Source organism: Pogona vitticeps, chromosome 3, assembly GCF_051106095.1.
Source record: "Pogona vitticeps strain Pit_001003342236 chromosome 3, PviZW2.1, whole genome shotgun sequence".
Lineage (NCBI taxonomy): Eukaryota > Metazoa > Chordata > Lepidosauria > Squamata > Agamidae > Pogona > Pogona vitticeps.
Window position 1 is genome coordinate 145,560,344 of NC_135785.1, and position 219,552 is coordinate 145,779,895.

General features: G+C 40.9%; 2 protein-coding genes across 20 annotated transcripts; both read right to left on the minus strand.

Annotated features, from left to right (window-relative positions):
• Window positions 1-264: 264 nt before the first annotated feature.
• Window positions 265-49,280, minus strand: RAP2A (RAP2A, member of RAS oncogene family). Of its 2 annotated transcripts, XM_078390814.1 has the most exons (3): window positions 48,816-49,280; window positions 10,077-10,158; window positions 265-2,891 (listed from the first exon to the last, which is right to left on the minus strand). In XM_078390814.1, the coding sequence occupies exons 1-3, from the start codon at window positions 49,127-49,129 to the stop codon at window positions 2,730-2,732; spliced, it is 558 nt and encodes a 185-aa protein (XP_078246940.1). In that variant the 5' UTR covers window positions 49,130-49,280; the 3' UTR covers window positions 265-2,729. The 2 variants fall into 2 exon arrangements, with proteins under 2 accessions (XP_078246940.1, XP_020639145.2); XM_020783486.3 differs by lacking the exons at window positions 265-2,891; window positions 10,077-10,158 and adding an exon at window positions 30,937-33,510.
• Window positions 49,281-91,476: 42,196 nt separating this feature from the next.
• On the minus strand, window positions 91,477-209,561 carry MBNL2 (muscleblind like splicing regulator 2). Of its 18 annotated transcripts, XM_078390808.1 has the most exons (11): window positions 197,275-197,504; window positions 181,909-182,017; window positions 180,467-181,225; window positions 150,738-150,902; window positions 140,441-140,641; window positions 138,019-138,282; window positions 128,924-128,977; window positions 128,136-128,289; window positions 119,265-119,300; window positions 115,214-115,308; window positions 91,477-95,027 (listed from the first exon to the last, which is right to left on the minus strand). In XM_078390808.1, exons 3-11 carry the CDS (start codon window positions 180,638-180,640, stop codon window positions 95,013-95,015), a joined length of 1,158 nt encoding a protein of 385 aa, XP_078246934.1. In that variant the 5' UTR covers window positions 180,641-181,225; window positions 181,909-182,017; window positions 197,275-197,504; the 3' UTR covers window positions 91,477-95,012. The 18 variants fall into 18 exon arrangements, with proteins under 18 accessions (XP_078246934.1, XP_020639189.2, XP_020639191.2 ...); XM_020783530.3 differs by lacking the exons at window positions 181,909-182,017; window positions 197,275-197,504 and adding an exon at window positions 209,428-209,561; XM_020783532.3 differs by lacking the exon at window positions 181,909-182,017 and having other exon boundaries at window positions 197,275-197,655.
• Window positions 209,562-219,552: the final 9,991 nt, after the last annotated feature.

Genomic DNA, 219,552 nt, shown 5'->3' on the forward strand with positions numbered 1-219,552 from the left:
AGATTTCTCAGGAGATAGATAAGGTGGTCAGGCACTCCCACTTCTTTAAGAACTTGCCATAATTTGCTGCGGGCCACACAGTCAAAGGCTTTTGCGTAGTCAATGAAGCAGAAGTAGATGTTTTTCTGGAACTCTCTGGCTTTCTCCATAATCCAGGACATGTTAGCAATGTAGTCTCTAGTTCCTCTGACCCTTCGAAATCCACCTTGTACTTCTGGGAGTTCTCAGTTCCACATACATACTGCTGAAGCTTACCTTGTAGGATTTTGAGCATAGCCTTGCTAGCGTGTGAAATGAGTGCAATTGTATGGTAGTTGGAGCATTAGCGGGTGTACTCTAGTGCAATTTACTACACCAAGCAATAGGATTACAAACACTTTATAGTTCAGTCCTCTACCAATCACAACAGCGTGATGTGTTAAGTAGCTCATTAAAAACAAAAACAAAAAACAAGCAAGCAAACAAACAAACAAAAATTGGTCTTCATGTAGGGCTACCAATCCCTTTCTCACTTCTTATATTGGGCTCCAGAAGTAAGAAACCTATCCTGTTTGGCAACTAACCAACAGGAGACATTTTCAGTTTGTAAGAACATTGAAGGACATTAGCCTGATAGAGTCCTATTTAGATGTCACTATATTACATGTTCAAATGATCCATGGAGGGATAGTGGGGTCTCTTCCCCAATGCTAGCTTCCTGCAGCTACTTCCTGTACATTCCCATGTTTGGCAGGAAGCTCTGAAGAGAGTTTTGAAACATGCTCCTATTTGCAAAGAACATTGTAAGCATATTCTACTGACGGCAGTTTGAATCTTCCTTCAGATTAATGCCTTGTTCTCTAAGAAGCATTTTTTTTTCACTGAGGACGTAACTAAACAGGAAGGCAGTCCCAGGTTGATTCAGGTTGATTTGAAATTTCCTATTTTATGGCAGATACATAGCTGCTGTTGTTCACACAGAATGTTTAATTATCCGGGCAGATTTTGAGCAAGACTCTATTGTACCATACCTCAAGTCACCTCAATTGTCACTGGGATCACAGGTTCTTCCCCCCCCCCCCCCGGTCATTAATTCCACTCTTTCCCCTGCCTTTTTCTTTAAAAATCATTTTGGCAAATGAAATAGCACTAAACTGACATAACAGCAGGTGATACTCTGGCACTTATCTGACATAACAATTTCCTTTTTTTAAAAAAATGCCCCACTATTAACATCACTCTAAAGCACATCTACCTTAGACCAATGTACGTGATTAATATGCATGCCAGAAATCATAAGAAAGTGATGCGTGTGGAATAGCTACAAAAAGCCATGAATGTCTGTTTAAAAAAGAGTAATGAATGCCAACGGAGACAAAAAAAAAAAAGAAGGCTTACTTTTTGCTAATTGTGTATCATGAAATCAATGGGAAAAATTGAATTTAACTATGCCAAATCAGGCACAAACTGCAGAATAAATTGCAGTGTAGTCGCACTTTGAATCAACTTTTAAAAAAGTTGTCCACTCAGTGTTGGAATCCAAAGGCTAAAGGGGTGAAGCTTTCAAGTGTTTCCCATAAAAATGTGGAAGATGGGACATTTTAGGTCTTTCCTCCTGAAAAAGATTTCTCTCCTTCTCCTTCTCTCCTTCCAGTGTCAAGAATATTAGGGGAAAAGCTATACAGAGGTGACTTTCTGACAAGATCATTGCTCCCTTGACAAGTTACAATGGTGTCTGTTCAGAATAGATTCATGCATGTTAACGTTCCCTTCTCCCCACACATAAATGAAATGCCGATGATGCAGTTAATGTACATGTTAATGGGCTAGCAATATACAAAATGATAAAGAATACATTTTCCATGAATGGAAATTGATATTCCCAGAGTTGTTCCTACACTGAAGAATGATTCTGATTCAGAACACTCTTACTTTTACAAGAAGGGATTCCAAAGGCTATACAAGTTGTGGTCATTGTCCTAAAGGCAATATTACTCTCTCTCTCTCTCTCTCTCTCTCTCTCTCTCTCTCTCTCTCTCTCTCTGTGAGTGTGTGTGTGTGTGTCTGTGTGTGTGTGTGAGTGAGTGTGTGAGTGAGAGAGAGAGAGAGAGAGAGAGAGAGAGAGAGAGAGAGAACTTTTTAGAATTACAGCTTCCATTGGCCACCCATGAGCAATTTAAAAAAAAAAAAATTAAAATGGTTTTAAATAACTAATTGGATGGGCTCTTCCAATTTATGTCAAAAGTGTAATGGGAATTAACTGAGGGGAAAACTGTTGCATGCTCTGTACTAATCACGCCTGAATTTGGCTAGCCCTGCAGGATCAATGTCTTATTTTCTGCAATTCCTTCTCTTTTTTTCCTGAGACCAGCTTATTTTGTAGGTTGCAATGCAGTCTGCAAAGGGAAGAATAATCTGTTCACACACACACACAACACACATTTTAGAAACAGCAGGAACTGTCAGGTGCCTTTGATTCCAGTTTTGGGAGAAAGACGAGATCTAAATCAAAATAAATAGATCACCAATATAGTAGGTGTGTGCACAGTTTTGAGAAACATGCAAACATAGATCAAGTCAGTGGCATATGTATGATTTTAGAGCAACTACAAGGCAGAACAAGGTCCCTGTTCACCCTTCAGGCAGAGCAACATCACAAAGATTCCTTCATATCCCATTAAGTATTTGTACAGTACAGCATTTGTACAGTTTAAAAAATAGTCAACAATCTGAACTGAAAAAAATGGAGTTCAAAAGTAAGCTCCTGGTGTCAAAGGAGAAGCTGAGTGACAGCTGAACCCCCCAGTAATACCCATGATCTCTCCTGGACACTCCAGCCATTTAGGCACTAGAGAGGCCCCCATGCAGCATCTGTGTCTTATTTCAGCCATTCTGCCAGCTATTTTGCAGAGCTGTAGGAGGAAAAGAAAGAAATGCTTAGGCAGGCTTATGCATTCTGAAATATTCTTTTTCTTTCCTCCTCTCAAGCAACTACCTATACCATCTGTCCCTCACAGCCCATGATGCTAAGAAATGGTGACACCTAAGGAAGCCAAAAAAAGTTAATACTAGAAATTCTGGTTTGATTTGGTTTGGTTGTGACCCTTTCCCTTTGGAACAACCGTCCAACGGAAGTTCATCAGGCACCTCCCCTCTCAGTTTTGAAGAAATTTGTAAAAACAGTATTATTTTAAACCACCTTTTATTAGTGCTTTACTACCTGTAATGCCCAAATCTGTTCAATTTGTCTAATTTATTTAAGATCAGTTTTAGCTGGGAACAGGGCTTTATTCTATTTTATGATATTCATTGCAAAGTACTTGGTTCCATTTATTCTAATATGATTTTAAGGTGTGGGGCAATATATGCTGTATTTTTCCATGTATAAGATGCCCCCATGTATAAGACACCCCCGCTTTTCTAATCCAAAATTAAGAAATCTAAGTGGGGCTTGGCAAGTATAGGGAGAAAGGGATCAAAGCACTGCAGGATCACTTTGATCCCTGCTTTCCCCTCCACTTGTTTGTGTTCTCTCCTCAGCTTACTTCCATGTATAAGATAACCCTCAATTTTTAGTCTAAAGATTTTAGACAAAAGTATAGTCTTATACATGGAAAAATATGGTCAGCTAAACAAACAAGCAAGCAAACTTAGTTTATGTAACTTTACTGAAATGTTATTACACTATTAGGACTCTGTGTGTGTGTGTGTGTGTGTGTGTGTGTGTGTGTGTGTGTGTGTGTGTGTGTGTAAGGATAACTGCTCTATGGCTAGGTCACATTTGAGTGGATAGGTCACATAATCAGGATGCTTTATAGCCCATCCAGATCATAGCTATTTGCTTTGCCCTCTACTCCCATGATTTTTAAAAACATCAGATCCAGAAATGTACAGATATCAGGATAGACCTGTGGATAGAGCAGGTCAGAATATCTCTCCAAAGGTACAGAGTGGCTCATGGGGCTTCCACATATCTGTACTACATGTTCAAATAATCTAATATATGTATACAGTATATGGTTGGAATGGATCAGACTAAGGTGAGAGAGTACTCTTCTTATCACAGGTAACATAAAGGAAGATCCATCCATCATGCCCATTCATAAATAGAGTCCATTCCAGGGGCTGGAAGAATTACCTTTTCTAAAGCTACCTATCTCAAAATCTTCCAGCCAAGATGGCTACTGTTATATTGGAGTTGCAGTCCAACATAGCAACTTGGCAAAAGTTTGCAGCCCTACAAGATACCAGGGATAGACTCCCTGTAAGAAAATTATGTACTCCTTGCAAGATACATTTCACTTTATTGACAAGGAAAATTGAATCTCTTGCACATGAAACAGCCACCTAGACCAGTCCTAGATGTGCACAATCTGGCTACAAATGCTTAGTCACAAAGGAAAACATTATGTACTTGCTTAGATGCACTTGTAGGATATTACATATTTCAGAATTAAGTGCAAAGGCTCAGTCCTGGAAGAAGTCCTGCCATTAAATCAGATACATAGCCTATAAAAATCACCCTGCAATTGCAATAGCTAAATTAGTCAGGAAGGCAATGTTTGCCATCTATAGCTAAAACATGACTGTACCGTGAACAGTATTTTAGCTGTAGATGGCACAGATGGTACTCCTGAATAACTTGTCTATTGCAAGCGCAACATGCTTTTTATAAGTTTTATGTCTAAACATGGTTACTCTGGTTTGAACGAACAAAATCATGAGGAAAAAAAATATTGTTAGGCTGTTGTTAACTCAAGGCAGGCTTGCATAAGATAAGTGCCCTATACTGAAGCCACTTCTGCGTATGACTGAATCTGGTATGACCTAGTAGCAAATCCAAAGCCTTCTTTACTACATGTGTCCCTGAAAGGCTCCAACAATGGTTTCCCATCACATGTGCACACTGCAAAATAGATGTGTAAACTGCATATAACTGCCGACAAAGAAAGAAGTGCAGGGTATAGGCTTGCTCTTGAGGAAAATGGCCCTAACTCAGGGTCAAACAGGGTGACACAGATTGCATGTCATTATTAGCAGGAAGTCTTGAAACATGGGAAGATGATTGATTGTCACAATGGAATTTTTCCTCACCTCTCATATCTATGAAATCACCTTGGTTTATTCTATAATTGGTTATCAGGAGGCAAAAAAGGTTCATCTGCAAGTCTGGTTCCTCGGGGATGAAAACTAGGGGGCATTGTGTCAGTGGAACATTAATATGCTTGCATCTTCTAAAAATACACTAACTGTACTGTCCATTTTAACGCTCAGGGTCTCTCTCGGTTCTACACATGGCTTAAAAGATCCTTGTGAAGTAATTTGAATTGCTCAATGAAAATGTAATGTTAAACAGTACAAGAGCACAAGATGGGAATACTTAGGCATAGCATCCATTGCAGTCATGAACAGATATTCTGATTTTTCCACTTGTGTGCAAGATGGAATTTGATGCAGGTATAGGCTTCTTTCATTATATATTACTGATGTATGCTTATTTGTTAGACCAGCGGTTATTCATCTTTTCTTTACCACAGACCCCTTTTCAATATATTTCATTGCTGCAGACCACCAAGACTTACCTCAAGATTTAAAATCCTAAAGTGTGTCAACAATTTATTTAAAGTTAGTAATGAAGGGTCTCATAGACAGATATTGCTTGCTATAATGGTGATGCTTTTTAAGATAACTGGAAGAAGCTTTATTTTCCTTTGAACACAATGCACCCTCATCAACAGCATCAGTTCTTTTATGTTTCAAATTCAGGCAGTGATCCATTCTGAGGCTCAGCCAGAATGTATTGTTATGAAATTCACTGCAATAATATCGAAAGTTACTTTACCCAAAAATAACCAAATGGTTTTATTAGCAGAAATCAAAGAAGAAACACGATCACAAAGTCCATCCAAGCACTCACTCACAATGACACTGACTGACTGACTTTCTCTTTCCGCAGCTTCCGTCTGGACAGTAGCAAGAAATGCCTCTCTGCCACTCAGCATCATTCACTTGCACGTTCTCCCCATGTGTAGAACTCTCAAACAGTTATTTGCTATCAGACAGTTATTTTCATAACTGATTTTTACTTTTCTTTGTTTTTAATGGAGGTGGCAGGTTAAAAAAGCCAAGTTTTAAACAAACGAGCAAGGGAAATTAAGATTTTGTTCTACGTTTCCTTTTCTTTTTTGCTTTCTTTCATCCATTTATTCTTTCTATTTTAATAGCAAAAGATCATAACATTTCTTCAAGCCTTTGCGACCCCCCCATGAGGACGTTGCGGACCCCCGGGGGGGGGCACAGACCACAGGTTAAGAATATATGTGCTATGCAAATATTAAAGCAAGGATGGACAATTTATGGACTTCTGGATGTTATTGGACTACAAGCCCTATTGTCCCTAGTCAGCATAGTCAATAGTGAGCAATAGTTGCACTCCAACAACATGTGTAGGGGACATGTTTTCCCCATATCTATAGCAAAACAGGAACTTCCTTAGCCTCTGAGCAGAAGGTCACCCCATCTTCCAAGCTAACATATTTACATTTGCTTTACACTACTTACCACGAAGGTCCAAATAATAAGATTCTAGATCCTACAAGGAAAGCTTGAGATATAGCTCTGGGACTGCCTCCTGGGCTCCTAATAGAGGATATGAGATGGCTGTGCAAGGGACAGAAATTCAAATTAACAGATGTGATTTTTCTAAGGTGGGATTGCATTTGACAGAGGGTATCTATCAAATGTCCAGAGCTTCTGTTTGGTCAAACTGTAGCTGGCAACCCAAATACTCCATCATATTATAAATTAGAAGAATCACCCTGAAATTTTGCAACAATACTCTCTGTCACATACACAGGAGCAGGGGCGCAATCAGTCCTCAGGTTATATGAGCTGGTGGTTCTAAGTAAAAGAATAGACTAACACTCTCCTCACATTAAGCACAGGAGAAGAGCCGTGCTAGACCAGACCAATGGCCTGTCTAGTCCAACCTGCTTCTGCTTGTGTTCTAGTAGTGTTGAGGGGCAAACTGCTCTGACAATACATAGCCATCATGGGTGGTGGCCATTGCTAAGCTGATCCTCCATGCTCATTCATCATGGCCATGGCTGGTGGAGCAGGATTTGATTGAGGCACATAATACATAAATGATTTTGGAAATGTCACTTTCCAGTGTCCTCTTTAGAGCTCAAGTTTAATTTCTGGCCCAGTTTACAGAGAGAGCCGCTTTAGCCAATAACTAATGTAATTGCTGCGTATTTAAAGTAAAATTGAATCCACTCTGTTCTCCACGACAAACACACTTTGGCTCAGTTCTACCATCTTCAGCAGAACTATCTGTGTATCATTCAGGCAAACAAACAGACAAACAGACAAACAGACAAACAGACAGACAAACAAACAAACAAACAAACAAACAACAACAACGTCGACGTCGACGACGACGACGACGACAACAACAACAACAACAACAACAACAACAACAACAACAACAACAATAATAATAATAATAATAATAATAATAATAATAATAATAATAATAATAATAATAATAATAATAATAAATAATGAAGAGAGAGAGAGAGCAAAGTAGAAACATCTGCCTTTCTACGAGGAAAAGATTTGCCAAGCCCATGCATTCAGCTTTAATTGCTGGATGTTTCGGGCCCTTGAGAAAAAATACAATCTTTGTAGTTAGAGCTACAAAGGTTGGGTCTATTACAAAGGCTTCACTGGAGTTTCCCATATTATTAAAAAAAGGAACGTGGGGGATGGAAACACCCCAAGCTTTTCCTATGAGATAGTCACAGCAGCTTAGCAGAACTAAGTTTAAAATAACTGGTTCGCAATGAACAAAGAAGCCTAGTACACCTATGGACAGCAAAACAAACAAACAATTTTTTTTAAAAAAATTGAAAATTCAGAATTATTTTAAATTGGACAGCCTGCCATAATTGAAGCTCACCGAACACAATTGTCATTATATAATTAAGGACAAATAATTAAATCCACATGCATAAATATAAATTAATTATTAACTCCTGGATAGATCAATGGTTTTTACATCTGGATGTGGAGCCAGAGGTTGGGAGTTTGATTCTCCACTGTGCCTCCTTAACAGGGGCTGGACTTGATAATCAATCGGATTTCCTCAAGTTATACAGTTCTAAAATTATATATACCATCAAGTCCATTCTGGTGTGTGACAATCCTTCCAGACTTTTTTAAGTTATAATGAAATCAAAAGTGTTCCAGTCTTATGGCACACTGGAATTGGCCACTTTGTCCAAGGCTTCAGAGATGGCAGAGTGTATGGCCCCATAAGTTACACACACATCAGATTATCTCAGATTGCCCCCTTTCCTGGGAGATACAGTTGGGATTTGTATTCCTGCTGCTACCCACTGTGCTATATACACCATCAAGCAATAATATTATATGAAAGGCCAGTACTATTCTCAAAAGTCTCCTGTCCAGGATTCATGATGTAACTATCCTTCCATTCACCTTCGGCTACATTTTGGCTGTAGTACTGCCTTTAGTTTGTTGACTGATGGAATTGATGTCCTTTCAAACCATCTGATAATTTTTTTTTCTGGGCAGTGTACAAAATCATTTAAAAATAAATACAACCATAAATGGAAACCAGAAAGAGTTTATAAAACTAAGATAAAAACCACCAGCAAAAATAAAAAAATACTACTATAGATTAAACCAGCATGTTCCATGGACTGGGTGCTGTCACTGGAAAGGCCCCCTCTTACTTGAAGCTGACACCCTTGAATCACAGAGTAGTAGCAGCTGAATACCTTGAGATCCGAGTGCGTAAATATAGGAGGAGACTTTTTTTCATGTAACCTGGCTCCCATGCAATTTAGTTTGAGATACAGCTTTTCAAATCTGATGTTGATAAACTGGAAGCACTTAAGAGTAAATCTAAGAGAGCAATGAAGAGTGCCATAGGTAAGCCATTGTAACAAAAGACAAATATTTCCAAGCATGCAATATTCCATTTTGAGGATGTGGTGCTAATTCAATCATTTCTGGATGAAAATGATTATTCTGATGAACTTCATTCCAGCTTATGACTCTTTTTTTTTTTTTTTTTTTTGAAATGACACTGCTTGTCCTAGAAGATAATCTCCACTGAGATGAGATGGGGAACGTGGCTTTTATGATTCTGCATGATCCCTAAGTAGCTTGTGATGCCATCAGCCATGGCAGAATAGACAGAAAGATTTGTGGTCGCTCCCCTCTTTCCTGGAATGCAAATGGCAGGAGATGGCCCTGTGCGATGCCTTGACTTTAGTGTCCAGCAAGGGGCAGCTATGAACTGTAACATCTACTTGACACTGCTCGGAGATATCACTTGAAGATAGGTCGAGTAGATTGTCATAAGCAGCATGCAGGTGGCACTTGGTCCTGTATCACTTTACAAACTCAGAACCAAATTAGATGTAGGATCTGTCAGATAATTTTCCCTCTATTATTTTGGTGTTTTCTTTTTCCTTTCAAAAATAGCTAATGCAGTACTCTGAGACACACTGGGTTGGGGGGGGGAGGGAGGAAGAGCTAGGCCTCCATGGTCCCAATCAGAATTGGGGGACCTGTGCATCCTCTTTGAGATAAGAGGAGGCTTCTCTTGGTGCTGTTCACCCAAAACTTCTTGTTCCCTAAACATGCAGAAAAGTGTTCCATCTTGCCTGAATTTAAAGAGATTCGACATGTATTAATTAGACTACGATTCTGTTCACATTCTCTTCACACTTGATTCCACTGAAGTTAGTGTGATTTATTTCTGTGTCCAGGCTTTATAGAAGTGTTGTATTTGTGTATATTCAATATAACACAAAGTGTGTATGTTTGATTTTATTAGACTTGAATTATAACCTAATCCAAATGCCTGCAAATGTTTGATCACTGGGGTTTTTTTTAAAATCCCTTCCCTGCACCAACCCTTTGTATCAGTAAAATAACTGCTGTTGGAGCAAGGTTTGCGGGAATGCATGGCAGTTGTCTGAGGAAAAGGATTGCCCTTCCTCCTGCTTTGCTGATGGAACAAACCTATTGACTTATGTAAAAGAATGGTTAGCTCTTACCTTGTAACAAGCCACTTTATCTTCAACCATAGCCACCTCCTTACAGTGTCTGAGAAAGACTTCTTCTGAGTAATTGTGTTTCCTGCCATATATAGAAAAGCTGTCAGTTTAAATTAAAATGAATGAGGAAAAAAAAGCTAAAAACGTGTCCCTTCTAGGCTGATCCATGGTCAGGATCAGGTGATGTCCCACAATTTGAGGGAAGATTGAGCTGTGATACAGGGCATTAAACAGGCATGTGCATAGAAAAGACTGGTCCCGTATCTTGATAAACCAAGCAGAAGAGATACCACAAGCAAGGGTGTATTTTCTTACCTCTAGATGAGGCAAGAACATCAATCTCCAGGGAGATGACTTTGGGTCCTAGGAGGCTGCCAAGCCCCTTCGTTTGCTACTACGGCCATAAAATGTAAGCCGGAATGTGCTGAAGCGGGGAATGTTTTTTATTTGAGCAGGAGTGCTGTCACAAACAACGAGATTTTAGCTTCAGACCAGGTATCTTCAGGTTACCTGCCTGTAATTGTAGTTCTTTGAGTGGGCCTCTGTGATTCACACTGCAGGTAATCTGCACATGCACAGAGCCTCATTGGATATTCTAGAGCTTCTGTGATAGCAAAAAGATACATTAGTGCAGACCCCTCCCCCTCGATATATGTACCTTGGCGCCAAGGCTCTCCCTTCAGTTAGGTCAACTGCCGCATAAAACAAGCAGGGCATGACAGTGGGGAGGCCGGGTTAGGATGTGTGAATCACAGAGGTCCGCTCAAAGAACTACAATTACAGGCAGGTAACCTGCCATTCTTCTCTGTGGCCTCTGTGAATCACACTGTGGGTGATTAACAAGCTGTGTTACCCAGAGGAGGGTGTCATGCCAAGGTAGATGACAATACAGCGCGCCCAAAGGTGGCATCAGTCTTCTGTGAACATCCAATCTATAATGGTTGATGAAGGTGGACAGCTGTGACCAGGTGGCAGAGGCGCAGACGTCCTGTAGGGAAACACCTCTAAGAAATGCTGTAGATGTTGCCAACGCCCTGGTAGAATGAGGGCAGATATTCTGTGGCACTGGGACTCCAGTGAGCTGATAAGCCAGCTGGATGGTGGAAGCAACCCACTTGGATATTCTTTGTGAAGTAATTTGAAGACCTTTAGCAGGAAGCTGATAGGTGACGAAGGGTTGTGTATGGGCTATATAAAAAGCAAGAGACCTCCTTACATCCAATGTATGGAGGATTTTATCTTGCGGAGTAGACGGAGATGGGAAGAAGGATGGAAGAACCAAAGGTTGGGACAGGTGGAACTGGGAAACAACTTTGGTTAGAAAGGAAATATCTACGAAGAGTCTGGCCCTATCCAGGTAGAATTGGAGATAAGGGTAGTCAGATCTTAAGGCTGCCAGTTCACTAGCACATTGTGCTGAAGTAATAGCCAGAAGGAATGCAGTTTTGAAGGAAAGTAACCTGAGGTCAGTTGGCACAGGGGGCTGAAACAGAGCCTTTGTTAAGTTGTTGGAGAACCATGGTTAGTGACCACTGGAGCGGTGGAGGATGCCCATCGGGGTATATATGTGATAGTCCTTTAAGGAAACATTTTACAGTAGGATGTCTGAAGAATTTAGCTGCTGGAGAGGTTGGTGGTTGATGAGCCACAATTGCGGAGAGGCAGACTTTGAGGGATGAAAGGGAAAGGCCCTTAGTTTTAAGTTGTAAGAGAAAATGAAGAATGGTGGTAAGAGAAGGGTTGATTGAAGGCAGTGATGCTGCTGAAGTAAAGGACTGGAATTTTTTCAATTTGTACATGTATGCTTTCCTGGTTGAGTTTTTTTTCGCCTGGTGAATGATATTCATAAGGGAGGCAGAATCCTCCACACTGCCAGGTGAAGGGTGGGCAGATATGGGTGGAGAATTTGATTGTCGTCTTGTGTGAGCAGGTGAGGCAGTCGGGGCAGGTGATATATGTTGGACGATAGGCAATGAAGGACTGGGAACCATGGCTGCTGTGGCCACCATGGGGCTATGAGGTGGAAACAGGTAAGCTAGTGACTTGGGCCAATGGCCAACAAATGCGTCTCCATGGGAGTGTTTGCCAAGTTTTGCACGGGAATGATAAAGTTTGCAATCTGGTTCTTCTGGGATGCAAAGAGGTCAATTGTGGGTGTGCCCCAACATCTGCACAGGGAGAGAAAGTCAGATTGGTCTAGTTCCCATTTGTAGGCTTGGGACTCCTTGCGACTGAGCAAATCCGTGAGGTCGTTGTCCTCACCTGCTATATGTTTTGCTGTGAGACAGATGTGATGGGCAGGGCACCATTCCCAGATGTCAACAGCCAGATAAAGGAAGCTCGGGGAGTGAGTGTCCCCTTATTTGAGGATATAATACATTGTGGTAGCATTGTCTGTGGCTATCTGAACCACTTTGCCAGTAAGGTGTACTCTGAAAGCTTTGGAAGCTTTTATTACTTCTAGTAGCTCCAGCTCATTGATATGGAGCAACTTTCCTCTTAGTGACCACTGGGCATGGATTCATAAAGATTGGCAGTGAGCACCCCAGCCGGTGAGGCTGGCGTCTGTCATAACCTGGATTTGTGGATGTGGATTTTGAAAGGGCCATCCCATCATCAGGTTGTGTGCAGTGTGCCACCATGTGAGTTGGAATGCGAATTCTGGAGTGACTCGTAACAGGGTATGTGGTGGAGCTGTCATTGGGTTAAATTGAGGGTGATCATGGAAAAAAGGAAGGCAATTAGCCTTAGAGAAAGTACCAAGAAGTCGAGAAGCTGATGTCCGAGCCAGAGGAGCCTCAAGGCAATGCCCTGAGAACTCTTTTTATTAACTTAGCATGACGACATAGTATGTTATGAGAATTCAGATAGGATACTAGTTACCTAATCATGACCAGGATTGGCTGAGGAAACTCTTTGATCTAAGCGAAAGGGCAGAAGAAGGGGTTACCCCACCCGCTGGCAGCCGCTGCTCTCTGCCAGGAGTGTGTGCACGTCACTGGAACAGAATGCAGGCTACAACCTTTAGGCAGAAGTTTCCCACATTGAATGAGACCAGGAATCATGCTTGAAGGGACCTCATTTTGAGGCGGTCATGTTGGACTACTGAAGTCATGGATGCCATAATGCCTAGGACACATTGGACCGTTAGTGCAGGTACAAGCGCATGAGGGGGTAAAGGCTCAGAGTAAGTCTAACAAGTTGTGACATTTGTCTGGTGGGAGAAGGGCTCGAGCATGTTTGGAGTCTAGGATCACTCCTATATAGTGAGCCAGTCATGCAGGCTATAATTTGGATTTTTGCAGGTTGCCTGCCAGGCTGAGATCCCTGAGGAGGGACAAGGTGAAGGAAATGTCTTGTTGAGCTTTGTGATGGGAATGAGCTACAAGGAGCCAGTTGCCAGGAGCCATGCATTTAGTGAATACCCGAGGAGCTGTTGCATACGGAAGTCTTTTGAATTGGTAGGCCTGAGTTCCTAGTTGGAAGTGTAGGTAAGGCCTGTGAGAAGGGTGGCTGGAGATGTGGAAATATGCATCTATTACTACGAACCAGTCCTTCTTGCATAGGAGAGGGAGGATAGTTTTGAGAGTAACCATATGGAACTTGGTGGTAATGATATATTGATTTAGTTCCCTGAGGTCAAGAATGGGTGTAATGTTCATCACTTATTATGGTAAATAAGTCATGTATTATGCATGTTTTATGCTGATGTGGTTGAGAGGTGGAGCCACTAGAGAGGTTAGAAGGCGGAACCCGAGAGGAGGAGTCAGTCAGTCAAGAGTCAAACAGTTGGCCGATAATGTCTGGCAGGCCTTTCTGACAGGCACTGATCGGGACAAAGAGCATTCTGGTGATGGTGCTGAGCGTAATTCTTTTCCGCACGCAAGGGCAAGCAGACTGTCTTAGCTTGACACCCATGTTGATGTACCAGAGGCTGAGGTGGTAGGCCTACTGGGGCAGGGTAAGGCACAGTTTCTGGCTGAGTTTCAGCATCATGCAGGCCTAGAGAGGCAATCAGAGAGGACGCACTCAGAGAGCCTGAAGAACGTTGCGGGCTGTCAGGAGAAGCTGTCAGTGTTCGATCCTCTGATCCTATTCGGGAGACTGCGAAGATGATTGTTGGTGAGGCAGAAATGGTTTCTCATCTGAAAGGGAACCAGTACAGACCAGATCTCCAGACTAAGGTGGTTGTGGAGTCATGGAGACAGCTTTCGGTGGCAAAGGTTCAGGCACCGAGGGAGCGTCCATGGACAGTTTCCTCTTCAACGCTGTCTTCGATGTCGAGAGCTTTGACTTCAACTGTTTGGTTTTATGCACTTGCGTGACCGTGGATGAGGAGGGCACAGGATTGGAGTGAAATGGAGTAGCTGATGGGCGCTGTTTTGCCACCTCGGAAACTGCTTTGTCCATGGCCTTAGCATGGGATATGGACTTGCAGGGAGGCTGAGCCATGGGTTTTAGCCAGCTGGAGAGATTGCTCCCAGAGCTGAAGCTTAAGCCGAGAAAGACGGCTGCGGAGAACCCCACGCTTAAAGTTTTTGCAAAGAGGGCACAATGGGATTTGATGAGCCTCACAGAGGAAAAAAAAGCATTTAGCGTGGCCATCTGAGAGTGGAATCTTGTTTTTGCAGGTCATGCAACGCTTAAACAGGCCAGAAGAAGCCATGAACTGAAGTTCGGTTATGAGGTGGGGGGGAAGAGACAGAATTGTTTCGGCCCCAAGGCTGGAGTGTATTTCTTCTTTGTCTGCAAATATAGTATTAGTAATCACTGTTATATTAAGGATAAAATTTAAGAGAATTGAATAACTTTCATTTTCTTTAGATTTCAGTTTTCACGCAGAAGGAATGATAGAGGCTCTCAACATGGCAGTTGAAAGAAACTGAAGGGAGAGCCTTGGTGCCAAGGTACTGTACATATAATGAGGGGGAGGGGTCTGCACTAATGTATATTTTTGCTATCGCAGAAGCTCTAGAATGTCTGAAGAGGCTCTGTGCATGTGCAGATTACCAACAGTGTGATTCACAGAGGCCACAACGAAGAACCAACGCTGCCACAGGGTTTTTTGGGGTGGGTGGGTAGGAGTTGCCATCTACCGTTTGCCTCAGAAACCAGAGTCTCCTTATTCCCCCTCCCGTCCTGTGAGGAAGCCTCGATGTTTCCTCCTGGGCTGGCTGTTTGACCCCAGTTGTGCTCTCCATTCATTTCTCCTGGAGCTCAGCACTATGATACGCTGACCTTGGAAAGGGGTGATGCTGAGATGGCACTTGGTCCGTGCCAGATACTGATGAGTTCGTATATTTTTTAAACTGCACAGTCCAACTGTCACCTCCACTAACACAGAACAGCCGGTGGAACAGGAAGGGGAAAAAGGGGCGGCTGCCCATCCCCACTCCAAATACACCTCAACATGGAGTGTGTGAGAGTGCATTTGTTCTCATTTCTGATATAACATTTTCCATCCACATTCATTATGCGTTGTCAGTTCCTCTCAGTCCCTGGCTATGTGGAAGGACACAGGCCTCCCAGGAAACATGGGCTTTTATCATTGTTTTTCTATCAAGCAAGGTTTTTGATTTGCTGTCTCTGTCTTAGGGTGAGGCACATGTGGTTCTCCAGGTGCTTTTGACTACAGTTCCCACTTTCCTTTATGACCATGCTAGCCAGGGCTTCTGGGAACTGCAGTCTAAAACATTTGTAAGGCCAAAATTCTCTTATACCTTCTCTGCAGGAATAGAGATCTTCATTTTAGTAGGAGTAAGAACATGTGGCGTTTTGGATGTTGTCAGATTGCCATTCCTATTAGCCATAGCCAGCATGGGAAATGATCAGGGACAATGGGAACTGTGATCCAACTAATACCTGAAGGGTCCCTTGGCCCCTACCCTTACTTATTGTTTTAAAGCCAGCTTGGGTGACAACAGAGCAACTTGGTTAGACACTGTTGCTAAAACGAGGTTTATTTATTCCAACTGAGCTTCTGCTTCCTTGTTGCAAATTTATTTTCATAACTGAGCTAAACAGGATGGGTTTGCCCCCTGCTGCTAATCTGAGAGTCAGCAACACATACGTACACAGACCTGACATTTGTTCTAAACGTTGTCCGTGGCAACTCTAGAGAACTTGTACTGTGCTCCCTGCTCAACCATTTTCCCATTTTGAAGCCCTGCATTCTCCTCTGTAACCCTCATGTAATGCCCTCCACTTCAGCTGCCGTTAGGTTCTCTCTCTCTCTCTCTTTCTCGCCTTCTTGCTAAATACAAAAACTCTATCCTACCTAGCAACTGCAACTTCCTATGACTGTCTGTCTTTTGCCACACAAAACAACTCCCTTTCAATTCCTTCTGTTTGAATTTGACAATCGTAAACATCTTTTGGCAGCTGCTGAGTTTTTTCTGGACAGCGTGCGCATCTTTATTCAGAAAATCATGACATTGCATTGTGTTTGACAGCACTAAGTAGATCATCCATTTGGAAGATTTTTGCTGCCATCACAGAATTCAGTGGAGAAAAACAAGACAAGTATCTAATCCAATTTATTGGCTTGTCAGGTTAGCCAGTGACTGATCTCCTATTCAGAACTTAAAGGGGGAAGGGGATGGAATCGAATCACCTGTATCCTGTCACACCTTGGGTATAATGGTACTTATAACTACTGGTGGGCATGGGTAAAAGGTAACTACAAAAATTTGTCAACAGCATGAAGTTGTTGAGATCCATGTTGCATCAGACCACAGTCCATCTTTGTCAGCACCCTTTTTCCAGCAGTGGCTTCTCAAAGCATGAGGATTAAAATTTTAAAAATGAAGCAATGATAATCAAATTGAATGGATGAGGGTAATCAAAAAGAAACTTAGTCCAGAAGAGATAAAGGTTCTAGTGGTCAGGTTAAAAACAGAACAGGGAACAAGGATCTGATCGGTGCTGGATAAGGCTATGCTCCCCTTGAAAACTAGACCTGCAGTTTGGGTGCACTTCTGGATTCATTCTGGAGCCTGACAGATTTTGGCAGTGACCTTCAGTTTATTTGCATAATTAAAGCTAGTATGCCAGCTCCACCTGTTCTTGGAGAGGCCCGATTTGGCTGTGGTGAGCTATATCCCACTTGGATTCATCTAATGTGCTCTGCCTGGGGCTGAGTTTTGAAAGTGCTCAGAAATTTAAACAGGGCCAAGATGCTGCAGGCACAATGTTGAAGACAGCTTGTTACATTGAGAGCCATAGCAGCAGCAGCAAAAACAACAACCCAAAGCAAGCCTTAGCTACTGGGTGGGTCTGCAGATGATGGATAGTTGAACAGCCTGAGATATGTAGGCTAACATTCTTGTGCTGTCCTGATCCAAGGCAGCAGTGCTTGCAGAGTACGAGACTGCAGTCTTGGGTGGGTGGGATTTTTCCATTGTAAAACTGATTAGACTCAGTGATGACACTGTGATATGTTGAGGAAATGGCACCATCAACTAAGTGCTGCCTCCTCCTCCTCTCCCCCAGTGCCTTGCAGGCGGAGGTAGCCCCCTCCCCAAAAACGGGCTAGGGAATGAAAACCCAACAGAAAACTACTGGCAATGTCTGATCTGAAGTGGGCAGTTATCAACGGTGTAGGTCACCAGGTTAGGGATGACCAGTTACATGACCTGGCTGTGGGTAATGAACAGTGACTGGCATGTGCAATGTATTGCAGCGTAGGTGCCAAACAGCAGTGGTGTAGTTGTACCACTCTATGAGGGGGTCAAAGAACAGGCACCTCTGCAGCCAGGGTGCTCTCTGTCAGAAATCTCCCTCCATCCTCTCCTCTCAGGCAGCCACTGGCTTGTGTCTCTTCAGGCTGACCCCTCCTAGAAAACAGCTCTCCCTCCATTTCTCCTTGCAATTTCCCCCACTCATCTCAGACTGCTTTCCCCTTCAGTGGTGGGGGAGACTCTTGTTCCACTTTGTACTCCATCCAAGGTGGCAGGAGCCAGCTGCTTTCTCTCTTGCCTGCGGGCTTGCCTGATTAGGATGGCTTGGGTGCTGCTTCAGTCTCTTCACCCAAATATTTTTCTGCACATTCATGCAACGGGGTCACCTAAAACCCCAAAAAGGAGCCATCTTGCAATTATCTCATCAAACTGCTTGGAAAACTTTGCCTCCTTCCTTCTCCTGCATCCACCTCTCTCTGTGTGTCTGTTTTGCAGTTCCCTATTGCTAAGAAGGAAGAGGTGGGGCAGAGGCATCTATATTTTACAAGGCTTGCAAGAAAAAAAAGGGGTGGGGCTCGTCAGTCTCTGTGTCTATGTGTGATGAAGGAACCCTGCATTTTGAATTTGCAACTAAATGGCTGGTGTCACGTCTCAAAGGAATTTTTGTATCATTTTGGCTGTCACCTGGGTTAAGAAGGGCAACATTAGCAGCTTAGCAGGTGGGCCAGGTGTGAAAGGTCAGCTACACACTCCCTGTAAAGTACCTGTTGCCTTCAGACAGTGAAACATTAATGTTCTTGATGAAGACCAGTGCCATCCAGCAAGTTCAGATGTGAGCAACCTCAAACCCACCAAGACTTTGTGGTGGACTAAGACCCAAGCCAGAGTTTGCCTTCAGAAACAGGACTTCCAAAGAAGGCAACTTCAGCACAAAAATGAAGAACACACAAGAAAACAACAGAGTGGAAGAAATGTATGAAAGAGTTGAATGAGGAGATTATGCACTTGTTCTATAGTGTTTATGACTACCAGGACCTGGAAAGACCAGGAGGCCGTAAGAAAGAAACTGAAAGACATTGCAGGCCATAAGGACACCATATGGAAAAAGCAGTTACGTCACACAACTAGGAAGTAAATGCATTAAAAGGAGGGTTTGGAAATGTTTGTTTGCCCATGAGCATTTCCCAGAGGAATGTAGCAGTTCTTTAAACTGCAATCGAACTCATCCTGAAATCAATACAACAGAAATCCCCGAGTTACCTGGCAATCCCCCAGAAGCAACAGAGAATAAAGAATGCTTGGAGCAAGTAAGAGAAGTTTTCTATAGCAATCTTGCAAAGTCTGATGGAACTTCCCCAACCAATCAACCTCTTTTTCCTAATGTAAATACTATGTTTATAACACCATTTAAATCTAAATCAGATTGTGAACAATTTTTTGTGTGTGAAGGAATAATATTCATTCAATTTACCCAGCCTTTTACTGCTTGGCTGCCAGTTTCTCTGAATTGTTATACATACATCCTATTAAGATCATGGAACACACATCTGAAGAAAGAAAGAAAAACCTACAACAGGCCTGCCTGGCAATTAAGACTAGATCAAAATGTAAAATATCTTCAAGGTGAAATAGGAAAAAGTATTGCCTTTTGGAATTTGGTGGATTCTCTCTCAAGGGAGGTATTTCATCACAGGTTGGATGACCATCCATCTTCAATGTCTAAGTTGTGGATTTCTTGCTTTGATAGGCAGTTGGACACAATGACTCTTGAGATCCTTTCCAGCTGTACTTTTCTATAATGGCTTCTCCCAAATTATGAAAATCTCAACCACAATAGGTACATTGGCCCTTCTCTACTGTCCTTCTGCTGGCACACAGGCTTGTGGTAACTAAGCAGGATGCTAACAAAGGGGATTATAATAGCGGATGGTATGCTGTTGTTGCTGCTGCTGCTGCTGTTGTTTAAGCCTTAAAATATTTCAATTCTTTGGTTTTAATTTGGTGATAAGTTTAAGGGAGTCTTAATATTACAATTTATTATATATTCAGTCTTATATATTTTCTAACCATTTTTGAACTGTCTTGGATAAAAGGCAGATATTGGAAGAAACACAAAATTTTGAAATAAAAAACATATGATGTTAACATATAAACCCTGGTTTTGGTCCGAGTCCCTTTTCTTCAATGGTAGGCTGCCTCTCAACACAGAACATCCATTTGCCTGCCAATTTTGGCTATCAAGAGGTATCTATGACCTTTCCTAATGGAAAAGTCATGAAAGTTAAATGAATGTTTGAAATTTAAATATATGTAGAGTGGCATTTCTTCTAAACTCAAATTAAAGCATTGTTTTGGAAAGCTGCCAAGCAGATGCTGGAAGAGATGGCTTTGTGGCTCCTCTTTGACTCTGTGGATGCATCTGTCCAATATCATTCAAACTATGAAACAAACTATGAAACAGAAGTTATCTCCAAACTTTTTCCAGTCAATATGTTACACAATATATTTGAGATGTTTCCAGACCAAAATACATCTGCCTTTTAGATTAATATCTTCATCTGCCATTTCAGATTGATCCTAAGTAACATGTGTAAGTGATCCAACTTCAGACACAAAACTCTGCTGCTTTCACTGGTGCATGTACTCTCAAACAGGAATGTTTAGAATTGCATATTGAGTGGGAAAGGAAGTTCCACTGAATCCTTTCTCTGAGGCAGGGATGGAAAACTTTCGGCTTCCCTGAGAATCTGTACTTCAGGCCCCACAGTCCCTAATCATTGTTCATGTTGATTGAGGCCTCTGGGAGTTGAAGTCCTTTGAAGTCCAAGACATCTGGAAAGTCAAAGACTCACCATCCTTTGTTGAAGGTTTTTCCCCTAAGCAATAATTCAGGTGATATACCTCAGTCCTACACTTGGTTATATTATTGCAGTGTCTCCTTAACCCGACCCTCCGAAAGCATTTGGGCTGTCCACTCTGACCATTCCAGTCGCTTCTGAAAATTGCACACTTCTGCAGGATTAGTCTTAGTGACTCATTAGTGTTAGGAGAACCTTTTACAGTATCCTGTTTTAGAGCCTCCCAAATAAAAGTGGTTAAGATGCTGAATCTTTTGCAATGTAACCCAGAAGATGTCAAAGCACATCTATGGTTTCAGAGGAGTTCTGGGCTACTAGGCTTCCATGACAAATCAAAGGAATTTGTTCTCTAATCAGTGCAGTGCATTCTGGGGAAAGAAACACAAAATACAACCATTTATAGCAAAAAGGAGGGAATGTGGGATCCTCCAGAACTACAGCTTCTGTGAGCCCTAGCCAGCACAGATAGTGACAAAGGGTAATGGCCACTGTGGTTTCAGAACACTGAGAAGGGCATATGCATTAAGGCCATAAAAATATAGCAGAGTTGCATGGCTAAAGCAACAGTAGCAGACAAAATATTCTACTCCAGCATCTTGATCTGTTCAGATTCTTAGAAGATTATGGGGAAAACTGATTGCTCATAAATATTACCAGGATGATTGTATCTCTGCCACAGATTTTTTAAAAATTCTATTTTTAACTTTTGGAACATTCTGTGATAGCCACCTCTGATGAGCTGCAATAAAAATAACACAATGTTCTTCCCTCTCTTATTGGATTTTTCACTGACATTGTGCCCTCTATATTATATGAAATAAAGCTTTCTTCTCTTTCTCTCTGTCTCTACATCATAACAGAAGCTGTACTCTAATATCTGGTGTTATTTTTTTAAACTTTCGTAGAATTTTGAGATGATCTGAAAAAGAAGAAGCAGCATCTGTGTGATATGACTTTGACTAAGTTCCAACTTTTTGCTTAAAAGCCGAAAAGAGTGCAAGAGTTAATAGCTGACTAATTTCAGAAACTTTAGGGATCATCTTTGGACTAATAAAAAGCCCATGTAGTCTCCACCTCAGTTCTCACCTCACTACAAACACAGTAAACAAAATTGCATTTTCTGATCTTCAGACCCCTTCAGAACATCCACAAATACCCAAGAGTGTTCCCAGGAATTTTTCTAGCAGGCAGGGTAAAGCTGCATAGTAGTATGTTAGCATAATTCTTTCACATAGCACACACCCGTGCCACACACTATGTTTGTTAAAAGAAAACCATAAATAAATAATTTATTAAAATAAATAAAATACATAATGTGCACATTATGTGCATGAAAATATGGCAATTTAATTATCTAGTATGTGGCCAAAAAAGAACCATGGTATAATGTGCAAAATCATATGTACAATCAAAGTACCAGCTTCGAGGAAAATCTTGTGCTTTCATGTTTTTATTAATGTAGACAGATTTTTATCAGACTCTGTAAACTGAAAAGCTCAAAAGAGCTTAAAGTTCCTTTCGGAGGTTTTTAAACGTATAATGCAGGGGCCATGGGTCTAAAAAACCAGCAGCTAGTTTTATCCTTATTCCCACCCAATCTCCCAAAATACAGAAGTAATTTTTTTAAACCACCAAGCAATGGTAAGGATTGATCATTCAATTCAAAACCTGAATTTTCTCACTAGACAAAATACTTTATTTTTTTTTACTTTTCACTGGTTCATACTCACTTTAGGTAGGGAGGTGTTTTTGGGAGGCTCCTGAAAGAGAGAGGGAGAGAGCTGAAGGATTTGGATGGATGGATGGATGGATGGATGGATGGATGGATGGATGGATGGATGGATGGATGGATGGATGGATGGATGGATGGATGGATGGATGGATGGATGGATGGATGGATGGATGGATGTGCTTTCTTAAGGAGGGTGCACCATTTGCACCATGGTCCATGATAAATCTGACACTGAAAAAAAAACTTCTGTGGTGCCCTTGTTGATGCCCTAAACGTGCTTATTTTGCTTAATGGTTAATCCAGGGCTGTTTTGGAGTATAACATTAGGTTCCCTGGGGGAAATCAATGAATTTAAATTTGGTACATGTGTTTAGGATTCCCTACACATGTTCTACATTTCGCCTGTGGATATCAGCTCATCCCCCATCACTGTGAAACTGAATGGGGAGGGAAACGCAAATAGTCCTGTCATCTATTTCCCTTTCATTTCCCAGAATGAAATTCAGCATGCATGACTGGTATATTTTTTTCATTGAAACCCAAACATTTGGCTTTACATTGTCATTGCAGGAAGATGATTTTTTTTAAAAAAACACACACTGCATAATAGATTTACAGTGATATCTGACAGGAGACCTCTCAGCACTGTTGGTTCGTGATTCTTTAATTGTGTTTGTATCTCTTCCTCCAAAGAGGCCTTTTGTAGTGCTAAACCTTCTCCTCACCCTTTGTTTTGCCATCACATACACAATTATTTTGTGAGATATGTTAATGTCTTAGTTGTTGAGCAATGCTATGAGCCCAAGTCTTCCCTGTCCAACTTGGATACATTCATGAGGGAGATCAGATGGTTGCTGCAGGGAGAAGGAGCTGGAGAACAGAAAGGCATCTATGAATTCCCTTACGTGCATTGATCCTGACAGGTCAGGCAACTGGATCCAGACTTAAGAGTGGAATTCTAATTGGCCAGTATGACCAACAGCCAACTAAGCCCACAATAGGTCAACTAAATTCAAAGATCTCTCATCCTATAGACACTGGAAATTAGCTAAGTCTCTTCTCTTTCTGGTTTAATGCTGTGCAGTATGGCTGTTTCTTGGCCTGGACAAGGCTTAGAGCCGGAGCAATTCATTTTCTCATTTGCTCCACCCCTTCTCCACCCCCACTTTTCATTTATAGTGAACAGAACTGTTCTGCTAGCAGAACATTCTGCTTAAAGGTCTGAGATCCAATAGCAGAAGGGCATTACTGTCAATAGACTAATCTGACCAATCCTACCCCATGCATCAGTACATCTTTTAGTTTGGATGAGATTGTAAGTCACACTAACAGGAGATCCACTGAAATCAGTGGTCATAATTAGCTTACATGCCATTGATTTCAACAGGTATATTCTATGCATCATTACATTTGTGTTTAGCAGATGTCTGGAAAGATCTCTGTTTGTTTTGTTAATATGGTATATTTTCCAGGGAAGGTAGCTATTATCATTAAATGTTATTTTTCACAAAAAAGGATAACCCTCTGTTATTTTTCTTTTGTTCCAAATGCCAAGGCATGTAAAAGGCACAATGGAGAGATCCAATCAAGATTATTCTTCATCCTGATTGTTGCATTTCACACCATAGGGCAGGGGATGGATAAAATTTATGACAAACATTTAACTTCCTGAGGCTGCTGTCCCTATATAAAGGCAAGTGGGCTGAGTTGACTTAACCGCCCCCCCAATTCATGTATGCATGAGACTTACCTGTAACAATTGAGCTGTTATGTGTCATTTAATTCTAAGAGAGTCATGTGCTAGACTTACTTTTCCCTTTTTTACCATTACTCAAATCCAGTGGCTAAATCCAAGGTTCTGCTGGCAATCTCAGGATACACTTCCTCCTCTTGTATGATAATCTTGGGGAAAATAATTTCAATTTATGGTGAATCTGGGAGTAAAATTATTTGAAAGCATAATTATTTTCTTTTCCATGTTAAGCAAAGTTATGCTAATCTGCCACAGTTGTATCGTTTGTTCTAAGTACAACATGTGCGGGTTTCCTGAACATTTTGGAAGAGAGGGCTTGTTTTTATTATTTATAAGAGAATAATGATAATTGATTATAACCGTTACTAAATAATTAATGGCGATAATGAACCATAACTTTAGTAATGGTCAGTGAGTATGAGCGTGCTATTCAGAGTCTCAGCAGCAGACCAAAAAAAAGACAAATTGCTAATGATTCTTAATTGCTGGAATTTAGGGAAGGCAGGAGGTGATGAAAAGGATAACAGTTGAACATTTCCACAGAGAGAAAGAGTTCCAAGTATCATGTAATTCCATGTTCCAATAGCCCAAAGGAAATGGAAACATCCACTGGAACCAAAGGGGAAGGAGAGGTAAAGTCTCAGGATGGTAACCTCCCCCCCCCTCACAAAAAAAGTTGATTATGATTATGTGGGATTTCTGCAGCAAACTCATTAAGAAACAATAAGAAGCCTAGTGCTGAACACAAAATAATACTTTTGTTATTTAGCCAATTTTTGTAAAAAAAATTCAAAACCCTCTGGCACTCTTTACCATTGGCCAGACTGGGTAGGACTAGTGGTAGTTATAGGCCAAAACATCTGGAGTATCAAAGTTTTCCCATCTCTGCTGTATTGGGTAATGAAGCAGTAAAACAAAACAAACCATTTCTTTAGGGCAGGGCTATGGAAGTGCTTCTCATGCATCTTAGTAATGTGCATTTGATGATAGTGCTGGTATTTCTTTGACCTGGATTTCATGCAGGCAAAATGTCAGATAAAATACTGGCAGTACCGTCAGGCAGTAAAATAATTTTGGCTTTTAAAAAATCATATGAATTGAACTAGTCAAATTAACAAGTCTAGATAAATTTGTAGAACAAGACGTTTTGTTCCTTTTTAAAAGAGCATGCTTCATTTTTAGATTACACATGTATGTGCCTCCAACATTTAGAGGCAGCACTTCTTCAGTTACAGAGAAGAGGAAGGGTACTCATTCTCTCTGTAGTTTCTTTTCACTTGAACAAGTTATTCTAAAATTACTTATTTTAAAAATAAATGTAAAATGTAGCTTTATTATCCAGAAACATAACTTTGACTGTTCAACAGGTTTTAAAAATATATTAATCTATCCAATTAGTCAACAAAATGTTGTAATTAAAGCAAAGGATCCTGCTATGTAATCAGGCAAGTTAGATATAGAAATGGTCTGTGTTCTAGCATTGGAACAACTTTGCAAATTAAGGCTCAGATTTGCAGACTGACACTTTTACTGACTCCACCTTTACAAAACAGGTTTTAGGAACAAGACCCAATGTAATTGCTACACACTCTCTTCCTGCTGGTTTAACTGGCTAAACAACCCCATTATACCTCTAATGCTGGGAAGAGAACACCATTTAACTTCTACTTTTAAGGGCTGATTGTTCCTTTATCAACAAATCCTGGCTGAGGTAGTTTCTAAGGCTGATGTCACCATTTGATAGTTTGAAAAGTAGAGCAGAGCCCAACCCTGTATACTTTAACTATGTTCTCAGGAACTGAGACTCTTCAGGTTACCATTCTCCACAAAGGTGCAGTGTGTCAAAGTCCTTCACTTGTCCAACTATAAAGAAATGAGGGAGGTTGGGGAAATTAAGTGAATGGTTGTGGTGCATAAACTCAACCATGCTGGTAGATATTTTCAAGACTTCCTTTCAATAGGTATCTCTACCTATACATTCATTTCTGCACCCAATGTTTCCAGCTAGATGTCTACAGAGATGTTATAAATGTATCCAAAGAGCAGTAGAGTCACATCTGAGATTCCAGCTGTCTTGTGGAGGGATAATAATTCATGCCATCTGATATTATCTTTCCACTCTGGTCACACACACACTAGGCAGCAATGTTCAGACACTGAAGAAGATAATGTAGAGTTTTGTACAGTTTTTTTTCCATGCTAGAAAGTTGAAAAGAAGCTGGCTGAATAGTTCAATAAGTTTAGCTACCTGACTGCGAAGCCAGAGTTTGGGAATTTGATTCCCCACTGTGTGTCCCAAGAGAGGAGCCAGCTTGTGTGGCTTGGGCAAACAGCGCAGTCCCAGGGCACCTCCAGAACAAGGGGTGTAATAACCCACATCTATCTAGAAAACCCTGAAAGGGGTCACCCCAAGTGAGAATTTACTTGATGACATGTAATTATTTATTATTAGAAAGTTGAAATGCCCCTTCTAAATTACTAGCAGTAAGAGCATCAAGTCAAAATACACTGGTATTTTCTGTCCTGCCTTTTTGCCTTTGGCCCAGCCCAGCACTGGAATGCCCTGATAATTTATGTGAAACTTAATTTATCCCTTGAGTTGAAAAATGTTCTCCACCCATGATTTAGTTCAAAATATATTAATGACACAGTGAAATCATTACAGTACTTACAAGATAGGTCATTTCCCAAAATTTACATTACAGGCAAGAAGCAAACTTTGCACATCCATTTTGCTCCTATGATTTTGCCAGAGCTTGGAAATGTTTCTTTTTGTATTACAGTTCTAGACTCCCCCAGCTAGATATGCTGTCTGAAGTATTATGGGAGTTATAGTCCCCCTCCCCAAAAGGAATACATCCAAGCTTTAAATTTTATTGTACTGGAAATCGCTAGAGGTAATCTTGCTGTTGCTGCTGTGCTTCTGTTAACATAACAAGGTCCCTTATTCCAGGTCAGACTTTCTTTATCTAGCGCATTGCCTCTGTTGACTAGTGGTGGCAGCAGCATCCACTACCTGATTGCTGTGTAATGGAGCTCTCTGGTCCATATCCTGTAGAAAGCAAAAAAACGTAACACTTAGCAGCTCCTTGCTGCTAACTAACCAAGTTCCTGCTTGGATTTTCAAGCATTGGTGTGTGCTTGAAAATGCAAGCAGGGAGTTGTTAATTGCCAGTGAGAAACTGTCATCTGCACCATCAGACTTCAGCAGAAGTAATCATGCAACAGGATTTTGGCTCTAAATTTCAGCAAACTTAAATCTCTACGGGTATGACTGTGTTAATATGTTGCAGCAAAACTAGGTGCTTGTGGCATCTAAGATTCAGATTTTTTATTTGGTATAATCTTTTTGTAGAAAGCAGCCCACTTCTTCAATCGCAAAAGCTTGTGCCAAATAAATCCTGTTGCTGTTCAAGGTGCCACTAGATATCAAGCTTAGTTTCCATAAGGTGGACAACTTTGTATTTGGTTTAACACTATTTCAGGCTGCATAATTATAAACCAAGACCTTAAAGCAGTGATTCCCAATGTTGGGTAACCCAGGTGTTAATGGACTGCAACTCCCAGAAATTCCAGCCAGCACAGTGGTGAAAGCTTCTGGGATTTGCAGTCCAAGAACACCCGGGTTCCCAAGGTTGGGAACCACTGCCTTAAAGAAAATAGTGTTTTTTAATGTTCTGATAGTACCAGTGGTATAATATAGCCAGGACTTGGAGGGTGAAGCTCTGGGATTTTCTGAAAAGCAGAGACTGTGACATTGTCAACTCAACTCTTGTTTCCTCTCAGCTTACCTAACAATTTGTTGTTGCTAACTATCCTTGTTTTAATGCAAAGATTCTGAGTGTAGTTTGGTTTTGAGTGGATGATTAAAAGCCATTAAGTTTACAGCAGCAGGCACCACCAAGACGGCAGACTGGCTCAGCTGTACGCTTGTGTTCAGGAATGCCAGTGTTCAGGAATGCCTCCATCAGGTCAGTTGTGTAAGGAAGTCCTCCTACTTCACTGTGATGGATGTATATACTTATTTGTGAACCACACAAAAATAAAGAATGGATTATTTGCTGAACTTCTTGATTATATTAAAGAAATTGAAAAGTGATCTTATGATGATCCAGTTAACAAATAACTGGCTTACCATATGTATTCAATTTTAACATCTTTCTGTACCTTCCAGCAAAAAAGAAACACATAAAAATAACTGACTTTTAATACATGGTCTGGAGAAACTGGCTACAGTAAACCAATGACTATATTTCCCCCCTTCAATGCTGCAAGCTGAACAAGCATTCTGAAAGAGCGCCCTTATTGGAAACATTACAAAAATGTAAATTGTGAGGCTGGGGGTGGGGAACAAGAGCACTCATAGTCACTACACTATATAGTTACTTCTTTGCAAAACACACACATTTTTATTACTAAATGGGTGGATTGCTACCAGAGGCTTCCAGAAGGACTAGGGCCAAAAATGCAGTGGAAATTGGCCTATAGAATGAATGGCCCAGTTATCAGTAGCAAGACCAGCTGACGGCTGTGTACAATTAGCAGTGTTTGTCAATCTTCACAGTACACTAGCCATGGAATATATCGTTCTCACAGTGTGCCAGCCTCCAGTGTTTGGCACCTGAGAATCCACATGGCTTTGAAACAAAAAACATCCAATACTATCTGCTATCGTACACAATGGTGCATTTTATTCTTACTGGCATGCCTACAATGCAACTGCTAATCAATGTCAGTTAGCTGGAACAATCTCGTTAACATTAACATTACCACTCCAGTCCAAACTAACAATTGTCATTCTGCAGTGAGATGCAAGTCCCAAGAGGTAATAATCTAAGAATAGCATATCATTCAGCTTGAAGTCAAATTTGGATTGACATTAATACTTGAAAACCTACTTTTTAAAAACATGTGCTGCCTGCAACATGTGCTGGAAATATTTTAGTTCAATCTTTTCTGTTTTTTTTTTTTAAACACCATGCCTGATGCACATCACCATCTTTCCACTGAGAGGTAACACAATGGTATTTTAAGTTCTGCTCTCCAAAAGATATAGGATCAAAGTGACTCTTTCTAAAGAGGCAAAATGATGAGGACTAAATGAATTCTAAACAAGCAAAACAGTAAAAAGTATAGCTGGCTCTCGAGCAATAAAAATTCATGCTATTAAAAAGGAATAGTACAAAGAAACTGAGCAAGAATTTCATTAAATAAATTTATTTGTTAAAATAATTTAACTCCAAATACAACTGCTGAGTTTGCATTGAGTTCTATGTACAATTTGACTTCCTTTTGAAACATCTTGATTTAAACAACTGATACCTCAAAACTTTCTCCATTTTTCCATTTATCAGTTGAAACAGAGATCAATCACCAGTCATTAAACATCTTTATTCTACTCCAGGAAATCCCAAATTGTCAATGGTTAAACCTAGTTTTTGAAAACACACTGAAATCCCTTCTTGAAACCTTGATTAAGAACCGACAGAGGAATCATGCACATTTACATTCCTCGGTTACCACATTTCTTTTGTCATACATAGAGTTTCCCATCCGTAGTTCAGTTGCATATTGGTGAAAAACCATGCATCCCTCACACTAAATGGACAACATTTTTAGGCAGCATGTATCATGTTGAAAAGTAAATACTGCTAAATTTGCCCACAGAAATTAATCCCAATAATAGAGCTTGGAGTGCTATTAAGGGGGTACTAATGTATTGTTGGTCAAAGTTTTTCAAAGTTGTTCTCCTGAAGGGCAGTGTGTGTGGGTGTTTCATTTATTTTTAAATACTTTTAGAATTGATGCTTGTTTGATTAATGCTTGCAAAAGAGGAAAAGGGGAATAACATATTCTCAAAAGTTGTAATATTTTGCAACAGTATCAACTGAAAAAAGCCAGCTGCAGAAAAATACAAGCTCTACAAGAATACATAAAGAATAGTGGGTCTTTGGATCAAATGATATTTTAAGGCATGTTATACCCAAAAGAATTTGCTAGTCCTGGATTCTAATTAGGAGACAAAAATGCACCTTGACAAATAATGCCCAAGGATGCCAATGCCACCAACACATGCCACTCCTGCACACTGATGAATAAGGAAGTGTTGCTTAGCATGTTTATGAAAGTTATGGGGTTTATATCAAAAAGGGCCATATATTGTAATCAGTGACGCCAGGCTGGGACTGCCAAGTGGCGTGGCTGAATAAAGGTCTGACTGTCACCTGCTCTAGTTTCTTTTAAATTACCTTCTGTGTAAGCCAATGTTCAAAGTAATACGAAAGAATGAAACAAGTGATGGCAAAATGACAGAGAAGTCAGCCACCACGTATTAGAAAAAGAGGGAGCAATCAACACAGGAGCATGGCACCTCTTGAATTGGCACTAGACAACTGGTGAGATTAGATACCCCTTTTATCTATGTCTTATTCCACTGGATTACACACATGACATGAGGAAATACAATTCCATTTAAACGTGATTAATTCGAGCCTTAAACATCCCTCCTACTGATTTCAAACATTTTAGTTAATTATATCTTTCCCTGTCCCACTATAGCCATGTAAGCAGGCCCAAGCAGTGCATAAACTGCTTCCTCACATTGTTCTAATAATACAATACTTTGTCTCTAAAATAAAGTGTTGTTGAGGAAGTATTTTTCAAATTTTCTATTTAAAACTACCATAAGTGTGTTCATATTAATATCATGCCCATTTTTATCAGAAATTCCATTTATGCTCATTCCCTATTTTACTCATGTTTCCATTACAACTGCATAAACAATATGGCATGCAAGACAGGAACATTTTGAATGAAATCAACAAAATAAGCAGTCGGATTTAATGTTGTATCTGTTCATCTCATTTTTATTCAAGTGGTGAAATTGGTTATTTTGTTAAGAGACAAAGTAATAGCTATGTAACATGGCTTCTAGAATATTTTACAGACTGTTACCTGATGGCCTTTCCTCTTAAAACATTCTACCCAGAATCTTATTCTGGTGTAAGTGCAATGGCATAAACTGCAGTGGCAAACTGCTACTACTTAACAAGTTGCTGCTGGTACCGCTTGTTGAGTGCTAGTTGCATGAACTGGTGCATGAAAAGTGGCAACACATTGAAACTAGTGGCAAGTGGGATTTGTGCCACTCTACTTATTCTGGGAAAATAACCAACAGGATTCTGGCTGCTGTTTGTTAACATGAGATGCACTGGAAGTGCCACAACATCTAAAGCTGTGCAAACTGCTTGGGAATAAGTCACATTTCTACAGTAGGACATCATGTTTAGCATTATATACCTTACTTTCTTGATTATGGGGAAAAACATGCAAGGACTAAGGCAACAGTGGCCTATGATCACCTTTGATTACTGTTAAATCATTACAAAATAAAATAAAACAAAGTGTTTTGCTGTGTAAGAAATAAAGTGGCCAAGTGTTGTCAGACGTTCAAAACAATGCTTTTATATTCCATTTCGTTAGACATACTTTAGATTGCAAGTTGCTTTTCTGCTGACAGAGGCAAACATCTCAGAACTCAAGTTCATTACAGCATTTGTAAAAAGTTCCACATCCACCCACCAACACACACACACACACACACACACACACACACACACACACAACACATACACTCTTCTCCACTCATCTACAAAACAGACTACACAGCTACTTCACAAGACTGAGAAACCAAATGGTGGGGTGGCATTTGGACCACAGGCTCAGTGATATTGCATTTTAAAGGCCAAATTTATCCATAAATAAATCCATTTATCATTTATCAACATGATCACTCCAGCATTTCAACTTAGACATTCTGATTGGAAACTGCCTTCTTTTTTAAGACATCAGAATAGCTATAACTGGTGCTGTTAAGTCATGCAAATTATGAAGCATTTCAATGCTATGAAAATTAAGATCAGAGGCTGAGCACCATTTCAAAACAAAGTTTTCACTCACTATTTGTCACGGCAATAACCAGGGAAACAGGATCACTGTATGGCAGCAGCACCTGACTAGCATGTTAGGCAGTTTGAAGAGAAGAACCATTTTTTTCTTGCTCATATATGGAAATACAGTGATGTATATTCAACTTCTGAGCCAAAGTAACTTCACATAGTTAATTCAATTAACCAAACTGCCAACATTAAAGCTATAACATGGCAAATTTGAATTCCATAGGTTAGCTGGGATAACACATCAAAGACATAGCCCTTAAAGGCAAGGAAAAAAACTATTATCCTTAAACTGAAGAATGTAGAATGCTCACAGTCCCCATGCGGTTTCTGCAAGAAGGAACATCTGGATACAACATGGCTTCATTTTCCTTACAAGGTGGTACTTGTTAATGTGCTAAAAAATTCCTTATTAGTAAGGCTAAGCAATTAAAAAAAACTCTTACAGTTGCTTCTTCCTGCTTCAGTAAAGAGATGAACATGTTTCCTGCTTTGTAAACAAGAGAGTCTGTTTGGTTTCTTGACTGAACAGAATCTGAAGCAATTGACCAATTTCTGAGCAGCAAAGTAGAATATTTTAACACATTCCAATGTCCCACTGTTCTCTTCACAAGCCGTTGATTTTTTTCAGAGCTCCTCTCTTTACTTTCAAGTAGTGATAGAATATTTTCCTCTTCGCATGATGGGATAGTAGAAAACAATCAAATTTAAAAGTGTGGAGGAGAAGTAAACAACATCAACTTGCCAAGAATTCTACTAACACTTGCGTCAAAGATGAAATTAGCATATTTAACTGAGTAAACTTGACCACAAGTGACAGGTCCTGAACTTCAATAGGCAGACACATAATGTTTTGTTGACCTTTACTTATCAGTAGAGAATATGCAGAGTGTAAAGGGTCTTTGCTGGTGCTCTCCTTTTCACCATCATCAATGCTTAGCTTAAAGTCTCAGCTGTCAAAGCCAACATAACATTGTGTTCACCCTGTAAATCTGTTGGCTACTCTCCAGAGATGCACGTGCAGATTAGTTAACTGTAAAAAAGTATCCTTAATTATTTTGCTACACTGATGAACTTCAATGTTCCACTTGGAGTTCATGGTGCCATTCAACTTTGGATTTATCCCCAGAGATCCAACTTTAAATCACAAAGTGAAGTAGTCACTTGTGTTACTTAATCAAAGTACAGTCAACTAAATCCAATTCCATCAACTGGAATGCTATTGTATATTACATGCAGAACAGCACGGGTCATCTTTATCAGGCTGAGAAGCATAGTTCATCTGTCTGACAATCTCTGCAAAGAGCTCATCCACCATTGTTTTACTTTTAGCAGAAGTCTCCATAAAAGGACATCCCCATTCTTCAGCCAAGGCTCGACCTTCACTCGATGAAACTTCCCTCTCACTTTCTAGGTCGACTTTATTCCCAACCAAGATTACAGGCACCTTCTCATACCTGTAGTGATATGCAAAAAAACAAAAACATAAAAACAAAAAAACAAGGTTGAAGTCTTTTGTGAACTCTAGATGAAGAAAAAAGAAAAAGTCATATGGTTCTTCTACATAGTCTACAGAAATTATAAACACAAGGTAGCTTTTGAACCCATATTACTGCTCTGTGGTGCCCAGACTGAAAAAAAATGACATGGAGTGAAAAGCTAGCTTGTGTTTCTGATTTTTTTTAGTGGTCTAATAAAGGTATCATCTTTATTAACAATTCCTAATATAGCAGCTTACAGCATTCAATTTGCAAAATGGTATAAGAACAATTTGGGAGACCTGTTCAACTAATGGGGGGACCTCCTGCATATGAAATGAGCAAAGTTATATCTAATAGATAATCAAGTTTCAAGATGGAAAGGATTATTAAAGAATATTCAGATAAGAGCAACCATGGATAAGGTAACATTTATTTTGCAGAATCTACTGTATGGTCCTAACAACAGAGGTAACAAACTCTGTAGCTTTGGATGTGGAGCTTCTTTGGAAACTTAGACAATCAATGGCTTCAATCAACATTTTTAAAAAAAATAAAATGGCTAAACCAACATTGACTATTACCATTTAATAACTCAGATACAAGTTAAACAACCACTTTCTAGAAAACTAGTACTAGAAAACAGGAAGGCACTGTAATACATTATGAATGTTGCAAATACTGTGCTGTCTCAGAATGAATTTCTGAAGACTGGAGGAGGCTAAAATCCTGTAGTTTAGTGTAAGTCACACTAGAGTAGGCCCACTGAATCAGTGGGGATTTGGTGCATCATTTCCTCTGTAAGTTCCTTTGACTCAAATGGGCCTATTCTAGTTGCAGTAAGTCATAACTAGAGTAGGCCCATTTAAATCAATGGATTTATGGAGGAGTTGACTCATCAAATCTCCACTAATTCAATGAGCCTACTCTAGTACAACTTGCCATGCTAAACAAGAGGACTTCAGCCATTACAAATAAACTCCTCAGAAAACCTGAGTGTTTGGGAGATGGACTACTACATCTTCACATGCCACAGGGAACCACAACTGCTTCACTGATAGCAGAACCATAGCTGTCTCAGCCTGGGAGAAGGCCACTTCTCACATCCCTTCTCCCTACATGTTCCAGAATCAAGACATACTGTCTAGGGGAAAAAGTGTGAAGTGTATGATGTTCTTGAAACACAGTAGAAATGCTAGAGAGATTTTACATCTGCAGTCAATCTATGATTCATGCTTCACAACATACTTTTATTTTATGTAATGCCGCAATGCAAAAGTAAATAGCACCAGGACAAAAAGATGTCATGACATTCTAGTTAAGCAGAACTGTGCAGCAGTAACATGTTTACACTACAAATGTTGGCATTTCTTCTTGATGTATATAATAAAAATGCAAGTTCTGGAAATAATAAAAGCAGGCACATTGTACCACTGGCAGCTAAGCTTTGCATGCTCATACTTGTTGGAGATCTGTAAATGTTGTACATGCAAGTGGCAAAATATCAATTGGGGGAGGCATATTACTGTATTTAAAGAGATGCCGGCTTATCCTGAACAGCAGCTGCTAAGGTTTTAGCTTCATTTATGCATTTGCTTCAACTTAAAGCACTTATTCTTCACAGCTAGCACTCACAACTGCTGTTTGAGCATAATCTCTACCATTATTTCACAAAGAAGGGATCCAAAAACAGATTTAACTAGAGATTGTGATTCTCACACGAGAAAATTATTTTCATTATGATGCCATCTTTTTCAATATATGAAACAACACACAGCCAAAAAGAAGATTTTAAGAGAGTACAAACCTTTATAATAAGCAATTTCTTGGAAGGCTGGATCTGAAAATGGCCAATTTTAGACTTAATACTAAACATGGCTTAGCATTACAGTGTATATGGGTATGACACAGTGCACCTAGGACTCACACCTTTTCCCCTGTCTCTGCAATTAATTTAAGCAAGCCAGTTCAGAACTCGTAATTTTAAAGGTGGTATACATGACTTTCTTTACCTTCACAATATCCCTGAGGCTAGACCCAAGGTCATGTAGCAAGGCCCATGGCTCAGTGTACACTCTAGACTCTATCTCCCCAAACCCAGTCCAAGTCACTAGCCACTGCAGCATGTTGGCACAATGTTAACCACAGTTTGTCAGTCTTGACAAATCAAGCAACCACAGGTAACCTAAAGGCAAAGCAAACACTTTTCAGCTTTTCTGAGCCAGAAAAATTAAAAAACTGAAACAAAAGCATTGCAGGACCTTTAAAACCTAACAACTACATTTCTCTGTAGTCCACTTCTTCAATCACTTCCTTTTGTGTATGAAGTGGACTGTCATCCATAACAGCTCACACGGAAGTAAATCTGCTAACTGTATAGGTTCTGGTTTTGTTGTTGCTGAAACAGAGTAACAGAGTATTCACTTGAACATTAAATGTTCTCATTTGTGCATCAGTGGGGTAAATGAGCCCAAAATGTATTGTGGTTCATTCACAATGCACCAAGTAATACAGTGGTGCCTCGCATTACAATGTTAATTCGTTCCAGCGAAATCGCCCACAGAAACGCATTAAAACCCGATTAATGGGTTCCTATGGGCTTGAAACTCACTGTCCAGTGAAGATCCTCCATAGAGTGGCCATTTTCGCTGCCCGTGCAGCGAGGAATCTGTCCCAGAAAACAGCGGGCGGCCATTTTTTTTACCCGGCGGCCATTGTGAAACCGCTGATCAGCTGTGCGAAAATCTTCATTTTGCGATAATCGGTTAGCGAAGCAGGTAACCAACCGATCATCGCAAAGTGAAAAAAACCCATAGGAAACATCATTTTGCGATCGCTTTTGCAATCGCAAAAACTTCTTCGTTATGCAATTTCATCATTAAACGAAGTGCTCGTCTTGCGAGGCACCACTGTACTTTAATGTTAAGTTAAAACACTTTCAGTGTTAACACACTTCAGAATGCACAACCTATAGAAAATTTGCATCTGCTAGGATTTTTTTAAAGAAAATGCTCAAACTGAAAGCTGTCTCTTTAGCACCACCTTTAATTGTCCAACTATAGTTAAGCGTTCTGAATCTTTTCTATGCAGAAGAAAAATTGCACAAGAGTGAACTGAACCATCTGTTGGAAGAGTTATATTACATTAAACTCTTACAAACACATACATATGACAGAATAATATGATTAATTAAAAAAACATGTAGACAACCTACACAATGGAATGTAAATCTTCACTTAATTTCTTCAGGCTACCCTTAAATATATGTCTAATATCTACTTATTTAGCTATCTGTGGGAAAGCTAAAGTTTTTCTATGAATGGCTTTGCACTTCACACACAGACTCACACTTTTGCAGATTCATGCTTTTCCATTCATTAATAGCTTCCTCTGAAACTCAGAACACTGTGCTGTGGAATACAAAGATTGAAATGGCCACGTTTAAACTACATTTTCTGTCTGTGCATGCAAATTCCACTTAAGAATGACAGTTACAAACATTTAAAGACTGACAATCGGTAACAATTGAACAAATCATTAAGCTTCTTTTCATAAAGTGTGAACTTAACTTTTTGACACAGAGATTGACAGATTTTTCTAAACAAACTTTATGTCTGATTTATTAACTCTCATGTCAAAGAACCTCTAAAGCAAAGGATGGAAGAATTGGCATTTTCCTTAATGCTTAAAGAAGTACATTTCCTGGCATTTACCTGCTCCTTTGAGCAGGCAAATTCATGTAAACTGCTATAAAATATCTTCATTAAGCAATTTTTATAATATATTCTGCAATCTGCCACATTTTGAGTCTTGTGAGCTCTCCCATACAATGACTGAAATCCTGTTGCTTAGCAGAGTAAATCACAACTAGAGTAGACCCAATGTAAATATAGTGACTCAACAACTCCTTAAGTCTCACAAAATCAAAGAAATTACTCTATTTGTCATGTCACATAATAACAACAACAAAGGGAGTCAGCAATTAGATCAATGTGAAGCCCTTGGAATTCAATTCTTACTATCCATATAGGAGCAGATCATGGGATAGTAAAGTGAGCTTTCACAGCACCACTGGGGTGGCAACCTTTATTCCGATGGTCTGGAGGCTACCTTGCAGAATAAATTCTAATCACCCCCCTTTTTTGTTTTGTTTTGTGAACCACCCAGAGTGGCCTTGGTAGCCAGATGAGCAGTATACAAAATAAATAAATAAACAAACAACTAAAAGCTAGCTGTTCCCACGTGAACATCTTCCAACATAATAGACAAGAACCAAAAAACTACAGAAAAGAAAACCAAACTGACATGTCATACTGTTTAACACAATTAAAATTTCTTCTACATTCCTTTAGATTTCCATTAAAACCACACCACCATTAAAAAAATCAAATGCAAACAAAACGTATGTGTTTGCTGACTTGAGTATTTCTTGGGAAGTTTCTTTGGAAACAATGTTTCATACGCACATAAAGACTGAATCAACAACCATCTATCAAGCAGAACAAGTCTGCCACTTGCCATGACTATGGCCAAAATCCTTTGGGAGTTTGTGTAATTTACTGTAGCTAATTGTAGTTACATGACGAGGTGCATATCAGCTGTGCAACTGAGCACATGAACAGGGACATGACCAAGATGCATCCAGGTACATCATCAATAAGCTGTGGCAACTTCAGCGATAGGATTTTGTCCTATACATGTGATAGTCATAGGTTTTCAGATCTCTCTACCTTCTGCAGTTTATCATACTCTCATAAGACTGAGGCAAAAATATGGTGCATAATAGCTACCATCAAGAGGAAGTAGGGAAGGCTTCAAACTACCAGTTCCTTTGATGTGTTCCTCCAGATGGCTGTATGCAGCCCTCAATACCACATCCCACCCTCTCTGTCTTACATCCTGCTCTTCTTTTCTCTCATCTATCTGATACTTCCCTCAATTACTCCACATGTTAGGCTATGTCTTTTTGGTATGTATCGAACCTCCTCTGAAAAGATGCCTTTCCTGCCACAGCAGACTCTGGAAGCTGAATGCCAGTCAAAAAGGTTACAGTTGGAAAACTTCTATAAAGCATAAGCTGGTTTCTATCATTCTCTCAGCTAGCAACATCTGGGAGTTTAAAAGCAAACAGCAAGGCTCCCAAGAGAAACATGTTTCTTTACTTTCATTTAAAGTAGTCAAGAGGTTCAGGATCTACATGGCACAGAAAAACATACCAGCAGAAAACTGAAAACTAATGAGTAGTGCCAATTTTATATAGATAGCACATAAATTTACAAAGGTTTGTTGGAATCATTTATTATGGTGTGTTAATGTTCAAATTGCATCCATCATTGTATTATCTTGTTAAATACGGATCATCCACTTGAGACTCACGAACATGAATTACTTAAAATTGAGTAAAATTTATTTTTCTAAATATAACACAACTGGACAACTGTTTCAAATTCTTGGAAACCAAAGCCAAAATTTAGATCCCCACCCCAGTCCTGATATGGCTAGATATTATGCATGTCAGCCCAAACTATTCGGTTGCCTGCTCTCCCTCTACTTAATAACTGTGCTATCAAGCCAATTCTGACCTATGGTGACACTTTCCAGAGTTTTCTAGGTAGAGAATATACAGAGGTTGCTTACCACTCCCTTCATCTGGGTTCATCCTGGGAGTTTGCAGCTTGCCCATGACTACACAGGCTGGCTTTTGTCTCTGGAAGCACTACCTACCACATAACTAATCAACTCAAAAGGAAAAGGGAAGAGTTAGTCAAACAAGCTAGCAATTAAAATCCTATTCTATGGATACATGTTATCCAGGTAGCATCTTACGTATCCTAAGTGAAAGTGATGAACAAACTTAGAATGAACAAACTAGAACTAATTTATGTTTCACATAGAGTTCTGAATTTAGCACATCATCTAGTCACATCCACAAAATAAAAAGCTCTGAATTTGCATGGTATTAACTGTTCCAGAGGAGTGTGTGTGTGGCTTTGTTTGTTTCAGTAAAAATTAACAAAAATTCTGTTTGATGTTCCCTTTTACAGTTAATGATTGTACTATCACTGACAATGATTTTTTAAAATCCTTATATTTGCTCTCTATATTGAGCAGGTAGCAATGGCCTATATATTTTATATTAACATTTTAAAGAAAAGATTATAGATCTATATAAAACCTGTTAAATATAAATATCTTGCTCCAACTCCAGAGAAGACCAAAGTCTACACTGTAACTACAAGTATATATTAATAAACATCAAACCAAATTTTGAAAGGTATATAGCTTCCTGGACAGCCTTTGAGAATACATATATAGCTTCCATTTGTATAAGAATGATTTTATAAACAGATCTTGGGAGTTCTTATACTTTACAACAAGGTTAAACAACTCCATTGTACCTTTCTCGTACACAGGCATCCATCACAACAGTTCCAAACAGTTCCCCATCAAGCATGCATGCTGTCAAGATGAGGGGAAAGGCACTACTGTCTCTTACTGCAAGAATCCAAAAAACCAAAACTTCCACCAAGTGCCCTCAGTGGGAGACTACAGACAAAAAGTTTCAACTGTATTTTGTAGACAAAGGAACTCAACATTTTATCCTGGACAGTTACTTGCTTCCAAAAACTAAAAGGAGTCTGGTCAGTTAATGCCAAGGCTACTGGTGAAATATTTTGAAAACTCTAGAATGGGTATGGCTAGTTGGAGGCCTGAAAAGACAAATCAGTATATTTAAATGCATTTCTTGATTAAGACTGTGGTCACACATCTGTATGTGCATTGGAGATGAGTCCCAGCACCTTGTCAGTTAGCTGCAATAAGTTATGCTAGTTATTGTGATTTTTTCGGGCTCTTTGGCCATGTTCTGAAGGTTGTTCTTCCTAATGTTTCATCCGTCTCTGTGGCCGGCATCTTCAGAGGACAGCACTCTGTGTTCTGATGTAGTTTGTTTGGGAGTTGAATATTTATGGCTGTGAGATCAGCTTTTGTCCTTTTTCAGGAGATGGGTGATTGGTGTGTATTATGATAAGGAGGAGAGATTGTCTGTCACTGTGATTGATGGTTGTCATTAGCTGGTCTTTTGTGTGTAGTGATCCCCAGCCCTTATGGCTGGGTAGAGTTCGTTGACCTTTTGCACGCTGCATTTTTCAGAGCTGGAAGCCAAGTTTTGTTGAGTTTCAACTTTCCTCTTTTTTGTTGAAGTTCTGCTGGTGCTTGTGGATTTCAATGGCTTCCCTGTGCAGTCTAATGTAATGATTGCTGGTGTTGTCCACCAGCAATCATTACATTAGACTGCACAGCATTTTGAAATAGAATTTCATGTCCAGCTTATTTTAGGGCATGTTCAGCTACTGCAGATTTTTCTGGTTGTTTTAGTCTGCAGTGTCTCTCATGTTCTTTGATTCTGGTGTGGATGCTTCGTTTTGTGGTTCCAATATATACCTGGCTACAACTGCAAGGTATCTGGTATACTCCTGCAGTGGTAAGGGGGTCCCTTCTGTCCTTTGCTGACCATAACATTTGTTGTATTTTTGTGGTGGGCTTGAATACTGTTTGTAGGTTGTGTCTTTTCAAGTTTCCCCATGCGGTCCGTGACCCCTTTGATGTATGGCAGAAATACTTTATTTGTGGGTGGCCTTATACAAATACCTACAGAATTCCACCAATTATTTTGCATAGATATTTAAAGCGGAATTTGCTCATTTCTCTAAATTAGTTTTGTAGAAACAACAAAAGCTCAGAACTGAAGAGCCTACATTCAAAGGATTGCAGATTAGTATTGCTTTTAACATCATACATGGGCATTTTTCTCCTCAGCTGAAGTGGTCACAGGCTGATGCAGAAAAAGTAAAACAAGTTACTGCTTCAGTCAAATGCTCAAATACTTTAAGAAACTGTTCTTAATCTGTTTAAGTGCAGTAACTCAATTCTATTTCTATAAGCTAGAATTTCAAGAAAGTTTACAGTGCAAACCCACACATCCAGGATTTACTTCCAAATAAATGCATATAGGATTCATGCCTTAGGTATTATTTAATAATTATTGATTTGTATGAACAAGTATTTAAAAATGACTTGAAAATAAACGTTTAATTTTCATAATTTGGCACATTTAGAATGAACCATTCATTTTTCCAGTGCACAGTGAAACCCCAGAATTTGTATAATGCCCCCAAATGTGAAGTTGTGAATGCTTCTGCAAAATATTTACTTATGAATGAAGAATTGAATGTGATATGACACACAGTGAGCTGGATCTACACTAAGTGAAATCAGCTTCTGCTGAAATCAACAATGCAATTACAACCTTCTCATTATTTCAATGGAAGCCAAGTCTAAGTCAGATAACCCAGTACCATTATCTTTTATTTCTAAGCTTGGGATAGTTTAGAACAGTAGTTTTCAACCTTGGATCCAGATGTTATTGGACTCAACTCCCCAAAATCCTGGCCATCACAACTAGTGGTGAAGGCTTCTGGGAATTTTAGCCAAAGAGCATCTGAAGATCCAAAGTTGGGAATCACTGGTTTGGAATAAAGCTATTACAGAATTTTCAGACAAGAAGTCTAACTTAATTGAACATTATCAACAGATTCCTGAAAATACTAAGATATTAAAACTCTTCCAGAAAAAGTTGTTTAAACAAGGATGTGACAATAACTGTGCCAGTGAACAAGTATTCTAGTTGCAAGCAACTCCTATATCTTTGTGTGTGTGTGTGTGTGTGTGTGTGTGTGTGTGTGTGTGTGTGTGTGTGTGTGTGTGTGTGTGTGTGTTTTAAACTATTCCCACTGCAACAAGCAGCACCGTCTCCAGTGGTATTCTGGCCATTGGCTGAATCATATTGTGACATGAAACCAAGGTTCCTGCTAAGCTGGGTGCATGCATGCACAACTCCGCTTTCCTCTGTGCAGCTCTCTTCCTTCTTCCTGCAGAGATCGTATTAGGTTCCAGTTGTAATGGAAGCCAGCATGCGGGGGGCAGTCACGGGCACACATGGGGATGATGCCACACGTGAGAGAGGTGGAGCCCCACCCAGCCGGGATGAAAATTAGACACATGAGATCACAAAACAAAACAATAAAAAAATAAAGACTAACATGGTAGATCACACAGACATGACTGTCTCTTTTAAAACTACTATTATGAGACCACAAGTTAAATGCCATCTTGAATTCACTGTTGTCTTCTTTGCTGTGTTATTTTTTTTATCTTAATCAGAGTTCTCTGTTGATAAATGTACCCATCCATTGCTGTGCTGAAACTAAGAGTCGCGGTGCTCAGATTTTGTTTACGTTTTGCAGCAATGGTACTGCAACTTGCTATATCTGGACTTCAAGACTATTCCATCGCCATAACTCAAGGATTATAGAGCTTTCAGACAGTTTCAGACAGTAGAACTACAGTACTGGCCAGCTGTAGCTTAGTTAAAAACTACAACAACTACAGTGCTCGTCTTTAAAGAACCGTATACAGTGGTGCCTCGCATAACGTTTTTAATTGGTTCCAAAAAAAAAAACCTTATGCGAAAAAAACTTTATGCGAAACACCATTTCCCATAGAGATGCATTGGAAACCGGTTAATCCGTTCCAATAGGCATGGATTGCCGTCCTTAAGCGAAAAAACCCATAGGAAACATCGTTAAACGATACAATGTATCCTCCATTGGAATGTATTGTAGCTGACTCAATAGGTTTCAATGGCTTTACGAAGTCAATTTTTGCAAAATTAAGTGTGTCATAAAAGGGTCAAAAATGGTTTTAAATGCTTGGATTAGCTTCTGCACCCTCTAAAACGGATGCAAAAGTTAATTTGGCTTTGATCTGACTTTTCGTTAATTAATGGTGAATTTTTTTTCCCCCACCTTTTGACAGCTGTCAAAATCTGACAGCTCCATTATTTCCTATGGGGGAAGAAAAAATTCACAAAAAATTAATGAAGACTCAGCAACTGTTCTAAATTCTTGGGTTCGTTAGAGGACCCCCTAAGTTGTGTGCACACCTGATTTGGCTTTGATCTGAACTTTCGTTAATTTTTTGTAAATTGTTTTCTCCCCCATAGGAAAGCATGGAGCTGTCAGATTTTGACAGGTCCATTGGTTCCTATGGGCCAAAAAACAAAAATTCACAAAAAATTAACGAAACGTCAGATCAAAGCCAAATCAGGTTTGCACATGACTTAAGGGGTCCTCTAACGAATCCAAGCATTTAGAACCGTTTTGGACCCTTCTAAGACACTTTTTAAATTGAAAACAAAAAAAACGTTAAGCGAAGCAGGGGACCTAAAACCAAAAACGTTAAGCGAAGCATGGTCCCAAAAACGCTATGCGAAAATCGCCCATAGGGAAAAACGTTATACGAAGCACAATCTGCCTCTGAAAAAATAAACGTTAAGCGAAAAAAACGTTAAACGAAGCAAACGTTAAGCGAGGCACCACTGTACTTCTACATCTGGTATCTTCTTTTAAATGAAATTAGTATAAAAGATCGTTCTTTGAGGATTGACACAATCTTTTGGCAAATTTTGATAAGAGATAAGGCTTTGGAGATTTAAGTATGCAAGAGCCACTGCTTCTCAGTTTTTTGGAAGGAAACTGGATATATATAACCTTTTTCTTGTTTACCTTTATAATTACATATATATCTTATAATTACTTGATTCCAGTTTTTCATTGTGAAAGTTGATTAATAAACCTTCATAGTGTCATGGACACTGAGATGGAGATACATCATTTTGCAATATGGCCGGAAAGAGGAGAAAAACACTGCTGAAGGCACATCTCAACCAACTTCACATGTACTGAATTCCACAGATATCTCCAAACAACATAGGAACAGAGAGGTATCTTCACCACATCCTACCCTGTTTCTACAACCTGTCTTTCACATCCATGTTTTCCCTCAGTTCTAGCAATAACTGGTGAAACTGTAGAGTTTGGTCTAAAACTCGTGGCGCAGTGGTCAAACCGCTGTACTGCAGCTAAAACTGTGCTCACGACCTGGGGTTCAAATCCCAGGTAGCCGGCTCAAGGTTAACTCAGCCTTCTATCCTTCCCAGGTCGGTAAAATGAGTACCCAGCTCGCTGGGGGGGGGGCAATGTGTAGCCTGCATAATTAAATTGTAAACCTCCCAGAGAGTGCTTGAAGCGCTATGGGGCGGTATATAAGCAGCACGCTTTTTGCTTTTGCTTTAATACAATGGTTCAGAGGGGGAAATTATGAAGACATAGTACTGACATGTGTAAAACAACTGTCCTGATTCCTCTTATTTTTTATGTACTATGTATGATTGATTTGCTTCTGTGCTAATGATTCTGATACAAGATACGTCCCCTTCTTTTTTTTACACCTCCAGCATAGTGATGATACATTTATTATAATCAATTTTACCTGCATTAAATACCACCACATTACCTTATAACAATTTTCTTTTACCCTTACAGAGATGTTCTTCATAATTCTTTAATCCCACATTTAATCCCATTCTTCTCCTATTACTTCATTATCCAAATCACATTGCCACTGTGTTTTTGATCCTTGTGTATCCTGTTCGGTCTGAATTAATAAGTTATATATTTGATTTACAGTTCCCTTTCTTTTTGTCTTTTCCTCTAATTTCAATCTTTTTTCAATAATCAAATTTTGTCATTTTTCTACTTTTCCCTTCCTTACTATTCCATTCCCTTGTCCACCTTTCTATTTGAGAACAGGAGTTCCATAGTTTGGTGGATTTTTCTTCTTTAGCAGCACTTTGGGAGTGGTGTTAACATCGCATATCACACACCTTTTAATGTCTGTCAAATACAAAATATTATTTTCAAATAAATAATTTATCACCACAAGGAAGACCACACAATTTCTAACATCTGTTCTTTTAACAAGATTGACTTTTAACAAGATTGACAAATTTATTTTTCTAAATATAACACAACTGGATAACTGTTTCAGAGCGGCAAGATCATGAAAGATCAAATTTAGTTTGAAACTACTGCTCATCCTACAGCCAGTTAACATTTTATAAAAACTGGAAGGATGGCACAAATTGAAATCAGGAACCAAATTTTACAAGAATACTACTATTTCAGACAAAACTACTAGTACACCAATGTGCCTAAGAAACTGGAGCTAATATCTACCTGCCCAGTACTGCAAGAATAAGAGTGTACATTACAAGAAAACAGTTTTCTCTAACGGCTCTGCATGGGACAAAAACAGGTACAATACTGGGTACAGGAGAAGTGCTTGTTAATCAATAGATGCTTGTCCTTCCCACAGAGCTGCTTGCTGAGCTCTCCTTTTGCTAGTGATTATAGCTCTGAAGTATGTTCTTGCTGAAAGAGTATAGTTATAACTGAGTTGCAAACACTAAAGACAAAACCTCACAAAACATTACATTTTACTACTCAGTCTCTACGCAACGTTCATAAATTACCCCAGATTACATTAACAAAGTATCCAAAGAATACTGCAGTAGAATCTTACTAAAACTATGAATGTTCCAATTATTCTGGGCAGTAATCATGTGAAAGACCTATGTGCTCATCAATATCACAACCAATTGCATTTCAATAGCAGATGAAGACCATGGTGAGAGATACATTTTGCTTAGAGTACTATTTCTCCTAAGCATCAGGTTCTGTGAGAAAACAGCAAATCCCACAGACAATACTCTTAAAAATGTCACAGGGTCATATTACTTTTAAAATAAATTGAGTACTGTATATTGTTGTAAGCTGCCTAGAGACCTTTGGGTAGAGTGGGCAGCATACAAGTTAAATAAATGAGTAAATAAATAAATAAATAAATAAATAAATAAATAAATAAATAAATAAATAAATAAATATAAATAAATAAATAAATAAATAAATAAATAAATAAATAAATAAATAATAAAAAAAATAGTGTTACTCAGATTAGAGAGTTATTTCATGTTTTCCTCTTCTACTGTCTACTATCTATCTTCTACTATCCCCGGCACTCAAAGCATCACTATAGAGAAAATAGAATGTTAAACAGGACAACCATTTAAAGCTACATGTTACAGCCGCTGCTATAAGATGACTACTAGTGTTCTAAGGAAAGGAAAAATATTTTTTTTCATCAGTTCTTTCAGTCTGCCCATTCTTAACTCTGCAGAGGATCATCTGCAAGAAGCATGGATAGCAGTGAAACTCTGGCCTAATTCACCATCATTTTCAGAGTCAGAAAGAAATTCCCTTCCCACAGATGCAATGGTGACTCTGACCACAGAATATACATGCCATTACCTACCCCTAACCCCCACCCCCATTCTGTGGTATTCTTCAACTGAATAAGCTAAGTTTTTTCATTCAATTTTTTATCTATACCTATAAGCATTTTATTAGCTCCTAAACTGTGCGAATTATTCTCTGGATTATCCATTGCCTCACCACATTCTTCTCCAGAGCTGCAAGATCATGCAAGATCAAAAGCAGCACCTCCTCTGTAGCTTCACCACACAATATAGTCCCTCCAAAAAATTTACCATGTGTACTTCCTACCTACTATCATAAATGTAAAAAAAAAAAAAAAAAAACATGTAAGCAGGCAGCCTTTAGTTAAGTCTAGGACCTGGACCTGTTCCTTTTACTGCTACTTTTCCTTCAGTCTCCTGTTCATTTGGTAATGACTTTTAGTGACTTTCATTAATAAGAGGTGAGAACATCTGATAATGATTTTCATTATTAAACTTTCTGCATCTTTTACAGTACTTTACTGCCATTTTTAAGCTGCCTCTCCCATACTCTGTGCATGGTTTAAGAAAGACTGGTAGGCTTTAAAAAAAAGTAATAAAGAGTACAGCATCTCCAAATGCAAACATTCAAAGGTTTTCCAACCCCCAAATCTGAGTGCTGATATTAAAGTAAATTAGAATAAAACAGAATTGATACTAGCTGCTGCCACCATTTCTACTTTCTAGGAGGCTTTAACACAATTAATAATATTTTTGGAAGGAAGGTCAAAACATCTTTACACTCGCTGAGATGTCCATAGTTTTCCTGAATAACAGCAATATGAACTTTCTCTATTTCACTCACTGAGATGTCCATAGTTTTCCTGAATAACTGCAATATGAACTTTCTCTATTTTTCACTATCTCTCTCTCTATCTCCCTCTCCATTCCAAGATAATACTCTGAGTGAGATACCAACAGTGGATGGGGCATAGGGCATTTCCGGAAGTGCAGCTTATTAAAACTTTCCAGACAAACCAACAATCCAGAAGAGAATCAAAGCAACTTCCTAGTTCTCAGGCAACCAGATAGAACTATATCCCAGACTGGATGATTTCTCCCCCTACTGATTTTATGTAGTGTTAAGCTGCTCTCAGCAATAGAACGGAAATAATTCCAAACCACCTGTCCGACACACAGTTGCAAGATGTGGGTAAGCCATCTGTTTATCCACACAACCGTGTGACTAGGTGGCAATATATCATGGAGAATACTTTGTAGGAATAGAGAGCTACATGACAGGAATTAGCCATTATAAGGACAACGTTAGTGCACTCAAAACTGTGAGGTGTCAGCAAAGTAACATGGAACATAAAATGCAATATATCAAGCACAAGATAGCCTATGCAGATTAAACATGAGAGAAACAGCATACAGATGAACTATAGGAAGCTGCGGATGAATATGGCACTATGGGTGTCAGAAGAAGTTGTGCAGAGTGCAGGAGATGCAACACAGGGCACCAGAAGTGGCTGGAATGAGGAACTGAAAGCTCTGTGCGTGGGAACAGAATTACAGATCAGCAAGGGCACTGAGGACAGACAGATGTGAAGGGGGGGGGTTGAATAGGAATGGCATTCGATTTCTCGCAAAGACCTTGTGAGGAAGCCTAAGGGGTCAATGAAATGCATTAGAAGAGCACAGAAATCGGGTTAGGCAAGAGGGACTACAGGATTAAGGTCTCAGTGGAATACTGTATTCAAGGAGGGCGACCTGCAGGCTGGGAGTGGGTGAGAATGAGCACAAGAGGGGGAGAGTCCGTGGGGCTTGATCGCAGGGATGCCTCTGCCAGGGAGAGTCGGGAGGCAGGCAGGCAGGGCCAAAGAAGCCCAGGCACAGGCCAACGGGGAGCAGCGAGCACGGAGCTCCCTGCCGAGCACGGCTGCCGGCAACAGGCAGAGGGATGCGGCTGCCCACAGGGCTTCCGGAGGAAGCAAGGCACAGGAAGCCGGGGGGGGGGGGGGGGACGGAGGCCCTGGGGCGAAGGCGGGAAGGGGGTCGCGTCAAGGCGGGGTCTCGTCCCCCTCACCTCTTGACGCGGATGATCTGGTCGCGCATGGGGCGGATGTCCTGGAAGCTCTGCTGGTTGACCAGGCTGTAGACCAGGATGAAGCCCTGCCCGTTCTTGATGTAGAGGTCCCGCATGGAGGCGAACTGCTCGGTGCCGGCCGTGTCCAGGATCTCCAGCACCGAGGGCGAGGCGTCCACCTCGATCTCCTTGCGGTAGAAGTCCTCGATGGTCGGGTCGTACTTCTCGATGAAGGTGCCGGTGACGAACTGCACGGTGAGCGCCGACTTCCCCACCCCGCCCGAGCCCAGCACCACCACCTTGTACTCGCGCATCCTCTTCCCGCGGGCAGCCTCGCTCCCAGCCACCGCCGCCGCCGCCGCCGCTCACCCACCGCCGCCGCCGCCTCCACCCCGAGCGGTCACCCCCCTGCGGCGGCCGCCACCGCCTCCACCGCGTCCCCCGGCGCCGCCATGGCTCAGGAAGGGAAAAGAGAAGAGGCGAGGGCGGGCCGCTCCCGCCGCCACACAGGGTGCCTCAGGCGGCGACGATGCCGGTGGCCGGGGCCGCCTTCACGGGCCGCTGCTAATGCGGCGGCGGCGGCGGCGGCACTGCTGCTACCGTTGCCGCTGCTGTCGCTGCCAGGCGGAGCGAACACCCCGCCCCCTCATTCCTCGTAACCAAGGGAACCACCAACCGGGCAGCGCCTGAGCGTCCCGTCATGTGGTCTCAACGGACACGCCTCCGCCAATTGCCACAACTGGAGGAACTGAATGACACTCTCTCGCGCTCGCCTCTTTTTTTTTTTTTTTTTACCCTCTCCGTCGGCTCACGCCGCCGGTTTCTCTCTCCACCCTCCTCCCACGTGACGGCTCCGTCGCCTTCCCACAGTAGCCTAGGAAACAGAGGCCCGCCTTGCCTCGTCCCCACCCAACACGCTGGCTCGGAAGGCAGGCGGCTGGAAAAGCCACGAACCGAAGTCGGCTTTCTAGTCACGTGCCTGCCCAGACCACCCAATCAGACGGGAGCGTGCTGTTGCTGTTGTCGCGAGGGGGCGAGCCGACTCAGTGCTCCCCTCCCCCACCCGCCTGTCCCTGCTCAGTCAGACAGAGAGAGTGGGACGCGGAGGGGTGGCTGGGTGGGTGTCTGTGCCTGGTCACGGGTCGCCCGCGGGGGCGGAGCGGGAGTTGAGGTAGACGCTGGCGGAGTGCGGGGAGTTCTCCGCGAGTTTGGGTGGTGGTGGAAAGAGCAAGACGACCCGATACAGAGTCAGGCCTCAGGTTATTCAAGAGGGACTGACTCAGGATGTTTCGCTGCCTGACACGTAGCAATGAACAGCGTCCTTCGCGACCCACCCACATCAGGAGGCACCACAGCCGGCAAAATTGTGTCGGCACAGGAAGAAAAAAGTCTCCCTTTCCAATGAAATTACAGTACTTGCAGAAGAAGAGCGATAGGCGCTGCCTTCCCTTTTAGGGCATCGAAAAGTTAATACCTGAGAGGTAACCATTTAAAGGTGCCGGCACTGGTCCGATGAGGCGCGCACATGACTCTGGGCTGCCTGGTCTACTTCCATGCCTTTCAAGACCGCAGCCTGGCTTGTTTCTCCCCTTCTGCTTTCACACTTTGATGCGATCCCCACCATGGAATCCAGCGCAGAAGATTGGCCTCTTTCTCTGGCTGGCTCGCCTGCACTGTTCCTCTCGACGACACGGGGGGGGGGGGGGGGCCGTCGTCTGATCACAATTCTTCTAATAACTGCACTGCGTGGCTGGAATGGGATGATAGGAAGGTAGAACCTGCTGGTATGCTTTTGAAGAGTAGCCACAACTGTTTTGCCCTGGGAAACGTGGGCCCAGTGTTCTGCTGATCAAGCACGAATGAGGAGTATAAGTAGGTGGAGGCAAAGCCTACCAAAAGGAAAGAGCTGGTGAGGAACTGGAAAGAGGAGCAGGAGCAGCGCTTCCTGGGTCTGCGTAAAAGGCGGATCCCATGAAATCAAGAGGATCCTGGAGATTTCATATGACATTTTGTGTGATCCTAGCAAATCACTGTCAAATCATAGATTCCATCTATGCTGACAGAGTGCATCACAGATATCATGCAATGCATAGCTTTGCAGTGGCAAAAAACATGGATCCATATGATGTTTACATGAAATCTCCCCTAAACTGCCATCAGATCATAGATCCCATCTATGGCCATAGACTACAATGCTGAAATCATGGGTCCTTCAGTGCATGACTGCAGCGGTGCAAAAACATGGGTCCACCTATTTTTACATAGGATCATCAACAAACCACTGTCCAATCACAGGTCCTACTTGTGCCCACAGATTGTAACACAGACATCCTGGATCCTTCAGTGCATGGCATTGTGGCAAAAAACACATGAATCTGAGGCATGAATCTTTGTGGATTCATATGATTTTTATGTTGGATCATCCCCAAACCAGCATCAAGTCATAGGTTGTATCCATACCACAAACCACACTACAGAAATCATATCCAGCTTCTAATGGTGTACTATTGGGCACGCATCACAGCCTGTGTACTCTTTGATTAATGCAGACCTAGACAAAGTGTGGCCCACAGGCCACATACGGCCCAAGAGCCACTCCTGTCCAGCCCGCCCATCGCTGCTCCAGTCCAGCCCACCCGTCGCTGCTAAGCGAGCCAGAGCTCTGGCTTTGGTCACCCAGCACGGCAGTAAGCAAAACTTGTGAGATCCAATGCTGGAATCTCACGAATTTTGACTGTTACAGTGGGGTCTCTACTTAAGAATGTCCCTACTTAAGAACAATCCAACTTAAGAACAGCTCCATTTGCTAAATTTTGCTTCTACTTGAGAACAGAAATCCAAGATAAGAACAGGAAAAAAAACCTTTCCTGCTCTTTTTTTAACCTTAGGTCATCTTAGGTTAAAAAAAATTCTCCCCCTAGTGGTAGAGTACGTATTAACCAGCTTTGCATTAGTTCCTATGGGAACTAATGCTTCAATGTACGAACGCACCTCTACATAACAAAAAAACAGCCAGAACGGATTAATTCGTTTTCAGTCCATTCCTATGGGAAATTTTGCTTCAACTTAAGAATGTTTCAACTTAAGAACACCATTCCAAAACCGATTAAGTTCTTAAGTAGAGGTTCCACTGTAGCTTCTATGGACGGAAAAGAGCAGATACGGATTAAATGGTTTTCAATGCATTCCTATGGGAAATGCAGATTCAACATAAGAACTTTTCAACTTGAGAACCACCTTCCAATACGGATTAAGTTCTTAAGTAGAGCCCCCACTGTACTCTTGAGCCGCAGGCTGTGGAGCCTGCGGCTCAAGAGGCCAAAAGCAATCCTTGTGCAGGCGACATGATGACTCATCACATCAGCTGTGTGGGATAGAAGACAGTCGGAGAGGAAGGCCGCGGGGGGAGGACAGGTGAGTTAGCTCAGTGTCGGGGGTTTTTCCTTCCCCCTCCCCACGGTGAATGAATTACAATGCTCACATAGCTAACTCCCTAAAAAGTTTAGGGAGTTAATTATGTCAGCCTCGTAGTTTGTTCACAGCAGGGCCTCACCCAATGGGGGCCTATTACTACCCACTCCTAAACACAGTTCAGATTTTTCATGTGGCCCCCTATAGCAGGGGTCAGGGAACTTTTTTACCTTTTACCCACCAAAAAATTTATATACGCTGACATTACCCCCTTGATTTGAAAGGAAGAAAATCATACATTATTTGAATTAAAAATATTATTGAATCTACACAGGCTGTATACCGAACCAGCAGGATGCACCAAATTTGATAAAGATGTGCACTATTTTTGCTGGAACACATTGCACTCCAGCCATGGTGTGATATAGGGAGCAGTAAGGTGTCCAACGTGCCTAGCAAGTTGCATTAAATTTTTGCTAGCTTGCAGAGGATTTAATCATCATCAGTGGATACCAGAGTGGTGCTAGCAATGATATGCTTGCTAGAGACAGCCAACGCAGAATTGGGGAGGGGGCTTTCCCTACCACTTTAATCATTCTAGGAGTGGTGTACAAAAAGGAACAAACCAGGCTAAAGGCCATGTCACCCACCCTGGTGCCACAGCCCAATATCAAAGGACCAGTGTGCTTTTTTTTATCATCATCAATGGAAAACTCAGCAGTGGCCAGAGGACTGGAAGAGATCAGTCTACATCCCAATCACAAAGAAGGGCAGTGCCAAAGAATGCTCCAACTACCGAACAATTGCACTCATTTCACACACTAGCAAGGTTATGCTCAAAATCCTACAAGTTGGGCTTCAGCAGTATGTGGACCAAGAACTCCCACAAGTACAAGCTGAATTTTGAAGGGGCAGAGGAACTAGAGACCAAATTGCTAATATGCGCTGGATTATGGAGAAAGCCAGAGAGTTCCATAGAAACATCTACTTCTGCTTCACTGACTACGCAAAAGCATGGCAGAAAGTGAGGAGGAATTAAAGAACCTTTTAATGAGGGTGAAAGAGGAGGGTGCAAAAAACGGTCTGAAGCTCAACATCAAAACAACTAAGATCATGGCCACTGGTCCCATCACCTCCTGGCAAATAGAAGGGGTAGATATGGAGTCAGTGACAGATTTTACTTTCTTGGGCTCTATGATCACTGCAGAGGGTGACAGCAGCTACGAAATTCAAAGATGCCTGCTTCTTGGAAGGAAAGTAATGATAAACCTAGACAGCACCTTAAAAAGCCACCCTTCCCCCCCCCACGCGCCTTAATTCAAGCTTTCTCTTTTGCTTGCCTGTTCTTTTTCATAGTTTTGAGTCAGTCTCTCTCCCTCTCTCTCCCTCTCTCTCTCTCTCACACACACATCCATCCATCCTCCCACTCACCCTCCATTTCCTCCCTCCCTCCCTCCCTCTGCTCATTACCCCCAGGATTTTCACTTTTATCCCATTTGAGGTAATTTACCCCTGTTCCCCAACCTATGCCCTATAGAAATTAATTGCCCACCCCTGGACTAACGTCACACATTGCAGATTGGGCCCACTGTCACCCCAACAAGTGGCAAGGTGGGTAAAGCAGAGTGATTGTAGAAGAAATAGCTATCTCTATTCACTCTAATGAGATCTCTGTTGGATAAAAGTATACCTTCAGACCACCTGCATTTCTGTATTCTGGTACAACAGAGCTCAAGCTGCCAAGCCACGCCCTTTCCTTTCAAGCTCTCGAGTGACATAGAGATTGCCCAAGTTTATGAATCAAGGCTCCCAGCATTTTATACTACCTCACCAATGAACAGAAGATTTTAGGGCAGCATTGAATAAGTTTAGTTTCTGCTGTGGTGAGAAAACAATGATGATTCTGAAGCCATTTGCAATAGTGTTGAGTAGCTGGAAAGCTAGTATGCATAAAAGCAGCCTAGACTGATTGTCCTCTTGGATCTCATCCCAGCTTTTTGCCAGCAAAATACATATATCCACATATCTATAGTCTTAATGATTTTGGGCATGTTGCAGCCATCTGTCATAAAGCTTGGCAGTCAGGTCATTCCATCCCTGCTCTGGTCAGCCAAGCGGGCACATGTGTGAAAGCAGTGCTAGCCCCCAAATAGTTTCTCTTTCCCAAAACTGCATCATGCCATCCCAAATTCTGAAGGCAGTCAGCCAGCAGTCTCATTAAGCTTTCCTAGCTATTCTAAACAGCCTATTTGTACTCTTCTATTCATATTCAAATGCCTATTTTTCATCTCATATCACATATCACATAACTTTCCAGGAAAAAAACAGGCTTCAAATCCCATTCTGGCAGATAAGTACAAAACAAATTACAGTTACTTTCAGTTACCTTTCAGACAGGGTCATTTAAAGGTTAGGTTGCTATTGTTGATTGTTACTCACAAGTCTAAAGCTTACATGCTGTTCTCTCTCCCAATGTACAGTGGTGACTTGCTTGACAATTACCTCGTAAGACGAGGAAATCGCTTCATGACTATGTTTCAAAAGGGCTTTTTTGTCTTTACGATGATTGGTTCCCTGCTTCGGGAACCGATTTTTCGCTTAATGACAATCAAAAACAGCCGTATGGAGCCATTTTCCAGTGCCTGTAATGTGAGAAATCCATCCTAAAGCACAGTGGGGAGCCATTTTGCAAACCTGACGATCTTCGCTGGACGCTGAGGTATTTCGCCCATTGGAATGCATTAAACCGGTTTTCAATGCATTTCAGTGGGCTTTTTCGTTTCGCTTGACGAGGATTTCGCTTAACAGCAATTTGAACCGAATGAATTATCCTCGTCAAGCGAGGCACCACTGTATATGTATATGTATCCCAGTGTATATTCTCACTCATGTACCTATTCAGGTAGTAGCTCCTTCAATTTTTCTTTCATCTGTAAATCCACATTCTTTTCCTTTCCTTTCCTTTTTTTACACTTTGGTTCTAGGCTTCTTAAACAAGGCAGGCTTTGCCTCCTTCTTGAGCTGTTCAGTCTCTTTTCTGCATCTTCTGCTACCAGTTAGCTGATCTTCCTTTTCCATATCATTCCTACTGTGCAGGTTTCAGCAAGGGTCATGTCAACATACCTGTGCTTAATTCAGTGCTACTTCCTGGCTTGAAGCCCTCCAGCTGGACTGCCACTCCTTGAATTCTCTGCCTTTGGCTGTGCTGTTTAAGACTCCAACTACATCTGGAAGGCTGCACTTTCCTCACCATGTTCGGAATCAATGTTAATAATATCAGATATAATATTCCTGTCTCATATGTGCACCTTAACATGGTGAGAGGATGGGGTTCGTGTGTCAGGAAAACTCAGAGCAATGGTGTCAGAAACTAGACTCCATTACTAGTCTGGACTTCTAGCAGGGTCACCAAAGGCAGACTGAGCTGAAAAATTAGACTGAGATGCATCCAACCTCTTCAGAATCAGCAGAAGAGAATGGAGATGGGGCAGAAAAACCCATAGAGGGCAGCTACTGGACAGCTGCAGTAGTGGAAAGTAACACTAGCAGAGAATATTTCACAGCCAATGGCAGGAACACTTATGCTAACTCTTGTTAGTACTGTGCAGAAGAAGGCAATGGTAAATACTTCTGAATAGTTCATACCTTGAAAACTCTATAATGGTACATAATCCAAAAACTCATTTATAGTGTCATCATGAATTGGAGGAGATTATCTGGTGCATAACAAAAACAACTGATATAGTGGTCATTCTCAGTGCTACATTCCATATGTCATGCAGATCCATAATGAAAGCATAATATAAGCAAACTTTATAGTCTGCAATGCTGGCACAAAATCTTGTGCATTTGAAGGGACAGGTCAGAACAAGTTTTTAAAATAGAGTCGAAAGTCTGCTATCTTCAGATAATTTACAATTGCTTTCTGCTCCCCTAAGCAAAATGACACATGCAAAAAGAATTTTGAAGTCAGTTTGACTCTACTCATAGTAGCCAGTGAGTCGTCCCACTTATAATTAAGGAACTGGTTCTTGAGAGGTGTCTAAGTATATTGCACAACTCATTTGAAAATGTTTTCATAGAGATCCTTGTATGTATCAGATTCTCATCTGAAAATTCATGTGGTTTTAATTAATAAAGGCACTATGCATAATGGCACATCCAGAATGGATGCTTCTGGGCATTTCCTCCAACACCACCACAACTATCCTTGTTTGTTCACTTGGATGAGTGAAGCAGACCAGCCGGTTAGGTAAGAGGTTGTAGAATTACACAAGCAGTGACAATACTGGGGCTAGAGATATAATACAGCATTGAAATGAAACTAGATTCGCTCACAGGAGAAGAATATATTCCCATGAGAAATTAGAAATACTGTGTTCCCCCTAAAATAAGACAGGGTCTTATATTAATTTTTGCTCCAAAAAACATATTAGGGCTTACTTTCAGGGAATTCCCCCCCCCCCCATGTACAACAATCTGCATTTACTCAAATACAGTCATGTCATCTTCTGGTTGCTGCACAATGGCGGAGAGCAGGGTTTCACTTAACTGGGGCTTATTTTGGGGGTAGGGCTTATATTATGAGCGTCCTGAAAAATCATACTAGGGCTTTTTTCAGGTTAGGTCTTATTTTCAGGAAAACAGGGTAGCTAGAATATGGCTTTTTCTTTTGCTTGCAAGCAGATGCAATAACAGCATGTTACTTTGTTACTTTTTCTTTTGAATAACATACTTCTAAGATAACTTATGGGAAAAACATATGTGAATTCAAGATCTTCCTTTCTCAGATGAATACCTACCTAACTAATAGTGTTTACCTGGGAGTGGAGAGAAGAAAAACTGGAAATGCCATTTGAAAATTAAATGCTTTAAAGCCCAATAAAGTGGATAATTTGAAGGAGCTGTTAGAAGAAAATTGGGGAGTTATAATTCTGGGTATGCAAAGAAGATACTGGATTGGATCCACATTTGAACTCATTGAAATCAATGGGAGAATTACTTTGAGAAATTCAGCCTGGATTCTGTCAGGGGCACCCCATGGTCTGATTGGGGCATCTCATCCCACAATGATGAGGTGTGGTATGCTTCCTGGTCAAACCACATACCACTGATGACTCAGTTCCCTATTTTTAAGTTGCAACTGCCATTTTATGTGCATTTATCTGAGTGTATCCCTGAACTCAGTAGGACTCAAATTTTAATATCTATCCATTGGTTTGCCTTATAAATTATTCCTTCAAGAAGTCTGTTCCTTACAGAGCATGAAAATATTACTTTTTGGGTTATAACTTCCATGCTGAAGTTTTGAGGAGTTGTAGTCCAAAAAAGTATCATTTTTGTCCTTACTTTATTCGGATGCAGATTAGGATTAAAACATAGAAAGGAAATATTTCTGTTTCACAATAGATGAAAAATATGTTTATTTTTGTTTCTCCTTAGGTCCAGTGAAGGTATACCTCTGTCAATTGAGAGCAGGCTGTCTAAGACTTTTGTGATACCAAAGCATGGTCTCGGTTTCTGTGTCAGAATACAACAAAATTATTGCTATACAAGAGTGCAGCAGTGATCTTGCACTGGCAGAGCAAATCAATTTTCTGTAGGGCAATTCTAAAAATGGGAGAGCTCAAACAAAAAGAATTATAACTTTAAAAGTGGGCTTTAGATCAGCATCAAATCTGACACAATTATAGCAAACAGACCTCTTGCTCTGTGCCAGTTTAGGGTGTTAACACCCAATTTCGGTCCCAATTCTCCGGCAGGGATAACAGATAAGACAGTGCATCGATCAGTCTATATGCAAGCCAAGTTATTCAAAGCATATAGCTGGGCTCTGTTCCTAAAAGGCGGACCAGGAGCCCCATCATTCATTTGGTAAAGCATTTTATAAGTTTCTTACGCAAAGGACAATAAAGCACAACATCCCCCTATTGGTGTCCTGAACCCTAATCTTAAAGTTCATTGGTTAATGGGTGCCCGTTGGGCGCTGGGTCATTCTACTGGATGTAAGAAAATATCTAAATTGTATCCCATGCCCCTCCCTTTGGACCTGTGGGTTAGTGGCTGCCAAGTTTGTGAATTTGTGCAACCCATTGTGCAGCTTATCTTTAAATATGTTAATGATGGATTATTCCCAGATGAGCCATGGGTTAGGGTAGAAGTTACAGTCCTGAGTGAATTATACATTGTTGTTCTGGGTTGGCCTCGAATGGGAAACAGCCGTGTGATAATGTAGGAGGTTTTCTCCAAGTGGGAGGGGTCAGGAGCACCAAGGAAGATCCAATCCTTTGAGATGAAATGAGGATACAAAATACATTGACTGTAGAAAATGCATATAAAATACAGATACAAAATGCATATAGAATATCATTATAGTAAGGAAATAGTAAGAACTCATATTTCAATTACAGGTAAAAGGTATGATTACTTATGTAAAATACTGATTATGAATGTTAAGTACATGTGAATTAAATAGCATGTGTTGTCTTAAATTGTAAAGCCGATACTTCGTATATGTTATATCAGAACCTCATCCTTGCCCCCTATCAAGGGGAATTTTGGACAAGGTGTTTCTGAGTTACAATTTTAAAAATGTAAAAGTGTCCCCCCTCCAATTCAGAAATAGGCAACTGTAAACGACCTAGATTTAAATAGCTCATATACAGTGGTGCCTCGCATAGCGACGATAATCGGTGCAGCAAAAATCGCTGCAAAGCGATTTCATCGCTATGCGATATTAAAAAGCCCATAGGAATGCATTGAAACCCCTTCAATGCGTTCCTATGGGCTTCAGACTCAACTTTAAGTGAAAATCCTCCATACAGCAGCCATTTTTGCTGCCCGGTAAGCGAGGAATCCGTCCCAGAAAACAGGGGGTGGCCATTTTTTTAACCCAGTGGCCATTTTGGAACCGCCAATCAGCTGTTAAAAAAATCATCGCTTTGCGATGATTGGTAAGCAAAACAGGGTACCGATCATCGCAAAGCGATTTCCCTCCATTTAAAACATCGCAATGCAATCGCAAAAAAGATCGCAAAAAGTTCATCGGTATGCAGGTTTTCATTAGTTCACGCTGGTTGACGTGTAAAATATAAAGTTCACCTGCATTCAGCTATTTGGCCTGTGGAAGGAGGCAGCCTGATTGGCAATTTACCTTGCAATTTGCATCAAATTGGGCACAGATGGATTTGAGTTAAACACAGTGACTACACCAAATAAATAAGCCAATTGTGAAATTGCCTCTTCTGAGCAAGGACTCTCCTTTGTTGTTGTTGTTCAGCCAGTAGGGGTAGTTTAAATATGCTCTGATTAGGTTGACATCACTATTGTCCACTTTCTCCCAGTGTGATTGGCTGATCCAGTGCAAAAGGGTACTGGAAGGGTGTCAGCTACCTTCAGCTACCTTTTGTCTCCAAATCATTTCTTTTAAAATAAATTATTTCAACTCAGCACTGAAACACTTAGGACATTTAACAGAACACTTGAGAGAGAGAGGGAGGGAGAGAGAGGTGGAAATTGCCAATTAGCACCTTGTTAGCACCTTAAGGTGGCTTCTTTGCGCTGCTAACTACTGCAAATTGTCATCTGGATGGCTTATAGCAATTTCACTCATGGAAAGCCGATTTCTGCAGGTGCAATTAACAGTACATCAAACCATATTTTTTTCTGCTGTGTATTAGAATCTTAGAACTGCAGAACTGGTAGTGACCCTATGGATCACTGTGTGTAGTCACACCCTCAGTCAGCATGCTATTTGCATTGCTCTTTTTCTAAAATTCTTTTCGTAATGATCTGGCAATTTAAGTGTTCTAAAAATGTATGCCAGAAAAATCTGTGTATGTTAAGACTCTGAGATGAATAAAGCTAGAAAGAATAATACCTTTTCTATCTACAGACAGTGGAAATTTAACCAGACAGCTAAGTGAACAATGCATATTTTGATCCCATTCTTACCTTTATCCTACTGGGGAATGGAGTTCTCAGTTTTGTCAGTCACAGAATCAGTGGGCTTTCAAATCAGCATGAGGCTAACTTTCCAGCTGAAACTGATTTTTTTTGGTTTGGAATCAGATTCTCAGCCCTGCTGTCACAGCAGCAGAATATGCTAAAATTGACTGCACAGCGTTCTTTCTTCTTAAGTACCTCAACCCGTTGCTTAGTGTTTCCATTCAATAATTGGTCTGAATATCTCAGTGAACAGGGTTCTGGCAACAGAGCCAGAGGCTGAGAGTTCAGTTCCCTAACACGCCTCCCAGAAGAGCCAGCCTGTGTGGCCTTGGACAAGCTGCACAGTCCCAGAGTGCCCACCCCAAGAAGAAAAGAATGAGAAACTGCGTCTGAGTACTCTCTACTTAGAAAGCCTTGAAAAGGGTAGCCATAAGTCAGAACTGACTTGATGGCACATGAATATTAGTATTATGTAGTTGTAGTTCCTTAGGATGTGGTGAGTTATTTTCAAGCCTCTTCCTTTAAAAACCCATCTGGAGATTTTGCTGCTTGACAAAAGCATAATGTAAAATATTTTGTTCAAGAGAAAGCTTCTTTTTTGTAGAACAGCTTTTTACAAGCATTGCATTAACATTTTTGTTAAAGTTTTTCAGTTAGAAAAAAAATGACAGCTCTGCTTTTCCAGCATCTCTGTTCACCCCCACCCCGTTTCATAATCATCCTGTGGCAGCAGGTGGGATTTTATTTGAATGTTATGGCTTGCTTTCTCTGGGCCATTCAGTAATGGTGATTTGCTTACATGAATGTGTTTAGAAAAAAAAGTCACATGCGAGGTATGTACTGGAATGCAGGATATTTAGGCACATGGAACAGTGTTCTGACCCAAGGAAGTGCTTGCTTTTCTGCTAATTTCAATACTTGACTTTAATTTCTACTTAATCTTTCGTTTCATATTTTCCATCTTGATTAATACTAATATTGTCAATGTAAATTATTGTTTTAATTGTTTTTATGAATAATTTTATTGTGAACCGCCCTGAGTAGACATACAGTGGTACCTCGCAAGATGATTACCCCGCAAAACTGTTTTTTCACTAGACGTTGACTTTTTGCGATCGCTATAGCGATTCGCAAAACGGTTTTTCCTATAGGGGATTTTGCTGGACAGTGATTTGATCCATGCTTCGCAGACTGTTTTTTCGCAAGACGACAATTTTTACAGCTGATTGGTGGCTTCACAAAATGGCTTTCCTATGGGCGATCTTCGCAAAATGGGTGTTTTCAGGACCGATGTTTCGCAAGACAGCAATTTAAACAGCTGATTGGCACTTCGCAAAATGGCTTCCCTATGGGCAATTTTCACTGGACGATGACTATTTTCGCCCATTGGAATGCATTAAACGGGTTTCAATGCATTCCAATGGGAAACGCTTTTCGCAAGACAATGTTTTCACAAGACAGCAATTTCAGTGGAATGGATTAACATCGTCTAGCGAGGCACTACTGTATGTCTAGAAGAGCGGGAGAAAAATCAAATAAACAAATAAATAAATAAATAAATAAATTTACACACTAGCTGGGTCACACACTCCTCTGATGCTTTCAGGCACCTTTTTATGCCTAAAGTTTTAGACATCACACCTTAGTGCCACTAGGAAAAGCATTCAGCTGCAAGAACACCCACTCCCCAAAACCTCTTCCAATATTTTGGGCTGGTTTATTTTATTCAGTGCCAGCTAGAGCCTTCTTTGCTCTAAGTTAGTGTCTTAAATAATTCAGGTGTTCTGTGAAAGCGTTTCTTAAGCTTAATAACCCCCTATGTTTCTATTAGTAACACACAGCTTTATGTGAGATGGGTGTATTTTCATTTGTTAATAGTCTGGGTTCCTTGTTCTTAGCTCCACATTAAAAATTAATGAGGAGGAGTTTTATTTAGGCAGCATAGTTTGAAGGGGAATGGTAGGTTCTTGGATATGAATGATAAAGGTTAAACACAATAGTAGTATCTAAATATATTCCTTCAGTAGTTAAAGTTCAAAATAAAGTAATCATGTTACGGATTCTCAGTGTTCCTTACACACACTCTGTGTTATAGACTAACTACTATAAACTCTACTGCAGACTAAAACAGATTTTAAACTTCCTTCAGCTCTCTGATCTAACTTTTCAGATTTCTCTCCCAAGACAGTCATACCTCAGCTCAACTCTCACAAGACCTCGAGACCACACTCCCACGGAATCCCACTTGTGCTAACCATTCAGCTACTCAGCTGCCAATCACCAGAACACTCCACTCATGCTTATTCACAACAAAGGCATTCAAAACTGTTTTATACACAAACCTTATATAGTTAGTGAAACATAAATCTATGCACACAGGCTTAAAATGGGTGGAATCACCACATATGAAAAGGTAGAAGGAAGTCGGACTACTGATTCATTTGGTCCAGTACTTTTGGCATAAAGCAGTGTCACCTCTGTCAGATTTCATGCAGGAGGAGTCTTCCCTAGTCTACTTGATGATGCCATGGTTTGAATCTTGGAGTTCTTCAACGTGGTTCTCCATGAATCCACACTAATGGGGTTAAGTCAGCACTTGTGCTGGCCTCTCGGAATCTTCTAGAGCTGCAAGAGAAAAATAACAATGTTCAGGTTGCCCTGCACTGAGCATGCTCAGCCCGCCAACGGCTCAGTTCCTTTTTTCCGCTTGTGAAAGTTGGAACCTCTCGGATTGAGCTCCTGTTTTTTGGCTATTTTTTCGTGCTTTATCTTGACCAGACTGAAAATCGTTGATCTACCTGTTGTTGCCCTGACTCTGGACTGGATTTTGACTTCGCTTTTGCCTCTGGCGGCTTTGCCTACTCCTCTTTGGCCTAATTGGCCTTTCAGGCCACCCTCTGAGGCGCCACGCGCCCTTCGGTCATACCGATCAACGGTAATTGGCCCCCTGCGGTGCGCCTCGCACCTGCCGGATTTCTTCAATTTTGTGGTATCCGGCGTCTTGGCCTACCTCCCTTTACCGGGGACTCCTGGTCTACTAGCCTTCATTACGTTCGTCGAAAGCTCCATAGCCTTCGAGACTCCTGGTCTACCGACCTTCACCAAGCCCGGCGAACGATCCGTTACTTGGGACTCCTGGTCTACTTCCATCTACCGGTTAGTCTATGCCTCCAAAGGACAAACCATCCCCGAGGAGAGGACCCTTTCGCCTCTGTACCGCCTGTTCCCGGAAACTCCCTTTCCAGGACGGACACTCTCTTTGCCTGTACTGTCTTGGAGAATCCCACCCGGTCTCCAACTGTCGGCACTGCAAAAGATTCACTAAAGTGACTTTGAAGGCTCGGCAGCAACGTCTCAGATATTCCCTTTGGAAGCAAACGTTGTCGGCCTCGCAACCATCGGAAATGGAGGTAGCGCAATCCTCCTCCTCCGTGCGGTCAGAGATCAGAGTAGTCCAATCCACCTCATCGGACACTCTTAAGGAGATTCCGAAAAAAGCTAAGGCCAAGTCCAAAACGAAAACCTCGTCCAAAAAGGTACTTACCTCAACATCAACTGGCTCCATATCTCCACCGAAGCCGGAACACCTGAAAAAGAAGAAACAAAAGCTGAAGGGAGCATCGACATCGAAGGAGGTTACACTGGTAGTTCCTCCTATCTCCACCTCACTCCCTTCCCCCTTTCTGGAGGATTCTTCGCGGGACCGAGAGTCCGCGTCGGAACCTAGAGCCTCTCTTCCACCGCGACAGGAACCATTGGTCGTCGCCGAGAGGTCTCCCACGGCAAGCCAGATTGACAAAATCATCTCTGGCTTGACCGATGCGCCTCGGAGCCCTATTCTACCTGGGCAGGCGTCTCGATCCCGATCATCTACACCGGGATCGCCGGCCACTAAGTCTCCGACACCCTCTCCGAGGAGACCTGGGGAGCCGAATGCACCGGTCCCTCCTCGACGCCCAACGCTCGAGACCGAGGAGGAGACCATCCCTAAGAAACCTAAGCGCCATCGCAAGCGAAAGCGTACTGCGGATGGCGATAGACAACGGAAGCATCGACGTCGGGATTATTCCTCATCGGACTCCGATGACAGCCGTGAGAGGCGGAGGTCTCGCCGCCGTCATCGGCATAAACGGGACTATACTTCTGATTCCTCTTCCACGTCGAGGGACAGGCGGCGTCGACGAAAGAGGACCTACTCTTCCTCGTCGTCTACTTCCACCACGCCGCCTCCAAAAAAGGGTCGACGTCGAAAGCGCCCTCTTCCAGATAACGAGGAGCGCGCTACTCCGGCGGAGGGACGGTCTACCAAGCACGGTCTCCCGACGCCGACACCTTCTGACAAGCCCTCGGCGCCCTTGCCGAGCCCGAGTAGACCGTTACCCACTAAACCTCCCAAGCCTACAGAGGGCATACCACAGCCTGTCGCCCCTCAGCTTTTGGAGGATGAGGATGAACGTGATTCGGTTTCCTCCTCTGACCACAAAGACGAAGGCACATCGGACGCCTCCTTGGAGACACCGGTACCGGCAGAACCACTGGGGTCTGATGCGGCGGATATCCATCCTTCATCTCCATCAGAGGATTTTTTGTCCTATCCTCAGATGGTTGCGAGAATGGCTGCTACCTTGAGGATGGAGGTGGAGAAGTCTCCTTCTCGTGAGGATGACCTCATCTTTGGGGACATTCATAAGGACAGGTCTCGTCCAGTTAGCCTTTCTTATGTGCCAGAGCTCATGGATCTTATCACTGGCTATTGGGACCATCCAGCTGATTCTCCCACCTTTTCCAGGAGGACTGAGAACATGTATCGGGTCCATGGTCCAAAGACAGAGTGCCTTCTCAAACACCCAGCTCCTAATTCTCTTGTGGTGGAATCTAGTGCGGGACGTTTGCCCACTAAGGGTCATCCGACACCAACTAACAAAGAAGGAAGAGACCTGGAGGTGCTCGGGAGACGGCTTTACTCAATGACCACCTTTGCCCTCAGAGCCCTCAACAACTTGGTCGCCATGGGGGCTTATCAAAAACAATTATGGGCGAGAGTGCTCCCAGCGCTCCAAGTGGCACCAGAGGACATCAGACAAGTATGCCTTGATGCTTATGCTGAGGCACAGACTGTGTCTAAACATCAGCGTCTGGCTTCACGGCATGTGGCAGATGCCAATGCCAGAAATCTGGCATCCATCATCACGTTGAGACGGCACGCCTGGTTACGCTCCGCCAATATAATGGACGATATTAAAGCCAGAATTAAGAACCTGGCCTTTGACGCCACTGGTCTTTTCAGTGAGAAAACAGATAAGAACTTGAAATCCCTCCATGAGAGTAAGAAAACGGCTAAATCTTATGCCATACAGCAACAACCGAGGCCTTCTAAACCTCAGTGGCGTGCCAGGCCCCAGCAGCAGTCGTACCAGCAGGGTCCAACCTCCACTTATCGCCAGTTCAGGCCACAACCACCTGCAAGATCTTCTCAGGCCTCTTCCTCCGCCTCTAGCTTCAAGGCACACAGCAAGCGCCAGTCATTCAAGCCCTCTGGCCGGAAGTTCAAACAATACCTTTGACTTCCCAGTCAGCATCCGGATCAACCACCATCTGACTCGCCTTTCTCCTTACCTTCAGAACTGGTACAAGATCACTCGAGACACCTGGGTCTTGAAAATTATCAGCTCCGGCTACCGCCTGGAGTTTATAGAATTGCCTCCTCTAGGATGGGTCAGGCATACATCCTTCGACCCCGTCCTAGAGGAAGAGATTCTCACTCTGCTACAGAAGCGAGCCATCCAGAAGGTACCTTACAGAGACATCCTGAACGGATTTTACTCCCGATACTTTGCTGTACCAAAGAAGGATGGAGGTCTTCGACCCATACTGGATCTGAGGGATCTCAACACCTACCTCAATCCTCGGAAGTTCAGGATGGTTACTCTGGAAGGGATCGTCCACTTGCTCAAGAAAGGAGATTGGTTTGTAGTGGTGGATCTGAAGGATGCTTATTTTCATGTAACGATCCACGAGGCCTACAGGAAGTACCTTCGACTGATTTTCGAGAACACCATATACCAATTTGTAGCTCTCCCATTCGGCCTTTCTACCGCCCCACGGACATTCACCAAGTGTATGGCCCCGGTGGCGGCTTATCTACGTCTCCAAGGGATTCAAATTTACCCATATATCGACGATTAGCTGATCGTGTCAAAGTCCAAACACCAAGCCTACCAGGACACTCATCAAGTTCTGCAGACCCTACAGGCCTTGGGCCTATCCATCAATTACGAGAAGTCTCATTTACAACCCTCTCAGGTGATGGACTACATAGGGGCCAGGCTGGATGCTGTGCAAGCTCGCCTGTTTATACTTCCAGAACGTATCCAGAAAATAAGGAAAGCAGTTCTAAGGTTCAAGCCACGGAGGACAGTGTGACAAACCCAGACCTACTGGAGGATGCCACAGTTTCACTAAGCTGCCACCAACCATTCCCTATAAGAAGTCACACAGACCAGGGATGGATTTTTAACAAATAAAAGAACAAGGTTTATTTACATAACACACAGGGAAAATAAAATGATCAGGTGAATAAGATACAGTAACGTGGCTTGGTCTCAATCATACATACACTAGTTTGGTTCACACAGAACGCATTTAACTAAAGCACAGACCCTGAACCTATCAGTTCTGGCTAACCCTACAGACACCTGAACCTATCAGGTTGGTACTGACTGACACACAGTAGTACCCTGTCTGACACACAGACTCCCACTCAAGCTTCTTCTCTCAGCTCTTCTCCAGCTTCTCCTCCTTCACCACACAGGCTCCACATATATATACAGTACAGCCCCTCCTCCTGATGTCCCGCCTTCCACTCCCCATAGGATGGAACTTTCCCTCCAAACCCATGACAGACAGGTAACATCAGTGCTGTATGTAACACCTCCCCTCTTTATAAGTTGTTTTGTAGGGGGAAAGCTAAAGTGCTTTTCTCCAAAAAACAACCTGGATCCAAAACATACAAAAACAGTTATACATTAACATACAATACCATACTTACTCTAGGATAAACATATCAATTAGGCATTTAAACATTTACCATTTACAATACATCAAGTTACCTTTATTCATACAAACCAACATGTTTAATAAACAGACCCATTTGACTTTTTGTCATCAAAATATATACATAGTCCATGTTTCTTTCGCCGTCTTCATTCTTCAGGTCTTCTTGACAAGGCGTCAGCAACACAGTTCACTGACCCTCTGACCACCTTCACTTCAAAGTCATAGTCTTGCAGGTTTAAAGCCCACCTCATAAGTTTGCTATTGTGGGTTTTCATTGTCTTTAACCATTGCAGTGGTGAATGGTCAGTGCACAGAATAAAATGTCTTCCCCAGATGTAAGGCTTGGCCTTCTGGATCGCGTAGACTATGGCCAGGCACTCCTTTCCCACGGTTGCCAAATGTCTCTCACCTTTCTGGAGTTTCCTACTCAGGTAGGACACTGGATGCTGGTCACCATTTTCATCCTCCTGGCAAAGAACTGCTCCTACCCCGCTGTTAGACGCATCGGTGTAGATGACGAACTCCCGGTCGAAGTCTGGAGCACGCAGCACTGGATAGTTGATGAGGGCCTCCTTCAACCTCTGGAACGCCTCCTCACAGTCGCTGGTCCACGGGATGCGGTCATCAGTCTTCTTCCTCGTCAGATCGGTCAGCGGAGCCGCAATCTCGCTAAACCTCGGGATGAACTTTCTGTAGTAGCCCACCAACCCAAGAAATGATTTGACTTTTCTCTTGGTGTTGGGCCTGGGCCAATCACGAACTGCTTCTATCTTGGCCTCTAGGGGTTTTATCACTCCTCCCCCTACCATGTGACCCAAATATTTTATTTCTGGGCTACCCAGCTGACACTTGCTCTCTTTGCAGAGCCTAGGCCAAAGCACTTCCTCCCCTGGGTCAAAGTGCCTCTCCCTGGCTTTCTGGGCATCCCAAGCTTTCTTTCTGACCTTTTGAGCTTGCAGGGTCCCTGCTGCTAGCTCTAGGTTTCTCTTTAGGTCATTCATCAAGGTGTCTATGTATGTCACAACGTCTTGTGGGTCATCCTGGGTGATCTGCTCCCAATTTTGTTTGATCAAATCAAGGGGCCCTTTCACCCTTCTCCCAAATAAAAGTTCAAACGGACTGAACCCGGTACTGGCTTGTGGCACTGATCGATAAGCAAACAAAAGGGATTGCAGCTTCTGGTCCCAATTGTTTGGATTCTCTGCGAAGTAAGCCCTAATCATGCGCATTAGAGTCCCATTGAACTTCTCAGTTAACCCATTACTTTCAGGGTGATAGGCAGTGGTTTCCTTGTGTTTAATTCCACAGATTTGCCATAACCGTTTCATGAGCTTCGATGTAAACGATGCGCCCAAATCTGTGATTATTTCTGAGGCAAATCCCATCCTGGACATATACCCCACCAAGGCGTCTGCCACTGTGTTAGTTTCAATGTTAGTCAAGGGAATGGCTTCAGGGTACCTCGTGGCATGGTCCACAATGGTGAGAATGAACCTGTTCCCCCTCTTTGTGGCCTTGGGCAAAGGTCCCACAATATCCACCCCTATACATTTGAACGGAGTGTCAATCACAGGCAAAGGGCACAACTTTGCTTTGGTCCTGTCACGGTTATTCCCCTGCCTCTGACACACATCACATTGTTTACAGAACTCCTTGATCTGCTTCCCTATTTCAGGCCAGTAAAAATTCTGTGTAATTCTCTGTTGTGTTTTGTTCACCCCTAAGTGCGCAGCAAACATGTCAGAGTGCCCCCTTTGTAAGATCATGGGGCGATACTTTTCAGGTACCACTAGCTGACTTCTGATCCCATCTCCCCCTTTTGAGATATTCCTCAGGGTCTCTCTATACAAAATTCCCTTTTTCTCTCGAAATCTCACTGGGGTTTCAGGTGTTAGCTGGGCGTCAGTCACCTGTTCAAAACACTTTTGGAGAGTGGCGTCTGCCTTTTGCTCTTGGCCAAATTTGCTGTTTGTGGTTAAGGTTTCCACCACAGCTTCTGAACTCCCCCCACCTGCTTCCGTCTCGGGCTCATCATTACCCCCCTGAACTGTCCCCGTGGTGGCTTGTGAACGTGTAATCACTAGCACCCGTTTCACATGTTCAGCCAGGTCATTTCCCACGAGCACGGCTGCTGGCAGAGTCGATGAAATCGCTAGCCGCCAAACTCCCCTCCAGCCTTGAAAGCTCACCGGTACCTCAGCTACTGGCAGCGAGATCACCTGTCCCTCAATCCCTGCCACCTTTATGCTCTCATTTGGGATTACATACTCCCTAGGAATAATATCTGGATGGCCCAGGGTCACCTGGGAACAAGTATCCCTTAACCCCCGATACTGATGGTCAAGTATTCCTACGTCCACCCCTGCTGTTTCAAACAACTGTGAATCTGTTCTCACAAGTAAGCAGCGCCTGACCTCCACAAGAGGACCATTTTCCTCAGCCTGATCAGCAGATGTAACTGTTCCAGATTGAGTAGCCATGGCAACAGGCTCCCTCGGTGACAAGGAGCTTTGCTCTTTCTGGACACAGAACACAGCTTTTGGCTTGGTTCCACTCGAATCATGAGGCACATTTCCTTTTAACTGCTTTAATTTCTCACACTCTGAGATTAGATGGCCCTTTCCTTGACAGAAATAACATTTTCTGCTGTATTTTGAGTCTTTCTCATCTTGTTTTGGTTTTCCCTCCAAAATCTGAGGTCTTGGTTTCATGTCTGAGGGCTTCCCTTCACCATGGGTCCCTCCCCCTTGCTGGTTTCTTCCTGGTCCCTGAGAGTACTTGCTGTAGGTTTCTTTGGGTTTACCCATCAATTTCCCCTCAGCACCTAAGGGCTTTCTTATTTGGGAAATAAAATCTGCGATCTCAGCCACCTCTGCCACAGATTTTGGTTTCCTTTCCCTCACATGGAACTGTAGTTCCCCATGCAGGACTGAATAAAACTGTTCCAGCGCTATCAGGTCTTTGAGCTGCTGGTAGGTCTCTGTTCCCTCCTTAGATAGCCATTTCTCTAGCAGCCTCACCAGTTGGGCCCCCACTTGGGTAAAAGTCTGCTCTGGTTTCTTGGTGAGTGACCTGAATCTTTGCCTCAGCTGTTCCGCATTTATCCCATGTCTGGCAAACACCAGTTTTTTAAACTCAGAGAAATCTTTTAGCAGCTCCTCTGGCATCTCTGCATAGACTTCTGCCAGGCTGCCACTGATTAAAGATCGCATAATGGTCATCTTCTCAGTTTCCCTTACTGAGAAGTCCACAAACGCTCTTTCCACGAGGGAAAAGAACACCTCAGGACAATCTCCCTTGTGGTATACAGGGAATTTCTTCAGGTCAGTCTTAGACAATTGGCCCACCTCAGAATCCCTATTGTTATTATTGTTCTGATTCATCAGTTCCAATTTTCTTAATTCAAACGCCATTTTCTCTCTCTCCAATCTTTCTTCTCTTTCCATTCTCTCTATTTCAAATTGTCTTTGTTTCTCCCTTTCCCTTTCCTCCATTTCCCTCACCCTCAGTTCATGCTGTTGGGCTAGGAGCAATTTTCTGAGTTCTGGGTTCTGTTCTCCCGTGCTCTCATCCTGCACTGAGCCAAATTCATCCTCAGAACCTTGGTCAACCTGGGGGTCTTTCACTTCACCCATTTCTGCCATTTGGCTTCGAGTCAAGGGCATAATCCCCCCCCAGCACAGGCTGCTTTCAAAAGTCAAGCCTCAAAATAAAGCGACCACTTTTTTTTTCTTTTGCCTCAGAACCAGCCTTCTATAGATTGCTGCTGTTCTTCAGCACTAGCTTGCAACTGTAGCCAGCCAGAGTCCACCCCCCTCTGCTAGGCCTCTCAGCAGACAGGCTAGATCACTGCTACTTTACACAGTTTTGCCTCAGCTTTTTCCCGCCAAAACAGGTTGCCTCAGAGCTCCCTAATCTAGTCTCCCCAGTTGGCACGTTCTTCCACTAGCGCACCTCCCCGTGAGGTACGCCTAGAAGATTACCTACGCGCCCTCAGATTGTCCCTGACTAGACCCCCCTTGCTCTGGGCACACTTGCCAAGGCTTTGCTGGACCACTGGACAACTGGACCAGTCGTATCCCACACGCTGGACACCAATCAATGTGACAAACCCAGACCTACTGGAGGATGCCACAGTTTCACTAAGCTGCCACCAACCATTCCCTATAAGAAGTCACACAGACCAGGGATGGATTTTTAACAAATAAAAGAACAAGGTTTATTTACATAACACACAGGGAAAATAAAATGATCAGGTGAATAAGATACAGTAACGTGGCTTGGTCTCAATCATACATACACTAGTTTGGTTCACACAGAACGCATTTAACTAAAGCACAGACCCTGAACCTATCAGTTCTGGCTAACCCTACAGACACCTGAACCTATCAGGTTGGTACTGACTGACACACAGTAGTACCCTGTCTGACACACAGACTCCCACTCAAGCTTCTTCTCTCAGCTCTTCTCCAGCTTCTCCTCCTTCACCACACAGGCTCCACATATATATACAGTACAGCCCCTCCTCCTGATGTCCCGCCTTCCACTCCCCATAGGATGGAACTTTCCCTCCAAACCCATGACAGACAGGTAACATCAGTGCTGTATGTAACAGACAGTATCTGCGAAGCTAGCACAACACCTGCTGGGCCTCATGGCCTCAACAACGGCCACCTTGCCTCATGCGAGGCTCAAAATGCGCTCTCTCCAATCCTGGCTGATGGCCCTGTTCAACCCTATGGCACACAGTCAGCACAAGCGCCTCAGGGTTACTCCAGAACTTGCAAGGCAGTTGCAGTGGTGGCTTTTTCTTCCACATCTGCTAATCGGGAGACCCTTTCGTCCTCTACAACTCACTATACAAGTGACAACGGACGCCAGCCCACTGGGGTGGGGAGCCCATTGTCTACATCACCAGATACATGCTCTCTGGTCCCCACAGGAAGCATCCCTGCATATCAACCATCTAGAGATGCTAGCGGTGATAAAGGCCTTCAGGGCGTTTCTTCCTCTTCTCAGAGGCACAGCTGTACAGGTAGTAACGGACAATACCACCACGATGTACTACCTAAACAAACAAGGGGGCACGAGGTCAAAGTCTCTGCTGTTTCTCGCAGTACATTTCTGGGAGTGGTGCTACCTGATGCACATTTTTCCAGTGGCTATCCATGTGGCCACATCAGACAACCAGTTGGCGGACGAACTCAGTCGTCGCCCGTTTCAATCCCACGAGTGGCAACTGGACCAGAAGGTGTTCACCACCCTTTGCCAACGGTGGGGTCATCCACTGGTGGACATGTTCGCGACGCAACACAACAAGAAGTGTCCACTCTATGCGTCCCGCGCGGGCAAAGGAGAAGGCTCTCTCGGAGACGCCTTCATGGTGCCATGGAAGAAAGGCCTCATCTACCTGTTTCCGCCTCTACCGCTCCTTCAGAGGGTCATAGTCCGTCTACTACAGATGAGGGCAGAAGCAATACTAATTGCCCCTTGGTGGCCACGTCGACCGTGGTTCTCCACTCTGTCTCAAGCGTCAGTGGACAGGGTGACACTTCCATTGCAACCCGACTTACTCACTCAGAGCGGAGGGAATGTTCTTCATCCAGACCTCGATGCACTCCACTTGACTTCGTGGAGGATTTCCCATCATTGACAGAGGTCATCGACAAGGCATGGAAGCCTGCCACTAAGTTGCTTTACAGCTACAAGTGGAGAAACTTTCTTAGATTTGCTGAGGAACGTGGGCTGCATTCCTCACCTGTGGCCTTATCGACTCTGCTGTTATACCTTAGGCATCTTTTCGATTTCGGCCTGTCTAAGTCAACGCTGAAGGTTTACGCTGCAGCTATTGTGGCCTTTCAACCTCCGGGTTCAGAGTCATCCAGATGGTTCTCTCACCCAACCCTTAAAGCCTTTTTCAAAGGACTTGACAACATGCGACCCCCGGCTAAAAGACCAATACCTCAGTGGTCGCTGCAGACTGTCTTGCATTGTCTTACAAGGCATCCTTTCGAGCCCATGGCCTCTTGTGACTTGAAATTCTTGTCCTTCAAGACGCTGTTTTTGGTGGCCATTACTTCGGCTAGGCGAGCTAGTGAGTTAGCTGCCCTCCGTGCCGATCCTCCTTATTTGCAGTTTTTTAAGGATAAAGTTGTCCTTCATTCTGATGTCACGTTTCTGCCTAAGGTTGTGTCTGCTTTCCACGTTAACCAACCGTTGATCTTACCAACCCTTTTTCCTGATGCAGTTACAGACGTTGAACGCATGCTCCATGCTTTAGATGTTCGTAGAGCACTGGCCTATTATGTTACCAGGACTAAAGATTTCAGGAAGGCCCACAGACTGTTTCTCTGCTTTTATGGGCCCCGTAAAGGTTCTCCTGCTTCCTCCTCTTCCCTCTCCAGATGGCTAGTCTCTACCATCTCTCTAGCATATGAACTGCTAAAGAAACCTGTGCCGGAAGGTCTCAAAGCCCATTCTACTAGGGCCATGGCTACATCTACGGCCCTGCTAAGAGGAATCGACATCCAAGAGATTTGTCGGTCTGCTACTTGGTCCAATGCTTCTACCTTTGTTACCCACTACAAGTTGGACCTTCGGGCTAAAGCTGAGACCAAGTTTGGAAGGGCTGTTTTGACTTCATTGCTTCAGTGACGGCCCACCATCCTGTAAGTGTGCTTGCTAGTCACCCATTAGTGTGGATTCATGGAGAACCACGTTGAAGAAGGACAGGTTACTTACCTGTAAACATGGTTCTTCAAGTGGATTCTCCATGAATACACACGTCCCGCCCGGCCTCCCCACATGTTCGTCACTGAGGAGTGTTCTGGGTTCCAACTCTTCACATGGCAGACAGGGGGAACTGAGCCGTTGGCGGGCTGAGCATGCTCAGTGCAGGGCAACCTGAACATTGTTACTTTTCTCTTGCAGCTCTAGAAGATTCCGTGAGGCCAGCACAAGTGCTGACTTAACCCCATTAGTGTGTATTCATGGAGAATCCACTTGAAGAACCATGTTTACAGGTAAGTAACCTGTCCTTTTTGCACACAGAGCACATATTCTGCTTCTGAGTTACAGCATAACACCTTCCTCTAACCCAATAGAAGCCCCCTGGTACTTAGCATTTGTATTGGTTGATTACAAAAAAGGACCTCCTAAGGCTTTTAGTGTTGTTCCAGTAGTTCCCTCTTTATAGAAGCTTTCTTTCTTTATTATTTATTTAACTTACATGCCGCTCACACTACCCAAAGGTCTCTGGGCGACTTACAACAATTTAACTACAGTAAAAAAGATAAAACAATTAAAATACAATTAAAATATATACCTAAAAATTGCCATCAGGATCCACAGCTGATATTATTTCAATTAAAAGCCTTCTGGAACAGGAAGGTTTTGACCTGGCGCCGAAATGTCATCAGCGTCGGCGCCAGACGAATCTCAATTAGGATGGTGTTCCATAGTCTGGGGGCAGCTGTCGAAAAGGCCCTTTGTCTACAAGCCATCCCTCTTACCTCCTTGAGGGATGGCTCTTTCAAAAGGGTCACCTGGCTGGATCTTAATTGCCGGGTAAGTTCATATGGAAAGAGGCGGTCCTTAAAGTATCCAGGGCCCAAGCTGTTTAGGGCTTTATATGTCAAAACAAGCACTTTGAATTGGGCCTGGGCAGCAACTGGTAGCCATTGTAATTTAAACAGAATCAGTTTGATATGTCCCCTAGTGGCCCCACCACTCACCAGCCACGCAGCTCGATTCTGGACCAGTGGTAGTCGCCGGACCGTCTTCAAAGGCAGCCCCACGTAGAACGCATTGCAGTAATCTATATGAGATGTTACCAGTGCATGTGTAACTGTCATGAGACTCCACTCATCCAGGTAGGGCCGTAGCTGGTATAATTTCTGCAGCTGAAGGAAGGCGCCCCTGGCCACTAAGTCCACCTGGGCTTCCAGAGTTAGACTGGGGTCCAGGAGCACTCCCAAGCTGCGGACCCTGTCCCTTAGGGGGAGTGTAACCCCATTCAGGGCAGGGAAATGGCCCTCCAACCTGTCCGGCGAAGCACCCACTAACAGCACTTCCGTCTTTTCTGGATTGAGTTTCAGTTTATTAACCCTCATCCAGTCCATTATCAGGTCCAGACACGAGTTCATCACAGAAATCACCTCACCTGGATTGGTGGAAAACGAGAGGTAGAGCTGAGTGTCATCAGCATATTGCTGACTCCTTAGCCCAAACCTCCTGATGACCTCTCCCAGCAGTTCCATGTAGATGTTAAACAGCATGGGTGACAGTATCGAGCCCTGAGGAACTCCATGACATAAACGCCATGGGACAGAGCAACTGTTCCCCAGCACCAACCTCTGGACATGGTCAGCCAAGAAGGAGCGGAACCACCATAAAGCAGTGCCCCCAACTCCCAAACCAGCCAGCCTATCCAGAAGGACACCATGGTTGAGGGTGTCAAAAGCCGCTGAGAGTTCCAGGAGGATCAACAGGGTCACACTCCCCCTGTCTCTTTTCCGGCAAAGGTCGTCGTACAGGGTGACCAAGGCAGTCTCCGTACCAAAATCTGGCCTGAAACCCGATTGAAATGAATCCAGAAAATCCATTTCATCCAGCAGCACCTGGAGTTGCCCGGCCACAACCTGCTCCAACACCTTGCCCAAATAAGGGAGGTTCTCCACTGGTCGGTAGTTAACCACCAGCCTTGGGTCCAGCTTAGGCTTTTTAAGGAGTAGACAAATTACTGCCTCTTTCAAGAAGATAGGGACCACTCATTCTCTCAAAGAGGTGTTTACAGCCTCCTGGACCCACGTGCAACCCCCCTCCCCCCGGCAGATTTTCCAATTAGCCAAGATGGGCAAGGGTCAAGCAGAGTGGTGGTAGAATGGACAGACATGTCTTTGCATTGGCTTTGCACTGTATGTGCATTGATGAAAAAATGGAAAAAGCCATCAAATACATTCCTCCTTGATGTTTTCCAGTTTCAGAAGGACATGATTGTGCACAAAATCATAATGGATTTTAGGACTTTAATTGACTCATGTTTGATACAAAAACAGAGAGAGCAATTTTCTAAGACACCCAGGAGGTGTGTGGTATTTAGAAGTAACAAATTAATAGCTCTGGCAAAGTTCCTTTGCTTAAAGAGCAGTAATTATATTTCATACAAAAATTTGAATTTGAAAGTAGTTCAAGTGATAATTAACCTCTAAAAAAGAACACTGTTATTACCTTGGCCAGTTCTGGAAGGCTGATCAAAAGGTTATTGCTGTTTTCTTCTGTTATTTTGTCTTTGTTACGGAAGTATGGAGGCCACATTTAATGTCAGTGTGTTTTGTTGGCCATGTTGTTCCTTGACCAAACTTCCAGCATTCCTTCTTATCCTTTCTGAAGACTAGTAGCTAGATACTATTGCTATATTCTTTTTCCTTATGGGTTTGCAAAATTATCTGTATCCTTTAATCAGTAGCAATCTTCGATTATCCCCTTGTCATTCTGGCAAAGAGCAACACCATTGTTTAGCATTTATGTAGTTGAACATTTTAACAGCAGACACTAAGCAATTTGAACTGAAGAATAGGAAAACCAAAGTAATGCAGAGTATCTGCTACAGTTGCAGGGTATCCGGTGGCTCCTAAGGCCGACCCAAGATCCAAGTTTTAAAAATGGCCTATTTCTGCTCTATGAAGTCTCCAGGAGCAGCGGTTTTCACTTTGGGTGCCTGGGAGGAGGGTCCCTAAATCTGCTGTACCTCCCTAAAACAATGACTAAAATTGCCCATTTGGCCACTTCTTTTTTATGTTTTTGAGGGGAAAGGGGCAAAGAATGCTCATTTCTAGGACTGGTGCTGCCTATGGTGGATGATGCGGGACATAAATTTGACCTCCACTCCCTCTGATAATTCAGCTCGCCTCACTTGATTGACACCAATGGAGAAGATAAATGACAACTCTCTAATAAAGCTCAAGATATCCAACCACTGAGGTGTTAGGGCAGGATCAAAGCACACTAGAAATCTGCCAGTATCAGCTGCCCCTTTGGGGAGGATTACCCTGTTTCTTTCTCAGGGCTCTGCCAGACAGTTTAATGTCCTGCTTTCTTGCCGGGCCTCAGCACTAACAACCTGCTAACCTCAAGTGGGTCTCTCTCTCTCTGTCTTTCTGACTTTTTCTAGCCAATGTTTAACAACAAGCATGTCAGTAATGGACAGAAACCTCCCATGTGTCTTCCATATCAGACTATTAAGCACATTTTAACAGCCTTTGGGGTATTGCCCACGTGTCATAAAGCCTTTTCATGGCACTATGATTATCAAGAACTAGTTGGCTTGGCTTTCAGGGCCCAATAGTTTGATGACGAAGTCATTGGCCCCTCCCATTCTGGTACTGTTAGGAAGGCACCATTCACAAGAACCCTGAGGTGGTAGAAATTTTAATACAGCTGGATCCAGAAGGTCTTATTTCACTCTCTTGAGCAAGGGGGACGGGAATGGAGAAAAACAGCACTGGGCAGGAGGGCCCCCTCTATTCTGACAATGGTGCTGGATTGTCTTGTAACAAAGATTGGATCGTGGCAAAAGGAACCCCACTCTTTGTTGTGAAGGATCAGGTGATATGGTCTTTGTAAAGAAGGACATTGCAGAGAAGCAGGAGAAAGAAACAATATCCCCCAGCCAGATGCTATAGATTCAGCTGATTCCAGCGTGTTGATTCATCTGTCCAGAAGAAAGAGAGTGTGGTGTGACAACAGTTCAGTCTCAGAATCAATCTAGCATTACCAGCAGCATATACTGCAGGTAGACAATATACAGAGGGAGAGATTTGAACCACTTCAGAATAAGCAGCATGAGGCTTTTAATGGAGATTAAGAAGTGCACAAATAATGTCACGGACCTGGACAAGGACTGGGTCAAAGTGTCTCCATAAGGTCACAGGCCAGGGTGGGGAATGATCTGTGCATCCTTATTTGGCACAGGCTCATTGAGAGGGTAGGGGAGAGGCAGCACACACCTCTGTACACAGCTTTTTATCAAAGAGAATAACTGATTTTTAAAACCGATTTTAAAAACAGATGTAAGTTATATTCTTAGGAAAGATTGAAACGTGTTAGACAAGGCAAAATAATGCTGTTTTTGAATTATTTTTAACATTTATATAGCGAGAGGCATATTGCATTGAATTGACCCCATGTCAGCTGCTAACATACATTCTGTGTAAGTCATTGTCTTGCCCTGGCTTCCTTTGAGTTGGTCAATATTTCTTAATTTCATCACACAAGGTTTATTGCGACATGTGACAAAAGAAGCATGTCTGTGTTCCTGTTCATTACCAGCAAATAGCAAAATGGCAACAGTCATACTTCTTATTATCTATCCCCAAAGAAGAGTTACTGTTGCCAGTAAGGCTCTAAAAGGAGGCAATCAGTGGTAACATCTACCTAACTATGAAGGCATTCAATTCATGACGAAACCTCATCCTTGATTTTTTTTCACTATCCAGTGTAAGCACATGTAATGGACTCTAGGTAGTCAAAGTGGTTCCAAATTGTGCATCTGCAGGTGGAGGGCCAGCATTTTTAGGGAGCCAAAACCAGAGAGGTTGAAGACCTCAGAAAGACCTCATTCCAAAAGATTCATTCATTCTGTGGAATACCAAACAAAAGTGTTCTGACATTCAGGCAGCCCTTGGTGTTCCTCCACAACTCCTGCTATGGGCTCCCCTTGGGGATGGGAAGGGCCTGGCATTGTTGAGAAACTCAGTCAAGATGACTTTGTACACTGGTAGTTCACATTTGGACATTTGATTGGCATAACGTCATCATCTTGTCTCAATGATTAGAAAGAGATTTCACGAGTAAGGATTCCATGGGAGCTAGAACAGGGTCATGATGCAACAGTGTGATGATTGCACCAGGAGTAGGAATTGGCATGAAGGAAAACAAACATATCAACTGTCCATGAGTGCAAAACCATAGCCTGTGCTGGCCATGAGAAAGTTATAGCCTTGCTTTTGCCAGATACACAGCCAACCTGCCAATTGTGACAAACATTTTAGCCTGCCGTTTATAGTGCAGTTGAGAGATAACAGTTTCCTAGACTCTAGGGGGGAATTAAAGGGAGATTTTCCCTACTGCCAGCTTTGTTTCTAAAAATTTGACAGAAGGAAAGAAAGGACACAATAAAAGGCCTACCTTTGTAGCTGTGCTTTCAGGTCTTCACCACAGGGTTTAGTGTGCATTGACATCTGTGACAATCAGGTCCCCTAGCAAAGGGTCTCCCATGTGAAGACAATGGTGTTTGAGAAAAGCTTTATTTTCTTTCATCTTCTGCATCTGTTGGCCATCAACATATTTAATGAAGTTATTAATTGTATAACTGGTTTATTTTCTTCTCAGGTACTGTTCAGATCTGATTTATGGAACCTCTGAATGGACAAAAGACTCAGTTTAAGACACAAGGCCACGTGTCTTTGCTGTAATGGAAATTTATGGCCCGAGTGTCTTTTATCATCTGTGGGAAACGTCTGCTTAAAGGTTGTAGCTGCATTCTGTTCCAGTGACGTGCATACACTCCTGGCAGGAAGCGGCAGCTGCCAGCAGGTGGGGTAACCCCTTATTCTGCCCTTTCGCTTAGAGGTAGAGCATAAGATCAAAGGGTTATTTCAGCCAATCCTAGTGGCGATTAGGTAACTAGTATCCTATCTGTCTCCCTCACAACATACTATGTAAATCATGCTAAGTAAATAAAAAGAGCTCTCAGGGCTTGGCTGCTTTGGACATCCGTGTGGTCGACTCCTTTGTTCTTTCTCTAAGGCAATTAGCCTTCCTTTGTTCTGTGATCACCCACAATCTTCACTGAATCAAAGAGGAGTTGTTGGAACTTCTGGAGAAATGCAAAATTTTTACTACCAAATGACCACCCAATCCAAGCAATCTGTGGATGATTTATATATAGCCTTAGTGGGAACTAGTGTCCAATACTAAAGTGTTATCAGCTGAAGATGAGTCACATCCAGTCTTGCAGCATTCTCAACTTAAGATAAAGGACAATTTGAACAGTCCTTATAGCACTCCTACTCTTTGTTCTACCTATTTTTTAAAAACCACAGGTTTTTGTGCTGTTTAATCTTCTTGTGTAGTATTAATTTAATACAGCAGTCAGGAATCTCCTTAAGATTTCTTCTCACGCCCGAGTGAATCCATTCATCACATTGTTCTACTTTATTCCAAATGTGCTTGATGTTGTTTCCCTTTGTTTCCCTTTTATGACTGTCCTTGAGTTCAGGCACACAGTGGTGCAGAAAGCACGCATGGAAAGCCTTCAAGGATCACCTGGCATTTACTTGTCTTATAGCCCTTCCTCCTGATCTCTTCTAGCACCACCACCACCCATTTCTACTCGATGTTTCCTTGGTGAATGGTTTTGTCAATTCTGTTACATTGGGCTCCAGGGTCCTTCATAACAGCTTCAGCATTTTTAGATAGCTTTGGGTACCAAACATGTCTAGACAGGCAGAGTAATTAAGAGTGTGACTAGACAATTAAGTCCTCGTGGCGCAGTGGTTAAAACGCTGTACTGCAGCTAAAACTGTGCTCACGACCTGGGGTTCAAATCCCAGGTAGCCGGCTCAAGGTTGACTCAGCCTTCCATCCTTCCGAGGTCGGTAAAATGAGTACCCAGCTTGCTGGGGGGGCAATGTGTAGCCTGTATAATGAAATTGTAAACCGCCCGGAGAGTGCTTGTAGCACTATGGGGCGGTATATAAGTCCAAAAATAAATAAATAAATAAATAAAAAGTCATCTGGGAGTGGATTGGCTAAACTGGGCTGTTTGAAAGTGCTGTCTGGTATTTTGAACATTACTTGCACTCACACACAAGGACTTGTTGGTTTCAAGGCAGGAAACCACACCACACCTCAAATTAATCCTATTTGCCACGTTCCCCCCTCTCAGTCTCCATGATTCCACATCTTCTCTTGTCTTCCCCTACAGAGGAGAGAGTGAAAGCTGAATTTTTTTTTTCATTTATCAATAAGTGAAATATCACAGTGGCTTGTCACTGAAGTGAAACCGAGGTGGTTTGTAAAGAAGACGAAGAAAAAAAAGATTCAGCTCCACCTCCACTTCTGTCTCTCGCTCCACAGGAAGTGGAAGAAAGCTGGATTCCACCCACCCCCAATTTATTGGTAAGTGATATATCATTGATTTGCCACTGAAATGAAACAGTGCTGGCTTGTAAAGAAAAAGAAAGGAAAAGGAAAGGAAAGGAAAAAAGTGGTGGAACCCTTTGCCTCCTCTTCTGTCTCCACCTCCACAAGGAGGTGTTTTCCCCCCTTTTATTGTAATTGACTTTTTTTCTTTTATTAGGAATTCACCCAAGTGAAACAGCGCTGGATTGTATAGAAAAGGCAGGGGGTGGAGGAAAGAAGAGATCACCTTCTGCGTCCTTTTGTGCCTTATCACTTTATTTATTTGCCATCAGGTGACATAGCCCTGCATTGCAGGGGGAAACATCAACTTTGATTAAATATTGGCAGTCACACTTGCTTGAAACCAAAAACGGAGCAATCCTACCTATGCTAATAAATAAATAAATAAATAAATAAATAAATAAATAAATAAATAAATAAATAACACACACACACACACACACACACACACACACACACACACACACACACACACACACACACACACACACACACACACACACACACACACACACATACATACAAAGTAGCCCCTGGCAGTGATCCAAAAAGGTATGAATAGCCATGGAAAAGGTTTGAACTTGTTAGCAATTATCAGAATATTGTGCAGTTACTGGAAAACAGATCTAACCTGACTGAGTCAAAAGCAATCAAAAACGTGAGATTAAACTGCCATTTGATCATAATTTACCTTATTCTGTGTTTGTAACCAAAATTAAAGTATAATCAAAACAAATAGCCCAGAGGGTAAACTACTCTTTCTAAGCCTGGGTATGGCTCTTGAAATATGTGTGACTAAACAGAAAGTGTAGTCATTGTAGATCACTTTACTTTGAAATAAGGTAAATATGCCCAAATTGACTTTATGTTTGATTCTGAGTCAAATCACTTCTTTTTCTTTTCTGACATAACTCTGTGATACAGTTTTGTGCTTGAAATGTACTACTGAGACAGAAGTATCTATGGTGGAATTAAGCCTGATAATTCAATATCTACCAGACACCCTGTAAAAGCAAATATGAAATGAAATGAAATAAAATAAAACAGAACCACTAACAAATCAAGGAACGAGGAAAGAAGCTATGAGATACAGTGTACATTTCTTGTGAGTGACACACTGCTGTGGCTTTTTTCTTTTTCTTTTTGGACTCAGATACATCCTTATAATTCTTCTCAGAGGAACACAGGATTTGATGTCCTCATGGCTACTTAGGGACTTTCAATCAAGAGCAGTGCTAAATATTTCTATGCATTTGAGTGCATGTCTCCTCTGGGGTTAATTTTGTTAGAAATGAATCATATGCAGGATACTTTCAGTAGCCTCTTTGGAATGATGCATTTAAAATTCCTAGGTTCATTTACCCAGCATTTTCAGGTGGGGTGGGGTGGGGGAAGACAAATCTTCAATTGCTGTTGAACAGTTTTGACCAGTATTTCCCAACTTTGGTTCCCAGACATCGTTTGACTTCATTCCTGACCACTAGTCATTTTGGTTGAGAATGTTGATACTTGGAGCCCAACACCGTATGGGAACCCAAGGTTGGGAAAGGCTGGTGTAGAAAGAACTGCACTGAATGAACTACTAGTATGATTTGGTATAAGTCAGTTTCTTCCTCTGCTACAGATGACTAGTATCCAATTTAAATGAGAATGTGCTCATTCCAGCTGTTTGTCAATCATGTTAGACAGTGCAGATAATCCAAAAAAGACTGGGATTTTTTTTTTCTGCTGAAGAATGAAAGCAGAAGAATCATAGAGCAGTCCACACCAGAACTGTTGGCACTGAAAACTACCAGTCTTGATGCAACAATTCATGCCCAAATATGCAAGTCCTGGACATTTGCAGCAGCAGTGGTATGGTCACCAGTAATGAGCTGTAGTATCCAAGTAGTATGATAACCAGTAATGAGATTGAACATCTGTGTGGTCGACTCCTTTATATACACTTTCTGCATCAGTCCCTCCAAACAAAAATCTAATGAATGTTCAGGAATATTCAGAATCAGATACAGTCAACTTCTAAGGAGTACCATTTTGATTTGGATATCTTCCAAAGCTGTCAAAGTCAACCTGATTTTATTCTGGATTTGGGGCTTGCCCAAAGCTGAAGCACATCCTTTGTCTGAATTGTGGTATGTTTTGGTAAAAGCTCCCATTTTAACTGGAAAATGAGTGAGATTGGTAGTAAATAAGCAGCATCAATTGCACAGCATGAAAACTTTCTGGCACACTATGGAGAGACATGCCCGATGAAGGGGGGGAAAAGAACATTAAAATGCCGGAAAGATATCCTGATAGCATCTGCAAAAGTTAAATGAGAATTGATGGATACAGAAAACTGAGCATATATCTTGCTAATCCAATGCAAACTATTAGCTAAAAAATAAAGAACATGTTTTGATATCAGAATCCCTCACACTGAGTCTTGGCTACACAATGCTGAATCTGCTGAGAGAGAAAGTGACTGCTTATGTGACCAGCTAGGGGTATTATGCCTTTCCCATTAAAATTGCTGGCCACATGAAGTATGCCATGGAAGAATGTGCAAGGAATTTCCCAGTTATTTTTTCTATTTTATGGAATTGTGAAAAGCTGAGTCACGATGCATCTTAATTAATAAAACAAAGTTCAGTCCATTTCCATTAATCAAACAAACACAAAACACCGCTTGAGTATTGTTTGTGATTTCAGTGGCTGTTAATGTTTGTTTGTTCAATTTTACACTTCCTCCAAGCATTTCAGAGGTATGTACATGGTCCCTCCTCCTTTAACCTTCACACAAAAGTTAGGGAGGGGTGAGGGTAGGCTAAAAAAATTGTGACTAACCAAATTGTGACTTTTACATCTGAGCAGAGATTAGATCTTCCTGCTTCTAGTGCAACAAGTTTCTATTCTTGTAGTAATAATTGTCATTCCAATCTTGATTGAACGAAGCCCCATTGAATTAGGGCTTTACACACAAACATTAATAAGTTATTATACTATATATTTCCCTTTGAATTTCAGCCGTTTTGTAAAACAACAGCTGTAGAATTCTTGCAATTGGCCTGTCAAAGTTAAATGTATTCTTGATGGGCCTAAAGAATATACAACCTTCAAGATTCTCTGCCCATCTGTTTTTATGGGTTTCTGTGGCAGATCTTGGATTATGGTGAATATACGAGGAAGACTGGAAGCATTCAAATACCATTTATGTAACTGGAAGTAAAAATGAAGTAACCCTGTGTCATTGGATATTAAAATGTGGTGACCTGAAAGTGTGCTCATTTGAGCATGTGAGGGATAGGCGGACAGGAGGGTCAGGAGAAAGAGCAAGCAGGAGCAGCAGTGCATCATTTTCGTACTTAAAGATCTATAAGTACCTTTCTATTGCTGTGGGAAAGAGTTGGCAATCACAGTGCATTGTGTACTTGGGCCTAAATCCAGTGTGGTGCTTGCTATGGTATCAGGGTTTTTGATCGCTCGCTGTACTGATTTTCTGTGGAAAGTTTTTAAGGTGTAATGTAAGGAGCTGCAGGAGTGAGAAGGATTGTCCACATCCCACGTATGGCCATGAAAGCAGCTTCCATGGGCACAATAACAGTGTTGGACAGACTGCTCTAGTGACACATACTATTAAGTGTCCATCAAATGGGAGCCTCAGCAAAAGGATTCTTTCAAGGGCACTATATAGAGACCTCTCTGTTTGTCCAAATGCTCTTGACACTTTCTTCGTTGGATACATCCTATGCCTTAGAAACTACTGAATTCACAAACATAGCACTGAAAAATCTGATTTAGGAAGTACTGTAAACATGTGTACATAAAATGAAAAGGATTTACAAAAATAAAATATACTTTTTATTCTGTTCCATGTTAAAAATATTTGGAGAGGGATGTACCTTTTGTTAAAACAAACAACAAAACCAGATGACCAGAGGAACACAAGGTGGCACTACAGCTGAAGACTTGTAATATTTTGTTCTCATCCTTCCTTTTCATGTTTCATAGCAGGCCGCGGCGCACTTAGGAACTGGCACAACAACAAGCCGGTTTTGTGATTTAGAATTAAAAAGGCTAATGTACCCTTCATTGCATTTGTGCAATGGGATGATTAAATCTAATATACAGTAATAATTCCCATGTAGTGGGGAAATGGCTGAAGAGCTGGTTATAGACAAACTGTGAGGGTGTAACCCATACCAATACTGGGAAACATGTTTCTACTGTTTGTTTGTTTGTTTGATTGATTGAATGATTGATTTTTATACCACCCATCTGGCTACTAAGGCCACTCTGGGCGGTTTACAAATTCCACAACATTATCATTATATAAAAAATGAAAAGTCAGCTTAGAAACAAAATGTGACAACAAGTAAAATAATGCAAGTAATAAGGCATGGCAGCTAGGTTGAAAGTGTAACTGTTAAAAAAAAAAGCACTATTGTATTAAGACGTTCGAAGGTCCAGGAAGGCCTGTCTGAACAACTGTGTTTTTAGTAGTGTGTTGAAAGTTCCCAGTGAAGGGGCCAGGCGAATTTCAAGCAGGAGACTATTCCAGAGTTGCAGAGTGACCACTGAGAAGGCCTAGTTTCCAGTCGTTGTTTTCCAGGCCTTTCTCGGGGTCAAAAAACTCAACCGCTTGGCCTGAGAGGATCTTACATGACAGGCAGATCTAATTGGAAGGAAGCATTCTGCCAGATATCGAGGTTCGAAACCCTTTAGGACCTTATAGGTTAACACCCTTTATCTTGAAGCTGGCATGGAAACAGACAGGTAACCAGTGCAGGGTGTCCAGAGTAGGGGAAATGTGTTGATGTCTCCTTACCCTGCTCAATAATCTGGCTGCCATGTTCTGAACCTGCTTAACTTTCCATAACAGCCCCATGTAGAGAACATTGAAGTAGTCTAATCTCAAGAGTACCACCAGTGTCAAGGTAGGGATGCAGCTGGGCAAGCCACCCTAGTTGGAAATAGGCAGAGCGGACCAGAGAGACTACCTGAGACTACATTGATAGCGCTGGGTCCAGGAGTACGCCCAAGCTGTGAACCTCATCCTTGGTGGACTGGCCACTCCAAAGGAGAGGGAAGCACCCAGACTGCAAACACTATGGGCACTAACCTGCAGGATTTCCATCTTGTCTGGGTTCAGCCTCAGTCTATTCTCCCTCATCTACCCTAGCATGGCATCCAGGCAGCGCTCAAGGGACGGGGTGGCATCCACTGCAGAAGGATGGAAGGAGAGATAGAGCTGGGTGTCATCCACATATTGGTGACACGAAGCTCCAAAACTCCTGATGACCTCCTTGGGATCCTCATATAGATATTAAACAGCAGTGGGGAGATGATTGATCCTTGTGGGACTCCACAATTGAGAGTCTAAGGGGTGGACAACATCTCCTCAAATTGTACTCTCTGGGGACGATCCTCTAGGAAGGACTGGAGCCAGTTCAAATCTAGGTCTTCAATCCCCAACTCAGGAAGGTACTGTGGTCAATGCTATCAAAGGCCGCTGACAGGTTGAGGAGGACAAACAAGGATGTTTTGCCCTTATCAGCCTCCCTCAGAAGATAATCTCGCAGTGCGACCAATGATGTTTCCGTGCCATGACACAGCCTGAACCCACAGCTGAATTGGTTTCCTCCAGAAGCTGATTGGCCACCACCCTCTCCACTAACTTGCTAATAAATGGGACATTGGTGGCAGTCTATAGTTAATATCACATGCCACCAAGTTGTTGGTTTTTTTTTAACTAAATGGCCTAATGAGCGTCTCTTTGGGGGCACTGGGACACGGAGTAATGTTTGAGAACATCTTTTGCATGTCAGTACATATCTTGCATATTTATCTTTAAATATAAGCAGACGGATCCGAGATTCAGTCAAACACCTTACAGAACCCTGCTACCTGTGTGATGTCTCCTCATCCATCTGTAATCATGTGACACCTAAAAACCTAGCTATTTACATTAATGAGAGGTGTACAGCTGTAGAAGGAGCAAACCCATCTCCATTGTCATTTCTCCCTTTAAAAACCCCTCAAGAATTTTTTTTAGAAAAGGAGATTCATTTGTCTTTACATTTTAAGATGGCACAAGTAGATGGTTTTCTTATATCCATTGAATAGTCAATGACAGGTTGAGATGGAAGAGATTTTTGTACAACAGGATCATGGTGCCCAGAACATGCCACTGGCCTGATGTTAGATTCCAGATTAAAATGTCAAAAGCAGCATTTTCTGAAAACATTTGCAGAGGTTACATTAGACCTGGAGCAAAGACCATATTGGTGGTGTTTACTTTTAAGAGCCAAATCCAGGATGATCTGGAGTGCTTCCTCATCATGCCAAGTGCTTCCAGACTCAAGGTGAAGGGCACATGTGGTGCTGGCTATTCCATGGAATCAGTTCCATGGAATCAAAGAGCTAGAAGTTGTCTTGAGTCCTTATACTCAAGTGTGTGTTTTCTGCCTGGGAAGATGTGACTTAGATTATGGCTCTTGCCACAGACAGCTCAAAGTAGAAGTGGGGCAAAGAGGGAGTGTGTAAGGAAGAATATCCCTTCTTCTTCGCCCTGACTTTGCTTCCTATTTTTTCAATAAACTTCTATATTATAATACTTGTAAATACATTTCTTCTGAACAAAGCAGTGGGTATGATCAGTAGTGCTGATGACTTCTGTGCTTTCTTTAGACATGGTAACAATTCAGACATTTAGACACAAGAAAGGAAAAGGAAAAGCAGCTACTTCTGATAGCAGAAAGGCTTTGTTCTTTTTGTCTTTCATATTGATTAGTTAATAATTTCATTTTGGATGTTTTCGGTGTTCTAATTTTCATTTAAGTTATAATTGTCTGTGGGAGAGCCCTGTTAGGGGGTCCTTTTGTTTAGCAAAGTCAGGTTGCAGTTGAGTTCATTATAGGCTTTAAAACCCACTTTTGTTGTCTATTCCCTGGAGCAACAAATCACTTTAAGCTAAGCTTACAGTAAAACAGTTTCTTAACTTTATTTATAAAATAAAATTTATCCATAAAGCCTATCCAAAGTTAGGTAGCCAACCTTGAGCCAGAATAGATCACATGGTCCAGATGGGGCAGCATAGTCCATTCTCAAGAGACATATTAACAGCTTGAGAGCACAGATTGGCATGAATCAGAAAAATGATTTGTTCTGATTTGTGATTTGTCAAGGTCAATGAATTACAAATTTATGTTTTTTTTTGTTTTTGACTTTAAGACTCTATAAAATGTTCTCTCCAGGCACCTAGACACACCAAATTCATGTGGAAGCATCCTCTGATTCCTTTCTACAAGCCCTGCAAATTTGTTGACATTTGGGTTTTGGGTATTTGAGTTGTACACTCACAAAGATGGCCCCCGCAGCTAATTTTCCCCCAGGTACCTAGAAGCACCAAAATCACAGAGTAACTTCCCAACTCTCCTCTGCCATCCCTCCATCTTTGGTGAAGACTGGGTTTCAAACATCCAAGCTATGTATCCACAAAATAGGTCTCCCCAGGAAAGTGCCCTTTAGCAACTGGCTTGGCTTCACCAAACTTGGAGGGATTGTAGAGAGTCAGTACAGTGGACCCTCGACTTACAGACGGCTCGACTTACAGACTTTTCGAGTTACAGACTTCTCTGGCTGCAAAATTTAGATTCGACTTGCAGCCAGAGAATCGACTTACAGACCAGAAAAAAGCCAAAATGGAACCAAAATGGAACAAAAATGTCCAGTTACGGATTAATCGGTTTTCAATGCATTGTAGGTCAATGGAGATTTGACCTACAGACTTTTCGACCTGCAGACACCATTCCAATATGGATTAATTCCGTAAGTAGAGGGTCCACTGTAGAAGTTTCTCTGTGACTTTGGTGTCTCTAGGTGCCAGGTGGGGGGTGTTTTATAGCCGAATGAATCATCAAATAAAAATAGCTAAAATTTAATTGATTCATATTAGTCAGCGGCATTCATACAGATAATAATCAATGAATTAGTGGTTTTTGAATCTGGTGATTTTTTTTATCTTGAGAGAAAAGGAGACTGATATGAGAAGACAGAAATGAAAAATCCTTTCTTGGGTGAACTAGGAAGATGAGAGAAACAGCCAATGAAAAGGACATATACAGTGGTGCCTCGACTTATGATCATAATTTGTTTCAGAAGATGGATGCAAGTCAAAATTATCGTAAATCGAAGCACCATTTCCCATAGGAATGCATTGAAACTCCATTAATCTGTCCTGGCCAAAGAAAAAAAATCATACACACACAAAATCACTGCAAGAGTCATTGGAAACCTGATTAATCCCTTCCAGCCGAAGGGGGGGGGGGAGAAAAGCAAGCATGCATGACCCATTGCAAATGCAGAGAAAACAAACAGAGCAGATTGGAAATGCACAGAGAACAGAGGGACAAGGTTGGAAATGCAAAGAAAACAAAGGAAAAAGCAAGGGAAGTATGCAGGACCCAACAGAAATGGGGGAAAGAACCCAAAAAGCAACCAAACCCCCCAAGACCCATCAGAAATGGGGAAAACCCCAAAACAAACAAATCCCCAAGACCCATCACAGCACAGAAACATAACCCCCACCCTAAAACCACGCTGCAAAAACACCCAGAACAGTTTTTTAAAAGCAGAAGACAGCACCCTAGCTAACAGGCAGTCCCAAGCCTCTCTGCAAACACACGCTCACTGAGAAGCAGAAGCCAGGTAGTCACTCTAACCGTCGGGGCGAAAGAGCTACAAAGAAACAGCCTCTTTTGCCACCTAAAGTTAGCAATTTGACTTTTCCGCCCTTTCCCCGTCTTTTTCTGTTCGTAAGTGGAAGCTCCGGTCGCAAGTAGAAGCAAACTTTTGTGCTGTTTGTAGGTCGAATTGGTCGTAAGTAGGGATGGTTGTAAGTCGATGTACCACTGTACTGTACAACCTACATCACCATCCAAACACCCTTATTAGGCATTTGTAATGGGGAGAAGCAAAAGAGAGGATGTTTCCAGAAGATTCTTCCAACAGAGCAGAGATCTTTGGTCAAGGGCCAGGCAAATCCTTCCCACCTACATATTTCACAGACACGGCTGGATTGTGATTTTGCTCCAAACATTATTATTTTTCATGCCCATTAGGAGATGAAGCTGGCTTGTTTGGTATTTGGTATTTGTGGAGTAGTGCTATTGACATGATTTGGGCTGAATGTGGTTATTACAACCACAGTAAATGCAGAGGATAAGAAAAGTCAGCTTTCTGAATCAGTTTCTAACTGGGCTTATACTTTTAGGGAAACTTTTTATGGTGCTGTGCTAACAAAATATACCTGAAAATGGCAAACTAGCTTCTGATGGATTAGTGGTTCCAAGCTTTGGGGTTTTCAGTGGTGTAAGGGTATATAACTCTCAAAAGCTGTGAAAAATACCATAGATTCTTGATTACATTCTTGATTGTGAATTTCGTTGTATGGGTATACTGTGTATATACTTACAATGACAATAAATTATTATTATTATTAACCAAAAATTCTACGTGTGATAAACAAAGTATATTTCTAGAGCTAAGATTAGTTTTACAATTAGAGACCCTCCATTTTTTTCTGAAGAGGAAAGTACACTGATATGTCTCTCTGTATAGAGAGATGTTCTGAAGGATGCCATTTATGATGTTCTGAGAAACCATCTAAGGGGGCTGTGTTCCAGGGAATCTGATACAGAGGTTATGGGTATTATCTCCTTAAGGGCACTTTGAGATAGCTTCCTCAGGGCCAGACTCAAAAGAGGAAAGACTAGGTTTGCAGCCTTAGATGAGTTGGCCCTTCATGAGCTGTGACTTTGTGCATGAAGAAGCCTACAGGATGATTTGGACAAAAAGCCACTTGAGTTGGGGTTGGTATGATTCCCATGTCTGAGAATGTCAGACAAGATAATTTAGCATGCCACACAGTGGTGGCAACCTGAATCTGCAGATATTTCTTCATTACCTGTAGCTTTTTTAAAATGTAAGGCCCATTTCCCCCATCTTCTTGTAACCATCATTTTACTCTCAGAGTGTCACAACAATGAAAAACAAAGAGGGATTTTTTTTAAAATGCTTCTTTTTATTTCCATGGTTGCACATAGGGCAATTAAATAATATCTCAACAAACTCATAAATGGGTATTTAAACAGGCTGCTATATAGTTACAGTACATGGAGTAATAGAAGGATTTTTTTGTAATTGTTAGCAAACATATGCAGTGTAAATGTTGCCACCGATCATATTTTGTGGGCAAATCAAGGTATTTTGGTGAAGTTCTCTTACAGGAAATACAGACACATCTCAAGTAACTTGAAATCATGTCTCTGCTTCTGTACTCACTGTCTATATTGGCCCATTTCATGGTTGCATCAAGGGAGATATTTCAAAATAAAACCAATGTAAGGTCCATTTACCATCGTTAGACATTCTTTTCCAAAATATAAATGAAGTTTTGGCAAATAATATTTATACAGAAAAATAGTTTTAGATCTTCCCAAATTCAATGCATCCTACAAAATTACTCTATAATAAATTAAAAAACATGTACTTAGTATCCTATATTTATCCTAGTTCATTTCTTAATATTAGTACAGATTGAAAGCAAGAGGCACAGAGATTAAACAAAGTGCAGCTGAGTAAGGGCAGAACCAAAAAGGAGTCAGGACTAGTAGTAATAACTTGATTTTCCTAGACACAGCTATCTGGAGATGAATAGGTGCAAGGCTGTATTTGCTTAACATTTAATCTAAACAACCCTGCTAAAATGAATCAGGATATATGTGCCTCTGCAGGTGCAAATTTGAACTGGCATGCAAGTTCACATTGCTGGTTCAACAGACAGATACATTCTGGTAAAAACAGATTATAGAATCTGGTTTGTGGGTTAGGCCATAGAATTCAAAATCAAGAAACCAAGCAACTACACTCAAGCACACTGCTTGAAGGTTAGAACATAAGAGTTCACACAAATAGGGAAGCAGAAGCAAGATAAAATAAAAGTTGCCTATCTTTGGCAGAGGTCAGTGGACTGATGTGATATTGAAAAGGCTATTAATGGCTCAGCCAGGGCCACTGGAGAACAGTGTACCCTCCATCTCTTCTGAAACTAGTTTCCCTGCCTCTAACTCTGTGACTCATGCTCTTAAGCTGTGATATACAAGCCATGTGTTTCAGAAACAGCCCCACTGAAACCAACAGAAATATTCTGCAGCACATGATTTAATGGCCGACATAAATATTTTTGACATGTAGAAACACAATTTACATGCCAATAGACTGCTTTTTAAAATAGTTTCTCTCTTTCCCTCTGTTTCTTTTCAGGAGGGAAACTCATAGGTATTGATCATTAAAACCAAAATAATATTGGTGCTATTTTAATAAAATAAATGCTGAAACATAGTATGTTCACTAAAATGTTCTTTCTACACCTTAAGTATTTAAACAACATATATAAGTTACCATTTAGTATTGTCCAATAAACTATCATTTAAAAATCCCCAACAATTACTGATATCAGTAAACAGCCAGATTAGCAATCTAGTCATAATGTCTGAGAAAATTTACAAGTAAAAATAGAAGATACATATTCCTCACAAAATAAAACAAATGCAAGATTACAAACACTGTGTTTACCATCAGATTAGGAGTCCTTCCCCTCTTTTTGATGACCAAAACTACACTTTGAATATAAACAGATACAAGACATTTGGAAAACAAGATTAATAGTTTCAGTAACAAAAATTAATTAGTGCTTCTGGTCTCTTAGAATAGGCAGTGCTGCCAAAGCTAAAAGAGCTTAGAATCCATCTGAAAAGGCTAAGTTAAAATACTGCAGTCATTTATAGTGTTTAAATGGGGGGAAATCCCAGTGTTCATATTATACATATTTCCATAGAACATCTGCTTTTTTGTTTTATAAACAATAATTTAAAAACAATGTACATATGTGATATATGTGCAACATATAAAATGTGAAATGTGATGTATTTGGTACAGCAGTGTAGGAAAACAAATTTTAAAAAACAAACTTCCTACATTAATCAAATGCATATTAACACAGTATTTTAAAAAGTAAACATTAAAATCTGTTTTGTCCATATATATGTATGTGTATATATAATATGCATATAGTCATATTAAAGATATCTTCATATTTCTGCGACATAAAATATTTTTAAAGAAAAAGATTAAAGGAACTAGTTTCTTTCTCTGTGCTGTAATCCGGTTACAACTTATTTAACCTGATTTTAAAAATACAACAAAATTAAAAATGGATTAAAATGAAGCTCTCCCTATATCCTGTTCAATATTTTGCCTTATCATCTAAATTAAAGTCACTTACTGATTTTAACAATGACTGGATTCAGTTTGATTTATATGAGAATCTCGTGCTAATCTTTTCACCTATAGCCCCATTTCTTTAATTGGGAAGAAGTTATTTCATAACAAGTTCTTTTTTTGGTAACCTGATTGTAAATCTGAAAGCTTAATTGCTTCATACAGATTCAATTATAGACCACCATGTCACTTAGTTTCAAGTCTGATGTGGCAAAATTTAGGCACTTCTACAAAGGCTTCTTTTAAAAAATATTCTCTCTCTTTGTAAAATAACATAGTCAAGACTTTGTTAGGGGTATGAAAGCCATACCGTGCAAAGGTTTAATTTAGTTCTATAATGTCATGATTCTGGTACTGCTTCTCCATACAAGTCCAAAATCTCTTCATGTGAATCTCTGCAATTTGTGCTTTACCTTGGGTCCTCTATTTGGAACTTTTCAGTGATGATGTGAGGAAACACAGGGTTCTGCTTCCACATCATCACCACCTTTGTCTTGGCAACAACTGCCCTGTAGAGAAGTGGGCGCTTTTTTAAAAAAGAGAGTACAAAAGGGTTAAAAGTTACATATGCAATTCATACATATTGGCCAAGATCCAAACAGCTCCTGCGGGCGATTTTTAATTCTCAACCTCCCACCCTCTGAGCAGGAACTCCTTTGCTGTATTGCCCGCTATACTCCTGAAACACTCCACAACTTCAAAAGCAATTCCCCACGCAAAAGTGTGTGGGGCCCTTGTTTGACTGAAAATAGTATCTGAAGTGATCTTGCCCATCTGGAATGATTCACACGACTCCTTGGATCCTGGGATTAGTGGCCAATGTAAATCACTTATTGCTAACATTGAAAGATTCATAAAGTTGTGAACCCTACAATAATATATATATATATATATGAATAGGACTACTTACATTAGCTATAATTATGGTGGTAAGACAATATTTCTAAGAAGTAAACACTGTTGTATAAAAATTTTTAAAGTAAAATATTAGCCTTTTATGTCTTGAACCATCACAGCTGGCATCAGGTAGTTAACTAGATTAGTTTGGAATATACTAAGCATACCATATTTAATATTCATATGTGATATAGCAGCACTAGCTCTTTAGTTACTTGTGATTTGTCCAGACGAACAAACTCTTTACTCAGCATGCAGTTTGTGGTAATTCTATCGAGGAAGAGACAGGGTAGTATGTACAGTAACAATGCTTTGCTGTTCTCAGTGAGGCCTCTTGACATTCCATCCCATTTCTGCTGATTATTTCAGGATTATCTGTTAGAAGAAAACAAAACACTGTTGGACGTGCTATTAGAAATTTTCATTTCTTATGAAGACTACATTTTTTTCTGTTTTATAATAATAGTAATCTTAGAACTGCAGAGCCGGAAGTGTCCTTATGGATCATCAAGTCCAGCTCCTGTTAATGAGACACAATGGGGGGGATCAAACTCCCAACCTCGGGCTCCGCATTTAGATACCTACAACATTAATTTTTCTTTAAAAGATCAACTTAGAGATTCACAAATATCTTTACTGATTAAAAATATATTGCATACAAGCCTTCTAGTATAATAGTGCTTCTTGATTTCAGTATATTATTCTGATTATGATGTGTGCAGAAGAATTCGCTGATAAATTGTGCCACGCAGTACGAGCAAATTCATTTCTGTAAGCTGTGCATCCCCTAAACTGTGTCTATGCCCTTGTTCATTGGCTTGGTAGACACTTCTACAGTTATACACTCAGGTTGTCCCTCTGAATGACAGCCAAAGTACTCTCCTTGTTTGGTGTTGAAGACAAAGTGTTAAAATCCAGCTTTATTCCCATTTAGAAAAGCTGCATTAAAAAAGGTGGGATTTAGATCAGTGCTGACAGTGCATTAATTTCAATGTGTCTGCTCTAGGTGGAACTATAAATGGATTTTTCTACAGTACTATAAATATTTGCCTATTGACATCTAATATGCTCAGCAGTACTTAAAAACAAAGAACATACAAATACCCGGGAACACAAGGTACTACACTCACTAGTAAATCCACAGATGCTACATTTTTCCAGAGCGTAAGTCTCTAAAGCATATTTCTAGACAAAGGAAATAGCCTTTATGAGAACTCGAATCAACTATACATTCTCAGCACAAATCATTGTACAGTATACTGTATAAGAGCTATTATTTTAGAAAAATATTATATCTGACCTAATAATTATCAAAAACATGAACATATTTGCTATGGATGAGAAGAGGCTCATTTTAGCCAGATATGGAATTTATAAATACAGTAAATGATTTCTAGAGCCACTGATATGAGAGTACTCCAAAGATGATAAAGTTAGCCAAGGCTGAAGGCACAGAATATAAGCAAATAAAATGGCCAAGTTCCAGCTTCCCCCAGATTATTTTATAATTAATTTATCTACCAGAATATTTCTCACAAATATCTATCGTACTTTCCATCTATAAGACGCCCCCATGTATAAGATACCTCCCCTTTCTAACCCAAAATTAAGAAGTTAGCTTTGAGTATTCAGCCTTTGGGCTCAGAACAAGTTCCTGTTGCATCTGAGCCTACAGGCTCCACCTTCAACGAGGTGTGTTCCAACTGGTTTGTTCAGCATCAGCTGACATCAGTTCCATAAGGCTCGTGATTGGAGGAAGCTAAGTCTCTTGACTGTAGGAAGCTAAGCCTCGTGATTGAAAGAAGCCTGTTTACAAAGGCAAAGTACAGGCAATTCTCTCCTCAGCTTACTTCCATGTATAAGATGCCCCTCAATTTTTAGTGTAATGATTTTGGGAAAAAGGAGCATCTTATACACAGAAAAATATGGTACTCTGTTGTTATGCACCATTAAGCCATCTCTGACTTACGGTGCTTCTATAAATGAATAACTTCCAAAATGTTCTATCATTAAGAGCCCTGCTACCCTTGCAAACCCAAGGTTTTGGCTTCCTTTATGAAGTCAATCCATCTAATTGAATGTTTTGTACAAAATCAGGCTTTCCTTTCATCGCAGTACACAATGGTCACTGGATGTGGTTTTGGTTTTTAATCTAGTGCCTCATTACTGACATGCTTTATCCTTTGCATTTCCACAGCAAGTCACTGAGTGCCTCCTGACCTGGCAGCAGGGCAGATAAATATCTATGATTTTTTTAAAATGAATAATTTAAATAAAAATCTAAATTTTAAAATCAATGTTTGATTCAAGTAGACAAAAAATTCTGATTTTTAAAATTTCAGTCATAATTTATATTGATATAATTTAAATTGATTTGATTTAAATCAAATCCACTCTGCCTGGCAGCCCCAACTTCCAGTACTATCTCTTGTACCATATCAGTTTGTCTCATACTGTTTTCAATATATATTGGAACACTATTTTAAAAATAGTATGGCCAAGGTCAGATTATGTGGCTTTGTGACTTCCACACACACCCACTGCTTCCTCTGCTGCTGCTCGTTCTTTTCATTGCTGCAACTGTCACCTCTGTAGCATTGTTATTTAAAACAATTGTTATTTAAAACAATTTAAAACAGTTGAACAATTCAACTGAATACAGCAAAGGCATCTTGTTTATCTCATTTAAATCAAAGAATCGTAACAATTAAAAAACGATGTTTCATCCAAAGGCCTTTCTACAGACGCAACTCTATCTATGCTCTAAAATATATGTATATATATCTGAGCTAGTTTAATTTACATCAGACTGCACACTGAAATTATTTGAGTACTTTCTATTTCCATAGGAAATAAAGGCATCCTCCAAGTACAAAAATTTATTTTTTTTAGTAAACTATCAAAACCTTTAGGGATTTGATTAGACAGCTCTTTCATATCTAACATTTCATCTACAATGCAATGTGCTGAAACTTCATCAGCTGAAGATTTATGTTCTTTCAAATGTTAGTGGCTACTGCTTTGACACACTGAATGCCAGAGAAAGACTTATTCAAGGAGGAATGCTCTTCTTGAATAAGGGTGCGATCAGATGGCTGTGAAGGCATGGGCCTGACTGCACCAGAAAGAGTTGCTTTAACAAGAGCCTTAAAGTAACCGTTCTGTCTGCTGGGGAATTGCTCCAGTTTGGTCCCGAAAGCAGAAGACTTACAGCTGGACTGAAAAGGTTCCGCTTGGACAGACTGCGGTTGAGCTGGAGCACATTTCACCATGATCACTGAGAAATGGATCACTCCATAAAAATTATAAATCCACGCCACTATAAATCATAAAATTCTGCAAAATTCTTTTGAAAAGATCAATATACTTTCAAAAAGGATAGATCAGCATCAAGTGTCTAAAAAGATGTGGTTTTACTCCCTTTTTAAAAGCTTTCAGAGTGGAATGTGATCAAACTAATTTTTGCCCAAAAAAACCTGCTGGAATTGTAAACACCTTCAATTACTGTTGTTGTATGTGTGGTGAAGCCCTATATGGGCTTGACTACTGCCTTCGTCTCCTGTAGATAGTCATATCAGTCATATCAGTAGCCTTGTGTTAGCACTTGGAAGAGGACGAAATAGCCCAGGGTGGATTTTTTTAAAAAACAAAGAGAAAAGTGGAATTTCATCCTCTAGCTACAAAGCACTCCATGTTTTCTTTGTTACCTTCTATATGTTTTACTCTGGTCATTTCCCAGCCTCCAAAGCAAGCATTCCATAGTAAGAATCTCTGTAGCTTTGTCATAAGTACGATAAAAATACTTCTTAGATCATTCCAATTTAACTTTCTCATGGCAGTTGCTAAAGTTGTAAAGGACAGTCATTATCTGACTTTTGAGTGTCATTAACTACAGGGAAAAAAATTAATCAAAATCAACTAGTTCTATAGTGATTTCAGATCTAGTCTTTCTACACAAATCATAAGCTGCTGCTTTCTCTTACCTTTACTGCTGCCACTGCTATGGTGTACAAAGTACTGTGTTTTAACACAAACAGTGTTGAAATATGGTGGCTGGCAGTGCAAGGGCTGCCTGAAACAGCTGCATACAAAGAACAAGTCAGCTGCTTTTCTAAGTTTAAATCAATCAAAAGAAAAGCAGGCCATAAATCACACAATCTCTGGTGTCTATTTACAAATGCTAGGAATATGGGAAACAAACAAGAAGAGCTGGAAATCTTACTTCAGGAGAATAAATAGGACTTGATGGGGATAACTGAAACTTGGGTGATATGACTTGGTCTTTGTGATGGAGATCTTAATGGCCCAGAAGGGGGAAGGACTGTTGTTCAAATGATAGGTTCAGATGAGTTCAAAAGACAACAAGAAAATGATCCTTCTTTAACAGCCCGGCAGTTGCAAGCTGACCAGCCTCAAGCACTGAGTCTATAAGTTTTTTCTGGAGCCAAAATAGTCTACTGTATTGCCAGTTTGCTCAAGATTCTAGGGTGGATTTAGAACCATCTAAACAAATAGTTGTGCCTCGGGAACATAGATAGTGAGTCTTAGAACTGGCACATGATTCTCCTTTTTCGGGACATCAGGGATGTAAAAAGACTTTGCAGAGTCCTAAGCATTTTTACTGGCCAAACGTGGCCAAAACTGTGAAAGACTTTGTTGCTTCCTGTGACATATGCCAAAGAGTGGGGCACCACACTGATAAAACTAAAGCGAAAGTTCAACCAATTCCTGTTATGGGTGAAGTTTTTAACTGTCTTCAATTGGATGTTTTGGGACTTTTTTTGCATTCTAAATCACAGAAACATTTTATTGTTTCATTAGCCTGCCAGGCCAGCTGATGGGCTGAGGCCTACCCTGTCACCATTATCTCTGCAAATTCCATTGCCAAAGTGTTTCTGGAAGTTTGTGCAAGGATTGGAATTCCATCTGTGTTAATTTGTGACACGGCTGGTGCTTTTAGAAGTGAACGGATGAGGAAAGTCTGTGAGATAAGTGGAACTAAAATAAATTTCAGTATAGCTTACCACCCGGACTCCCATGGGTTAGTAGAGCACACACGGCAGACACTACTCAAGATAATTAAAACTTTTGTTCAGGACTTTGGGAGGGGGTGGGATGAAGTTCTCCTCTGGTCCTCTTGGCCTACTGAAGCGCACCTCACAAGGCCTTAGGCGGACTCAGCCCAAGTGAGGTGATGTATGGGAAAAATTTGCATGGACCTTTGGATTTGTTGAGGGCTGACTGGGAAGGTACTATCCAGTCCACTTCAGTGCCTGTTGCTGATTTCATGCACAATTTGCAGGTGAAGCTGAAAGCTATTCAGGAGATAGCTAAAGAAAATATCCAGCAGGCCCAGGCTAAGCAAATTTATTTTCATGATCTTAAATCAAGGCACAGAGAGTTTGATTTGGGAGACTCTCTTCTTGTCTTGAAACTCCCTCAGACCTAAAATGCTGGAGGTTTCCTGGGAAGGCCCAGGTAAAGTTCTGCAACGTCTTGGAACTGTGAATTATTATCTTGTTCAAATGCCTGGTTCTGGGAGAAAGCTTACCATTTATCATGTCAACAGCCTGAAATCATATTGAGACAGTGCAGTTGTCATTCTGAGGTGTCAAGCTGCTTGTGTTAGACCAGAAGAGGAACCTATGGACCTTTTGTCTGATTTGGAAAATGCTGGAAATTGTCTGGACAATTTTGTTCTTTCAGGTACTCCTGATGAGCAGGAATGGTTTTCTCAAATTCTGGAATATAACAAAAGCTTCAGTTTTTACAATGGGGTAGACCAGGAGTCTCAAACTCAATTTACCTAGGGGCCGCTGGAGGCAGAGTCTGGGTGAGGCTAGGCCGCATCACATTGTCCACCAAGCAGAGCAAAAGCCCCAAGAAGCCGCCCAGGAGTTTCCTTAGCCTGGTTGGGGCTCCGAGGAGGAGGAGGAGGGATGTGCGAGCCCTCGTCGCTGGCCATGACCCCCTCCGGCTCCTTCTTCACTATCACCACCACCACCACCAGCAGGACAAAGAAGCAGTGAAGGGAGGGAGCGCCGGCGACCGCCTAGCCGGGGGGGGAGGGCACGACATAAAAAACTCCTCACAGAATTCGCATTGCCAAAGGAGAAAAGACCTCATCTGTACCTGTGAAATTAAACAGAATGGGGTGGGGGCCCCCCACAGGTATGCTCGCATGCACACAAACACACATGGATGTCTGGCAACCTTCCTCTGAGGGCCCCCCTCAAAAAAGGCTCACTCAGCAGCAGTACCCCCACCACGACAGAGCAGCAAACTTTCCGAGCCCAGGCAACCTCCAGAGCCAAGGTGGCTGAAGCAGGACGAAGAGGAGGAGGAAGCACCACCGGGTGCTGAGGCGGCCACTGGCCGGGCTGGTGCTGGGGATGCCGAGAGAGCAAGAGAGCCAGAGAGCAACTTCCCTGGAAGAGGCGGCGATGGCGGTAACTTCTGTTGGCGGCTTGGAGGCAATCTTCGAGGACGGGCTGTGAATGAGCTCTGCTCTCAGGCATCGCCTGGCAGTGGCTCGGGGAAAAGGGCGGCAGTGCGCCTCGCTCACCAGCTCTCCCCCAAGACAGCGCCTCTTGCACCCTCCATCCGGAACTGCAGCCTGCTCACTGGCAGACAGGCGGGCTGGGTGGCAGGCTGCAATTCCAGATGGAGTGTGCAAGAGGCGCTGTCTTGGGAGAGAACCGGCAAGCAAGGCAAAGCCTTTTTTTTACTCTTGGCAGCAGAGGATGCGTGGGTGCTTCAGGGGGGGCAGGCAAGCCGGGGGCCACAAACTATCTTCTGGCATGCCGCAAATAGCCCGTGGACCACATGTTTGAGACCCCTGGGGTAGAGTAATCCTTCTGGGAGATACTACACCCCCTTGTTGTTTTCCTTTCGCTCACTTACACCCCCACCCCCCTGAGTGATTTCACTACTCTGTTTTACACTTTTCCTTCTGATTTTCCAATCTGAATTCTCCTGGATCAATTTTCCTGCACATTTTCCTGATTCATCAGGAACCTGTTCCTCAGCATAGGTAGCTATACATCTTTCTTTATCGAACTTTAGGCTCAACAGCTGGAACATATTGAGCTTGATCATCCGAGAGTACAAGACATGTAATAATGGGCTCAAGTTACAGGAAGCCAGATTTCAGTTCACTATCAGGAAAAACATCCTAGCTGTTAGAGCAGTATGACATGGAAACTAAGTACCCTAGGGTATGGTGAGCACTCCAACACTGGAGGCATTCAAGAGAAAATTAGACAACCAACTGTCAGATCTACTTTGATTTGGATTCCTCCATTAAGCAGGGGACTGGACTCAATAGCCTTATAGGCTATTGAGTCCAGTCCCCAGCTCAATGGAGGAATTCATTATTTTCCTCCATTGAGCAACTCCATTATTTTATGATTCTATGACCATACAGCTTGTATGTTGCATGGAAATGTTACGGAGGATGAAAACACATCCTCCTTAACATTTGCAGGTGCAGCCTGTGAAAGAGTAAGATTACATGCTGACTAGACTTTGCATCTGAGTAAGGTTAGCACATCCAGAAGACTGATTTGAAAAGTTTTTTTTCTCTGTCTTTCAGCATGAAAGGGGCCTGCACTAAAGGAGGTAAGTTAATCAGATAGGTAGTCAATATCTTGCTGTATTTACACACTTTGCACACCCATGCATGCACGCGCACAAACACATGTGTATGTATGCATATGTATACATATATACAAACATATACAGTTTAAATTATATTTTAAAAGTAAACAATTTAACAGGTTTTTTAAATGTTTAAAACATATTGTAGGTGTCATTGCTAAAAACAAGTTTCGCAATATAATTAATTCTGACAGTAATTAGTATGTCTCAGAAAACCCTGGATCCTTCAACAAGTTATACAATTTCCTCCTAGTTTTTACTGTTTACCAGGACAGTTCAGAAACTGCCATAATTTATAAAGCAAATAACAGCTCTCTCAGATATTTTCTTGAAAGTATTTTTTTTTCTTTTTAACACGATGCAAATAAACAAACAAACCTTGGTTATATCAGGAGAAAACTGCCTTGTAAAAATAAAATAATTTGATGAAATGTTTCGAATCCACCCAAAGACACTTCAGATCAGGGTTACTCCCTCTCATTCTAAATTTTATAACAGATTTCTAGCTCATGCTTTTCAGCCTCATATAATGGAAGATATCAATATAACAAGAAAAAACAGCATGGAAAGAAAAATGTGGTATACTGATGATGAATAAGAAATTGTCCAAAGAATTGTTGCTACTATCTGAACACTGAGAGTGAAACTGCCAAACTTAGTGTTGAGAGAGAGGGAATGAGTGAAATTATATATTAAAACACCTCAGTATTACAGTCCTGAACTACTGCAGGGAATATCTTCTGGAAGGAAAACGTTAAACAGGATTTATGAACCTAGATCCAGATTTAGGTATGCACAAGAGTGGACTTCTATGCCTACTCCTTAACAATCCAGCCCCTTCTTGCCCACTGAAAATGCCACATGGGGTTAGAAACCCTGTTGATTGGGGTAAGTTGTGGTGCAGTTCGAGAAGTTCCCCCCCCCCAAAAAAAAACCAGATACCTTTCATGAAAGGAGCCCTTTTGCTCAAGAAAGTCAAATCTTCAATTGAATTCAATTTTTAGTTATAATTTGCAGCAAATCCTATGCCCCACCTTGGCATAAACTGTGATCCCACACTGACTCACACAACTATTTGGGTACAGATTTGTCCATATATCAGATACCTATGTGTGGCAAAAGTCTCCTAAGCTACTCAGGGATGGAGGAAGAATTTGCCTGGTTTATGTGCATGAAGTCTAAAATCTTGTTGCTTAGCATAGTGTGTTGCTTCTAGAGTAGGCTCACTGAAGCAGTGGGGATGTCATAAGCCAACATCTCCGTATGTTCTATTGTTTCAATGGGCCTATTCTACTTACAACTTACTATGCTAAGCAACAGAATGTTAGCTACTGAGTTTACATTTTTTTTACATTCACACATACTGGTGGGTTTGTTGACTATACAGTGGTACCTCGCAAGACGATTACCCCTCAAAACGACGAATCCGCATGATGATGAGGTTTTGCGACTGCCATTTTGCTTTGCAAAACAGTGATTCCTATGGGGGAATTTCGCTGGACGACGATTTGGTCCATGCTTCGCGGACTGTTTTTTCAATGATCTTCACAGCTGATTGTCAGCTTCGCAAAATGGCTTCCCTAGGGGTGATCTTCACTGGACGGGTGTTTTCTGGCCTGTTTTTTACAAGACAGCGATTTAAAACAGCTGATCGGTGTTTCGCAAAGTGGCTTCCCTATGGGCGATCTTCGCTGGACGACGATTTTTCCCCATTGGAACGCATTAAATGGGTTTCAATGCATTCCAATGGGGAAACGCTTTTCGCTAGATGATGATTTTGCTAAACAGCGATTTTCACTAAACGAATTATCGTTGTCATGCAGGGCACCACTGTATATGGAATTTAACACTCTCCCCTTAAGAGATCACCGAGTTCCATTTTCAAAGTTCCCTGTTGTAGTGCAACCTTATGTATGTGTTCTCAGGATCCATTTCACTTCCAAGGAAATGTGTCTGCAACTCAGTGTATGTAAGTCACAATTTACAAGTTACACAGAATTGGTTAATTTCTGAAATTAGTGACTAAGTGCTATCTGCAGATTCTCAACCTTGGTATTTGCAGACCCATCAAATACCAGAGCTTCCTGAAAGCAACATTTTTAAACATGAATGGAAGAGCACTTTCACCCTAAACATTTTACAGAACCTCATTCAGAAGATTCCCTTTACTATAACCATTATGTTTCTCATAATTTCTTGTGGATATACTGTATATTCTGGTAATGGAGTTTGATCATCCAAGTGTTCATTTTAATCTATTGAATGCAATCCTTCTTGCATTCTAAATACTGGCACTTTCATATACTGCAGGAAACATGGTCTAAAAAAATAACATTAACAACTCATTTTTTTTAAAAAAAGGAAAAGAACACAAAAATGCAGGAGAGGAACAACTATGTACAAAGATAGTGAAGAGTATTACTAAAGATAAACCAATAGAAAAAGCCCCAGAAGCTCCCTTGATGTTGCCTCAGTGGCAGAAAAAAGGGAACTAAGGGAGAACTGTGCAGTATACCTAAGTCAGGAAAGAAAATGCAATCTTTTGTATTGAAAAGCTAGACATTTCCAGAGATTGTTACTTAAGCACAGCATAACCCAATGTGTAATTCAAAGAGACCACAATGAAGAAAGAAGTGTTCAAAATATAGCTGATATTGGTTTGTTTTTTAGTTCATACAAGCTAAGTGTTAATTACACTTAGGCATGTTGTATAAAATTTGTTATACCTACTGGACAAAATCTCCATTGCATTTTTTATCAGTCCCTCAGTGCAGAGCAACTATTGTTTATACTGACCTTCTAATTTCTAGCAATTAACTGCCAAGATTTATGTCAGCTGCATTATATAACTAATACAGTGTTGATTTTTCCCTATTTGTGTATACAGTAATGCATATGTATAATTCAAATATATTCAGCTAAGGAGGTGGGATAGCTCTCTGAGTTGGTGCATCAGGGTCAGGAGCCTGTCCTTGAAGGAGAAAAAACCAGCCTGTGAGGCCTTGGGCAAGTCAGACAATCCCACAGTATCCTCATAAAAATGGAATTATAAACCACTTCTGAGTGGTTTATATCTAGAAACCCCTAGCAAGGGTCACCATAAGTTGTAACTGACTAGACTGCACAAAATTACTATTGTAGTAATGTGTTTTTAATTAATTTAAATTACATACTTAAACTAATAATTATTATTGAATTTATTATTACTAGAGATGGAGGTATTCATATACAAATATGAATATCCCCCCACAGGCAATGGATTAGCCACCCTGCAACCTGGCAGAGAGGCTTGTCATCCCACCTCCTGCCAGGAGTGGCTAATCTATCACGAGCAACAGAGCAATAGGAAGGCTCTGTAGAGCTTGCGGCAGCAGCGGAATCATGAATGGACCATCTGGCCCTAGGGGGCTGGACCCTCGCTATCTCCATCTGAAGGAGGATATTTGTATTCATATACAAATACCCCCATCTCTAATTATGAGTGTATATTCCCCATCTACTTTCTAGTTAAACCACTAAGCATTTTGGTTAACAATAATTTTTGGTTTGCTCTTAAGAACCCACTAAGGGGAAAAAATAGTAGTGATGAAAACACAGGTGCAAGATCAACCCTGGGTCCTCCTAGGAAAATCTGAGCAGACACAAATCTGCAATATTCCAAACTCTAAATCTGATACCACAGAGGAAAAGTAAAAATCCTACAATCCTATGTGGAAATTTTATTCATACTACAAGGACACTTAGAAAGTGCCAGAATGGAAACATTATCATTCTAAGTTTGCCTTGAACTACTGTACATATAAAGATTGTCCTTCCAACAAGAATACTGTAGAAATTTTAAACGTTCTATATCCTCTCCTACTCAATACAGTCGTGCCCCGCTGGACGATTACCCCACTCTACAATGAATCAGCTTAACGTTGAAGTTTTTGCAATTGCTTTTGCGATCGCAAAACAATGGTTTAAATGGGGGTTTTTTTCATTTCACAATGATCGGTTCCCTGCTTTGGGAACTGATTTTCACTTTATGATGATCAGCAAACAGCTGATCGTTGGGTTTCAAAATGGCCACCGGCTGAAGAAAATGGCCCCCCGCTGTTTTTAGGACTGATTTTTCGCTTAACAGGCACCAGAAAATGGCTGCCGCATGGAGGATCTTCACTGGACGAGCAGATATTCAGCCCATTGGAACGCATTGACCGTTTTATTATTATTATTATTATTATTATTATTATTATTATTATTATTATTATTATTATTATTATTATTATTATTATTATTATTATTATTATTATTATTATTATTATTCCCTATAGGAGGAGAAGGAAAACTCCGATTTCAAACCTCCACTGCCTTGTGGCTATATCCACCAATGGAAAAGGCTTCAGGAGTTAACCTCGAGGCAAAATCCGGAGCTGGAGTCCCGAAGGCAGCTCGTGTCGTTCTGCCAACTCCTACGACGTTGCTGGAACCAGTCGTATTGGCTCTTGCCTTTCCATTGGACCATTTCAGCAATGTGGAGAGGGGGGATCTGCTGCTTGGGTAACAGCCTATCCTCCATATTACCTTACCCGGGCTTCATGCTCTGGAGAGGACACTCCTTGATTCAGAGCATGTTACCATAGTCTCTCGAGACTGAAGGATGCCTATGATGATTCCCTATAGGCTATCCTGAATTTGGTGGAGCCCTGTATGACTTGCTATAATGTTGTCATAAACTCCCTGCTAAAGCTGCTATCCTCTCCAAACTTGTAGGATTACTAGCGAAACTTTCAGATGATATGCAACAACTACAAAGGATTCTAGGGCATGGTACTGGGTGATGGAAATTCATAGGGCATTTCACAGAAGAGGTCCACAGTGCAGAGGTAGGAGGAGTAGAACAGAAGATCACACTGACATAACCAAAGCTTGGAAAGTTACTTTAGCTCTCACACCCAAGGATGTAACACTGTAATCCCCCAGGCTAATGTTGCACTGTAATATCTACACAGACCTAGACTGACACAAACACAGACTCACAAGACAGGCATTCTATGATATCCTCATTTGTACAACTATAAATAATGTCTCCAAATTGCTGCCAATTGCCATGTGCATTTATTTTACAAACAAAAACTTATATTGCTTTCTGTCATGGGGTACTTTATTGCCCCAACCAGTGTAACATATAGGGATAAAAAAAGGTTCCATGTCATCTTCTAGGTAATCATGATGTAGACCAGGGGTGGGAAATTAATTTCTATAAGGGGGCCACATGAAAAATCTGAACTGTGTTTGGGGGCCGAACCAACTTTACTTAAAAATAAAATGAAACAGTGATGTTATGATTGTTTTTATTTTAAATTTGTTAATCTTCACAAACACTAAAGAGATGTTTTGCGGTATGTTAAAGATAAGCAACTGATCAACTTTAGACAAAAAGCTATACAGTGGACCCTTGACTTACAGATGGCTTGACTTACAGACTTTTTGAGTTACAGACTTCTCTGGCCGCAAAATTTAGGTTTGACTTGCAGCCTGAGAATTGACTTATAGACCAGAAAAAAACCCAAAATGGAACAAAAATGGCCTGTTACGGGATTAATCGGTTTTCAATGCACTGTAGGTCAATGGAGACTTGACCTACAGACTTTTTGACTTGAGAACCGCCTTCCAACATGGATTAAGTTCTCAAGTCAAGACCCCACTGTAAATGGTTTTGATGTTCAAAACTGTCCTCGGGGCGCACTATGCCCAGGTCTGATGTAGACAACCAGAAGTGATATGTTCAGATTGTCAACAGTCTAGCTTCATACATTGGACACTGGAATTCAAAATCAGATTATATTAGGTAAACTAACCATGAGCCTATAAATGCATTGGACTATAATATTCCAAAGCCTTACTTGACACAGGCGAGTCTATGATATTTTTCAAGCCTTTATAGGAGTTAGGTACCCAGTGTGGTGCAGTAGACAGAATGACAGACTAGAACTCTGGAGACCTAGATACAAATCTCCACTTAGCCATGAAAACTTACTGGGGCAGTGAAATTAGTAAAAACATTCCTTATACAGTGGGGTCTCGACTTACGAACTTAATCCGTATTGGAAGGCAGTTCTCAGGTCGAGAAGTTCTTAAGTCGAATCTGCATTTCCCATAGGAATGCATTGAAAACCATTTAATCCATATCTGCTCTTTTCGGCCATAGAAACTAATGGGAAGCTGCTATTCCGCCTTCTGCCACTAGAGGGGGATATTTTTCCTTTTTTCCTTTTAACCTAAGATGACTTAGCTTTTAAAAAAGGGGGAAAAAAGAGTTCGTAACTCAAATCTACGTTCGTAAGTCGAGTCCATATATTCCTATGAGAGCGGTTCGTAAGTCGAAACGTTTGTATGTCGAGCCGTTCGTAAGTCGAGACCCCACTGTACAGTATATATCACTTACATTGAAAGCCCTATTAGTTAGGCATCCTTCAGTCTCGAAAGACTATGGTGTCGTGCTCTGTATGGAGGACTTGGAACAGCGTCTAGTGTGGCTGAAGAGGCCAATTCGAGAGTGGCAATCTCTTCCACACTGAAGACAAATCCAATCTGTCCCCTGTCCAGCTCCCTGGTTTTGCTGTTTTTGTGACTTCCTCTTTGCCTCGGCCTGCTGGACAAGGGTCTCTTCAAATTGGGAGAGGCCGTGAAGCACTGCCTGCCTCCAGGCTGAACAGTCAGATATCAGGGCTTCCCATCTGTTGAGGTCTATTCCTAAGGCCTTCAGATCCCGCTTGCAGATATCCTTGTATCGCAGCTGTGGTCTCCCTCTGGGGCGATTTCCCTGCACTAATTCTCCATACAGGAGATCCTTTGGAATCCGACCATCAGCCATTCTCACGACGTGCCCAAGCCAACGTAGACGTCGCTGTTTCAGTAATGTATACATGATGAATATTCCAGCTCGTTCTAGGACTACTCTGTTTGGAACTTTGTCCTGCCAGGTGATGCCAAAAATCCGTCGGAGGCAACGCATATGGAAGGGGGCCACGTATAACTAACTTATAGGAGTTTCTATCAAACTCTATCAAGTGTTCCAAGATTGCAAATATTTGCTTTAAAAACCAACTACCCACTTCCAATTACAGTGCTGTCCCGCTTGATGATGATAATCCATTCCAGGAAAATTGCTGTTAAGCAAAATCGTCATCAAGCGGGGAAAAAACCCCATTGGAATGCATTGAAAACTGGTTAATGCGTTCCAATGGGGAAATACCTCATCGTCGGGTGGCGCTGTGAGCTAAACCGCAGAAGCCTGTGCTGCAGGGTCAGAAGACCAAGCAGTCGTAAGATCGAATCCATGTGACGGAGTGAGCGCCTGTCACTTGTCCCAGCTCCCACCAACCTAGCGGTTCGAAAGCATGCAAATGCGAGTAGATAAATAGGGACCACCTCGGTGGGAAGGTAACAGTGTTCCGTGTCTAAGTCGCACTGGCCAAGATTGTCTTCGGACAAAACGCTGGCTCTATGGCTTGGAAACGGGGATGAGCACCGCCCCCTAGAGTCGAACACGACTGGACAAAAATTGTCAAGGGGAACCTTTAACCTTTACCTTTGCCTTACCAGCGAAGATTGCCCATAGAGAACCGCCGATCAACTGTTTAAAATTGCTGTCTTCTGAAGCAGGGGTCCGGAAAACAGCCATTTTGTGAAGGGAGGGAAGCCATTTTGCAAAGGGAAGCCATTTTGCGGAGCCAGAAAAATCATCGTTTTTGCAAACAAATGGTTCGCAAAGCAGGGACTTAATCAACGTAAAACGGATTTCCCCCACAGGAACCATCGTCAAAGGTGGGCAAACCTACAGCTGAAGCAATGCAGCCCTACTTGATTCTGAAACCTTTAATGGCATTCACAAACTGCAACAGCACAAGCAAAATGGGAGAAGTAAAATTACACAAATTAGAAGCAAGAAGAAAGGGACTGTTTCAGAATTACAGATAGAAAATTTGCAACAGCAGCAGTCGAAGAATTACATTCATCACTCATATAAATAGAAAGAATTGGCTCAGGTGAATTAGAAAGAGATGAAATCCAAGGTTCAAGGAAAAAAATTCGGAAATAATAACGAGCAGGGTATTGAAGCAGTATATGCAACAAGGTGTCAGGAGTCTCTAAACAAAAAGGACAAAATCTTTTTCCCGAGGAATATTAAGAAAACGACCGGCATGAGTGGCCAAACGAAAAATATTGAAGCGGGCTAACATAAAGGCTCTTCTTAAGTGTGGATCTACTAAGGTAGCCGGCTCAAGGCTGACTCAGCCTTCTATCCTTCCGAGGTCGGTAAAATGAGTACCCAGCTTGCTGGGGGGGGGGGCAATGTGTAGCCTGTATAATTAAATTGTAAACCGCCCGGAGAGTGCTTGTAGCGCTATGGGGCAGTATATAAGTCCAAAAAAAAAAAAAAAAAAAAAAAAAAAAAAAAAAAAAAAAAAAGGAATAGAAATATTTAGGAAAATGGTCCTGAAATGGAATATGTCCAACAGAAAGGGGAGAACATGCAGGATTAAGATTATTGCATAAGTAACTGAATTCAGCGTGGCAGAGCTTATCCTTAATGATGGAATAAGCCCTAGGGAAACTCATGTCTACCAAAAAATTCCAGGGATATATTAAGAGAGAGAAGTTTCTTTTCAAGAAGTTGGAACCAAGAAAAAGAAAAAGAATAGGAGTCACACAGTAAACCATATAACAAGGATCCAGAATGTGAATTTTTAAAAAAAGACGGAGCCAGAATTTAAATGTTAGTAACCAGGCAGTTGTGGAGGGAAGGTGAATGCCCAATTCTAAAGAAATAGTAGAAAGCCCTAGTTAAACTGGCCTTCCCATTGGTGGCTGAAAATGTGCCTGTTTGAATGAAACTGAAACAATTAATGAATATGAAAAATGCAATAAAAATCCTTTTTTAGTGCAAGTACGGCTCTTTCTCTTTTCCACAACTACAGAAGTGCAAGTTTGGACGGAGCCCTGCATGTTTACTTACATCTCATTCTTTTCCCAAAAGGCATTTCTTTCTCATGTTCATTTCATTTTCGTTTAATTTACATAGGTAAATTTAGTTCAGTCCCCACTTGCCTGAAGACATCTATTATAGTGCCAGTCCCCAAGCAGTCGGCTGTGGTATCTCTCAATGATTATAGACCAGTAGCTTTAACATCTTTTATTATGAAATGTTTTGAGAGATTGGTGCTGGATTACATTAAGGCCAGTCTTCCACCTTCTTTGGACCCATGGCAATTTGCATACAGGAGAAATAGATCTACTGATGATGCTATGTCCATTGTACTCCATACTGTATTGAGCCACTTAGAACAACAGGGAACTGTTGTTTGTGGATTATAGCTCTACTTTTAATACCATTCTACCAAATAGGTTGTTTTTAAAAATGATCAACCTGGGATTACCTCAGGAGATCTGCTTGTGGATAAAGGATTTTCTGACAGATAGGCCACAGACAGTAAGGATGGGATCTCACCATTCTTCTACCCTGGTACTAAGTACAGGAGCTCCCCAGGGCTGTGTGCTAAGTCCCTTCCTCTATTCCCTGTACTGTACACACATGATTGCACCCCACTGTATAACACCAATGCAATTATTAAATTTGCAGATGATACGACAGTGGTGGGGCTCAGAAATAAGAACAATGAGTCTGCTTATAGAAAGGAAGTACAAAGGTTGATACTTTGGTGTAAAGAAAATCATCTCACACTTAACATCAAAAAAACTAAAGAACTCATAATTGATTTTAGGAGGAAGAGAAATGTACATTTACCACTGTACATAAACGGTGAGGAAGTGGAGAGAGTTGGTAGTTTTAAATTTCTGGGTACTTACATCTCAGAGGACCTCTCATGGACTATAAATGGCAACATGCTAATGAAGAAGGCACAGAAAAGGCTGTATTTCCTGAGAATGCTCGGCAAGTTAAATTTATCTCCGCATTTATTTCTGTCATACTATCGTAGCACCATTGAGAGTGTCCTAACCTATGGCATTCTGAAATGGTTTGGGAGTAGCTCTGTAGCGGACAAAAAAGCTCTACAGAGAACCATTAAAATTGCCAAGAATATCATCGGGCTCCAGCTTCCAACCCTGGGTGACACCTTCACATCCCGCTGTCTGAGGAAGTCACACAACATCCTGAGAGACTCTTCCCATCCTGCTTATAACTTTTTTGAACTGTTACCATCTGGCAGAAGATATAGAACAATTAAGACTCGGACCACACGTTTTCTCAATAGTTTTTATCCCAGAGCTATAATTGCAATTAATAATGAGCTCAAAGACCACAGTAGTGAATAATTAGTTGGACTGTGTTACTTGGCCTGCGGTGTAGATGTTTGTATTTTTAGTGGGGGACATTTAGTGGGTGGGGAGTGTTTGGGGAATTTTATGTGTGTGCATGTGTCTGGTCTCTGGGTGTCTGTGAATTTCATTGTATGGGTATACTGTGTATATACTTACAATGACAATAAATTATATTAGATCAAATCTAGGATAGTGAAAAACAAAAGATCTGAATTAAAATATGTAGCTTAGTTGTCTGTGTTTTCCAGTTCCAACAGTAGGCCCACAGAGCTTCTGCAATAAGAAAAAGTGTCTCTTCCTGCACCAACAGAAGCTTTGTTCATATTCGTTAATCATTTTATTTTCTGTTCTACCCAAGCAGGCGCATTCACGGCCACCTGTTGGATGACCATTCAACTGCCCTACAGAGTCTAAGAGACTTCTAAGGGAGGCACCATGTAAGCCATTCCAGCTTCATCTTGCACAGAGGTCATTAGGTTGTGAATTTCCTCCAAACAATATGATTTTTTCAAACTTTGTCCGTGGGAGACTTAAGCCAGTATGTTTTTCAACTGCTGCACAATCCATTTGAAATTAAACAGGTCTAAAACAAATGGGTTGCTATTATTTCAGCAGCTATCCGGGATGGTATAACAACACTCTGAGCCATCTTCCAACCAGCTCTCTTTTTTTCAATAAAAGCTTCTAACAAAATTATGCTAAATAAATGGAACTGGAAATAGTCAATTGGATATTTATGATTCCCAATCTTGGTGTTCCTGATAGGTTCAGATTGTAACTCCCAAAAGACCCGAGAAAATCTTGATTATTGAAAATAAGATATGTAAGTATTAGGGACCTGATGGTGCTGCGGACTAAACCGCAGAAGCCTGTGCTGCAGGGTCAGAAGACCAGCAGTCGCAAGATTGAATCGACGCAAGAGAGTGAGCTCCCGTCGCTTTGTCCTAGCTCCTCGCCAACCTAGCAGTTCGAAAGCATGTAAATGCGAGTAGATAAATAGGTACCATCTCGGTGGGAAGGTAAAATGGTGTTCCCTAGTCACACTGACCATGTGACATCGGAAACTGTCTTTGGACAAGCGCTGGCTCTACGACTTGAAAAATGGGATGAGCACCGCCCCCTAGAGTCGGACACAACTGGACAACAAATGTCAAGGGGAACCTTTACCTTTATGTAAGTATTACAGAGCCAGGTTTAGGCTAAGTAGTATAAATAATTTTGAAAGTGCAATCTAGGGCTCTTTCACTTCAGAGAGGTAGTGTGGACTGACAGATTCTTCTATGCAGAGAGTACTCAAACTAACATTTAGATATTACTGGCAACAACTTAATTTCCCAATTTCTAACATTTAACTTAACTAATTAATTTTCAAGTCTAACACACCAGGCAGCTTAAGCTATCTTACCTTCGCCATTATTAGGAGTTAGTATTTCTCATATAATATCATACTAGTTTCCAAAAGGACTTTTAAGAATGAGAATTGTACCAGGCAAAAGGCACGAAACACAACCAATACTGTAACACTAGAAAGGCAAGCATTTTGTGAAAAGACAAGCAGAATTTCCAAGCTGGAAAAGCAAATACATTTGTAAAATAGTAAACCAGTTAATTTAGAATGTGCATAAGTTGGAGTCCTGCTTCAGATGAAGTAAAGCAAGATAGACTGAGGAAATTGAGACTGGTAACTGCTTAAGCATTTTTTGTTTTCCTGTTTTAAAAACAAAAAGGCCAAGTCCTAAAAGTGACCAGCGTACATGGTGTTGAATTTAGCAGTTCTGTTCAGACCTGCATCTTATGCCTTGGCTGAAATCTGGGCATTTTACCAGAGAGAGAAAAAAGTAATGAAAACAATCTAAACACTACCAAAGGTGGGCAAAACCTACCTGTCTATGTGCAAATATAAATCTTGCTTGGGGAACTTTGAAGTTTATTTTTACCATGCTAGAATTAATACAAATGTTCAAATGCACACAGCAGTGGTTTTTTAAAAGGAAGAACAATGATTCACAATCTTCTGGATTACTAGTAAATATAACCTGTGGGGAGGAATTCCCCAAAATGTCAGGGATCGAGCGTTCCACATAACAAGTCAAGCTCAAATACAAATGATTCTCAGCTATAATGTCCAGCTGACTTTGTTGTTTGGTAGATTGTTTCAACTTTTAGGAAAAGATCAGATAGTTAGTTGTACTTACTATATGGACAAAAATTAGTTAATGTTTGAAATCTGATTTTTAACATACTCCTACCCGCTGAATTTACAAGTTCATTGAATGATCCCTGTATAGCTACACCACCACTAAAATGAATGTACATCAGTCAGGTTAATTAAACATTGTTAGAAACAAAAAACAAATAGTGCAACATTAGACACAGCTACACCATTACTTGCAATAAATGTTAACTCTAAATAAGTGCAACCTGTCCATAAATACTTGATAGAAAACTACTTCAAAATAAAGTTTGATGGGTAAAACATGAAGAAAAAAATTCTCCAGGAGAATTTTTTTAATAAGTACCAGCACTCATTTAGAGTTTGGGATTTGTGAAAGAAAGCTTTAAAAGGAGCAAACCTGATTGGCTGTGGCTGTTGCGGCGAAGGGGACACTTGTTGCAGGAGTTGTTGCTGCAGAGACAGTGGCGGACGTAGCGCTGTGCATCATGGGTACTTTCAGGAGGGGAGCCATGGAAGCAATGAACAGGAGTGTGTAGCATTATGGCAATGGTAGTGGAATTTTGGCATGGTGAAAACCAGAGCGGCAAGCCATCATGGGTTAAACCAGCAGATGGCATGCAATCACAGTGCAAAAGCAAGAAAGCGTGGCAGAGAAATAAAACAAAAAGGAAAATAGCTTATTACAAGTACAATTTGAAGGAAATTTGTCACAGTCATCAGCGATTCCCAGAAGAAAAAAAACACCCAAGTGATAAATGTAGTGTTTTAAATATATTTTTGAATTTAATATTATGGCTATCAGATAATACTTTCATGATGAAAATGGTCTAACCATTTGTGTCAATGACATGTTTTTACCTAAAATTCCAGAAGTATCCTAAGTTGCACCTTACCAAAAATGTAAAACCATAGATGGCAAAATGAAAACTCCTGGTTTATTTGAAGTTGCCCTTATTAAAGACACCTATACAGTACTGTGTCCCCCTTTGTGCCATATTTCAACATTCCAGAGCAGCTTCAGGGTTGGGGGGGGCGCACACTGGGATGCTTTAAGTCAGGGGTCAGGGAACTTTTTTACTTTTTACCCCTCCCCCAAAATTTATATACGTTGATATTACCCCCCCCCCTTGGCTCTTGCCGTCCGCGGCCGACCCCTGCCCCGCCTCTGCGCTCGCCCGGGACTGTGGCCATCATCCAGGCAGCCAAGCTGGAGCTGCCACACCGCTGGGAAAGTGCGTCCTTGGTGAGGGGAGGCAGGCGCCGCAAGGCTGGCAGGTCCACCGGCCATGAGCTCAGGTGAGGCAGGGTGGGAAGGGGGCCTCCTCGCCAGCGCACCAGGCAGGTGGGCATGGGCAGGAAGGAGAGCCCCAGCCAGGTCTCTGCTGGGCAAAGAGTCCAGCTGGCTGGTACGCCGCCCTCCCCTCCCACTTTGGAGGCGAGGAGGACAGGCGGGTGCCCTGTGCAGTTTCTCGCCAGGGCTCGCTCTCCTCGTGATGGAACACCCACCTACACACAGCATCGTCAGAAATAAAATGCCTGGGGGTAAAATGCCTGCTGCGACAGTCCTCATTACCCCCAGGATTTTCATTTTTACCCCATTTGGGGTAATTTACCCTTGTTCCCTGACCACTGCTTTAAGTAAAGGAGGTAGGAAAATTCTGTTCCAAAAGAAGTCCTGGTGCAGTAACCAGGAACCAAACTTTTCTCTTTTTTTGGTATCTCATTTTCCCCCAAAGCATTTACAGTGGTGCTCCGCATAGCGAGGTTAATCCATTCCGGATTAACCTTCGCTATGTGAAATCTTCGCTAAGCGGGAAGTAAAAAGCCATTGGAACGCATTAAACTTCATTTAATGCGTTCCAAATCGGTCCTAAACTTCCCACTTAGAGAAGTTTCCTGGCCCCGGGCAGCCATTTTCGCGCCCTCGGCAAGCGAGGGGAGGGCGCGAAAACGCCATGCGGGGCCATTTCGGGTTGCCTGCGGCCGTTTTGAAGCCGCAAAACAGCTGTTTTGCGGCTTCAAAACGGACCCAAAATGGCCCCGTGCCGCGTTTTCGCGCCCTCCCCTCGCTTGCCGAGGGCGCGAAAACACCACACGGGGCCATTTCGGGTCATCCGGTGCCCATTTTGGAGCCGTCGAACGTGGCTCCAAAATGGCCGCCGGACTCCCCAATCGTCGCAATGCGAGTGCGGCGATTGGGTGCTCCGTATAGCGATCCCGAAAAAGGGGATCGCTATACGGATTCGTCGTTATACGGTGCACTCGCTAAGCGAGGCACCACTGTAATTTGTTTCATGGTTTTAGATGTCATGATCATGCAGCAGTTTCTTTAACAATACATCTTCAGAGACAATGAAAAAGCATGTTATCTTTTACGGTTCTTCCACATGCTACCTCAACTTCTATCTCTTTCATTAAGTCCTTGTCCCTTTGGCTATACTCAGATTTATCTGTTTTATTTCCTTCTTTGGCAAACACTTTTTCCACTCTGCTTCCTACTACTTCCGGATTAACCTTCGCTATGTGAAATCTTCGCTAAGCGGGAAGTAAAAAGCCATTGGAACGCATTAGTTGTTCTAATCAACTCTTTTCCTTTACCTCCCTCAAATCATACTACTTCCAGTGACATTAAGTAAAACATCTTCTACCTGTAAAAACATTCCAGAATGACAGTGTTTTCTGGACCATTTGAGTGAACGAAGATTAACATAAAGGATGCTTTACTTGAAATGGTAATTTCTTATTAAAAGCAATCTATTAAGGGGGAGACTTGTATCACCTGTAAGCTCACACACATCCTATGCACAGAAAGTTGCAAAAACTATGGAAATATGGACATAGGTGACTACATTCAATACTTTTACATCAGACAGACTGACTCTACACCAACGTACCCTCTAATTTTCAGCCCCACTGGGCAGGGCTCTGCCCCTCATGCATGCGACTCTGCCTCCTCCATGTGGGCTTCTGTTGCGACCACAGCCAAAGGGGCTGGAAACGATGGCTGTAGGTGTGCGGAAGAGGAGGAGCCCTGCGCAGAGGGAGTGGAGTCACACTCACTCACATAGCTGCACATTTTAGAGGGAACCTTGCTTTGGCACTATTATAGTTAAGAAATAATGTCACTAACTTTCTTTGGAAAAATGCTGAATATGGAAATGGTATTACTTTTTTAAAAAATCCTAATTTAGGGTTCATACAAGTTTACATGTTTGTCTTCCTTTTGAAATAATTATTATGCTTGTTTCCTCCTACAGACACATCCCACTGACTCTGAATGACCCTCAGATATAATATGATTTATTTTATTGCATGTTCCTGTTTTCCTATTTTAGTAATTTATTTGGTCCCAAAGAGGAAAGCAGATGTTATGATAATTTATTTTGGATAATTTTAATAGATAAATTGATGTGACCATTTGCTAGGAGTACAACTGAAGCACATATTGAAAATCTGTCTGGAATGTTTACTCCAAATGTGTAAATCAAATATAACAGTAATATGAAACAAATTGCTCGGCTAGTCTAATCACTTGAATAGTCAACATTAATTTGGGTGACATCTGCTGGGCAAATTACTAAATTTTTAAAGAATAAAGGGCAAACTTTCAAATATTTTAACCTATATATCATTATCCAATACTCATCACTTTTCAGGGGCCTGGGGGCCATGGGCCACACCATATCTGGAAATATTCAAAACAGACAAATAATTTTAAAAAAAACCCACTAGAAATGGTGAAGAAAGAACTGCTGCTCCTAGAAGTCACAAAAGTGTATTCTGGGGTCTCTGTGTGGGTCAGAGGTCACATTTTGCCCACCTGTTTCGTAATCCAACACGTACTTATATAATAATTAACGAACTCAGTAAACTCAGTAGCACTTGAGCAGATGTATATAGGATTGCACTGTTCAAGTGGCTTTACTGTATGTAGCTCAAGATGAAATATTATTAAGGCATCAGACTTGTTTCTATATCTACTGCAATTTTTATTTTTAATTGCAAGTATTAAAATGAATGCTTCTGGGAAACGCTGATAAAACCTTCTTATAACACAGCAAAAAGAAGAAATAGGCACACCACTATGAAACTTTAGAACATTGATGAAATTAGATTGCTTTTTCAATATCTTATGATTTAATAATGCTAGCATTACAAAATACAGAAAGAGAATTTTTTTTGAAAACAGAAAAGCAGATTGAAATTCATGGTGTTTGTGCTTTTTGCAGCAGGATTGTTACAGCACAGTGATGTTGCATCTAAGCAGCAGGGGTTTTTTGTTTCAATTTTTAGACAAATAAGCTGAAAAATTTAACCATTTTAGCCGAAGTCCCAATGAAATACCAGATTGAATCAATTGCTTAAGTTATGTTTAAGTTCCTTAAAACAAAGGAATCTACAGAATACAATTAAAAAAAGAGAGATCAATAAAGAAGTTTGAAACCTACCAATACTGGTAGCAGGTGTCATGCACAAAACTGACCCTGTGTGTCATGCAATGATAGGTGGAAAAAAAGTGAATAAAGGGAAGAAACAGGTTAGCTGTTTAGAGTTAACATTCAAAGTGAGATCCAAGCATCCCCAAGGATAAGCCAAAATGAGTTAAATATAACTTCAGAGAGGTCATTCATTGCTTCTCTGCCATTTTAAAGCATTTCTTTTTCATAACAGAAATCTTTATAAATACAAAATACAATGTGCACATGAATCCAAATCCATACAACAAATATCTCTTATCTTATTTCAGCAAAGAGAAATATCCCTTGAAACACAACTGCCCTAAAGGGTCCAGGAGGTCTAACAATGGTCTGTACAATGTTCTAGATTTTAAATGTCATCCAAAAGCTCCTATTAAGATCAGTGTGACAGTCCACAACATGTTTAGTACTGTGAACACATATGGAAGGAATCCACTATGTGCTCAGTGGAACTTCCTTCCGAACATGCATACCACTGGGTTGCTCAACCACCATTTATACACTTTGCTTCATACACTGATAAGATGAAACTGCTCTTTTTTGGAGGATATTTAAATACATGCTAAAAGGCAAATGGGCATGTTTTTAGATATTAAATTGCAAACCTAGGCATGGTATTTTCAGAAACAAGTCCCTCTCTCATGACTACGTTGCAACCTCAAAGTACTAGTATTCTGCTCTGGCAAGTCCATCAAGAGTGCTGTACCCTATAGCCTGTAAACCTGTCTGCTACTCAAAACAATCCAACTCACTTCCAGGTAAGTTTATGTATTATTTCTATTTCTATACTGCCCCATTTGTGTTATTATCAGTCTCTGGGTGGTTGCATGGATATCGTGCAAGGATTCTGCTGCCAGTGTGGATGTTGTCTCTCACCTGAGATACAGAATGGTATATTAATTAGGGGATTGAGCTATACATTCTAATGTCCTTTGGAATACCTATGGTGACTTCTCAACTTGGGGCAATATTAATGTACTTTGGACACATGCCTCTTTGCTAACTTAATTGTTTCCTTATTCCTAATAGAAAGAAAGAGAGAGAGAAAAAAGGAAACATGGACCATATAAATACAGTATTTTGGAATTGCAACATGCACTGTAGTTTTATAAACAACATTTTCCAAACCAAGCCAAACAAAACAAAACCCTTTTAATAACCCTGTTTAAATGTAAAACAGAACTAATAAAAGCATTACCTATCGTTAGTGATGAATGACCTTGTCATAAAGGAACACTTTCCAGTGTATGATTCAGTATTTTCTTTATTGTACTTAGATTTTTTAAAGCATTTGAAGAAACACATTTCTATTGTTTCTGAGATCATGGAACCATCAGGCACAAAAACTGAATTAATTGCACACTAGTTTATTCTGCAGTCCACAATCCATTTATTTTATTTTACACTGATTCTGGATGAATCAATCAGATGGCTCTAGCTCTTATACATAATGGATTGCAGCACCATTACTGTGCAGTGCCTATGAGACAGAATAAAAAAACCAAAAAGACACAAAGACAGAGGGAGAGCCAGCTACTCTAAAGTTTTCCACATGGGCCAGTTCTATCTTTAAAAATGTGTATTTCTCATAGTTCTTCCTATAAAAACAGCAATTCTTCCCATTTTCATCTGCTGAAATATAAATATTAAGTTCTTGCAAAAATTTTGTATTTATAAAGATAAAAACAGCAATTCTTCCCATTTTCATCTGCTGAAATATAAATATTAAGTTCTTGCAAAAATTTCTTTACACACACACCCCAACTTTTTCTCTCTTCTCTAATTTGGAATGGCTTCCCATTCAGTTTTTTATTTCTGATGCTGTGTTTCTCTAGGTGACTCCATAGATAACTATATTTCAGCCTAGAGCCTCCACACCCTCTACATAATCAAGGGTATCATGTGTATCAAGAAATATCCTTTGCTCCAAACATGGTTGACTCTGGAAAAGCAAGCAAGGGCATGGAGTCAAGTCAAGCCATACTGATGACTGGCTTGCTATTAGAGGTCTTTATCACATGCACAAGACAGCCTCAGGCACCAACCTTCCACTACTCAGCAACAATGGCTGACTGATGCGTCAGCATGCTGCCTGCTAATCCATAAAACAGGAGCAATAGCAAGAAGCAAATGATGACACATTCACCCAGTTCCCTTTGCTAGGGACTCACACATGCAAATATGGATGGAGGAAAATTTCTTTTGGTCTACATTTTTAAATTGGCCTATATCATACTTTTAAGTCTAATAACAGGATAAGAATAAACTTCTAGAGTCTGATATCTGTAATTGCCTGGGTAACGGTGAACAAACTGAAGCCTAATCTGGGAAGACAGAGGTGCTCCTGGTCAGCTGCAAAGCAGATCAGGGAACAGGATGGGATCACACTCTCCCTGAAAACTCAGGTTTGCAGCTTTGATTCCTGGATTTTGGCAGTGGCTAGGAGTGTATTTGCATATTTACAGCTGGTGAGTCTGCTGTGCCAGTTCCTCAGAATGTTTGACTTGGCTACAGTGACAAGTTATATCCGATTAGGATTACTGCAACATACTCTACATGGGACCACCTTTTCAAAGATGGTTCAAAATACAGCAGCAAGAACGCTGGTTACAGAAACCATACAACTGCCTTGTTACAAAAATTCCACTGACTGCTGGTCAATTTCTGGGCCCAATTCAAAGTACTGGCTGTATGCTAAAAAAGCTCAATATGGCTTGGAGTCATTATCTCCTCATATAACCTTCCCAGTGCTTGAGATCTTCAGGAGAGAGCCTTCTCTTGGTCTCACCAACATCACAGGCATGTTCTGTGGTAGGCTCAAGATAGCAGTTTGGTTGCTGGCTCCTGTCTTTGGAATGCCCTTCCTATGGAAATGCATCCTTCCTAATGAATACATTAGCGAAGATATGTACACAAATGTATAATGTTATGGGGAAAGGTGCATGAAATCACTGTGAATTTGTATCTGGCTGCGGAACTAGTGGCTGGCAGTTTGATTTCCCCACTGTGCCTCCAGAGAGAAGAGCCAGCCTGTATAAGCCTTGGACAAAGCCTCACAGCCCCTGGGCATCCACAGAAGAAGAGAATAGCAAGCCATTTTGGTGTATTCTCTACCTAGAAAACCCTGGAAACAATTGCCATAAGTCAGAATAGACTTGATAGCATGGAATTTTTAGTATTATTTAAAACAGCTGGAGAATGATAAGGAAACTCAGACTGTCATTTGAAGCTAACAGAGACTGGATATAGATTGATTTTGATATCCCTACTTCGAATAATGTCCAGACTGCAGGTGGCTAGAACTACATTACCAAATAAGGCAGTAATGTGAATTAGCAGAGAATAAAGCTGACTGTTTTAAATGGCTTTTAAGTTCTGTCTGCAATGAGGAGGAGCTTCTCTTTATACTTTCTAATATATGCCTCTGCAAAGAACCCAACCAAAAACATATTTTTCCTTACTTCGACTTTAGTTAGTGATAATGATCTTAAAAGAGTTCTTGTCTGACTGTAAGTTCTTTCACTGCCTCCTCACTAGAGAGTTCTATCACAGCTTCCCATACTGACGTGTCTTAAAATTGGTTCTAAGTGGTAGCCAACACAAGGACTTCCCTGGACTGACTTTTATGCTGACGCGAAGGTTATTCTTCTGGGGAAGAAACAGTGACAGCTCCCAGATCTGAATTTGCTGAGTTGCATTTCAGCTTATTACATAGGCTGGTGAGTGGTGGGGCCGCTAGGGGACATACAGTTGTGTTCAAAATTATTCAGCCCCCACTGAAATTGAATGTTTTGGCCATTTTGACATTGATTTTGATCATTCAGTCATCTTGCTTACATTTACATGAAAGAGGCACTTGTAGGTCAGAGAAATATAACCTTAAGTTTATAATGAAATAACCACAAATGTCTTTTCTGTGCTCACATCATTATTAGTTTTTATTCAACCCCCAAGTGACATTCAATCTTAGTACTTAGTACAACATCCTTTTACAGTTATAACAGCTTTTAAACGTGAAGCATAGCTTGACACAAGTGTCTTGCAGCGATCTACGGGTATCTTCGCCCATTCTTCATGGGCAAAAGCCTCCAGTTCAGTCAAATTCTTAGGCTTGCGAACTGCAACTGCTTTCTTTAAGTCCCACCAGAGGTTCTCAATCGGATTTAAGTCTGGTGACTGCGATGGCCACTCCAAAATGTTCCAGCCTTTCCTCTGCAACCATGCTCTAGTGGACTTGGAGGTATGCTTGGGATCATTGTCCTGTTGAAAGGTCCAACGTCTCCCAAGCCTCAGGTGTGTGACGGACTGCATCACATTTTCATCCAATATCTCCTGGTACTGAAGAGAATTCATGGTACCTTGTACACGCTGAAGCTTCCCTGTACCTGCAGAAGCAAAACAGCCCCAAAACATTATTGACCCTCCGCCATGCTTCACAGTAGGCAAGGTGTTCTTTTCGTCATATGCCTTGTTCTTCCTCCTCCAAACATAGCATTGATCCATGGGCCCAAACAGTTCTAATTTTGTTTCATCAGTCCACAGAACACTATCCCACAACTTTTGTGGTTTGCCCACATGACTTTTGGCATACTGCAGTCGACTCTTCTTATTCTTGGGAGACAGCAAGGGGGTGCGCCTGGGGGTTCTGACATGGAGACCTTCATTACGCAGTGTGCGCCTTATTGTCTGAGCTGAAACTTCTATACCCACATCTGACAAATCTTTTTTCAGTTCCTCAGCAGTCACATGGGGACTTTTCACCACTCTACGCTTTAGGTAGCGCACAGCAGTCGAAGTCAGCATCTTCTTTCTTCCACGACCAGGTAGCATTTCAACAGTGCCCTTTGCCTTGAATTTGCCAATGATGCTTCCTATGGTGTCTCTTGGTATGTTTAACTTCTTTGCAATCTTCTTATAGCCATTGCCCTTCCTGTGAAGACAAATCACCTCTTCTCTTGTCTTCCTGGACCATTCTCTTGACTTCATCATGTTTGTAACCACACCAGTAAATGTCTAGAAGGAGCTGAGTATCACAGTCATTTTAAAGCTGCCTAATTGGTGCTTATTATGCTTGATTGGTGCTCGGTGACATCCACAGGTGTTTTCAATACCTGATCGAAAACACCTGAATGAACCTCTCTTCTTCAGAGTGGTAGTCTTTAAGGGGTTGAATAATTGTGGCAATGAAGAAACCACAAAAGAAACATTTACTACTGTATTACATAAACAATTGATGTTATTTTAGTTGCATTTGGTTCTTTAAAACGTCCTTGTAGGATTTCATTCTGAATACAATTCCAAATGTACACTATAGTCCCTAAACCCCTTTACAGCATTGGGGGTTGAATAATTTTGAACACAACTGTATCAAGCCGATTCTGATTAAATTACATTGGTTACCAGTTGCTGCCCGAACCCAATTCAAAGTGCTTGTTTTGACATATAAAGCCCTAAACGGCTTGGGCCCTGAATACCTGAAGGACCGCCTCCTTCCATATGAACCTACCCGGCAGTTAAGATCTAACCAGGGGACCCTTTTGAAAGAGCCGTCCCTTAAGGAGGTAAGAGGGATGGTTTGCAGACAAAGGGCCTTTTTGGCAGCTGCCCCCCAGACTATGGAACGCCCTCCCGACTGAGATTCGTCTGGCGCCAACGCGGATGACATTTCGGCGCCAGGTCAAAACCTTCCTGTTCCAGAAGGCTTTTAATTGAAATAATATCAGCTGTGGGTCCTGATGGCAATTTTTAGAGTATATATTTTAATTGTTTTATCTTTTTTACTCTATTTTAATTGTTGTAAGCCGCTTAGAGACCTTTGGGTAGTGTGGGTGGCATATAAGTTAAATAAATAAATGAAATAGGAGTAACTTTGGGTTTATGTGTATAAATGAGAATAGCAAAGACCCACACAGATGAAAAAAAATCCTCCTGTCTATGTCTTAGTGGTCAGATTTGCTATTCTCTTATAGATTTGTCCTTAGGTGTTGGTACGTTTTCATACCTGTATCATAATGGAATTAAGTGGCAAATTTCTTTGTCCTTGGGCTCTTAAGAAAGACTACAAAAAGCTGATTCTTTCAAAATCCATATAAGTTACTATGGAAGATACCTCTGCAATTCAAACAAATACTATAGGATGAAACATACTGCACAGTAGATGGGTGCTATTAATTCAATCATGTTTCAAGATGCGTCATTTCATAAAGGCAGCTGGTAGAAACACCAGGCAAAGGGAGAACAGCCACAACTCCTTCATAGACTTCATTCTTACTTCTACTACTCACCCAACAATGTAATGTTAGGTAAAGAACTAAATTCAAAGAAAACATTTTCAAAAATGAAGAAAAAATAATCCTGGTTATGACAATATCTGATATATACACACGGCAGCAGTATATCTTAAACTATGCAGTATCCACCCCCCAGTGTAGATGTAATAATAAATTCTAGTTTGTTTTAAATGTGATGGAAAAGATTCAAACTCTCCCTTCTCCTCCACACTGGAGGAGTAAGGAAGATGGAGGGCTTCAGCTCACAGTGCAGTGCTACTCATCCAAAGTTTTGCACTATATCTGAGGGAGACCCAAGGTTTTGAGATTCTACACACATTATTCTCTCCATGTTATTAAACAGGTTGGTTCACATGAGTGTGCATACAAATCAGTGATATAATAAGAAACATGCTATGCAAAAAAACTGATAACCACGCACCTCTGCAATTTGTGCATAGGTATACTAAGCTGCAACTGAGATTTTCAGCCTCATTTACTTGCAACAAATGACAGATCAAAGGGTACATGTTCTGTGCATGTTATAGTTCTTACTAGCAGCATGAAATGCAAGTGCACTCTTTTGAATAAACATGAGAGAGGGTTCACACAACAACAGCACTGTAGCCATATATATGTTTTTCACTTTAGTTAGATTTTATTTTGTAAAATTAAACATATACCTGCTTCTCCTCCCCTCCTCTCCAAGAAGCAGCATGAGATCATCTACTTCCTCTTTTATTATCATTTCATCAATTTCGGTTAAATTCTGATTAGTCTAAACTCTGGTTCTGAAGTTCCTAGCAGAATTAATGGCAGTGGCCATCCTCTCTGCTCTGCTTAATCTGAGTGTTGTTGCTAGCATGATGTTCCGGTCAAGAGGAACACACAGACGTCAGTGACTAGTTTATTCACAAATATGTGCACCCATGATTTTTCTAGTCGTTGAGAGAACCAATGTGGTCTTCTGTAGTCGCATTTAATGCTACGTTGTTCATGCAAGGAGGTTGCTTAACAACTTCAGTAACATCTGCATTAACTCTACTGTAAAGATTCACAATGGATTTCTTATCTTCTTAACACTTATGTGGGGGGAAGAGGACTGCTGTAATATCCAATCAATTCCCTTCTAGGCACATGTACCATAAACTTCTGTATTTATTCTGTATTTGTGTAAGCTGTCCCTCTGTCTTTGATTCAACTGCAGAGAATTCCGAATCATGGCTAAAGGGGAGCATCTTATACACACATCCATGTCTCAAAAATGAATGGATAGTGGCAAGGGTGAATGGTCCTGTTCTTACTTTCCATATGACTCCTACTCACAGGGAATGAATGCCTGGAGAAGGCCCATGTATATGGCAAATGCAAACATCAGTTACTGCTCTTACCACATGGGGAGATATCAAAATATGGTGTTGTATAGAAACACAACACAAATGCTTCATAAAGTCTAATTTTCCACAATACATATCTTTATTTCCATTTTCCCTGTGTAGTATTGTGTATAAAGCTTTTGCAGTACAGTATATGTGTAGTGCATGGATAAAGCTTGCACCATGGCCTGTACCAACAGTATACAAAAGAAAGCTGACATTGCAGCAGTACAGGTTCCTCCCTCTGAATAAATCATGATACTATGATATAATATACTTCCATAAGTTATCTTAATTGCAAATTTCTTCTTTTCAAACAATGAAGAACATTTTTTGGCAAATTCTGAGGCAGCAAATGGCAAACGCTTTGGTGGTAAAAGGCTAAGAGATTTCCAAAAAGTTGTAACAGAAAATAAAAATAGCAGTCATTTTACAATCCACAGCTCTTGATGAAACAAATTTGTCAATTCACCCCTTCCATCTTTTTTAATTATGATGGCATGAATAAGATAGCTATGTCTCTAAAATTACTAAACAAGTAGTACAATGTACCAGACCTCCAGTGTGGAGTTTTGTTAACTGTCTCGTATAAGTACATATAGTTCTTGCCTATACTATTTTTGTCTGGAAAGTTATTATCACTTTAAATTTTAGAGCAGAAGGAGCTTGAATATGAGCAAGAAGATGCATGTGAAGAAGAAATATTACTCTGGCTGAGAAACTGAAAAATTAGTCATGCAAGATACACTTGAAGGACAGAGGTAGCAATTACAAGTACTTAATATACTCCTAGTGAATTTGAATAAGCCTGCTTTCTCCCTCTGGGTTTTTCTGAACTCTTAAAGCCCCTGTGTAGAACACACTTCAAACAGGTAAAAAGAGCTATATGGAAAAGAACTATGCTGTTTTATGAGAAGCTGCTGTGACACATATAAACAAGGACAACAATAAGCACTTCCTTGGACAGTCCATACTCAACACGCTTTGACAGCACTGACAATTATTTTTGTAATATTAATGTTCTTTGGGGTATTTAAAAAGAAACACGCACACAAATCCACTGCTAATATCCCACTTACGTTCTGTGCCACCAAAGATTTTACTGATTGCACAAATTAACAGCGATAAACACAGAAAGCTTTCTCTCCTCTGGAGAATGCTGCCATTATTTTTTGAAAACTCTAAGAAAGACATACCTGTTGGAATAAAAGCTGTGTGTTGCTGCAACTGTGCACTAGCAAGAGCCTGTTGGTAGTGCAAGAAACTGGGATTAAAAACAGCACTGGCACCATTGCTTTTCTCAAGTGCTTGTCTCTTTGGTAAAGGATGAAGTACACCAGGAGGAAAGGCCTGTAAAGGAAAGTATAGTTTTATGTAGTGAGGAAGAGAGAGCTCACAGCAACTTGATTTATTTTCAAATTAAATATTACATTTTTTAACATGTAAAAGATGCCTTGCCATGCACATTAGTTCAAAACAGCAACAGGGTCAAATGGATAGCATTTTTATTATTGATAATAAATGCATGGCACAATTAAACTAAAATTATAGCACCAAAGTAACTAAACTGAAGCAAAAACACAAAAAAAGCTTTTCAAGACAAAAGGGATTTTAAGGGAAACAAAAGGTTTCTTCACAAAGGACTAAAACAACAGGAGAAAAACAGCACTTGTACTTTATAAAATTTAAAATGGTGAATCTATATAAACACCTATATACTATTTTATATAGACTGTTAACTATATTAATTCATACAAAATTAGTGAGGTTTCTTTTTTCACTTCAACTTTAAATACATTCAAAAATGAAAACTTGTTAGGAAAAGAAGTTAAGCTGCTTTGCAATAATATATGTGAAACTGAGACTGCTAAATACTGAAGTTATTTTATGTAAAATTAATGAGATAGTTCAGTTAACATTAAAATTACAGTATTTGCATTTTGGAAAAGCTACATGCAAAGCAAAAGGTGAAAGGTCAAAGTACCAGGTCTACAGTTGCCTCGAGAGGTCGCTTCATTGCTTTGGCAGTCGACTGAGTCTTTTAATAACAGGCAGCGAGCACATGATGGCAGTGGGCCAATGGGATTCAAGCGAATTAACATACAGGTAAACAGCAAGCAGAGGTGCATCATGGGAACGGCATTGCATTGTGGATAGGTGAGAAGGAAAAAAATATTCTGAATGCAATATACAACATACAGAACACTAGGCATGCACAACAACAAAAATGTTTTGTTTTCTAAAGAGATGAATATTACATCTTGAATTAGTACTGAAGCAAAAAATGCATCTACTATACCTTAGTTAAAAGCATATAAAAGAGTAAAATATAGATGTTTGAAATTTAGGAAAGTTGAATAAAATAGCAGCTTGCAGACACCATTAAGCATTTATAAGCACCAATAAGCATTTACGCTACACAGGAAAGCATAGTTGTTTCTGGGGCAGAACATTTCTAAACCCAATTTTTGATATGTTAGTTATGCCATGTTAAAAAGCATAAATTAATTTTTCAACACTAACATTCAAAATCTAAAACACGGAAAAGATTTTTAAAAATAATCCAGTCTTCCCCAATGCCATGGTCTCCAGACATTGTTAGCTGTATCTCCATAATTCTGGACCTTTGGCCATGATGGCTAAGACTTATGAGAGCTGCCACCCAAAAAATCTGGAGGGCATCAGTTTGGGGATGCTTGATTTAACAAAATGGGCACATATGTAAACCTAAAGGATTTAATATTATCAGGAAAGGATCTTCCACAAGCAAAAGAGAAATACGAATATGATTTAATTTATTAACTTTTTTGGCTGTTTATTTAGTGGATGTTACTGAAGATCACTAACTTATCAAATTTAGTACATGGGGTTTGTGTTTTGTTTTGTCTGCTATGCTGGGAACAGCCTGGGCTTCTTCCAACGAACTTACTGCATTAAGTAGAGGAAAACACACATATTATTTTACATTAAATATTTTGATGATGATATTTTGGCTTCTTTGTCACACAATCTATATAAGGTTTTAATAAGCTGCAGAAAGTGGAGAAACATTGCTCACTTTGACCAGAACAGAAATTATAGTTGGAACACTACATTGTATAATATTTTTAAAATATTAGTGGAAGTAAAAAAAATCATTAAAAACTGGATTATAATCAGTTAGATATTTGGTCCATCTCAGTCATTAATATTTATTCCATCTAGTGATCAATTTCCAGAATCTCAGGCAGAGTTATTTCTCAGCCCTATTATCCATAGCATATTTATTTGGAGTTGCCAGGGATTGCATGCAAAGCATATGCTCTACCAACAAGCTATGGGCCCTCCATATTTTAGAGTAACAGATAAAGAGGGATAGCTTGACTTCATTCAGAAGGAGAAATAAAAAAATGGGGAGAGAGAAAACTTTTTCATGTGAGTTCTTCATAGCCAAATTGTTCCATGTATCTTAGATGTATTTACACATTCAGCACAATAGGTGTCTCTCAGGAGGTGTCCAAATTCATCGGCATCATAATTCCATGCTTACAACAAGAAGGTAGTCTGATCTTTGCAGTACTGTCAGCACACCGTGCTCTAAAGCAACTGGAACCACTGGCATATCATAGCCTAATACATACTAGTGGGGAAAAGGCTCCGGTGATACCAAGACCAATCACTTGAATGCCTCCAAACATCTAAGGCTGCAATTGTATCACTGCAAGCTGATCAACATTTTGCTTTAAGAGGCAATTCAAAAGGTTTTACAGTGGGGTCTCTACTTAAGAACTTAATCCGTATTGGAAGGTGGTTCTCAAGTTGAAAAGTTCTTATGTTGAATCTGCATTTCCCATAGGAACGCATTGAAAACCATTTAATCCGTGTCTGCTCTTTTCCATCCATAGAAACTACAGTGGAACCTCTACTTAAGAACTTAATCCATTTTGGAATGGTGTTCTTAAGTGGAAACGTTCTTAAGTTGAAGCAAAATTTCCCATAGGAATGGACTGAAAACCAATTAATCCGTTCTGGCTGTTTTTTTGTTATGTAGAGGTGTGTTCGTACATTGAAGCATTAGTTCCCATAGGAACTAATGCAAAGCTGGTTAATATGTACTCTACCACTAGGGGGAGAATTTTTTTTTTAACCTAAGATCACCTAAGGTTAAAAAAAGAGCAGGAAAGTTTTTTTTTCCTGTTCTTATCTTGGATTTCTGTTCTCAAGTAGAAGCAAAATTTAGCAAATGGAGCTGTTCTTAAGTTGGATTGTTCTTAAGTAGAGACGTTCTTAAGTAGAGACCCCACTGTACGTTGCTGTTTTGCACATAGACCTTCTTTTCTGAAAAACAATCCCTGTTGAAGACTGCCACCCCCCCCCCCAGATGCAGCCTCGCTGTTCTTTAAACTGCTCCAAGTTCAAATGTTTGTAGGAGCCCAGAGCATTTTAAAGGGAAAATGGCTGTTGGTGTTTGCAAATTGCCTCCCTCCTCCAGTGACTTCCAAAAACAACCTAAGAAACACATGGGTAGATTACGGTACTGAACAGGCTGGCTACCATATACCCAACATCATAATAGAACATAGGCCTCATAATGCCCCTTATTTACATTTATCTCTGTACACAATGCAAATCAAGTCAGTTCTTATTAAAGACTCTAGTCAGGTTATGTGCCTAATGCATGAGCAATACTTACATTTATCTACATTTACTATCACTACACTAGAATTTGAAAAGCACAGCATAAATATTTTAGGTTCATATTTTATTTCTATGAATATAAGGTGAGCTCAAAAAGATCCTGAGATCATTCAAATGAACACTGCACAAATACCATGATTCCCTCTTACATTTAGAACTTCTTTATATGGCTTGCTGTTAGTGACTTAACAAATCTGTATCCTTATCCACTTTTTCTTATCCTCTTTAGTATTTCTCTGTTTACACACAGCTTAAGGAGAGTGTTTCCCTGCAAGAATCAGACTTAATTCGTTTGTTTGAGTCATCATCTGCCATTATACTTCATGCACAGGCAACCTTTCCATGCTGCACTTGTTTTCTGATGACTGAGTGTAATGGGGTTGCCACAGTCAGCACCCTGAGCAGGCCATCTGATCTCACCTAATGCCTTTAGATGGCCTGCTGGACTTTAGGCAGACACTGGGAAAGTTTAGCAGCATCTCATATTTGGGTGCAGGCCAAGGAGATGCTGGAGACAGCAGCACCAGCACTAACAGGAATGCCAGCAGTGTCTTCACATGGTGTCAACTCAGCATCTGGGAGAGGGCCCAAGACACATTACAAACCTTCCCTGGAGGGGGCCAGAAGGCATGGATGTGAGCAAGGACTACTGACTGTTCTGTGATTCTTATTCCATCCATTCCAAGTGAAATCAACTGGGGACCACAGGGAGACTCAGCTGTCAGCTCATGAGGGGGGAGTAGTGGAGGGAACTCAGTCCCCTGAGGACAGGACTTGGAGGAAGAAGATTGTTGGTAAAGGAACCAGGCCTGTAAGCCCTATCTCTCTCTCAACAGAATTGCCCCAGCCTTCAGATGTGAAGCCAATGGATACCCACAGAGGTGAGGGGCCGGCCATCTACTGCCTTCAAGCAGGCAGTCACCATGAGCAAGTATTCAAAATTAGTTAGAATACTACAACACAGTGGTTCAATCATCAGTCCAAATGGAGACTGCAACCAAGAAACTGGAAAAAGACTCAAACTTGAAAGGGCAGCTATGAAGGAACTAGAAATAGACATGGGGACGAATATAAAAATGAACCAAGATATTCATTAAATATCCCTGATTCATCAGATATTCCTTGCTTTGTATTCTTGGGGTCCAGAGACCCCAAAGAATATGAAGCAATGGATATAACCCTTTTATATTCATCCCTTCATTCCCTATCTGCTTATGCCCCCGTGGATCAGCTGTTCCTTGGGGGCATATGCAGAAAGGGGTTTTCCTTTCAGTCGGCTTGCAAAAGCCTGCCCAAACGGAATCCAACCCCCAGGGCTGGGGGGTGGCTTGGTTCCCCTTTCCTCCTCTTCCTATGCCCGCATGGCATAAGAAGAGGAGGGAAGGGATCCCCCAGCCACTGCGAGATTGCTTTGATCCCTGCTTTCCCTCCTCTTCCTATGCCCCATGGGCTTAGCAAGAAAAAGGGAAAAGGGATCAAAGGGATCCCACACCGCTTTGATCCCTTTTCCTCTCCTCTTGCTAAGCCCCGTGGAACACAGCAGGAGAGAAAGGGGAAAAAATGACCTGATGAATGACAAATTGATTAGTTGTTCGTTGGGTCACTGGTGGGCAATTCGTGGTTTGTCAAGTTTGACCTCCCACGAACCAAGACAAAGCGCCTTCTTTAGAAATTAAGTAAATTAGATTTAGAAACACTCATCCAGCTGTTCGTGTGACATTCTTGATACTCAGAGAGGGCTGTGTGATTAAATTTGTAAGCATGGTAGTGTTTCCAGCTTTACTTCTAAAACTCAGGTCAGTGCAATGAGTTGCTTTTAGGAAAAGTCAAAAGCTCAGATGCACATGCAAAAATGCCTCCCATGTAGTTAAATAAGTTCTTGGGACTGTGTCAAGAAGTCAATACATGAAGCTACAGAACAACCTCAAAAATAAAATGTTCTTTTTTGCATTTTGCTATGAAGAAAAATGAAAGGTTCTTGACGTTACATCTTGATAGAGTGCTACTGTGGCATGATTAACAAAGGCTATTCAGGAAATCATTAAGTTCCAAAGATTCCAACAACCCATCGTCATTCAATTCCTGTTTAAAATTTCTCCCTAAAAAATCTTTGCTTTCATCAGAGGATTACATTATAACTAAGAAAAGCTGGAACATGTAACTGAAACCATGATGCAGAAGGGGAAAGGTTGCAGAGACAGAGCACATGAGACTCCAGGGCAGCAACTTGCAAGGTAAGAGGCAAACAGGACAGAAATGGCCACTGAAAAGTGACAGAAGAGCAATTTACGAGACAGAGGCAACTACGTCTGGAGCAAATGAGATTCCAGAGCAGGCATAGGCAAGATAGGAAGCAAAAAGAGTAGCAACAGCCAGAGCCAGGGACCACCTTTGGAGCAGAAAAAGAAAACTCTGTGGTCCTCTTCAATCCAAATTTTGGATTATGCTTTCAGTCAAGTACAGTATTATGGTTCTGATCCAATAATTACAGCTGGCTCAATGTCAGCTTCTTGGAGTCAGTGCCATACAACTAGATGTAAACATACCTCTGAGGATATCTGAATATGGGGGCAAGGTTCAGCTGCCCCAAATCAATTGCTACACCTCTTTCAAAGAACACCTCATAAGGAAGCAGGAGGAATGCTTGTGGGTCCCAAGTACATGGGTCACACCAGACAATGCACCCCACTTTCACAGTTCCATAATGCTGCCTGACCTTTTTCTTTTTCTTTTTTAAAGAATACTACTAGTAACTGAATCTGGCTTCAAATGGTTAAAAACCCACATGTGCTACCCCAATGCACTCTCTCCCCTCTCTTCTCCCTCCCCAATTCTTTCACACTGGTCTTTCTCTCTTTCAATCCTGGTACTCACTCAACTTGTATTTGTGTTGAATGGGCTAGAACCCTTTGTCTCCAGTGCAGTTTTTTTCTTCTTCCACACCACTCTGTCTTTCTCTTCAGTCTTTCTCTAATGTCTGCCTCCATCGTTGCTCACTCAATCTTCCTCTCTCTCATACCAATCCTCTTTGCGGCTTCCCAAATTCTAGTTCCCCAAATCCAGACACTTATTATTTGCACATTATGCAGATCACGTGCTGGGCCATGAAAGAACTGACCAGCAGGCCCACCAATTACTGTTCCCTAAAAGCACTCTTTTGGAAGTAATGTTATAGGTGGGAACAGAAGGATGGGTCTTCTTGTACCTTCTACTTATAATTCAGGGTTGCATCATCTGCAGGAATGTGCATTCGGGGATTTCTTGTCTTTACCATCCTTCTTCCTCACAAAACTCTTGTGCCTTTTAAGAACTTTCCTAGCTATTGGTATCCCACCAAATTTGGGATCCTGTTTGACACATCTCAGATTACCTGACTGTATCTATGTCTGGCCTCATGCCGGCACTAACCTGCAAAATGGCTCACAGTAAGGGTTACAGTGAAGATGACTGAGATGATATATGGAAATTGTATTTAAAAAAAAACCCACAACGAATTGGAAATAACATTTTCCACTTCTGGAAAAAAAAACTTCTGAAATGCTAATTACAGTATTAGTAATAACCATAATAGAGTATTACATAATAGTAGCAATGCAGAATTAAATGATGCCTTTCCAGAATACTCTTCCTCTGAAAAAAAAGGAACTGTTTTCAGAAACGAACCTAAGGAGTTACTGCCTTTGCACATGCACAAAAGCTTTGATAGAAAGTTACCACCTTTTAAAAAAAGAGAAAACTAAAAATGCAAACCTTTACAGTGGACCCTCTACTTACGGAATTAATCCGTATTGGAACGGTGGCTGCAGGTCGAAAAGTCTGTAAGTCGAGTCTCCATCGACCTACAATGCATTGAAAACTGATTAATCTCGTAACCGGCCGTTTTTGTTCCATTTTTGTTCCATTTTGGTTTTTTTTTTTCTGGTCTGTAGGTCAATTCTCTGGCTGCAAGTCGAACCTAAATTTTGCAGCCAGAGAAGTCTGTAACTCGAAAAGTCTGTAAGTCGAGCCGTCTGTAAGTCGAGGGTCCACTGTACATGACTACCTAAAAAAGAGAACCAATGAATCCAATGGAGTTCATTCCTGGATAAGGGATACAGGAGGCATCCACAATTAAGTATGGCCACTCTGCATTGAAGTGTATGTACCTATGCAGAGCAGAGCTCAATGGATCACTGTAGCATTTTAAATTTGTGAGGTACAAAGATTATGAGGTAAATCATCACCCTCTTAGAACTGCAGAGCTGAAAGGGACCCTACGGATCACTGGGCCCAGTCCCTGCCAGGAAGGCACAGTGAGGAATAAAAAAATCCCAAACTCTGGGCTCTACAGCCAGAGACCTAAGCTATCCAGCACAACTGCGAATCGATTCATTAGCTTAATAGATTGGTGGAAATCCAGCAGTACATCACAACCAGAGTAGAACCAAGGAATCAGTGGAGATTTGGCAAGTCAACACCAATGTAAGGTCCACTGCTTCAATGGGCTTACTCTGGGTGTGACATACTACTAGATTGCAGTCAATGAAAGACATTAGCCAGGTTGTTCCTGGAAAAACACAGTGGAATAGTTTTGCCTCATTTTACAAGGGACGTGGTGGCGCTGTGGGCTAAACCGCAGAAGCCTGTGCTGCAGGGTCAGAAGACCAAGCAGTCGTAAGATCGAATCCACGCGACGGAGTGAGCGCCCGTTGCTTGTCCCAGCTCCCGCCAACCTAGCGGTTCGAAAGCATGCAAATGCGAGTAGATAAATAGGTACCATCTCGGTGGGAAGGTAAACAGTGTTCCGTGTCTAAAATCACACTGGCCATGTGACCACGGAAAGATTGTCTTCGGACAAACGCTGGCTCTATGGCTTGAAGAGCGGGATGAGCGCCGCCCCCTAGAGTCGGACACGACTGGACAAAAAATTGTCGAGGGGAACCTTTACCTTTACCTTTACAAGCCTAGACATATCAGATATACCTGTGCTATACTGTACAGCTATACCAGTTTCATATAACTTTCGTTATCATTGATTCACCCTTAGAAGTCCTGGGAATTTGGTCCGGTGAAGCACTTACCATCTTGTGCTAGTGTGCTATATATAGTTCATTCTACCTAACTACAGTTGCTCCGAGTCTTGTTCTACACTACAGAATCAAACTCATTTAATCTTCAAGTACTCCCACCAAATTGCAAATACCAAAATTCCTTAGGAGGCAGCCATGAAAATTAAAGGGTTTTGAAAGCAATATAAACACATAGTGGAGATACACCGGTCACTCTCCTTTGCAATGAAAAGCGGCAATCCAGGCCAACTAAACAGGCGCCAGACGGCACGGAGAGAACTTAGATAAAGCTGTGCCAAGTAAGCAAGGTGACAACTGACCAACATTTTATTTCACCCTGGTTCGTCCTTCTCTACAGTCTCGGTGCTGATGGAGCCTTTCCCTCTCCTCACTCTCCTGTACCACTTCCCCATTTTGTAACAGAGAACAGGACGCTCTCATTGTCCCTCTCTAGACTGATAACAGAGAGGTGCATATATGTACACATATTCAGAGTAATGAACAAACCCAGACAGCTACACTGTACAAAAGAGAGAGAGTTGTGTTGTTCCAGGAGAAGTGAAATGGTGCCAGTGGTCCAAAGCTTCAATAGGCTGATTCTAGCCCCCCAAAAGTAAGATGCAAACAGTTGAACTAAAGCTCAAGGATTCCTGCTCTTGAAGAATCTCCTACTCTTGAGCACAGCATCCAGTGACTCAACCAGACACTAGATACTGCAAGCTAAAGGAAGACTGTAATGAATTAAAATGAATTTATACATTTTATGGAAAGGATCCTGAGAGGCACACCTTTAAGACTCCCTTGGTATGCAGATCATGTTTCAGGTATCTAGGTCTTAGGTGTCAGCAGAGGCAGGCAGAACACACACACATGCACACGCACACACACACACACACACACACACACATTTCAAAAACTATACAAAGTCAGGCACTTTTATCAGCAGATACATAAAGCAGAAATAAAATGACCTGAAATTCATTTGTACCCAAACCCACACTGAGTATCCCCCCCCCAAAAAAAAACACTGTGTAAGTCTCTGTTGCTAGCAGACTAGATTATCAAAACATCTAAATACCAGAGATCTTTAAACTCCTCACCCGGAGCCATTTTCAAAAACTGTGCCAGACAGGGGACTGTTAGGCCTTGAGCAACCTGAATTCCAAGAAGGTACCTATTGTGCTGAAATGACTGCATGAAGACAAGATGTTGGTTTGCTAGATTTTTCTTTTTCAGCCTTACGGAATAAATAGAAAATCACATTCTGCTAAAGGGTTTAAGCTAAAGTATACTCTTAAAGCAATGCTGGCTTGACAAAAGCAGTAATTAAACAGCCCTGCGTTCTTGCACTTACCATCACTGTAGCAGCTGCAGCAGCTGCCTGAGCTGCCACTGCAGCCTGGTTGGCTTGGTGCTGAGCAGCTTTGATTTTGGCCTGCAAGTGAGCAGGAGGGTGAAAATATTTGCATTTCTCCCTCATGCAGCGCCCCTTTATGTAATCCATACAAACAGTTATGGTGTTGTCATTTGTATCAATCATTGTGCTGTCTGCAGGATGTGCAAAGCGGCAGTCAGTTTCGCCCCGTGCACAGTTTCCTCGCTGGAACTCCCTGCAAACCTGGTGCGCAAAACAATATTCATTATGTATACTAGATCCAACAGGGGAGGGATGGGGCAATTACACACTCAATGAAAGTATACATGTGAAGATGCCACCTTTAAAAGTGTCCTCTAGATCAAATGACCATCGACCTTTACAAGATCTATCTTTAGCCTCGACCTACAACATGGGCCCCACTTTTAGGACTGCCTCTTGTATATACATATCATTTTCTTCGTACAAGCTCTCTTTCTCTCTTCAGATTAGTCCTCTTTTCCCTTTCATTCCCTGAGCTTTTCTCCTCAAAAGACAGTGACTGTGTTTTACACCCCTTTAGGGAAGACACACCTCATGAACAGAACATCTGTGGTCTAGAGTTTTCTTTTCCATGTCAGCAACAGTTTTTTTGAGGTGTTACTTGGAGTAAATGCTTTAAACCTTCATGCTTCCTCACAAATTTCCAAGCCTTTTTGAAGTTGCCTAAATGAGGTTACAAAAACAAGTATGCATATGCATTATCAGAAGTATGATGACATCTTCCTTTGCTGTTCACTGTCTGGCATCAGTCAGAAAAAGGTAGCAGGCATGGAAATAGGTGAGCGTTTTTTTCTTGGCTGAGCACCCAAAAGCAGTACTGAGAAAATCAGGAGGGGAACAAAAGAGAACGGATCCTCATTTCATGCTACCCACTGTCTCACCGTAGCCTATTGAGAGCCCTCTTTCCATCACACCTTGGTTCCACACCTACAGTATCCATCTTCCACTAGCTTTCAAGTGTGGTGAGTTCCGGATGGATGCTCAGGGTTTCCCCAAAATGTGGCTGCTCAAACTACCATGTAAGCTATCTGGGAGTGTGTCATGCAAGCAACTTTGCATCCTTAAATGATACCAGGCCTATAACTACCCAAACCTTAAAGTACAGTGGTGCCTCGCTTAACGGGCGCTCCGTTTAGCGATGAAACCACATAGCGACGAACTTTTTGCGATCGCAAAAGCGATCGCATTGCGATGTTTCCTATGCGTTTTTTTCGCTTTGCGACAATCAGTTCCCTGTTTCACTTAAACAGCTGATCCATGATTCCAAAATGGCCACCGGGTAAAAAAATGGCCGCCCGCTGTGTTTAAGGACAGATTCCTCACATAAGAGGCAGCAAAAATGGCCGCCGTATGGAGGATCTTCGCTTTAAGGTGAGTTTTAAGCCCATAGGAACGCATTAAACAGGTTTTAATGCGTTTCTATGGGCTTTTTAAAATCGCATAGCGACGAATATGGAGAGACAGGTAGATCTCAGTAGATGCCCAAATTTTAGAGCAACAGACATGCATAAATATCGTCCGCACCCTATGTCTACCTATCACCGCTGGAAACGTATAAGTTTAGGAAAGCCTTTACTCTGGCTAGATGCGAGGCTTTCCCTTCTGCGGTGTTGGAAGGCAGATTTAAGAAAATCCCAAAGGATCAGAGATTCTGCCGTTGTGGCTCTGGCGAGATAGAATCTATCGAGCACATGATGCTCAGGTGTAACAGGCATAATACGATCCGAGGAAAATATATTACACCTCTCTTAAAAGATATGGCAGGCCAATCGGATTCGGACTACTGTAATCAATTGTTAACCGACCAAAATCAGACTACTACAGAACTGGTAGCGAAATTTTGGGCGGCATGCTATAGCAGACAGACTAGACAGCTAAACCCTTAGACCTTGGTCCTACATTGCTATATTTGCTGTTTTAGATATTTTACTTTCTGTATGTCTGGTATGGCTCTTTGTAGTGTATACCAGTCTTTGAAGTTTTGTATGGCGTGATGCCGTAACAATAAAGTATGTATGTATGCTGCACGGATAAACGTCGCTATGCGAGGCACCACTGTATCTCCTAGGATATGGTTCCTGGGTTTATTAGGTCCTTTCGGTGTAAAACAGTAAGCAATATCATACAATATGAGATTACCATGATATCAGAACTTAGCAGCACTAATATAATAATTATTTCATTTCACTTCTGTTACTACTTCAGACGTCAGATTACATTATCTGCAATAAATGTGTTAAGCAGCAGCTACAGCTAGGTGCCAGCTTCAGTGCAATAAAAATAGTCTATTTATTAATAAAACCTTCACATCTAAGTATGTAAAAGAACTGTTTGCATCCATACAGTGGTACTTGCCTACCTCCAGTTTGTCTGTCCTGAGGAGTTTCTGTGTCGTGGCTGATCCAGGGACTGTGACTGGGGGGCTTCCAGGAACAAGAACAGGTGGCGTGGGGACAATTTCAGTGGGAACTAATCCAACCCCAGGGGTGACATGTGTTAAATATGGTGCAAAGCTCAGTGCTGTGTTGGATCCTATTGTTGGCCCTACAGGAAATGAGGGCTGAGAAAGGAGAATAGAAAGAGACGAAAAACATGTTAATCTTATAGGCAAACACAGTACTATAATAAAATCAGCAAAGTTAACTTGTTTAAATTGGCTGCAGTTTGTGTTCAAGAATCTCATTTTTCAGGATGAACCACAATACCTCGGGCCAACCTCTATTGAGATTCTCTGCCACTACAGGAAGTTTTGAAGACAAGCATTTCTCTTCTTATAAATCTAGCCAGGGCTGGTGTGCTCTGGCTCTGCAGCATTGTAACACACATTCTGGACAAACACAAATATGGCCTGCATCACACAGGTAAGGCAGTTTGCACACAATGAATTGTGACAACAGTAGACACGGCACGATGGTGGTCTCCTTGCTATTTGAGTATGCTGCCAGAGAGACTGTTTATAGCACTGGTTCTTAACTTTGGGTTACTCAGGAGTTTTGGACTGCAACTCCCAGAAGCCTTCACCACCAACTGTGCTGGCTGGGGTTTCTGGGAGTTGCAGTTCAAAAACACATGAGTAACAAAGGTTAAAAACCACTGGTTTATAGCTTCTTGATCATGACATTCACTGCATTTGTCAAGATGGAGAGAATATGGTTCTGTTACTACTTCAGATGTCAGATTACAGTATCTGCAATAAATGTGTTAAGAAGCAGCTACAGCTAGGTGCCAGCTTCAGTGCAATAAAAATAGTCTATTTATTAATAAGGACCAAAGCAGCACAAGAGAACTGAGAGTTTATGCCACCAGAACAAGTTACCAGAGAAGAATGACAACATGAAGCCAACATGTTTAATTGTGGTCTGCAATGACTGGTCCTAAGGCAGTTGGAAGAAGGTGTTAAATCGGGGGTGGGCAAAGTGCAGCTCAGGGGCCACATGCAGCCCTCTAAGGCTCTTTTTGCAGCTCCTAGACTCAAAGTGCAGTTCCTCTAGGGACAGTGATCCTTTTAAATAGCTTTTGCACACACGCGCATGCACACAAACACACACACACAATATAACCAGTTTTCAATAGTGGAAGTGGCCTTTCACCCAATTTTCAGGAAAGATTATGCTTTGGTACTTGATGTGGTCTCTTAGAGCAGTGGTCCTCAACCTTGGGCCTCCAGATGTTCTTGGACTACAACTCCCAGAAGCCTTCACCACAACCTCTGATGGCCAGGATTTCTGGGAGTTGAAGTCCAACAACATCCGGAGGCCCAAGGTTGGGGACCAGTGTCTTAGAGCAGTGGTCCCCAACCTTGGGCCTCCAGATGTTCTTGGACTACAATTCCCAGAAGTCTTCACCACCACCTCTAGTGACCAGGATTTCTGGGAGTTGAAGTCCAAGAACATCTGGAGGCCCAAGGTTGGGGACCACTGTCTTAGAGGATCCTAGGCACAAAGAGCTGGCTCCCTAACCCACCACAACTGCCAATTTCTAAATTAGGTATGTGTGCAAGTTATTAGGGGTCACAGTGCAAAATGATGGGCATTCCATTATTTCACTGATCAGTTCTTTAAAGAAGCCATCCCCAACCATTTTTTGTCACAGCCATAAACACAGCATGAAAGAAATATAGGCCGAATCAGTCTTTATATAAAGCATATAATAAAACTTATAAGATGGTGTGTGAAGAATTGTTTTCAGTCTGTGTCTCCCTTCAAATGTGCCAGGGTCCCCCAAATAGCCGTGTGCCCACCGCTGACAATGGCTGCCTTAAAGAAACCACTCCAAGCAATCACTGCTGTAGAAGATAATGTAGATGAGACAGTGTTTATTAAAAACTTTGGCCTTAAGAGAAGAATAAAGCAGATCCAAACACATTGAAAAATAAAGAGGTCAAAGATGAAATGGCTACTTATGATCTAGGCTTTCAAATCAAGTTCGGTTTATTGCACAGTACACTGCCCTTTGCAGAACACACAATATAAAATCAACACAGTACCATACAATATAAAGGAACTTAAATAAAATTTCCAATCAAACTTACTAGTTCTAGAATTTAAGTTACAACTACATATCTAAGCATAAACATTAATCCAATTAGTAGACATAATTATAAAACAATGAATCATTAACAACAACAGAAACAATCACAAAGGACTGTTGAATGGCAATACTCTAGCTGTGAATTTGGTTCATAGTTGAGGGTACGGATTTTGTTTTTATAAGAATGGAAATTAATCTTGCCATTCAAAATATAACAAACCTATCCATATCTTGATCAGATCTTTCTGGGTACTATTCTAAAATAAACCTCATGAGTCTTGCACACTCTGCTACAAACAGGGGACTGTAACGTATGACGTGCTAAATTCTCAACTGATTTTTGGTCATAGGAACAAACTCCATCATATGAAATGCCTTTGTATCAGCCTTCTAGGACAGAAGTGGCAGCATATCTAGGCAAGCCTTAGTGAAGGCTTTTCTGTAATCAATACTAGTAAGATAGACAAAATAGGATGGAAAGGTAGAGGAGGGGAGATCACTTTGTAAAAGGGTGCAATACTTGAGGTGTCCAGTGAAGCTAAATCTGTTTGGACAAAGAAGTTAATATTCTCTGTTCTACCATGAATTTCACTGTAGACAGTCCAAGATGCCTCACAAACAAAGATTTTCCAAGACCCAGGTGTCATATCCCCATAATCTGAAGGGGTGCAGAATAAAATTTTCAACCAATTAATTAATGACTGCTTTATAAGCTAAGCTATTGGTGCCAATTCAAGTCTAATTTGAGCTGTAGGGCTTGCTGTGGGGGGCGGGGGAACTGCCAACAGTAGCTGGGCAAACATATTTTGAGTGACTTCTAATGAGTGTAAATCCCCAAATTTCAGCTCCATACAGTTTCTGAGGTAGTAATTTTGTTTCGTAAATTTCACAAATTTACAAAATTTCCTCCCCCGGCTCTGTATACTGTACCAAATAGGGCCTTTTCAAATTTCTGTTTGGCAAATTCAATCTAAAATGTCCAAAAGAGAAACATCACTTCTAGGTAGTATTTGAAGTGAAATATCTGTTCCAATGTTCTCACATCCAATGTCCACTTATGGAGGTGGGATCTTCTATTAAAATCATAATTTTGGTTTTGTCACAATCTACACTAAGATTCTTCTTACAATAAGTGCTGTATTGTTTCAGTAATCTTTTAAGTCCTATTTGAGTAAGGGATATTAACAAGATATCATCTGTATAAAGTAATATTGAAATGACTTTTCCACCTTTTCTTACTGGGAATGACCTAGACGTTTCCTGACTCAATCCTGCCTGGACTTTAAAATATACAGAAGATGCTTTCCCCTCAGTCCTGTCACCATCAGAGGTACGTTTGGTAAAAGCATGAGAGAAGGCTTTTTTAGTGGCCACTTCCAAACTATTGAACTCCCTGCCAAAGGAGGCTCAGTGGGCCACATCTCTGAGGCCTTTCTGCCAGCACACAGCAAAACAGGAGTATATAAATAGCAAGGAAAAAATATACAATAAAAAGTTAAATTTATCAAGAAAAATTGGATCATTCTAGAGAGACCGAGATGCCTCACATACACTTCTGAAAACCCCAGGTTGGCAACAAGATTCAGTACATAGAAAATAATCTGTGTTTATAAAAGCAATTTGGCCATGATCTGAAAATCCACCAAGTTAAAGAATTGGGAAACGAGTGGCAGAACAATTACCTTTCCCCCCTGCCCTGGTCAAGTATGATGATCTAACACAGAGGAATGGAAGGAGAATTAACACTGCATATCTTTGTTGCTATCACTGTGATTAATAAATGGGAACCAAGCACTGAAAAACAGATGGTGTGATTCAGGGTTTTAAAACATCAAGTATTTGTGTAAAGTTCTCCATCAAGGCAGTGTTCCAAAGCACAGACTTCCAATGTTCTAGTGAGAGATTTTTTTGCTTTTTACCAATTTAGTCCAATTTCCAGTCTGAAACTAGATGTTCAACTCAGCTGACTTTTATCACCAATGAATAAAGTAAACTGATGGAAGGAGATATGTAATTTGTTCCCTTAGTGATCTTCTCCATCTCTTTAAAAACCTCTTCCCAAAAATGGCAGGGTCAGTGGGAAATTACACCACATACAGAAATAAGACCTGAGAACTCTACCATCTTTTCCAACACCTTGCATTCAATTTATTTATGTAACTGAGTTTTAAGTAGCACCCAGTGCCAGCAGTGTAGTAATTAAATGTACTTATGAATGCAAGAGGAAATTGAAGTCATGAGAGGTTTTTTCTTCTTCAGGAAGAAAACCACAAATCTTCAACTAATTCATAATTAGGATCCTTTTCCCAAACAGATTTCACCTCAGCGTATTCCTATATGAAGCCTCAAAAAACATTTGGTAAATGTTTGAAGTTAATTCCTCTATGGTCATCTTTAGATGGCATAATACGGTTTTCAAAGGCAACAGAAGGTAGATTACTTGAGCTTTAAGTATGAGGTATGAATTAAACGGATAATTTGCTTTATTTGAAATGACATACTGAAATCAGATAAAATGGTGAGCAGATTTGGGAGGACCAATTGATGGGTCTTTCAAATGATAAAAAATCTTGCTTTGATAAACAACAAAAGGATGACATAAAAAGGGGGTTAATGAGAGACTGATATCCACTTCTGCCAAAAGTGCCATATTCAGAGAATACTGGGCAGGAATAGACTGCTACCACTGCTTAATTTAGAAAGTTCAGAAGATAGAAATGGAATATTCTGACTTCATCCACACAGCAATCCTTCCCCAGGAGAGTAAAGCAAGAGCCCATCTGAGAACTGTATATGAATTGAGCCATTTCCTTCAACTATGAATCAGCAGAAAGCAATTTTAGAATATATAAAGCTTCCCTGGCCTGACAATTGCTTTATGTTTAGGTAAGAAATAATTAACTGATGAACAAAAGAAGTCAGGTTCTGGGACTGATGTCTCTGTGTGAATGGCACAAGAGGGTATTCTGTAGACTCTAGGTTCTTAATCTGCAGTCCACAGACCTCTGGATGGGGGGCGGGGTACTATGTTCTCATAGAGGGTCCACAAAGGCTTGAAGAAATGTTATGATCTTTTGCTTTGTTGTTGTTGTTTAGTCGTTTAGTCATGTCCGACTCTTCGTGACCACATGGACCAGAGCACACCAGGCCCTCCTGTCTTCCACTGTCTCCCGGAGTTCAGTCATATTCATGTTGGTAGCTTCAATGACATTGTCCAACCATCTCATCCTCTGTTGTCCCCTTCTCCTCCTGCCTTCACACTTTCCTAACATCAGGGTCCAGGGAGTCTTCTCGTTTCATGAGATGGCCAAAGTATTGGAGCCTCAGCTTCAGGATCTGTCCTTCCAGTGAGCACTCAGGCTTGATTTCCTTTAGAATGGATAGTTTTGTTCTCCTTGCAGTCCAGGGGGCTCTCAAGAGCCTCCTCCAGCACCACAATTCAAAAGCATCAATTATTTGGCGGTCAGCTTTCTTTATGGTCCAGCTCTCACTTCCGTACATCACTACAGGAAAAACCATAGCTTTGACTATTCGGACTTTTGTTGGCAAGGTGATGTCTGTGCTTTTAAAGATGCTGTCAAGGTTTGTCATCGCTTTCCTCCCTAGAAGCAGGTGTCTTTTAATTAACTAATAGCAAAAACCAGAAAACTGCAAACAAAAATGAAGAGTTGTCTGAGGAGGACACATCACTTATACAGTATGGCATTTGGAAGATTTGCATCATACATTTCATGAATATTTTCCTGTTCCTAATGCAAGCAAAAACTAGATTAGAGATCCATTTTCAGTTAATATGTATGAACTAGAGGGGCCCACAACAGCAGAGCAAGACAAGCTCATGGATCCACAGATGTGCTCTGAAATTTCCGTTGAAGGAATAGTCCCTTCCAAATTTCTGGGCTCACCAACAAGCAGTTTTTCCAGAACTATCAAAGAGGGGTATGAAAGTATGGATGACTTTCATAACAATAAACTTTATGAAAAATCATTCTCCATTCTCATTTAACTTAAAAATGAGTATAGAAACTTTGCAAAACATAGAGTCAAAATTCAGAGTACAAGTTTCAGTTATTAAGCCTGATATAACAAGGCTTGTAAGTGAAATGCAGCATCAGATTTGTCGTTAATTATAATTATATGAATACAATATGTTCCCTTTTTTCCACCAACTTGTGTTTAATGAGGTACAATTTTGTACAAATTATGTCATTATCTAGCTTTCAGTTTCATGTGACATTTTTGTATAGGTGTCTCCTATTAAAGATTTGTATGTGCTTGTGATTTCAATTTCTCCAGCAAGAATTAAAGACTACCATGATGGTGATGATGATTAAATACTCTTACAAATAAGCTTTTTAAATAGGAGAATGTAGTATTCTGTGGGTTGTTTTATTTGTGCATTTGGATATTGGTCTTCGACTGTATTAAAAAGCAAAGCAAAGCGTGGTGCTTATATACCGCCCCATAGCGCTTCAAGCACTCTCTGGGCGGTTTACAAGTTAAAAATGTGACCAGGCACAATCAAAATTATAAAAACATTGACTGATATTATATAACATATACATTAATCAAAAAACTGTTAAATATTGGTACAGTATGTATGCTGTTCCTAATATTGCCAATTTTTTTGTATCTCTAATGATGTCATTTCTGAGATCTGCAACTGCTCATTATGGTATGTGAAATTTCTTGATGTTTTTCCCAAAGCACCAATGGCTACAAGGACCACTAAAGTGTGTTTCATTCACAAGCAAGATGTTTTGATTGTCAGATCTCTGCATTTTGTTAGTTTTCCCAAATATTTATTTTCGACTCTGGTATCCCTTGCAATTGCAATGTCAATGATCCAGACATTTCTTTGTTCTATTACTACTATGTCTGGTGTGTTATGTTCAAGGTGTCTATCAGTTCAGATCAAGAAATTGCACAAGATCTTGACTTCATAGTTTCTGACATCTTCTCTACCTGATGTTCCCATAAGTCATTCAATCTTTAATACATTCATTGACCAGAGTAATGAGCATGGGATACAAACATATGCCCATATATGCCCATTACAAACTTGATTAAAGCTGTAACCCAAGTTGAACATCTATCTGAAAGTTAACAAGTAACCTTACATTGATTCTAATAAAACTGAAATATAAGAATCCAGGGGGCAGTGAATAGAAAAGAGGAGAAAAGAAAAGGATTCTACAGGGTTAAATAAGTATTGTGACTTTTAAAAGTTAGTGTATCTATAAATAAAAGGTACAATCATAAAATAATTCCAAGGAATTATAGGTATACACACACATATATAATGGCATTAATCCAACATTAAAAGACATTAAATTAAATATAAATACTAGTTTATGATGCCAGTCATCACCCAGTGAATTTTAATCGCTGCTGCACAGAACCTAGCAACATTATATGTTGTAACAGAGTTAATAACTGATAGCAACAAGGAGGTATAACTGTTCCCATCAGTTTCTGGAGGGTGGCAAGTTATATTTTTTGCATAATGACCAGTAGACTAATTGTGTCACTCTATCATGTCTAATTTTATAATCTGTGCAATCTTTGGACATATGCAGAGGAAGTGTGAAGAAAAGATGATATTTCATCTTTTTCGTGGCAGAGCTGACACTGCTGTTAGCACTAACTCCTTGTATCTTAGCTTTCATCACATTAGTTTGGAGTGCTTGCTCTTGTGCAGCAAAAATCAAGCCTTCAGTTTCTTTCTTACGGGTCCCCAGTTTTAGCCATGCCCATATTTAATTATGATCAAGCTTTCCATCAGTATTTCTCAGGTGTTGTCCATGTAATGGCTTGTTTTTCCAGCTGTCTAATTTATTTTCAAGTTGTTGTTTCTTATATTGAGCCTTTGTTTCTATTAATTTCAAATATTCTCAATTTTCACTGCCTTAAGTAATTTTCTCTGCTTGTACTGATATAATCATTTAGGCTTTTTTCCCCTCCTCCACTACCTACTGTATTTGCAGTAATCCATGGCCTCTGATTTTTCTTGATAAATATAATCCGTCCCCATCACTTTTTGGATGTAGTGTGTGATGCATGTTCATTAGTTTCCATGTTTTTTGATCCATGTTCACTCTTCCTTTATCTTTATAAAGGACCAAGTGTGGCTTACATAATTAAAAACACAATATTAAAAACTAAAAACATTAAACTATTCAAATATTAAAAACAATCAAACATTATATTAAAATGATAGGTAAAAAGCATTACTAAAAGAAATCTGAAAGCAACAAAAATATGAACCATCCAGTTTAAAAACCTCTCCTAGACAGTCAGTCACTAAGGAAAAGCCTCCCTGAAGAGAAAGGTCTTTGCCTACTTGTAGAAGGACAGCAAAGAAGGGGCCAACCTGGCCTCCCGTGGGAGGTAGTTCCAGAGTCTGGGAGCAGAGAAGGGCCTCTCCCCTTTGTCCCCATCAGAGACACCTGTGAAGGTGGCAGGACCAAGAGAAAGGCCTCTCCTGATGATCTTAACACCTGAGCTGGCTCATAATGGGAGATACGGTCTCTGAGATAGCTTGGACCCAATCTGTTTGGGGTCTGTGTGATTCACATATTCGGGTATTGCACTTGCATTGAGCAGCAGATGGAATGTTCTTGAACGACACAACTTTTTTCCACACCACACACACTGCACATCCTCAGATCGCCTCCAAGGATCCTCCCTCAGTTCCTTCCTTTCCACCATGATAGCAGCAGCTTGGAGAGGAAACTTTTGAGCAAATTGTTTTTCACACTGTGTTTTTCAGTATTTTAGTATTGTAGTTTTTCAGTATTTTATTTACTATTTCTTTCTATTTTCTTCTTCAAGTTCTTTGTTAAAATCAGAGAGAAAGGAAAGAAAATGAGGTTGCCATCAAGGCTCCTCTGGTTTCTTTTTTCAAGCACAGTCATTATCTCCCTCCACGAGGCTGGGGACACAAATTTGTCCCCAACCCTGCCCCCAAGTTTAACACCTAGTTTAAAGCAACAATTAGGCATTGAAGTATCTAAATTTTGTTTTCCTTTGAGGAAGGAATCAGCATTTCAAAAATAAATATGTAGTCTGAGTAGTACACACATTTAATAAAGAAAGTACAGTGGTGCCTCGCTTAAGTTAATTTGTTCCAGCGAAATCGCTGTAGAGCGAAAACGTTGTAAAGTGAAAATAAAAAACCCATTGAAGTGCATTAAAACCCAGTTAATGCGTTCCAGTGGGCTAAAAACTCACCGTCCAGCAAAGATCCTCCATACGGTGGCCATTTTTGGTGCCTGTATAGTGAGGAATCCATCCCTAAGCACAGCGGGGTGCCATTTTGAGCACCTGGCAGCCATTTTGAAAACTCGACGGTCAACTGTTTTGATCGTCGTAATGAGAAAATCGGTTCCCGAAGCAGGGAACCAGTCTTTGCAAAGTGAAAAAAACACACATTTAAAACATCGTTTTGCGATCGCAATTGCGATTGCAAAAACATCGTCGTGAAGCAGATTCATCGTAATGCGGGGTAATCTTTAAGCGGGGCACGACTGTAATCACATGCATCTGAAATTGCAATGACAAAAATGATAAAGGGTGAATAACAGTGATGCTAAGTAAAAAGCTGTGTATTTCTTCCTTAATCAGCCTCTGCATGTTTGCTGGGTCAATTTCAGATTTCGACATTACAGGCTAAACATTCAGAACACAAATGTTCGAGAATAAGAGCAATATAATAAATCACCAATATCATATGCTTAATCAAGAAAGCATGCAATAATAAATTTTGTACAGAACATATTTATATATTATACTGCTGTATGGACATTTTCCCTTGTAATCCTATTCATGAACAAACTGTCTAGTCCAGAAACTGAAACACAATCAACACAAGTTTCAGACGTTTATATATTAACAGATGCATCTGTTGTTTTATTTTTATTTTTACATTTACACTGTACAAAAAAGTAAACAAAATTTAAAATATTCAGAACACTTCTCAACAGCAACATTTTAATATAAGATTTAAGCAGAAAAAATGCTCAATGAAATGCTCAAAATACATAGTACCTCCTATTTATCATGTTGGCGGGAAGTGGCTTATAAAATCAACACAGGTCGTCTGTCATTTTGCTAGCGGTACTTACCACTGGCTGAAGGGGTGTTCCTGGGAACATAAACTGCATCTGCTGGGCAAGCATTGCTGCTGCAGTCTTCTGTTGGATCAGGTTGTTCCTACCATTAATTTCTAGCTGGGTTTTCAAATGTGTTGGTGGATGAAGATATTTGCAGTTTTCCCTTGTGCAACGGCCCTAAAAAAATTGGTAACATTAGCCATTTCTCAAGATTTTACAATCACTTTGTCTTACAGAGAAAAATATTACTCCACCTAAAATGTACATGCAGTAGCTTACTGTTGAGTGCAAATTAATTTATAGTCTGGACAGTACTGCATTGTTTGGTATTTATCCAGAGCACTGCATCTCTTCTCCAATCGTATTAAACATCCTATTAAAATCAGTGCAATTTGCTTCATATCATCACTGTTAACACACGCGTATTTTATTTAGTACTGTCATAATATCTGCCTTACGTTGAATCTCACACGTTCCTTTTAAAATGGAGAGGAATAGGGAAATTGAAAGCATACGGCTGGCATTTAGCCATCCCTGCCAGCTTCAACATGGAGATTAGAAAGGTTATTTTTTGCACCATATCGTAACTCCCCAGACCTACCAGTCTCATGACCAGTAGCCATGCTGAGGGAATCTGTGAGCTATAGTAACAAAAAGTAATTTTCAATGAATGAGTCCTTTTGAGAGCCAAATTGTATTTCCAAAGCTTCTTCCAAGGTTTTAAAACGCGGAGATATCAAAAGCTACCATTAAATAAGATCCTTCTCATTTTATTTCTCATAGCGCAATCTGCCCACCACAGAATACAGCTCAGAAAGATTGTGGTCTTTTAATACCACACCAAGTACAGTATGCAGATTATACCAGTCATTCAGTACTCGGTGTATGTGGAGGAAACAACAATTGAAGTGGGGGGGGGGGCTGCATTTTGGAATATATGGTGCCCATGGGCCAGCATTAATTTTGTGTCAGAAAAGGGCTGCTAAACTATTACAGGCTTCTGTAGGCTGAAAGGACAAGGAGACCAATTCCCACCAAGCAAGCGGAACTGATCATTTTAAACTGCCAAAAGAGAAGAGAGAGTGAGAAGGCAGGGAATATACTGTACATACAGTGGTGCCTCAACTTACGAACTTAATTGGTTCAGGAACATGGCCGTAACTCGAAATGTTCATAAGCAGGGGCATTTGTAAGTTGAGGTACCATTGTATATAATTTATCTCAAATGTACTTTAAGCTTTCTGTCCCCTAGGACATTTTATATCTTAGTCACAGGCAAGCAAGGAGGAAGAGATTTTAAGAGATTTCAAAATCTTCAGGTGCCATGGTAAATGGAAGATACATGCAGAATGGTCAACCTTTGCTTTGTGCTAAAAGCCAGGACCTAAACTATCTTCATGGGCTTTTAAAGTCACGAAACTGTTTGGATAGTTAATCCTTTGAATCCAAGCCCTACATGTCAATTCTGTTTTTTCTTTCTCCTTCAAAAAACACCAAAATGGAAGTGAAAGGCCACTAGAGATGACAGTCATGGCCAAGAATATTGGCACCTTTGCAATTCTGTCAGAAAATGCAACCCTTCTCTCAGAAAATCATTTCTTTTTCTGTAAACAATGCCATGATGTCCTTGACCAAAAAGCTCTACTTTTGTCTCATCTGTCCACAGTACTTTCTCCCAGAAGGATTGTGGTTTTGTCACATAAGTTTTGGCATACTTTGGTCTTGCTTTTTTATGCCTTCGTCTCAGCAGGGGTGTCCTCCTGGATCGCCTACCATAGTGTCCCTTTTCATTCAGATGGCGATGGATAGTGCGAGCTGACACTGTTGTACCCTGTGTCTGCAGATCAGCTTCAATTTGTTGGGAAATTAATCTGGGTTCTGTATCCACCATTCAAATAACCCTTCATTGTAATTTTTCAATAATTTTACTCTTCTGTCCACATTCATGGTGGCTAGCTACAGTGCCATTGGCTGTAAATTGCGCACAGTGGACACAGGAACATTAAGATCTCTGGACTTGTAGCCTTGAGATTGTCAATGTTTTTCCACCATTTTTTCTCTCAAATTCACAGACAACTCTTTACACTTCATTCTTTTCTCTATGCTCAGCGTCACACACAACACAAAGGTTGAGTCAACTTTTCTCCACCTGAACTGGTTGCAAGTGAGATTACTATACTGCCTGCACCTCTTACCTGAGACAGGTGTGTCTAAATACAAATTAAAGGAGCATCAGAGGCTTGAATTATTTCTTACAATTTAGACAGGGTGCCAATAATTGTTGTCAGTGCATTTTTGGGTTTCTGTGTAGGATTGTACCAGATTTGACTTTTCTTCTCTGTTTGTGTTGTTCCAATGCAAACCAAAGAAATGAACACGTGAGTACCAAAACATTTGCAACTGCAATGATTTTCTGAGAGAAGGGTTGCATTTTCTGACAGAATTGCAAGGGTGCCAATATTTTTGGCCATGACTGTAAGTACTAATTAATAAATATCACCTAGTGTAAATATCACAGTTTAAAGACTAATGCTTGATATCATACTTATAGATTTCTAATACTGAATTAAAATGCATATTAATTGGTTGCTCCAACATTAATAATATCACTTTGCCATTGAATAGAGTCTTTATATTACTTAGGAACATATAGCCTTTATGGCCTTTGTGCAATAATATTTTAATCTGCTTGGAGATGGAAAGCGATTGTAAAATGACAAATACCGGTACATTGTTTCAGTATTTTATTCACATCTTGACAGCACATTATTATTATTATTATTATTATTATTATTATTATTATTATTATTATTATTATTATTATTATTATTATTATTATTATTATTATTATTATTATTATTATTATTGGTTGGCTTCTGATGTCCATGAGCACAACTCAACCAACCTCTTCCATTCACTGAGGCATTTGTTGAATCGCAATTCGTTCCACAAACAAAAGAACAGGTTATATTCACAAATGTACAGTTCCAGATCTTCTTTATTATGGCTGAAGACTGCTTCTCATGTGAGGGGACAGAAAATATCTGACATGAGGTCAGATATTATTTAAATATTTTTGTTCACTGGAAAAACAGCATTCTATCCTACATTATGTCCAAAAAACCCCCTGTTTTCTTTCTAAATATATTTCACGGTTAAGTATTAAGAGTACAGTACTACAGTCAGATGGTTGAGGGCTCCATTGCACTTGCCAAACAAATTCTGCTTACACCATTTTTGCCATTATTTTGATTGTCTGAAAATATTCCATTCATATGATGCATTGCTAACATTGATTCATTTGCCTTGGCAATCGGTTTATTTCCTCCTCTCCAGGAGGGTTTTTCTAAAACTGTACCGATCATGCATTGTTTTATTCCTTATTGTTTCAGTGTGTGTGAATGTTGCTGTCAGTTTATTTCCTTTGCGAAGGTGTCAGGTTTTTGGACACCGTGGCTCCTTCATGGCCACTGTGCTTGTACCTTTATTATTCTTATTATTTTTAAAGGGATATTAATAAATTGCTAGTAGACGTGGCCGCCACCAAAAAACAACACGAATACATTGTTCAGAAGGAGACAGCCTTCCCCCCTTCATTGCGGTTGTAAGGAAGGAAAGGGGAAAGATTGCTTGAACAAAGAAAGGGATATTTCCTGCTTCAAATTGTAAAAGAAAAGTGAATTGCATTAATGGGGCCCCTATCTCTTTTTTTAAACCCTGCCTTTCACAATACTTTGAAAGTCATTTAAAACCCACTTCTTCCTCCTGACACTGTTCAAAAAGGGAAAAGAAAATGAAAGCCAAGAACTGAAGGAGATAAATACAGTGGTGCCTCGCTTGACGAGGATAATTTGTTCTGTTCAAATCGCTGTTAAGCGAAATCCTTGTCAAGCGAAATTTAAAAACCCATTGAAATGCATTGAAAACCGGTTCAGAGTGTTCCAATGGGTGAAATACCTGCTCGTTTTGCGAAGATCCTACATAGGGTGGCCATTTTCCGGCGCCTGTAAAGCGATGAATCCGTCCCAAAGCACAGTGGGGAGCCATTTTGCACAGCGGGTGGCCATTTTAGAGCCGCCAATCAACTGTTTTTAGATCATCGTCTAGCAAAAAATCGGTTCCCAAAGCAGGGAACCGATCATCATTAAGCGAATTTTCTCCATAGGAACATCGTTTTGCGATTACAATAGCAATTGCAAAAACTTCATCATAAAGCAGATTCGTCATTTAACGAGGCAATCGTTAAGCAAGGCACCACTGTATATTCAGGCAAATAAGGAAAAGGGGATGAATGAAGATAGGAGGGAAGGGAAAAGAGGAGGAGGAGAAGGTTTGTTCTGCTTAATCGATATATCACTTTTTAAATATTTTTTTTAAAAGAACGAGGGGGGGGGGAACCTGACTGCTCAAAGAAACAGCAGGGAAAATGCATCAATACAAAATTAAACAGCAGTTTAGCCTGCTATAATGCTTCAAATAGAAATATAATGATGCAGTTCAAAACAATGTAAATGCTCCCCCCTCTCTATCTATCTATCTATCTATCTATCTATCTATCTATCTATCTATCTATCTATCTATCTATCTATCTATCTATCTATCTATCTATCTATCTATCTATCTATCTATCTATCTATCTATCTATCTGTCTGTCTGTCTGTCTGTATGTCTGTCTGTCTGTATGTATGTATGTCTGTCTATCTATCTATCTATCTATCAGCAGGAGCATTTACATTGTTTTGAACTCTATATGTATACCACATGATACTGGGGGGGAAATCAGTACAAGAGAGAGATGAAAAGAATCAGCATAACTGGGGTTCTTTTCCCACCTATGTTTGAGTCCCGAGTTGCTTTTGTTTGTCTTCAGAATTATCTAGAAGTCCATCTTTACAAAACAAATCAATTTAAATCTGCACAGCGAGCTCAATGTACATTTGTACTACAGGCCTTAACATAATGCACAAGTGGTACTACATAAACATTTAGAAGAAAGATCCTCAATCTGCATACTAGAAAGTACTATAATTGTAAAATCAATAAATTATATATTCTATTTGAAGTCATCTATTCGCACCCATTAAATGGGCAGCAGTGATTGACTAGAGAAGAAAATTACAATAAAGGGGCAGGAAGAAGAGATTTCATTTCGTTTTATAAATGACCAACTACTTGGTTAATTAAATAAGCACTTCGCTCAATATCATGGTCTAGATTCCAGAATTGGACAGATGCTGCTGCTAAGTGGCAAGGAATGTGGGCAAGTCTTTGGGTCCGAGTCCCAAGTCAGCGTCAGAGTCTTTGGTACCAAGTCCCAAGTTGAAGTCCTTATTAAAAACAAGCCATTTCCCCCAGAAATAAAAAAGGAGTGAGTGAGTGAATGGGTCCCAAGTCATGAGTCAAGTCCAAGTCACTGGGGGTGAAAAAAACTGAGTAGAGTCCCAGTTAAGTCAGCCGTGCAACTTAAGTCTGACTTGACAGTGAGTCCCGCGACTCGAGCCCCCATCCCTGCTAAGTCGTGTCTATTAAGGAGGTGATCACCAGAATGAGATACTTGATGAAAGCAACAAGTAGGTTATCATGATCCAGGTCAATTCAGTATTTTTCAGCACTACTGATTTTATTTCAGTAGGACGTACATGTGCTAAATGTGAATGGAAAACACTAATGACTTATATTACATTCTCTCTAAGGCAAGGTCTCCACTTTCACTACATATGTTCTGAGTGCCTGGCACAATGCAAGCCCGATTTAATCAGCAGTCTCTAAGCATTACTGTATTATGAACAATATACAGAGGCTTCGTTTTGTTTGAAGGCTAAAAACCTCCTTGGCAGAAAAATGGCCTCCCAGTAAAGGAGGAAAATATTTTTGTAATGTGTTCAACTAGACAAATGAAAGTGTCATAGTTACTAAGACTTTAACAATACATCATTTCTTTGAGAAGTGACAAGCAAGAGATCTTGTTATGACAGTGCCAACATTACAGCTATGTTGTTGATAGCACATTTATTGAACTGATAACATTGGCCAATAAGAAGGCACGGCAAGATTCACCTTCCTAGTTTGTTGGGAAAGAGACAAAAAAAATCTTCCTGTGGAGAAAATAAACAAAAACAAAATTTAAAATAAATGAAGACCCTTTATTTGTCAGCTCTATCATTAGCAGCATGAAGTCAACTTAAGGAAATAACAAAGAAGTAATTCAGATTCCACTCATATTAAGAATTTTAAAAGGAATCTCCTACATTAAATTAGGGTTCAACTACCTCCTGTATGATTTGTGTGGAGATGTAATGAAGAGTCTTACTATTGTACTACTGAAAACACTATCTACTGGGAATTACTGGGAGAGGCGAAACTTTCCTCCATCTGCCAAGATGCTCCTATTCTCCTTTTAGATTGCAGGCACCCACTCTGCAACAGGAAAAGCAAATGCAGTTATTTGCTAATCCATCCTTCAATGATCTAGCCTGAAGGATGAGATACCCTCCTCCATTCATCAGATTTCTACCACCTCTTTGCACCCTTCCTCTTGGGACAGTCTTCATCTCATTCGCAGAATATAAAAGAATTTCTTCCACAAGCAAAGGGAACTGTTGCTGGGAGAAGGAACAGGGAAGAACTGGCCACCTTCCTTTTTTTTCATGTGAACTGCTAGAATATTTATTTATTTATTTTATTTTATTTATATCCCACCTATCTAGTCACTTAAGACCACTCAACAGGACCATCTTATACACATCTATTTGGTAAGTTTCACTGAGCCTATTAAGGCTTATGCACAATAAGAACAGACTGAGCAGCTCTAACGGGGCCCAATAATAATCTTCATAAAAATGTACAAAAAAAAGCAAGCCACAGATCACACACTCTCTGGTATCTATACATGAATTCCCGGAGTATGGGAAACAAACAAGAACTGGAATCTTGGTTCAGGAAGGGTAAATATGACTTGACAGAGATAACTGAAACTTGGTGGAATGACTCTCAAGACTGAAAAATAGCAATTGAAGGATATAAATTGTTCAAAAAGAAGAGAAAGAAGAGAAAGGGAGGTGGTGTCAGAGTATGTGTCAAAAATACACATTCTGCACAGAAATACTGGAGGAGGAGCTTGGTTGTCCCATTCAGAACATCTGGGTTAATATAATTGGGGCAAAAAACAAACAAACAAAAAGAATATAGTGACTACTACCAAATGACCAAGCAAGGAGGAAATGCAGATTAAACCTTTGAAAAGCAAACTGCAAGAATTTCAAGGAGATATGATGTTGTAGTAGGAATGGATTTTAGAGTAGACATCCTTCAATCTTGAGAGACTATGGCAACATGCTCTGAATAGAGGACTTGGAACAGCGTCTAGTGTGGCTGAGAAGGCCAATTTGAGAGTGACAATCCCTTCCACATTGAAGATAAATACAATCTGTCCCCTCTCCAGCTCCCTGATTTGCTGGTTTTGTGACTGCCTCCTTGCCTTGGCCTGCTGAACAAGGGTCTCTTCAAAATAGGAGAGGCATTGATGCACCGCCTGCCTCCGGGCTGAGCACTCAGATGTCAAAGTTTCCCATCTGTTGAGGTCCATTCCCAAGGCCTTCAGATCCCACTTGTAGATATCCTTGTATCACAGCTGCAGTCTCCCTCTGGGGCACTTTCCCTGCACTAATTCTCCATACAGGAGATTTTTTGAAATAGTAGTAATGAAAGATTTCAATAAACCTGGTATCTGTTGGGATGCAAATTCAGCCAAACATGGCCCTTCAAAGAAATGTTTGGCTTGTGTGGCTGATAATTTCCTCCTTTAAAAAGTGGAGGATGAAACTGGAGGATTAGCTTGACTTCATTCTAACCAACAGAGATGACTTGGTGGAAGAAGTGGAAGTAAAGGGAACTCTGGGGGCAAGTTACCCTGTTCTACTTGAGCTCTTGCTTTCAAACAAAATGAAGCACAGTGTACAAGCATGTGTACACTGGAGTTCAGGAAAGCCAGTTTTAATAAACTCAGAAAAATTATAACAAAAGTCCCATGGCTGGAATTCCTAACAGGAAAAGGAGTCTAAGAGGGGTGGGGGTTTCTTAAACATGATATTCTGAAGGCAAAATTATAAACAATTCTACAAGTGGAAGACAGCAAAGAAAGACCAATGTGGCTTCACAAAAAGCTGAGACAGAACCTGAAAATAAAAAAATGACATATACAGAAAGTGGAAGGAAGGCAAGTTCACAAAGGAAGAGTACAGACAAGTAAAGGAGAATTGCAAGGATGGCATTAGGATGGCAAAAACTTAGAATGACCTGAGGTTAGTAAGAGATGCTAAAGGCAACAAAAAAGCATTCTTCAGTTCCATGTGTAGCAAAAGACAGAGAAAAGTATGTGCCAGCTAACCAATGAGGATGGAAAAATGAGAACGGACAAGAAAGAAAAGGCGGAACTGCTCAATTCCTATTTTAGTTTGGTCTTTTCCCAAAAGATGGTCCACCACCCTCCAGGCAAATGTGAAGTACAAGTGGAGGGGACAGGATTGCAGTTTGAGACTGATAAACAAATAGTCAAAGAATACCTTATTACTTTGAATTAATTCAAATCTCCACGGTTACGAGATGGGGAGCATTTGGATCAGCAATACTGTGAGTGAGAAGAATCTTGGAATTGTTGCAGATCACAAACCAAATACGAGCTGACAGTGTGATGTGGCTGCAAAATAGGCAAATGCTATTTTAGGCTGTATTAACAGAGGTAGTGTCTCCAAATCATGTGAAGTATAGTTCTCCTCTATTTGGCACTGGTTAGAACACTGCACTTTAAGAAGGATGCCAACAGACTGGAACAAATTCAGAGGAGGGTAACAATGATGATCAGGGGACAAAACCAAGCTCTGTAAAGAAAGTATGAAAGAACTGGGTATATTTGGCCTTGAGAAAACAATACTGAGGGAAGATATGATAGCTGTTTTCAAATACTTGAAAGACTGTCATACGACAGAGGGGCAGGAGTTGTTTTTGATTATTCCAGAGTGCAGGCTCCAGTTATAGGAAGCCAGATTTTGGTTGAATGTCAGGAAAAACTCCTTAACTGTTAGAGCAGTACAACAATGGAACCAATTAGCTTAGGAGATGGTGAGCGCTCCAATGCTGGAAGTATCCAACAGAAAATTAGGCAACCATCTGTCAGATCTAATTTGATTTGGATTCCTGTATTGAGCAAGGGGTTGGACTTGATGACCTTTCTAGGATCTTTCCAACTCCATTATTCTCTGATACTACTAAGCAAGGTCACTGATTTCAATGTAGTTGGCTCCCAGTCTGAGGTAAGCAAATATAGGACTGCAGCCTCAATCTGTTAGAAAGTGAATAAAGAAAACCTTCTTCAGTCACTGGCTGTCAGCACCTAGGACAGAGAACAAGGAAGATTCTGCCCCAAATCTTATTCCTAGGATGGGGGCTGGCCAAACATTAGGCTGACTTAAACAAGGGACAAACCAGCATCTTCTCCTGTCCCTCAGTCCCCATCCACAAGTCTGGGTCTATTACTCTAACTTCAACATGGTAACATGACAGTGTCCTCCACTGAAACTAAGAGCTTCAAAATTGTTTAGGGCACACACATCGGACTACGTGGGCCACATAGGTCCGTTCTCAGAGGGAACAGCTGCAGAGCTCACGAGAAATGCCTAGGAGGCTGTAGACCTCAGTGTTTGCCCCCTGATGCAAGGTCTCCTGACCCATTACAAGGCTGACCCTGTCTGAAGAACATTTCTTTTTATCCTATCAGGAATATCTAAGAAGACAATGCAAAGTAGGCTATTAAAACCCATTAAACTTTGGGTGCTCAGTTCTGATAAAGCCCTTATCCAGATGTTAGAATTTTATCTCATGATCAATGCTTTCCTTTGACAAAAAATAAATCCTACAAATATTTCGTATGAAGCAAAGGTAGCAAAGAGCTAGTAATTTAAGAGTGGTTTAATTTTTTTTCTTAAGGAGTGTGAATAAAAATACATAATTCTGGAATTTCCCTAAGATAATCATCAGAGCATTTAGCGTTCCCTCAGTTAAAAATCTTTAGCTAGAATGTCAATCTTCCTGTATCTCTGTGTGTTTGTATATATGTATGTTTAAACTTGCCACAGCTTGCACTGAAAGCATATGAAAGCAGTACTAAGTTTAGTGAACTGGTTGCATTCACACTAAGCCTGGGGTAATACAGTATAATGAATCGGCAAAAGCAAACCAGATTTCAAGGGGATAGCTACCATTCTTTTATCTCTCAATATTTCCATGAGCAAATGTTTATGAGGACAAACAAGTTGTTTTGAATAAATCTGACATTGTAGCTATTCAGCACAAGTGTCTTTTCTACATGCATTACTACATTCCTTTATATGAAGAGAATACATTTTCAAACACACATGGTTTTCAGAATGTAACAGCTTTTGAACAACAGAAGAGCAATACAGGATAAACTGCTACCCCAAAACAAAAACAGAAGGATCAAGTTCAAAGAAGTGGACTGTAATCCAAGAGCACTCACACTGGAATAAATTTGTTAGTCTTAAAAGTGCTACAATTTTTTCTTTTTCTTTTACTAAAATAAAACGGGCAGAAACTTCTCCGAAAACTGCTTCTCAAAGTAAGCTACATTTAGACATAAGAGATAATAAAAGGAACCTTTAAGAGAATCAGATGTTAAATATTAAGAGTTTAGTGTCTAAAATTAAATCCAGAGTTACAATACTTTGAACTGGAAGAGTGTCACAACCCTTCACAAGACCTTGTCAATCATTAGCATCTGTCTGAAGTAGTCCAGATGACAACAAAATACAAAGGAGACTTCTCCATATGTAGGTCTGCATCTGCAAAGCATCTATGGAGTAATCGGGGTTGCACTCCGAACCTTGCTAGCAGGTTCTGGCCACATTTACTTTTGATTGGTGATATGCGTAGAATTCAGACTCTGGAAAACATGTTTTTTCTATACCTGAAGAACACCCCCCTCCGCCCTGCCCCCAGGCAGCAGGACTTTGCTGCTTGTTGTTTCTGGGAGTTTTAATCGGAAAATGTAAATTTTCCAAGGTGCAGTGAAAGCCAACATGCCTGAATCTACTCCACACCATAGTTATTGTTCAGAATCAGGCAGATCCATAAATAGATAGGGCTCTATACAGAAAAAAAATCAAAAGAAATAGAAATATGATCAACATAATTATCTCGTAATGTTTATAAACCTGTCTATCAGAAAAAAACAGATAAAAGACTAAAGAATATATGGAGGTGTTTGACTTAAGTGACAACCTGGGTCACTATAATTCTGTGTCACCAACACAAGGAGCAGCATGGCTCCATGGTTCGAAGCTGTTTCTATTCTTGCTGTACCTGGAGATGCTAGGGATGAACACTGTGGACTTTTGCCAGGAAAGCATATGCTCTCCCACAGAACTACAGTCCCTCCCCAAGGACAAGAATATAGATGATAACTATTCTCAACAGATACCCCCAAATAGTATCTAGATTACAGCATAGTCCTGTGTTACCTCTACTCAAGAGATAAGGCCCACTGCGACTGATTCTTACATAAATGTGTGCAGAATGTAAGACTAAGTCCTGAAATTCAGTCCATGGTATCTGATTCCAGCCCATCAGCCAAGATGTATATCTTAACATCAAAGATGGACACAGCATTGCAACATACCACACCTGTTTGCACCTTTCTCTTGCAAGACTGCCATTACCTTAAAACTAAGAAAGGCAGATGTTTGCTTCTCTTTCTAACATGTACCCCATACCAGGATAAAAAATTACCATGGCATTTCAGATCTGCGTTATTGAGAAAGGTATTTAAGTTAAAAATATAATAAAGCTCAAACTGTGACTCATCATTCCTGCTTTGAGTTTATACAGTATTTTTTTTAAAAAAAAAAAGGTTTCAAAAATAGCTGAGTTACTTGGGCACAATCTTTTTCTTTCCTTGTCTTCCATAAATGCATGGTAGTAAAATTATGATGGATAAATAGAGTTTATCAGAAGAAAATATTCCTGCTGTTTCATCACTATGCAACCTCTAGGTCTGAGAGCTTGAACCAACTCTGCTACTGCAGTTAGTATTTCAAAAAGTTGAAGAAGGAAGGAAGGAAGGAAGGAAGGAAGGAAGGAAGGAAGGAAGGAAGGAAGGAAGGAAGGAAAACTTGCCTCGTGGTCCTTCAGAGACGAAAGTAAGGTATAAGGGCAAATAATTGCTAGCAATTGTTTCTATCCTATTGGTGAAGCTATGTCAGCGGAATTTTACGACACTGTGACTATACACAAATGATTATCACACTAATTTACTAGCAGATAGTAAATTACAGCAACATAACGATCTTCATGTATTTATGTCCCCTGTACTGTTGAGGTTTTAAATATAAGAATGTAGTCATACAATACTTAAAAAATATTAATTACTTAAAAGTCAAAACAGATAGCAATATTGTAGGTCTAGACACAAAATTTAAATATTGCAAAAGCAAAGAAAAAATGGAAAGCTGAGAATAAGAAAACACACAGACAAAAATTGTCTACACATAGCCTTCCATGAACAATTTCCAAATGTAAAGAAAAATATATCCATGCTTAGTTGTTGTCTGTATACTATGAGTTCATATGTCAACAGTGTTTTGAGGTCTTCTATTCACTGGATTACTGATGGTGGACACCTGTCTTTCTAGTGTTGCAAAATCAGACTTCTTGCAATTGTAAGGGGACAGAGAGTCCATCTACACTGACCAGTGGTTAATTTCCAAGAAATTAGTCTACTGTATGTAGACTAAAGGTAGATAAGAATCAACAAAGATCAAAGACTGATCAAGTACATAATTCATGTGCGTAACCCCTCTACAAAATGTGCTTATAACTGGGCATGACCATAGCATATGATTTCCTAAAAGATGTTCAAGAGTACAGTACGTTCTAAACATGATCTTTTGTTGGATGAGTCGTAGCTTAATCTACTGTATAGATATCTCAGGTATACTAGTGAGTGCTGTCTTCTCACAGTCAAGTAAAGTAACACGATCCATTTCCCTGTTCCATTTGTCTCTGAGGCCTTGTGTATCATATTTATTAACTGAAAGTTAATTGTTATAAAGAAATAATGTAGATTTCCTTTCCTGGACTAATGCAATAAGCATTTCCAAAAGTGCAGGGGGCTCTGAAGCACTCAATGCTGCTGGAACATACAGTATTTAGATTTCAGTAAGTGCTATACAGTAATTGCAGATACTGACATTTGGCTGAGGCTGGCAAACCATACCTACTTTTAATTCTCCTTGCAATTCTCCTTTACTTAATTTACTTTTAATTCTGGGTGATCTCAAAAAGTTAGTTCAGTATGTGAAAATGGGTCAAATTGTAATTGTCATGACAAAAGGTACCATATTTAGACACCCAAACCATCTACAGTGGTGCCCCGCTTGACAACGTTAATTTGTTCCAGCGCAATCACTGTAGAGCGAAAACGTCGTCAAACAAAATTTAAAAAAAAAACAATGAAATGCATTGAAAACCACTCAATGCGTTCCAATGGGATGAATACCTGCTCGTCCAGCGAAGATCCTCCATACGGTGACCATTTTCTGGTGCCTGTTAAGCGAAAAATCAGTCCTAAAAACAGTGGGGGGCCATTTTCTTCAGCTGGCGGCCATTTTGAAACCTGACGATCAGCTGTTTGCTGATCGTCGTAAAGCAGAAATCAGTTCTCGAAACAGGGAACCAATCATCGTGAAACAAAAAAAACATTTAAACCATCATTTTGCGATTGCAAAAGCGATCACAAAAACTTCAACGTTAAGTGGATTCGTTGTAGAGCGGGGTAATTGTCCAGCGGGGCACGACTGTACTTGGAGAGACGCTCCAGGAAGGAGGTTTTCAAAAGAAAGATATTTTGACTGTGGGACTTAGTCCCAATATTTAGTACAGCATAGCATATATGCCTGATGATATAACTAAGACCAAGAAAGCCAAATTCCCCTTTAATAAACACAAGCTGTATTATCTGCATAAAAATCCAAGATGGCACAGGATCTCACGTAAACTTCCAAAACACAGTATTGATTTTATGAAAGTATTTTTCTAACTGATTGTTAGGTATAAGAAAGGGAATTGCTTGAAGAACATATATAATTCAAAGCATAATATTCATTTTGAGTGTTTTTATCTTTCCTCAAAGAGAGGTTTAAAGATGTCCATCTATCTAAGACCAAAGATATCTCCAAAATCAATTTAGTTAAATTTAATGCAATGATCTATGAAATGTCCTACAACTCTTACTATAGAGTCAGCCCTACTGAATAGTACAATTTGCAAGCATGAAGAGGATTGCACTGCCAAACTAATGCAACTTCAGTCCTAGTATCTCCATCACTCTGACTCAGGGTTTTCCAGGTAGAGAATACTCAGAAGTGGTTTACCATTCCCTTTTTCTAGGGGCAACCAGGGACTGTGCAGCTTGGCCATGACTGCGCAGGTTGGCTCTTCTCCTGGAAGGCATAAACTCCCAAACTCTGGGGCTGCAAACAGATGCCTAAACCACTGAGCTAACCAGACAGCCATTCCTAGTATCACTGCATCATAAGGAAATGACAGACTGTTCTAAACCTAAAAACTACATTTTCTTGGCACATATTTTTAAATAGCATTCCTAGCAACTTGACATATTTCATATCATAGACATCAAGATGTCAGATGTGTCATTCCCTTCCATGTATATTTTATGTGCAGATTTTCTTTAAGAAAGATAAGCCAACTAAAACTTTAGTCCTTACTGCTGGAATTCTAAACATGTACCAAAGGGTAAGCACCACAGTATGAAGAGCAAGGTGAATTAAAATCAATGATTTCTTAAAAATTGTAATCAAATTCATTTTTATGAAATGCTTTTGAGGAAAAAGCTATCTAAAGATAATTTTCTATTTAAGACACATTATAGCTCAAAGGTTAATCAGCATGAAATAGAACTTAGTTATGTAGCATGAAGCTGTATATTTGTGCAATATTTACATTTTTTGTAAACTAAATAAATTAATCCATGTTATCCAAGCTGAAATAACATGCACTTTTTCACAGTAAAAATAGCATAAAATGAACAAAAGTTCAGGAAAAACCTTAATCCCATTGTTCTGCAAATCTATGTACAGACAACGGACACATTGAATATAACGAACAAGCAAATCAAGAATATGTACGTTATATAATGTTTTTGTGTTAGTTAAATAAAACAATTTAAGTAGTTCTCCAGATATGAGTGATTAACCTATCAAACTAAAATTTGTTCTAATATAGCCATTTTACCAATCTGACTGCTTATTATTCTAAATATGAAATTTTCATCTGATTGCAAATACTGTATTAAAGATTATAACTAGCAGCAAGAATGAGACCTTATATTTAAAAATCATGATTTAAAGTCATACTGATCAGTGATTTAATCATGATTTAAATCGTGATTTAAATCAACTTGATTTAAATCAAATTCACCCTGATGAACAGGACTACACTGTAAATCCACAACTACATAGTAACTAGGAAAATATTTTAACTAAATCATGTCATTTGAATTAGTGAGGTTTCTGTTTCAAAAACAAATTGCAATTACTGTGCAAACTTTAGAACAACTGAACAAAACATGTCCTATTTTGTGTTTTCTTTTAAGTAAGTGAATTTATTACAAGAAGCACATTTAATTGCTCGTTTCACAATAAGATGACAGTTTCTGCTATTACTAGAAGGCTACAATTTAAAAGAAATCTACAATTATTAAAACAAGCTGTTACAGGCCAGTGGATATGTCTTTATATCTTGACTTTTCCATACTAGGGGGAGCAACAGCTGCAAAAACAACACCCCCTTCCTAATAAATAATTCTATAATTTGATGGATATTACTTGTTGACCTCTTCTTGCAATTGCAGGTTACTAGGCTCTGGAAATCTTTACTAGTCTACTGGGGCTGGCAGAGAAGAGCAGGCAGGCAGGACCCTCCTTACCTCTTCTCTGTGCAGAGGGTAAAGGGGCTTAGTTCCACTAGCAACAGATTTGTTTCTATAATAGGTGGAGAATTCCATTCCTCCTCGATTAGCCTGTTAATTATCAAGCATGCAGTTTCCTGTTACTCCACAGCTACTAGGCCATTAGTGGTTAAATATAAAGCTATGTTTAAAATGAAGATTGTATTACAAAGTCTCATAAAATTCAGTCTTTCAAATACACCATGGCTGTTGAGAGCTGATTTTCTATGTAAAGGAAAAGAAAACAACTTGAAAAATATAGCGATATTCTTCTGAAGTCAAGTAGTAAAAATACAGCACAAGTATGCCATTGTGGTACTATAGATTGGGAGGGATAGCAGGGACCAGCAAATATTTACAGATATTAAGTTTTAGCTTGTAGCTCCAGGACTGCCAACTAGCTCTCACTTAGAATAATCCAGATATCTTATGTTCCTATTTTATTCAGTTCAGCTATCTCCACAATAATCTCACTTCTCAAAAGTATATTATTCTACCTTCTGAGTAGGAACCTTTCCTTCCCATAAGATGGAAATAAACTGTTCTGTTGCATTTACATCTATGCCTGTAATTCAGAGAATGACAAACATAAATGTTTTAAACAGGAGAGAAGAGGGCAACACTACACATATCTACCAAAATATTTTCCCCACTGAGTTCAATCAGGTTTGTTCCCAGATGAGTGAAGCCTGAGTTGTTATTCTGTTCTGTGGACAACTTAAGACACTGACTACTTAAAATTACTTTTTAAAGTAGTCTTTTCTCTGGCTTGGCATATAGTTCGCAGACTGTATGCACTGTGGCAGAGTTGACACCAGTCTGAACAGGTGAACTGGAGTTGTCGGATTCACTACAGTATGGTATTTCTGTCACATTAAGAGCACCTGCTCAATAAAACACTTAAGAGAAACTGCACCTGGTGAAACTCTTTTCATGCAAGCATCAGAAGCAAGGAGATCAATGATCCCTCTAAGCTGTGTGTGCGCGTGTACAGAGAGCTCCATCGGGGCTGTGCACGGACTGCTTGGCAACCAGTTTACTTCCTGCTTCAGATGAAGCCCCGACCCCCCACCCCCGCCTGCATGGGACGAGGCTCCCACACAGTGGGAAAGAAAACTAGAGGAAACATTGAAAGAGATCCTTCATGGAAGGCTTTATTAATGCTGGATGCCCATTTGCTTCTGTGTGTATATGCAAATAACTACAAAGATAAATAAGGACCCAGAATTAGGACAGAAGTAACAGCTAGGGTTGATTCAAGATTTCATTGGCCAAGGTATTCGCAAAGGCTTTCACGGCTGGGATCTAATGGTTGTGGTGGGTTTTTCGGGCTCTTTGGCCGTGTTCTGAAGGTTGTTCTTCCTGATGTTTCGCCCGTCTCTGTGGCCGGCATCTTCAGAGGATGCCTCTGAAGATGCAGGCCACAGAGACAGGTGAAACGTCAGGAAGAACAACCTTCAGAACACGGCCAAAGAGCCCGAAAAACCCACCACAACCATTTCATTGACCAAGTTGGGAATGTCTGTTGCCATGCAAATAAATGTGCTCCAAACTCTCAAAGGATTTGGAGAAACACCTGCAGTTGTGCTTTGCCAAGAACAGAAAGAAGAAGAAGAGAAGATTCTGATAACAATTATAGCAGACTCATGGACCAAATTCAGAGTGGTAAATCCGTAACAAATTCTCCTGCCTTAGATCTACTCTGTCAGTGGGATAGGTCAAGCCCAGACAAATGTCAATGGTAACTATGCTTGCAACAGAAAGTGATCCTGCAAGTTAGGTTAGTTTCAGCATTACTCACAACTCAATTGCAAAAAACGCGTTTTAAACATGCTTATGTGTAAAAGAAGACATGGATATCAACTAATTAAAATGTGTGGGCTATACTGAGCTGGGGACAAAATGACTGCACTGTTGGTTCCTGTTGCACTTCCGTGGGAATGAGATTCCATAATCAGAACACTACCAAAACAAATCCTCTTTTCCCTGTAAGCATTGCAAGTGTGGTACTTTCAAAAGAGCCTTCCCCTACATCTTGAAGTCGCAAGAGGTGCTCCTGTAGATACAGTGGTGCCTCGCATAGCTATGCGAAAACATCGCTGTACGGATCAAAAAATTGGCAGAAAACTCAACGTACAGCGATGTTTTCCGGGTCCGGCAGCCATTTTTGCACCCTCAGTAAGCGAGGGGAGGGCGCAAAAACGCTGCGCGCGGCCATTTCGGCCGCAGCGAGACCGCGGATCAGCTGTTCGGCGGGTCCAAAATGGCCACCGGAACACCCGAAATGGCCACGCACAGCGTTTTCACACCCTCCCCTCGCTTACCAAGGGTGCGAAAACGCTGCCCGCGGCCATTTTGGGTGTTCCGGTGGCCATTTTGGACCCGCTGAACAGCTGATCCGCGGGTCGCAAAGCGAAGGTCGGTAAGCGAAAGGCTTACCGATCTTCGCTATGCGAATTTCGCCCATTGGGGCCGATGCGATGCCTTCGCATTAGCGATCCCAGAAAAGGGATCGCTATGCGAATTCATCGCTGTACGGGGCGCTCGTTAAGCGAGGCACCACTGTATTTGGGTCCGATGACATTCAAAAGCACACAGTGCAGCCCCTTCAGAATTGGTGGGATACAATTCTGCCTGGCTGTACAGGCAACAATTCTGGCTGCCATATTCTTCACTAGCTGATGTTTTCTAGGCCATCTTCAAGGACACCCAACCATTCAGGTCTGGATAAACCCTCCCTAACCAGGGGCACTGATAACTAGGGATTTAGATCCTTGTTTACCTACCTACCGCCTAGAGTGGTCTTACTGTATAACTTGTGGTCGTAATGTAATCAGCACACACTGAAGAGAATCCGAATAGCTGCTATACTTTGTTTCATGGACTTTTTGAAAATCTGAAGGTACTGGACAGTTCCTTAGAAGAGAGGAGAATCAGCTTGTCCTTCTGTGCTTGGCTCTATGTGTTCTGGGTGGAGTGGAGAGGCTTCCAGTTCCAGCTCTGGTAGTGTGCGGCTGCAGCGTTTCACTTTTTTCTGCTGCTTTGTTTTATCTAGCTTTTATTTTGCCATTTCATGACGGTTCTATTTAAATACCTTTTAAAGTGTCTTTTTAATTAATATATTTTTAAAAGGAGGGGACTGCAGGTAAGAGAACTCAGAGACTTTGTTTAGTATCATTTTATTGTTTTGGTTGAATTCCAAGGTCTTGGCAAATTAGGGAGAATTCTTTATTACTTAAAGGGAAAAAAACTCTAGCCTTATTTAGACTGCCTGAGCCATTATGCATAAACTGCAAAAACCCGGACAGGAAGAAAGATACTCTTTGTCTCGCTCTTCTGCTGGAGGAAAGAATCCTGTGGGGCTTGAATGTCCTTCACTGCTGTAGTGAGACAGTCTAAATCAATGAGAACAAGAACTTTAGTGAAGATACTTTCCCTCCCTGTTCATACCTGTCAAAACAGCTAAAAAGACATTCCTAATCATCACAGTTGCCTGGCCCTCAAGTGACAAAACTGGATCAAAAACACATCCCCAAGCTATGTACTTTCCAAGGAAAATTGGCTATGTGACCTCAGGCATGATGTTATCTATTCTGATTCAACTTCTTCCCCACCCCACATCTGAAACACAGGTAATAATACTGTGACATACACCCCAGTTCCCCTGTTTGTTCTTCTACACGCCCAGGTTCACTTTGGGGCATGACATTTAATTTTCACTCTTTTCCGCTGCCACCAGTGGATTTCTTTTATTCACAATGTAAATTATTTCACTCAAACACTAGCTGTCAAGCACTGGAAGTTTTTATTAAAGTTACAGATGTTCTTTATTTATTTACTCAGAATCACAATCATTGAAATGTCTTCTTTTGTTTATTTATTTGCCATTCAATCAACTTGTGTATTTACAGTGGGGTCTCGACTTACGAACGGCTCGACATACGAACGTTTCGACTTACAAACCGCTCTCATAGGAATATATGGACTCGACTTACGAACTTAGATTCGAGTTACGAACTCTTTTTTTCCTTTTTTAAAAAGCTAAGTCATCTTAGGTTAAAAGGAAAAAAGAAAAAATATCCCCCTCTAGTGGCAGAAGGCGGAATAGCAGCTTCCCATTAGTTTCTATGGATGAAAAGAGCAGATACGGATTAAATGGTTTTCAATGTATTCCTATGGGAAATGCAGATTCGACTTAAGAACTTTTCGACCTGAGAACTGCCTTCCAATACGGATTAAGTTCGTAAGTCGAGACCCCACTGTACTTGTTACTATTCCCACTTCTAACTTTGACTATCTAGCTCTTTCTCTAACCTCTGAAATCCTAACTCTAACTCTAACACATCCCTAACTGAAACCCTCAACTGATATCCCTAACAGAACTCCCTAACTGAACTTCAACTGTCTTCCGTTCTCTTCTTATACTTCCCTGGTTCTGTCCTTTCTGTTCAACCACTGGTTACTAAATCAGGGTTCCATTGTGATGGACAGGAGTGGTTACTGACCTGTCCGTCACAAATACTGACCAATTAGATAAATCAGACAAAGTACTTTGAAGATCTGAAAGCATTATACAGATGTTAAGAACTACTAAACCAGGTCTGATTTATATGTTATCTTTTCAAAGTTAAACAATTTTTAAAACCACCTTTCAAATCAGAAAAATATGTTTGACCCTAGTGTTCATCAACTGCTTCATTATTTCTGGATTATTCCGTAAACTGTTTTATTTGATAGTAAAAACAAAGTAATATAGCTTTAAACCAGGAGTGGGTGATCTGATCTTAAAGGCCATTTTTCAGATTCATCAGCAGCCTGAGCACAGTATCTCTAAAGGAGCAAGAGCTGAAGGAAAGGGTCCTGACCAAAAAAGCTAATCTAAGTACTTATTTAATATGTTAACATGTATTTGAAAGCACAGTTTAATGTGAAGTTTGCTACAACACACACACATATATGGAAATGTTAAAATTTAAAATATTTATATGTTTAAAATGTTAAAACAGTTCTCCCTCATTATGGCTTCCCCTTTTCAACAAAAATCTTATTTAAATAACACTGCTACATATTTTAACACTCATAATTTATATCAAGAATTAATTTGGAGATGTGTTCCTTTTAATTTTCTTTAATTAATTACTTTCTACTCAATAAATTCATAACGAAATCCATAATTACTTTTAAGAATTGTTTTGGAACAGAATCCTCACTCCCACGCTTTCTCTGAATTTATTTTAAAAATTGTCCCACATTGCATTTCCTCTGGTAAACGACAGAGAAAAAACACAGAAGCAGCAACAGATAATCATGTGATTCTCTGTTTCTCAAACAGCCCTCTTACCAGCAAGACTAGAAGTGAGAAAATGACCAGATAGTTACCAATTCAGATCAGAAGTATAACTCAAACAGAGAAGTGTGAAAAACTGAGTACATCCACAAACAATTGAGGCATTTCATACTGATGAGTGGCTAATTCAGCATGCATATGCTTTGGCAGCCAACACGTAATTTAACCACTATAATAAGAAATAACAACTTATAAAGAGGGGAGGTGTTACATACAACAGCACTGATGTTACCTGTCTGTCATGGGTTTGGAGGGAAAGTTCCATCCTATGGGGAGTGGAAGGCGGGACATCAGGAGGAGGGGCTGTACTGTATAAATATGTGATGCCTGTGTGGTGAAGAGGAGACACTGTGAGACACTGGGTTGTGACGAAGCAGCAGCTGGGAAGAAGAAGCTGTTGTGGGAGTCTGTGTGTCAGACAGGGTACTACTGTGTGTCAGAGTACCAACCTGATAGGTTCAGGTGTCTGTTGGTTAGCCAGAACTGATAGGTTCAGGGTCTGTGCTTTAAGTTAAGGGTTCTGGGTGAACCAAACTGTATGCATGTGTGAGTGAGAATAAGCCACGTTACTTTATCCTATTCACCTGATTGTTTTATTTTTCCCTGTGTGTATTTAAATAAACCTTATTCTTTTTATTGTTTAAAAATCCATCCCTGGTCTGTGTGACTTCTTAAAGGGAATGGTTGGTGGCAGCTTAGTGTAACTGTGTGGCAGATCCCAGTAGGTCTGGGTTTGTCACATTGAGCCTCGTGGCGCAGTGGTTAAAACGCTGTACTGCAGCTAAAACTGTGCTCACGACCTGGGGTTCAAATCCCAGGTAGCCGGCTCAAGGTTGACTCAGCCTTCCATCCTTCCGAGGTCGGTAAAATGAGTACCCAGCTTGCTGGGGGGGCAATGTGTAGCCTTTATAATTAAAATTGTAAACCGCCCGGAGAGTGCTTGTAGCGCTATGGGGCGGTATATAAATCCAATAAATAAATAAATAAATAAATAAATAAGAAAAAAGAGGAACAGGAAAAGCCAAAGAAGTGAAGATGAGGGTGATCTGCTAAATTTATTAGATTCCATTGTGGTTTTTAAAAACATTCTTTAAAATCTAATACTATTTTTCCTGTGACAGAGCTTTGCAGAGTCGATACAGCCTACAAACTTCCAATGTGCATGTCCTGCCTAATAATGGCATGTCCTTTTCTGGAAATCATTTTATGCACACAGAATTAGGTACAGTGGTGCCTCGCTTAACGACGATAATCCGTTCCAGGAAAATGCCGTTAAGTGAAAACATCGTAAAGCAAAAATAAAAACCCCATTGAAATGCATTGAAACCTGTTCAACACGTTCCAATGGGGTAAAAACTCACTGTCCAGTGAAGATCCTCCATATGGCGCCAATTTTCGCTGCCTGTATAGCGAGGAATCTGTCCCTGAACACAGCGGGGAGCCATTTTAATCACCCAGGGGCCATTTTGAAACCGCTGATCAGCTGTTCAAAAAACGTTGTTTTGCAAAGAACCGGTTCCCGAAGCAGGGAACCAATCACCGCAAAGCAAAATTCCCCCATTCAGACCATCATTTTGCGATTGCAAGTGCGATCGCAAAAAGATTGTCGTTAAGCGGTCTCGTCGTAATGCGGGGCAATCGTAAAGCGAGGCATACAGTGGACCCTCAACTTACAGACAGCTAAACTTACAGACTTTTCGAGTTACAGACTTTTCTGGCCACAAAATTTAGATTCGACTTGCAGCCAGAGAATCGACCTACAGAACAGAAAAAACCAAAATGGAACGAAAATAGAACAAAAACAGCCGGTTATGGGATTAATCGGTTTTCAATGCATTGTAGGTCAATGGAGACTCGACCTACAGACTTTTTGACCTGCAGCCACCATTCCAATATGGATTAATTCCGTAAGTAGAGGGTCCAATGTATAAGAAAGCAAAAACAAAAATGCTTTCTAAGGAAGATAAATACCAGAAGATAAAATCAAAATACTACTCATGTATTCATATTCTCTTATAGTATTTAGTAAATACAAACATGCCAAGTTTCGAGGAATTTTTTTTCCAGAGTAAGATACATGCAAATCCTCACATAACTTCATTATTTTTCTCATCCGCAAAGAACATGAATTCACTTAGCATGCTGTTGATTCCCCTATCCCACTCCACCCCCCAATCCAAAATAAGAAAGGCAGTGGAAGTGCTAAATCCACCCCTGGAACCAATATACATTTGAGCTGATAAACTAAAACATATTTCTGGTGCAGATTACAAAGCATGAGGAGAAACCTCCTATGTGCTGTGCTGCCAGGAAGAAAGCCTCCCCTCCTTGCAGCACACTCTAATTACGCAAGGTAAAACTTTAAGTGTAGCCACACTGTATAATATATGCAATATATAATATTTAGAGCCAGCTCTGGAAATGCTCTAGAAGTGGGATTCATAAGGTGCTGTCTCTTCCAGAATAATTCCTACACAAAAAGTTTACTTCCCTCATTGCACAGGAAACAGGAGAAAGTCTGCCCCTAAAGATACGAAGGCTATCCATCTTTATTTCTGTATAATTACAAAGGTCATCATATATCACTTTGTGACATATCACTACTTCCTGCATTTTTTCAGCATTTAGAAGGCAGATTATCAGCAACTGTACTTCACACCTACTCCAAACAACTAGAAATGATAAAAAGAAAAATTAAGAGTGTTTCCAGAACACCTAAAAAAATACAAGTGATATTATGCTGTGAAAGGCCCATAGAACTGCAGATTAATCAACATCTCTGCATTCCTATCTAACCTATAGTCTGTGCAATATGAATCAAGCTTGTTTAAATGTAATGAGAGGAAACAGACATACCGAACTGAAGCAACTGATTGTTGAAAATTTAAACTCTCTCTCTCTCTCTCTCTCTCTCTCTCTCTCTCTGTGTGTGTGTGTGTGTGTGTGTGTGTGTGTGTGTGTGTGTGTGTGTGAGAGAGAGAGAGAGAGAGAGAGAGAGAGAGAGATGACTCTTTCATGAAACCATGAAAAAAGCAACCTTCTAAATTTAATCTTCACTGCATTTAGTTCTGCAGTTTCTGCTGAGAAGAGCAAGTACTTCAAGATTCTGTTTAGACACTGAATTTGTACTGGGCAGAACCAGAATATTTAGAAGAGTCCCACTAACAGCAAACACCTAGTAAAAGACAACCAACACACCTCGGACTAGATGTCTGAAGTGTGCAGCAATTGCATTTCTCTATTTCTCATCTCCAAAGCAGGCAAGAGTATCGTAGCTTATTCCCCAAATCTGAATCCCTGTCTCTCTGCTCCTGGTCCTGCTTTGACTGCAACACCAAACAAAAGATCTTACAAACAAAGACTGTTGCTTTCTTTATTGAGTCAATCCATCTCATGTGCATTCTTTCTTTTTTTTTTCTACTGCATTGCACTTTTTTCTTCATTGCTGCCTTTCCCAGTGAGCATGTCTTCTCATGATGCCACTGTAGTACAATACCCTTTGTTTGGTTATTTTAGCTTCTAGTGAGAGTCCACGCTTAATTTGCTTTACTTATCTCTCTGACAAGTCATGCTATCTGTAAAACTCTTTCCCAACACTACATTTCAGATAAGTGAAATGTGTCTATGCACTTTATGTAGTGTATAAACTGTGTATTAAAAGTCTGCACTCCTATATATAGCTGCTTTTCTGAGGGTGGTTTACTTTGGAGGAAACAAGTCCAGGATTTCATGGTACTAAATAAGCTTTATAAATGTTGTTGTTGTTTAGTCCTTAAGTCATGTCTGACTTTTCGTGACCCCATGGACCAGAGCACACCAGGCCCTCTGTCTTCCAATGCCCCCCAAAGTTGGGTCAAATTCATATTGGTGGCTTCAATGACACTGCCTAACCATCTCGTAATCTGATATCCCCTTCTCCTCTTGCCTTCGCTCTTTACCAACATCAGGGTCTTTTCCAGGGAGTCTTCTCTTCTCATGAGATGGCCAAGGTACTGAAACCTCAGCTTCAGGATCAGTCCTTCCAGTGAGCAATCAGGGTTGATTTCCTTCAGAATGGATAGGTTTATTCTCCTTGCAGTCCAGGGGACTCTCAAGAGTCTCCTCCAGCACCTCAATTCAAAAGCATCACTTCTTTGGTGGTCAGCCTTCTTTATGGTCCAGCTCTCACTTCCATACATCGCTACTGGAAAAACTATAGCTTTGACTGTGTGGACCTTTGTCGGTAAGGTGATGTCTCTGCGTTTGAAGATGCTGTCTACGTTTGTCATCACTTTCCTCCCAAGAAGCAGGTAATTAACTAATTTCTGCAGTGATCAGGGAGCCGAAGAAAATAAAATATGTCACTGCCTCCATATCTTCCCCATCTATTTGCCAGGAGTTGATGGGACCAGTGGCCATGATCTTAGGGCTTTTTGTTTTCTGTTGTTGTTTGTTTGTTTGTTTTTTATGTTGAGCTTCAGATCATTTTTGCGCTCTCCTCTTTCACCCTCATTAAGAGGTTCTTTACTCCTACTCAATTTCTGCCATCAAAGTGGCAGAAATCTGCATATCGGAGGTTGTTGATATTTCTTCCGGCAATCTTAATTCCGGCTCGGGATTCATCCAGTCCAGCCTTTCGCATGATGTATTCTGCATATAAATAAGCAGGGAGACAATATACAGCCTTGTCGTACTCCTTTCCCAATTTTGAACCAATCAGTTATTCCATATCCAGTTCTAACTGTTGCTTCCTGTCCCACATATAGATTCCTCAGGAGATAGATAAGGTGGTCAGGCACTCCCATTTCTTTAAGGATCTGCCATAGTTTCCTGTGGTCCACGCAGTCAACGGCTTTTGCATAATCAATGAAGCAGATGTTTTACTGGAACTCTCTGGCTCTCTCCATAATCCAGCGCATGTTAGCATTTTGGTCTCTAGTTCCTGTCCCTTCAAAATTCAGCCTGTAGTTCTGGGAGTTCTCACTCCACATACTGCTAAAGCCTACCTTGTAGGATTTTGAGCATAACCTTGCTAGCGTGTGAAATGAGTGCAATTGTACGGTAGTTGGAGCATTCTTTGGCACTGCCCTTCTTTCGGACTGGGATGTACAGTAGACTGATCTTTTCTAATCTTCTGGCCACTGCTGAGTTTTCCATTGAAGATAATAAAAAAATACCGTACTGGTCCTTTGATGTTGGGCTGTGGCACCAGGGTGGATGACATGACCTTTAGCCTGGTTTGTTCCTTTTTGCACACCACACACAGAATGATTAAAGTGGTAGGAAACCCCCCTCCCCCAACTCTGCCTTGGCTGTCTCTAGCAAGCACATCATTGCTAGCATTGCTCTGGCAATCACTGATGAGGACTAAATCCTCTGCGAGCTAGCAAAAATTTAATGCAACTTGCTAGGCACACTGGACACCTTACTACTCCCTATACCATCGCATGGCTGATGTGCAATGTGTTCCAGCAAAAATAGTGCACATCTTTATTAAATTTGGTGCATCCTGCTAGCTCGCTACATAGCCTGGCAGCCATTGATACTGATGATATATCCTGCTAGTTTGGTACACAGCATGTGTAGATTCAAATAAGATTTTGAATTCAAATAATGTATTATTTCAATTCAAGGGGGGCAATGTCGGTGTATATACATTTTTTGGGGGTAAAAGGTAAAAAGTTTCCCTGACCCCTGAACTAGAGGCACCAACAATGCTACTGATAAGAAAAACATACGGTAATTACAAGCAAGGAGCCTCGTGGCGCAGTGGTTAAACCGCTGTACTGAAGGCAAAACTGTGCTCACGACCTGGGGTTCAAATCCCAGGTAGCCGGCTCAAGGTTGACTCAGCCTTCTATCCTTCCGAGGTCGGTAAAATGAGTAAAATGGGGGGGGGGGGCAATGTGTAGCCTGCATAATTAAATTGTAAACCACCCAGAGAGTGCTTGAAGCACTATGGGGCGGTATATAAGCAGCACGCTTTGCTTTGCTTTTGCTTTTTATATAGTGTGAACTCTTTACTTGTACTATACAGGAACATAAAACTAACAAATGTCTGTGTTCAGATAACTGAAAATGGACACAGCATATAGGACCTGAGAACTGCCACTAAGTAAGAGAGACAAGTAAATCTAACTTTAGTATTACAGAGGAATATGATAATGTGGCAAGACAAACTTGATTCGAAAGCAAATGGCTTACATGCTTCTCATGGTACACTATGAGCAAGGAGCGAGTCTGCAAAATAATCAAAATATGTATACCTCAACTGTCCTGACACATACAAAAAAGCTATTACAATTCAATACAATAATCCACAGATTAAAGTCATTAATATTGCACAATGATAATCCCACTGTTGGCATGAAGGGCTAATTGTCTGTAAAGCTAGCGTCTTCCTGAAGTGATTTGTTTTTTTTTCTACATGCTGTTTGTGAAGATACTATTTTTCTTTCAAATATCAACTGTTCTTCAGACCAACTAAATATATAAATATTTTAAGATACAAAGATCAATATGCGAGCCTTGTCACTGCAAAAATATATGTTGCCATACTAACTTCCAGAGGTTTGCAGAACATGGATCACAGCAGTGACATAAAACATGTACACCTGCCTAGGTGTCCTTGCATTCATCTAAACTTCTTAGCATTAAAGCTTATTACGGAAAATCTATAGAATATTAACGGAACAAGAACAGGGCAGTTCATATCAAGATTAATGTGAATGAGATGTGCTGCGAAATCCTATTAAGTGTCTTCTAAGAAGTATGCCCCAGAGTTCAATGGGATATACTCCCAGGTAAGTGAGTACAGAGCAGTAGCTTTAATAAAATATATTTCATATGAACCAGGAAGGCAGATATTATGAAGTGTTCCTCCTGAGACTTGACATTTAACTCTAATAAGTCAACAAACAACTAAAGAGCCTGGGTATCTTAGATACATATCTAAATATATTAACTTCTCTAATAAATCCATTTGATTCTCTAGGTCATCTGGAGAAGACACCCCCGTGTTGCCACCTGTTCCTGAAGGCTGCTCTGAAGTGACTTGGCAAAGGGAATCAAGCATGGTCGCACCCACTGTGCGAAATACTCTTTCCTCTTTTGTCAGACATGCGGCAACAAATACCAGTTTTAGGCACATATTACAGACTTATTCATTCTGTGAACTTGTCAATACAATTTAGTTTTCCATGTATTGTTAGGAATAATGTAAAGGTATCTTGATTTGATTATTGTTTTATACTGTATTTGGATTGCTGTCATACAATGCTTTGGAATATTCAAATATAAATATCAAAAAATATTTGTAAATAAATACATTCAGACATCATTCAAAAGCATTTTTAGGAAGTTTAACTCTAGCATAGTTTGGATGTAGTTCCCAAACTATATGAAATCTTCATTAAAACCTCAGGCTCATCCTATCTCTCTCTCTTTTCTCATGGTCCTAGTCCCTCAATTTCCTGCTGTTATATAACCATAGTTTGCTATTATACCCAAAACACAAAAATTATAATTTGTATAAATCATGGATTGAACTGGTATTCCAGTACTGATTTGGATACCCAGTATGGTTTGTTTATCTGTTTTCAGAGTTAGCATAGTTCCCATGGTTTGCCACAAATGAAAATGTTAGGGATGAACAAAGCACAGTAGAAAGGTGATCCTCTTGTGTACATAAAACTGGACTACATATCCAATAATAAGAAATCTTTATGTTCATATATATAATATTTTTCACCATTTATGTGAGTCATTTGCCTCCCTTTCCCAAAAGACTACCTTTTAGAAGGTTGGATATACACCTTCTCTTGTAGAGTTGTGGTGAATTCATCTTTCTGGCAGAGAGGAAAGGAAGATGAACATTTCCAGATCAGAGGCCAAAGTCTCAAAAGTAAATCTCTACCAAACTAAAATGGCACCTTCTGTGGTTACATGGAGAGAATGTCGCATTTTAGCTAGTTGGCAATTCTGTTCCACATATATTCACCAGTGGTATGTATCTGGTAAGTAAGGGGATCGTAATTCACAGAAAAAATTCATGACGCACCAGAATGTTGCAATTGATTTTTTAAAAGAAATAAACCTTATCTATGATCACATAGCTGATAAAGTATTCAAGGTCAAGTCCTAACCACAGCCAATTATCAAACATTCCCTTCTGGGTCTGAACACAGGTCTGTATCCTAAATGCACAGAGTCAGTCTTACGGAACATGTTCCAGCCTTGGCCTAGCTGTTAAGCCCTGGAGTCCCTAACCTGAGATACTGGACTTATACACATATGGGTATTTAGTTCAAATATTTCAAGCTTCTCTTATTGAATGGTCCCTTCTTACCACAGCTAAGAAGATGGAAATGTTGTCCTTACCTTTAGAGAATCGAAGCAAGCAATAACTCTTCCATTTTCAACCTGGCAGCTTTTGGGTGGGTGTGCAAATTTACATTCCTCATCAGAACGTGAGCAAGTCCCTCTCTGAAATTGCCTGCATACTTCCAATGTTAGCCATTTTGTGTCTCTTACTGGAGCAACATTCAAAGCCATGATGTAAAACTGATTTAGGTATCACAAAAGTCACCATTAACAAAATTGCTTTTGGTTATGAATTCCACAACTCAACTCAAGAAAACTCTTCCAACACAGGAGCTCAAAGGAACAATGTAGTAAGTTCTTTAAAGAGCCCAGTACACACAAAGCTGGATAGGCAACTATTTATCAGAAAACGTGTTAATTATCCATTGATATGGATGTAGATTTGTAACCTTCGAGATGCAAAATGTTCATGCTGAACATTTCTAGTTGTAACAAGTGTGACCTTCCTTGACTATTTGTTCAGCAACTTTGTTTTCATGCACTGACATTCCTCGATAACATTTTAGCGCATTGTGTTCTCTGTGTCGACATTGCTTATATAGAGAGTGCTATACATTCAGCAAGTTTCATGCCCAACTCAGTGTTGTCCACAGGCTTTGCAAATGCTGGAGTCAGTTTCACATAAAGCAGCAGGCAAACCACTACAGACGAGATATGAAGCAGGAGTGATATCTAGCTGACAAAGATCCTCTTGAAAAAGATTAAGGTTGTCTCTCATGCAAGCGACTTCACAAAGGCACTTAACGATGCATGGACCTGTTAAAATAAAACAGATTTTTTAAATTCAAAACAATATTTATTTTCATTTTTTCCTAAAAACAAAAAACCCTATATTCTGTAAAAGGATATACTTTTAAAAGTGTTTGCCATAAGCTTTTCTCAATCCAAATTGCTTGAACAATTCAGATGTGCATTTTCTTTTTATGTCTGTTTGACCTGGTATTTAGAGGTAAAGAAAACTAAATAATCATTTTCACTTGTATCCATCTGGCAAATAGTATTGGGGTTATGGCCAAGTTTTAACAATACAGAAATAAATAGCAGAACATTCTGTCCCTAACACAACATAAGCAAGTGTGCTTACTATCCAGAAGGTCATACAATCATTTCAGATTAATTTATTTAACATGACTAGCACAATCATATGCACACTCACTCAATGTGTTTTGTGCTTAGGACTGCAGCCCTAGTTGCATCGTTATTAGCAGCTATCTATAAGCATGCCACTATTATTTCCTCAGTATTTACATACATAAATACATATATACATACTTGTATTTAGCCACACAAGTAAAAGCCTTCAATACATTCTGTAAATTCCTTCTGAGAAAAAAAGGGTTCATTTTCTATATACCTTTTAGCATAATCAGTCTGCAACCCTATGTAATTTTCATTAAAGAATATTTAATTACATAATTAAATATAAAAATTCTGCAAACCTCACTAGGAAAAGGTGTCCAAGAAATCAAATGGTTGAAAATTCATTTCCAGGTTATTCTCCTTGAAACTTTAGTAAGTTTTTTTCATTGTAATTCTTCTTTATGTGACCTACAAATAACAGTTTCATTAAAATGAACCACGATTTCTTTGCTGGGATTACTTAATCTGATATCCTGATCAATTAGCTACTATACATTTTTGAATGTGCTTCATGCTATTTACAGGATAGCAATGAGCTTATTAAGGAAATCTGTTGGGTTTATTCTAAAGCTGGCTTTATATTGTAACAGACTGGTGCTGCTTCTGCCATGTGGCAAAGCAGGAAAAAGAATACCACCTGCTGCATAGGAAATAGGCTCCTGCTGCTACGACGTCAGATGCTCCTCAGAAGGAAACTTCTCTCTGCAAAGCTGAATAATTTTGCATTGGGTCAATTTAGTTTGTGTATTTTGAAATCCTTCATTTCAGGAGCAGCCCTCACCCCACCTACTTGTGCCACAGGAACAGGAGTGTACAGCTCTGCAACCACAACCTTCCATTCCATCATAGATGGAGCCGCAATCTGGCTCGTTGCATATGAAGTAGGGAGTTAGACCCAAGTGCTAGAGGATTAATATATAATCTATATCCAGTTCCAGTTCCATAAAGAAACATTAAAGCCAGAAGTGAAAGACAGTGAGTGTTTCAAGGACCTACAGGCCCGTGTTTACCTCTCCCTTATAAGCAGTATTCCTCCCCCCATTTCTCATTTTGCAGCAAACCTTGGTTTGCCACTTTGGCAGAAGTACCAAACAATTACTTGAGCTTTTCCTGTAGGTTAGGTTTTCTGACAGATAGGCCACAGTCAGTAAGGATGGGATTTCACCATTCTTCTACCCTGGTACTAAGTACAGGAGCTCCCCAGGGCTGTGTGCTAAGTCCCTTCCTCTATTCCCTGTACACACATGATTGCACCCCACTGTATAACACCAATGCAACTATTAAATTTGCAGATGATACGACAGTGGTGGGGCTCATAAATAAGAACAATAAGTCTGCTTATAGAAAGGAAGTACAAAGGTTGATACTTTGGTGTAAAGAAAATCATCTCACACTTAACATCAAAAAAACTAAAGAACTCATAACTGATTTTAGGAGGAAGAGAAATGTACATTTACCACTGTACATAAACGGTGAGGAAGTGGAGAGAGTTGGTAGTTTTAAATTTCTGGGTACTTACATCTCAGAGGACCTCTCATGGACTATAAATGCCAACATGCTAATGAAGAAGGCACAGAAGAGGCTGTATTTCCTGAGAATGCTCGGCAAGTTAAATTTATCTCAGCATTTACTTCTGTCATACTATCGTAGCACCATTGAGAGTGTCCTAACCTATGGCATTCTGGCATGGTTTGGGAGTAGCTCTGTAGCGGACAAAAAAGTTCTACAGAGAACCATTAAAATTGCCCAGAATATCATCGGGCTCCAGCTACCAACCCTGGATGACATCTTCACATCCCGCTGTTTAAGGAAATCACATAGCATTCTGAGAGACTCTTCCCATCCTGCTTATAACTTTTTTGAACTGTTACCATCTGGCAGAAGATATAGTAGAACAATTAAGACTCGGACCACACGTTTTCTCAATAGTTTTTATCCCAGAGCTATAATTGCAATTAATAATGAGCTTAAAGACCACCAGTAGTGAATAATTACTTGGACTGTGTTACTTGGCCTGCGGTGTAGATGTTTGTATTTTTAGTGGGGGACTTTCAGTGGGTGGGGAGTGTTTGGGGAATTTTATGTGTGTGCATGTGTCTGGTCTCTGGGTGTCTGTGAATTTTGTTGTATGTGTATATACTTATACTTATATTTATACGTATACTTATACTTATACTTATACTTATTATTATTATTATTGTTGTTGTTGTTGTTGTTGTTGTTGTATTGTTGTGTTGTTGTTGTTGTTATTAAATCCTAGTTTGCATGACAAGCACATATCATAACTTGCAGCATCCCTGTAATTATATTTCAAACTAAGGAGGGAGACACAAACCATACTAATCTTTATTATTTATTTATTTGAAATATTTCTATGCCACCTTTTTCCCCAAGGCAGTTCACATCACTAAAATAGTATTTAAAAGCTAAAACAGTAAGTACATAAATATTTAAAAAGAATTAAACAAGTACTATATTAAAATTAAAATGTAACTAAGATCCATATTAAAGCACATTTAAAACAATAGAGCACAACAGTCCATATAAAACCCCTCTCAGACCACTAGTCGTTAAGGAAAAACCTGCCTGAAGAGAAAGGTCTTTGCCTGCCTGTGGAAGGACAGCAAAGATGGGGCCAACCTAGCTTCCTGCGGGAGGGAGTTCCAGAGTCTGGGAGCAGCAACAGAGAAGGCCCTCTCCCGTCTCCCCACCAAACACACCTGTGAGGGTGTTGGAACTGAGAGAAAGGCCTCCCCTGATGATCTTAATGCCCGGGCATTTGTAGGTTAAAACCTTTGGTCTGACATTGCATCTAATCAGACCTCAGAGTTTGAAAGCTAGATCAGTGGTTCTTAACCTTTGTTACTCAGATGTTTTTGAACTGCAACTCTCAGAAACCCCAGCCAGCACAGTTGGTGGTGAAGGCTTCTGGGAGTTGCAGTCCAAAACTCCTGAGTAACCCAAGGTTAAGAACCAGTGAGCTAGATGGTAGTTGTTCCCAAAGAATATTTTCCTTTATTGTTATTTTGTAATGAAAATGTAGTTACGTTTTATATAAAATGTGCCCTACTGTTTTTCTAGCAACAGTTTAAGACATCAAATGGCTACATTAAAAATGGCTGAAATCCAGCAGTAAATCAAAAGTAGAGTAGGACCATTAGAACACATGGAAGAGTTTACTCGTTAAATCCCCAATAATTGAATGGTCTGACTGTAGTTATGACGTACTACTGGATTTCAGCCTCTAAATATTCATTAAACATTTCTTACTTCCCTAAGTTTGGAAGTAAAATTTCAATGGCTATTTTTTAAAAAGTAATCAAACTCTTGTTATCATACAGGAACGACCCAGCCAGGCACTTCCTTTTTTATTTTGGGATTTCAATTTTACTTTGCAAGAAAAAGGGCCAGGTTTTAAGTCCATCACTCAGATGAGTGACTTCCCTGTTAAATGTCTGTTTTTAAGTCTTTATCAAAAACACAATGTACACAGTTATCACATCTAGAAACAACATAAAAAGCTGCCTTAGACTGCGACAGATCATTGGATCATCTGGTGCAGGGTTGTCAGTTATGACTGGCAGAGGCTCTCCAGGCAGAATTCTTTCTGAGCCTACTAAGAGATCCCTGGTGATCTCCCATGCAAATATTACATGGGCTCAATCCTACTTAGGGCCTGTTCTCACTGCCAGAATAAACCAGCAAAACGATAGCATTATTTGGCTTTGTGCTTAAGTCACGTGGCTTGAATCCAAAACCTCTGTGGTGGTGTGTGCGTCCTCACCCTGCCACCACCAACACTACTGCCAACACCTTCATCTCCTGTAAGGTGTGTCCAACGGGGGGGGGAGCATGGAAAAGGAGGGGGAGGACAAGTGGGAAAGGCACAAGGTTTTTTTCCTGGCAAACCTGGTACATACACGCACACACAAATGCACATGCACACACAGAGAGGAGAGAGGCAGATTTAGAGTTACAGTGAGGGAGGCACAAGAGTGGTCTCTACCCCCCTCAGATGCAAGAAACCCAAACTTTCCATCTAGATAGCAAGCCAGTGGGGGAGGAGATGGAACCACCCTTCCCTTCGACCTCCCAATTCCTGGAGAAACTCTCTTTTTATATGTAGGATCACCCCAAACCAGTGAAACATGGGTCTCAGGCATGGATCTCCATGAATTTTATATGCAAGATTACTTCAAAACACAAAAGCATGGGTCCCATGGATGGGTCCCCATGGATTCATATGAATTTTATACGTAGAATTGTCACAAACCACAAAACATGGGTCTCAGACATGCCTTGGATTGCTAGTCTGTGGGAACAAATGGGATCTATGATTTGATGATATTTTGGTGAGGATCCCATATAAGAATCACATGAAATCATGAAAGGGGTGGAAATAAAAAGAACTGGAAAGAAAAAGAGGGGGTGGAAAGGGGAAGAAGGATAAGAGATAAGGGTGGTGGCAGGTAACTGAGGGGGACAGAAAATAGTAAGGATTTGGAGGGGGTGTGAAGGGAAGAGGTTGGTTGAGGGATGGGGAGGAAGATGGCAAGCTGAAAGAGGAGGGAAGGCAAGCTTAGGTTTGCTGACTGGTGGCTATAAAAAAACCCCATAGAAATTCAGAGCAGGAGCATTCACAGATGCAGAAGTGATTCATTGGAATCTGCCTCAAAATAAACAGACAGAGGAGCAGAAAAACCTGCTCTCCTGGCAAAGCAGTCCCCATGTGCACATGCCTCATGTGTACACTTAAATTTATGTTGTATTTTTCAGCAAAATTTGTATTTTATTTTCAGCAGAATTGAGCTGTTAGCTTCTGAAATCAGATAAGATCTGGTCTGTTCAGGATAGTATGATTTTATATTTTAAAGGGTTAAAAGGTCAGAGGATCAGTTGAAAGGATTTATCTTCATTGCTCAGAAACAGAAAGCATAAAGATTTTACACAAAGTAGCCAGTGGGATAATATTGAAAATTTGTGCCTTGGCAATATAAGAACTCAAAGAATTAAACTAAAAGGATTTTAGAAGCCCAAAGTGCTCTGTTTGCAAAGGAGGCTACCCAGTGTTGGCAAAATTTACCACTTTGATCTCATTCAGGGAGGGTAGTCCTACATTTCATCAGCCCTAAATGGATCAATCACTATCAATACAAAGAATCACATCAGAATTACCTGCAATTAGGAGACAAACCTGCACTATTTCAGGAATGCAGTTGCCAATGGCAACCATGCATCTACTCCTCATAGGCATCTACTAAATCCTAGCATAACATAAGACATCTGTCACCTCACCAATGTTTTCTGTACATTGCAGAAATCTCTTGCTCTGTAGCAAGGGGGAAATGCGTGAACCTTACTACTGCAAGATCTCTGGCTTGAAGAGTACAGTACAAAGGGTGTGTGTGTAGAGTTTCAGTTTAGGGCATGCAGTGAAAGTGTTCACAAGACGAAGTCTGACAGAAGAGAGAGGCCTGCTCCTAAACTCTTTTGGGACTCAAGGAAGGTGTGTGGCAGCTCCCTCTTACCACACTCTCTTGTGAAAGCACTAAGGGACAAAAACACCACACAAAATACAACATTTAGTAACTGTATTAGGGTTTTAAAACAACATTAAGTGCAAGAAAGGGGGGCTAATTTTTTGTCCATGGGGACTTACCCATTTCCTCTCTCACTATTCTTCTAACAAAAATTACTTCCCGTGCTTTTGATCACCTCTGGAATACAAGCTCTCAGTCCCTGTTTACAGTAACCCTGACAAATTGATTAATTACTTTTCTTCATTTTAAAAATCAGGTACTTCCATGCCAACTATTATTTTATTTTAAATAAGCACCACATCTAATGTGATCCTCAGGAGCAACAAGAGCTAATCTTGCTGTTTTGACCCTCTACAAAGACAACATAAAATAATGACCTTCCCTTTGTCCAGAGGACTCCGGGTAAGAAGGCCATGAACTATAGTTGCCTATCAAGGTTTTGTGAGCTCCACTACATCAGAAACAGCTGGTCCATGCAAAAACACACAAATTAGTCTTTTTAAAAGCCAACTAATTCCTTTTAGGTTGAAAAGTGATATGTAGCTCTTATTTTAATATTGAATTATTATTTACTTAGTCACATATGTATCCTGCCTTTATTCTAGTGAGCTCAAGAGAGGTATAGTTTTATCCCGCGGCAGGACTCCTCCTTTCTCATTAAAGAAAATCTTCCTCATGTTCCATACATGTTTCTATATGTTATATTCTATATAGAACATGACTCGATTCTGGAAAGGGAGGACAATTAATTGTTCAATTAAAATTTAGGCTGATCTGACCAGTCTCTGGTGCAGAATTCAGGATTTCCTGGTTACAAGCCCAGTTGATAAGCATGTACTAATTCCTTGTGCCCAGTCCATAGCTGAGGAATAAAAGTGGATACCTTGCATGCAGAAAGTCTCAGGTTCAATGACTTGTACTAAGGGCTAGAAAGATCAGGTAGCAGTGATCCGAAATTCAAGCACACAAACATTTTTATTTGGTTGATTGGTTGATTTCATTTGATTTGATTTTTATACCACCAATCTAGGAAACCAGCTACTCTGGGCAGTTTACAAGAGTACACCAGACAAATATAAAATAATAAACTACAAATAAATACTATAGATACCTATAGCTACTATGCGCAAAAAAGGCAATGGAAATTGACAATAAAGCATTCTAATTATTATTCTAACATTTTCTTCTTTTCTCCTCTCTCTCATTAACTAAGGAGGGCCTCCCCAAAGCTTCTCTAAAATGTTCTTAAAGTTTTGAAGGGAGGAGGACTACTTTATTTTCTGCAAGAGGTCATTCCAAAGGGAGGATGCCACTGCCAAGAAAGCCGTATTTCTTGTTATTGTCTTACAGGCTCCTCTTGGTGTCAACACCTGCAGGTGTGAGGCTTGAGAGAAGGGAGTAAAATGGGCAGCAGAGCTTGGAAGAAGGCATTCTGAGAGGTAGCAAGGTTCCAAACCATTTAGGGCTTTATATGTTAGTACCAGAACCTTGAACCTGGCACAGAAGTAGACCAGTAACCAGTCCAGATGAACCAGGATTGGGGTGATATGATCGAATTTCCTCACCCCAGCAATCAGCCTGGTCAACTCATTCTGGACCTCCTGAAGCTTCCACAACAGCTTCAAAGGACATCTCACATAGACTACACTACAGTAATCAATTTCTAACACTACTAGTGCGTAGACCAATGTTATTAGGGACCTGTCATCCAGATAGGTCCCCAAGTTGGGTAATTTGTTGAAGTTGAAAAAAACAATTCAGAAGAAACCACAGCAGAGACTTGTTGCTCCATGGTCAGTGCAGGTCCAAAACTAGGCCCAAACAGCACACCTGATCCTTAATAGGGATGGTGAATCCATCCAGTTTACCAAACAAGTAGACCATTCCCCAATAACAAGATATCTGTCTTGTCTGGATTCAGTTTCAACCTATTCACCCTCATCCAGTCCAGTACTGAGGCCAGGCAACATTCAGGGCACTGGATGGCATCTACTGCAGATATATGAAAGGAGAGATAGAGATGTATATCATCAGCCTATTGATGGCACAAGACTCCAAATCTCCTGATGGCCTCTCCCACCTGCCTTATATAAATGTTAAACAACATTTGGGAGACGATCAACCCCTACCAGTTTGAGACAGCCTCCCCAAGTTGCAATCCCTGAGAGCCACCACTGAGGAAGGACTGAAGCCAGCATAATGCCAAGGTATTGATCCTCAAAAAACAACAGTCTATTCAGGAGGATATCGTGATCGACAGTATCAAAGGGAGCTGAAAGATCAAGGAGAATCAAAAAGGTCACATTACCCAACCTGGCCTCTCTTAACAGATCATCAAGACTGGAACAGGAGTTGGTTTCTTACAGAAACACCTGCAGCTGGTCCCCCGATCAATGCGCCAATAAATTAAATATTTGCAACAGGCCTATTATTATTTAAATCCCTTCTCACTCAATTAGCCTTTTAAAGAATGGGCCTAATAACAGTCTCCTTTGAACAAAGTTAAAACCTCTTCTTGCAAGGAGGAGTTGAAGATGTGACTGGCCCATTCTACTGTTCTTACTTTGGTTGCTTTCTGCAACCAAGATGGGCACAAGACCTTTGAATCTGACCCATTACCGTATTTTACCATGTATAAGACCCCTCCAATGTCTAAAATGCCCCCCTAATTTTGACCCTTGATGGAGGTGGAGGAGCAGTTAATGAGCAACTGCTCCTCCACCTCCGTCTCCTACTGCTGCTGTCTCCGCTGCCCACCCGATTACCTCCTCCAGTGCGACTGCCGGGGCTCACCTCCAGCTCACATCGCTGCTTTGTCCCCTGCCCTAAGGAGATCATGGGAGGAGGTGATCTGGTGGTGGCAGCAGGAAGAGGCGCTGAAGCGCGAGAGAGTGTTTGTTTGCCTCCGCCTCTGCCTCCTCCACCAGAGGGGACAAGGCAGCGACGTGAGCTGAGCCCGTCAGTCCCAGTGGAGGTGGTGCTTGGGCGGATGGGGAAGGCAGCAGCAAGAGGCGCCCAAGTGCATGTGAATGCTCCTTCACCTCTGCCTCCTGCTGCTGCTGCTGCCTCAGGGCCACCAGAGGGGAAAAGCCATGAGCTCTGGAAGAGGCAATTGGGCAGCAGGAGCAGCAGCAAAAGACGCCTGAGCGCGCGCGCAACTGCTTCCTTCCGTGTATAAAACAACACTCAATTTTTCCTGTAATTATTTTAGGAAAAAGTGTCATTTTATACATGGAAAAATACGGTATATATAGGAGCTTGAATAGATATTGAACTAACTTCAAGAAAACTGGTAGCTCATTTAAATATCGCATCATATTTCAACACACCAGAATAGAAACTGGGAGTACATCACAGGCGAATGTACTCCTTCTTTCCCATCTTTCTTGTGTGCTGCTTCACTTCTTTTCCATGATTTGTGAAAAACACCATCTGCCATCTCATGCAAATAGTGCACATAACAAACTGCATTTACATCCAACCCCAGGTTGCAATCATCATTTGAAAGCAATATGTGAAATCTCTAATAAAATTTAACACACAAAGAATATCCTGCCTTGTGGGTTCAGTTAAGACTTGTAATAGTTTCACTCACAGGTCTTCCAGACAGTACAACTGTCATCCAAAAATAAAAAATAAATAAATAAATAAAACACCTGGTTTATCACTGATGGGAGTTTTATTTCCCCAACTTCCATATGATATAATGTCTTGCTCACTATTTTCATTAACAGAATCTGTGCTTTTGCAACTTATCTTGTCCCCTCCAGCAGGCATGGTTTGCTTTGCTTCAGTTTGTTCCAGATGGCCAGCTGATTTCCCCACTCTCTCTCACACACACCCTTTAATGTCTATTTTTAAGACTAAGATAGAAGGCTTTTCTACCCTCTCTTGCTATTCATCTGTGGTCAAGAGCCCATGTAGTCCATTCTCCCCATCTCTCAGTGCTTTTCTCCAGCCTTGCAGCTTGACTGCAACACCAGCAGAAAAAGTATGCTGGCTAGCATGAGGTTGAGATTCAATTGAAGAAGTGACTACTGCCACTAATGCCAGCTTTCTGGTCCTGCTTCTTCCCCTCAATGCTGCCCACCTGCCTTGCCCTTTGTCCTTTTCTTTTCTTTTGTTCTTCTCTGAGACAGTTAATAGTCTGGATACTAAACCTACAACCCTCACCCTTTCCCTAAGAAAATGGGACAAACTGGTGGAAATGGAGGTGGAACCTTCTGTTTATTCATTCCAATCATGTGGGAAAGAACAAACTGCACAGATATGACCAACCAACCCCCCCCCCCAGGCCCCACAATCCAATACAGTAACTGTTGCTGATGTGAGCAACGTGTCCTTCCCAAAGGATTTCATTACAGAAATCTTTTGGGTGGTTGGGATCACGTTGCGATGAAGTGGCTCACCAGCCGCAAAGATAACTTTTCAACTGAACCTGCAATAAATGAGAACTCGGCCTTCAGTAAGATGCATCATCATGTCGCCTGCACAAGGATCGCTTCCAGCCTCTTGAGATGCAGGCTCCACAGCCTGTGGCTCAAGAGTAAAAGTCAAAACTCATAAGATCCCAGTGTCGGATCTCACGAGTTTTGCTTACTGCCATGCTGGGTGACCGGAGCCGGAGCTCTGGCTCGCTCAGCGGCAACAGGCGGGCCAGACTGGAGAGACGACCGGCAGGCCACACTTTACCCAGGTCTGCTGCTGTAATACAATAAATCTCAAAGAGGTTAAAGCAGCACTTTCTGCATTAGCATTGCTGTGTGAATACACATTTAACATTTTTAAAAAGATATGGTACATCTGAAGAAGAAAAAAATTATGTTTGAAATGTGACTGTCATGGGCATATCCAGATAGGATAAGGACATATAAAACTCTCTGGTTTCTCCAGGTAAGACAGGCAGGAGATGAAGGACTAAAGACCCCAGATCTTTATTTGCAAACCATACCTGATACTTAAGGTATAGATAAACACTTGTTCTGTTTCCTTAAAGATAGTGTGGAAAAACAGGTCAGAGGATTTGTTATAAAATGAATTTTCTTTCCCTAAAATAGCTTGATATATCAACAACCTCCGATATGTAGATGATACCACTCTTGATGGCAGAAAGTGAGGAGGAATTAAAGAACCTCTTCATGAGGGTGAAAGAGGAGAGTGCAAAAAAGGTCTGAAGCTCAACATCAAAAAAACTAAGATCATGGCCACTCATCCCATCACCTCCTGGCAAATAGAAGGGGAAGAGATGGAGGCAGTGACAGATTTCACTTTCTTGGGCTCCATGATCACTGCAGATGGTGACAGCAGCCACGAAATTAAAAGATGCCTAATTCTGGGGAGGAAAGCAATGACAAACCTAGACAGCATCTTTAAAAGCAGAGACATCACCTTGCCAACAAAAGTCCGAATAGTCAAAGCTATGGTTTTTCCTGTACTGTAGTGATGTACGGAAGCGAGAGCTGGACCAAAAAGAAAGCTGACCGCCAAATAATTGATGCTTTTGAATTGTGGTGCTGGAGGAGGCTCTTGAGAGTCCCCTGGACTGCAAGGAAAACATCCTATCCATTCTGAAGGAAATCTACCCTGAGTGCTCACTGAAAGGACAGATCCTGAAGCTCAGGCTCCAATACTTTGGCCATCTCATGAGAAGAGAAGACTCCCTGGAAAACACTGTGATGTTGGGAAAGTGTGAAGGCAAGAGAAGGGGACGACAGAGGATGAGATGGTTGGACAGTGTCACCGAAGCTACCAGCATGAAATTGTCCCAACTCCGGGAGGCAGTGGGAGACAGGAGGGCCTGGCGTGCTCTGGTCCATGGGGTCACAAAGAGTCGGACACGACTTAACAACTAAACAACAACAAAATAGCTTTAGGAGAAACTGAAAAGTAACATCAATGTATTATTAGGAATACATTCAGACTTAACAACTAAACAACAACAACAAAATAGCTTTAGGAGAAACTGAAAAGTAACATCAATGTATTATTAGGGATACATTCAGAAAAGTATATTAAACTGCAGATATAAATTTATGTAAGATGGCTTAAACTTATAGAATTTAGGAACAACACCAACCAAGTTTCAAACCATCTCTCTGCAACAGGCACCACTGTTCACTGTCTATCAATGCCTTTCATAACTATCCATAATATATATACTAAATTCAACTATCTAATCTCAGACCAATCAATGTTATTTATAGCTCAGTGGTTTAAATATCTGACTGCAGAGTCAGAGGTTGGGATTTTGATTCCCCACTGTGCCTCTTTGACAGAAGCTGGACTCAAAGATTCATAGGGTCCTTTCCAGCTCTGCAGTTTTAAGGTTATTATTTCTAAGATTATATGAATAATAAAATAGCAACATATGAAACAGAATGTTTATCTAAAATGTATGTTCATATCATTCCCCTAAAATGCAATAAAACATATACTGTTGAAATATATTAATTAGGTAATAAGTCCTTCTTTTTAAAAAAACAAGATTCTCTGATTTTTTTTAAAAAAATGTTATTGCACTACGAACAAGTGAAAGTTAAGTATTTCTAGTATTTATTGATTTCAGTAGAAGTAATTTAAACTTTAGATTCATTCTATTAAAATCAGTGGAACACAGAAGACTTGGTTTGGATCATATCCCAGCATTCCATACCATATAACACAGTAAGATTGATGACCTTTCCTCCTAATCAGTGCATCAATGAAACATTCATGTTTTTCTTCTTTACATTTGTGCTACATTCTTACACGTTCACGGCCACACATATGAACAGAGAGTCCTCTGCAGACATTTTTCTTTTACAGACTACTATCTCCTGACTTCTATAATATTGATACAGACGTCATATCCCCTGTAAGGTGGTTCCCACTCATTACAGTAATCTAGCAGATATCTATGAATTCATTGCATGTATGGTTGAAAGATATATCCAATGAAGGGTCAGTAATCCTAGGGGCTGTAAGTGTTCTAGGTCCAATCTCAGCAGGACTATCCATTCACCAGCCTTGGCAGTCCAGAACACAATACATCACAAGCAGAGACCTGACGCAATGCACAAAGCCGTCTACAGAGCAAATTGCTGTTGATAACTCAATCAAGAGAACTAAGATACAGGTTATACAGGAACGAAGCTCTTGCCCCGTCTGTATATCCTGAGAGAAAATTCTTTTCCAAAACACTCAAATCCTAAGAAAGATAAAAACACATCCACAGAATCAGCCAAAGCAAAAGTCATACAGATTGGCAATCCGTTATCATCCCAAACAGGACGGATGCAATTGACAAATTACTGTACCATGTTAATGAATGATCACGTCCCTCTCTATCAATTTGTGCCATCAGCAGAATGCAAAAGGCCTACTTTCTTGGTACCCAGCATTGCCAACAAATCCTTCAACTGCACTCACTTGCTCTTTGGCTTGTCTAGTGGTTTTAAGAAGTGAGCTTCCCAATGAGTACCCACATCCTTTCTGCTCCACATGATCTACTTCTCAAATTCTAAGCATGTGGGTAGTTCTAGCATCCAAGTTTTTTCACACTTTTTGCTTTTCCTTTTTTGTTTGCTTGAAGGATTGTTTGGCACTAGGCAGTAATAAATAAATCACATGTGAATGCAAACATTTCTCGTGCCAATTTTTTTATTTTTTAAAAAAACCTTCTGTTATGTTCTCTTCACAGAAAACTTTCATTTGGCCAGTACAACTATCACCAACAACATGTTACTGCTGTTAATTAATGCCTGGAATCCTCTTGCTTAGCATAGTAAGTTGCAACCAGAGTAGACTCACTGAATCAACTGTCCCACAAGTACCACTGATCCAGCGGGCTTACTCTAGTTACAACGTACTAAACTAAGCAATACGATTTCAGCCAATATACTTAATTGATATGTACTAATTAGTTTGTAAATTTATCAATAACATGTGCAATGATTATTTAAATAAATATTTGTATATAAAAACAAATGTATCAAGACTAAGAAACTAGAATATTACACATAAATAAAATTGCTACAATTCACATACTATCTTATTTCAACTCTCAGTTGTTGATTGGTAGAAATTTCTGTTGTTATTCACATTTATTTGTTAGACCTTACATGTACCATTGGCCATTATCCAGAAAGTCATGCCTCCTAATTTTACATTCTGCTGAACAAGAGGCATTTCAAATTGAAGAAATGTGAACGCAGTTTGCAATACAATGCAAAGAAGAAAAATAACAGAAACTTAAATAGTTCTAAATGTCAGGACCACTATTTTTATACCAACTTTTGAAGGCTAGACAGAATAGAACAGCTCTAACCTTGTAGCAGCCTCTTTTAGCAATTACGGGCAAATACTAATCTAGGGAGATATTCACCTAATAGTGAGATCCAGGAAAACTAGAAGGTGGCAATTCCTAGTGTAGTCCCCCAAAAGCCACAAATTAGAGCCAGCAGTTTGGCACCACAGAGGGCAGGAGTAGGGAAGAGAAATTACTTAGCAATGACCAACAAAACGTCAGATTTATCCCTTAGTCACCTCGGTCTTATCGTCACTGTTCCACCATGAAGCAGTATCATTTCACTCCTCCATTAAAAGGTCCATCAAGGTCTTTTTCAGGGCTAGACTTGGCTTGAAAGCATTTTAAACTATGTACAGAGAAACACTTTTCTCAGTGAGGTAATTTCAAAACCTTTCTGGAAATTACAGTTATACTGCAAGTGAGCAGAAGAAACATGATGATCTATCTTCAAGCATATGACTTCACGAAGCTCAGTAATATCAGACAAAAAGGCGTTGTTTTGCATTGCAATGTTTTTAACAGCAGTTAAATAAAACAATCATCCATCTCTGAATACACATAGTAAATTGAAGCATCTTTTGCTTCCATCTTAGAAAAGTGGAATCTGCTGAAATAGTGACAAGATATTAAGAATCAGTTCTTACTCGTATTTCACTAAAAGTATTCTTATATAGTTGTATATATACTTCAGTCTATGTTATAATGGGGTTATATTGAAGCAAGTTTTAATATGTGAAAAAAGGAAAAGCAAAAACAGCAGTAATGTTTGAGAATTTGTATATTCTTCCAGATTGATACCTCCTCAAAGGGTAATGAATACATAAGATTGTGAAATGAACTGCAAACACTGGCCTTCCAAGCTCAACTTTCTATCTCTCAGCAAATCAGAATTCCATTCTAAATGCAGCTTTCTCCATTTTATAAATGTGAATAATGAAAATAAAGCTTTGTTGCTGATTGCGGCTAGTTCTTATCAAATAAGGAAACATATTTCAAAATGGGGAAACCACTGTTTTAAAAGCCAGCTTCCTCTTTAAATTACTCTGCTAGTTCTGTGTTCTTGTTAAAAATGAATACAGATCACATATCTGCAGTAACTCTTATGAACTTACCCCTTTGCACTTTTATGTAAGTATTCTACGGTACTGTACTTGAAAGTTTAAAAGGGACAAGAAAGAAATTTCAGCTGAATTAGTACACCAAATTATACAGAGGTATATTGGAGGTTTTTCTTATCCCATTTCTGTTCTTAGATAAAGCAATTTATTTATCTTAGAAATTATGATCATGTATTACATTTTACTGGGTGTACTTGCTAAAGTACATTATGTTTATATTAGAGTCCTATGCATACTAACAGAAAATAATGCCACTGAACACACTGTGGTTTACTTCCAAGTAAACTGACACAGAATTCTGTAGTCACTTTAAGTGACAAAACCCAGAATATTTTAATTCCATCAACTCCCTTTTAAACCTCTACTGCAAAGTTCAGATTGAACCACCCTAGATAAATCATTTTAGCCCATTCAGATACACAATACTTTTCTAACATATTTCATTGCCTGTTTCTTTGCAATGTTGTAAATTTTTGTTGCATGTTGTGATTTTTGTGTGAGACTTATCCCCTTCCTGTTGTATACAAACACAGAACCATTTAAATCGCTTAAAATTGATTTCACTTTTTAAAAGCCAAAACAAAAATCCACACCTACATGGACTCTTTGTGCATGAAAGAAATGTCTATTCCCTGACCCCCTGAGCAACACATATGGTATGCAGCATACTGCAGCAAACTCTATAAACATTCAATAAAAGAAAACCAACCTCCTACCTACCTTGTATAGCTCTGTCTATTCAATACTTCAGTCAGTCCAAGAGAATCTTTTAATGCAATAGTGGCCACATCTTTTTGATTACATCATGATAATGAATAAGTCTCCTGTGAAATAATTATCGCTGCTTATTTTCTCCCGCCTCTCTGAAAGCCGTATGCCTTATCTGGGGATTTTCCTCTGGATGATGAAGCAAAGACAGCCTGAACTCTGTTGGTGAACGACTGCAGCCCTTCCTTCCAGCAAAATCCCTCCCAGAACACTGTAACCAATCACACAGAAGTTCAGCAGCTCTACTGGTCTTAAACTGGTCAGAATACAGTGATTGACAAGGCAGCACTGCTTGGCTAACGTGCAAAAACAATGCATCCATGCCAATGAGAAAGGAATCTCCCTCTCCCTGGAAAATGGTGTTACAGAGAAGGTAAAATGACACTACCAGAAACAGAAACATAACAGAATGCCACCAGATGTTAAAACAACAATTCACTTGCAGCATGATTAAAAGCAGCTTTAAAAGAATATACAAACAAGAACCTACATGCAACACAAGAAATGCATTGTATTTTAAATTGAGAAAATGTTTCAGATGCAATTGCACTAAGTTTTTTTTTTCTCAGAAGCAGTCCTACTGGGATTTACAAGCTTACTTTGAAGTAAATGGCTTATAAGAATCAGGATACCTTGATACCAAGATTTGTTCATTTACTACTGTAATCTTCATGTTTTAAAAAAAGATTGCCAAAATGAATCAGATAACCTTCAACAACAAATCTGAACTTCCAATATTTCTGTAGCAATTTCATTCCTTTCTTAAACACACACATTTTCAGAAACATATGTGACTTTTAACTCATTTTTCTCCCTCAATTGTAAGCACATTTTACACATGTGCACAGACAAACATGGTGTACATGAGGTAGTAAAAAGTGTTGGACATCTACAACATGGGACGTTAGCTACTGAAGACACAATTCCTATGGCATAATATAGACTTTTCCCCCCTTCTATTCGTTTTCAGGAGTTAGCTGATATAAATGCTAACCCATTGAATGACTTTGAATTACAAGTACAGTGGACCCTCTACTTAAGGAATTAATCCGTATTGGAATGGTGGCTGCAAGTTGAAAAGTCTGTAAGTCGAATCTCCATTGACCTACAATGCACTGAAAACCAATTAATCCCATAACCAGTGGTTTTTATTCTATTTTTATTCCATTTTGGTTTTTTCTGGTCTGTAAGTTGATTCTCTGGCTGCAAGTCGAATCTAAATTTTGCAGCCAGAGAAGTCTGTAACTCGAAAAGTCTGTAAGTCGAGCCGTCTGTAAGTCGAGGGTCCACTGTACTGTAACTATAATATGCATTAAGACTGTAACCCAGCTCAATACTAACTAAAGCTACTGGCTTAACATCCTCCCTGCTACTAAGTACCACCATTCTAAATTGGACAGGATGCTAAGCAGTTCTTATAGACCCAGTTTCAAAAGACGTTATGGGCTCATGTCATGACATATGTACTTAAGAACCACCACCACATGCCAGTTAACAACCACACTGAAAATAACGTAAAGAATCAAAGTAACCCTAATGTTCCTGAGTAAAAACAAAACTCCACTAGATGGTAGTAATGATTAAGATCAACCAAAAGATCACAGAATTGTGCAAACTTCTGAGTTCTCTAGAACTCTTCATAAGGATGGGTGGTACAAACATTCAGAGATGGGGGAGAAATAGAAACTTCTGAAAATTAGACAAGCCAGGCACACACTTCTGGTCAGTCTGTACACCGCCGCCACCTTGTTGACTGCCAGTTTCCACTAGGATTAAGGGGTAATTCATGCTCTGAGCTAGTTTTTGTTCAGGGAAGAATTGGCTTCTAGATTATCTCCAGTCACCATAGGACAGGCTGTGGTGTTTCCTTGGCTTATCTTCAAGGGCGAACTAGTCAGATCATGACCTGACATACAAGACAGAAATCTACTAATTTTGTTTGTAGTTAGTCTTGTCCATCGTTTGGCAGGGGAGGCAAAACGAAAACCAAGAAGCAAGTGGACATAGCATTATGTACCAAGAATGTCAGAACTTGGGTTAGAGCCCTAAAATATTTGATTAACCATTAAAAATAAATCACAACAAGTATATTATATACGTAGACTTCTGAATTTTAAACTACAAATGATGCAGACTTCAAAAACATACAAATCAATAGCTTGATCTTTAATCTGAAAAAGAAAAGGAGAAGGGAAGTAAATTTCTTGGGGCAACAGAAGAGAAGATAAACTGAAAACAGCATGGTACAGTGGCACCTCGACTTACAAACGCCTCCACTTGCGAACATTTCGAGTTATGAATGACTCCGTTCACAAAATGTTGCTTCGAATTGCAAACAGAGCCTCGACTTACGAACAGTAAAAAAAGGAAAAAAAACTTTCATGCCCTTTTTTTGACCTAAGTTCATCTTAGGTCAAAAGAAGAAAAAAATAAAAAATAAAAAAATTCTCCCCCTAGTGGTAGAGTACAAATTGACCCAAAGAATTCCAGTGCCCACTTCCCATTGGAAAAAGAAAGATTTTCCTTCAAATGGGGGCAAAATCAAAGCACCTTATCTCTGCTCCACTGCATTGTGGGGTACAAAAAAGAAAGAAAAAAGCATGAGATAGTCCTGAAACCCTGAATGAAAATCATAGCTCCATGGCAAAAAAACAACAAATTTCTTGAAACTTTTTTTAATGTCCATAGGAAGGGGGAAATTGTGTACAGAAAGTGGCTGAAATTTGGGGAAACTATTAACTGTGCATGTGAGAATGTTGTACAATGCCTTCACTGTATGTCTATTTCTCTGTAGATTTTGTAGCCAAAGGTGACTCTTGGAAATTAAAGAAAAATGTTCTAACAAATCAATTTTTGACCTAGTGCAAAAGGGTAAAAAATATCAAAGATAACCTGGTTGAATCATTCATAGTTTTGTCAAATGCACTGAAACAGAAAAAGAGATCAAAGTATTGCTTACTATACAGCACTTTCTGGAATTTTTTGCTTCACTGCCAAACTAGAATCAATGAACAAGCAGTTTCAACAAGTCCTTCCTATACTATGATAACATGGTAAATACATACAGTATATTCAACAAGAAAATGGCCAAAAAAAGCAGCACCATTTTCTTTAGTTCATCTAAGTGTCAATACTGACATCTAAAAATTCTATAGGAAGCTAACATGATGCATTCTAAGAGGCATAAATCAATATATAGTTACAAAAATAGTTACAGAAAATTGAGTATTTAAAAAAAAAGACTCCTATATGTAGAGAAAGAGTAGAGAAGATGAAAGAAGAGGAATGGAAAGTGGCATAAGATCAATTCCAACAGAAAAGTTGGAATTGATTCTAGAAATGATATGACCAAAGATCCTTGTCCAAGACAGATGGAATCTTGATGCTGGCCAGATATACTCCCAAGATCACAGAAAGGCATTCTACATATAGGAGTCTTATAGGTCTCCTGGAAAATAACTGGTCTTGGACTAGTTCTTTCCAAGATGAGAGAATTTGACAATTTCATGACAGCTGTAGATCACCATTCCACAGACTGTCACACTGCATGTCAACAATGCAGAGTGTAGGGTGCTAATGTCTCACTGGATGAGGGCAAGCTCCCATCTTCTTTAAAGGAAGACATAATGAGACACTGCTGTTGGGCAGAAATGGCCTGGCAAATTTTAGATCTCGTTCCAGTTGAGCAAAATTTTACATTTGGTTCCAACCAATACTTCCCTTTTTTTCAGTATAAAAGTTACTAAATATATGGAAACAAAGCAACTTCAGCACAGCTTGATGGAATGTCCATCTTTGAACCCTTTCTATTGGCCTTGTGACCCAATGATGACACTGTTACAAGTTTAGAAGCCCTGAAGGATAACCTGCACTGAGGGGCTGGACTTCTCACCATGGTTCAGCACTGTAAAGAGTAATGTTTTTCTCTGTATATAACAACATCTTGTGAGGATTGCTACTTTTCTTTTTGATTAATTCCAGTCTTATCTTGAAACACTCCCTTATTATAATCCACAATATATGTTTATCCTCTCAAGATGTTGTCATATGGGATTTCCTGGGGCACTATCTAGCTATTAACTCCATAAGTACAACTAGCAATCCATCTAAGTTGCAAACCTAGGCATTTTTGCTGATAAGTAAAGCTCACTGAAACTGCGATGGAACTGAACTTCACACATGACTATTAGACACTGGCCAGAATCCTACTGGAGCAAAGATGGGAGTATCTAGTGACGTGCTATGGCTAACTGCACATAACTGATAAATTGCTGAAGTGTGTCTTGGTTGTGTGCCTGGTCACATAACCAACTGTGAAAGCATGGTGTGTCTAGCGCCTCATCAATTAGCTGCAGCAACTTCTGCAAACCTTAAATGAGCACCAACAGAACTCTGGCTTTTAAGTCCAGCCACAATCAGTTGTCATAACTGCAAATATCAAAAGCAAGAGAGATAGCCTATAAAAGTAAGAGTGTGCAGTTAGTTGGATCAATTCCCTGAGGAAATTGTTGGCCAAAACCCCAAATACAATCCAAATGTCCTACTGAGAAAAACCTAAATCACTATAATGCAAATCTTCAACTTCAGACATACCTTTTCAGGATGTGCCATTTAGAATTTTTAGACTCCACCTCCCAGAATTCTCCAAGAAATCCCCAGGCAGAATTCTGTGAATTCCAGCTCACAGATCCGCAGTTACAGACACCAGTATTTCACTCACCTGTCTTGAAGGCTCCATGTCTGCCTCAGGCCTACTTTCTATTGTCAGTGTACAAAAATGGAAGTTACCATGAAGCTTTCTGGGAGTTGCAGTCTCACTGCTCTTTATGTTCTATTTAAGGTGTCTCCCAAAGAACCACGATGCCCAGGAAGCACTGTAGCAAATTCCATTTTTTTTACATTAACAACAGGAAATGGACTCCAAAGCAGGCTTTTTTCCAGTTCAGCAAAATATAGTTGTCTGTAGGCACCTGTAGGTAGTGTATTAATGATGTGACATTTGGTTTTGTTTTGTTTTGTTCTTTTGATGCCAGCTCTCAGAGTTTTAATTCCTAGAATTCTGCCTGAGGAATTCTTGGAGAATTCTGGGAGCTGGCATCAAAAGAACAAAACAAAACAAAACAAAACCAAATGTCACATCATTAATACAGTACCTACACCAAAATATCAAGGTTAGAAATGGGCCCATCACTGGCTGAACAATGATATCTAGCTCTTAGCGATCTAGAAAACATGATCAACTCTTATGATCAACTGTCAGATAATTGCCCACCTTAGCAGAAGATACCAAGTTGTTTGTTTGTTGGCTGGTTTTTAGTAAAGGCTAATGGGTGTTCCTAACCTGATGTTAGGAAAGTGTGAAGGCAGGAGGAGAAGGGAACGACAGAGGATATCATCGAAGCTACGAACATGAATTTGACCCAACTCCAGGAGGCAGTGGAAGACAGGAGGGCCTGGCGTGCTCTGGTCCATGGGGTCACAAAGAGTCGGACACAACTAAACGACTAAACAACAATAACAATGGGTGTTCTGATTCAGTCTGAAGCAGCTTCATGTGAAGTAATGGTCATTATCTGTTTGCACATGGTTTCTGACCATTTTTTTAATGGAACAGTTCAGGGCTTGTTATTTGCTGAGGTAAAACTAATTTAAACTCCCAATTTTTCCTTCAGATGTTAGCAGGCTTTCCTTAGTGACTGGTAGCCTGATGGAGTTTTTTTAAATGGATGTTAAATGGATTTTTAATATAATACTTGTTTATTTCCTTTTTAAATATTTATATACTTATTGTTTTTGACTTTTAAATATTGTCTTTTAATTGCTGTAAGCCACCTTGGGCCCTTTTAAGGAAAAAGGTAAAAACGTTTTAAACAGACAGACAGATAGATAGATAATCTTGATAGGCACATCAGAAATCTCACCACCTCTATCCCACCTCAACTTCTAATAAACAATAAATGCACGTAATACATACTCTAAAAAAGTAGACAGAATAGGGCCCATATGACATGGCAATTTCACCTGATCCAGCTGGTTCCTCCTCAGCCGTGTAAACAAGCCCCTACTTAGCTTATCTCCAACACAGTCCAAAATGGGGCAAGGGTGTAAGAAACCTGCCCATCCCCATGGAGTGGCTGCCATTGGAAAATGGCTTTACTCATGTTTTACCATTTCTCTTCCAACACGTTGTATTCGCCCACTTCAGTATTCAAAACATCATAAATATTTAAGAATAACTCTTTCTCCTTGAGGCAATGCTATTTATGCAGAAAGCCTAGCTCTTACCAGATGATGCAGTGCAGGTCCTAGAATGCCATCTGGCTGCAATAATGGGCTCGATGAGGGCCAATAAACTGAAACTGAATCCAGATAAGATGGAGATCCTATTTTGGGAAGTTCACCTGACTGGTTAGAAAGATAACTCACCTGGCCTTGATAGGGTTACACTCCCCCTAAGAAACAGGTTCAAAGTTTGTACTCCTGGACCCAGCCCTCTTTGGAGGCACATGTATCTGCTATGATCAGGAGTGCTTTTTATCAGCTTCGGTTTATTGCCCTATTATGCTCCTACCAGGAGAGGAAAGACCTAGCAAAAATGGTTCATGCTTTGGGGATGTCCAATACAAACTACTGTAATGCTCTCTACAAAGGGCTGCCCTTGAAGCTAGTATGGAAGCTCCAGCAGGCCCAAAATGCATAGGACAAGTTGATTACAAGTACTAGCAGATGTGAACACATAATTTCAGTACTGGCACATCTCCACTGCTTTCCTGTTCACTTCTGTACTCAATTCAAGATGCTGGTAATTTCCTACAAATGGCGTAGGACTCTGATACCTGTTGGAACATCTCTCCTACAAAACAGCCACGCATCTAACCTGTTCCTTGCACTCCATATTGTTAAAAAGAGCACCACCTAAGAAGGACAAGTTCCCACCGGAAACCAGGCATTTTTTATTATGACCCCATATCTTTGGAATAAAATACCAGCAGAGGTTTGCCAAGCACCCTTCCTCAAAGAGTTTAACAAGCTACTAAAAAACTGAAATGTTTAAAGCTGCTTTTTATTGATGTGTGCTATCTGATGCCCAACTGTGATTTAAATTTGTTTGCTTACATCAGATTCCACAGGTCATGTGGTTTTATTTTATTGTTTATGTTTGTCAATGTTTGTAATCAGAATTGTATTATTTGTAGTTTATATGTGTTGGTTGTTCACCATCCAGAGAGTGTGTAGCACACTACTGGGAGGTATATACCATATTTTCCCCTGTATATGACTGTGAAGGGAAAGACCAGGGACAAGAGGTTTTTCTAAGAGAGCCGTCTCTCCCTAAGTCATCTAGAGCAACTCAGACTACCCCACCTCCCACCCCGCCCAGAAAGAGAGACCAGTGTAAAGACATCCGGGATTTGGAGGAGAAGAACAGGAGGGGAAAGAGCATATCCCAAGCAGTAGACACCCAGGACTTAGAGAAAGTGCTGAAAGGGTTAAGTGTGGCTGCTACCTGACAGGAGTTGAAATGGCAGGAAAAGAGGAGACGGGGCGGGCTCTGGCTGAGGCGGGAATGGGAGATATAAATACGACCCGGGACTGTATCCCGGGTGGCTGGGAATACATATGGATGCAAGATCCATGGACCTACAAATGGGAGCAGGTTCGGGTGCCTAAGGCTGAAGCTGAGAGCCGGAGGAGGAAAGGGCTACCTCAGAGACCTTCTTACTAGGGTGAGTCCGAGACCCGGGAATGGAGGAGAAAGGTTAGAGAGGAGAAAGAAGCCATCGCCAGAGAGAACGAGGCACGCAGGGCATGGCATCTCGAAGAGTTACAGAAAATGGGGTGTTTTGTGGACCTTGGGACAATTCACCGGGAGAGGGGTCCCCATGGTGCGGATGGATTGGGGATTAAGAGACTCTCCCGCTTCTGAACCCAACGGAACCTGATGAGGGAGCAGCGGATCAAGAAAGAGCACTGGCTGGACCCTGGAATATAACGACAGTTAACCCCTTTGAAGAGAATCTTTGGCCACCCTTGAGAGAGCTGTTGCTCGAACAAGACTTTTCCAAGAGAACCCGCTGATGTTGAAGTTTCAGATGTTGAAGTTCATGAATCTTGTGGTTTACTGAAACAAAGGGAAGCTGGTACAAGAGAACCTTCACAATGACCCCCCCCCAATGTATAAGAAGACCCCCTAATTTTTACCCTTGCTGGAGGCGGAAGTGCAGGCAATGGGCATCCGCAAGGGGCAGCCCAGCGTGGCTGCTCCTCCGCCTCCTGCTGCTGCTGCTGCCGCCTCCACCGCCTGATCGTCTCCTCCAGCGCGACTGCCGGAGCTTACCTCCAGCTCATGTCGCCCGCCTTGTCCCATGCCTGAAGGAGACAACCGCTAGAGGAGGTGATCTGATGGCAGCGGCAGCAGTCAATGGGTAGCAGCGAGAGGCGGCCAAGTGCAGCTGTTCCCCTGCCTCCGTCTCCTGCTGCCTTCCATATCAAACGACCCTCAATTTTTCCTCTAATTGTTTTAGGAAAAAGCATTGTTTTATGCCCAGAAAAATACAGTAAGTTAAATAAATAAATAATTATTAAAACTGGATGGGGTAATCAGGACACCAGGTTAAGGCTGCAACACCTTTACAGTGGGGTCTCTACTTAAGAACTTAATCCGTATTGGAACGTGGTTCTCAAGTTGAAAAGTTCTTATGTTGAATCTGCATTTCCCATAGGAATGCATTGAAAACCATTTAATCCGTATCTGCTCTTTTCCGTCCATAGAAACTACAGTGGAACCTCTACTTAAGAACTTAATCCATTTTGGAATGGTGTTCTTAAGTTGAAACGTTCTTAAGTTGAAGCAAAATTTCCCATAGGAATGGACTGAAAACCAATTAATCCGTTCGGGCTGTTTTTTTGTTATGTAGAGGTGCGTTTGTACATTGAAGCATTAGTTCCCATAGGAACTAATGCAAAGCTGGTTAATACGTACTCTACCACTAGGGGGAGAATTTTTTTTAACCTAAGATGACCTAAGGTTAAAAAAAGAGCAGGAAAGGTTTTTTTTTTCCTGTTCTTATCTTGGATTTCTGTTCTCAAGTAGAAGCAAAATTTAGCAAATGGAGCTGTTCTTAAGTTGGATTGTTCTTAAGTAGGGATGTTCTTAAGTAGAGACCCCACTGTAGTTGCCTCCTCAGCCTCCAAATAAGGGTCCCTCTGCTGAGTGCTTTTAAGCATAACAACTGGATTTCTGGTTTGGTAGACAGGATTTGGCTTTATCTCTTGCATTTTACAGCCAAACTATTATTTGATGAAAGAAACCTCCATTTGGCAAATGAGTTGGCTAATGTAATAGCAAAACTGAAGTATCTAAAAAGTATCTGCAAAAGTCCTTCGAGCCTGGTTCTATGAAGTTGACTTCATACCTCTGATCGACTATAGTTTTGGGTTTAAAAAAACATACTAAACTGAACTGCAAAACAACAACTAAGTATCACCTTCCAGTTTCCTCATATTCACAGTGCAGAGTGAAGGGAGTGAAATACATGAACTCAGTTCATCATGACATCTGACTGCAGAACCCTTTTTTACCCCACTGAATTCTTGGACTGTGCCTAAAAATATTCCAGGTTCTTTTACATACTTTTAGGATTGCCTTCCAGTATCCTGCACACACTCATTCATGGGTGGGTGGGAGGGAACCTTCATATTTCAGTCAGAAAAATTATCAAGTAATTTTTTATGCAACACAACCCTCTACATGTTAATTCAGAAATAATTACTCCATTGTGTTCTGTAAGACTTATTTCCTGATATTATTATATTCTTAGGTTGACAGGTTTAACTAATACTGTAACCACAATCTTAAGAATACTTATTGGAAGAATAGTCTGCTAAATTCAATCAGTTAATAGCTGCTTACTGCCATTCTTAATATTTTGAGTTCTGGTATCGGTTTCATACCTCCTGAAAGTTATTCTAGAGTAACACATTAAGTTTATTACATGACATATGAAAACACCCTTTAATACAGAAAATTATTGAACATGGCTTCTGGTATAATAATTAATTCATGTTTTCAAAAGCTGTGCTGCAATTCTAGACACATGACAGCACTTTGAAACAATATGGTTAGGTTTTTAACATATATAGCAGACCTAGGACAATCATAACTTCATTTAATTTGATATCTATCAGCTCTTAAAAGTGAAAACAGATCTTTTAAAGTCATATTTACACATTTATTATGTTGCAAACTCTGTCACCACACACAATATTCTGATGCAACTTTTTAAGCATTTTATTATCATTTTAATTTTGGAACCAAACTTAGGCAGCACTCTTGTTCTGCTCCATTTGACAGAAATTTCCTTCCCACCACATGTGTTTCAGGCCATCTTGTAAACAATGTAAAGCATACAAGCAGTAACGGCCTTGGACCATCAGTTTGTGTGCAGCATTGCAGTGCATGGCACTGTCAGGACACCAGGTAATCATTCAGCCTTGTGTGGGATTCCCCCACCTGCTTTAACTTGGAGCAGGGAGGCTGCATTCACACAACACAAATGTAAACACATTCCCTTAGAAGTAAAAGTAAGAGACTTCAACAGGATTCACTTTTCAGCAAGTATGCATTGGATTGCGCCCTTAAGTGCATTTCTAGAAATATAATCTGTTCTTACATTCAAAAATAAAATTACTGCATACCTTAGACATTAATAGGATTTTACAAATTCCAAATGTCTGAAAGGCCACCATCTCTATGCAGGCCCAGCGCTTAAAGCCCTATTTTTATGTGTAATTTCTTTGCCTCTTTGTAGTGCTCTTTCTCTGATTCCTCCCTACAAAGTAGTTTGTTTGGAATGCCTTGTCACGCCGCCGAATTGCGTCGACGAGGACCGATGCTCCTTCCTTTTGGCACGGGTGTGAAGCCACGCTAACGCTACCTTTAAGAAACACACGGCAGCCCTGAAAACACCTTGCCGACCAGCTCTCTCGCCTGCTGGGGACGAGCTCAGTCAAACGCAAACATTAGTTCTGCTGGCTGCTGCTGTCTACCAAAGGACTGTACCCGGTTGCCAAATGCTGAGTTAACAAAACTATGAATCAGCACTGAACCAAAAGTAATCGGGAATAGCCGCTTTCTTTCCACACGTTCTAAAAAGCGTGGAAACTGTTCTTGCCTGAACACAACCGTCACGTAACTGTCGTCGTCGTCTTCCCAACCATCGACTCTTTTAGGAGAGAGAGAGAGACGCTTTTCTGCTTCAGTGAGGCGTTGAGGTTGCGAATGCAACTCCTTACAAGGGGACAAGCAACCGGAGGCAGCCTCCCTGCTTCGGAGGTGCTCGGTGTCACCGAAAGAAAACCCGGTGTTTGCTGGGAAGCAAAATGTAAACAGATCCAGCAAAGGCGTCGAGGGACAGGATCTGCTTCTCAATGGGCTTCGCCGAGGTTTGACTGCGCTGCGCTCCCCTACCCAAGGGACTGGCTGCTCTGAGGTTGGGGGGGGGGGGAATGTCGCCCTTATGGGCTTTCCCTCCGCTTCTCGGCCTCCAGGACTTTTTGGACTTGGCTATCCGGGCGCGAGGCAGTAGCGGCAAGCCATGGGTTAAACGCAGCAGCACTTGGGCGCGAACTCCTCTGCTTTAGTCCTCTGCCGTGCCAAGCACCAGCGCGAACACCCCGTGCAAAACCGGAGCCGAGACTAGAGGGTAAACAGGACGCCTGGCAACGCCGCTCGCCCTCGCCGCCTCGATTACGCAGGGAACCTGCACTCATCTCCATAGCACCCGCTGCGCGCTGGCGGGCGAAAAGGCAAGAAGCTCGGCTCGCCCGTTCGCGCGCGCACACGCAACAACGTTCCCTACGTGCGCTCCCCGCGCCACCCTAGAGGCGCCCATGTCCTTTCCTCAGCCCCCTCCACCCACCCACCCACGCACCCACACGCACACACACACAAACCTGACCACATCTCCTCGAGGCGGGTACTCCGTGCGCACCCCTCAAGAACTGCCACCTAGCCTGCCCTTGTTCTCCGGGCCGGGAAGGAGAGGGGGGAGAGAGAGAGAGCCGGGGCGCCTCAACGCCGGTGGCCCCCTTCGCTTCTCTCACCTGCTGGGTGCGGAGCCCGGAGCTCTGGCCGGGCTCCCGCGGCTGGGCGCGAAACGCAGGAACTTGTCAGCCTCTCCAGGCGAGGCGGAGACGGCCGCTTGGGGACTCGGCTGAACCAGGCCCGCCCCCGAAGGGCTGCAACCAGGGCGGTAGCGCCGCCTCTCGCCTGCTCCTCCTCCTCCTCCTCCTCCTCCTCACAGAGCCGCCGCCGCAGCCGCCGCGGAAAGGCCGCCCCGGAGGAGACGTGGTGCGGCGTGAACTGGAAAGGGCTTTCCCCCCTGTGGCGAAGGCGGGAGCCGTGATGCCGCTTGGGTCTGGGACATCCGTGCGCGGGTGGCGCCACTCACTCTCCCTCCCGCTCCTCTCTGCTTAGAGTCGCCTGTTCGCCTACAGGATCCGGATTAGTGCTCGCCACTGGGCTTGCCCGACTGCCAGCTTCCCACCTGCCCCTTTACAGCCCTACGGCTCCTGTCCGGGAGGAACACAGCAGCGAAGGATGACGTGGGGGCGGAAATAAAGGTTTCTTGCGCGGGCGGCGTTTAAACCTGTCGCCCTCTTGATTTATGCCCTTCACAGGATGGGACCCGGCTTGAGAAAGAAGGGCCTTGCTGCAGAGAAAAGCCCTTTCGGACATTTTTTTAAAAAATTAAATCGCACAGACAGAGCGTACCCATCACTTCTGACTCTATGCAGCAAGGAGAAAGCGGGGGCGTGATTTTTAAAAATGTTACCAAGGTTTTGAGATGCCCTACTTGAGGTATATTGCATTCTATATCTTTCCTCCATGTACCTGGGACCATTCTAGTCTGTCATCTAAAACTACAGTACTCAAAAGGGAATGGAGAATATATCAAGAACCCAAGACATTAATGTTTCTATTACGTTCCAATATACTTCCCCAATTACTGTACTCCAGATTTAGCAGGATCCAAATCAACTCAAAATTTCCCATTTACTAGATGTTATTGTATGTGCAGGGAAAACTCATGCTTTTCTTCAAGGAATCATTCTTTTTTGCATACCTATCTGGAGGTTGCCTGCTGTCTGAACTGTTTCCCTTTTTAAATTGTTTTCAATAAGCTGTTTGACTTTATTGCTGCATCACACAGGCTTTTGAGTCTTTTTGTTTGCAACATTGATGCAGCACTATGCTGCTTAGAATAAAAAAAAAAGAAAAAACTTAACTCTGGACAAGATAGTTATGGCCAAGGAACAGAATGCAGGCAGAATCACGACAGACCCATGGGTGAATCAAAGTGCCACATTTAAAGAGTTATGCAGTCCCCTTCACCGAATCTTATTCAATTGAGGCTGCCCCATGAAGAATGGGCCAGTGACACAAAGAGCACGACATGAATTGTTACAATAATACAGTGGTACCTCCACTTACGAACTTAATCTGTATTGGAACAGCGTTCATAAGTTGAGGCAAAATTTCCCATAGGAATGCACTGAAAACCATTTAATCTGTTCCAGCTGTTTTTCGTTCTTATGTCAAGGTGCTGTTCGCAAGTAGAGGCATTAGTTCCCATTGGAACTAATGTGCAAAGCCATTTAATCCGTACTCTACCACTAGGAGGAGATTTTTTTCTTTTAACGTAAGATGAACTTAGGTTTAAAAAAGGTCAGGAAAGAAGAGAGAGGGAGGAGGGAACACCTTCTAACACCTTTAGAAACAAGCAGATTTTAAACAAAACCAAGCCAAGCACCTTCTAGGTAAAAAAAGACGCAGGAAAGGAGGGAGGGAACAACTTTTAAACAGAACACCTTGGAAAGCACCTTTTGAAGGTGTCCCCTTCCAGCTATTTTTCGTTGATCCAGACCAGTAAAAGTTTTCCACTTCTTCCATCGGGGTGGCCTGTTCTTTCTTAGGATTGTGATTCCTTTTGCCACATCAATGTGTTTCAAGACATCTTTCTTCTTTAATATGGTGGCAATGGTTGACTTTGCCATTTGGTATTCCGCAGCCAGTTCAGTGATACGCATGCCATCTTCATGCTTTTTGATTATTATTTTTTTTCCAATGGAGATGATTTTTGTGGCTTTGCTCTGTTCTTTCTTTGGAGCCATGACTATGGACGTACTGTTCAGCACACCACAGTACAGTACACAAACCCTAAAAGGCACAGAATCCAGCAACCATTATTCCAGCACAGACCCCCTCATCACAAAAAGAGAGCATAGAGGGGGTGGGTAGAGACTTTAGTCTCTAAACTGCATTTTACAGCCTGCTTGCACCAACAGTCAGCAACCATTCCAGCACAGAACTCCTCATCACAAAAAGAGAGCATAGAGGGAGAGAGAGATAAGACAATGGGTGGGTGGGGGGAAGCCTTGAGCCTACAGTAGACTCCATTTTAAACTGCCAGCATCAACATCCAGCAACCATTATTACAGCAAACAGATCCCCAAAGAAAAAAAAAGACTTTAGAGTCACATTTTAAACCCACATACTGTTGGGGTTCAGGCAATGGGCAGGCTGATGGGTTTTATGATGATCACCAGATAATGGATAGCAAAGAGTCTCTTAGCAATACATAGAAGAAGTCAGCCACACACACAGATGGATGTCTGCCAGCAGTACTCCTGGTGGGCGACTCAGCAAGGAAGCAGAATGAGAAGTCATTGTCTTCTTCTGACCCCTGCCCCCAGGAGACTGTCCTTTTATTAACATTACAAGGTCACAGGTAGTGCCAGCATTACAGATAGTAGACAGGGTCCAGATAGGACAATGGTTACATTAGGGTTGGTCTGGGGAAAGGCAATTAGTCAAGCCCTCTGATTGGCCTAAGGAAAGGCCTCTATGCCAAGTTCTCTATGATAATGAGAAGGAGGGAGAATGATGGCAGCTCCTTCCCTCAGAAGCAGCCACAGGATGCTAGGCAAGTTTTCCCTCACTAGAACACCCATGTAGCTTAGCAACCTTGGGAATGGCACCCCCACAACATACAGTATTTTAAAACAACAGAGAGGTCACAGTACACAAATCCTAGAAGCTATCGAATGCAAAAATAAATAAATAAATTTTACATTTAAAAATTACAGTCTAATTTTCACATTTAATTTTCATTTAATATTACAGTCTACTTTTCACCTTTTAAATCCACACTGCAAGACTCATCCCTGCAGCTCTCAGTGTAATACAAGTACAGTGGTGCCTTGCAAGACGAAATTAATCCATTCCGGGGTTAATGTGTCTTGCGATATTTTCGTCTTGCAAGCTGCGGTTTCCCATAGGAATGCACTGAAATTTAATTAATGCGTTCCTATGGGATTTTTTTTTAAGTCACTTACCAGTTAAGGAGGTGGGGAAGCACCATCAGAGGACTAGCAGGGGCCCCCTCACCTGGATCGCCACCTTAGGAGGTCCCCCAGAGCTTCCCTTGCACCATCGGAAGACTGGGTTCCGAATGGGAAAAGGCTTTCTTTTTTTCCTTTTTTCATTCAGAGGCTTGCTGAAGGCAGGGGAAAGGGGTGCATCTTCAAAAATGGTGCTGGACAAACCTATGCAAGCGCCACTCGCCTGGAGGGACCCCCACCACCAGTCTTCCGATGGTGCAAGGGAAGTGCCAGGGTCCCTCCGAGCAGCGCTTGCAGAGGCTTGTCCACCACCATTTTTTAAAAGTGTGCCCTTTCTCCCTGCCTTCGGTAAGGCTCTGAATGGAAAAAGGAAAAAAAAGAAAGACTTTGGAGCCTTACTGAAGGCAGGGAGAAAGGGCACGCTCTTCAAAAATGGTGCTGGGCAAGCCTCTGCAAGCGCATTCGTCTTGCGAAAAACTGCCATAGGAAGAATCGCCTTGCGAGGCACCAAAACCCTTGCCGGATCCTTTTGTCTAGTGAGTTTTTCGTCCGGTGAGGCAATCGTCTTGAGAGGCACCGCTGTACGTAAAATTAACATAATCTCATATTAAAAAGTTTATCTGTAATGACAACTACAAATAGACCACGTTATTAAAACATTTAAAACTAAATTTAGAAAAGCTAAAAACCACCCTGCAGGGACTCAGTTGAAAATTAAATGTTAAATGCCTGCCTGATGAGGAGGGTCTTCAACTGTGTACGGATGAATAAAAGACAGGAGGCTGACACACATGCGCGCATGCACACACGCACACACACACACACACACACACACACAGAGAGAGCTTTTCAGAAACACAAATATTTGTCCACAACCATTTACAAACACTATTAAAAACAGTTATTGCAATCAGAAAAAAGTAGTATTTTCCCTTCATTATCTGGTGTTGCTTATGTGTTTTGGTATTGTATTCATTGGTTCCTTTAGTGTTGTATACTCACTTTTATTAGCTTAAACGCAGGTTGAAAATAAATAAATAAATAAATAAATAAATAAATAAATAAATAAATAAATAAATAAATAAATAAATAAATAAATAAATAAATAAATAAATAAATAAATAAATAAATAAATAAATAATGAAAAAGATACGCAACAAAAAGAATGAAGTAAAATGTCAACAGGCAATGCAAAGAAGAAAGTGGAGCTGTTCAAATTTTGCAGGGCAAAAGGATTCCACCCTACAGGATCCGTATGAGAGACAACCACCGTTCCTTATTCTAGAGAAGGGTGAAATATGTCACTCCTGTCATCATTCCTAGGACTAAATGCCCTTTGTTTTGGCTGCTTGTTATTTTTTCTTCCAAAGAAGAGTAAGCAAACCTTGACCCTTCAGATGTTGCTGAACTGCTTATCCCATCATCTATCACTATCAGTTATGCTGACTGATCACAGTTGCCGTTCAACTGCATCTTTTTCCCCTCACCCTTATTTTCAAGAAATCTTCATGCAAAGTTTCTTACACAACTTCAACTAGAAGTTAGCTAGATGTTGCTGAGGTGTTCCCAACAGGCAGCTGATGTTCTCATATATAGGCATCCTTCAGTCTCGAGAGACTACGGTAACATGCTCTGTATTGAGAAGTGTCCTCTCCAGAGCATGAAACCTGGGTAAAGTAGTATGGAGGATAGGCTGTTACCCAAGCAGCAAATCCCCCCTCTCCACATTGCTGAAATGGTCCAATGGAAAGGCAAGAGCCAATACAACTGATTCCAGCAACGTCGCAGGAGTTGGCAGAATGACACGAACTGCCTTCAGGACTCCAGTTCCGGATCTTGGGGCTGTAGCCCTAGACAATTAACTTTTTCAAACTCTGCTAAGAATTGACACAATTCATACAGATTCTCTGTGATTTTGTCGTGTCTGAGTTCTCACAACTTTCTTGCTTCTGATGTACTTAATTTTGCCTCCCCCTCCCCCATATTTGCATCTGTAATAAATTTAGCCCTGTCTCCCACTGTTGTTACTATATTAGTTCAATTATGGCACTATTCTCATTTAATCGCTGGAGACTGAGATTACGGGCCAAACTGAATGATATAGACTGGCCCCTGACTTTTTAGGGGGGGAAAAGGATTTAGTTCGACTTCTTACAACTATCTCTTTACAAATGCCAGTTGACATAATTTTTTAAAAAATTGTCAGTGCAAACAATAAATCAGAAACAATAGATATGAACAATAGATATCAGCATTTCCTTTCACAGCCCTCTACTTGTGGGCTTTTAGTCCAAGAGATAGTTTCTAGCTGGTAGGATTTGCAAGTCTACTGCTGAAAAACATGGAAATGTGCATTTCAGGCATCTCAGGAGATAGAAGTGGTTAACATGAAATTCATAGCCACTTTTTTGCATGTTAATTTCCACCATATGTGTCGGTGGGTACCGAAAGAACATTCTCAGGAATATAGAAAACTACGTCTCAAAATTGTCTTTCATACTGTTATACCAATTTACTTCTCTTTCAAAAATATGTCACCTTTCAGATAACAAAAGAAACCAAATGTTTTGAAAATTAACAGTTTCCAAGAAACACTACAGTGGTCTTTCTTCTTTTCATAACTTGTAAATCCACCCAATGCTTATCCAAAAGGAAAGGCAAAGAACGTAGGAAGGCATGAAGCTGCCTTGTGTAGAGCAAGGGTTTTGCTCTATTTAGCCTAGTACTGTAAGTAACTCTGACTGGACAGGAATTCTCCAGGGTTTCAGGCAGGAATCTTTCCTAGCCCTAGAGATTCCTAGCAGTCTCCCATCCAAGTATTAACCAGGTCTGATTCCACTTAGCTCCCCAAATCAGACAATATTTAGTGTGTTCATATGTACCCAAAACAATGGCAACAGAGCATGTTTTACATATTTCTTAGGCTTTGCTTGTGAGCATTTGGGTTCACTTTGTTTTTAGACACAGATTTCTTAGTCTACCCGACTGTGTGACTGCTAAGGCAATCCTTCGTTTCTTTCTTGGTAATGTCTTCTGCCGGATGGGTCAAACTGCAGCCCAGCCTCTGCAGCATGCTTTGGCCAATCTGCACTTTACACTTCCTCTGCCAAGTGAAGCTAAGCATGCCATTATCTTCACTTCTAGAGATAACACGTCCTTATTAGTAAGAGCAAGTGAGATAATTATGGAATGATTTCCTCAGAAATTGCAGTTTTGAGGTGCCAAAGTGTGAGAGAAGCAAATCTAAAAGATATAATATGTACCATAACACACACACACACAGAGAGAGAGAGAGAGAGAGAGAGAGAGAGAGAGAGAGAGAGAGATTAGATAAGAGAGTGAATTGAAGATGCAGTTGCTAAATGCCAGGTCAGTGAAAAGTAAGACAGCTAATAGCCAGGATTTGATCCTGGATGAATATACTAACCTGGCCTGCATTACAGAAACCTGGTTGGATGAAGCTGGGGGATATAGTCTTTCAGGTTCTCTGTACAGCAGCAAGCCAGATCTGGGTGGCAGGACAGAGGAGTTGTAATAACCTATTGAGATTCAGTTACCTTTACCAGGTGCCCTACACCATAGACAGCTGGGTTTTAGTGCATGTACCTGAGAGTGGGTGTCCGGGACAGAGCAGAACATTCTGTACTGCCCACTTCACTGCACAACAGTCTCCCAGCCTTACCTGGCTGACCTGACTCAAGTGGTGCTGAAGTTGTCTCAGCTTGTCAGGAGTGGCTCAGGACATCATGTTTACCATGATGACCACAGAACTGTCCCAAATGGCCTCTGGCCCCACACATGCTGCAGGGCACACAATTAACTAAGTTTTCTGTACAGAGCAGGATGATGATGATCTGGGAATGGAGGAACTCTCAGTAGTTCCATCATTACTTAGTAGGATGTTAGGCTTATTGGAACTCTGAGCCTCTCCAGGAGTAGGGGTCAGTTTAAATGGTTTGCCCTAGGGGAGTGCAGGGCTATTGACATGATCACTGGCAAGCATCCCCTCCCATGGAGTGTGGTCAAACTAGTGCCTTCGGTTACTAGGAAGCTAGAGATTATGGGGCAGAGATTAGAACAACCATGGCAGAAAACTCAGAGCAGATCCAATTGAACACGGACTAGATCTCATTGGAAAGCCTACTCCATGGCAGTGGTGGCAGTGAGGAAATAATTCTTCTCTGCCACCATTGCATTTGCACAGAGCTGTCCAGATGCATCTGCACAGATGGCCATAAGGGAAGGACTATGACCATTTGATAGTCCACTGTGAAGTGTTTGCACAGCACTTTGCAGACCAAGTCACTCAGATCCTCTCTGAGTTGATACAGGTCTTGTTGATGTAACTTTGGCCCTTGCTTGTCCCATTGTAGGGGAGGATGAGGATGTAGATAGGATCTTTGGAGAGGTGAAAACCATCATTTGTACTGGACACTTGCTTTTTCTGGCTTATAAAAACAGCCAGAGAAGGACTGGCTGAGTGGGTTAGGTGATTAGTGAATGCCTCCTTGCAGCAAGGTGGGGTACCAGCATTCCTAAAGGAGACAGTAGGAGGACCTTTGTCTAAGAAGCCTTCCTTGAATCCCAATAGTTATTGGCCAGTTCTCAACATTCCATTTTTGGACAAGGTTTTGGAGCATCTGGCGGGATCCCAGCTCCAGAGGCTCCTAGATGATGCAGATTATGTAGATCCATTTCAATTTGGCTTCAGGCCTAGTTACAGAACAGACAGGTATGGTTGCCTTGGTGGATGAGCTACACCAGGAACTGGGCAGAGAGAGTATGTCCTTGTTGGTTCTGTTGGACCTCTCAGAGGCTTTCAGTACTATCAACCATGGTATTGTTCTGGGGTGCCTTTATTTTATTTATTTATTTATTTATTTATTTGATTTTTACCCCGCCCCTCTAGACCATGTCTACTCGGGGCGGCTTACAAAATAAAACAAAACAGTATAAAAATATATAAAATCATAAAATTACATATTTCAATTTAAAACAATTAATTTCTGGGATGTGTCTTGGAGGTACTGTCCTACAGTGGTTTCAGTGCACAAAATTGCTGTGAGAGGCTGTCTAGGGTTCTTAGGTTTCAGTGCCATCAGTATGCTGACGACACCCAACTCTATCCCTCCTTCCCATTTGATGACAAGGAAGCTGTTCTGTGTCTCGACTAGTGCCTGTTGTCAGCAATGATGAGAGCTAGGCAAACTAGACAAGACAGAGGTGCTCCTGGTCAGTCACAAGGCAAATCAGGGAACAGGGATCCAGTCTGTAATGGATGGGGTTACACTCTCCCTGAAAAGCCAGGTTCACAGCTTGGGTAGGATCCTGGATTGAACCTTGAGCTTGAATGCATAAGTCTCAGTGGTGGCCAGCAGTGCATTTGCACACTTAAAACTGGTGCACCAGCTGGGTCAGTTCCTTGAAATGTCTGATCTGGCCACAGTGGCACATGGCTTAGTTACAATACATCTTATTCGGATTACTGCAACACACTCTACATGGAGCTGTCTTTGAAGAGTGTTCAGAAACTTCAGCTGGTTTAAAATGCTGCAACCAGACTGATGACTGGCACTGGTTACAGGGAGCATGCAACTCCCTTATTTACAACCGCTTCACAGGCTGCCAGCCTGTTTTTAGACTCAAAGTGCTGGTTATTACCTATAAAGCCCTATATGACTTGGGTCCAGGCTATTTGAAGGATCCTATCACTCCATATGAACCTACTAGGTTTTTAAGATCTTCTGGCGAGGTTCTTCTTTCACTTTCACCACCCCCCAAAGTTTGTTTGTTGAGGACATGAGAAAGGGCGTTCTCAGTGGTTGCTCCCAGGCTTTGGAATGTACTGTTCTGAGAAGTCAGGTTGCCCCCCCTCCCTGTTATCTTTCTGTCATGAGACAAAGACCTTCCTTTTCAGGCAGTCTTTTAAGCAAAAAAAGGGGGGTCTATGAAATTTAGATATGTTTAGGTGTTTTTAAAAATTGTTATTAATCTTGATCAATGTTTAATTGTTTTTAATATATAGTTTTGTATAGTATTTTAACTTAAGTAAATAAATGCCCCTCACAGTTTCAGCAGTGGGGCATCCTCCTAAGTCCCTGATCTGCCCCTGCCCTATTTAAGGCACTATTCAGTAATTATACAGATTTACAGATACTAGCCCAATCCAAAATGATGATGACTGCTCATTGCTTCTGCTCTGTTCTAGAATTAAATTTACTTCAATTTTGAAAAATTCTAAAACAGCACTAGATGGCATATTTATTTTGATCAAACCCCAAGACACCTCAGGCACATACTCCTGGTAGAAGCCCTTCCTATATATTAAATAATTCACAGACCTTTCCCTCTTCATGTTATGTAAGTGCTCAGTGGGCTGTTAAGAATAGCATGTTCTTGTTCTCAGTTCTTCCTCCTTCATTCAGCAAAAGAAAAAGGGAAGGATGTCCCCCAAAACACGTTTCTTTCAATTAGTGAAGTCTCCCACTTCTGGCACTGTTGGCTGAGGCCCACGTACGTTGGTGGGTCAGAAGGCATTGTAAGTGGTAGGTGAACCCAGTGGTGATAGCAAACTTTGGGGTGCAAGGTGTGTGTGTATGTGTGTGTGTGTGTGTGCATGTAGCAATCGCCCACATCACTAATGCCATTCATATTCATGAGCTGATTTGTATGAACCTACGAGAAGACCAGAGGAGTGGAAAAGATCAGTCTATATCCCAGTCCCAAAGAAGGGCAGTGCTAAAGAATGCTCCAACTACTGTACAGTTACACTCATTTCACACGCCAACAAGGTTATGCTCAAAATCCTACAAGGTAGGCTTCAGC

What these genes read in the sequence shown, in the direction of transcription:
- RAP2A (XM_078390814.1), bottom strand. Translation starts at nt 49,129, where the DNA reads ATGCGCGAGTACAAGGTGGTGGTGCTGGGCTCGGGCGGGGTGGGGAAG. An exon ending in CAGATCATCCGCGTCAAGAG is followed by an intron (nt 10,159 to 48,815) that starts GTGAGGGGGACG and finishes TATATATGGCAG; the next exon opens with GAAACACAATTACTCAGAAG. An exon ending in ATAAAGTGGCTTGTTACAAG is followed by an intron (nt 2,892 to 10,076) that starts GTAAGAGCTAAC and finishes TTCCTCCTACAG; the next exon opens with CTCTGCAAAATAGCTGGCAG.
- MBNL2 (XM_020783530.3), bottom strand. Translation starts at nt 180,640, where the DNA reads ATGGCTTTGAATGTTGCTCCAGTAAGAGACACAAAATGGCTAACATTG. An exon ending in CTTGCTTCGATTCTCTAAAG is followed by an intron (nt 150,903 to 180,466) that starts GTAAGGACAACA and finishes CAATTTTTTTAG; the next exon opens with GGCCGTTGCACAAGGGAAAA. An exon ending in GAACACCCCTTCAGCCAGTG is followed by an intron (nt 140,642 to 150,737) that starts GTAAGTACCGCT and finishes CTCCTTTCTCAG; the next exon opens with CCCTCATTTCCTGTAGGGCC.